This window comes from Dryobates pubescens, chromosome 15 (genome assembly GCF_014839835.1).
Source record: "Dryobates pubescens isolate bDryPub1 chromosome 15, bDryPub1.pri, whole genome shotgun sequence".
NCBI lineage: Eukaryota > Metazoa > Chordata > Aves > Piciformes > Picidae > Dryobates > Dryobates pubescens.
The window spans coordinates 26,540,925-26,816,513 of NC_071626.1; the positions used below are offsets into that span (position 1 = coordinate 26,540,925).

The 275,589-nt window shown below is 47.0% G+C and overlaps 3 protein-coding genes across 34 annotated transcripts in view; 1 reads left to right on the forward strand and 2 right to left on the reverse strand.

Annotated features, from left to right (window-relative positions):
- The window catches only part of ERC1 (ELKS/RAB6-interacting/CAST family member 1), a 409,085-nt gene extending 376,913 nt beyond the window's left edge, over positions 1–32,172 (reverse strand). For all 16 annotated transcript variants that reach the window (XM_054168189.1, XM_054168181.1, XM_054168180.1 and 13 more), the window contains exons 1-2: positions 32,033–32,172; positions 19,379–20,213 (exon numbers count right to left, since the gene is read on the reverse strand). In XM_054168189.1, coding sequence (XP_054024164.1) covers positions 19,379–20,047 — 669 coding nt within the window. In that variant the 5' untranslated portion in view covers positions 20,048–20,213; positions 32,033–32,172. The remainder of the gene's footprint in view (positions 1–19,378; positions 20,214–32,032) is intronic.
- Positions 32,173–32,429: 257 nt separating this feature from the next.
- Positions 32,430–55,371, forward strand: RAD52 (RAD52 homolog, DNA repair protein). The gene is made up of 12 exons (XM_054168190.1): positions 32,430–32,515; positions 43,068–43,141; positions 44,279–44,380; positions 46,073–46,166; positions 49,419–49,486; positions 49,741–49,859; positions 49,950–50,025; positions 51,770–51,963; positions 52,947–53,095; positions 53,698–53,769; positions 54,255–54,497; positions 55,071–55,371. Exons 2-12 carry the CDS (start codon positions 43,070–43,072, stop codon positions 55,127–55,129), a joined length of 1,248 nt encoding a protein of 415 aa, XP_054024165.1. The 5' UTR covers positions 32,430–32,515; positions 43,068–43,069; the 3' UTR covers positions 55,130–55,371.
- Positions 55,372–59,844: 4,473 nt separating this feature from the next.
- On the reverse strand, positions 59,845–176,662 carry WNK1 (WNK lysine deficient protein kinase 1). 17 transcript variants are annotated; one of them, XM_054167773.1, is made up of 33 exons: positions 176,531–176,662; positions 174,939–175,935; positions 135,622–135,794; positions 128,755–128,975; positions 126,655–126,812; positions 108,489–108,577; positions 106,984–107,203; positions 106,429–106,765; positions 105,185–105,372; positions 101,736–101,993; positions 98,814–100,034; positions 96,401–96,472; positions 95,151–95,300; positions 93,619–94,092; positions 92,229–92,510; positions 91,476–91,567; positions 90,759–90,921; positions 89,677–89,793; positions 86,590–86,763; positions 85,758–85,809; positions 85,461–85,601; positions 83,736–85,126; positions 81,006–81,089; positions 76,091–76,177; positions 75,317–75,386; positions 73,647–73,726; positions 71,381–72,039; positions 70,285–70,487; positions 67,958–68,152; positions 66,649–66,741; positions 64,337–64,378; positions 61,039–61,226; positions 59,845–60,602 (listed from the first exon to the last, which is right to left on the reverse strand). In XM_054167773.1, the coding sequence occupies exons 2-33, from the start codon at positions 175,722–175,724 to the stop codon at positions 60,288–60,290; spliced, it is 8,775 nt and encodes a 2,924-aa protein (XP_054023748.1). In that variant the 5' UTR covers positions 175,725–175,935; positions 176,531–176,662; the 3' UTR covers positions 59,845–60,287. The 17 variants fall into 17 exon arrangements, with proteins under 17 accessions (XP_054023748.1, XP_054023747.1, XP_054023763.1 ...); XM_054167772.1 differs by having other exon boundaries at positions 174,939–176,662; XM_054167788.1 differs by having other exon boundaries at positions 66,670–66,741; positions 99,606–100,034; positions 174,939–176,660.
- Between the last annotated feature and the right edge of the window lie 98,927 nt (positions 176,663–275,589).

Sequence of the window (275,589 nt, forward strand, 5' to 3'; positions counted from 1 at the left end):
GAGAAGACTATTGAAAAGGCTGACATAAAGTGGTCTGACCTGAATTGAAACTGAACAGTGAGCCAAAGGCAGAGCAGCCACAGAAGTGTCATCCAGACTGAACACTTGCCTTGAAGTTAAAAAAAGATCAAGTGACAACATAAGGCTCACCAAAACCTCTCATACAGATAGGCCTGCATGTTGATTAATATTTTAAATGTACCACTGCCATCTGTAACATCCTAACTTCCTCCCTCAGAAATGCATTTAAAAATAAACTATGGTCATGAGCATTAGTTGCTTAGGAACACAGAAACTTTGTGTATAGGTGTCGACATTCAAATAATGCAGAGCTGGAGAGAAAGGCTTCCAGGAAAACTCAGCAACATGGGAAAATGAATCTGCAACAGAATCAGAGGCAGTGACACAGCAGGAGACAATATCAATCCAAGAGATCTGTGCGCTGAACCTAGTATTTGGAAAGATAACTGTTACACTTTTACAAGGCTGCTGAAGGGACTGCAGCATGTGCCCTGTGAGGAGAGGCTGAGCGACCTGGGGCTCTTCAGGCTGGAGAAGAGAAGGCTGAGAGGGGATCTGATCAATGTCTATCAATAGCTGAGGGATGGGCTTCTCTTGAGGGCTTCTCCCTCAAGAGAGAAGGGACAGACTCTGCTCAGTTGTGCCCTGGGATAGGACAAGGGGCAATGGATATAAACTACAGCACTGGAGGTTCCACCTCAACATGAGGAAGAACTTCTTTACTGGAACAGGCTGCCCAGAGAAGTTGTGGAGTCTCTGGAGCTTTTCCAGCCCTGTCTGGATGTGCCCCTGTGTGACCTGTGCTGGATTCTACGGTCCTGCTCTGGCATGGGGGTCAGACTCAAAGATATCCAGAGGTCTCTTCCAACTCCTAACCTGTAAACAACCCTGGATTTTGGGAATCCTGTCAAGCACAAGTCTGGAAGTCAGTCTGGATCAAACACATCTGGACTCCTGGAGAGCCTGCATGCTTGATGAAGAAAATTGGCATAGGGCTGACAGCAGTACAGCTGCAACTGCCACGGCTGACACCTCTTCATTCTAGACAGTATCCATGCCACTGACTGGCAGGACACAGAGAAGAGTCCTGTCACTGACAGGCAAACAGTGTAAGCATGGGCAGCTGATGCTCTCACAGCACTGCTATGGCCAGCAAGAACACATCAGCAATACTGGAAACCAAGGCAACAGGTTCCACTTTTGGAAAGCTCAGGTCATAGAATAGAATAGAACAGAATAGAATAGAATAGAATAAACCAGGTTGGAAGAGACCTTCAAGATCATCACGTCCAACCCATCAACCAATCCAACACCACCTAATCAACTAACCCATGGCACCAAGCACCCCATCAAGTCTCCTCCTGAACACCTCCAGTGATGGTGACTCTACCACCTCCCCAGGCAGCCCATTCCAATGGGCAATCACTCTCTCTGTATAGAACTTCCTCCTAACCTCCAGCCTAAACCTCCCCGGTGCAGCCTGAGACTGTGTCCTCTTGTTCCAGTGCTGGCTGCCTGGGAGAAGAGACCAACCTCTGCTTGTCTACAACCTCCCTTCAGGTAGTTGTAGAGAGCAATAAGGTCACCCCTGAGTCTCCTCCAGGCTAAGCAACCCCAGCTCCCTCAGCCTCTCCTCACAGGGCTGTGTTCCAAGCCCCTCACCAACTTTGTTGCCTTGCTCTGGACACCTTCCAGCAAGTCAACCTCCTTCCTAAACTGAGGGGCCCAGAACTGGACACAGGACTCGAGGTGTGGCCTAACCAGTGCAGTGTACAGGGGCAGAATGACCTCCCTGCTCCTGCTGGCCACACTGTTCCTGATGCAGGCAAGGATGCCACTGGCCCTCTTGGCTGCCTGGGCACACTGCAGGCTCATGTTCAACCTACCATCAACCAGGCTAGAAACCTAAGCACACACACTGCACTGTTTTAATCAGTGTTTCAAACCAGAATGTGGGGGCTTTAGGCTATGCCTCTCAAATTTAGTTACAGATTTCAAGCAGAAAAGTAGAAAAATACAAATAAATCACTATTGGGTGTGAAACCAAAAGACTATTCTAAACAAATTCATTGGATACACATCTGGGACAAGAGGAGCTGTACCAGAACAGTTCTCTCTCTTCTGATCTTGGCTGTTTTACTTCGCTCAGGAGAGATAACCTGCTTTGGCTGGCCTTGGCTAAGTCTAACCCACTGCTTTTTCTCTCCACTCCTCTTTCTCTCTTGGAACAGGGGTTTGGGGGGGGGGGGGCAGTGGAACAGCTTCCCTGGTCTCTGACCAGGGGGCTTTGTGTTGTTTGCTAATTGTAACTATCTGTATAATATTGTAACTCCTGGATATTTGCACACATTCATTGCATTCCATGGTAGTGTGCAGATTCTGCTTGTAAACACAGCTTCATTTGCTTCTGACTGAGTTGGTCGGGCAAAGTTAATGCTGGGGGGAAACTTCAATACAATAGAATAATTTGTGGTGGGGAGGACAGCAAGAGGTCAGCTGGTTTAACTTCCTGCTCAGGGCACAATCACTGATGAGATTAAATCAACTTGTTGAGGACTTTATCCAGTCAGACCTTGAAAACCTCCAAGTTTTTTCTTACATCTGATCAGGATTTCTCCTTTGTATTTACACCCATTATTTCACATCCTCCTACCATGCAGAATCCAACAGAAGAGCCTTGTTCCTCTTCTCAACAACTGCCTCATAGTATGGGAAGTTCGCTACGAGGTGTCCCCCCCAGTCATCACCTCCTCATTGACAAGCACCAAAGTGTGTTCCAAAAGGACTCACACCACAACATTACTGGGACTGGAGCAAGAAGCATGGAATTCCATGGCTTATCCTTTGGCATGTTTTGAAGACTGTGGAATATTTGTGTTTGCACAGCTTATGAAGGCTCCTTCCCAATTTATTTAGTCGTTTAAAGTTGTTATAAATAAGCCTTCCAGAGGCACCAAACAGCACCCTCAGATTCATCCTGGGGTCTTGTATGGATCAAGTTCTTTCAAGCATTCCCTGACTCAACCCTCACTCAACCCACCACTAGTAATTTTTCTCCTTGAACCTTGCCTCTTATCACAGAGTCCTAAGAGATCCTCTCAGCTACCTGAGCAGAGTGGCATAGCACAGGAAGAAACAACACTGGGTTCAGATGTGTTCTCTATTTCCATACTGTGGGAGAGAACTTCTTCCTAACATCTAATCCAAATCTGCTCTGCTCTAGCTTGAAGCTATTGTCCCTTGTCCTACCACTGCAGGCCTTTGTGAACAGTCCCTCTCCAACCTTCTTGTAGGCCCCCTTAAGGTACTGGCAGGCTGCTATTAGGTCTCCCTGGAGCCTCCTCTTCTCCAGGCAGAGTAATCACTGATATTGTCCAATGCATCTAGAATTTTATTGCAGGAATTAAAGATGCATCAAGAACAAGCAGAAAACTGAGATTAGTGGGAAAATACCCTTAAGATAAGTGAATGATTTTTCCAGTGAGTTTCTGTCAGGTAGTGACTGTCACTGGTTAAACATTTCCCTACTGTTGACAACGTTCCTCTCTTCTGTTGCTGACCTGACTCTTGGCCATTCAGAAGACAAACAAATCATTTGCAACTATCAAGTCAGTATAAATTGTGCTTTGGACATGAGGCATTATAAGAATTGCATGAAAAACAGAGCCCTTCTTTCCATGTTAGCCAGGTAAATGTGTAGCTCAGATACGTACCTGTGTGTGCCTGAGGGCACAACCTGTTGCAACAAGCTGCACTTGTGCAATCTACATTATTCCAACATGGAATGTGACATAAGAACAACTGTGCTAGTCAACTCCCAACAGCCAGCCCTATGAATAGAATAGAATAGACCAGACCAGACCAGGTTGGAAGAGACCCTCAAGATCATCATGTCCAACCTATCATCCAACCCACCTAATCAACTAAACCATGGCACCAAGCACCCTATCAAGTCTCCTCCTGAACACCTCCAGTGATGGTGACTCCACCATCTCCTCTGAGAAGGGAAAAGAAAACTGTGTTTAAAGAGAGGAAATCACCTCAACAAAACCACAAACTGAGATGAAAGATTTGGGGAAGACAAACCATCCATTTTATCTGCCAATTTAAGTGTTGTAGACAAGTGTACTGCTGCAAGCAATTACCAATCATTTGCCTCTAATTATGATCCAGCTTTAATGCCTTATACTTCATGCTTTATGTAAGTTTCTATTCTCTTGATTTAAAGCTGTATTTTTAAATAGCACCATTTAATGACAAAGCCTCTAATGTGATAAACAAAAGTTCTGAAAGCAGCCAAGATGTTGATTCAAAACAGGCTGAAACAAGTTAGAAGTTAATCTGTGTGTGTTGGTGACAGCCCTATGGTAGTTTGATGAAGTACTAAGCCAGTGCCACTCATGAGGTGTAATTCAGGTTTCTGACATACTGTAAGAGGGATGAAAACTGTAACTGGCAGAAGCTTGACCTGTGTGCAATTCTGTTGCCCAATTCCATCAAGAAGGTGACTTCCACTTGAGCTTTTTAATCAGGTGGCTCCAAGAATGTGGAGATTTACACAAAGTTGCTCACATGGTAAAAAGTTTCTCAAGTTAACCTCCACTTCTGTTTACAATTTACATACACATGAATAAACAAGTAGAAACCACTTATTTTCATAGCTTGGAAGATCAACAACCAAAGCCTAACTGAATGGAAGATTAAGGGCAAAAACATTCTCCACACATTGAGGATTAAAAAGAAGAATTAGGGAGAATATAGCAGGTCTGCTCTTCAAATGAGCAAGCAGTGACAATGCAGAAACACTGAGTTAAAATGACCCATCTGCATGGGGGAAAAAAGTCTGCTATTCATGAAGTATTCTGCTATTAATGAAGTCCAGAAAGTTAAAGTGTTAAAAGCCTCATCTCACCATTTCAGTTATCTCTAAGTCCACATGGCATATTAACCTTCCTTCTTACTGATACATTATGAAAATGAGCACCTTCACTGGCAGATGGTTAACAAAATTAACTGGCAGAGTTATTTAAGCACAGAGAAATACCTGGCAACTGGGCAGGACAGCTGAAGCTCAACACCCTCCAAGAAAAAGTGGCAAAAATAAAAGGTATCTTGCCTCAAGGCTAACCTAAGCACACCATAGAGCTGTCATGAAAACAAGTCTGAAGAGCTCACAGCACTTTGTTTATTACAAAAGGTGGTTTTGCTTTTAACACAGGGGACAAAAATTCTCCAATGCCTCAAACTACAGCAACCACTAATGGCAAGATTTTGAATAATCCCATTATCTCTTAACCCAACTTACTGGTCTGGAGAGATTTTACAACATGCATTCATTGATGGCAATAACATGTACCTTGCTGAGTGATGAAATGTTTCATTCATCAGTAGTTAAGCTCCTTCAGAGGCTCAAGCATTGCAAGCTATACAAACATGACTATGGAGCCAACAGCCTTTTATTTTGCAGCAGCAATACTGTTTGGAAGATCCTCAGATAGTTCCTGCTTGTCACATGTTGGTTGGTTTCACAAAGCAGTTTTGGTGTGTGTGAACTAGATAGAAATCAGACAAACTAGAACAGAAGCTGCGTTACAGGTACACACCAAAGACACACCAGTGCCTAATGAGGCAAGGAGGGAATCCAAGTATCACTCCTTTTGGATAGCCTAAAATCATTTGTGCAGGGGCACAGTTGGTTCAATACATCAGAATAAATCTAGTCAAGAGTTTAACAGCCAGATTATATTCAGCATATATGAAGGGCTCCCAGTACCAACTACTGGATGATGATCTGGATGAAGGCGTTGAGTCCATCAGCAGTAAATTTGCTGATGACACCAAGCTGGGGGCAGGAGTTGATCTGCTGGAGGGTTGAGAGGCTCTGCAGAGGGACCTCGACAGGCTGGACAGATGGGCAGAGGCCAAGGGCAGGAGATTGAACACATCCAAGTGCCGGGTTCTGCACATTGGCCACAGCAACCCCATGCAGTGCTACAGGCTGGGGTCAGAGTGGCTGAGAGCAGTCAGGCACAGAGGGACCTGGGGGTGCTGGTCGATGGTAGGCTGAACATGAGCCTGCAGTGTGCCCAGGCAGCCAAGAGGGCCAATGGTATCCTGGCCTGCATCAGGACTAGTGTGGCCAGCAGGAGCAGGGAGGTCATTCTGCCCCTGTACACTGCACTGGTTAGGCCACACCTCAAGTCCTGGGTCCAGTTCTGGGTCCCTCAGTTTAGGAAGGAGGTTGACTTGCTGGAAGGTGTCCAGAGAAGGTGTGGCCGTTTGACGCTGTGCCTTTAAGAAAGGGGCACACCGGCTAAATGTTTGTAAAATATTTTGGTATTCTAAACGAATTTCATTGGCCAAGGATTGTGGGAGGAGAGATTGGACCCAGGGGAGTTGGGAACTTTCTCTCAGTCTTCCTTCCTTCGCCGTCCCTTTCGGCTGGATCTGCTTCTGGGATTCTGGCCAACTAAGATAAGATACTAACTCCCTGTGCAAGGCCTTTATTCTTTTCCTGCCCTGTTAACTGTCCTCGTCTCTTCTTCTACCTCTTTTGGGGGAGAAGGGAGGTAGGGGGTTGAAGGGGGCACAGGGGGAAGCCCCCTCTATGGGGGGTCTGGTTTCTGGTTGAGTTCATTTGCTGTATATTCCTGTATATATTGTAAAATACCTGTATTTGTTGTGTTACATAGAATCTGTTTCCTTGTAAAATATAATCTCATTTCTCCGACTGGGTTTAGCCGTGGTCTCTTTCTCAGTGGGGGAGGGAAAGCAGAGCCTTTCCTTTCAAACCACCACAGAAGGGCAACAAAGTTGGTGAGGGGCTTGGAACACAGCCCTGTGAGGAGAGGCTGAGGGAGCTGGGGTTGCTTAGCCTGGAGAAGAGGAGGCTCAGGGGTGACCTTATTGCTCTCTACAACTACCTGAAGGGAGGTTGTAGACAGGCAGAGGTTGGTCTCTTCTCCCAGGCAGCCAGCACCAGAACAAGAGGACACAGTCTCAGGCTGTGCCAGGGGAGGTTTAGGCTGGATGTTAGGAAGAAGTTCTACAGAGAGTGATTGCCCATTGGAATGGGCTGCCTGGGGAGGTGGTGGAGTCACCATCATTGGAGGTGTTCAGGAGGAAACTTGATGGGGTGCTTGGTGCCATGGGTTAGTTGATTAGGTGCTGTTGGATTGGTTGATGGGTTGGACACGATGATCTTGAAGGTCTCTTCCAACCTGGTTTATTCTATTCTAAATCTCTACTGAGGTCTTACTGCACCAAATAACCTGCTAACAAGTTCAACCTGTAAGGTACAGATTATTTTTTCCCAGATCAGCCTTCAAAGCCTGTCTAGCATCCAGCAGTTCACAAAGAAACATTAACAACTGCATTAAGTATAAAGTGAATTAAAGATTTCTTCCACAAGAGCCCAGTCTTTCAGATTAAAGAAGCCTGACCAGAAACACTATAAGCATTTAATTAATACTAAACATGAATGACTGACAATTCTCACAGTCAAAATCCAGACAGACCTCAGACCTCTTAAAGATAGACAGAGCTGAGGTGATGCAGCCAAATGGAAAGGAGGAGAGGAATCATCTCTGAATAAATGCACAGTAAATTGATTCAGCTTTGAGAAAACACAGCATGCAGTTTTAGAAGGCTGGTCTTGAATGTGTTCCCAGCCTGGGCAAAAAAAATAGTAAAAGCTTTTCCTGGATAGAAATGGTGACTTGGAACCTTCTTGAGATGGCAAACAGTGGGTTTTGAATCTCATTTCTAGGCGGATGGAGGAGAGAGGACATAACAGCAGCACAATCAAATTTGTTCAACTGTTGTATGTTAAATGCAAAGCCCCATTTTGAAATTAGCTTCTCAACATATTTAGTGACTTCAAACAAAAAGCTCAAAAAAGGCAAGCTGGGGTTTGCAGTTAGAAGGTGCACTATTCCCAACTGAAATGGCTTAAGGAAAGATTAACTGTGGAACCACTGCAAGGACCTCACCAACATGTTACACAACTGCAGAAAGCATTGCAAACCATCAGCTGAACACACACAACAGCAACCACACTTACTCCTTCTGTTTGGTCAAGTATGTGCACAGAGCTTCTCATGAGGCATGGCCAAAGCATACTTACTAAAACATTCCTTACTGCCACAACCACCTGCTAGTTCAAGCCAAAATTAATTCAGTGTTAAGAAAAGCTTGGATTAACTGGGATGGTTGTAAGGTGGGTCCTGGTTTGGGTTTGGTTTTTTGAGTTTCCTCTCCCAGTTAGGTTCCACCCAAACATGAGGAAAAACTGCTGCGAGGGTCCCAGAGCCCTGGAGCAGGCTGCCCAGAGAGGTTGTGGAGTCCCCTTCTCTGGAAGCTTTCAGGACCCATCTGGATGTATTCATCTGCAACCTGTGCTAGATTCCATGGTCCTGCTCTGGCAGGAGGGTTGGACTTCATGATCTCCAGAGGTCCCTTCCAACCCTAACATCCTGTGAACCTGTGATAAATTACTGCAGATAATTCCATTATTTGGAAGGTCCCAAATAGGGTGATGGAATTAGAAGGTCCAAACACCCACTGCAAAGAGGATCACAATATGGTCAGGTTTCATTCTTCTTCATCTGTAAAAACCGCTGCTAACTGCACATACACAGCATGCTATTTACTTTCTTACATGAAAGTACACCTTAGAGAGGTCCCTCCTTTCAGTAACTAGGCTCACAGAACTATTAAAGTAGTTACACATTAACAAGCTCACAACCTGACCCAGTAGATACTGGCTGAAGGAGAAAGCCTTAAAAATTGTCATCCAGATCAAAGACTCTGCAGAAAGAGTAATTTTACTTTAGTCAGCTGATATACAGGTTGATGGGAAATTCCTCTGCCCTCAAAGAACATTAAATACCTCCCATCTTGTGTACAATTACTCTGGATAAACCATGAATCTCCACAAGCTACTCTGTTTGTTAACTTTAACATATGCAGAAGCACAAAAAAAGAAGATTTCAGAAAGCTACCTACATTTGTTATGCTAATGTAAACCACCCAAAGGTGGCCATACCTGGTCAGATCAAGAGTTATCTCCATTTTTACATCTGCTCTCTCCCAAAGTTCTTGTCTCCTTCCTCATCAGGATTACTGAGCAGCATAATCAGGCAAACACTGACACTGTGGTGTTTAACTCTACCTGGTAAACACGTCACTGTCATTTGTACTCCTAAACCAAAGCGAAATGAACCACAAATCATTGAACAGTCTGATTCTCCACATTCATCCAGCTGAAGGAAATAATGCAGGCTCCAGCACAGGGGCACAATTTCCTAGCAACTAATTAAAAGCCTCTACTATGATTGTTCTTTCTGCCCACTTCCTTTTTCTAGCATTATTCTGGGATTCATCATTTCACCTATTAGCCCTGATCAGCCTAAAGCTCTTGTTATCCTCTCCAGGGAGATACTTCTTTCATCCAGCTGAGAAATACTGAAATCTCTTGCCATAGAAGGCAAATCCACGCTCAGGAAGTTCATTTTCAGTTGATGCAAAGTCCAGACCAATAATTAAGTCTTACTGTGAAGTGAGGGATTTTTATCTGTGGATCAGGTGAACAATTATGCCCCCTACGACTTCCACGAAGCACACCATAACCTAAGGAGAACAGGAGCAAATCTTACCCTATACAATCCTTCTCTCTTTTAAAGTATAAAATACAACTAAGACCACCTTCTTCTTAGGTTGCTTCCCATTTGTGTGCATGAAATGTACCTCCTGGTCCCTGAAAAGCAGAAAAAGTCACTTCATTTTGGAGCACACTGGCAGTAAGGTGTGCAGCCCAGACACAATACAGCATAATGACCAGCTACACTGAGAGGATCTAGCCAAGCTTGTAGAAGTGTGACCGCTCTGAAAGACAATTTCTTCCTCTTTAGATCAGATAGAACTGACAATGGATGATTAACATCTTCCACAGCACAGCTTTACTGTACAAGCAGGTTGGTGTTTCTTAGGTATGTTGCTTGTGACATTTTTAACACTTCCAGTAGTTAAGAGCTTAAGAGCTTTGGTCTGATGCCCTGAATCCTTTACCAAATCAAATGGTTAGTATTAAACATTCCCGTCTCTCAAGAGAGACACAGCCATAAAGGCAAGCCTCATGGAAGCTTACAGTTGCAAGATCAGAGGCTGGCATAGGATGCATGGGCATCTCACCCCTCTAATGAGGAAAACTCTTGTCACCCTGAAGTTACTTTTGTTGTTGCTTCAGTTATCTGAGAAGTGATAGCCATTTATAATGTGTAAAGCAAGGGCAGGGGGGGAAACAGTGCTTTGTTTTCTTACAGCGAGACAGGAGGTCTACACAACATCGTCTTCAGTGTCAAGACTTCTTCATGGTCCAAAATAACTGAAGCTTACCAATAGTGTGAGCCCAAGATAAGCATTCTTGCACTTACAGATCATCAAAGACATGCAACATCACAAAAGTATGTTCAGAAAGCTTTTCCCTCCTCTCAGAAATAACTATGTGTCATCTGACACATAATTCCAGTAAAATCCAGGCCATTACACAGACCATTTCATGACTCCTGGCAAGGGGAAAAGGTATGTCACCCTCAGCACACTGCATGAAAGATGGCAGGATTGGCAGATGTGCCTTTTGGGTTTTTTAATGCCAGGGTAATCAGCTGATATGGAAGAACCAGATCCTGTACAAAGCATCTGAAAAACATACAAGATATTCATCTCTGAATGGTGGCAGTTAATGTGCTGACTTCTTTCAATCTCATAAACAAGTGAAAAAGTATCAGAAGATATGCATGACCTTTTATTCTTTGTGTCCAGAGAAGGGCAACAAGGCTGGGGAGAGGCCTTGAGCACAGCCCTGTGAGGAGAGGCTGAGGGAGCTGGGGTTGCTTAGCCTGGAGAAGAGGAGGCTCAGGGGTGACCTCATTGCTCTCTACAACTACCTGAAGGGTGGTTGTAGCCAGGAAGGGGTTGGTCTCTTCTCCCAGGCAACCAGCACCAGACCAAGAGGACACAGTCTCAAGCTGTGCCAGGGGAGCTTTAGACTCGAGGTGAGGAGAAATCTCTTCACCGAGCGAGTCGTTCGTCATTGGGATGTGCTGCCCAGGGAGGTGGTGGAGTCACCGTCCCTGGAGGTGTTCAAGAGGGGATTGGATGTGGCACTTGGTGCCATGGTCTAGTCATGAGGTGCTGGGGGACAGGTTGGACTCGATCTTTGAGGTGTCTTCCAACCTTAGTGATACTGTGATCCACATACTTAGAAGACATCTGTTGTCAAAACTCAACAACCCAAGAGAGCTGGTATGTGAACCATAGCAGAGTTTCTCATGCAGAAGGTCTGAATCTGTGAAACATTTTGACAGCAAGAGCATTTAGTGAAGTACCTATTCCTTGACAGCGCTGCTCTTAAGAACATGATGCATCAAGAGAAGCATGGCCAGCAGGTTGAGGGAGGTGATTCTCCCCCTCTACTCCACTCTGCTGAGACCCCAGTCTCCAGGTCTGGAGCCCCTATTACAAGAAGGATCTGGAGGTGCTGGAATGTATCCAGAGAAGAGCTAGGAGGATGATCAGAGGGCTGGAGCTGCTATGAGGACAGACTAAAAGAGTGGGGGCTCAGAGGAGGCTCTGAGGGGACTTTATTGTGGCCTTCCAGTATCTGAAGGGGGCTACAAGAAAGGTGGTGAGGGACCTTTTAGGGTGTCAGGGAGTGATAGGACTGGGGGGAATGGAAACAAACCCTAGAAATGGGTAGATTCAGATTGGATGTCAGGAAGACATTCTTCCCATGATGGTGATGAGAGACTGGCACAGGTTGCCCAGGGAGGTGGTGGAAGCCTCATCCCTGGAAGATTTTAAGGCCAGGCTGGATGTGGCTCTCAGCAACCTGCTGTAGTGTGAGGTGTCCCTGGCCATGGCAGGGGAGTTGGAACTGGCTGATCCTGGAGGTCTCTTCCAACCCTGACAATTCTGTGATTCTCTACAGTATGTATTGGACAGGCAAAAGTGCAATTGCGCTTAGCGTTGGGACAGACACCGCTGAGGCTCAATTAATGTTGGACTACCACTTATTTCTTGCTTGGTTTTCCAAACTTTGGCTGTCTCCCTGTTTCTTTGCCCAGGCCACCAGAGCAGGGGTGTGAAGGGGGAGGAAAAATAAAGAAGTAGGAAAGGGTCCCACTGTAGAAAGAGAAATGCAGAGTGACACACTGTGGAAGCTGGTAACAATGATGATACCATACAGCAATCGTTACATCAAGTGCCTTTTAAAAAAGCAGAATGATTTCTCCAGCTCTCTGCTGTATTTGCAGAGGTATTTTTTATGCACAACTAATCTTTCTCCCTCCAGAAAAGTATCACAGTCTCACAGTATAACTAAGGTTGGAAGAGACCCCAAGGATCATCAAGTCCAACCTGTCTCAACAGACCTCATGACTAGACCATGGCACCAAGTGCCACATCCAATCCCCTCTTGAACACCTTCAGGGACGGTGACTCCACCACCTCCCTGGGCAGCACATCCCAATGACGAACGACTCGCTTGGTGAAGAACTTTCTCCTCACCTCGAGTCTGAACCTCCCCTGGTGCAGCTTGAGACTGTGTCCCCTTGTTCTGGTGCTGGTTGCCTGGGAGAAGAGACCAACCCCTTCCTGGCTACAACCACCTTTCAGGTAGTTGTAGAGGGCAATGAGGTCACCCCTGAGCCTCCTCTTCTCCAGGCTAAGCAACCCCAGCTCCCTCAGCCTCTCCTCACAGGGCTGTGCTCAAGGCCTCTCCCCAGCTTTGTTGCCCTTCTCTGGACACGCTCAAGTGTCTCAATGTCCTTCTTAAACTGAGGGGCCCAGAACTGGACACAGTACTAAGGTGTGGCCTAACCAGTGCTCAGTACAGGGGCATGCATGTGTTATGCATGAGATGAGAAAAGGCATCACTCCTGTAAGCTGGTTCGATCTGGTGTGCTTACAAGGAACTGCCCGAGATCACTCAGAAACTACCTGCTTGCCTTTCAATTCCATAGAGAATGGGCTGGGTTGGAAAGGACCTCCAAACGACATCTAGTCCAACCCTGATGTCATAGAGCCCAACTGTGGAATATGAGTGACTCCAACCAACTGCTCACACCTGCTGGCTTATAGTACTTGTTTTCCAGAACAGTGACAACATCATTAGATTTTAAAGGCAATCCATACAGAAACTGCAGGCAGCATAGAGTAGTAAGGACCAAAGAATTTTTCTCTGTTTCAAGGGGATCTGGGACCAGCAGTCCCTACCCAGGGCAAAGCAGCCTACTGTGCACACAATTGAGTCACTTAACTAACAACAGGAAAAAGCAGCAGCACCTAAATGTAAAAATAATAAAGTTGTATAGAGATGAGTAAACATTTTGAATGCAACAGCGATGACGACTTAGCCTCACCGGTGACAGCATGTTACTTAGCATTACAGTGTACAAATGAGGTGGCTAAAATTAACCTGGAGAAGCCTGTCACATGCTGTTTATTCCTGTAACTGTTAATAAACAAGTTTCACTCTGCTTTCTACTGCAGTGGTCACCAGAAGTGCACTGAATGGTCTTCTGTGCCAGTGCTTCAGCAGCTGATCATCTTCCCTTCAAAAAGCACACACAGAACGAGAAAGCTAATTCACGCTGCAGGGGGGTTGGGGTTGGTTTGGTTGGCTTGGGGAGGAAGGGGGAGTTGCTGTGGTTTGATTTGGCTGGGTTGTGGGGTTCACAGTATCACCAAGGTTGGAAGAGACCTCGAGGATCATCGAGTCCAGCCTGGCACCACAGACCTCATGACTAGACCATGGCACCAAGTGCCACATCCAATCCCCTCTTGAACACCTCCAGGGATGGTGACTCCACCACCTCCCTGGGCAGCACATCCCAATGACGAACGACTCACTCGGTGAAGAACTTTCTCCTCACCTCGAGTCTGAACCTCCCCTGGCACAGCTTGAGGCTGTGTCCCCTTGTTCTGGTGCTGGCTGCCTGGGAGAAGAGACCAACCCCTTCCTGGCTACAACCACCTTTCAGGTAGTTGTAGAGAGCAATGAGGTCACCCCTGAGCCTCCTCTTCTCCAGGCTAAACCACCCCAGCTCCCTCAGCTCTCCTCACAGGGCTGTGCTCAAGGCCTCTCCCCAGCCTTGTTGCCCTTCTCTGGACATGCTCAAGTGTCTTGATGTCCTTCCTAAACTGAGGGGCCCAGAACTGGACACAGGACTCAAGGTGTGGCCTAACCACTGCAGAGTACAGGGGCAGAATGACCTCCCTGCTCCTGCTGGCCACACTATTCCTAATGCAGGCCAGGATGCCATTGGCCTTCTTGGCCACCTGGGCTCACTGCTGGCTCATGTTTAGGCAGCTGTCAATCAGCCCCCCCCCCCCAGTCCCTCTCTGTTTGGCAGCTCTCCAGCCACTCTGACCCCAGCCTGTAGCTCTGCCTGGGGTTGCTGTGGCCAATGTGCAGAACCTGGCACTTGGATGTGTTCAGTCTCATGCTGTTGGTCTCTGCCCATCTGTCCAGCCTGTCCAGGTCCCTCTGCAGAGCCTCTCTACCCTCCAGCAGATCAACTCCTGCCCTCAGCTTGGTGTCATCAGCAAATTTACTGCTGATGGACTCAATGCCCTCATCCAGATCATCAATAAAGATGTTAAAGAGCATGGGGCCCTGCACTGCAACCCTAGTTAGGAGTGTAATGTCTGGACAGTCTTAATACTTAGCAGACAAAAGAATTGCAGCAAAGGGTCTGCTATTTAAAGCAAACAGCAAAAAAGCACACTTACACTGCCAAGCTCAAGGGTACCACTGATGGCACTTGGTTTATTACAAGCTGCTTTTAAGTTAGCAGCACTCTTCTTGTACATTTAAAGGATAAAGAACAGACCAGCTGCTCAGCCTATGCTACAGTTCAAAGTAACTCAAGGTATTAGATTTTACCTCAAGAGGAAACATGGGAGAAAAGAAGCACTGGCAAACCTAAATAAGCACCAAGAGTCTCATTTTATTTCCTTACAGAACTGCAAGAAGAGACAACACAGAAGGCTCATCCTTGGATAAATTTACAGGAATTTTTGAAGTCACTACAAAGTACTGCAACTTGATAAGTGCCTCAAACATCAAGCACTCTGGAGAAGACAGTCATTGGTTATTCCAAAAGAGAATTAAATTATCATTTCAGGCTGCAACTGGAGAAAGACAGAGGGAACCTGGAAGCTGGCAGCGTTCTGGAGAGCTGACAGACATCTGCCACTGAAAGAATTAAGTGTAATGCTGAGGGATACAGATAATACCTTTATCTAATGCCTATGGAACTACATATTGCACCATTGACCATCCACAATGGAAGAAAGTTTAGCTTTCCATGAACTAGCAACCAACTCAGCAATGGCACTAGGATGAGAATGACAGAGTACTAAGACAAAACAAAACTTGGTTTTTGATGCATATAGTTTAAAAAACAAAACCAAACCCACAGCAACCCAGCAAAATTTAAATCAATGGAGAAGGGGGAACTAATCTGATTTTCAGGGTAAGAGTCTAGTTATTAGAAGCTCAGACAGTCTCACAATGGCAGCACTCAAAGCATGTAAGAGGCTAATAGAGACAACTTGGCTTTAAAACCCAAGATGCTCACTCCATGCTGCTATGAACTGGAGAGTACTTCTCACTCTACAGAAGAATGCTGGTGAAATGCTGCAGGCACACCCATCACAATAAAGCAGACTATTAAGTGCTTACCCCAAGCAAGGTGAAATCCAGAAATATTTCCTTGGTTAAACCCTCTCTCAGCCATACAAGTCCTCTAACCACAAACAGACCACAGAAATACATCAAAGTAAAAAGAGGATTTCAGCAGTACCACATTATTTCAGCTGAAGCATAAATCACATCTTAAAGGTAGATCTCAGTCCAGTGGGAGATCTCGATGCAGGGCATCAGACATTGAGTTTGCATTGCACTACTGCTTTCACAGGACAATCACCTGGCTACAAGCAAGTTTCACCTGAGAGGAGCTCCTTTGCTCTGGAGTTCCATTAGTCTACCATGGTCCATTTATTTACAGAAATTGTTTCTTTCCTTCCCTCTCCTGGCTTCTGATAAAGGAAAACTTAAATGACACAGACACACAAAAACTGTTTTTCAGCTCAGAAAAACACAGTTCTTGCTAAAGCAGGCTGAGGAGAGCGATACCACGCCAAAGCCACGCTCCTGTTCATTGGCTTCATTGGATCCTCTTTTGACAGGGTTTGTTACCTTTGAGAAATCAGTTGCACTTGGTCTTAGCCAAATAAAGCATGTGCAAGAAACCTTTATTAAAAGTCATGTGCTGAAATACTCATACAGAGGTCTAAACCACCATTCCTGCAATTATACTGGAATTAATTTTGCAGGGAAGATGAGGGGTAATGAAGAGATTTTTCTGGTCCCCCAACAGATCTGAGAAATCCCTTGTTCACTGTCTAAACAGAGAAGTCTGTTTAATTACAGTAAATCCTATTAAACTGATCTTCCTTATAAAGGACCGAAGTGACCAACTCCAAAAGGCTGTAGGAGACATAATGAATGCAGAGTTTAATTAGGACACACGGTTAGCTACCCCTAATCTATTAATTAGCATTCTTAGGTTTTACAGCTCATTGCAATAATGCCCTTTTACTTTTAAATTGCACCCTTCTTTTTTTTTTTTTTGCACCAAAGTTACACAATTCCACCAGTGTGGTAGTAATTATAGTGCCTGCCTAGAGAACAGTGGCCTGGAAATATCTGTAAATGTTTAATTAGGAGATAAAGGAAAGACAAGAAAAAACCCCCAACACCTCAGACAGAGGAATCACTGCTCTCCAATCTACTTAGCCATTGCTTCATTCATTTTAACCATACACTCACAGCATTTTTCCTGCAAGATTTCCACAGCATCCTCAGATGTTCAAAACTGGTTTCAGAGGAAATGTTAGCATATTCTGAGGTATTCCCTTCAGTACAGAAACAGAACATAAAAATGGAAAGAAGCTGAGAATTCAAATACTTATCTCACAGCTAATATACAAAGAGTAGCACAAAGCTGAGTGAATGATATTCCATGTATTTATTTACAATGGTACTACAACACTGTAATTTTCACAGGATTACTCTTTTTAAGGAAATTCTGCTTTTGTACTAAAAATTCTTTAACTTTGGGCTTTCTTCACTCCAAGAAGACAGATGAAAAATCGCTATGAAATGTTGCACACAGTAACAAATGCCACGGTGTGAGACTTAACCAGTCAGTAAGAACAGAGTTATAAAACTGCATGACAAGTTCATGCATTACATTATTTCATACTACCTCAGGAAAAGCAACCTACCTCTTTCAACTCAGCTCTCTATAAAGTGAAAAGAAAAACCATCACTGAAAGTTTCAGTGTATCAGGTTACCATTAACCAAATGGAATGTAGTAGTTGAGATAGGTCACCTGAAAGGAGAGTATAACATTTCAGTACTACCAGCATTATTGTCAAGGATTAGGGCTGAGTTGGCTACTAAATAAGTGACAGATGCTCTCTATGACCTACTCTAGCTTCCCAAAGGGGAAGAGATAGAATAAAGGAGAGAAACTTATAGATTAGAAAAGAAAACTAAAACGGCTTCAATGAAAATAGTGACAATAAAATGAAATGTACACAAACAAATACAAAACCAACATCAAATCCAACCCCCCCTGATGGCAATTATATCACTGACACCAATGATGCTGTGGGAAACACTGGAAAAGTCCCAGAATAGACTCAATAGCAGATGGGAACTAGATTTAGCAGCCGGATTCTGGAACTACATTTGGGAACTGAGGACTGGGCTCAAGGGTAAACCACAGAGTCCTCCTTGGACAGCAGCCATTGAAGAAGGAAGCTTGACCCTTAGCTTTACACCCAATATGATGTATATGGGAAGGAGTCCCTCAGTGGTCAGTTTAGGGTCACTTGCCCTGTCCACCCCTCCCTGCAGATGCAGCTTTTTACTCCGCATCCACAACGCAGTGCGTAAGATTCAGCAGCGACTTTGGCCTGCATACCAATCCTTGGTGCTAACTGCCCTGTTACCATTACTAGAAGCAGACACTGTGAAAGCATGCCACTAATTTCAGGAAGTGCAGGTGCTCAGAAGAGACTGAACTGAGACATTAAATCACTGAACAAAAGTAGTTCTGTTGTAACTCAAACCGGCACAACTATTTTTCTCCTCCAGCAGTTTCCCTCTCCCCTCCAGCATTCTAAAGCAAATCTTTTAAGCAGCACTGCCTAAAATAGCAATTGTGCTCGAAGAGTTTCAAGAGCTTGGTCGTGCTTGAATGAGGGAAACTATTTTATTAAACTTTCTTGGAGAGTTAAAAAACTCAACAGGGAAAGTAACTGTGTTGTGGTGACAGCTGACTTACGTTTCAGGAAAGCCTTGGGGGCGTGTTCTCTCAGAGTGGTGAAGATTCTTCGCCGAGTCCAGAGAGATGCTTAGCTCGTATTTGGGCAGAAAGGACTCACCACAAGGACACTAACTCAAAGGCAAGTACTTTCTTCACAGTTAAGCAAGTAAGAAGGCCTAGGTGGGAAAATTTTTAATATCCAGAGCTGACTACAAAAAGCTCTGAATTTTAATCAGCCTCTCAGTTTTTATTCTAATTTACAGATGCTCTTATGAGGGACAAAACAGCAGACCGAGACACCTGAGATTCTCTGTTCTTCTGCCTACTGTCTAACTAACCAGACCACTACAAACGAAAAAACCCCTGTAGGGTGCTTTATGATAGTTGCATAACAAGATATGCAGAGCTTATGACAAAGGAATAGATGAGCAGGTATTAAATAGTAGGTATTAAATATTTAAATGTAGTAAGGAACACAACTGATACCTGTTTGTGGAGACTGCGGGTCTGGAGGTTTCAAGTGGAGCTCTAAAATAAGACCAATGCAACGTGAACTTTGTTTTACTGGCAACCTGTCAACATTCAGCAACAGTTCAGTTGTATCTGGGGTCAGCAGTAAGCACATTCTGCATCTCAGGGAGCGCTTCAAGAGGTAAGCACTGATGAAATATTAATTCTGAACAGAGTAAAACACTTCCAAAAGGAAACTGAGTGGTTAGCATCGGACCGAAGAGAAAAACCATCTGACACACGAGGAGAAATGAGCACTCAAAAAGCGGCTTACACTTCTGACACGAAACATTAAGAGGTTTGCAAATTGAAGACATACCTTATTCATATCCATTGCCTTGCAAAAGAACCAATATAGTTTAGCTACTTAAATGTAACATGCAGGTTTATTAAACTCGTGTAATTTATTAAGCTCATGCAACAGCGACATTAGATGACAAACCTGGTTCTCTTCTTGCAAAACTCTATATTGCTCCTTCCAAATGGTGATTTTTGAAGCTTCATCTTTCCTCAGAGCTCGTTCCTTTTTTAGCTCAGGACTCCAGAAGGTCTTGATACTGTTCATGGAAGAGCTCAGCTTGCTTTCTTTCACCTCCACATCCTTGCGAAGCAGATCGTTTTCTCTCAATACCTCTTTGAGTTGCGTCTGCAGATCCATTATTGTGTTATCCCTGGCCTGGCGCAGCGAGTGAGGCACGGTGGATGCCATACTCACTGGAGGGAGATGGTGATCTCCAAATGCAATAGTATCACTGGCAACTCCACTACTGGCAATGTTAGGGCTGCTACCCATCGCAGTCATCCTAACACCGTAAGGCAGCCGCCCCCCAGATCGGCCCAGGGTCATGGTGCTTTTTGGGGTGTCTGCACCAACATTCTCATGGTCACTTAGATACATAGGGCCAGACGTAGCGTAGGCAGCATTTAAGGACTGAATATTTTCCATAGAAAGAGTTTTCCCACTGCCACCCCCAGTACTACTCCCAGAACCACCTCCTGTACTGTTCGTTCGACGATGGCCCAAGCGTGGTGACCGTGGCAGCCTTGGTGAACGCCCTGGACTCTGGTTGCTTGGCTCAACCTTACCGACTGACCGAGCACTTCCATACATGATTAAGCTGGTGTTGAGAGGCAATTAGATAGGCATAAAATCAGGAATGAGAAAAATCCTGTCAAGTTCTTCAACGGTTCTAAGTCAGCTTAAGGCCAATCACAACTTATAAGGGATCCAGCTGTCCATCTTTGCAGTCACGTGCTCACGATGCTCAGGACCATATCTGTAGCAATAAGAATGACACATTAAAATCTGTATCAATAAAAACAACAAACTGAATACCTCATTTATCACCAGCCATTTTGTTCCACAATAAAGTATGTTCTACTACCTTTGCACTGCTCTAGCATCTTTTCAATTCCCCCTCACAAAAAAGGCAATTTTACTTCAGCTCACAAAGGAACATGCAAGAGTTTGCTTTTCTAATGCATATTACAGTAAAAAGAGAGAGAGAAAAAAGGACCCATCAACTGTCAAGTCCTGATTTTGTTAATCATGGCCTGAACTCTACAAAAGTTGTATTTTTTTTCCCCTTATTTCCAACTGGCCCTAATTCTTTAACTGTTACCTTTCTGAGAAAGGGAGACAATCACAATGCAAAGCCCAGCCGCAGCAATGGGATCAGCGAGGTCAAGAAGAACAAGAGAATCACACCTGCACGGAAAACTGGTTCCAGTCTCCTATTGCCCTTCAAACTGGGATTCAGTCCTAAACAAGACTTAAATATTTGCCCCAGTTAAGTACTGATTTCAATCAAAATATACATCTCACTAACCAGCTCAGATTAATGCCATTAAATAATATCATTCCCACAGCAGGGACCTCTTAAAACACAGAGCAGTATGACATCTTCATGCTGCCATTCCTCCTCCCCTCTACTTGTTCATGTAAACAAAAACTTTGGCAGTGTACAAAACAAAATTCCTGAATTTTGCACTGTAAAGTTATGCTGTTCTACAGCTCCTTCATACAGGGGCACTGGGCTGGGGTCACTGGTAGTGGCCAAGGTCTAGTAGAGGAGCAAAAAGGAATGAAATACACACTTGTGACTGAACTACTGCACCATACAACTACTCTCACTACACATCTGTCTTTTTTATTTAATACTTTTTTCCCAGGGCACACTGTTTCAAGCCACTGTTGGGCTCAACTGAAATCAAAACTAGGACACTGAATTACCCCTGATCTGACTTCTCCCCATTAGATCAAAAAACACCAGAGAGCGCCCAAAGAGCAGCAGCCTCTTATAGATCCCAACACATTTCCTTTCACACCAGCCTTCATCTAGCCTCACCTTCTGCTCAGAAGTCAGGTTTCCCAGATATTAGGAATCAATTTTTCCAAACCCTATGGCATGATTGAGAGATAATAATTGGGCCAAGAGATGACAGACGAGTCTTACGAGAGGAATACATTTAGAAAAGAAATTGCAGGAATAGTAAAAGGGAGTGGAGGGGAAGAGACCAAAAGTATCACATTGCAATGGAATGAAGCTGGAGATGGGGAGATTCAGGCTGGAGGTGAGGAGGAAGTTCTCCACCATGAGAGTGGTGAAGCCCGGGAATGGGTTGTCCAGGTCAGTGGTTGAGGCCCCATCCCTGGAGGTGTTTAAGGCCAGGCTGGATGAGGCTCTGGCCAGCCTGATCTAGTGTGGGGTGTCCCTGCCCATGGCAGGGGGGTTGGAACTCGATGATCCTTGTGGTCCCTTCCAACCCTGACTGATACTATGATACTACTATATAAAAATGAAAAACCACTGGAAAAGGGTAGGAAGGAAAAAACAACTAAAAGCACGATGAAGAAAAGAGACTTCATTTATCCTTTCAGGAACAAGTTCATAGAGCAAAAGATATAACAAGAAATACTTTTGAAATGTCCAGTTTAACCCTAAATTGTCAAATACAAATGGCATCAGAGTGAAACCAGGGCTGTGGCATTTTCACACTGTTTCATAGGAGACACAGGAGTGTGAGTCATTTTACAAAGCTTATGGAAGATGTTTTGTGAGCAATTATCAAGAGTTCAAGTGCTCACTCTCTCTCTTTTTTAAAGTGACAACCAAAGCTAGCAACTTTATTGCTATGGAATATTCTCCAACACACATGTACAGGAAAATGGGCCCAGGAAAGATAGCCTTAATAACAGAAGCTGGCTACTGAAGCACCATCCACAGATTACCCTGTTTGAGAGAAGCTACAGAGAAGCCATTTCTTCTATTTCAGCTACATATCCTTATGCAAACCAGCACAGAAATATGAACTCTATAACAAAGTCTCCAGTGTTCCGCTGGAGCTGCTTCAATAAGCAAGATACTGGGCCCAAGATCTGGAATAAATATGCTTCCTTCCAAAACCAAAAGTTATTTCAAACTTCTCTCACTGTTTGAGATATCAAAATGCTAACAATGCTGCTGGGCAAGCCACATATTATTTCTTAGGCACAACACAAAGGACACTCCACTGGGAGCTGGCATTCATGAAGACTCCTCAGAAAATTAATCCCAGTCACAGCAGCAAATCAGGTGACAAAGGAAGAAACCAGAAATAGTTGTTTAAAAAAATGAGACTACTGAAGCCAGCATTAGACCCTTTCTCCTCAAGACAGCTTGCATACCTTCACAGTCATGAAACAAATCTAGGAAGGGCAAAACTAGGAAGGGCAGGTCCTGCCTCTCCAACCTGATCTCCTTCTATGCCCAGGTGACTGCCTGGTGGATGTGGGGCAGGCTCTGGATGTAGTCTGCCTGGACTGCAGCAAGGCCTTTGACACCATCCCCCACAGCAACCTCCTGGCTAAGCTGTCAGCCCATGGCTTGGACAGCAGCTCTCTGAGCTGGGTTAGGAACTGGCTGGAGGCTGAGCCCAGAGAGTGGTGGTGAATGGTGGCACAGCCAGCTGGCAGCCAGGCACTAGTGACATCCCCCAGGGATCAGTACTGGGCCCCATCCTCTTTAACATCTTCATTGATGATCTGGATGAGGGCATTGAGTCAGTCATCAGTAAATTTGCAGATGACACCAAGCTGGGAGCACATGTTGGTCAGTTAGAGAGCAGAAGGGCTCTGCAGAGGGACCTCAACCGACTGGACAGATGGGCAGAGGCCAACAGGATGGCATTCAACAAGTCCAAGTGCCAGGGGCTGCACTTTGGCCACAACAACCCCATGCAGAGCTACAGGCTGGGGTCAGAGTGGCTGAGAGCTGCCAAACAGAGAGGGACCTGGAGGTGCTGATTGACAGCCGCCTAAACATGAGTCAGCAGTGTGCCCAGGTGGCCAAGAAGGCCAATGGCATCCTGGCCTGCATCAGGAATAGTGTGGCCAGCAGGAGCAGGGAAGTCATTGTGCCCTGTACTCTGCACTGGTTAGGCCACACCTCAAGTCCTGTGTCCAGTTCTGGGCCCCTCAGTTTAGGAAGGGCATCGAGACTCTTGAACTTGTCCAGAGAAGGGCAACAAGGCTGGGGAGAGGCCTTGAGCACAGCCCTGTGAGGAGAGGCTGAGGGAGCTGGGGTTGCTTAGCCTGGAGAAGAGGAGGCTCAGGGGTGACCTCATTGCCCTCTACAACTACCTGAAGGGAGGTTGTAGCCAGGTGGGGGTTGGTCTCTTCTCCCAGGCAACCAGCACCAGCACAAGAGGACACAGTCTCAAGCTGTGCCAGGGGAGGTTTAGGCTGGAGGTGAGGAGAAAGTTCTTCACCGAGCGAGTCGTTCGTCATTGGGATGTGCTGCCCAGGGAGGTGGTGGAGTCGCCGTCCCTGGAGGTGTTCAAGGGGAGATTGGATGTGGCACTTGGTGCCATGGTCTGGTCATGAGGTCTGTGGTGACAGGTTGGACTTGATGATCTTTGAGGTCTCTTCCAACCTTAGTGATACTACACTTTAACCAAAGCTTCCAAAGACCATCCTGCCTATGAGCCAAATTTTAAAATAATCTCCAAAATGTAGCATTAGCCAAAGTAAAAACTTCATTCAGGTCCCTGGATTGTCACAGCAGCTTCGCCAGTACAGAGACATACAACTGACCTGCTTTAGTATTGGTTGAAAATGCTGTCTGGTGATTACAAAAAAGACTGAAAGAATAACAATAAAAAGCGTAAAAAATAAAATATAAGAAAAAGGCAGTTATAAATACACATTCTGTAGGGAAACGGTAAGAGAGGCAACAGTACATCCTGCCTGAAGTGACAGGGATGAAAAATGTATTTAGAATAGAATAGACCAGGTTGGAAGAGACCTTCAAGATCATCGTGTCCAGCCTATCATCCAACACCACCTAATCAACTAACCCATGGCACCAAGCACCCCATCAAGTCTCCTCCTGAACACCTCCAGTGATGGTGACTCCACCACCTCCCCAGGCAGCCCATTCCAATGGGCAATCACTCTCTCTGTGTAGAACTTCTCCTCACCTCCAGCCTAAACCTCCCCTGGCGCAGCCTGAGACTGTGTCCTCTTGTTCTGGTGCTGGCTGCCTGGGAGAAGAGACCAACCTCTGCCTGACTACAACCTCCCTTCAGGTAGTTGTAGAGAGCAATAAGGTCACCCCTGAGTCTCCTCTTCTCCAGGCTAAGCAACCCCAGCTCCCTCAGCCTCTCCTCACAGGGCTGTGTTCCAAGCCCCTCACCAACTTCGTTGCCCTTCTCTGGACACCTTCCAGCAAGTCAACCTCCTTCCTAAACTGAGGGGCCCAGAACTGGACACAGGACTCAAGGTGTGGCCTAACCAGTGCAGTGTACAGGGGCACAATGACCTCCCTGCTCCTGCTGGCCACACTGTTCCTGATGCAGGCCAGGATGCCATTGGCCCCCCTGGCTGCCTGGGCACACTGCAGGCTCATGTTCAGCCTACCATCAACCAGCACCCCCAGGTCCCTCTCCACCTGGCTGCTCTCCAGCCACTCTGACCCCAGCCTGTAGCTCTGCCTGGGGTTGCTGTGGCCAATGTACAGAACCTGGCACTTGGATGTGTTCAATCTCATGCCCTTGGCCTCTGCCCATCTGTCCAGCCTGTCCAGGTCCCTCTGCAGAGCCTCTCTACCCCCCAGCAGATCAACTCCTGCCCCCAGCTTGGTGTCGTCAGCAAATTTACTGCTGATGGACTCAATGCCCTCATTCAGATCATCAATGAAGATGTTAAAGAGCATGGGGCCCAGTACTGATCCCTGGGGCACACCACTGGTGCCTCGCTGCCAGCTGGCTGTGGCACCATTCACCACCACTCTCTGGGCTCAGCCTCCAGCCAGTTCCTAACCCAGCTCAGAGAGCTGCTGCCCAAGCCAGGGGCTGACAGCTTAGCCAGGAGTTTGCTGTGGGGGATGGTGTCAAAGGCCTTGCTGAAGTCCAGGCAGACTACATCCACAGGCCTCCCCACACATCCACAGGCCTCCCCACACATCCACAGGCCTCCCCACCTTCTAAGGTCACAGGTAGTTGTCCAAAACTGCAGAGACACACAACATGAACTGTGGAAAAACGTATTTGAATGTACCACAGTGCAACTGGACACTAAAATGTCACTAAAAGTCACTAAAATGACTTTTTTTCATTACAATAGCCTAGTCATAGCCAGTAAAAGTAACAGAGAACCAAGCCTCTGTCAAAACAGGAAAGTAGATACCACTCCAAGAAGTACAGAGATCTCCAGAACCACACATCAGTGACAATGGTCATTCAAAGCAGCATGAGAGCTGGTAACACTGGCATCAGAATGCAATGTGCCTCAAGAACAGCAAAATACCACCTCTCCAGCTTCATGCAGGCTCACTTGCAAGGTATTTGTGAAGTGAGAGAAGGCAGGCCCAGGTGTACTACTCTTGTCAAAAGACCTGGTGGTTTTCAATAGAAGAATTGTACACAGCCATAGCAGAAGTGTAAGAAATTCTGGAGGGATCACATTAACATCAGCTTCAGGATAAAGAATCCAGTGAGATGTGTTTGCCAACACTGTCACGCTCAGCCCCTGTATCTAGTATTTAATGTGAACCAAAGGCTCAGGAAACAGACATTCCTGGCTACAGCTGACAGCAAGTGGAAGGTTCATTAACACAGAGTTTTGTTAACCTCTGGAGGATCTCTCTGTCATGTAAGTATATGATGCTTTTTATATCTCCCCCTGCTACAGGAGAAATACTCTCACTGCAGTAACTACTTCTAGGTAACTGAGCAAATCCAATGCAGAAAAACGTCCTGCAGAAATCCAGAGAAATCCCTGATTACATGTGTTAAAACAAAAAAACTGTGGACTAACTTCTGCAGCCTTCAGCAAGCAACATTTCCTCTGAATGGCTTTTCTGCAGCTGCTGTGCACGACTGACACCGGCTGACAGACAGGAACATTAACAGAGCCAACTCCTTCACAGCCTCGCTGCCTGATAGCTGGGAACGGGGCAGGCAGGGACACCCCACGGAGCAGTGACCCCTCCAGCGCTTCCCATCAGCCTCAGGGAAGCTACATACCCAGCTCCCAGAAGACTGAACTTTCTTGCAGCACCGAGCCCTGTCTGCACAAGGAAAGCTTTGAGGGTCAGTGCTACAATAACAGAACAGTCAGCCTTTGCATGAGCCGCCTCAACCTGATAAAGGCAGTGCAGCAGACCCATTAGACTGCATCAACGGAGGGAGCAGTCATTCAGAGTTTCATAATTAATACCTTAACAGTTAATCACAAGTAAGAATGACTATGACTACAGTATACACCGGGACCTGGACTGGAGAAAGGAGATGAAATTCAAAACAGTAAAAGCATATACTCCAGTAACCCCCTGACAAATATCTTTACCCAGCAAATCAAACAGTGGCTATGAGGAGAGCCTACATAGGATTGACAACAACTTAGAGGTGTCAGCCGAGACAAAGACAAACCCCCCTGGATTCCTGGGACTTTCTGGTGCACACCACAGTTACAAAAGCTATGGTTGCTATGCTACATTAAAAATGTCAAAGTAAATATCTGTCTTTGGACTATCCTGTTAAGGTTTTCCTAGTTGTGGAAGGTAAGAAAGCACACTGTGTTAGAGGGTAAATTAATGACTGCTACCCAAGAGAACCACAGAAGAAAGTTTACTTTGGAAATCATTTGCAAAGTCTACTTTGGGAATCGTCTGCAAGCCAGCCAATGCTGAACCCCTGGAATTCAGGGTTGTTTATCCCTATCAAAATATTCTTGTCCTCATGGCCTTGACAGCAAGACAACAAAAAGGATGATGGAATGACCAATAAACCCGAACTGTTCCTATTATGACTGACTCTCTTCCCCAGGTAGCACACGTACACATGCCCAAGCACCAATGCCTGCTTCTGTCCAATCCTTTTTTCAGTGCCCTGGGTTTGGCTAGGATAGGGTTAATTTTCACAAGTGGGGTGGGTCACTGTCAGGATAGCTGAACCCAAATCAGCCAGTTGGACAGTTGGACATTAGACTTCTGCCCAGGACACGTAAGAGGGGAGCAGGCTGGGGAAGGCAGCAGTGGGGCAGGCAGGGGTGTGCGCTGTACACCACTTGTTTAATGTATTACTCCATTGTTATTACTGTTTCTTCCCCTTTCTGTTGTACTATTAAACTCCCCTTATTTCAACTTAACAGGGTTTTACCTTTTTCTCCTGATTCTCCTTCCCACCCCATCAAGGTGAGGGGATGATGGGCAGGGAGGAGTGAGTGAATGAGTGGCTGAGTAGTGCTCAGTTGCCAGCTGGGCCTAAACTAGGACATAAAAGTAGATTGTTGTATTGTTTGTTTGCTTGTTTTTAAAGTAAGCTCTCTGACTTACAAGTCTGCTCAGTTCGCTGAAATCAACAGTGCCCTTCTGTGTCACAGAACACCAGAAGAGAGGAAGTCTCCCTACTATATACAGACAGAAAAATCTGCCAAGAAAAAATATGTCAAAAGTTGCTGATAATCTTTAGGTGACCAACAGATTGAGAACCAGATTCAGTAAAAGGCCATCAGCTCTAAGGTCAGCATCCTAAGGGAAAACCCAGCAGTCATCTGTCTAAGGAGTGCTTTGTTCCTAAACAAAAAATGGCACTCCTGCTACCCATTTTTTTGAGTTGAAAGGTTAACATAAGTGGTACACATGCCCTTCAAATCACCATAAAACATGGCAATGCCTTCATTAATTGTCCATTTTACACCCCATTGCATTTCCTGTTCTTCTCTCCTATTCCTACAAGATATCCCATCTAGAATACACTACCTGTGAGGCTCCAAACAAGAGCCAGAAATATTATCAGCTTCCTAGTTACTGTCTCCCATGAGTATATGTTTCCTTTCATGAGATCTAGTCACTCCACAAGGAAGACATGAACAAGATGACAGAACATGCTTTACTCTAGAGCAGTTTCTTTGCAAAAGCAGTTTCGCCCTTTAGATCTTCTTTGCCAGCAAACAAGGCCACAAACCCAGAAGAGCTCTCTACTATTATAAAAATGCATGCATTTCAGCTAAGCCTTGATTTATTCTTCTTTGTATACTCTGTGACACACCACTTGCTTATAAGGACTCTTCTCCTAAAGCCCTGGGGGTCAGCCACAACTCCAGGCAGAACATGAGGCGCTGTTAGTGTCCCTGTATTTCTAAAAGCCTTACCTCTTCTCCCTTGTCAGGCTAAAATGGTTCTGCACAGTGCACCAAGAGTTAACCTGGTCACTAAATTTGGGTGCCTGAGCAAATTCTTTCCCTTTGCCACACTGCTGTGTACTTAGAGAAATCTTTCTTCCTCCAGAGACAGAGGCACATATATCTTAACAGTCTGGACATCACACTTAAAGGCTTCCCAGATACGGCAGAAGCGCTGGGCACTGTTCCACTGTTTATTCTCTCAGCTTAAAGCATTTCAGAGGAAGTTCTGAATTGGTTACAGGATTCTGCACGTTCTGCAGGCACCTTGTGGATGGTTCTCAATTCCTGGTCTTGGCAGGGTTTACCACAGATTGGACCCAGTGACCCACATGGTCCCTCCCTGTCCTACATTTTTAAGATAGACGTGTTGGAGGGCTAGGAAGGTACATCAGGAATGAATGGGAGCTGCTTACAAGTCTCTAAAGTTAGAGCAGACAGGAGTTAGCACAAATTATCATGTGTCTTCCTGCTTCTCAAAAAAATCTGAAACACAAAAAGCAACAGGAATACAAACAAGGACATCAGCTTCCCCCCCAGATCTCATGCACCAACCAAGAGTGTAAACACACTGTTAAAAGTGATAAAGAGGCATCAAGAGCCCCAAAGGGCCTAGAAGCCCTGGTACAGCCATGCAGGCAGCTCAATTCAGCACACGTAGCATCCCTGTGCAAAGCAGAGCATGCTCCATCTCCAGAATGTCCATCAGAACCTCACCCTGACAACAGAGCTGAGTTAACAATATTGACACAGCCCACACCCTAGCAAACATCACTTGTCCTCCATCAGCACTGGATTTGCTAGGATCTCGTGCTCTACCACCGCCACAGGGCAGCCCACTGCATGCCAGAGTGTGAAACTCCTGGCTTAAACAGGCACTCACTGATACAATCCTCATCACCCAGGGTGTTCTTACAGCAGGGTAGCCAGCAAGGTTCATGAACATGTGCTACTGTCACTATTTCCTGATTCCAGCAATCAGTCTGATTATCCACAAGTACATTTCTGAGCATACTATATATAAAACAAGCCAGACACAGACCACCACTCACAAGTGTCTTAGCCAGGTTAAGTGTTGTAACAAACCTCTCATACAAGAGGCTCTGGGGGGAATAAGCTTGAAAACAGGGAAGGGAGAGGGGAGAAGGGCAACAATGGGAGAGTATCCTGCTTCACAAAATAAGGAATAACATCGAGGAACTAGCAGGCTGGTTACAATAGCATGGTGGAATAGCTCTATTCACAGAGCAACACAGATAACTGCTAGCAGGAACTGAGAAAGTGGCAGATTCAGACCAAAAAAAACCAAACCACAAACCCCCCCTAGGTTTCTTTCATAACCAAGATTTGCAATTCAATAAAAAGGTACAGGCCATGTAAATACCAAACCTGCTTTTTTTGCCAGTCAGGCCATTAGCCAGATGTGAAGGGATGAAAAGTTATGTGAACAGAATCTCATAAAAGCTTGTGACAGGATCAGAGAAACAATGGCAAGACTTAGGAAAAACACAATGCTTTAATACAGCCCAGATAACAGAAACCCAGACTGAAGAAAACCTCCTAACACCCTCACTGTGATTTGATTACAGCTCAGTTGGTTTACCAGAAAACGGGGCAAAACTCAAGGAATAGCAAATGTTATGATCAACTCAGGTTTCACCCAGAAGAGCCCCAACTTTTTTCTAGCTGCAGCCCTCCCTGCAGCTTGGTAGATTCATACAATTCCTAATTTCTGGATAATATAACAAAGTCACACACATGATTATCCAGCAAACTCCTGAGCTGTGAGAAAGTTCTGAACTATGCTTCCAGAACTCAACTACCCTCAGCACAGCTGCTTCACTTACTTAATAACTAGAGGTTTATTCCAAACACCTCAGTGCTGGAAAACAATTCATTATTGCACTACCAACTCTGCTCACACCAGCATGAGCAAGGTAGTGATTTTTTTCTCTTTCAGCCTTGCTTGACATGGCTGTAAGGATACTGGCTCGTAAGTGACCCTGAATTGGGGCACACATCTGTGCTGCTACAGTTTTCAACACAAAACACAGGCTGTAGCCACCTACAGCTACAGCTGCAGTAACCCCTGGGAGAGAAGGAGGGCAGGCAGCTAGTGGAGGTTACTGAGGGCACTGCCACAGACATCCTAGCCAAGTTTGCCTTTAAGAATCACAACTCTGCAGCCAAACCAGACAACCTTTTCTTTGTTGTTGTTACAACCTGTTGGATCTGAGGTAACATGTTATCCAGCTACAACCACCCTGCATACACCAGCGTGCCCCAAAATGAGCTTGGATGACGTCTTAAACATTCTTTGTTCTGCAGACCAACTCTGTTTCTATCCACTTGCTTTCCTTCTCTTGGCTTCTGTACTGCCTCCCCGTCCAGGTGTTTCTTTATATCTTTCCTTCATATCTCCGACTGGCTCCCATTTCCACTAGGATTTCACTTTAAACCATTTCACACCAGGTCAGCACAAACCATAACGTGAACTTCCACCACGCATGCAACATTCCATACAAAGTAAATAATATAGCTCAGAACTAGGATTTAGAGTTCGTGCTGCAAGCCAGACAGATGTGGAAAGACGGCAGTCCCTGACACATGCTTCAGGATGGCAGCAGATTCAGAAACAAAGCACTGTGTCAGCTGACTCCTACTTCGTAGTAGATGCAATAAAATAAATGAGATGTGACCGCTCACAGGGCAAAAAATAAAACAAATCCCACGGCAACGCAAGGTCTAGGTGAAGAGACACCGGTCACCATTACCTCAGACGATGTGACAAGACAACAAAAGCGTCCGCTTCCCAAGGACAGACTAAAGAAGTAGAGACGGAAAAACACAATACGGAACGCGAATGGGAAGAACATGAAAGCCCTACTGTACGAGGCGAGAACCAACCCGCCCCGGCGCACCACCGCCCGCCCCGGCGCACCACCACCATGAGCAATGCCCGGCAGGACGCGGGGCCGCTCGCCTGCCGCCAGCGAGGCGGCGCGCAGGGTGATGTGGCCGTCCCCTCTATGGTCCCCGCGGGCCGACCGGCCGGGGGCAGCCAGGCCCGGGCTCTCGCCGCCCAGCCCCCGGGCGGTGACAGCGTGCGCGGGGCCCGGCAGGGGCGAGGCCCCGCACCCCCCCTGGCCGCGCCCGGGCGCCCCCTCTCTCCGCCTGGCCGACAGGCCACGGCAGCCCTCGGGAGTGCCGCCTCCGGACCCGGACCCACCTGAGCGGCAGTTCCCCGGCGACAGGCCCCGCCGACCGCCTGCCCCCTGTCCCGCCGCCGCAGACCCTGCCCAGCCCGGCGACTGCCCGCAGCTACCGGCTCCCGCAGGCCCCGCCCCGCTCCTGGCTCCCTCCAGCGGCCGGTAAGAAGCGTAAACCCCCCTGCCCCTCCCTCGACCCCCCGCACGGAGCGAGGCCCCTCACCTGCCTGTCAGCCCACCGGGAGGGGATGCACGACCGCGGGAGCGGGCGGCGGCGGCGCCCCGGCGTGATCGGGTCGGCCCCGTGCCTGCCGCTCTGCCTCCGCCGCCCTCAGCCTCTCGCGCGCGAGCACCACCGCTCCCTCCCGCGCCCCCGGTGCGAGACGCACAAGCCCCGCCCCAGCCGCCGCCGCCGCCAAGGCGCGACGCCCCGCAGCCCCGCCCCCCTAGGCCGCAAGGCGCGCGCTCAGGAGCCGGGTTTCCCTCTCCCGCCCCCTTGGGGTGGGGGGGGCCCTCTGCGAGGGTGGGCGTGGACTTCGGCAGCCCCGGCGCTGCGTCACCGCCTCTCGCTGCCAGAGGAATTTTGACTCCTCTCCTGTGCCGTAGCGGCTGTTCCGGAAGCCCCACCCTCTTTTCTGTTCCTCCTCCTCCCCGGGCGGGAGCTGCGAACTGCCGCTGGAGAACGGAGACTGTCCCCTCGGCCCAGGTACTGTGTCCAGCAGCCCACCGCCGCAAGGCAGGCTGGGCGAGGAGCACTCCCCCGCCCTGGTGGAGGTGCGGCGGCAGCCGGGAGCAGAGCCCGGCCCTGCGCGGGCCCACCCGCTGGCCGGAGGGCGCGCGGCGGGGCCGGTGCTGCCTCCGGGGTGCCCGTTGGCGACGCTGGCCAGGGGGCAGCGCCTCCTGGGGGAGGTCGAGTCGCGCCGGACCCTGGCCGCAGCCCGCCCCCCCTCGGTTCTCTGCATCCCCCGGCCTCCTGCCGTCACGTCTGCCGGCTCGAGGTCCCCAGGCCGCGGAGCTGCTCCCAGTCGGCGTTCGGAGCTCCGTCCGAGTGAGCGCCAAATGGCTGGGGCAGCGGGAGGCAGCGCGGCTCTCCTCGGGTGGAAAAGTCTGTCTTAGGCTGTGGCATTCCCGAAGAGGCTGTGCTGAAGCCCTGCTGCTACCTTGGGCAAACGTCGGTTTCCCTGATAAATGCTTCTTCCTTAGAAGATTTCCAGTCTGCTTTCAGCCGGGCGTATAGGGGCCTGCTCCGGATTTTTTTGTGTGCGATTTCGAGCTGTTAGATAGCCAAAACCCAAGAGTTCCTTAACCCTTTTCCTAGAGGACACTAAAGTGAGAGGTTACAGTAAACTGGATAGATATGTAAAACCGCAGGAGTGGCACAGCTGTTGACATGTAAATTGACTTTATTGAAAGTAGTATCTTGTTGCAATAAATGCAGTACTTCAGACGTCTCACCATTAGCACAGCTGACATAGCTTGAGGTCCCAATAACCTGAACCTTTTCAAACAGAGAATCCATTTAAAAGTCATTTCTGAAAAGCAATAGCTGGTGCAGGTAAGTGCATGCTGTAATGTAAAAATGCTTTTGTCAAGCCTAAAGTATCCCCAAAAGGGATACTTTCCATTCCTGCCAAAAAGAAACCCAGGATGAAAATGATACAGGCTTGCCCATGCCTGAAGTGTTGTCAGTTGCAGACGTAAATTGTTTTCTGTTTCAAAACAGCCAGTGTCAACCTGGAGCAGAACAGAAAAACAAAGAGCTGGAGAGCTGTAGGTTTTTGGTGGTAACTTAATTAATGTGTCAGCTTAATAGGGTCTTGCTGCCAGAAGTGTCATCTGTGTCTGTAATCACCATGGGGTCTATGATCTGCAGTTTGACAGACCTCCCACAGCTCTCACAGCCTTCAGATGTTTCATATTCCAGTGTGGATTAATGTCTTGTCATTGGGTTTGGCAACACTGCAGGCTTTCTGCAGTTACAACTGGACGAGCTGCCTCCCCTTTTAAGTCCCCAGCCATTACTCTTGAGTTAAAAAGCCAGCTCTTTTTTCCTTGCAATGACTGAAGTGGCTTCTGCATAAGTGATGTGGTTATAAATCAATCTGACAGGCTTTTAGAAAGAAGTGCCCAGATAAATAATGTATGGTATTTGAGTAATACTTCTGCCAGGTCTGGTCTCAGGGAAGTCATTGTGCCCTGTGCTCTGCATTGGTTAGGCCACACCTTGAGTCCTGTGTCCGGTTCTGGGCCCCTCAGTTTAGGAAGGACATTGAGAGACTTGAAGGTGTCCAGAGAAGGGCAACAAGGCTGGGGAGAGGCCTTGAGCACAGCCCTGTGAGGAGAGGCTGAGGGAGCTGGGGTTGTTTAGCCTGGAGAAGAGGAGGCTCAGGGGAGACCTTCTTGCTGTCTACAACTCCCTGAAGGGAGGTTGTAGCCAAGTGGGGGTTGGTCTCTTCTCCCAGGCAACCAGCACCAGAACAAGAGGACACAGTCTCAAGCTGTGCCAGGGGAGGTTTAGGCTGGAGGTGAGGAGAAAGTTCTTCTCAGAGTTGTTAGCCATTGGAATGTGCTGCCTGGGGAGGTGGTGGAGTCCCCATCCCTGGAGGTGTTCAAGAGGGGATTGGATGTGGCACTTGGTGCCATGGTCTGGTCATGAGGTCTGTGGTGACAGGTTGGACTCGATGATCTTTGAGGTCTCTTCCAACCTTAGTGATACTGTGAGACTGTGCTACTGTCTCCAGGACAAGCTCTTTTATTTCTCTCCATCTTGATACATGTGAAAGCAGCTGCTCCAAAGTGGATTGTTCACTTCTTGGTTTTGTTAATGTTTCACACCTGGAAGTTGCTTCCTTTTCCCTTCAGTCCTACCCCTTGATGTGATAAAACAGAGCACCTCTTACTGCAAACCAGCTTCAGTGGTTGTTCTTTCAGGAACATTTATTTGTATTTTACTTTTTGTAATACTGAAAGCTAATTGGTGGGGGGAAAAAATGCCCTTTACTACTTCTCATGTAATATGTTCTGTATGGAATTGCAGGTTAATGCAAAGAAATGATGTGTAAGGATGTCCAGTCTTAGAAAGCAGATGGATGTGAAATCTGGAACTGTTTGGAATTAGCTCTTTCATAAGGTGCTTCTGATGCATTTTTCACTCTTTGGACCCTTTGCAAGGCAAAAGTGACAATGGCTGCTGGGTTTCAAAACTGATCATGGAGTTGTCAGGGTTGGAAAGCACCTCAAAAATCATCCAGTTCCAACCCCCTGCCATGGGCACTTCACCTGCAGCAGGTTGCTCACAGCCACAGCCAGCCTGGCTGCAAAAACCTCCAGGGATGAGGCTTCCACCACCTCCCTGGGCAACCTGTGCCAGGCTCTCACCACCCTCATGGGGAAGAACTTCTTCCTAACATCCAATCTGAATCTACCCATTTCTAGTTTTTCTTTCCCATTCCCCCCAGTCCTATCACTCCCTGACACCCTAAACAGTCCCTCCCCAGCTTTCTTGGAGCCCCCTTCAGATACTGGAAGGTCACAAGAAGGTCTCCTTGGATTTTGCTCTTCTCCAAACTGAACAACCCCAACTCTTTCACTCTGTCCTCATAGCAGAGCAGCTCCAGCCCTCTGCTCATCCTCCTGGCCCTTCTCTGGACACCTTCCAGCACCTCCAGATCCTTTCTGGAACAGAGGCTCCAGAACTGGACACAGAGTTCCAGGTGTGGTCTCAGCAGAGTGGAGCAGAGGGGCAGAATCCCCTCCCTGGCCCTGCTGGCCACACTTCTCTTGCTGCAGCCCAGGCTCTGCTTGGCTTTCTGGGCTGCAAGTGCTGACTGCTGGCTCCTGTTGAGCTTCTCATCCCCCAGCACCCCCAGGTCCTTTTCTTCAGGGCTGCTCTCCAGCCAGTCCCTGCCCAGCCTGTAGCAGTGCCTGGGACTGATAAGTGATGATAAACTGCCTGTGCCATCCCTGATAGTGAGCAATTCTGGTTCAATGTTAGTTTTTAGTATTTCAACATGATTTGCAAAGAGGTTTTTTTAACACTGCTTTATGAGTCAGGCCATCTCCTAGCACTGCCCTGACCCTGGAAGGTGCTTGAAGCTCTTCTGTTCTCCAGTCAATAGCTTATTATTGACTGCAGTATTAATGTTTAATGTGAGTTAAAAGGTTAGAGGTCAGTGGTGAGGAGAGTGTGCTGCTGAAGAGTGGAACCATATTGTCTTCCCTAGCTCCTGGCTCTGGTGTTGTGGGCAATTTATGACTCCATTTGCAGAATTATCTTTTCTGTCTTACAAACTCATACTCTAAACAGTTTGAAATTGAGGTTCTGTCACTCTGAGATGCTCTGACAACTGCTTGGAGATGCAGAGCTCTGCTGTGCTGTGCTTCACCAGCTAGAAAAAAACCTGAAAGTAAACTGGCATCATCAGTCTCCCTCAGCCAAGCTTCACATCATTTGAATACAAAACCAGTGACACAGAGTCACAGAATGTTAGAGATTGGAAGGGACTTCCAGAGATCATCCAGTCCAACCCCCTGCCAATGCAGCATCACCCAGGGCAGTCTGCATCCAGGTGAGGTTGGAAAGGCTCCAGAGAAGGAGACTCCACAACTCCTCTGGGCAGCCTGCTCCAGGGCTCTGGCACCCTCACACCAAAGAAGTTTCTCCTCATGTTGAGCTGAAACCTTCTCTGCTCAAGTTTGTATCCATTGGTCCTTGTCTCATTGCTGTACACCACCCAAAAGAGCTTGGCCCCCTCCACTTGCCCCCCACCCCTCAGCTATTGATAGGCATTGATCAGATCCCCTCTCAGCCTTCTCTTCTCCAGCCTGAACAGCCCCAGGGCTCTCAGTCTCTCTTCACAGGGGAGATGCTCAAGTCCCCTAAGCATCCTCATGGCTCTCTGTTGGGCTCTCTCCAGCAGGTCTCTGTCTCTCTTGAGCTGGGGAGCCCCAAACTGGACACAGGATTGCAGCTGTGGTCTCAGCAGGGCAGAGAGACACATTTTCATATTGTTCATTGGTAGGATTCTCTCTAGCAGCATCTGATCTTTTGGATTAAATCCATATGATGTGAAGCTGTTCTCAGCAGAATTTTTTACTTCTCATTCAGAAAAAGATCCTGTATCTTGTTCAGAGTCTCCTTAAAGGTGGAAGTCTTTAGGGAATTTAGACTGATAATGGTGCACAACATATACAAAAAATAGCCTTCATAGTGGTTCCACCTGGGGCACAACAACCCCAAGGCAAACTGCAGGCTTGGGGATGTATGGTTGGAAAGCTGCAACTCAGAGAGGGACCTGGGGGCTCTGGCTGACAGTTGATTAAATAGGAGCCAGCAGGGCCTAGGTGGCCAAGAAAGCCAATGGCATCCTGGCTTGGATCAGAAACACTGTGGCCAGCAGGGACAGGAGGTAATCATCCCCCTGTGCTCAGCACTGCTGAGGCCACACCTTGAGTGTTGTGTTCAGCTCTGTACCCCTCACTACAAGAGGGACATTGAGGGGCTGGAGAGTGTCCAGAGAAGGGCAATGGGGCTGGAGAAGGGCCTGGAGCCCCTGGGCAATGAGGAGGGGCTGAGGGAGCTGGGGGTGTTCAGGCTGGAGAAGAGGAGGCTGAGGGGAGACCTCATTGCTCTCTACAGCTCCCTGAAGGGAGGTTGGAGTGAGGAGGGGGCAGCCTCTGCTCCTTGGTGGCAAGAGACAGGAGCAGAGGAAATGGTTGCAAGCTTTGCTAGGGGAGGTTCAGGCTGGGTGCTAGGAAATATTTCTTCCCAGAGAGGGTTCTCAGACACTGGAATGGTCTGCCCAGGGCAGTGCTGGAGCCACCATCCCTGGACCTGGTGCCTAGGGACATGGTTTGGTGTTGACCCTTCAGTGCTGGGTCAAAGGTTGGACTGGTTGAGCTTGGAGGTCTCTTCCAACTGGGTGTTCTCTGTGATCCTGGCATTCAAAACACCACCCCCCTGCTGGGACACAGCTTTGGACACAGCTTTGGGGCAAGCCTGCACCAGGGTTATGTAGGTAAATGCACTTGTTCTGTGCATTGCTTTTTTCCCCAACAGCTTCATCATGGTTAGGATCTGATTTAGGCTGTTTTGAGCGGGGGAAGAAATTTTTCAGTGGTTCAAACTGATTGCTGCTGCCACTCACCACACTTACTATCTGTTTGTGTTTTCTACTTGTCTCCCTCACAGTGCAATGAGCTCTTTGCCTAATGGGGGAAATAGCCTGCTGAAAGCAGAAGGCTTTCTCCTGGTAACAGTAACTTCTCTTCCAAACCCAAATGGATTGCCCACAAATTGCAGCTGACTTTTGATTGAAACACATTCAAATGGGCAAACAACAACTTCCAGACCAAAGAGGAAGAATGCAGCCAACCAAAATTAAGGAGACTGTAGCTGCACCTGGCATCATTGCCAGTGGCCCTGCTTGCCAAGGGACCAGCTCATACTCTCTTTCTGTAAGTTGTTTGCCAAGTCCTCTGTAAAGTTTGGCTTCCCTGTTTAGAGACTGGAAAAACAACTTGTTTGAAATGGTGCTGAATCTGGAGTACAAGAGAAACCCATCTTTATTAGCTATTTAATAAGTCATGGTGTTTAATAACACTTGAATAGTATTTGAGTACTCTTTAATATTATTTATAACATTTAATAATCATTTATAATCTATTTATAATCTGAATCCTTGAATCCAGTTCTGGGCTCCCCCGTTCCAGAGGAACTTGAAAGAGTCCAAGGGAGGGCTACAAGGATGCTGAAGGGACTGCAGCACTGCCTGGGGAGGAGAGGCTGAGAGCCCTGGGGCTGTTCAGTCTGGAGAGGAGAAGACTGAGAGGGAATCTGATCAATGTCTATCAATAGCTGAGGGCTGAGGGTCAGAAACGAAGGGACAGGGACAGGCTCTGCTCACTATGCCCTGGGATAGGACAAGGGGCACTGGCTGGAAACTGCAGCACAAGAGGTTCCACCTCAACATGAGGAAGAACTTCTTTACTGTAAGGGTCCCAGAGTACTGCACTGGAGCAGGCTGCCCAGAAAGGTTGTGGAGTCTTCTCTGGAGCCTTCCCAGCCCTGTCTGGATGTGTTCCTGTGTGACCTGTGCTGGATTCTCTGGTCCTGCCCTGGCAGGGGGTTGGACTGGAAGATCTCCAGAGGTCCCTTCCAACCCCTAACATCCTCTGATCCTGTGAACTCTACTGGCCAAAACCTAGCCAGGCTCTGACTGACCACTCAATCAGTGCTCTCTACAGAGAATTTCAGGCTTGCTCACCCCATTTTGATATCTCAAGCTGCCTTATAGATGACTGATTTGTGCTACATGGCACACAGAAGCCCTGCCCATGGACTCCCAGTTGTAGTCAGCAAACACAATACAAGATTGTCTCTGTGGGCTGGTGTAGAAGTGCTGCTCAGCCCATTTGCATGCTTGTTGCATAAGCTCCCAGCAAGAGCAGTTCCCCAGCAGCAGGGTGGAGTGGTGGTGCAGTGCTGAGTAGCTTGGAAAAGGCTGCCATCTACTGAACTACAGCTTGTCCCAGTTCTTACAGGTTCTGTATGGTCTTCAGCTCTGCATAGTTGGGGTACTGCCATCACAACAAGACTGTGATTATAGAATAGAATGGAATAGAATAGAATAGAATTAACCAGGTTGGAAAAGACCTTTGAGATCATCCGGTCCAACCTATCACCCAACACCATCTGATCAACTAAACCATGGCACCAAGTGCCTCATCCAGGTTCTTGCACACTTCCAGGGATGGTGACTCCACCACCTCCCTGGGTAGCACATTCCAATGACCAATCTTTCTGGGAAGAACTTCCTCATGTCCAGCCTAAACCACAGCTGACAAGCCAGGCATAGACAACTAACATTTTAGAGAGTTGTCTCTCCTTTTCATCAGAGTATGTGTGTTAATAAATGTTGGAAGTGATCTAGGAAGTGCTGAACAGTCTGAAGGGCAATTGTTTAACTCATTGGAGGTGTTCAGGAGGAGACTTGATGGGGTGCTTGGTGCCATGGGTTAGTTGATTAGGTGGTGTTGGGTGATAGGTTGGACACGATGATCTTGAAGGTCTCTTCCAACCTGGTCTGGTCTGGTCTGGTCTGGTCTGGTCTATTCTATTCTATTCTATTCTATTCTATTCTATTCCTTGCCTGGAATGGCACAGTGCATTCATATCTACCTAAAAGAAAAAGAAAGAAATGCCCCAAACCATGTGTTAGCAGTATATTACTTGGAACAAGCACTCAAAACATTCCTTTTTGCTCCCTGTCTCTGCTCTTGCACAGAATTCAGATGCTGTTGATTGAGTTGTTTTTTTTTCAGTAGCATGAGTAATTTATTTGTTCTTTAAATGCAAGAATTGTTGCACTGTTGTCATGCAGTTTGGGCTGACCCTTGCTGCTTTTATTGATGGAAGACTAGCCCAGTGCCTGTGCTGCTAGGATGAAAGTAGCCATTTCTGCATATGTAGCATAATGGATTTAAGAAGGCAGGAGATTGAACACATCCAAGTGCCAGGTTCTGCACATTGGCCACAGCAACCCCAGGCAGAGCTACAGGCTGGGGTCAGAGTGGCTGAGAGCAGCCAGGTGGAAAGGGACCTGGGGGTGCTGGTTGATGGTAGGCTGAACATGAGCCTGCAGTGTGCCCAGGCAGCCAGGAGGGCCAATGGCATCCTGGCCTGCATCAGGAACAGTGTGGCCAGCAGGAGCAGGGAGGTCATTCTGCCCCTGTACACTGCACTGGTTAGGCCACACCTTGAGTCCTGTGTCCAGTTCTGGGCCCCTCAGTTTAGGAAGGAGGTTGACTTGCTGGAAGGTGTCCAGAGAAGGACAACAAGGTTGGTGAGGGGCTTGGAGCACAGCCCTGTGAGGAGAGGCTGAGGGAGCTGGGGTGCTTAGCCTGGAGAAGAGGAGACTCAGGGGTGACCTTATTGCTCTCTACAACTACCTGAAGGGAAGTTGTAGACAGGCAGAGGCTGGTCTCTTCTCCCAGGCAAGCAGCACCAGAACAAGAGGACACAGTCTCAGGCTGTGCCAGGGGAGGTTTAGGCTGGAGGTTAGGAGGAAGTTCTACACAGAGAGAGTGATTGGCCTTTGGAATGGGCTGCCCAGGGAGGTGGTGGAGTCACCATCACTGGAGGTGTTCAGGAGGAGACTTGATGGGGTGCTTGGTGCCATGGGTTAGTTGATTAGGTGGTGTTGGATGATAGGTTGGACACGATGATCTTGAAGGTGTCTTCCAACCTGGTCTACTCCTATTCTATTCTGTTCTGGTCTATTCTGTTCTGGTCTATTCTGTTCTGGTCTATTCTGTTCTGGTCCATTCTATTCTATTCTATAAGTTCTGTACTGCAACAACCTCAGAAAGCAAATCCCCACCCAAGGCTGCAGCAGTTCCATAGGGTGAGAGTATAACATTGCTGTAATGTCCAACCATGACCGTTTCAGGCTGTGCCTTTAAGAAAGGGAGAGTTGCTGGAACACTCTGGCTGAATGTTTTGGTGAAGATAAGGAAAACAAGATATTCTAAACCAATTTCATTGGTAGAATAGAATAGAATACATAGAATAAACCAGGTTGGAAGAGACCTTCAAGATCATCGTGTCCAACCCATCAACCAATCCAATACCACCTAAACAACTAACCCATGGCACCAAGCACCCCATCAAGTCTCCTCCTGAACACCTCCAGTGATGGTGACTCCACCACCTCCCCAGGCAGCCCATTCCAATGGGCAATCACTCTCTCTGTGTAGAACTTTTTCCTAACATCCAACCTGAACCTCCCCTGGCACAGCCTGAGACTGTGTCCTCTTGTTCTGGTGCTGCTTGCCTGGGAGAAGAGACCAACCTCTGCCTGTCTACAACCTCCCTTCAGGTAGTTGTAGAGAGCAATAAGGTCACCCCTGAGTCTCCTCTTCTCCAGGCTAAGCAACCCCAGCTCCCTCAGCCTCTCCTCACAGGGCTGTGCTCCAAACCCCTCACCAACTTTGTTGCTCTTCTCTGGACTCGTTCCAGCAAGTCAACCTCCTTCCTAAACTGAGGGGCCCAGAACTGGACACAGGACTCAAGGTGTGGCCTAACCAGTGCAGTGTACAGGGGCAGAATGACCTCCCTGCTCCTGCTGGCCACACTGTTCCTGATGCAGGCCAGGATGCCATTGGCCCCCCTGGCTGCCTGGGCACACTGCAGGCTCATGTTCAGCCTACCATCAACCAGCACCCCCAGGTCCCTCTCTGTTTGGCAGCTCTCAGCCACTCTGACCCCAGCCTGTAGCTCTGCATGGGGTTGCTGTGGCCAATGTGTAGAACCTGGCACTTGGATGTGTTCAATCTCCTGCCCTTGGACTCTGCCCATCTGCCCAGCCTGTCCAGGTCCCTCTGCAGAGCCTCTCCACCCTCCAGCAGATCAACTCCTGCCCCCAGCTTGGTGTCGTCAGCAAATTTACTGCTGATGGACTCAATGCCCTCATCCAGATCATCAATGAAGATGGTAAAGAGGATGGGGCCCAGCACTGATCCCTGGGGCACACCACTGGTGCCTGGCTGCCAGCTGGCTGTGGCACCATTCACCACCAGATTGGTAGAATGCAACTTTAAGTGTTAGTTCAGTTTGACTCTCAGTCTGTTCTGTCTTGTCTTTTCAGCCTGTCTGTTTCTGTCTCTCTCTGAGCACCAGCTGCTGGACAGAGTTAACCTTGAACTAACAGATCAGAATAATTCTTGCCTACACTTTGAGCTAACAGAATTTCCTCCTTAATAATGACCTTTTCTCTCTCTCTAACCCTTTTTGGGAAAAAAGGGAGGTAGGGGGAGAGAGGGGGGACAGAGTGGGGGACCCTCCTGGCTGGAGGAGCGAGTTAGGTTCTTTGCTGTGTATTTCTGTATCTATTGTAACTACTGTCTATTGTGTATGTATCCATCTGCATTTCATCCTGCTTGTAAATACAGCTTTAATCCATCTCTGCTTCTCCCACTGAGTTAGCCGTGGTTTCTTTGTGTGGGGGAGAGAACTGAACTTTCTCTCACCACCACACCACCACACCTGTTACAGAACAGTGCCATGGTTTAGTTGTCAGGAGGTGTTGGGTGACCGGTTGGACTTGATGATCTTTGAGGTCTCTTCCAACCTTACTGATTCTATGATTGTGTGAGCAGTGTTCTACTCACTGGGCAGTGCACTTCAGCAGCTCTGTGGCACATCTTCATACAGACTGTTTGTTCTCTTACCTTCAGTGTTTCCTTTTTCTCATCCTTAGTGATGCCTGAAGGGCAAGGGAAGGACAGCAAGAGCTACACCGGCACTGGCAGCTCGGCTGCTTGCTTCGGACAGGTCAGTTCCTTTTGCCTGAGAGGGAGCCCCTATGACAAGAGGGGTCTGGAGGTGCTGGAAGGTGTCCAGAGAAGGGCCACAAGGATGAGCAGAGGGCTGGAGCACCTCTCCTATGAGGACAGACTGAAGGAGTTGGGGCTGTTCAGTCTGGAGAAGAGAAGGCTCCGAGGTGACCTCATTGTGGCCTTCCAGTATCTGAAGGGGGCTCCAAGAAGGCTGGGGAGGGACTGCTCAGGATCTCAGGGAGTGATAGGACTAGGGGGAAAGGAATGAAGCTGGAGGTGGGGAGATTCAGGCTGGAGGTGAGGAGGAAGTTCTCCACCATGAGAGTGGTGAAGCCCTGGGATGGGTTGTCCAGGGAGGTGGTTGGGGCCCTGTCCCTGGAAGTGTTTAAGGCCAGGCTGGCTGAGGCTCTGGCCAGCCTGATCTAGTGTGGGGTGTCCCTGCCCATGGCAGGGGGGTTGGAACTAGATGATCCTTGTGGTCCCTTCCAACCCTGACTGACACTATGAAACTATGAAATGCAAGTTTGATGCTTCTGGAAGTCTGCTCTGTGCATTTCCTCATCCTAAAGCTGGATACAGCACGGCCGGAGTCACATCCGTTATCCCAGTTCCCTACAGACCATTTTCCCCCCTTGACAGAAGCCACAATAAGTTGCTTTGAATTCTTCACAAAAGGTTTATAATTTTTCTTTTTTCCTTAAAAATGGGGCTCATTTCAGTCTTACTCCCAGATGGCCTGGAGCATGCTTACACACAGCCTCTGCACCGGTGCACAAAGGTCAACTAAAAAAGAGCAGTGCCTGGGCTGAACAGACTCCTTGGTGGTGTAGTTATTCTGTTCCTCATGCCAGGCATCTAGACATAGCTCTTGAGTATGGTATAAGCAGGTGCAGCCTCCCTTTGAACCTGTGCCCCTCAGTAGCAGGTCTGCATCCCAGTGTCAGTCAGAGACAATGTGGAAGTTTAAGTAGAGCCAAACACAGAGTAGGAGAGGTTTGGCTATTGGAACAGATCAAACCCCTCTTGCAGGGACTGTCCCTGGAAAATGGCATGAAGAAGGGGTAGCTGAAGGAAAAAGGGAGCTAAACCAGGGAGGCTGAGAAGATTTATCTTGTCTTTTCCTTGTGTCAAGTATCAATACACAGCAAGTGAATATCAAGCTATCCAGCATGCTCTTCGCCAGAGGCTGGGTCCGGAGTACATCAGCAGCCGGCAAGCTGGGGGAGGACAGAAGGTAGGAACAGCCATGCACACCTGTTGCAACTTCATTTCCACCCCCTCAGGAAAACTAGGGTAAAAAAAGTTGTTTGGGTGGTTTTTGTTCAGTTAATTTCCCACTGGTGGTTTAATACTGTGGTGGTTAATGCCCATTCTGAACAGAAACACAACAGGGGGGAGGGCTTGTGGGTGCTTTGCCCTCCCTGCAGGGCGTTCTCCCCCTTGGGAGACTGAGTCTTCCCCCCTCCCTGCCCTGCTAGGGTATAAAAGGCAGGACATTGCAGCTATTAGCTCTCCTTTTGGCTCCTGCCTCTCCTGGATGAGAGCTACTGAGGCTGCCTTCCTGCTCCTCTGCCAAGTGGTTGGGCCTGATCCTTCTCCCTGCTGCCTCCATGCCTCTTCAGAGAGAGACTGGTTTTGTATTCTTCCTCTTTGTCCCCCTCCCATCTATCCTTGTTCCTTGCCCTTGTGAACCTTACCTGTTATTGAGATATATGTAGTTTTGTTTTGTTTAAAGAAAACTCTTTACCTCCCTACTTCCAGGCCGACTCCAAATCATTGCTTGGTGGATTTGCTCCTTCCCTTTTTTTTAACCCTCTCTGCTGGGAGGGAGGAGTGGGGACCAGGGGAGAGATTCTCAGCCTTGCCCCCATCTGAGTTCTTAACTCCCAGTTAAGGCTTAAAGCACCACAAATACCCAAATAGAAAAGCCAATGTGCACAGCATAAATTCTGCCTTCTACCGAGTCACAGGTTCCTCTTGCTCTGCCAAAGCCAGGCAGCTTGGCAGTGCTTCTCCCTTTGCAAGGACATGGATCCACTGCTGGGACACTGAGCTCCTTGGTCTTGTTTTCCCCCCAAGCTGGAATCCATGAAGCATTGTCTGACACTGGCTGTGTTTTACCTTCTTCAGTACTTGCTAGCTCTGCCTTCCATTGCTTATGCCATACAGAGGCTCATATTACCTGCCCATCAGTGGAACCTAAAGCTGCATGTCTCTCCTTAGAGAGCAGGCAGGTGTAACTTTACTGCCCCCAGAAGAGTAAATTAAAGACACTCTCATGGAATTGGAGAGAAATACAGAATTGTATTCAAAAATACACAGAAAGATACAGCATACATGAACCCCTAAGACCTAATACATGTTCCAAAGAACACAGCATGCATGAAAACCTCCCAAAAACCTGCCCCCAACCAGACTAAACCAAACCCTCCAGTGCTCCTTTTCTTCCCCCCACCCCAAGTATTGCCTCCCTTCCATTAGGCCTAAACAGACCAAAACTGCACAGGACAAATTAGTCAGGGCCATGCAAGCCACCAACAGGCCTGAGATGCTCTCCCATGTTACCAAGTGAGGCCTCCCTCCAGAGAGCTGACAGAGGGGAGAAAAGAGCACCAGAATCTGACTCTGCAGCCAGTTGTCTAGGGGTGCAGGCACTGTGGGAATGAAAGAGAAAAGAGTACACTTTCTGGTGTGTATCTTCTGGACTGTCTACCTCCTGGGAGACTTCTCTGTGGTTTAGGACATCCCAGTGCCTCAAACCCTGCACCATTATGCTTTTAGTCACAATATCTGACCCTGGACCTTACCTGAGTTTCCACAGTGTGAGCTGATGGGTGTGATGCCTCTTTGAAATGAAGCAGGTACAGGTGTGTGCCCTTGTGTGTGTGTTTCTGTGTTATTGATGTAGACACGCTTTGCTTTCCAGGTCTGCTACATTGAGGGTCACAAGGTAATCAGTCTGGCCAATGAGATGTTTGGCTTCAATGGCTGGGCCCATTCAGTCACTCAGCAGAATGTTGGTGAGTGTCTCTTGAGGGTAAACAAATCTTTCCTCTCCTTTCCCTGTGAGGCACTGTCATGGTTTGAACAGAATCATGTGCCCTGGGGTAGGACAAGGATGGAAACTGCAGCACAGGAGGTTCCACCTCAACATGAGGAGGAACTTCTTGACTGTGAGGGTCCCAGAGCCCTGGAGCAGGCTGCCCAGAGAGGTTGTGGAGTCTCCTTCTCTGGAGCCTTTCCATCCCTGTCTGGATGTGTTCCTGTGTGACCTGTGCTGGATTCTCTGGTCCTGCTCTGGCAGGGGGCTTGGACTTGAAGATCTCCAGAGAATCCTTCCAACCCCTAACATCCTGTGATATATTCTGCACATATTCTGCACCACTCTGAGTAGTGCTTGCTGCATGACAGAAGTGAGTGCTGCTGGGATTGGTGAGGCTCAGGGGATGTTCTGTAGTTTGTACAGTTCCCTGCTCTGGGGTGGGGGCTGGGTTTTCTCTTTTCCTGTTTTGATTTCCTGTGGGGGCTTGGCCCAGGTACCTGTGCAGATGCACCTGTGTGGGTTCAATGGGGTCTTTTCCTTTTGTTGTTCTCCTCTCTCTTCTGGTGTCATCTGATACCCCTGCAACAGAATAGTAACTCATTGTATATCTGCATTAAACCTCTCTACCTGTGCTTTGTTGTCTCCCAGGCAGTGGGGAAGAGAGGGAGGGTGGGGAGAAGGGGGAAGTTTGTTTTAACCCCTTACAGGTACTGAAGCCACTTAGGTAAGGCCTAGAGTATCTATACTAGAGCTTGTTCACTTCAAAACCCTGGGGAGAGGCATGGAGAATCTCCAGGAGTTGTGGCAGGTTGTAAGAATGAGAGAAATTGCACAACAACAGAGCCTCTCTTTGCTTCAAATCTTGCACTGGACTCTGTCATTATTCTGAGCGTGTTATGATGATTCTGGAGCTATGCTAACCAAGTTTCCTGATCTCTTGTGGGAGCACTCAGTGACTGCAGTCAAGAGACATTACAATGAAGCTATTTAACTCCTGACAGCTCTGAGCCAACTTGTATACTCACTTGTAATTTGTCTATTCCAGCAAGTTAATGTGCCAGGTTTGTACTGCCCTCAGCTTCAGGCACCCATCTTTGTCTGCAGCTCCTTCAAGCTGCCACTAGCTCAAAAATCCTGAGATTTTTTTACAGCAGAAAACTTGGGTGGGGAAAAAAATCTTATGGGAAATGCTTATTGAGATATCTTGAATCTTACTCTTCTCCCATCTCATAGCTGAAGTAGAACCTGCCAGAGGAGTTGCCCTTCTTTTCAGTCCTGCTGTGCATACTCTGAAGACTGGCTGTTGAAGCAGCTCAACAAAGCTGCCTGAATATACCTCCTGCCCTCCCCTCTGCCTTCACAAACCTTTTCTTTCTTCAGGCTGGTAAATTCTAGGCATAAACCAAGTTACTTCAGTGGTTTGCATCTCTTCTGTACCACTTTTTCTCCTTTTCAGTCAAGTAATGCTGTAACAAGTCACTCAGTAGTGACACAGAGGGTTCTGGTTTGATTTTTATTGTTTGAGTTGGTTTTTCACACCCCTCTCATATTTACAGAACAATTAGCTAGGCACAAGGAGTACTGAAAAGCTTTTGGACTCCAGAGTGCAGCTACTTGAACTTCACAGAATCATGGAATTATTGAGGCTGGAAAAGACCTCTGGGATCATCAAGTCCAGCCTATGACCTAACACCACCACATCAGCTAACCCCTGCCACCAAGAGCCACAGCCAATCTTTTCTAAAAGACTTTCAGTGATGGAGACTCCACCACCTCCCTGGGCAGTCCATCCCAGTGCCTAATCAGCCTTTCCAGGAGGAAGTGCTTCCTAACATCCAACCTAAACCTCCCCTGGCACAGCTTCAGGCCATGCCCTCTCCTCTTGGCACAAGGTACCTGGGAGCACAGCCTGACCCCCACCTGACTACAGCTTCCTTTTAGGTAGTTGTAGAGAGTGCTAAGGTTCCCCCTAATCCTCCTCTTGTCCAGGCTGAGGTGTCATGTTTCTGTCAGCCTTGCAGGAGTGCTGTACCTTACCTAGCAGTGCTTTGGGTGTAAAGCAGGGTGGAGTAGAGAGTTTGGATGCAGAGTTTTATTGCAGCCCATTAAGTTCTTCAGGCAGCTTGTCCTTGATAAAGCCTTGTACAAAATCTTGCAAACTGGAGGCTTCTTGTATATCATAGGGGAAAAAAAAGCCTTTTATGGGCAACAGTTTCTTCTCCACTGCTGTTTTTGAAAATTGATATTTCAACTTTTCCTTCTAGCTGAAAAAAAATAGAATCATAGAATCAATAAGGTTGGAAGAGACCTCAAGGATCATCAAGTCCAACCTGTCACCCAACACCTCATGACTACTAAACCATGGCTCCAAGTGCCACATCCAATCCCCTCTTGAACACCTCCAGGGACGGTGACTCCACCACCTCCCTGGGCAGCACATCCCAATGGCTAACGACTCTCTCTGGGAAGAACTTTCTCCTCACCTCCAGCCTAAACTTCCCCTGGCACAGCTTGAGACTGTGTCTTCTTGTTCTGGTGCTGGTTGCCTGGGAGAAGAGACCAACCCCTTCCTGGCTACAACCTCCCTTCAGGTAGTTGTAGAGGGCAATGAGGTCACCCTGAGCCTCCTCTTCTCCAGGCTAAGCAACCCCAGCTCCCTCAGCCTCTCCTCACAGGGCTGTGCTCAAGGCCTCTCCCCAGCCTTGTTGCCCTTCTCTGGACACCTTCAAGTCTCTCAATTGAGGGCCCCAGAACTGGACACAGGACTCAAGGTGTGGCCTAACCAATGCAGAGCACAGGGCACAATGACCTCCCTGCTCCTGCTGCCCACACTGTTACTGATCCAGGCCAGGATGCCATTGGCCCTCTTGGCCACCTGGGCACACTGCTAATTGTTGTGCTTTGAAGGTTTAGGATATGTAGCTGAATGGGAAGTGACACAACTGTTCCTTGTCTCCTGTGTCTGAAGTGTATACACATAGCAGTAGGGTGTGAGTGTTTGGCACACCCAGCCCCCAGCAAGCAGAAAGCATCACAGCACATGCCCCAGCCTCACAGCGTTCTCAGCCTACACTTAATACTCTCCAAGGCATGCTCCATTTTACAGAGGATGATGCAGTCCCTTGGGCACATTCAGCAAGTGTGGTCCATAATGATGAGTTCTCAAAGGACAAAATGTGGCTGGACATGCTTTTGTATTACCTGGGCTGTGCTTTTTCCCCTCTCACAGACTTTGTTGACCTCAACAACGGCAAGTTCTACGTGGGGGTCTGTGCATTTGTGAGAGTCCAGCTGAAGGTAAGTGGATTCTTTTTTTGCTCTGTCTACAGCTGAACAGTTGCCTAAAGATGTGAATTTAAGTTCACACAGGTCAGCCTGTGGTTCTTGATGGAACTACAGCAGAGGACCTAGTGGCTTCCAAAACACTGACCTTGCTTTAGGACAACCAGCTGAGTCCAAGGCATCAGGCTTAGGGAAGTACAGCATCTAACAGCAAGTGCTGAATGTGCAGAAATTCCCTCACACCTACTGTTTTCAACCCTTCCCTCCAGGATGGGTCATACCATGAAGATGTGGGGTATGGAGTCAGTGAGGGCCTAAAGTCCAAGGCCTTGTCCTTGGAAAAGGCAAGAAAGGAGGCAGTAACAGATGGGCTGAAGAGGGCACTCAAGTAAGTGGAGATCAGCATGTGTCCATCTGTCAGAAGTTAAATGAGCATGAAGTGTTCTTTGCAGTCACAGGGAGCTCTCTTGTTTCTCAGGTGCTTTGGGAATGCTCTTGGCAACTGCATCCTGGACAAAGACTACCTCCGAGCTGTCAGCAGGCTTCCACGCCAGGTGTGGTGCTCGGGCTGTTGAGAGGAGGGGCTGGAGAGGCTCCCTGCTCCTGGGCCTTCACCTTACAAACATTGCAAGTAGTTACAGCACTGCATCCCAGCCCTAAACACATGCACCTTTGCCTGCTACTTTGTGTGAACTCTCTGCTACAGAGTTCTCCCAGACACTTTAACACAGCTGCTCTGAATTCTTGCTGCCTGCAGTAGAGATCAGCAGGGGAAGAAGCAGTCTCCTTCTCCAGACCTCCCATGACAGCTGTGGCCGTGTTGTCTCTCTGCTCACAGACTCACAGAAGGTTAGGGGCTGGAAGGGACCTCAAAAGCTCTTCCAGTCCAACCCCCCTGCCAGAGCAGGAGCACCTAGAGCAGGTCACACAGGAACACATCCAGGAGGGTTGTGAATATCTCCAGAGAGGGAGACTCCACAACCCCCCTGGGCAGCCTGTGCCAGGGCTCTGTCACCCTCACAGGGAGAAAAATTTTCCTCCTGTTCACATGGAACTTCCTGTGCCTCAGCTTCCATTCAATGCCACTAGCACCTCCATCTGTGTTCACTGTCCAGAGAGAGAGACAAGAGGTTGTGCGGTACATCTTCATCAGTGCTGTCAGCCCAGTCCTTAGGAGCTTTCAGGCTGTGTAAGGTTGCTGTGGTGTAACACAGCAGGCTGCATAGTGTTGCAGCCTGCCTGCCTGTTACTGAGGTTGCTCCTCAGTAACCAACATTAATCTTGCGAGCTCCTGCTGTGTGCCAGCTGGGGGCAGTAGGCTTCTAGGCCACAACCTACCTTGCTGATGGAGGAAACTGAGCCTCTTGCTGCTGCTGACCCATGGAGTTTCATAGTCACACTAAGTCTTAGCAAACTCTGCTAGCCAGACTAGGGCTTGTAGGATGGTTCTGGCTAGCTAAATTGGGCAGCAGGAGCAGATGCAAAGTGACATCTCCCCAAGGCAGCACAGGTCTCTGCTTCTCCATTGTCCAGTAGTAGCATTGCCAAAGATTTGTAAAATCACAGAGCCAAACCATCTTTAATAAAGAGAGAAGAGTGGCCCTTCCTCGGTGACCTCCTGGTGGACAGAGGCTGGCTGTGCCCTTTGATGCAAGTGTGGAAACAGAACTGGCAGAAGGAACAGACCCAGCAGCTTGGGAGATGGCCTGAGAAGGTGCAGAATCTGCCCCAGTCACAGAATCAGAACGTTAGAGGGTGGAAGAGACCTCCAGAGATCATCCAGTCCAACCCCCCTGCCCGAGCAGCATCACCCAGGGCAATCTGCACAGGCATGCATCCAGAGGAGACTGCACAACCTCTCTGGGCAGCCTGCTCCAGGGCTCTGGCACCCTCACACCAAAGAAGTTTCTCCTCATGTTGAGCTGAAACCTTCTGTGTTCAAGTTTGCATCCAATGATCCTTGTCTTATTGCTGTGCACCACCCAAAAGACACCTGGCCCCTTCACCTGACACCCAGCCTTCAGTCACCTGCATCTGTCCTGGTTTGCAGAGGGTACACAGCATGGGGAGGGATGAGCCCTGAGGCACAGAACTGCTGAGCTCACACAAAGCTGCAGCAGTTCAGTGATTAACTGAACGACTTCATCCTGAAAGAGCTTTTCAGCTTTCTAACTCACTCTGCTGGGAGCAGGCAGGCTGAGGTCGAGCAGCACTGTGTAGAGAAAGCATAACTCAGTAACGGCAGGAAGGCCAATTCTGAACAGGTGTTTGGTTTCTTGTTTTCTTTTCCTTTACTAGATCCCCGAGTTAGATTTGGGCACAGCCAAAAGACAGGACTGTGAGCCTGAAATCGAGAAAGCAAGGTACAGCAGCTGCTTGGAGAGGCAGAACACAGGAGGCAGACAGCACTCTGAGCTGGCAGCTAATTGTAAGCCTGATCAGACGGAAGCTGCTGCAGCCACGGCAGGTCAGAAACAGCCAAACAGTTCCAGGTGAGACTGCTGCTGTCAATTTCTAATGGAAACTGCAGGCTGAGAGGCTGCTGCGGGCCAGCCCAGAGGCTGTTCCCAGAGGCTGTTGCCAGAGGCTGCTGCAGCCCGGCCCAGAGGCCACTGCCAGAGGCCGCTGCAGCCCGGCCCAGAGCCCGGCCCAGAGCCCAGCCCAGAGGCCGCTGCAGCCCGGCCCAGAGCCCGGCCCAGAGCCCAGCCCAGAGGCCGCTGCAGCCCGGCCCAGAGCCTGGCCCAGAGCCCAGCCCAGAGGCCGCTGCAGCCCGGCCCAGAGCCCAGCCCAGAGGCCGCTGCAGCCCGGCCCAGAGCCTGGCCCAGAGCCCAGCCCAGAGGCCGCTGCAGCCCGGCCCAGAGGCCGCTGCCAGAGGCCGCTGCAGCCCGGCCCAGAGGCCGCTGCCAGAGGCCGCTGCAGCCCGGCCCAGAGGCCGCTGCCAGAGGCCGCTGCAGCCCGGCCCAGAGGCCGCTGCCAGAGGCCGCTGCAGCCCACCCAGAGGCCGCTGCAGCCTGGCCCAGAGGCTGCTGCCAGAGGCCGCTGCAGCCCGGCCCAGAGGCCACTGCCAGAGGCCGCTGCAGCCCACCCAGAGGCCGCTGCAGCCTGGCCAAGAGCCCAGCCCAGAGGCCACTGCAGCCCAGTCCAGAGGCCGCTGCAGCCCGGTTCAGAGGCCACTGCGGCCTGGCCCAGAGGCCGCTGCAGCCCAGCTCGGAGGCCACTGCCAGAGGCCGCTGCAGCCTGGCCCAGAGGCTGCTGCAGCCCAGCCCAGAGCCCGGCCCAGAGGCCGCTGCAGCCCGGCCCAGAGGCTGCTGCAGCCCGGCCCAGAGGCAGCTGCACCTTTCAAAGCCCGAGGACAGCCTCAGTCAGCAGATGCCATAAGAGCCTAGTTCTCTGCATTCTCCTTGCTGTTATTTCTTGAGGCATTTTTGCCCTGTATAATGAGATCCTGTTTAACTCTGTGCTCTCCTGTGGGGAGGAGCAGCCGCGCAGAGTCCTTAGCCATGGACTGCGATGCCACCTACCAGCGGAAGCTGCGCCAGCAGCAGCTACAGCAGCAGTTCCGGGAACAGATGGAGAAGCAGCAGCAGCAGCAGCTTCCAGCAGGCACTCCCAGCAGCAGGAAGGGTAAGGCTGCACAGCGGGACGGAAGGGTTCAGTGGCAGCTGCTGCCAGCCGTGGCTTACCCTCAGCACAGCAGCCTGATCAGTTTAACTGGCTTCTGTACTGTACTCCTGCCTCACCTTTCAGGCTGAAGGAAGGAGGAGTATTGTGCTTTTCCCCTCTGTGTTCTTCAGAGTTACAGGACTGGCAGCTCTTGAGCTGCATCACGAGAACTGCAGCTTTCCAACCAGCCTGAAGCTTTATGCAGCACAGTGGCTGCATGTCTGTAACCACTGACATGCTGCAGCTGAGCTGAGGTGGTTGTAGGCAAATAGATTGTGTTAGCTGCTCTGATGTTGTTCTTTACTCATGGGGAAATCTGGACAGCTGTGTGGCAAGCAGAAACTTGGGGATGGGGTAAGGCTGTGCCAAAGCAGTGCAGTTGCTCTTGTCAGCTGCAGTAAGGTACAGAACCTTGCTACTGCTAACCAAAACATAGCCAGCCCTAGGAAAAAGAGGGTACCTGGCAGCAGCTGCAGCTGATCTTTTCAGACTCATGCCCTGCAAAGGAGCAAAAAGGTTCTTCTCTGTTTGTATTGATCTTTCCTCGTGTTTCCTCCCTCCAGCAACACCTGTGAAGCACAGCACTCCAGCAGCAGCACAACAGGAGCAAGCAGTGGAAGAGGAGTTCTTTGCAGGTCAGCCAAAAAGCCATGAGTAACAGAGTTAAAGCATTTAAATCAGCTCCTCAGAGTGCTGTGTAAGTGTTGTGAGGAGGTTGGAATAACAGAAGTGCGAGTGTGAGCCTGATCTTTACTAACCTTGCTTGAGTGGCAGGGAGATGCTGTTGGTCACTACGAGAGGTTCCACACTGGAGCCCTTCAGCAGTTGCTCTATCTGTATTCAGTAAACCCTTTTCCTGAAGGGATATTGCAGAGAAAGAGTATTTGGGGTGGGAAGGGGTGACTTGTCTTACCATAACTGTCTCTGACTCACACCACAGTGCCTGGACATTGCTTCAGCCCAGAGCACAAGGGTGGCAGCATTGCCCTGCTGTGCACTGACATCAAAAGGTGCCTTACAGTTTAACTTTTGCAGTGGGCAGTTGTGGGCTGAGAGGACTTCACTGCCATTCCTGTGGTGCCATAGCACCACCTGTGGTTGGATCACCTCTTTGTTCTAGATGATCCTGAGTTCTGGGACATTTCCTTGGAGAGCATTGACCTTAAGCTGGTGGGTCACAAAACAGCAGACCCACCAGCTGGACCCCAGACACCTGCAACACACCCTGGAGGGCATCAGATGACTACTCGTAACAGGACACCTCACAGAGCCAACTACCACACAGCCCCTGCTAGGCTGGCACAGCTGCAGGCCTCTGCTGTGATCAGGAGCAACAACAGCTGTGCCAACCAGCACAGCCCAGGTACCTGCTACCAAAGCGTGGGGACTGCTCTGTGCTTTCCAAGTGGCACAGCTGGCTCAGTAAATTAGAGGAGGAGAAACATTCCTCTTCTCTTGGGCTTGGCTGCAGGTGCTGGGAAAGTGAGCTACAACTCTCTGGGGTTTCCAGCTAAGTGTCCTAACAAGGAAGAGCTAGAAAAAGAGGTTGATAAAGATGTGCAGGGCAGTGGGGGGAGGACAGAACCAGACTCTGCTCAGGGATGTCAAAGGACAGCACAAGGGACACTGGGGGCAAGCTGGAGCAGAGGAGGTGCCACAGGAACAGAAGGGAAAACTTTGTCACTGTGGGGGTGATGGAGGCCTGGAGCAGGCTGCCCAGAGGGGTGGTGGAATCTCCTCTGGAGACAGTTGAAACCCAGCTGGATGTGCTCCTGGGTGATTCTGCTCTGGCAGGGGGGGTGGGCTGGATGAGCTTTTGAGCTCCCTTCCAAGCCCTGCCATTCTGTGATTCTGTAGAAGAGGGCTGAGGAGCACTTTTAGAAGCAGAAAAGCAGCTTTTACAAAGTCTGTTTCTCACTGTTTCCCTCTTTGGCAGACTGCAGCCCCCACAGGAGAAGTCAGAGCTTGAAGAAGAGGAGGCTGGAACCTACATAAGACACCTGATGGTATCACTACCTCCACCCTGGATTACATCTTAACACTGCAGTTAGACTCCCTCACAGAATGTGAGCAGCCAAGGCACCAATGGATTTTTCTGTGTATTATGGTGAAGCAACCCCAAAGAGTTCAGTGCAGGCAGCAGGGACTCGATGGACTTGTAGGTTACTACATGTCCCAGATGCCTTTGTCTATGAACAAGCCATGGGTTGTGCTTCTGCAGCAGCAGCATTGGGGCTGTGCTCCAGACAGACAGGAGATGATTGGCCTGAAATGGTAACAGAATTCACCGTCAGAAGGAGATGCAATTCATAGCTTTTCATCAGGGAAAAGAGAACTTTCCAGCAGGAGGGGGAGGGGGTGGGGTGCGGTCAGATGACAAAGCCTAGGAGCTGTGCTTGCCTGTTGAGTGAGGCCGAGGGCACAGGACTGCGGCAGTGTCAGCCCCTGCTCTCCAGCGCCACCGTTGTCCCTGTGGCCGCACGAGCAGGGTCGGAGCCCAGGGCTGCTCCTCAGCTGCATCTGCTTCCCGGTGCAGCAGCAGCACGTTGAACTGTGACTGCAAGAGGGCAGCAAGGGCAGGCTGGGACTGGTGCCAGAGTTGCAGGCAGCATCTCGGCCTTGGCTTGGACCTTCCACAAGATGAATGGGAGCTGCACTTCTGTTTTTAAATAAGCTTTCAACCCTTTTCCGTATAAAAATAAACATGGACCTTGACAAACCAACCAGGCTGTTCCTGCCTCTACAAACCCCTGCAGCTCATTTCCTCTTGAAGCAGCTCAAAGAAGTTAACACCTTAGGAGGAGTTACAAGTAAGAAGCTAAGGAGGTGGTCTCCCCACAGCTGCAGAGCCTGGCATTTGCTGTGGCATGGGCAGCAGAAGTCTGCCTGTGGGGCTTAAACTTCAGAGCAAAGCCACAACTCTTCCTCCCAGTAAGAAGGTCACTGAAGAAAGTTTAAGCAGTATTTCAGCCTGGGTACAGCAGCACTTAGCACAAGTGCAGTGCTGGAGCCAAGGAGAAAAATACTGCAGACCTGGGAGTTAGAGCTGGACCAGCAGAACTTACACAGTGTAAAATCTTTGATTAGTCCAAACCCCAAATCAATGTCAGACTTGAAAGAGGGCCTGGCTCCTGTGCTTTGCCAGCACTGCTCCAGCTGGGTGAGTCTCTTAAAGCAGCCTAAATGCAAAGTATTCAGCATTTATTCTTCCTCCTACTTTCCTCCTTCCCCACTTAATCAGCTGGCTTTCCTTAAAACGTCCTCTGCTGCCCACCTACCTCCTTAAGAAGAGCAAGGACTGACTGCAGTGTGGAAAGAGCCAGGACAAAATTAAGAGTACCTGGAGAAAACAGTTTCATATTTCACCGCTGTAGTTTCTCACCAGTTCAGTATTGCCTTCAGGGGAGAGAGACATACCAGATGTCTGAGTCATGCACTCCCTGCTGAAACTAGAGCCCTGTTGGGAAGGAAGTGCTCACATCCAGCACTGCCACACGCCAAGCTTCTACAACAGACCACTGCCTCATACAAACACAACTGCAGCAGCCTCGGCTCTGCGAGCAGGGCCAACGCAGCCCTGCCTCTGCGCAGAGGAATCGCTGCGGCATGCCGGGTCCCTCTGAACTGGGCAGTACAACTTAGGCTGGGAGATGAGGTGGTTTATTTTTCCCTTTGAGGCCTTGCACAGCATGACTCAGAGCAGAAGCTGCTCTTAAAATGGAAATGCATGCAGCAGCAATTAGTGTTTAGAAATGCCAAGCAATTCCTGCAAGTCTGCAGCCGTCTGAGAGTGACCCTGTGAGGTAGTTCCACTCTCCTGCTCTGGAAGTAGTCATATTCTAGGAATTCCAGCTCAAAATTTGCATCTACACTGAAACGTTTCTTCTCAGCCCCACAAGTGCCTGCCCCAGCCCCCTTCCACCCCAGAGGGGCCCACCGGAGAGAAGCAGGCAGTGCCCTGCTCAGGCCGGGGCTGCCGCAGGCCCGCACACGCTCTGCTCTAACAGCACCGCCGAAAGGCAGCCCAGAGGTGCTGCTGGCAAAGCTGCGCCTGTGCCGCCGGCAGGGAGAGCCTTGGCCTTCCTAGGTGCCACAGCGGAGCGGTTTCTCTGCCGATTGTCAAGAACTGCCCATCCTCAGCCGCAAAAGCAACGGCACTGCTTGTACCTTATCCTTCACCCCTCCCACCGCCCCTCGGGGCCCTCCCCTGCTAAACGCGATCGGTTCTAGGCATTGTTCTTTCAGTAACTTGCTCGCAGTCCTCTGCCACGAGGCCAAGCGCTCCTTGCTCATCGCTGCTTTTCCAGCGTCCCACTGAAAGGGGTTTCTTGCACTTTCCTGTGGTCAGCTGATAAACGGGGTAGTGGTTCAACCACTCCCGTGAGAAGGTGGAGAGGTGGGAGCCTGCTGTTCAGCATGAACACCCACGGCTCAAAAGCAGCAGGCTTGCTTTATTTGAACGACTCCAGGAAGGTAACAAAGGGAGCAGGGAGCGGGGCCCTGCAAGCGGAGCTTGGGTCGGGCGTGAAACACAACTGACTGCGGCCAGGGAAGCCCAAAGGTTCAATTCATTTCAGTTTTTATTTTCACTTGTTTTGTTCTGTTTTTTTACAGTGTACATTGTTAAATAATGTAAAGAAAACACTTGTAATTCAGAAACAGATTTTTTTTATGTGGAAAAAGATACTCAAAGTGTAATATTAAACAAAATAATTTAACAGTTCAGTAGCATTAGTTTATTCCTCTAGACTTCAGTTATTCATCCACAGGAGGAGGAGTGGGGAGGGGAAATCAATGGTAAATGAAACCAGCTCTTGCATAACATTAAGTGAACAAACGACCTCAAACTTACAGCTCAAACTTAAATAACGCCGTGCTGCATCCAGCTGTTGCTTCCCCTGCCGTGGCCGTTCCCCGCGGGCCATTACTGCCTCAGGCCTGCCACCGCTCCTGCTCCCGGGCACGCCTCTGCCCTGTCCCAGCTGTGTTACCCAAACCCCTCCTGCACCCCTTCAGACAAAGAGAAGAGGCTCTCTGTCTCACTTCAGCCACCGAGACGCCTGCTTTCTCCTTCCCTTACACCACAAGCACACCACGAGCCTCCTCTCATCCTGTAGCTCCAGTCTGTGCCTCAGTCACCAAGAACAACCTCCTAAGATCTAAGGAGCTCAGAGCCCAGCCCTCACCACTGCCTTCTGCCCTCGAGTTCATCCCCAGCCCACAGCTGCCCTCGCTGCCAAACTGCTCCAAACCAAGTGACAGGAAAGGAAGGGATCTTGCACAGTTCCGTGTAAAAAACAAGAGTGAGAACATCTGCAGACAGAAAACCTCCCTGTTAAGGCTCCATGGGGAACAAACTTCAGGCAGGTAACGTGTGTGTGAGCCACCATCTTCCAGGGTACCTGTGAGCTACTGCCAAGCGCCAGGGAGCAGCGCCCTCACCCTCCACGGCTCCGTGCAGCACTGCACGAACACTGGCAGGTATTATTTTTACTCTGAAGAGGAAACCAGAACTTGTGAAAGATGAGAAGGGAGAATGAACGAAGCAGAAGGTATAGTACAGTTACTAAGAGGTGACATAGTTACAGTCCTGGTACCAGCTTGACATTTGTTAAGAGTGAACAAAACCTTAAGTCCTCCGAGAGAGAGAGGAAAGTTCTTGATGCCGGCGGCTCCGAGAACATCCATTGCCGGCAATGGACGTTGCGCCAGGACGGTCAGTTCCTGGCTTCAATGGGGTTTACCAAAACAAAAACACACACACACACAAAGGAAAAAGTAAGGAGGAGAAGAAAAACGAAAGGTAAGAAAAGCGATCCCAGCAGACAAGCCCATGCCAACCAGCAATGGCACCTCTCCCTCAAGTCACATCCTGACCAAACATCTCTACCACTTAGCAGGTGGAGTCAAACTGCATCTTCAGTTGGGCCTTTCCCAAAGACACAAGTTCTCCCCATCCCTTCTCCATCTCTGATCCAGCCCTCCTGCTCTCTAGACAATATTGGTTAGTCTCATTTCAGCTTCACCCACGACCCTCCATCCCGCCCTCACCTGGCCCCTGTCACACCAGCACCTTCAGATCTGCCGCCCGGACGAGTTTCGCCGACGCACGGCCTGCCGCCCCAACGCCTTCCCGCTGCCGACAGGAACAGCACCCTACACAAACCTCCTGGCCACTGGGCACCGGCGAGCCCTCCTGCTCTCCACTTGCCCTCTGTCCACCCGGGGGTCTGCTGGGAAGATGATGCTAACTGCAGAAGCGAGAGAAGTCCAAGGCACTAAAATATCCAGCGAGCATACTGGGAGAACAGACAAGTATTCAAGTACATTAATTTATACAATTTTACATTCACATTTATTTATCTAATACAATGAAAATACAAAGGAAAAAGTTAAAGTGTCTCCAATAAGTGTAAGGATATAGCTAGCTTTTTTTTGTTTTTCTCCTTTTTAACTTTTTTTTGTTTTTAACCCTCTATATTCCACTCATTTTTAAACTACTGTTGTCCAACAACATTTATATATCACAGTGTTTCCACATCAAAACTGATGGTAAGTACATGTCCGCAGGGAACTTTTAAAAATCTTTAAACAATTGCTCTAATGCTGCAGTCAAAGCTGTTAATACCTTACTGAAAGCAGTAATGACCTATCGAGCAGGGGCCGCGCGGCAAGGCCGGCTGCGCGCCCCGCCACGGCGGGGACGGAGAACTGGGGAGAGGGAGGGGAGGGGGACCGGGCCTGGGACAGCGTTTCTCTTGGTCTTGGTTCTTCAGGGGGAGGTGGGCAGCATGCTAAAGCCCCATGCTAGGATTCGGCTCTCCCACCTCGGCGCCCGGGGATTCGGCCTCACGCCAGGGAACTCCTGCGTGAACCGAGCCCTCGACTTCTCTGCGCGGCTCTCGTTCCACGCAAGAGCAGACTCCCTCCGTCAAAAGCACTGTCCCATCAGAAGGATGCTGATCATCCTCCTCCCCTGCAGAGTGTGTGGGGAAACTCCCTTTACAGAGAGCTGACAGCAATGGTTGGGAAAGAGAAGATCGTTCCTGGTCTGGCAAGCTACCAGCTGGCTGCAGCACTAGTAGCTGATAGAGCCCCATCGCCCTCCCCAGGGCCCGTCCCAAGGTCTAGCCAGCAGGGCCTCCGAGCGCAGCTAAGTGGTCCGCAGGTTGGAGCCTGGAGGGTTGCTGATGGACTTTTGCAAGTTGCTGATGTTGAAGCTCTGCAGAGATGCAGCCCCCACGGGCTGGAACTGGCCGAGCGGGGGCGGTGCTGGGCCCCCTGCCCCGCTCCACGGAGCGCCAAAGGATGCTGCTGGGTAGCTGAACTGCTGCGGGGGGCACATGGCCTTAGTGAAGGGACCTAGAGAGGTAGCTGATGCTGCAGAGATGGGCGTAGCACCCAGGGAAGATGCCATGGAAATACAGAGCTGACCTGGTGCTGAGAACTTTCTTGCCATTCCAGGGCCCTGAAAGGAAACCCAACCCCCAAGAACAGTTACACAGCTGCACTTGACCACCACAGGCTCAGCCCTCAGTCCACAAGCCATTCCCAGGGGACCTTCGCAAGCACATGCCACAGCTCTCCTCCTCAGATAGACCCCAGCCCTTCCACAGCTGGTCATACAGTCACAGAATAATTGTCAGGGTTGGAAGGGACCTCAAGGATCATCCAGTTCCAACCCCTGGCCATGGGCAGGGACACTTTCCACTAGATCAGGCTGCCCAGAACCACATCCAGCCTGGCCTTAGAAACTTCCAGCCCTGCAGGTAAGAGTGAGCTGGTAGGTTTCACAGTAGTTGTCCCAGCCACACAGCAACTACGCCACAGCTGTGTTTGACACTGTACTGACAACCACCACCCTGACAGTTTCTTACCACAAACGCTCCCAGGTGACATCTTACCTCATAGTTGCTATGCCCTTTGCCAACTTTCTTGCCAGACAGGTTCATGGCATCTCGGGCCCAGTTATCTACCAGCTTGTGCAGGTCATCTGTGAAAGTCCCTTTCCGGCTTGAGGCGATGGCAGCAGGCTGCGGTTGGGGTGCTTGGCTGTTCACTGTAGCCCCGACTGTGTTAGTGCTGCTGGTCCCTACAATTGCAAAGGGCTGGAATCAGGCCTTGGGTTAAAGATCATCCTGCTCTAAGCTGAGTAACTGTGGTAATGGTACTTCAGGAGAGCGCCAGTTAAAATGCCATGCAGATTACTCCTAAGGTTCAATTCCAGCACACACCGAAGTGGGACCTAGGAGGACTCCTACAGGCTTGCCTCGGGTTAAGAGTATGTCACAGGTGTGTTCCCTTGTCAGGAAGTGCTGCAAGTAGTCGTCTTAAGAGGGGAATGGTAGAAGCCTACAGGTCTTTGTAGAGGACAAAGGAGGCGAGATTTCAGCACTGAATGACAGCATGGTCAGGTCCTCCTCTCCTCCTACACCTTTAACTAGCAGCAAGCACTACCGCTACAGGTCAGCTCCCCCTTGAAGGACAGAGCTGGATGCCGGGTAAGGAGCAATACAATCAGCATCACCTGCTGCTCTGTAGCAAATTATCTCCACATCGTAATGCAAAGAGAAAACTTCATCCAGATTACACAGAAAAGCCAGAGTGAGAAAGAGCAGTCCTTGTTTCTAACAGCTGCCATACTCCAGCTCTTGAGGATAACCAGAGGGGGCTGTCTTCATCCACCAAAGAGACAGCATCACAGGGCAAGGCTGCACTCCACTACATTTTGCTGTTCGCTTCTGAGAGCATTTTTTGGCCATTATGCTCAGATTTCCTGTGTCAAAAGAAGGAGCATTCCAGATGCAAACAACTAACACAGCTCAGGGAAGACACAAATGGGAAGCTTCCCAGACGCTGCTTTGACAAACCCTTCTGTTCACCGGGTTGATTGCAAGAACACAAAAAACCTGTCCCATAAACAGCAGGTTTTGGTGCTGCTAAAAAGCTTGCTGAACACTATCCTCAACTGGAAATAAAGCTCCAGCAGCTTTGTTCTGGACAGCCTCACTATCCCCTCCCACCTACAAGAACAAAGCAACTGCACTCCAAAGTAGGTTTTTCCAAAGGCAGACCTCCCAACAGGAATCAGAGACATTGTTATCCTGAACCCCCCCAGGACTGCAAAGGACACAGGTGGAAGAAACAATTAAACACTGGGGCAGATTCTTCTGAAGGACATGGTAAAGGTAGACTGAACCTAAGTTTCTCAGATGCTTTCAGTACAATACCAAGCAACACCACCAGCAGGTGGCCACTGCAGTGCTAAACCTAGCACTCCTTGGCAGCACAAATCCTCCCCTACGTCCTTCTCAAAGCTCCTCAAATATTTCTGCTTGCTCACTCTGAAAACTGCACTTGGGAGCTCCAAGAAGACCTGAGTTGATGGTAGACTACTCTGAAGAAAACTGATTGAAAGGTGGAGTATCAAAACTGCTGGCCAGGAAAATCATCTCTGTATTGCACAGGCCAGATGACAGAGTTGTCATCTCTTGCCTGACAGCTGCTTCCACTTCCCCTCTGGCTATCGGCCACAGTCCTTGCAACCACTGCATCAAAGAACTGGCTCCAAACCATGGCAGGAATGTTTCATATTGAGGAGTGAATTAGGAGGGTGACATACTTACTATGCAGGATAAATAAGCAAAGTGTTACTGCTTCTAGTAGTGCTGAGGAGGGAAGGACATACAGCCCTCCCCCCACCACTTCCAGCTCAAGCATGGAAGTGGCTCCCAGTCTGGGTGCCCGCAGGCAGGGCAGGCGGTGTTATAGGCAGAGGCATGCAACAGTACACATGGAAAGGAAAGAAAAGGTTTCCTTGTCCAGGCTGTGCAGCCCCAGCACAGATGAAGAGCAATAGGAACACACGGTAAGATGGCAAGGAAAATCCATCGTGAACCAGCGAGCGCTTGGAGCATGCATCGTGTGGAAAGGGACCAGAACACAGTTAATGAGTGAGGGCAAGAAACATTAAAGGGGAAATTAAAAACACAAATGAGGCAAAAGAGAGAGGTGCTTGGGGGGCTGCCAAACCCAGTAATCAACACATTGCACTGAGGGTTCATGCAGGGATTGATACACTCACTCTCATCCTCTTCATGATGGCCAGCAGCTGCTTTTGACATTTGCCATTCCCACTTCAATCAGTAAGCACACTAGTTCCTGCAGCTACACTGGGAAGCTTCCTCAGGCCACAGAAGGCAGAGACTTATCAAGGTATGTACTGTAGTGCACTCAGCTAAAGATGTGAGAGATCATCTAGGAAAGCTGGAGTGTTTTGGAAAGAATTGGATTGAGGGTGGAAAAGGCGGGAAGCTGTAAAAGCTTTGTCTCCAAAGGTGATTTTGTTAGGGAGCTCCTCTCTCAGGCTGCAGCCAGCCTACAGCACTACAGGTGAGCTGAGCAATGACTAAAGCTCCCATGTGACATTACTTAAAAGATAATGGCTTCTCAGGCACTTCCCATCTCAGCTGTGACACGGTCACTGCCTGCAGAAACTGCCATCCAGAAGAGGCTGAACAGGAAGTGCTTCAGCATGCAGCATTCAATGGAAACCACCCCCCACATTCCTGCTCGGTCACAGCAGCCATCCCCACTTCTGCTCTGACACCAGGGATCTGACATGAAGCAGGCTCTTCCCTACAGCCTGCTGCCTACAATGCACTCATTCTGCTCTTGGGATTGCCCTACCCCCATAACCCAGCAGTCCAAAGACACCTTTAGAACAGTGTTACGTGAGGTGAGCACACGCAGGCTTTTCCGAACATCTCTGGCTTTGGGGCACACGCTGGAGACTTCCCATAGCTTATTCTTACTCTTTAAATGTTGAAGGGTGTCTGCAATTAGATCCATCACTGAGGTGGGAAGCCCCATCAGATCTGTAATCAAAGCAGCTGCTCAAAGGCAGGACTCTAGCACATTATTAGAGCAAGCAGCTGTCTCACTGAGGCTTGGTTCAGTCTGGCTAGCCATGAGCAGAGAGTTCCACAGTGGAGGTGAAGTTCTGCCTGCCTCCACTGGTCTGCAGGAGCAAGAGCCAGACTATTCCATAGGCTAAAGACAGAGTACACATTGGAGGGCATAACATAGACAGACAGATGCTGTGCTGAGACAGAGTCAGGGACATAAGGCTTCGGTGACCAGAAAAAGCTGATGAGTAGCTTTACACTCAGAAACCAGAGAGAACAGAAATAAGATAATTACTACAGAGCTGGTTGCAAGGACAGACTTTTTTCACCATCTTCCCTGAAGCACAAAGAGAGAGTCATTTGTTAAACAGTGAGAAACGTTTAGTATCAGCAAACAGTACACAAAGCTTGGTGAGAAACAGAGGACACAGCACAGCAGGGCTCTTGTGGGCACTGCTAGGACGTTGCAGGGAGACCCACAGCCAGCTCTGACAGCGGGATCAGTTGTACATTTCTTCTTCAGAACTCCCATCCCCTGCTGAAGAGTGTCAGGACACAATACGAGTGGCCACGAACACAAAAGGTAAAGTGAGTCCATCTTCCACCTCTGTCAGGATACAGGATGCATTTTGAGGCTACCAAAGTCCGGTTGGTTTACAACAGGAGGAAGATGAGGTAGGTCAAGCCACCCTGTCTGCTCAGATGGGTGGAAGAGTTTCAGGCATTCCCTGCCAAGCTGTACCACTCTGTTTCTCCAGCTGCACAGTTAAAAGCATCAATTACTGCACAGTTTCCTCAACACCACTTGATTCTAGCCCAGCATCTTCTCCAGCTGCCACTCTCCATGACAGTCTGCAGTAGCATTTCAAGGACAAGATTTCAGGAAGCAAGCCACCTGCAAGAAGCCAAACGCCAGGCCAAGCCGTGCCATGCCAGGTATGACTCTGCCTTTACAGGACAGCTACAGCATGCTTTGCAGAAGGAATCCATTTCCCTTGGCACCAGGCCCAAAAGCAAGAGACACACATGCCAAAATGCTCATAGCTCCATTTGCAGCAAGACCAGGCCTCAGAAATAAGTGATCCTCCCCCATATTCAGTTCATTGCCAAGTCTAGAAACTGAAGGGCTGTTTCTTTATGTTCCCTGGCCTGAAAAAGGACAGGCCAGACTCAAGAGAATTTCAGCTTTGGTACAAATTTAACTTGTTCCAAGAAAGAGGTCATGAATCTCGAGATGAGGTGTGTCAGTCAGTTCACATCTGCACATTACTACACCTAGCAAAGACATTTAAAGCTGCCCAATTTGAAAGACTAAAACCTGTTAGTGCTTACATACCCAAATCCAATGAAGTGGCATAGAGGTATCATTGTAGAACTGAACAGCCAGGGGAAAAAAAAAAACAACTTCCTCTCCCTTTGACACACTCCTCAGAGGATGGAGCTGGTTGCATGGCAGCTGTCTCTGCAGCAGGCCAGGCCCAGTTGCTGCACACAGCTCTCTGGCTCAGCTGTGCTGCTGCCAGCTGTAGCAAGACGTGCTGCAGACATGTGGTACCATCATGCAGTGCAGCCACTGAAAGTCTCTTTACACCACTTAAGGCTTTCTCATATCAAGGCATTCCAGAGGTTGGGAAATGAATGCTGGACATTTAAAGGGTCCAGCCTGCAGCATGGGAGATGTTGCAGCACTCCCAATAAAAGCATGAGATGAGCAGCCTCCTCAGCTCAAGCGTACCATTGCTTCAGTCACATCAGAAGTTTGAGGCTCTCCTGGAAGTCTGGCCTCATAAAAGTACAAGTGAAAGAATTCAGAGGAAAGCTACAAGATAACTTGGGAGGGTTGGCAGGGTCCCTGAAGTGTCTTCACCCACCTTTACTGCTCTTTCCTGTCCATTTAGTGTATCTCCAATTCATACTAGAAACTCCTACACCCAGGCCCATTAGTAGTTAAGGATCTTTTGTGTTTGCCTGAAAGTATTCTCTAAAGCTTTTTCAACCCCTCAACACCTGAACCTTGAGCTATCCATCTGCTAACGAACAGAAGTCCACAGTAACTGCCTACAGGTGGCATCCACGCTCTGCACTGATCAGCACTGAGAACACTCAGACACATCCAACTCACACAGCAAACATTCTGCTGGAGGAAGCCAAACTATTCCCCCCCTGCCCATCGGTCACAGCAGTGTTCAATAAAGGAATCACTGGGGAAAGAAATCTTTGCTGCGCTACTTGAATGGCTACCTCCCCCTCAACACTCATTCAGCTAACACATACTGAAGCATAGATACTAAAGCAGGCCAAAAGGAAATGCCCATGCACTCACAACTTGCTTACTCCCCAGTTGCTACCCTTTCTCTGAACTGTCTTGAAATTTTCCACCCCAAGCCTGAAGAAATGAGTACTGGTTATGAGTTTGACAACAGAGAACCCAAACTTCTCAAGGTGTGCCAACAGCAGCTCAGCTGAGCCATGGGATGGGAGAGAATACAAGGTGGCGGCGGATGGACAATGGGCTGCATGAAACAGATCCAAGCAGCAGAAAAAAAACAAACAACCAAAAAGACAAACTAAACCAAAAGACAAGGAAGGAGTAAAGGTGTTACACACAAAGAGCCAAGCAGGGCGTACTCAGAAATCGGGTCCTCCTGCCCCCAGGCTTGAAGGTGACTCTCTCAGACGCACAGTTAAACTTCGCACAGCCTGTGAGAAAACAAAAACGGGAAGAACAGAGAAAGGAGAGGAGAAGAGACACGAACACCACTACAGGATGTTAGCAGCTTCAGGTTGGAGAGGTGAAATGCATTAACATGACACACAAGAATAAGCCTCAAGGTGTGGACCAAAGAGCATGTGGACAATATACGGAGTGAAGACTCCCTCCAACACCTCCGGACATTAGGACAAGTTTGCAGCGTTACTCCCCAGTACCCAACAACAGGATTGGAACCTCCAGGAGAGCTAGCTCCTGGCAAGTATTCAGTTACTAAATGGCACTACACAGCTCTAGAGAGATGATTCAAGTAGCTTCACAATATTTGACACAGGTTCATTAAAAAAAATTCCTCTAAAGAAAATATTCTGAAGGGGTTGCTTCCTTTGCCTCCCCATACTGCTCCAGTTCCAGGGAAAACATGCATTGGAACTGATTAACTCAGCTTGTGGCAAAGCTTTCTAAAAGATGCTTCAGGGGAGAACAAACCTGGAACAGCTACATGTAGGGAAGTAAAGGAGTCAAGCAATCATTCTCTTAATCGGCAAGCAAAAAACCCTCTGCCTACCAAATCAATCGGAACAGTGGCTGAGATGTTAACGAGCAATCCACCCCTGGAGTAACTTGAGCAAATGAACCATTTACTATTCCTACCATTCCCTCTCTCCACACTAACCCTTCCAGGATCATCCTTTAATTCAGCTGCAGAAGGTGAGCCTTTTTTTTTTCACCTACTGCTCAAAAATCCCACGGACAAGCAGCCAGACCTTTTGGATCTCTGAAAGGACTCCAAGTCTTCAGGCACTTCCTACCATTTCAATTTTCTGCTAAGAGCAAAGCTGCTCTGCTCCTTCCTTAATCTCACTTCACATTTCCAGTCCCCAGTTCTCATCTGCCTTCTCCTCCTTTCCCCCAGGTAAGTAGAATGCTGCTTGCCACCAGCATCCTGGGTTCTTCGGTATTCTCCTTGGGGCTGTCACTACAGCAGCGAGGGCAATGCCCCGTGTGCTCGTTCCTTCAACAGTCTCACCCCTCACCTCTGGGGGAAGGCAGAAAACAACACACAGAAAGAAAAACAAAACCAGCTGGCTCGAGACTACCAATCCACTTTAAGCTATGTATTAAAAATGAAGTGTCATCAAGCTGAGGGTCATTCACCAGTAACAAGGGTGCAAGACTCAACACCGATTCCATTGCAAGTCTTACCTTGGCCTGGTGCCGAAAGGCTTGGTACCGAAAGGGCACCATCACTGGTAAAGGCAGAGTAGAGATTTTCGCTAGAAGGTGAAGGTTTGAGGGGCTGTAACAAATGGTTCTGCCCAGTCTCTGGCACACTACCAGGAGGATGAAGAGTCTGCTGTGGGGGCAAGACTGATGGTGCACTTTGAGCTGACAGATTGCCTAGAGGAAGAAGGAAGGCAAAAAGTCGTTCAACGTTTCCCCACAGGATTTTTGAAGCTTCTGTCATTGTTCCCAAGAGACAGGAGGGAAAAAAAACCACAACAGAAAAGTTTGACTGGAACATTAATGAGGGAGAGAAGTCACTATCAAGTGACTGAAATTATTAGATGAGCTACTACACTTACTGCTAAATGGGGGGAAAAAAAAGTGTGCTATGGTGGGGGTAGAAAGGGTATCATCCTCTGGTCAAGCATGACAACCCAGGCTAGAGACAAGGAGAGAACTACTCCAGTTTGGGAAAGCAGTTAGGACTAGAGAAATGATTTACTCAAGTTTTAGGGCATCTCCATGCTAGATCACTGTCACACACACACACAGAGCTCCCCTATCACACAAGAAACCAGAAATGAGCACCAGGGTACAGAGACTGGGGCATAACATTTTGTGTTACCCAAGTGAAGGTGCAGGAAGCAGCAGCAAGTGTTTGTGCTCAGGGTGCTGGCCCTCTGGTAAAGCTCACTGAATGCCACAGAATTTAAGACACATCTACAATTACACAGCAAGCATCTGACACTGGTGTCACTCAAACAGGAACCAGAACTACTTTTCCAAGTGCTGTTTACGACAAATGGTTTCATCAGTAAGAAAAGAAGCCTGACAACCAAAATTGTTTCTCAGTTCATCTGCACAAAGCCCTTGGAACGCCATTTAAAACAATTAAAAATCCCTACTTCCAACATCTACCCATTGTGACTAAGTATCTGCATTGTAAGGACACAGGTAATAGCATGTTTGGAGTGCTACTCAAGCAGCCAACCAACAAACCACCCAGAGATGACTGAAGAGACCTGCTCCATTCTGCAAAATCAGTTGCAGGAAGCAACAACATCAGCTGATAGAAAAAACCAAAGCCAACAAACAACCCCCCCAAAAGCCCCTCCATTAATACACCTATAGAAATTTTTGCTGTTCCCCTTGCTCTCCCTGGCTAGATTTAATTCTAAGTGCTTTTCTACCCAGGTGTCTTGCTGCTTGGGCAGCTTCCTTATATGCCCCCATTGCAGCTGTCCTTTCTTCCACTCCTTATAGTTTCTTTTTCTGTGATGATCCTTGAGGTCCCTTCCAACCCTGACAATTCTATGAACAACAACAAAACAACAAACAAAATAAATAACAGGAGACCCCACACCACCACAAGACCAAACTCACAAGGAAAACAAAAAGCCCACCACCACCAAAACACACACCTTGAAAAAAAAATCCCACAAACCAACACAAAGCCACAGGTTTCCCCCTCCCCCATACTGTACATTTACATCTTTCTTCCTAGTCAATGCCTGATCCCTGAAAAAGTATAAATCACAGCTTTAATATTGCTCCTACAGAACAATTTCATGATATCTGTCAGTAGATTTTGAAAGCCACAAGGAAGACTACCAAATAGGAAAAGCAATTACATAAATGATCCAGCAATCCAGGCAGGGGAGACATTGGGACACAAATGCCCCCCCACCTCCAAAACACAAGACAAAGACAGCAACAGAGATCTAAGAATAGGAGATGGCACCTTCCCTGTTTTATCTATTGAAGAGCTCTGCTTTGAGTGCAGGGGAGAGCTGTGCATTACAACAGAAGCACCCATTGGCAACACTTCTCAAACTGCAATTAAAGCAAAGCCTCCTGCAGTTTCTTGTCTCCATGTCTACAGGACAGCAGCAACCACCCTTGCTTTAAGAGACTTTGAGCTGAACTTCACATATTTGTGCTGGATTGAGCATAGAGTTGGCAGCATCAGGTGGAAAAGAACAAGTGGAGTATTAGGGAAGAACCATAGGAATCACAGAAACCACTTCTCATTTCATTCAGTTGAAGTTTATTATTAGAAAAGATGCAACCATGTTTCCTTTTACAGGTGAGGTTTAGAATAACCTTACTGCAGTCTCTTGGAAAGAGTTATTCTCTTAAGCGTGTCTCCACAAACCATGGGAAGGAAGTTAAGAAGCAGAGCTAAGTGGAAAGCAAGTTTTTTTTCCTTCTGTCACCATTGCCTTTTTCCTGTAGGCCATGCTATTTTGGAGACTTAAAAGGGAATTTTCACTTCAAAAATTTCCTTAAAATGGAGCCTATCTTACCCGAGAGCTGAGGGCTTTTATTTCCCTGGGAGCTGCTGCGACTGGACTTGCTGCTTTTTCCTTTAGTAGGCCGTCTCCTCCTTCCCGAAAGGGGTGCAGCTGGGGGAATAATTACTGCAGGTGGAGCCTTTCCCAACTTCATGTACAGTGACTCAATCTCCTGCTTCTGGCGACTCTGCAACTCCTGGATCTCTTTAAGGTGCCTAACAAGTTACAAAAGAGTAGGACTTAACCACAACGATATGTAGATGGAGGCCCGCGCACAAGCCCTCCCCTCCAGCCCAGCTCCATCAGCTGCTGTGGTCAAATTCTTACTAACATTTAAGAAAGGAGAAAACAAATCTTTTCCACAAATAACCACCGAATGCACACCACAGCAGACCTGCCATTTTCCACTGTGCTCTATCCCTGGCTAGAGTTCCAAGAAAAAATTCCCAACACTGTAATCATAACCCCCAAGCTGAACGACAGCACAAACGAGAGCATGCACCTACTGTAGGAGAGCAAATCATCCAGCATTAAAATGCTACAGAAATAGTGAGGTTTACTCCTTTGCCAAGACCAAGACATGGCCTTGAAGACTTCTACATTTTGCCCTAAGGATTTTGCAGAGCAGTTGCACACACAAAGCTTAAAATGGGCAGCTGCCCTAAAAACCATTCAGCTTCCAGCATAAGCCAGCAGGTTATGTTGTTAGACTCCACTGGTTTTTTCCTAAGGCAAGGAGGATTCTTCCAGAAAAGAACAGCCAGAAATGCACTTTAGAAATGCAGAGGGTTGTGTGTTACTTTCCAATGAGACAACTTTTCTCACTACTACACTTCAGGGAGATGCAAAAGCTCTGCAGTCTTACCCACAATGCAGCAACCTACACAAACACACACAAGGTTACAGGTTAGAGAATGAAGCATGGCAAGCACAGATACAGTCTGTCATAACTATGCTCCACTTCCCCACTAAAAATCTTACCTCCCACAAACACTGAATCTTTTAATAAAGCCTACTTTTGTTCTTTGCAGACACAAAGCACAGATGAAGACAGTAACCATCCTGTGTACACAGGTCTTACACGAGCACACAAGGAAAACCGCCTTACTTTTCCCGTAACCGACGGAGTTCCAACTTCAAGTCTTCATCTTCGATGTCAGACTCGTTGTCACTGCTCATGTAGGAAGAGTTGAATGAGTTGCTAAGGCTCTGAACAGGAAGGCTGATCTTTGACCCCAGGGGCTGGAGGGAGTCTGGGCTCCCTGAGCCATCATCCAAATCCTTAGCCATCCCACTTAAGAAGGCAGCCTCCGGTTCAGAGGATGGACCATTCATGTGTGGGGACTGTCTTGACTCCAACTCTTTCTTCGGAGCCGTAGCTGAAGCAGCAACTTGTTCCAAGCCCACAGAGCGAGGAAGAGTCATTGGCTCTTTCTCTGCACAGCTGACCTCATCCTGAGTCTTTGACACGGAGAAGCGCCCCACTTGATCCATTGTCGTGGTTACCTGAAAGCGCCCAACCTTAGCGGGCTGAGCAACATCTGCTGGTACCTGCAGCACAGGAGCTGCCTGAGGGATGCCATCTACCACATCCAGGGAAGAGCCGGCCACAGCCTCGCTCCTCCGACAGCCAGCCTGCTTCACCAGAGTGCTCTCTGGGCTACTGGCAGAAAGGGATGAAGAATCAGTAGAGGTGGTTTCAAACTGCACAGGCTTAGCTTCAGGTTTGTCACCCTCCTTCAGCACATCATCCACTGCCACAGATACCTAGAAGAGAAATTCAATCATGAAGACTTTTACAGTTCTTCTTTAACTGATGGTTTTATTTACCTTAGCAATAACATTGTGCCCAAGAGAGGAAAATAACAGCCCAACCCCCCTGCCAGAGCAGGGCCACAGAATCCAGCACAGGTCACACAGGAACACATCCAGACAGGGATGGAAAGGCTCCAGAGAAGGAGACTCCACAACCCCTCTGGGCAGCCTGCTCCAGGGCACTGGGACCCTCACAGTGAAGAAGTTCCTCTTCAGGTTGAGGTGGAACCTCCTGTACTGGAGTTTCCATCCTTGTCCTATCCCAGGGCACATGATTCTGTTCAAACCATGACAGTGCCTCACAGGGAAATGAGAGGAAAGATTTGTTTACAGTAGTATCACAGTATCACTAAGGTTGGAAGAGACCCCGAAGATCATCGAGTCCAACCTGGCACCACAGACCTCATGACTAGACCATGGCACCAAGTGCCACATCCAATCCCCTCTTGAACACCTCCAGGGATGGGGACTCCACCACCTCCCTGGGCAGCACATTCCAATGACGAACGACTCTCTCAGTGAAGAACTTTCTCCTCACCTCCAACCTAAACTTCCCCTGGCACAGCTTGAGACTGTGTCTCCTTGTTCTGGTGCTGGTTGCCTGGGAGAAGAGACCAACCCCTTCCTGGCCACAACCACCTTTCAAGTAGTTGTAGAGGGCAATGAAGTCTCCCCTGAGCCTCCTCTTCTCCAGGCTAAGCAACCCCAGCTCCCTCAGCCTCTCCTCACAGGGCTGTGCTCAAGGCCTCTCCCCAGCCTTGTTGCCCTTCTCTGGACACCTTCAAGTGTCTCGATGTCCTTCTTAAACTGAGGGGCCCAGAACTGGACAGAGGACTCAAGGTGTGGCCTAACCAGTTCAGAGTACAGGGGCACAATGACCTCCCTGCTCCTGCTGGCCACACTATTCCTAATGCAAGCCAGGATGCCGTTGGCCTTCTTGGCCACTTGGGCACACTGCTGGCTCATGTTTAGGCAGCTGTCAATCAGCACCCCCAGATCCCTCTCTGTTTGGCAGCTCTCCTGCCACTCTGACCCCAGCCTGTAGCACTGCATGGGGTTGCTGTGGCCAAAGTGCAGCACCTGGCACTTGGACTTGTTGAATGCCATCCTGTTGGACTCTGCCCATCTGTCCAGTCAGTCGAGGTCCCTCTGCAGAGCTCTTCTGTCCTCTAACTGACCAACATGTGCTCCCAACTTGGTGTCATCTGCAAATTTGCTGATGACTGACTCAATCCCCTCATCCAGGACCACAGAATCCAGCACAGGTCACAGGAACACATCCAAACAGGGATGGAAAGGCCCAGAGAAGGAGACTCCACAACATCTCTGGGTAGCCTATCCCAGTACTGTGGCACCCTTACAGTAGAGAAGTGCTTCCTCATGTTAAGGAGAAACTTCCTGTGCTGTGGTTCCCATCCACTGCCCCTTGTCCTATCCCAGGGCACAAGTGAGCAGAGGCTGTCCTGACACTCAGCCCTCAAATATTTATAGACATTTATTAGATCTCCTCTCAGCCCTCTCCTCTCCAGACTAAACAGCCCCAGTTCAACATCTCCTACCTGGAACCGTCCCATCTTAAGCACGCTGGCTCCTGCTGCGGTAGCCACAGCACTGCTCTCTCCACCACATGATGCTGGAGCTAAGGAAAACAAGAATGGGATTAAGAAGAAAACGAGCAACAAATAATTTGAACTCAAATTACTTTTTACTCAGCTATTAAAGGAGTCAGTACAGCTTCCATATTTCCATCATGGCCCCTTCCTACATGTTGACATTTAATGTGTCTAGCACAGCAAGGCTGGAAGCAATTTCAACAGCTACCAGGTAACTCTTAATGTGCCACCAGATTCATGGAACCTGATCTCTTTTCTCTATTCAGCTTTGCCACACCGAATGTTGAAACCACAATGTTAACATCAAGTATTTTGATCACTAAGTATTTTAATGCACTTTTAAAAGTGCATCTTTAGATAGCAGTGAAAGCAGCACACCCATTTTGAGCAAGGACATAAACCAGCCAACGAATAAAAAGCACTGGAATTGAGATGAGAAAGCTCATTTTAATTCAATGCCCACCGACCACCTACATTTCACACTGCTGGGGACAATTTAGGAGGAGGAAAGCAGTAAGTTGGAGAACTGCTAGAAACCACATTGACTTCAAGCAGCCTAGGTGAAGCTTTGGGGCTGGATTCTTAGGCATCAGCTGGCAGCATGAGATTACAAAGCTGAGAAAGACAAAGCTATTTTTAAATCAGTCCTGCTGGCTGGCTTGGTGTCTTTACAAAGCAGCTTCCCCATTTGTTCACTTTCACCTTCTAAACTTTAACAGGCAAAACCCAACTCAGTTTCTACCAGACAAACAAGTTCTGCAGTGCAGTACATGACCAACACAGCAAAATGGGAATATTTGTTTTCCTACTGGTTTTATTCACTTCTGAAGGTTTGATAACCTTCAGAAGCACATGAGAACTTTCAGATAGAACTTCAGAGGCACATGGAAGTGGAAGTAACTTTTACTACATAGCTAGAAACAATTTTAGTACTATACGTATAGTTTCTTTAGGAAAAGGAAGATTTTTAAAGCATAAAAAATTAGAGGAATACTAACAGGGAAGTCTCAGACTATTTTACACATTTTTGTGTTCCTCCCTCTAACAAGAACTGAACTCATTTAGATTTGAAGGACTGATCAGCTGGACAAACTGCTGATCATCCAGTCAGCCTTCAGCCAGAAAGAAGTCTGCTTTTCCTACTACCATATTTAAATTTTGAGTAACTTAACCTTTGTTTCTCTAATTAACTAGAAAAGCAGCACTCTCAGGTCACTACGAGGTATCCCACACGCAGAACACACAACAAGGACACAAAATGAGAAGTCCTACTGTTACTGCCACACAAGGCAGAAAACCTCCTTCAAACCTGAAGCTTTACCTCAGCAGCATGCTGGAGATGCTTTGCCAGTCTTTAGCATTTTGGACACCTTTAAATCCTGTAATACACACTGATCATTCCCCTCTCCTGGCCCACAGTGGGAAATTTTGTTCTTCTTACCAAAACCTAACACGCTCCCTAAGGAATTGCCATTGCATGGTTTACTGAAAGAGGCTATATATATGCATTATACACACACACATATATACATCTCCTTCCAAGTTTCTAGTCTGTTTAATTTTGGACTCTATCTTCCTGATGAGAAACCATCTAAAATAACAAAAGGCTGTCTTACCATCCTTCAGAGCCTGTGCTGCTGTGGACACCAGCGTGGTAACCGTTGTAGATGCTACTGAGGGCACAGACTAGAGGTTCAAGGAGGGGAAAGAAAAGAAAATGAAGAAAGTGAGCAGTTTCATTGAATGCCAACAAATTCACTCTGCTGCATATTACACAATCTTTTGTTTCCAGAGGCAAAGCATGGCCCACAACCAGACAAATGCAAGCATTTTTAACCTCCAAAATAAGCAACGTGGGCACAAAGTTTTGTGTGCCTTGCAGCTTTGAGGCTGTCACTATAATTACCCCTGTGCTTTGCACAAGCAACAAACACATAGGTAGTCACTTGGAGGTCACAATGCCAAGTGTGATCTTCATTTCATATCAAGAGTTAATTATTATGGTCTTTTGAACTGTCAGGTCTGCACTTTACATCACCCCTCCCAAATTAAAACTGACATATCACATACTGCTTGTTTAGTGCTCCTCCCCCTTGCTCTACAGCCACTTCCCTGCTAGTGTGGTGACACTCATGACATCACCAGAAAAGCTAAATTAAGAAGTAATACCAAACTCAGCCTCAGGAAATTTGCAATCATTACAAATAGATTTCTCCCCCCATTATTTTTGTTGACTATGTCCCACAACCTGGAAGATGACTCCTCAGTTTCATTTATTAGAAGTCTAAAGACTGCTGTAGTGATACTCAAGGCAGTGACCTAAGAGCACAACCTTGAAAAAGCACTGAAGTTCTCTCAAGACTACTGAACTGTCAACACTGCAAACGTACACAGGCAGGAGCAGATGTCACGGGAACAGTCTCCGGACTGAGGGTTCTTCTCAGCTTAGCATCCAGATCCTCCAGCGGCTGTTGGGACTAAGAAAGGAAAGAGTAAAGAGCTGTCCCAGCTCAGGAGAAATAGAGCACATTTGAGAAAGAGACAGCTTTAATAAAGAAAATGTAAAGCAGTCAGCACAGCTTCCATATTGCCGTCATGGTGCCTTCCTACGTGTTGACATTTAACACGTACAGCACAGCAAGGCCGGAAGCAACTTCAACAATGCAGCAGAGGATGTGGATTAGGGTTTATCTAAAAATCTTCAAGAAAGCCAATTAAGGAAAAAGAATTTGCAGAGCAGTTAAAAAAAAAACAACTATCATTTCAAAAGCAAGGATGGATAGGCTGAGAATAACATTTTTTTGTGGGGGGGAAGGAACAAACAAAACCAAACCCCAAACCACCCAAAAATCCAACCCCCAAATACACACACACGGGGGGGGGGAAATACACCACACTATAGAGACACAAACCAACCATACCCCCAGAAAAGCCCAAAATACTGATTAAAACCAGACAAAACAAACCAGCCAAAGTCCCCACCTCACATCCTCCCCAGGTTCCCTCAAAGAAGCCATCTGGATGGATTGACTAAAGAGGATGAAAGAGGGACAGAATCGCTCCAGTATGACTTAGATTTCATCTGAGTTGGCATCCAAGATGTTTTTCAAACTTGGCCAATTCAATTGAGACAGGGAAAAATTAAGATAAATTGTCTAAAAATATCTCAGAAGGTAAAAGTTCAGAAGCACTCAAAATGCTTAATTAGGGCCACATCCAAAGATGCATGAAGAAGAAGAAAGCCTGGGCAGCTGTCACTAAGCTATGGAGTAGAAATCTCCATCTAACCTTTAGCATCGTTGATCTGGCCAAGTCTTTTGTACTAAAAAGCGACATCTCTTTAGAAGCGAAGCTGACATCACCACAACATAAGAACATTACCCTCCACTGTCAGGAAACTGAAAGCTAGGAGGACACAATAGCATAAAGATGCTTTCAACAGGCTGCCAGGACTACATTCTTCCTGAGTTGTGGATTTCAAAAGATGTCAGCAAAACCACCCCAAGAACAATGTATCAATTCCATCCAAAGAAGAAGAAAAGCAAGCACCAAAAGATGCAGACTTCTATGCCTCTGCAGAAAGCCAAGTGCTTAGCAGGCAAGGGGCTAATTTAACTCAATAATATTGTAAAATAAAGAGGATATTTCACCTGAAATGCTGCACAAATACTTAAGGCTCCCAAGAAAATGTTTGCTTCAAAAAGCCTGAGATATCAGAATCAAGCAAATAAAAGATTTCTTTCTGGAACACGGGAGCCAAAATGAAGCTTGAAACATTACTCTCAATACACTTTAAAAAGCATTAAAGACTTCACAGAACAGGTGATTAAGACTAAGGAACTAAGAGTCCAAAAGTGGTCTTGCAATGACAGATTTTGGCTGCAAATTAGGAGTCTGGTACTAAGGGAAATAAAAAAGGGGGGGGAGGTAAATGTGTAATGAGCTCAGGAGAGAAGCAGTAGGGAAGGCAAGCCCTAGCTACTTGAAGACAACCCAGGAATTTTCCAGAGAGCACTGTGTGATAGCAGTAAATGCTCTTAATATTTGGTTAAGTTTGGTCTAGTTGGTCTCCTCTAACTTTGTCTTATTCCCACACAGGCTTTACTATTCACATGAGAATTGAAATGAGGCAAAGGAGAAGAGGCAGGGGATCTAGATTTGCCCCTCTTCCATACCAGAAACACCTGGCAAACAGCAAGAAGCCTTTTGCAGGGGTGCAGTGGCTCGAGTCACATAAGTGGCTACAAGTGGTTTGAGTTTGGAACTGAGAATTAGTCATTTCTTCCCCCAAAACAATGACAATAAACACAACTATGAACTTAGTGTGACTGGTTTTAACCAGCTGCCTCCAGATCCATCTGCTACCTCTGCCCTTGGTAAGAGGGCAGATAATTAGCACCCATTTGTTGTTGCCCACTCTGCTGCAAACCCATGCTTCAGAAAAGTGGCCGACAGGCACAGTCCAGATTCTGTCTTTAGAAGCCAAAGGAAAATAAAGCAGTGCTGCTTGCTGACACTACTATCTTGTATCTCTACACCAGTCATGCAGCTTCCTGCTTGGCTGGGGGCAGAAGATCTCCATTTCCTGATCACTCACAGAGCAAGAATATGGCCTTCATTCAGCCTGCTGGAAAACTGCATCAAAGCAAACACAGCAGCACTCACTCCTTCCTGTGACAGGTTTCCAGAGCCACACGTTCACCTTCACTGTTTTCTGATGCCAAGAGCATTGCTTTTTCACACTGAATAATGCCTGCCAAGTATTTGACTGATTTTCATGGCTTTATAAAAAGATTTTTAAATGCTTTTTAATTAAAGCAGAGACAATAAGGAGACATTCTGGACAAAGAAACCTCTTGATTAAGGTCACTGATTTGTATTTGCTCCATTAGGTCAAGAGCAAGAAGGTGGTGGAGCTGAAATAGACAGGATGAGACATCTACTTCCAGCACATTGTAACTTAGGTCCACTAAACTACTTCCATTTTAACCTCCAGAATCACCTATGCCAACTTGGTCTAAGAGATACCACAAACTAATGACCTTTACTGGGACAATTATAGAAACTGCTGAATAAAGACAAAGCTTCTGCACAGACAGCACTGGATGAAAAGAGCTGGAAATGTGAAAATGGTCTATTAATGTCACAGACATGGAAGCAGCTAACATGCCCTGCTGCTCACCTCTATTCATGTCTCCAGAACCACAGATGGTTAGGGGTTGGAAGGGACCTCAAAAGCTCATCCAGTCCAAGCCCCCTGCCAGAGCAGGAGCACCTAGAGCAGGTCACACAGGAACACATGCAGGAGGATTTGGAATATCTCCAGAGAGGGAGATCCACAACTCTCCTGGGCAGCCTGTTCCAGGGTTCTGTCACCCTCACAGGGAACTTCCTGTGCCTCAACTTCCATTCACTGCCCCTTGTGCTGTCCTTGGGCATCATTCAGCAGAGCCTGGCTCCAGCCTCTGGGCACTCCCCCTGCACATCTTTATCAACATGAATGAGGTCACCCTCAGGCTCTCCTCCTAAGGAAGATGTTCTACTCCATTTCTATTGTATTTTATTCTGCACTGGACTCTCTCAAGCAGTTCCCTGAGGTCCTTCTTGAACTGAGGGGCCCAGAACTGGATGCAATATTCCAGATGCAGCCTCACCAGGGCAGAGTAGAGGGGGAGGAGAACCAGGTAATACCACAGTTCTCACATGAGAAAGACAAATGGAAATACTATTGCAATGGTGTATTTGAAGATTAGTAGCCTAAGACATGCAGTTCAGTGCTTAGAGCTCCAGCTCACCAACCAAAGCTGCCTTACCACATTTTCAACTGAAAATTTTCTATCCCAACTCTGTTGTATGGCAGTCAGCTTAAACCCTGCCAGGCAGAACTTCTCATCAAGCTATTCTAAGTCCCAAAACAAGGAACAGCTTGCAAAGAATTAAAATGACCTTTAAAATTCATTTTGAAATTGCAGCCACAGGTGAAGCTTGAATTCAAGAGCTCCAGTGCTAGAGACAAGAGGGAAAAACCTTACCAGATTGTTATGGAGAGGACTTAAAGTTAGCTCAGTCTGCATTAAAATTCAGAGCTCAAGAATGCAAACAAAGAACATCAGGCCACAGTGCTACTCAGTACTGCACACACTGTCATACTGTAGCTATTTTTCATAATTGCTTTACAATTACAGTGAAGAATTTCTTTCCATAAAAGGACAGATTCCAATTCAGGAGCAGCTTTTGGACATGTATTCTAAGACTATTCCCCGTGGACTTCAGCCACAGGTGGAAGAGGTTAATACTGTAAGCAGCACATGGAGACAGGAACTAGTGGATTTAAGTCAGTATTGTGCTGAGCCTTAAGCAAGCACCATTAGGTACTTGCTTGAGTATCTTCTTTACAGGTTTCAATATAAAATTGGGATCATAATTCTGTGCCAAGGGTACTTCAGTGACACTTCAGCATAATCCAATTTTGTGTTCATTCAGGTTTCTTCCCAAAGCAGCACAATTTTCTCTCGCGGTCTCAGGGGTGCGTTTTGTTTGGGTTTCTCTTTTCTTTGCCTACTGAAGTGTGGTGCTCCCATGCTACAAGTCATTACACAGCACTGAGGAGATGCATAAAACTGTTTCAGCTCAATGCAGTTCTTTTAATTACAGACATTCTTGGCTATTTTTTTTTAAACAGAAGTGAAGACAGATTTAATCTTCGTGGCCCGAGCTCATCACCTGTGCAACTCACATACCAAATATCCAAGCTAACTCTTGCATGTAGAGGTCAGAATCTGAGCAAGTGGAGCCTCTGCCACATTACAACTCACGTTTATGATCAGGAGACTCAAATACCTTTGGCAGATTTGAAAGTGAAATCAGAGTGCAGTAACAAGCACTGAAGAACAGAGCAGGAATTGGCAGATCCAGCAATTTTTCCCTTTTCACCAAGATTTAATTGCAGTATACACTGCCTCCCTGGAGAGCTATTGTTTTGCTACTACACCCTCTCCAGGCTCAGGCTTTATGTACACACTCACCTGTGCTGTTTTTAAAAATAACCTCCTAAAGTTAGTCAAAACCCCAAGGCTGATTAATTGTTCCTGTACTTCAGACACTGGTTACAGCCTCCTGAAGCACAAGCTACACAGCCAGTGCTGAAGTGACTCTGGGTACTGCTACGAGTCACACAAAAGGGGTTACTCAGTCAAAGGAAAAGAAAAACCAAAGGCATTAATAACATGCAACGGAGAGTTTAATCAAAACATGCTCTTGGAAAGGAAAGGCAACAGAAAAACAATCTGCCCAGTGATGTAGCACCTGAGTTAGTGAAGGTCCCGGAAAAGGTGGCAGCGGCTCGCTGGATGGAGTGCCAGCCGGAAGCTCAGAACCTACTGGTAGCACCTAGGGACAACGAGGAGGAAACGCGAGTCCATCAGACACAGAGCAACAGAAGGATCAGACACCAAGCTACAGTCACTCAGGTCATACAAAGCCTCAACGTCTTTCCTGGAGAGACTTACTTCCTGCAGAGCTAGCACAGTCTTCAAAGCTTTCTGCAACAAAGTTGGGGGAAGTTGTTGGCTTGCTCGTTATTTTTGAATCCTAACTGGTTTTGAGTAGCCACAACTTGCAGCTCAAACAAGCTGCTGCATCCAGGGGCAAAGTACCCTGTTTGTAAGAACTGCTAGAATACTTCTCCCACAAAGCAATTCATTTCCCAAGAAGTTTAATTTCTAAAAGGGTGCAAGAATGCCCTCAATCTCCTTACAACAGACCTGCATTAACTGCCCACTCGCAGCAGCAAGTTTATGTGCCTCTGGCAAAGTGTTCCAAGAAGCATCGCTTCAGAACAAGAACTGTCATGCCTGAGGATAGCCCTGTTTGTTGAGAAGCAGACTTTTAGACCTCTTCCACCAGACTCTCAATCTGTCACTTTTGAGCCTGAATGGTGTTGATAACCCACAAAAGATGAGGCTAGGCCATGCAACTGGGTAGGGGAAGTCATCCAGGTTATGTGGAAGAGGTTAGAGAGACTGGAAACGTTAGGAGGCAGCATCAAAGCCTCCCCACCAGGTCAGGTAGCACATTCCAGTTAGTCATTTCCATTGTTAGGGAAGTGGGATGTTCTAGGAATTAAGCAATCCATTACAGTTTGCAATGCTCATTCTCATCTGTAATCCTGCAGCTTGCCCACGACTTTGCATTTTGAGAAGCACACAATATCCTTAGGAGTGACAGCGTGGGTCAGCCGGCTTCCCTTCTACAAGTCAGCACTGCTGGCTGCTGGTAACTGCCCCAAAGTCCTCTACAGTCCTCCAGAAGCAGAACCATTTCTAGCTTGCAGTTATGTTACCACAGCTTAACTAGTGGTTCAAATTGCAGCAATACCTGCCCACTGAAAAGGGACTCCACAGTTACCAACAGACTCCAATAGCTGCCCCATCCTCCCAGGAATACACCGAATTGAATTACCCCAGCTTTTTTTGTGCACTAGGGACACACACCTGGACATTACCTATTCTGAGGCACGATGAAAATTTAAGCTCTGCTACATTAATCATTTAGTCTATAAAGAACAGGCAAAACATACCTTAAAGAAATTCATAAGACAGGTCAAAACACATTTAACTGTCCAGGTTAACAGGTTGGCCACAAGCAAAACAGAATATAATACATACAGTTTAGCAAACCCCAGAAAAATTGAGCTTCTTAAAGCCTGAGAGCACAACACAGAACATGAAAGCTCTGAAAACAAAAACAATCTAATTGATAAGTAACAACTTCAGAGAGTTTTTCCACAGCTGACAATCAAACCCTCCCAACATTTATCGCATTTCACTGCAAGCCTTTGTAATTACAGGTTTGCAATTAGCAGGTTTCTACCTACTCCGACTGCTCCTGAACCTGAGCTTTTAGTTACAAACATTTCTTTTCCTATTCTCAGCTTCATTTCAATAGCAATTAACACTTCTGTGTCTAGATTTCCTTCCCAGCTTCCTCAGCACACAATCCTACTCCTTCTTGTCAGAAATCATCTACTTTGTCTGAATGCAAAGAGTGCAAAGGAATGAGTAGAGCTGCTAGGACCAATAGCTGGATTCAAATGGCCTGAAACTAGTTAATGGCAAGGCTGGCTGAAGACCACCAACACAGAGAGCTGGTGAGTGGAAAGAACATTACAGAAACAAAAAAAGTCAGCACTGAGGTTTCTGACTTGTTGAACACCTGAAAAACTCTTCAGCCTATTTCCATTTAACTTTGATAAGCAAAGGGCTACCAATGGTTTCAAATACTGAAATTCCCTGTCTGCCAGGGCAGGGAGCCATGGAGAAGAAAATAAGTAGGTTCATTTCACATGTTGATATGCATGGTTGGGGAGCAGGAAACAACACCCACATGTCTCAAGTCCTTACTGTCAGTCAGGACTATGTGGGAATGTTTGTTTGAAGAGCACAACTCAAGATGCAAACATTTGTTTCCAGATACCCAGGTACCTCTTTAAACTTCTCATAGTTCTGCTCTCATGGATCAAACATTTGGAAGGAAGAGAGCATCCAGGCAATACACAAGCAGCAGGAGACCTCAAAAAATAACTTTGTCAGATTCCTCCTTGCCTTCACAGAACAGGCCAACAATAAAAAGCAAAGCTATGCTATCCTGACTACTTTGTGAAAAATGCAACCACCAGCCTCACTCTAGTGGTCACATGTAAGATAAAAAAAATACTATTTAAAACAAGCTTTCAAATCCTCTTTGCAAAAAACCCCACACCCAACAACAACAAACCAACCACAGTTGCTTCACTCTTTGTAGTTTAGGAGTATGAAAAACTAGCAGCAGCACTCCCTGAGGCACTTCTTTTTCCCCCAACACGGACAAAGTAAAGCACCTCTTGGGACACACAAGAATGACCACAGCACAAAATCTTCAGTATTCTATTCAATGAAGACTGCCTCAGTAATCTTTTTCTTTACAGAAGGGCTCCTGCTCAACAAGGCTGCTTCCCACAGTACTTGCACATTCTCACAGAGATGTTGGTTTTCTTACCGGTACCCTGCTCAGCGGGGGCTTTGAAGGAGAGCTCCCTGGTTTCACCACTGCTGTTGCGACGCTGCTTGACGCCGAAATATAGCTGACCGGGGTGATCACTTGCCCAGGAGTGGCAACTGGGGTCAGCACTGGCAAGCCAGTTGGTCCAAGAGGCAAACTGCTGGGAGGTATACAAGTGCTAATGGATGTCAGGGGCTTAGTTGGTGCAACGACTGTGGTTGGAATCCCAGGGGTAACTGTGGTCTCCATGACCAGTGATGTTTCCAGAGACACCGATGGATGCGTTGTTCCCACGTTACCATGTTCACTGAAGAGAGACCGCAGCTTTTCTTCCAGGGTCTTTATATCATCAATACCAGGAGCTTTAGACTGAGCATCAGCATCAGCCTCCAGGCAGTGAACGTGAGGCTGATTGGGCAATGGAGCTGGCTGAGGCTGGCTGTGTATCAACGTTTGCTGTACTGCAGGTACGTTAGTGACCGGTTGTGGCAAGACACCAGGTAAGGGAACCTGGGGCAGCATGGGTGTTGCACCTGGAATCTGGGGTAGGACAGGTGTTGATGTAATTCCTGATGGGACAAGTAAGGGATGGATCACTGGCTGGGTGACACTTGTTGCTACTGAGGACGATAAAGGTGCAGAGATTGGAAGAGACAAACCAGCTGTGCTGCAGAGCTGTGATTTATCCATAGCCTGCCCGCCCTCAGGCAGTGACTGTGGAGCACTTACAACTGTTGTTTCTGCCAGGCTGGAGACAGAGCCACTGCTACTAAGTTGAGGCAGTTGCGAAGCCCCGCCCTGAGCTAGAGAGAGGGCAACAGTTGTCTGTGGTGCTGCCATACTACTCACAATCTGAGGAGCAGACTGAGATGTCACAGCTGGTGCAACACCAGTGACACCAGGAACCTGGGTAGACGAGGGTGTGCTGATACTGGGGGCAATGTCTCCAGTTGCTGGTTGAGCAGGCTGGGATGTGGTAGATAGGGAGAAAGCAGCAGGGGCGCTCACGCTGGAAGGGACACCAGTTGATTGCTGTCCAGATTGTGAGGCTGGAGGTGAAGAGATAGAGCTTGGCACACTTGTGCTTGGTGCAACTCCAACAGCTGCACTTTCTGAAGGCAAAGTAACAGATCCAGGAAGGGAAACACCTGTGCTGGAGGGAGCAGATACTGAAGCAGCAGCCATAGATGCAGGAGGTGCACCGCTGCCCGCCATGGTAGAAAGTGCCGGTGGAAATGGAGGCATTGTTTGATTGAACACTGGAGGAGCTGTACTGGGTCCCTCTGTCATCTGAGCATGTCCCATCTCAGAGAAAGCTTGCTGCAAGCTCAGTGATGATGCTGAGTGAGAGAGATTCATCCCAGGACCATGTAGTGGAGATGCAGCAACTGGAAGAACAGAAAAGCTGTCAGTCCAGCTGGGAAAGTTAGTTGCAGTATTGCTGCCTGTTGCGAGCTTGAGCTCACATCCACCTCTCTGCATAATTTGAAAAAAATTACAAATCCAGGCTTACATTAAAACACAGAATGAAGGTTTCACAGTCTTGTAGAAGGCCTGTCAGCACCTTCTCCCCCTAAGAATTCTACACAGTATCACCCAAATTATAACGACTTCCCTGCAGTACAGCCAGGTCCTGCCCTCCCCAAGCAGTTTTGTTAACTAACTTCACAGTTGTGATGACCATGTCTCAGCCATGAGAATTGAAGAATTGAGGTAAGTTACCAATATCTGGAGTTTCCTGTCCTCCAGGCACAGCAGACGTGAAAAAGCTCTGCTCTTTTAACCTGCTCTCAGGGACAGGGCTGACAATGAACCGTCTTCCTGCTGAATGGACAACCTGGGTAAAGGAGTTAGGAGGAACCCCTAAAGAGAAAGAAGTCAGGCATTTAGTGACACGTGGCTGTAACTAAATACATCACCTGCAATATGGAATGTGCACTCCATATCAAATAAAACACTGGCTGCACCCATCTGCTGAAAAAGGTAACTGTTGAAAAACAATAATCACAAGAGACTTACCTATTCTTTGTGGCATGGAAGATGTAGGATCTGGCTGTTTGAACTCTAATTTCTGTAAAGTAAGATAAAATTTAAAGTTCTATTCTGAAATAGAAACCCCCAAGATAGTCCTTAAAACAGTAGCTTACTGAAATGTGGGCATTTAAGTTAAGCAGTACCTTGGACCCAAGCACCACTACGAAAGCAGTGGAATTCTACCTAGATAAATATCAGCTACACTGTTTTTAGAGCTTCTCAGCTTAGTAACCACCAATATAACAAATGGATCTAAATACTCTTGTTGTTAACAGGCAGCCAACTGATTTCCTTAAACATTCAGTAGCTAATGGATGTTTCAAACTAATTCTGGGTGGAGATAAGGCAGAGATTAAGAAAACGTCACCCTGTGTTACTGCCAGCAACTGGTTTCCAAACCTGTGCTTCCTAACCAAGCCATCCAATCTCTTAGTAGCTCACTACATGAAGGGTCTGAGTCTAGGCTCCTAAGTGTTCAGTGAGCAGAACAGGGCTGGAGGTTTTAGTGTCCTACATGTCACAATAAACTGAAACCCAAGAAGTGTCAGCGTTGAAGATCTGTCTCTTTAGTTGGCTGTCATGAGGTTCAACACCTTCAGAAGCATTAGAGTACATCAAAAAGCAGGTGGTCTGCGGCACTTAGTTTTCTACATGAATTTGAGGGTCTCAACACTTTCTCTGGCATTTCACATACAATTAAGCTTTGGTCTTTCTGATGCAAGAAAGTTGCTGTTTCTAGCTAGCTAGCTCTGCTCACCACACCATACCACCCAAAGCTGCCAACAGGCATGGCTAACAAGATCTGTCCTTCACGTACCTGTGACCCTGGAAAGAAGCCATCATCTTTTGTCCGCATGCTCTCCAAACCCTGATCACCCTCCGGCTCCACACTGACATCCTCACTCAGCATCTCATCTGCTTTCTCGATGATCTCTCGTACCTGTTCCACGAATGAGTCTCTTTCAGTTGCTAAAATAAACTCATTCTGCACCTGCAAAGAGACCAAAGAAACAAACTGGTAATTTTCCACCACTGATTTCAAAACAGTATCTTGAATAACCACACTTGATTTTTGATGTTACTGGCTGTGGTCCCTCCACTTGTTCCTAGGCATAAGGTGAAGACGGACACTTCACAGAACAGCAATTGCTTCTACAAATTATCTCCAGCACAGAAGTATTTGCCCTGCTTTACTCTTTGCTGTGGAACAACATTCAGTCTCACTTCTGCTGTCACCTCAACCTTTGCTTAGCACAGTGACATTTCACAGTATCACTAAGGTTGGAAGAGACCTCAAGGATCATCAAGTCCAACCTGTCACCACAGACCTCATGACTAGACCATGGCACCAAGTGCCACATCCAATCCCCTCTTGAACACCTCCAGGGATGGTGACTCCACCACCTCCACCATTGGACTCTGCCCATCTGTCCAGTCAGTCGAGGTCCCTCACTACTTCTTAGGAGGAAGTTCTTCCCCATGAAGGTGTTGAGACACTGGCACAGGTTGCCCAGGGAGGTGGTGGAAGCTTCTTCCCTAGAGGCTTTTGCAGCCAGGCTGGATGTGGCTCTGAGCTACCTGATCCAGTGTGAGGTGTCCCTGGCCATGGCAGGGGGATGATCCTTGAGATCATTAAGGCTCTGCAGAGGGACCTTGACCGACTGGACAGATGGGCAGAGTCCAATGGGATGGCATTTAATAAGTCCAAGTGCCAGGTGCTGCACTTTGGCCACAGCAACCCCATGCAGAGCTACAGGCTGGGGTCAGAGTGGCTGGAGAGCTGCCAAACAGAGAGGGACCTGGGGGTGCTGATTGACACCCGCCTAAACATGAGCCAGCAGTGTGCCCAGGTGGCCAAGAGGGCCAATGGCATCCTGGCCTGTATTAGGAATAGTGTGGGCAGCAGGAGCAGGGAGGTCATTGTGCTCCTGTACTCTGCACTGGTTAGGCCACACCTTGAGTCCTGTGTCCAGTTCTGGGCCCCTCAGTTTAAGGACATCGAGACACTTGAAGGTGTCCAGAGAAGGGCAACAAGGCTGGGGAGAGGCCTTGAGCACAGCCCTGTGAGGAGAGGCTGAGGGAGCTGGGGTTGCTTAGCCTGGAGAAGAGAAGGCTCAGGGGTGACCTCATCGCCCTCTACAACTACCTGAAAGGTGGTTGTAGACAGGAGGGGGTTGGTCTCTTCTCCCAGGCAACCAGCACCAGAACAAGGGGACACAGTCTCAAGCTGTGCCAGGGGAGGTTTAGACTCGAGGTGAGGAAAAAGTTCTTTACTGAGTGAGTCGTTCGTCATTGGGATGTGCTGCCCAGGGAGGTGGTGGAGTCACCGTCCCTGGAGGTGTTCAAGGGGAGATTGGACGTGGCACTTGGTGCCATGGTCTAGTTGTGAGGTCTGTTGGAACAGGTTGGACTTGATGATCCTTGGGGTCTCTTCCAACCTTAGTTACTGTGATACTGTGATCCTTTCCGCCCCTGACGATGTCTGCTGGGAAACAGTGGTGAAGCCTGAGACGTGGATCTTCACATGAAGTTTTTGGGATGCTGGCTCACAGGAAGGGAAGAGACAAGCACAATGTGCTTGCACTCGCCTTGCAGTGCAGAACACGTTCTAGGGAAAGAAACCTTTGGTGCTTTAAGTTGGGCAGTGACTGATACCTTCATAAGGTGTGCCTAATAGCATTCTGATTAAAAGGAAACCAGAGAGTTTGACTATCAAGTTTCCTCAATATTCAACAAGAAACCAACAAGCACAAAGTGCCATATCCAGCTGTCTAAATTAGGTTGTACACTTCCCATTGTGTAACTGCTTTGGATGCACATTTCACTTCACTTCTACCCATCTTCAAACATTTGCCTTTTTTTTGTTAGGGGGTGTGTGTTGTTTACCACTTTGTCTGGTAAATCACACTCTTATCAATCCTCCACAGAATCTCTTCAGCTTTGAAGCAAATACATCTGTATGTTCTCTCCATGTTCTTGGCACTTCACTTTTTTGCTGCCAATACGCATAGCCAAGAAGCAGCTTTTCCCTCTTTTTCAGAAAGCCTTGAGTTGGAAAGATGTCACTGATTTGGTTCCCCTTGACAGGTATGAATCCAGCACACATCATCTACTACTCTGCTGCATCTCTTAGCCAAAATAACATGCACAAGCGTTCAAGGTGACAAAAGATCCCACTTCTTGTCATCCTCCCTTGCTTCAGTAAAACTACAACAATCTCAGTTTCATTCAGCTTGCTCCAGCCCAAGAATACTCTAAGTTCAAACTTTAAAAAAGTGCATGGGGGGTGGAAACTTGATTCCCTGCAACACAGTACTCCCATTTAAACGTGTCTCCACAGGGCAAGTTCATTCCTAGTGCCTGACCATTAGACATTGAAGGGGGAGAAGCTTTTCTCCTTTGAGAAAATCAAAAGCAGCATCACTCATTACTGACTTTCAGTAACTAGAAAGTGATTGCCATTCCTTAAAGGCAGAATCTTGCCATTGCAGTTGAAAACAACAGCAAAACTCTCCAAGCTTAGGCATAAGTTTTAAGAACCTAGCAACATTTGCCATCAGAAAGAGACAGCAGAACTTGTTTAACTTGGTGCTTTCAGAGAGTTGTTCACAGATTTTCCAAAAATGAGATGCAAAAAACCCCAAGCAATTTTACTCAATGAAACTGCAATTCTCAAGGCAAAAAAATGGTGTGAGAAAATGCTCATGTGAGCTGAGCATGCAGTATTAGCTATAAATTTGGTGTACTACTCTGATCAGAGCTTCTAGCTGTGCTCCTGTATCAATAAGGTGAACACATGCCACGCTACAACACACCTGAAACGCACCCAAGAAAATAAGGCTGCTTATATTACTCCTGAATCTAGGACCAGATTCAATTCTTCATCTCTTAAGATACACCTTACCATAATGGAGGCTATTTCCTCTGGGTTGTCACCATCCAAATCGAATTTGAAAGTAACCATTTTTCGATTGTGTGTCTCCAGCTGGCACTCCACTACTCGATCACCTTTATTGGAAACCTGGAACACAAAACACCACTTCAAACCACAAGCCTGGGATCCTGAGTGTGACAGTTTTAGGCTGTGCCTTTAAGAAAGGGACAGTTGCTGGAAAACACTGGCTGAATGTTTTGGTATAATAATGAAAACAAGATATTCTAATGGAATTTCATTGGTAGAATGCAACTTTGAATTTTAGTTCAGTTTGAATCTCAGTCAGTTCAGTCTGTTTCAGCCTCTCTGAGCAACAGCTGGACAGAGTAGACCTTGAATTAACTGAGCTAACCAGATAAGAAACTAATTCTTGCATATGCTTTGAGCTAACAGAATTTCCTCCTTAATAATTACCTTTTTCTCTCTCTCTCTAACCCTTTTTGGGAAAAAAGGGAGGCAGGGGGAAAAGGGGGGTACAGTTGGGGGGGGGACCCCCTCTTCTTGGAGCAGGGAAAGGTGTTCTGTGTTACATTCTTTGCTGTATATTTCTGTATATATTGTGTATATATTAATCTGCATTTCATCCTGCTTGTAAATATAGCTCTTATCCATTTCTGCTTCTCTGACTGAGTTAGCTGTGGTTTCTTGGTGGGGGCAGGGGTTGGAACTGAATCTCTCACCACCACAATGAGGCTTGTGCTTCAAAGCTCTCAGAGACAAACCAACAGCACTCAACTAATACAGCACATTCTCTTTCCAGCCTAACAAATGGTGCCATGTACAGCACTTTTTTTACCCTGAGAATATATGAAATAACATGTAGAATCATTGGTGGCTAAGCAAGCCAATTATGTTCTAAGGAATGCTCCAAAATGTCTCTTAATTTAAGACAACCTTTCCACTCCTAGCTTCAGAAGCTGAACAGATGGACTGGATAGCTTGGCGTGCTTGACTGCAGGCAGCACGTATTCCTCCAGGGAAAAGAAGCTTTGTGAAGCTCAAGTGAAGGCATCCTCACTACCACAAATCTCACTGCAATGAAAAATGCTCACATTTAGAATTCTCAGTTTGGGCCTGGCAGTCTTCTCATGGCGAGAGCGGCTGCGGACAGACCTCCGCATGTGACGCTTCGTAGTCCTCCCTTCGTGCCTGCCGCTGGAAGCTGGAACATTCTCATTGCCATCACTCAATCCTGAAGCAACATCAGAATGTGCACTAGAACAGACAAACACCCCATGACAAACAAAACTTTACATCAGCATCCATGCACTCCATAAATGCAACACCAGTGCACCCTGCTAGACGGCATTCCCTCCAGCATATAGGGCAGAAATGTCCTCTCAACACTTTGCTGCCTGAATGCCCCTTTTAATAGCAGCTATTTAGCCACACAGCTCTTGCAAGCTGTTGTCTTCTGAATGTGTTTTCAAGCTGTTTGGAGTTTGACTTCTGTTTTAAGTGCCAAAAGGACAGGAAAAAAAAAAATACCCTTTCTGATCCATTTGACATGACCAAAAAGACTGATTAGGAGTTAGAGGACTACAGAGAATCCTCTGTATTTCCTCCCTGCTGTAAATCTGATCTTACTCCACCTCGTCAGCCTGTACTTCCTCTAGAAAGTCTACTTTGTCACATCCTCATGAATGCCCTTCAACTTAAAAACAAAAGTCATCTCTAGAGGAAAAAAGTATACCTAAAGAACACCCAAGGAAGAATAATCTAGCACATGAAGTTGAAATTAATATTGGCGAGAAGGGAACAATGCTTACCTATCCACAGAGGAAGCCAGAGGAGTAGACTGAGCAGGCTGTGTTGCTGGAAGAGCCTCTGAAGGAGCAGTCTGTGAGACTCCCTGAGTACCCTATGAATAGAAACCTCTATCAAGAACCTCCCTAAAGAATACCATTCTTTTTCAAGTAGCCCTCCAGTCTTCAATGTTTCCTCCCAAATTAGTTGTAAAGCTAAAAGCACTACCATTTGAGACTCTCAACAGCTCTCATTTACAAACACTTCTCAAGCAAACTGCAGGGAAGCAAAATTGTTGTCTGGGGAGAGGTGGGAGGGGGACTCAGCCATCCTCTCTACTGCTAGGTGTCACTACAGCTTGCCATGCAGCCAGTCTGACAAACAACGTGCAAAAGGCAAGCCAATGCAGAGCTCAAAGACAATTCACATTCTCCCTAGCAAAAATTAACACTACAGGGAAGAGGACTGATGACAGATTCTCAAAGGCTATCAGCTGAAGTTTGTCTTTGATATGGCAAAAAAAGTGTTCTACATTACTGGCAGGAAGTGAAGTGTTAACAGGTTTTTGCCTGCAGGATGCACACTCACTTCCCAACAGAACAGCCAGTGGCAACAAGGTCCCCACATTGGCCTGACATTCTGTGTAAGAGAAAGGTCATTTCAGAAATTAATCTCCAATTGCAGCCAAACATGAGAGGGATGAGCTCCCCCCACACACACTGATGCAGCACCCTAACACCCTCAACGTGTTGTTACGTTACGTTCAACATATTTACCTCCAAAACTGCCTGCTGTGAGGAGGCAGATGAGGCCTGTTGAGCTAAGCTCACTGTAGGCTGGGGCACTTGAACCTGTCCTGCTAGGCTGCCCATGGAAACTAAAACGTTCTGCTCCGCATAGGGCTGCGAGACAGGAGCGAGATAGCCTGGCTGAGCCACTGCATCTGCGGGCAAGGGAGGGGACAGGACGGCAGACGGAATGCTAACAGAGGCCACAGCAGAGGAAGGTGCAGCATTTGAGTCCCCTGGGTACTGAGGTGGAAGCCGAGACTGGAAGCCCTGAAACAGAAATAAGGGAGTCAAATTAGTGAATGTCAGAGCTAATTAGGAAATGGGGGGAGGTGGGGTGTTGGGTGTTAATTAGAAATAAAGAAGTATCGGTTCCAGAGGCACTTTCCAACCTTTTGTACTTGTTCAAGTACTCCCAAGTTTTCCCAGCAAAGGCAGAGCAAACTGCTCACGTAGCCAAAGCTCAGCTTGAACAAGGAAATTTCCACTCAAAGTTCCAAGTCATAGGCAAAATGATCTTCATCTCCCACTCTTAGGGCTGCCTATTTGGCTTAATACTTTAAGTCCTGAGACTTGGGATAAGGTTGAAGTACTTTCAGGCTGAACAATTACTGCTTGGAAAACATTACACAACTGCAGATGATTGAGACTAGCAGCAAAAATGCTCCTGTGTTCCTCCTGTCCTCTCAAGATGAGCTCAGTCCAGTACTACGGAACATTCCTCACACAGCTTCTGTTCTACAGCACTCCTCACAATCCCAGTGCAGGTATTTCTACCTGCATCTAATTTTTGTTCCAGAACAATAATTGTATGCCACATTTCTATTTCTGTCACTGTTCAGATTGCGCAAGCGCTGTGCAAAGCAGCTGAAGCAGTCTGTGCCCATCAGGTGTTATGTCACAGTCAAGATCCATGGTACATGACTTATTTCTAGAAAACCCACATCCCCCCTGCCTCTTCCCAAACTGGGAATGAAATGCTGAGATTGCCAAATGTGCTGCCACTAACTCCCTTTCCATCACATCTTCCAGTTCTTGAGCTATAATTTTATTCTTCCCCCCTCACAAGGCAAGCTGACAGACCTTAGACATATAGTTGTCCTTCTCACACTGGTTGAACAGAGTCCTGTGTTGTGATTCTGTCATTTTAGACAAATTCCTTTGCCAAACAAGAAAAGCTCAAACCACCAGGGTCTCCAAGGACTGTTCTTTTCCCCCCTCTCCTTAAAATGGGCCTTCACTACACAACAGAATTCATCTTGGTGGCTTAATGGCTCTCTCATGAGAAATGGCTTGTCCAGGGCACACAGTTCAGAAGCGGTAAGTTAGAGGAACAGGCAAAAATGTGGGGAAGAGCTCTGCTGGCTTGCAACAATACCTGGTAAACAGCATCTCCAGCAGGAAGTGAAGTTTCAGCAGCTTGTCCAATGCTGACTGGCAATCCCACGGACTGGACAGCTGGCTGCAGGAGCTGTGGGAGAACCTGGCTGGGCAACTGAGCTACAGGCTGCAACAATGTGGGAAGCTGACTAGGGCACACAGTTGATCCCACAGGGACTGCGGTGGCTGCAGCAGATGTTGCCAGTGTGAGCAACGGTTGACTGATGCCAGCTGCCATTGAAATGGGCAGAGACTGGAAACCTGGCTGAGCCACCGACACGTGAGGAGCTGCTACGGGCAGCTGAGAGACTGAGAACTGGGGAACCATGGAAGTTGGCAAGGGCTGTCCCATGGGTAGAAAATGAGAGCCAACGGGGACTGATGGGGCAACTGAAGGCTGAGGGAGAGAAGGTGCTGCAACAGGTAATTGAGGCTCGCCTTGGATGATCGACACTGGTTGGGAAACAGGAAGCTGGGGAGGTAAAGAAAATAGAGATAGATTTTTTTTTTAAAGCAGGGCTGCAGAAAGCAAAGCTTTTACACATTAGTCAAAGAAAGAATTATTCAAGTTACAGCACTCTGTTATAGTGGGCAAAGAGCACAGCTGGCACAGTGGCTGGGAAGTTGGATGGAGTTCCACTTTGCAACACTTCCCTTGAGGAACTCAAGTTTTCGAAACAGACACCCACAGAGGGTGGAAGAGCCATGTTCACATGCCCTGAAGCACTAACTTGTGCATAAACAGAATCAAAACCCCCTCAATTCTGTCCCCAGAACCAAGCCTGCTCTCTTACAGGAAAGAAGTACAAATCTTTCAACAGATCTGGCAGCTTTGAGCGTGGGGACTAAAGCCACGGGGAATGCAAAGCCACTGTACCACCACTCGGAGACCAGCAGGGGACATGTCAATTAAAGCCAGAGAACAATGCAACTGGAAAGGCAGTTCAGATGAATAAGCAACAGAACAACAATTTAATAAAAAACAAATCAAGGCTCACATGTTCAAGATAGGGATATGAGCCAAAAATGAAGTAATAGTCAGTAACAGAAGCTTCTTGATCAGGGAGTAAAGGAGAAGAGCTGAATAAGAAAGACGAGAGCGTGGAGAAGGCAGTCCTTGTTTAGGCAGTGAACGGTAAGTGAAGGTACTCCAGACATGAAGGTACAGAAGATAGCCAGTGTATGGGAAGCAGAGGAATGACAAGTTCTGGAAATCCATTCATAATGTACCATTCAGCAACAGGCCTCAGCGCATTTGGGATAGTTTAAAGATCTCTGTGCATGGAAGTGCTCTCTCCCTCAAATTATTCACAACTGCCACGTGTGAAAGACAGGGTTTCCAGCACACCTCCCAGTAAAAGGTGACAGTTGCAGTGCACTAGGAACAGTGTTATCTGGATGAATGGTTTTGAACCAGTAGAAAAGATGACAAAAGTGAAAGGAGCAGCATGTTGAATTTGCCAGCTGTAAAGAAGGAAAAACCCAAAAAAAGAATAAAAACCATCTTCTGCTAGAAAGAATTTTGTTTACCTGTGTCCCAGCTGCTGCCTGAGGCATCGGCATAACCTGTGATGATTGAGCTTGAGAGACACTTTGTGTGGAAGCGGCACCAGCAGAAACGGATGGCTGCTGCAGCTGGTATTGGCCAGGCTGTTGGGATGAGGCTGGCTGCTGTGCATTCTGTAGCGAGGACAAGAGGCAAAAGCTGGTTTGCAACCCCAACAGAAGTTTGTTTATGCATCCTGTTTAAATTCTACTTTTTCATTCCTCACTGGGACAGCAATGGTTTTTCCAATTTATGCTACATCAATTAAGCTTTAAGAATTAACTTATGAGCATTACTAACAACTCCATTATCAGCACCAAATCTTGGAGCAGAACTATTTCACCTGTGAAATGAGTGAAGATTCCATGAAGGACAAAAAAGGCAGTTAAGAGGCTGTTGCAGTGTTGTGGGTTAAGAGTTAACAGATGGACCCTAAGGTGGAAGCCCGACCCCGCGGGAGGGGGGGCGGGGGGGGGGGCAGTATTCCCTCCCCTTTCCTGCCTAGCCTCTGTTTAAGGGGCAGGAACATCTGGGCAGCTCTCTCTTGCCTTTCGCCTTCCTGCCTGGTGGGGAGCTGCTGCTGAGGGAAGCTGCTGCTGCTGCAAGCTGCTGCCACGTGGTCGGGGCATCCATTGCCATCCAACCTTCGGTTTTGTATCTATCTGGATATATCCCCTTCCTCAATTTCTCTGCACATTCCTTTTCCCTTAAAACCTTTCAATTTTTGTTAAAATTACTTTCTTAACGTCCAGTTCTGTTCAAGTCCTTTTGTTTACCCTTACTTCCCCTGCCTATCTTTTCCCTGAGGAAGAAGGAAAAGGGGGGGGAAGGAAGGTAATCTAAGTTTTCTGTCCCAGGAGTTCCTGCCCTGAAAACCTAAACACCAACATGCAGAAGGTAGTATTTCCTGTTAAAAGAAATGGTGGTCAGGAATGCAATCTGCCCTTCTAGACAGTCTAACTTGCAAATCCTGACATGTCTCCCCTTGAATGGGACCACCACTGCAAACTCAGGTGAAGCTGGGGAAGACAGCCACAGGAAAACAAGCATTAACGTGATCCTAAAAAACAAACTTCAAGTAGTCAATGAAGTTGCAGCATGCTTGACAGAGTAGCAACCAGAGGATTCCTTTGCTTTTGTCCACAACTACGAGATGAAGGCAGGACAGAGGTAGTCAACTGCTCTTAAGAGTCAAAAACCTATACTACTGTGGGTTTAGGAATCGTGATCTTACCTGCTGAGCATGCTGGGCAGGCTGGGGTGGTACTGATGCATTGCTTGAGGCTGGCTGGCCTTGCACCTGTGTCTGGAGCAGAAAAAGATAGAGAATCAGCTTCAAATCCCATGGGCCCTGCAGCAGGCAGACAGCATTTCTGTGTAGAATGATCTGGTTGGAATAGGCTCCTAGCTGTTCTTTTGAAGAAGCCACTCAAATTGGGTGGCCAAATTCCACTGTGACAACCAGAACAATCTGGAGCTTCACTTTAGGTCTTCCAAACCAACCGATACGTTAAGTCTTTGCAACCCCCACAGGAGACAGACCTGCCTACCAGCTGCTTCCACTCAGGAGGCTTTAAGAGCAGGATGCCTTGGAATGATAACTGGAGTAAGAGGCATTAAGTTTTACCTTTACATGTGTTCTACACCTAGAATCAGAGTGGGGGGAATCAAAGGCTAGAAGGAAATACAACTATAAAAAAAAAAATTAGTCAAAAGATACAGAGGTTTGTAGCTCAATACCAAAGTACTTGGCACACAGACATGGCATGAGTTCCCTTTGAGAGGCATGGTAAAGTACAACTTGAAATCATTTCCAGACTCGCTACTTAGAACCAATACTGAAAAATATGGAGGTTCACCTTCTAGCCAAGACAGAATTTTTGACTAAGCAGCAAAGAAAAACCCAAAGATGAATGGCATACAAATGAATGTGGGAGATGCAGAGGGAAATGCATGGATCTGCATTGGTACTTTTGTGACTGACATTTTTTGATTAGATCCCAGGACTTTCATTGTTATTTTTGTGACAGTCACACTTCTGTATCAGCTCCTGGGAGTCAACCAAAGACCTCCAGATGAGTTCCCTAAGCATGCAGCATTTTGGTGAACTGCCTTTCTGTGAGACATATCTTTTGCATATGTACCATATCAGAAACATCTACTCAAATTCCTTAATGCTGTGATAATTCAGCTTGCAGGAGCTTATTAGGAACAAGTTTATTGAAGTCACATACTTGATTTGTAGAAACCTTGGGGAAAGTAGATTGCAAATTAAACATTTTTTTTATTCACTGTTTTAGAAGCTTGTGGCTCTTATTGACTAGGATCTGTGTGCTGTCTCCCACTGCTCTAACATCTGCTCTCATTTGACTCAGTTTGTGCTTTGAATACTGATCTTTTAAAAGTAGGTAGAAGATCCCACAACTTCTATTCTGTAAAATGAATGTGAAGCCTTATTGCGGTTTCCAGATATACTTAACATTTGGAATTCACTTCCTGAACTCACAGCACAGAAATCCTCCTACAGTATAGAAATTCCTGACTGTTAGACCAATTACTGAAGCTGTTTCAGCTTTAATAAACACCTCTATCATCCTTTCCAGAAAGCCTTAAATAATTAGTTCTTGATCTTGCTACAAAAAGAGAAAATATTCTCCTCCGGTTCCTTCACACAAATCCTGAAGTCACTAGCTCTCCACTAAGTAAAGTGTCAGAGAACCCCTAACTCCAGGAACAGGAGTAGGAGAGACCTCTACTCAGGAAATCCTCTCTTCACACCCAGTTGCCTAATGAGCCGTTTCAGACAAGCGCAGACACAACGTATATAGGGAGACACTTCACAGCCAGCCTCTACGAAGGGCTCACTGACCACTGTGAGTGCAGTACCACAGACACTGGCAAAACAGCTACCTCCAAACTAAGCTCCAGGCCTCAAGTTTTGCTTTTGATAGGGACACCATATTCTAGGCTTACAAAGCAGCAGTATCTATTAGGAACAGTTGTTTGTGTCACTAATTTATTACTCAGCTTGTTTAGTTTCTTTAAAGATCCTACAGCACGTTTCCAAATGCACGTACACATACACAACATAGCCCCTTCTATTCCTCTCTTCTCACTTTCTTCTCCCAGGCCTAGCAAAAGCTCTTGCATTTTGGACAGTCAAATTAACCTTGTTGCTGTCTAATGGAACATTACTTACACCAAAGTTCAGCTTCAGATAACACATTCTCATTAACTGGCTAAAGAGCAGCAACAGGAATACAAAGGAAGTTTCACTATCACTGCTGATTCAAACCATGGCCACCACATTTCATGGGATCCCTTGTTTAAAAGCCAGTTTGGTACTCTGGCTGTCTCTTCCCAAAAGAACTCGTCACAGGATGAACCCTGACTATTAGTTGCCCATAGCACAAAAGCCCTCCTAATAATTCAGCCAAATCTGAACACAAACCAAATGGTTGCCTTACTACTTCATTGCAACCTGGTAACTCTTGTTGCTAGCATACCACTGGCTTGGCAGAAAAACACACCCGAGCATACTAGCGCTTAGAACCACACAGAGCAAGTCTAAGAGCAGGGCACCCCTTTAAGTGCAAGGTGTGACTCGTAAAAAGCAGAGAAACTCTGGAAGGGTTTGCTCCTGTAACCTGAGGATAGAGTGCAGGTGTTCCTGATGAAAGCGAGGTGGACAAGGCCTGCTGAGTCGAGGCTCCCTGGGGGAAGCAGATGAAGAGCTGCGACTCCTGCAATACCGTCTGAGGCAGCTGAACAATGGGCAATGAGAAGTCTGAACCAAAAGCAGAAGATGAGCCCCCTGTAGGGGGAGGAGACTGGAAATCGCCAGTGTCAGAGGAAGTCAGCTGTGAGGAATCACTGGAGTATTCTGGGCTTCCTTCCAGCCAGCTCCGCCTGGCAGAGCCCCGACTGGGACCTGCTAACTCAGGACCAAGAGAGTTACACAGCTCCTCTGTCACAGGCTGAAGCCGACCATGAGACCCTGGGCCTTGAGCGGATTCCTCTTGACTGGTCTCCATAGAGCCCCGGCGACTTCTGTAGACCCGCTGGGGTACAACTGCCCCATCTGCTGGAGCAGAAGTTGGTGTGTGCACATGGAACTCAAAGACACAGCTGGCTCTGCCATCACCGCTGTGAGAGAGCACAGCGGGGGCAGAGTGCGGAACAAATACCTGGTGGAACGTCATCTGAGCAGGGTCTGCACTCAGAGGAGCTGAAACACTGGATAATGGAGAAAGGGGACCCATCCCAGAATCCAGCCTCAGGTTCTGAACTTGTCTTGCCAGGTATGTTTGCCCCAATTGAAAGTCAAACACGGAACTGTGTGGAGGACCACCTTGCCCAAGGTTTGGCTCAGAGACCTGCTTCAATTGTTGTTCAGTCACATGAGAGTTATAAGCTACTTGATCGCACTGCTCCGATACCTGTGAGGGGTAGTGCATGCCCACCAAATACACAGCTTCTGGATGCATTCTGTAGTGAGCATCCTCTGGAGGTGTTGGTCCAGATCTATAGTCACTGTGGACAGGAGCTGGCTCAAACACGGGATTAACTTGCACTTGCAGAGGCTCTCCAGCGACTCTCTGGGCTGCTGTGCCCAGCATAACAAATGCCTCTGGTGTCCAATTGGTGGGACTACCACCAGGTGGAACTAAACTCTGGCCAGTCTTCAGCAATGGCTGGAAGTGGCAAGTTTGGGCTTCCAAAAATGAAGTGCTCTTGCGCCGCTGAGCGACTGCCACCTTCGGCGGGCAGACAGGCGGTGGGGAGAAAGACACCGGCCGCTCATGGACGGTTGGGAAAAATATCTGAGAGTCTGGGAACGTTGGTGTTCCCCCACGAGGGTGCTGAGGCTGTATTGACATGAACAAGACAGGTAATTCATACATTAAAAGTGAAAGCACATCAACATGCATAGTTCACTTGGCAGTTCTGTGAGGTAACTTTATAGAATGACTACTCAACTCATGGTCAAAAACATACAGTACTCAGGAAATTTAGGTGAGTTGTAAACAGCCATTAAATACATCCATGGCAGGCATAGCTACAAATGGAAACATTTGCTTGGGTTAGAGCTGCTTTTCCAGTCCAATTCCAACAATTCACAAAAGGAAGAGTTCTGCTCCTGGCAGTGGAATGAGCTCTACGGCCACAGGCCATCCATTGAGCCAAGTGCTGGAAATCCAAACCTGAGCTTACTGCCATGTTCAGATTGTGATAGCAGCAGCAATGCAGGGCCTCTAGTTTGTACTTGGGAAATGGAGTTCTATTAACTCTTAGTATTATTCAACACAGCAGGCAGTGCTGATATCCCATGGGCCATCTAGAGAACTGAAGTGAAACCTTTTGTGAGCCGAAACTGAGGCATTCCAGCCTACAGCTGGGAAAAAAAAGGTATGACAAGACTGCAGAGCTACAGCTGATCATCTCTTTTGATCCCTCTGATTATCTACGCAAGAGTTAGGTTTGTTCCAGAGTGCTAGTTTCTCTGAGAAAAGGTGTGATCAAACATTCACAGATTTAGTACTAGAGTCCTCAGGCAGTTTCACACTCTCTGATGTGCTACTTCAGATGAGGCTCACCTTATTTCACATTGGTAGGGAAAATTCCCTGAAGAGTCCCATAAAAGCATGCCAAAATTTAGTAGTTCTGCATTTTTTCATCTGCCTGTCTACAGTAGGCCAAGACACACAATGTATTGTCTGCCACAAAGGAAAACAAAATTGCAAGAGTCAGCAGCAAGTGCTTGATCTTTAAGACAGATGGCGTTCAAGACTTCAATTGGTTTTGGGGTTTTCCCCCCACACAGACCATTCTTTCTCCCCAAACCCTTTTTTCCCCTGGAAAAGCAGCAGCAAATTTCCATATAGACCAATAGTAACAAGGTCCTACAGTATGAAGAACTCTTCCTATGTTCTGAAAATTGATTCCGTGTACTTCACTTTGCAGACAAATGTTTCTTGAAGTTTATTTTGTATAAAGCAAAGCCCGAAACTGAGAAGAGATTACCTCACGCCTTGCAACTAACTTGCATCAGACGTTTTGAGAAGCATGAAACTACGGCTTCTTCCCAACAAGAAGCATCTGAAGTGGCATTTCCAGTGACAAGTTAATAGAAAGATCTTCAAAATACATTCATACTCTGAATTTACAGTATCACTAGCACAGCTAGCCAAGGCTTTTAGCATCATCACCTACAACCAGCAAGCTTTAAGAGCCGGTTGTTTTGTGCAGGGCTTACTAACATTCAGTGCTTGCTTAGAAATGGGACAAATAAAGACTCAAGGGGTAAGAAGCAGTCATCCCTTTACCTTCTAGGTTACAGGTGGGTAATGTAATGCACACTACCCTAAAATACAAAAAAGAATGGTCAGCCACTGGTGGATGTTTAAGTGGACTGCTTCCCCCAAAAAAATAATAATAATTGAAGAATCAACATTCTGGCAGCACAAAGAATCAGCTCTTCCATTTCTCATTTTAAAAATGCCCAAGGCCCAGGATGTATTTAATGATAACTTATCTTACTATGCCAGGAGGCAAATGGTAACACATACAGGACTGACAGAGAGGGAGGGCAGGCTGGAGCGTCGGTGCTTGCGTGGAGAGGCAGAGTGCATGGGCAGGACACTTTCCAGGGCTTTAGAAAGCTTTTCTGCAAAGGTTTCTTCAGGGACAGTCCGAAGGTAGAAAGGAGAAAGAGGTGCAGACAGCGCTGGTGGTGGGGTGCAAGGAGCACTGAGAGGGATGCAGGACACAGAGGGAGGAGCAGGAAGGTGGGGGACACAAACTGACATGCTACGACCACGTTGAGGCTAAAGGAGGAAAACAAAAGATAAGAATTGAACACTTGGAAAAGAAAAAAAAACCAACACAACAAAACTGGCAAAAATCTATAATGAGGTAGAAAAGAAATGCAGACACAATGAACAACCCTGACTAGTATGTGTGCAGGAAGATTCAAGGATGCTGAATGAATGGCAACACACACTGGGAACAGGCTGTGTGCACCTCGGAAGACCCAAGTTGGTCTTAGGTTACTGAGCAGCGTGGGAAGCTCCCTTGTACCCTTCTAAGCAGCATGTGGAAGGCAGACCAGACAGGAGAGAATTTTCTCTGGGGCCACTGATGGAGGCCACACTGTGCAGACTCACAGCATCTGGTAGTCTGACAAAAGGAAAAATCTAAATAGCTAATGACAGGCTTTCAAACATCCATCCTTAGCTTAGAGAGTGGATGTGTGCTTACACTCACCACCTCACCCAGACTCCCTGCTTGGGCACCTCCCTGCCTCAGTGAAGTGGAGTAACTGTATGCAGCTGACTCTTTAGTAACTAAAATATTACCATAAAAATGAGCACACACTACAACCCAAGTCGTGGAAAAAAGTTGGTTTAATGCGTGGAAAACTCAGTAAAATTAGTCTTAGCCAAACATTTTCCAGATGCAGGGCCAATAAAAGCATTAGGGTTTTGTAATCTTGTCACAACCCAGAAGGCCACAGGTCAAAACCCAACAGAGCGAGAAGAAACAAAATTAGGTTTGGGGGTGGGTTTTGGTTGGTTTGTTGCTTTGTTGGGTTGGTTTGTTTCTTACTTATTTTTTGGTATGGTGTGGTGTGTTTCATTGGGGGTTTTAAGTGAAGATGATGTTTTAAAGGCAGTCTTTCAGCAGCAAGTTTTCCTTCACTAACGTTATGTGCCTCTCACAAATTTAATCCACAACTTCTTAACATAACTGAAATCAAATACAGACCTTCAGAGGGAAAAAAGCTTCAAGGTCTTCAGTGGAAATCTGATTTAAAGCTTTCTGACATGAGAACTCTTGCCAGACTACTCAGGAATTTGAAAGAGAGGCAGAGGGGAATTCAAAGTGTTAAATAAATATTTGAGTCATAATCTTCATCTGTTCCAAGACGGGGCTAGTTAGGTGTGTCATTCCTGACTCTCTAAACTGTTCAAAGATATCTCCAGTGAAGGAGACTGCAATACTTAACTGTCCTTGTTTGTTAGGAAGAAGAAAAATCCCTTCCCAAACAACAATTCCATGATGCAATTTAGGTTTATTATTTCCTGCTCTGACAACGATGGTGTGATCGGATTTGCCTTCTCCCCTTTTCCACAGCAGCCTTTACAGCCTTCTCTACCCTCAGACTCATTTTTCATAGACTCAGCTTCACTATTTCAGTTTTCCCCCACACACCATGCTTTCTGTATTTCTGGTGGAGTGGGGGGTTTTTTGTCACTGTCCTCTGAATTCTCTCCCAATTCCCCCTCAAATTCACCGAAGCAGGGAGTCCAGGATAGGTTTATCAATAGCCAAGAGCTGAAGAACTATTTCATGTAGCGTGATGTTTGCATTTGTCACAACAGCATGATGTTTTTGACCATGTCCACCTTGTGGGCCAGGAAAATCCCTGACTTTTGGGTTATTGTGTTATGGGGTTTGGGTCTGTTTGGGGGTTTTTTTGGGTGGTTTGGTTTTGGTTTTGGGGGTGGGGGCAGAATTGCAGCCTAGCCAGTTGTTGGTCATCCTGTACTTGTGCAGCTGCTTATTCCTGTTTAAGCATGAACTTTGTCCTTGTCCTGTTTGAACTGCACTCTATTTCTTTTTAAGGACACTTCTCCAGTTTTCAGTGTAATTTTTGACTTGTCATCTTGTCTTCCCAAGAAACTGTTAGTAGTTCCTGGAGTGTTCTACTCCATCCTGTCAGCCTCCTGGTATTACTATCATCAGCACAGAGCATCAGCACCTTTTAGCAGTGAGCTAAGCATCTTGACTACACTCCTATTATATGCTTGTTCGCCTATCCCCTCAGAAGATCTTTGTTTCTCAGCATGGAAGCTATCCATCCAAAGAGAATTAAATGGCTTCTGGTCCAGTAAATGCCCACACATGAAAATATGGTTTACACAGAACAAGAGCTTCTTTAGAGGGATTAAAAATTCATTTGATCAAGGCTTAGCAGTATCCCACGCTTCAGGTTAAGTGCCTTTGAAAAAGATAGAGATGCTTTGCTTGTGAATGAAACCAGGATGCTTTCCAAAAAGCCTGGGACACCAACAGTTCTCTAAGAAAGCCTCCAACTGCAAGTACAAAGAAGTGAAGGCCCTGAGTCTGAAGTGTCACATCATCTCCCTTATGGTATTACTACATTATACTATAATATCTCTGCCTCAGCCTTAGATTTTTACTTGTGTAAAACACGAGTGACAAGGGAACCACTGAAGACAATGTAACAGTAGCAGAAGTTCTACTCCAGGGTTAGAATAGATTTCTGCTTGCTCTCATACTCAGATCTAAAAAACATACCAAGGGAAAAAACATACCAAAATAAAAAGGGCAACACAAATGAACATAGTAGGAAGAGTATTTGTGCCCAGTGCAGACTTTCCAGGGAAAAGGACGCATGGCAACTGATGAGCAAATCAACACAAGCTAGAAATAAAATTGGGAACGAGGGTGTAGGGGCTTTTCAGTCTGGAGTTCTCACATGCAGCATTCTATAAGAGTTAAAAACATCTTACCTGCTGAATCTGAAATCAAAGCCTCACAGAAAACACACACAGCAATTCCATGCTTCAGCAATAGCTCAAACTATTCTAATTCCTTCTCCAAACCAAACAGCTTGATCCCTGGTAACTTCATATACCATTTATACCATCACCTTCCCAAATGAGATTAAATGCTTGCTTTCATATGAAAGCCCTTCCCTGAGGATGCTATTTACATCCATTAATAAATAAATTAATAAAGCCCTAACCCATCATTAACCTCTGCTTAAGTGCACTTAAGCTTTAAAGATGGAGGCCCTCGCCCTTTCCCTCCCCTACCTAGATTCAGTCACCTTGCAAACACAGCCCCTTCACTACTCCCCATGCAAAATCTGCATTACATGCAAACTCAAACATACATGGATGACTGCCTGACAGACCTTCCTCTGGCTTTCCAAGAGAAATACATCAAATCACTCCATGCTTTTGCAGTGCTGTATGTTGTGGCTTACCGCTGCAGGCGGCTGATAGCCTCCATGCTGCTGCGACTGCACCTGGCCGGCTGGAGCTGCGTACCCCTGCACCGCGGCCGTGGGGATGGACTGATCGTGCTGAGAGCCATAGGATACAGTCTGCTGACTGCTCACACATGATTCCGTATAAACAGAGGACCCTTGCCCACTGTCAATTGTCCCATCAGCTGCAGAAGTTAAAGAGAAAAAGCTCCATTTCAAGAACTGCAGTCTGGATTCACAACTTGAAAGATACTACAATCAAAGAGGAGATTGGTGTTTATGCCATGCCATGCAGAACTCTGCAGCATTTTACTCCCCTGTAATATATTAGCTGGTTAGAATTCTTTATTTTTCCTTCCTCAGTACAGTAATTCCTTACCAGTATGCCTTCCCTAGCCTTTGAAAATAAATCAGTAACCTCCAGAGGTTTGAGAGGATACTTGATAGTAAATCATGCTTCCTATAAAAGGCTAGACTAGAAATAGAAACTTAAATTCCACATTGCTGTGAATGATCTTCCAGAGCTTTTCCATTACACTTTTCATTATTTATTTGTACACAGATGTACAAAACAAGTCTGCAGTGCCAGCTGGCAGATGTACCCAACGTAGACAGAGAGAATGTAAAATCCCTGTTACTTAAAGAGCAGACAGAAATTTGCTTTTTAACTTTAGCATTCTAATATGGAAGTTCTCCTCTACCATCCTTACTCACACATTCATTCAAATGTTAGGGTGGCAGAAGGGGAGGAGTTGGGAGTGCTAATCATCTTCCCATGGATAGTGTGAAAAACAGAAAATGAAACCTTTTTTCAGAAACAAATTTGAAGCCAGGATGCCTGTACATTAATCCCATCCCCACCTTAAACATCAGTGCACAAGGATTCAAGGAAGTGTGCTGACTGCACTGCAGGGCCAGTATATACTGTCCCCACAGACAGGCTGCAAAACTAAGCTGTGCTGATGCTTCAGGTGCCCTACTTCATTTGGTTTATTAAACTGAAGCAAAGCAAACATTATTTTGTCCCAACACATGGGACTGCAAACTGTGCCAAGACTTGACTCAGCTAAGGCACAGAAGCATCACTTATTTTGCTGAACTTTCTAGTGGGCCAATGTTCTTCAGCAGCCAGCAACAACTGAAGATATTTACTGCTAGACCTGCTAAAAATCTACAAATCTCAGGTGGGGCAGAGCTGTGTAAGTGCAAGAGCTCTTCACTAAGCAAGCTGCCACACTTACAGAGAACAGATATACTGGGTTGTTGGAACTGCAGCTGTTGATGTTGATCAGCTTCTGGCTCTTCAGGCTCCACTTGTGTAGAAACAGATGCTGAAGTAGCAGGGACAGGAGTAGTACCAGTGACAGATGGGGAATGCTTTGACCCTGCTTGGGAAGCACTTGATGGTTGCTGTTGCTCCAGCTGCTGCTTCTGACTACCTTCTTCCTGAAGCTTCTTCTCCTGTTCCTCCCGCACCAGCTGACGCTGCTCTCGCTTTCGCTTAATCAGAGACACCCTGTCCTTGATGGCTTTCGCCATGGTCTTGTGATCCCCTTCACAGACATAGCCAGACTCCACCTGGAGGAGGGGATAGTCACAGAACGCAGACTGTCACAGACAGCAGCTGCTGCAGTGCTACAATACAAGCTACCATTCTTGCACTAACTTCTCATTCACAAACTCCTTACTGTGTTTTATTTCCAGAGGCTAACAGCAGACACAGGCGCTGGCAGCCTGCACGTCGCCATCAGAGAACGCCAGCGCTTCTGATGCTTTGTAAGACGACCAACACTTACCATTTCCTGTGCTACATCCTCTGGGACATCTCTTTCCAAGTCAAAGGAAAACTCTATTGCCTCATTATCTTTATATTTGCCCTTGAGTTTTTTGATGTCTTCAATTCGCAGCCAGAGTTTAATGGCAATTTTTTCTCCATCATCTTCTTCTGCTAGCTCTACCCGCACCCCGGTCTCTTCTTGGAAGAAAGCATGGTTCAAAAGGTCCTTAATGGCATATCTGGTGTGTTGGGAAAGAGCATGGAAGAAGCACAGTTAATAGGCTTTCACAAAACATTCAGGATGATAACCTTCAGTTTATTCTCTACATTTCACACTTCTCTCACAAACCGACAGCCCCTCATTCACAGCTTTTTAAAAGGATGGTGAAGAAACAAAATGCAACAGTGCTACACAGGTACCAAAATCAGCACTGCAGGCTGGGCAGAAGGAGCAGATTTAAGGCAGCTGAAGAGGATATAGATGAACTAAAATAATAAGAAACCTTGAAGAAATAAGTTTGGCTCCAGTGAACTGAACAGACAACCCTTAGTCCTCAAGTCAGTAATCCCAGTATGTATTTCAGCCTATTTCAAGATCTCAGCAAAAGCTTCATTTGGTATATTCAGCACTAGACAAGCACCATCTGATTTCTTTCATACTTCATACTATTTTGAACCACACAATTAGGAGCTTTGTCCTATGTTCATACATTTAACAGTAGCAGCCTAAAAGTGAACTGTTTAAACTACGTGGCTAGAACAACATGACATGCCACCAGAGGAGCAACTTTAACTGGGGGGCAGGGTTTGTTTACAACTAAGGAAAAGAGCAGCAATTAAAAATATACAGCAACACCATCAGATGTAAAGCTTCAAGAGTTCCTAGAAGGGGATGAATAAACATCCATAAACCAGACAAAGCTAGTTCTGAACTAAATAGGGGAGGCTAGGATGGCCAAAGGCTGATACACTCTTAAATGAGACTTTCAGTAAGCAACAACCATGTTAAAAGCAGACAACAGCACAACCCAAACATGCAAGTAAGACAGCAGTTAGAGACTTCTAGTAATGCTACAAATCAATCATTTCAAGCAGAAGTCACCCTGCAGAAAATGCAGATGGGAGCAAGCAGCAAGAATTTCTGCAAAATTTGAGACCTCAAAATATTCATCCATAAAATGCCAATAAAATCAAGGGACAGGAAAAACAGAGGATTACAGAGTAACCAACCAACTGAACAATCCAAATACCTGGGAACCCAGAAGGATTACCCTCCACTGCTTTGCTGACTAGGTCTAAGTTTTAGTAGAAGCAGCAGAATTTTTGACTGAGCTGCTAGGAGTGGTCACTACAGCATTTGCACTTCTGACAAGTGCTGAATATGAATCTACCAAAGAACAGAAACTGCAGCAACAATGCTGGCTTCCCACCTTTCATCAGAACACAGAAGCCCCCAGGAGTTAACTGGATCTGGTGCCACAGATGTAAGAATCCACCTTTACCCCTGCAAGGAAAAGCGCTTACCTTTCACCTTTGTTCTGCCGGATGCATCCCTCGATGATCTCCTTCACTTCGGGGATTGCTACTTTGTCAAAGCTGGCTGGCTTGACACCCTACAACACAAGAGTAACAGAAACTGCAGTGCCCCCTTGGGACAAGTTTTGCCTTTGTTTACTCAATAGACAGCTGGCCTGAATAGCACACTAGTGCAAATTACAGAGAAACTGGAGCCCAGTCTCACTTCCAGCTGTTTGTCAGCGACTTGTGCAAACTCCCACCACCCCCATTCCTCGGCTACACTTCAGTGACACAAACCTCTGGCAGTTAGGTGCTCAGGATAGAACTGTTTAGTTCTCACGGAGATTACGGTGGTCAGAGGCTACTACACAAACTGGAACATGGAAGGAAGGAAATGCTTCCTATGTGACACTAATTCATGAACACATACGATTAACTTAGCCTCCAAAGGGTTCTACTGCTTCCCACAACGTTTCCAATATGCTATTACATGAGGAAATTTTGGCATAGATTGATTTCTCAGGGAAAACCTTAGCTGAGAATGATCTGAGTGGATCACTCAATGTTTTAAACAAAAGCCCAAAAAAGGAAAATAAATAAAAAGTACTTTCCTGTATCTTAGCTCTCCCCAGAAGACCTACTACATTATGCCACACTGCTTCATCACTGCCATTGTGAATTCAGGAAGATGAAGTTAGCAATACAGACCTTTACTAAAAGCCCTGCAACACCACACAGCAATCTCTTCTCCAATACATGCTAAAGCCATTGGGGGAGAACAAAACAAAATCTTTGTATGATCAGCTACTCAAAGCAGCAGAGCACACAGGCCATGAGATATGGCCATCTGGGAATTCTGCAAAACACTGCAGGCAGAGAGCCAAGCTTCAGTACTTCATTACAGCCAGCAGCTCTGTTTCAGAGACAATTGCCCACAACAGGAAAGTTTAGCACTCAATTTTACTTGATTCAGCCTTTATCCTTTCTCATTCTGCTGTCTTAAATAGAGTCTGAAGCTAAAGACATCCTGTTCAACAGCTGAGCAATTCTGAAATCATATGCTTGATACATCTGAACCCATGTCACTGGGAAATCACAACCAAACTGAAAGTGAAAACCAGAGAGTCTCAAGTACAGAAATAAAGGCACAAGCATCACGATTCGCATCCTAACCAGAAAGTGCTTATTCCAATATCCTGCACGGCATTGCTGCCCACCAAGTGGGGACAAGACATGACCCTTCCTCTACTGCCAGTGGAAAACAAGTCTTGAAACTGAAAGGCTCAAGCCTGGGAACCAGAGCCTTTGCAGCTACAGACCTTCCTTGAACCGACTGTGGAAATTTAAGACAATAATCATTTCCATTTACAATTAGCTATTTTTTCCCTTGGCCAAGCAAGGCACTTCATTCTCGTCATAGGTTCACTACCCAAAATATTCTCTACCACACTCTTCCAGCTAAGGGCACAGTCAACATCAACTTTAATAGATGCAAGCTACTCCAAGACTTGGAGTAGCACAAGAGCTAAGTCTTCCAGTGGACAACAGCACTATTTGTCACTACAGAGGTACTGTAACTGAAAGTTCTCAAAGGGCAAACCCCCAAACCTATAGCAAGGCACAGGTTTTCACTTGATAAAATACTTCCTGTTACAAAAGCATTCTGGCTACCTATTCCTTTGCTCTCAAATTTCCTCTTATGAAATTCTGCCAGCTGCAATTCACAGAACTGAAGGGTATATTGTGACTGGAATAAGCCTCAAAACACAGCATGTCAATGAACATTAGCTTAATGCTTTTAAAAGCCTCACTGAACATTAAGGCTTCTGGAGATCAACGCCTCAGCTAAGACACCAAATTGGAGTGGTACAGGCAAGTTTAATTCTGTAACCAGGTCATACCATAAATCTTTGGTTTCTAAGGGATCCATAGGGGTTTTATTGTCTAATGTTGGCATCAAGTACCTGTCTGCATGTGTGTCTGCTCATATAGCAGACTACTCAGAGACACCCACCTCTAATTACCACCAAGTTTAAAATGCTTCCAGAAGTTCAGGCATGCTTATGTACAGAGAGACGTCTCCAAACATGATTACATGTTCTCCTATGTACACATACATAAAGAACCCTATAATTATTCAAGTGCTTATTTTATAGGTCTGTATCTAAATTTGCCAAAAATTAACACATCTCCCAAATAGCTGAAGCCCCAGACGTGGCAACAGCCTGCACGTATGTTCAGTTATGCTGCGGCAGCAGAAGGAAGATGTCAGATCTGGGACAATGTCACTTCAGACAACCAAAAGCTGGGTAAGACAACTGGTACAGCAACACAGAAGCCAGAATGTGGGGGTTCTTGTTAACTGTTTTACCACATGCTCTGTTCTTGCACACAGCCTGAAAAGGTAAAGCTAAGAATGGATTTTCCAATCAGTGACTCAATCTGCTACCTTTTGTTTCTCTATTCTGAGACACATGAAATAGATGTCCCAAATCTTCAAGCCCTTCCATGATGGCTATTTTACAATACTTCATTGCATAAATTCCAAAACAAGAGTTCATTTAAAGAGAAGGTTCCACCAGCCACCTCCAGCATAGCTTCTATGTTCCTAACTACTCCTCAGAAAAAGCTGGGACAATCTAACCCTAGGGCCTAAAGCCAACAGAGGTTTCCTGTGCTCAAGTAGCTACCTGTTTCTCAGTTTGTTCCACAGCCCACAAGAAGAGTTGCCTTAGCCTAGTCTACAGTGCTGACCAAGCTGAAGTTCAGATGCTTAAGTACCATATTCTCCCAGACAGCCAGCACTAGAACAAGAGGACACAGTCTCAGGCTGCGCCAGGGGAGGTTTAGGCTGGAGGTTAGGAAGAAGTTCTACACAGAGAGAGTGATTGCCCATTGGAATGGGCTGCCTGGGGAGGTGGTGGAGTCACCATCACTAGAGGTGTTCAGGAGGAGACTTGATGGGGTGCTTGGCACCATGGGTTAGTTGTTTAGGTGGTGTTGGATTGGTTGATGGGTTGGACACGATCTTGAAGGTCTCTTCCAACCTGCTCTATTCTATTTAAAAACTGAGTACATTTTCCCCTCCTCCAAGCACTAGGGGAAGTGTCAAACATTTACATAACAAGACAAAGGATACCACAAATGCTAAAAATCTATAGATCAGTGAAGCCCTTGCAACCCAAAAACGCCTGTACACCTTAATCTGCCACCAGAGAAGAGCCAAAGGGAGGCCAGGCCCTGCAGCTCACATAACCTTGACATGTCCTTAAGGGCACATGCACTGTGTGGCCAAGCATATGATCATTAGTCTCTCAAGCACATACTAAGCCCTTCTGTCCTTCCTGGTTTTCACCAGTTACTGTGGGGTGGTGACATCCTTATTGGCTTCTCCTGGTCCCCAAACTCCTTAGAAGAATCACAAGCCATCTCAAACCCTTTAGTCCTATTCCCCAGTGCCAGTTTAATAGGAACTAACCACCCAACTCCCACTGTTCTGAGCTTGCTGAAGAAATAAAAGGAAGAGCTCTTGCTGGGAAGAAAATAAACCAAACCACCACACAAGTTTAGAGGGCTGTAATAGGCACACATGAAAGTCATCAACATTTTCTCAAGCTCCCATCTAAACCAGCATGAAATGGCAGTGCTCCTGAAAGCAAGCCTCCTGTTCCCCCACAGGTGACATTTCTTCCCCTTGGCCAGCACAGTTTTATAATGACCCAGATCAGTGTTTATCAGACTGGAAACATGTCCAACCAAAAATGCCTGCAGCAGTTTCCAGTGAGATGAAGCTCCCCAGTCTGGTTCCCTACACTGTTGCATTAGCTCTAAGTCTTACAGAAGGAAAATGGACAAGCAATAGTCAAGGAGGGCAGAACTGTGAAGAGTGCCAACTTGTAACCTACCGAACACTTAAATCTTGAGAGCACCTCCAAAACACAGGCCTATGCAGGCAGCACAAAGGGCAACTGACACAAACCAACACTGATCTTGGTTTTCATGTTAACTGTAAGAAGAGGTCTCATTTCTCCTGTCTCAGATGTGACAGTCTGTGACTTCAGATGTTATGCATGTGGCAAAAAAGTGTGTTCCAATATCCAACGGCCACATTTACAGGGTGGAGGGTTATCTGCTCCATTCAAGGCAAGATAAGTACTCAAACAAGAGATCTGCAAGACTTTTTTCAAACCCAAATTACATGCTATGCACAGCTCCTCTTCACTATTTCTGCCTGGAAACATGAAGTGTCCTACATTTCCAGAAGAGTTCCATTTGGATTAACACAAATAGAAAACAGCAGAAGCACTAAGTGTTCCAGCCTTGCTGTTCAGGGGTTTAATCTCCATTTAAAAAATCACAGGGGGAAAAGAGAGGAAGAGCCCAGCCAGGTTGAAAAGCTGAAGACTGAAGCTATGAAAATGCAAAGCAACTCAGTAGATTTGTCCAGAATTCTGACACACCCTCGCCCAAAATCCTTTCCTATGGCTACACACACCATACAGAGCTGAAATGCTTACTTACCTCCTTAGTGCAATCCTTGTGGCAGCAGCAACAGTGTGAATTCACAATGACAAATACAGGACACAACTCTCTTTTTGTAAAATCCATCAGGAAAAGAGACACAGAACCCCTGAAGAGCAAGCTAGGTGCTAGCTGCCGACGAGAATCTGCTGGGCTGTGGCCTTAACGCACAGCAGAAGGAAAGCAGACATCAAAGTTCAAAGGGACCATTGTTTTGTCTTGGACACCTCTTGTACTTTTCCAAGTCCAGTACATGAGGCTGCAGAGATTTGAGCTCAATATCTGCTTTTGGTACTCAAATACTGAATCAATACTGAGTCAATACAAGCAAGAGGGAAGCGTGTCCTTCTCTGCCTGCCCAGCGAGCTGCAAGGAGGAGGAAGAGGAGGCAGCGCAGGGAACCTTTACTTCCTTCATGTCCCCGCCCCCCTCGCTTGGCTGCTCTGCCTATTCTCCACCCAGGTTTTCTTCACTAGTCTAAGGCTGCATGCAGGATCATCACCCAGTTCACTCCTGCTGTTACAGAACTGCACTTTCAAACAGCAGGGGACAGGTTGGGGAATGCCTTGTTCCAGCCCAAGGTTTCTGGCACTAGTTTTGCCCCAGAGAATGAAGACAGCTGCTCTTTCTCCTCTTCTTTCTACTGAGCTATAGAAGTATAGATACAGCTGACTACCATCTAATCCTAACAAAACACTGGTCAGGACAACAGTAATAGAATATATTGCACAGGTAATACAATACATTCCACCTCCCTCCTTCCTGCCAATCACACTCTGCTACCCTTGGCAAAGATCATCTGTTTCCCTTTTACTAGGTACTTCGTGCTAAGGAGCAGGGATTTGAAGGTGGTTTTCAAACTGTAAGACAAAGTCAGAAAGCTGCATCGTGGCTTGTTCTACACCACACATGCACAAGTAACCCACAAAGCTACACTTCTTAATCACAGCACTGTTTTGGTTGGAAAAAACCTTTAAGAGAGTCTGACCTCTTGGCTAGATTCCAAACCTAACCCTTAAGTCTGACTATTTGTTTCTTTCCCCTCTGGTGTCTAGTTTCAAACAGCCACACACACTAATGAGTTGCTCACAGCTTCAGGACTTTTGGGGAGGACACAAGAATCATTATGACAAAAGCTTCAAGTGTGAAATGAACCAATGAGTTTTGACCTAATCAGTGAGAAACCGATAGAAGTTAAATTTCCGATTGCCAAGAGCACTTCTTTCACTCCAAACCAGGATACTTAATTCCTCAAAATAGATCACAATTATCCCAATCTTGCTATTCTACCACAACACAATGTTGCAAAATCAATACTTACGTGGTCCTTTACCGGGCCCTTTAAAAATCCTCTCCACCCCCAGCTGCTCTGGAAACTTAGTGGGGCCAAGGGAAAAGGGTCATTAAAAGTCCTGCTCTATTGACTGCTCTTCCAACTGCTTAGCCAGCCATTTTAAAAGAAACAATAGAAACAGATCAAAGAAACTCTCGATTATCATCTCCACTTTAACAATGCTCACTAGCACAAAGCATGCTGGAATTTTGCTTGCCATTGCTGCTACCTTTTACTGTTGTTACAGTTGCACTCAAACCAAACAGGCACTCTGCACTCCAAGCAAATCTGCTTCCACTGGAATAAAAATCTAACCCTTTGGACACCCAAGTGAGGCGACACTGTGCTGGTGTGTGCTGCGTGACCTGCACAGGACACTAATTGCATCTGCTTTCAGCAGGCACAGTCCCTACCTGTCCCAGTCTAACTACCCTTCATGTTTGGCTCTTTTCAAAGGTGCTTTAACTACAGAGCTTGAAATGAATTCTACTGCAACTGATAAAGCTCAAACAAAATGTTCTAACATTGCAGTCCAGAGGCTAATAGAATCGGTAGCAAAGTCAAATCAGGCAAACAAAGTAATTTAAGTCTCCATATTTTCTTTTTTCTAGGTTGTTACCACTCTGGTTTGAACCAGTCCCAGGCTGCCACAAACCATTAATCCCAGGAATTTATGCAGAGCATATGATTCCAGTGGAAAACAAGCCAATGATCCTACCACCTTCCCCCACAGTCTCAAAGAAGCCCCCAGGCAATGGCATGTAAATTGCCCTACCCCATGATCTTCTACATTTCACCATCTCCTATTAGTTACTTAGCCAGCCCTCAGAACCTGTTTAACCATGTCACCTCTTTTTCCATCTCTAATCCCTCATCTTTCTCCTGTTATCCATTCTAGAAACAATCTTTCAGATTTAGTTTTCCTCATTTCACCACAGGGTACACCTACAACTACTCGGTTAATCTCCTCCTCAGCAAGTACGTATTGTGAAAAGGAAGACTTCAGTTTAAGATTTCCTCAGTTCAAAAGAGAGATGGGGCTGTCTACAGAAGAATACTTTTGTCTTGTTAAAAAGCAAGCTAAAGTAGATGAAACTGAAAGGAAAATAATTTAGAACAAAGCAACACATTTCAGAGAGGGGAAATTTTTGCCTCTCCGATGGCAGTATTTTCATAGCAATTAATTCTGGACAATTGATAAGTCTGCCAAGAATTAAATCAGTAAATCCTGCAGAATAAGCTCTGCACCAGATCAGTATCTGAACAGAATAAATAGCATTACTGCAATACAAGCAGCAGGAACAGATGAAAGCTTCCAAAGAGCTGGAGTTCTCATGAAGCCCTACTTAGACTAGGACAGGCACAGATCTCTTCTGTTCGAAACCAACAACCACACATTTCTAACAACCCCTTCTGAATTTGACTGATACACCATCACCCAGGTCAGAATTCTTCTCAGATGTTTGAGACTTCTGTGACAACAAAATAGCTTCAACAGTTAGTCTTCACCCTCTAATGCAGGTAAGTAATCCAAGTCCCAGTGCCTTTCAACCCGATGTCTCCATCACCTGCGGCCGATCCCTGCGTATTCCCAGCTTTCACAGAGACTGTGAAGGCAGCAGAGCCACGGCAGGATTCATACAGACCCATCTGCTACATGGCCAACAGCAAGTTAGAAACTCTCTTCCTCCTCAATTTACCATCTACTCCCCATTTGTGTGACACTAATAGAAGAGGCCAGACACAACAGCAAATAAAGTTCTCCAACAGAGTTCTCATAAGCACAAAGTCTATTTGTATTTTGATTGACAGACTCACACTAGCTGCTTTTTCCTCAAGTTAGTGAGGTTGCTTAGAAGCAGCACCTGGTCACTTGTATGAGAGAATCTCTGCTGAAAAGAATAAAACAGACTCCTCATTTCAGTAGCCACCACCACTTAACATCACCTCTACATTTATTTGTACTCTACAGTTCCAAGCCCAGGAGCTGCAGGACACTTAGCCAGTGTCTCAGTATTGTATTTTTCTAGTTCTACACAGAGAGAGTGATTGCCCATTGGAATGGGCTGCCTGGGGAGGTGGTGGAGTCACCATCACTGGAGGTGTTCAGGAGGAGACTTGATGGGGTGCTTGGTGCCATGGTTTAGTTGTTTAGGTGGTGTTGGATTGGTTGACGGGTTGGAAGCAATGATCTTGAAGGTCTCTTCCAACCTGGTTTATTCTCTGTATTCTAAGGTCAGAGATATAGAGAATTAAAAGCCTTACAAGACCAGTAGAGTAGAACACAGCTCTGTTATTCTGTTTCCTCACAGTTAAGTTTGAATAAGAACTAGTTGTAACTCTTCCTACAAATTGTGGGCCGCATCCCCTAGGTTGAGTTCAAATCTGCTACTATTCATACCATCACCGAACCACAGAAAACATCTGTTTGGAAGAGACCTCCAAGCTCATCCAGTCCAACCCTCAACCCAGCACTGCAGGGTCAGCACTAAACCATGTCCCTAAGCACCAGCTCCACACACTGCTTGAACACCTCCAGGGATGGGGACTCCAGCACTGCCCTGGGCAGACCATTCCAGTGTCTGAGAACCCTCTCTGGGAAGAAATATTTCCCAGCATCCAGCCTGAACCTCCCCTGGCAAAGCTTGCAACCATTTCCTCTGCTCCTGTCTCTTGCCACCAAGGAGCAGAGGCTGCCCCCTCCTCACTCCAACCTCCCTTCAGGGAGTTGTAGAGAGCAATTCTCTTCCTGTCAGCTTCAACATTGAAGTGCTGGCTTGAGCAAAGTATCATGGGGCTTGAAGTTCAGATGGTAACCCAAGAGGCTTCCTGCTCTGCCTGCTGCTTTTGAGTTCTGGGTTTCTGGCTGTCGTCTCTCTTCCGCTGCAATGGCAGCCAGGCAGGGAGGGATGGGAGAGTAGCTCCCTGGCTTTCTGCTGCTTTCTCTGCATGTAGGCTAAGGAAGTTGTGCATCATGTTATTATCTCATCTATAATAAACTCTTAACAGCCTGAAGTGTTTGAGTGTTGCTTGCCCTCGCTTCTGTGCTGTAGGGAAAAGACTGTGTTAAGCCTCAGTACTTCTCAGCACTCTTAAGTTGAAGTCTGTAACAAAGTAAAGCACCCCACAGCATTTGTGATACTGAAATGCAGCTTGTGCTAGGTGCTACTGCTGAACAGCCACCATGCCTCACTATCACCCCACTAAGTACCCAGCCCAGCACACATGGCCTTTTCAGTTTTTACTTTAGACATGAAAGTCCACTGGACTTCAGCACCTCCAGCTGGATAAAAATATCAACCTATTTCAGAAGTCCTAAGAACATGACCATCTAAGCAGGTGGGTTCAGTTAAAGAGTAGACTACTCATAACATCTACTTTAACTGCAACAATTCTAATGAAGGGAAGAAATTGTCCAAGCTCTGGAACAGGAAATTTTGTAGAGCAGGACGCAGTTCCTTAGTGTATAGCTGGCCAACCATTAGGATATTGGTGAAATATCCTGTGTTTAGAAATACACAGTATGTGCACAGAGCAGGGAAACAACTGGGAAGTCTGACTGGACAAGCAAAGTGCACACTAACTTCTCAGTTTAGTTCTTGCACAAGAGTGTAAAGATCAGATCAGTTCCATCTATTGTACACAGGCCTTTAACCTCACACTTAAAAGCAGGGATGCTGCATTTCCCAGCCAAACAAGAATATGCAGTGGTGAAATCCTGAGTCACTAAGTAACTGAATCACCCTTTGCTTTATTGGGACTTCAGCTTAGAAATTACTTCCAAAAAAGCAAGCCCAGCCATGCCTAGACACAGGTTTCAGGGCTATGAATTTTGAAATGCCACAGTAACACAATTTCTAAAAGCATCTTTCTTCTATTTCCAGCACACAGAACAGTTTGGGGGAATCAAATGGTACCAGTTGCATTCTTTGCTATAAGCATCTGCTATTCTAATAAAAAAGACACCCACCCCCAGCTCTCCTTTTTAAATTCAACAACAGGAATGCAAAAGCTAGAAATTCATTCCAGTGGACTTTGAATTACAAAGAAGAACCCAATGTGGGCCACAACACACATTTGGGACCAGATTTAGCCCTTAAAGATGACACCTACCAAAAGGCCTAGGATAATGCTACAAACACCAAAAATAGTGCACTCTTCAGACACTGCACCAAAAGTCACTCTCTCTTTTATTATGCCTTATTCTAATAGGACTGAAAGAGTTCTATTTGTGTAGCAAAAGATTCAATAGTTTCAGAGGATGGTCCTTGAAAGCATCCTTGCTATGCAGAGAGTTTGATGGAGAGAGACTGTTTGCAAAGGCCTGAAGTGACAGGACAAGGGACAATGACTTCAAACCAGGGAGGAGTAGATTGAGATTGGATGTCAGGAACAAGTTCAGAAATATTGGAAGGTTGGTTGTGGCCCCATCCCTGGAGATATTCAAGGTGAGGCTGCAGAGGGCTCTGGGCAGCCTGATCTAGTGGAGGATGTCCCTGCTGACTGCAGAGGGAGTTGGACTGGATGAGCTTTGGAGGTCCCTTCCAACCCAGAGCATTCTATGATGGTAATGGGTGGCAAGATAGAAACGTGTCTCTAAGAATTTTATGTTCAAAGAAAGCCACAAGCTCATAGTGTCAGGAAGCCTCTGAATGCTTCCACAATACAGAGAAGCAACAGCCTTCTTTCTCTGTAGCATAAGCACATTCTGCACAAAACCCAACAGATTTTCTTATCTACACATTTTAGCCTGGTGTGTGTCTCTGGTTTTGGAAATGAATTGCATCTGCAAACCCACACTCAGCCTTGGTGACCTTTACTCTTCTAATACAGGAACAAACACAAGCCCTTAAACAGGCATCCACACACCCTCGTGGTGCTGCCTTCTGTGCAACAGCTCTGAGTAACCTTGAACTGACTGTAACAGCTTCATGTAAAATTTTGGGGCAACCCTGGCCTACAACTCACTCAACACCTTTGCTGTTTTCCACAAGACTGAAACTTCACTGGACCCCTTCCTACCCCTGTGCAACTATAGCAGTATGGCAGGCAGGACAAGAAAGAGTGGCCCATTCACTTCCAGTGACAGTATTTTTGACTAGTGGCCCTATACTGACAAATAACATTGAGCTCTCATTCTCCCCACAATAGGATCACAGGCTGTTAAAGACCTCTGGAGATCTTTGAGTCAACCCCCCTGCCAGAGCAGGACCACAGAGTCCAGCACAGGTCACACAGGAACACATCCAGACAGGGCTGGAAAGGCTCCAGAGAAGGAGACTCCACAACCTCTCTGGGCAGCCTGCTCCAGGGGTCTGGGACCCTCACAGTGAAGAAGTTCCTTCTCATGTTGAGGTGGAACCTCCTGTGCTGGAGTTCCCATCCATTGCCCCTTGTCCCATCCCAGGGCACAAGTGAGCAGAGCCTGTCCCTGTCCCTTCCTGCCGGACCCCCAGCCCTCAGATATTTATATGTATTCAGTGATTCATTAATGGTTCTCATCACACTGCAAATTCAGGCATTTAAAAAACCCTTTGCCCCTTCTCTTTTCCTAGGATGAGCCATCTGCCCAGCTCTTGTTAAATTAGCCTCAGTTAATGTAAGAGCTAAACCTGTGCCAGTACAGGGCAGAGCAGCAGTAGCACAGTTTTAGTTAGACTGATCCTTACTAGCTAATGAACTCTCTGTATTTTTTACCATCCACTATTTAAAGAATGTTCTGGGCACTTGTGTTCTTAGAAACCTATCTGGAAACTCTGCAATACAGCCAAATTTTAGAATTCCAGCTTTCAAAAATATATTAGATTTTGATGATATGCAACTCCAGTATCTGAAGGGGGCTACAAGAAAGCTGGTGAGGGACTTTTGAGGGTGTCAGTGAGTGATAGGACTGGGGGGGATGGAGCAAAAATAGAATGGATAGATTCAGATTGGATGTCAGAAATAAATTCCTCCCCATGAAGCTGGTGAGAGACTGGCACAGGTTGCCCAAGGAGGTGGTGGAAGCCTCATCTCTGGAGGTTTTTAAAGCCAGGCTGGATGTGGCTGTGAGCAACCTGCTGTAGTGTGAGGTGTCCCTGCCCATGGCAAGGGTGTTGGAACTGGATGTTCCTCAAGGTACTTTTCCAACCCTGACAATTCTATGAGTCTAACTCAACCAAAGCTCACACTTTTTAATTCCTGGTCATTTCAAAATCATATCCAATTCAAAGTTGTTCAGCAGTGAACAACATAAACAAGAAATATCTCCTTTTGCTTTAAGCCAAGTCTGCTTTACAGCACCAACATTGACAAAACAGTTTTAGCTGCAATCTAAAAGGCTTTGTTGCTGAATAGTACAAACACCTTGAATAACAGCTCTTAAGTCAGCTACTTTTAGACAGAAATTTGGTTGAATGAGCCTTTTTTCTTCCAACTTCAGATATCATCTGCTCTAGCTGTGCAAACCATATAGCATCTTGTATCTCTGTTCAAGCTGACGCCTGCTTTCCTTCACTTTGATCATTGCCACCTCTTAAAAAGTACTGCTAATTTAGCATGCAAAGCTTCTTAAGATATTAATGCTTCAGAACCCTGAAATCTCACCTCCCATTTTTAAGGCTACCTATTTCTGAACTGATGAGTCAGTCCCTGAACCTCCACCCAGGAAGAATCTTCACACTTAAAGACACTTCCAGCAAAATGCTTGCAACTGAGCTGAACAGCTACAAAAGGCAAGTGGTAGAAGCTTAAAGTATTCTATAGAGCATTCAGACGCAGAGGAATTGCATCTGATGTGCCTGGGTTTCTCTCATTGGATACTTCAGCACCTGAATTTCTTCTTTCAATCAATACATGAGTTTCTTTCTTACAATTAATCTGTTTTCTGTGCTTGGTTGAAGGTTCAGAGTCTTTCAGTACCTGCTTTGTCAAAAGCCTGCTTGCTCTGTTAGAGCATTACCTCCTACTCCTCCACTGATTTTTTTATCCAAAGCTTGAAAACAGCTTGACAATCTGATAGGATGGGTGGCTCTGTACCAGGCCAAGAAACCAAGTTATTGAGGATAAAGAAACAGTTTTATACACGCCTAAAGAGTTGCATATTCCTTCCAGAAAGCCAAAGATGGTGCTCATCAACATTTATTAAACACTGCAAATAAAATTTGCTGCCCAAGACCCACAAGGACAAAAACCTGAACTACTTCAACCACGGCACCTCTGGCAACAAAGAAGTATTTGACTAGCCTAGAAGCTTAGGATGACACTGAAGATGAATTTCATCTCAACTCAGCAAGCTGCAGCACTTTGTAGCTGCCTGGTTTCCAGCCAAGAGAATGACCTTCACTGTAACTAGTAAGCAGGAGTTAGGGCAATTAAGGGTTTTTAAACCAGTTAGGCACTGCCTGGTCAAGTTACTCATTATGTACCTTGTTCCCTTGGGCTTTTTTTTTAAGCTCTGTAGAGCAGCAGAAGAAAAATGTCATGCCCACTATGTGGAACATTTCAGTGTAGAGTAACTTATTTTTTTTTTAAAGTAAAATATTTTCAATGCCTTTTTTTTTTTTTCCTTCTCATCTTAAGGGCAGCTCAGAAGACAGGCATTTGTTTACAGAGAAGAGACTGGGCTTTTGGTGAAAGCAAGGACTAGTGCAAAACCTCACCTTGTGCGAGTAAGCAAGGAGAAAATCAAGAATAGAGCACAAGTCCATCAGAAAAACTTAAAAGGTAAGTTCCTATAATGGGAGGGGGGGAAAGAAAAGGGAGTTTTCTGCTTATATTCAGCTGATTAGTACATTTGAAACTGAGGATTGACTTAGGAACCTTTTTGCAATGAACACACCAGGATTTTTGTTAGTGGTAGATATGCAAGCCAAAAACATTAATAAACCCATTGACTGCCTTTTTATTAGTCCCAGAACTAGTCAACTACCTACAAAATGTATGGTTTGGGATACTCAAGTATTAGATATTGAGCAACCAGCACCTTTATATATTTAAACACTCTCTCTCGCCTGCAAAAATGAAAGCTTGAAGGAAATATTGTGTAGAAGTAACAGAGGTCTGCACATCTGTGAGTAGTAACTGCAACAGAAACAAGTGAAAAATCAAGCTCAGTTTTGAGGTGACTCTGATGCCACCAGAGGCTGAGACAAAGTAACTGAAGCTCCTGAGGACAGTTATGCCTTCACTTGCACCCCAAACAGACTGAATTAAGAAATCATACTTTGGAGGTCTGTTCTGCCAATCTCTGTGACAAATTACTGAACCAAAATGTGTGTGGACAGGTCAAAGTATCAGTCTCCAGAGAGGAATGAAGACAGGGAAGCCTCCCTGTGCTTTAGAAGGATTTTTCATACCTGTTTTGTTCAAGCAAGTATGTCACAGAATTAAGTATCTTGATTACATTTTGTATGCCTGTCTGTATTACCCTGCTATGGAGCAGAATCAGGAAAAAGGAAAAGAGAAAAGGGACCTAGCCTCTAAGGAGTGTAGCAGACAGTTGTGTCTGCACAAGAGGGCAGAGGGAAAAAATAAATACATCACAGGAGCAGTCCAAACCTACCTTAATCATGTGGCTTATTTTCAATTAATTACAGGCTTAGTGGTTTGGTTTTCACTGAGGTCAGGTAGGCAGCCCCTGGCACCCACTGAATGAATTCAATCCCAGCTGAAGAAATATGCTATTTAATCCTCAGAGGAGATTTTCCCTCCAACCCTTCAGTAAAATCTTTGGAGGTGCAATTTCTTTATGTACTAATTTACTTGGAGCCATTTCCAAAGAACAGCAAAAGCCAGCTTCAATTAAAAAAAATACATCAATCAGGGAAGGGGGGAAGTTGAGAGCAAAAATGTTTTCATTCCATCATGATGTTGCAAAGAATGTCTAGGCTCCTTTAATGCCTGAGTGACATCAGACAGAATGTAGATCTCATTGTTCTCTACAGAAATTGCTAACAAAGGGTCTTGACTGAGCATGCTAGAGGATGCAAGTACAGAGATCAATACTCTGTGTCAAACTTCTGCCCACTTCCTTACTAGAACTGTAGAAGTACTCAGCATAACACCTTGAGCCCCACAAATTGCAGAGAGCTGTTGTTTTAAGGCAGACTCTTCCATTGGAAGAACTTGTCTTCTAGCTAAAGTGAGCCTGAAGAGCAGTTTAGTTGTACTTCTGTTTTCTGAGCCAGGGAAGTCAGGAACTTCACCCCAGCACTGCTTTAGGGAGAAAGAACTTCCCAGGGAGACACTGTAGACCATACAGACAAGCATCTTGCCAACAGCAGACTCATGCAGCAGTGCTACTAAGTAATATATGACGCAGTAACAACTGCCTGGGCCAAAAAATCTCATCTCTAGGAGGAGGTTCAGCCTTTACATCCAATAGCTAAAACTTTGCTTACCTAACTATTAAATTTAAAAACTGCTTCTACCCATGAGGGAAGACCCTGAAAAGAAGAGGTGGAACACAACAGAGTACTCAGTGATGCTAGCAAACTCCCCAGTCCAACACTGCAGCACCTGGGCATCAGCTAGAGCAATCCTTGTTACAAGGGGCATAAGGTCAGAATGCAATGCAGCTGAAGGCCATCCTAAAAAACACCACCACAGACAACATGTAAGAAAAGAAATGTTAGCTAGTAGCAACAAGTCCAGTCCTGAAAGGACATCCTGGCATTCAGAAGCCTCTTACAGGTTTCTGTCTTGAGCAACAGCAGGGACTGAAGCTAATGAAGCAACTCTGCTTTTTGACTAAGCCTAATCACTACTGCAAAGAGGGTGGGGGTATGAATTCATTTAAGTATGACTCACCTGCATGTTCTCATCTTAGTGCCTTTGGGGTTCTGGTGGTCTTTAAGCTCCCACATTACATGAACTTTCATGGCTATCAATACCAGACCAGTATTACTATTCTTCCCTCTGGTCTCTGTGGATGCATCTAGACAAAGTAATCCTTTCACACAACAGGACTACAGCTGCTACCTCAAAATATTCCTTAACATGTCTAGGAAAGCAGCAAACTAAGAGGCTGAAATAAATACGGTAAGCATCTTCCACAAGCCACACTGACCTTCCAACATACGTTAGAAGGAAACGTGTTGGTAAGGACTGTTAGAATCACCTACACAGGAGGTTTTCTTACTCTACTCTGTCACTGACGGCTCACACACTGTCCTTTTTAAGTACTGAATTTCTCAACTGGTTCATCCCTCACAACTGCAGACAACTTCCAAAGCCTCCTTTGAAATGAAAGAAAAGTCTTATTTTCTTTGCTGGGGAGCAAAGGACAATGTCAGAACATTCCATGGTTCTTTTTCACGTTGCTTCACAAAGCGGTAAAAAGAATACAACCTAGTATTTTAACTTTCATAATAAAGCTCTGCTTTCCACATTATAGCTTATATTGAATTCTCCATTATCAGTTCAGACAGGTTTGTATTTTATTTCCAGTTTTGTTTGGGTTTTTTAAAGCAAACTGCTTTATGACTGCAATGATATAGAACAACCCAAATATACCAAAACACATTAATTCTCTACCTAAAGCAGAGAAATGTACATTTCATTTACCTTCCTGTCCTTTCCTCCTGATGAAAGGCAACAAGATTTCCTTTATTTCACAGCATAGTACATTTTAGAGCTCTTAATCAGTAGATGAATCAGTAGGGGGAAAAGAAAAATTTCCCCAACTGAATTAAATATGTGAACCTGCAGCAGCAGGGCAGAAGGTGATGTTGGACAAGCCAATACAATTACCAATGTTTCTCACCTACTTACAAGTTCAACAGTCAACCAAAAACAATCGGGAGAAAGAAACATCAAGAGGTAAGTTGAACCCTGGTAAGTTGCTACAGAGCTTTCCAATTGCCAAGTACATCACAGACCAGGAGGGAGACAGCTGTTTAAGACCTTGGGACTTCCAAGACTAAAACTGTCTCAAAATACAATTCTCACCACAGTCCAGAGCACATTTTAAGGAATGGGCAGGGCAGTTACATCAGGTATCAGTCTGGCTCTGGCCAAAGCACATACATAAGCACAGGAAAAAGTATTACTAGACTGTTTTGGTAAGCTATTTTCTTTCACTGATCCAAATGGCCTGCAGATTAGATGAAGCTGTTTGCAAAGTAAAAGCTAGACTTTACCTTTGTGTTTTCTGTTTAGGAAATTACAGGTAAGTCCAACATGGAAAAAAGTGTGGAAACCTATATGATCTTTGACATCTTGGACAAAAAACCTGCTGTTCATCTCTTCTTTCTTCTGTGTTCTCCAACATTCCCCTCCAAATAAGTGTTACTCTTACTTCTCCAAGCCTTCCTTCAGAACACATCTGCTATGAAGACTTTTCCGTCCACATCTAAGTCAGTAATTCTACCTGCCTTTTATAGTGTGAGGCACCATGAAGACAACAGCAGCTTATTTTCCCAAAGCCAAGCAGGTAGTTTAACAAAGCCTCAGCTTCTCCATAATACACACAAAAAGATGACACTGTTTTAGACATCACAAAGCAAATATTGCCACAACCATTCTGAAAATGTCTAACAACATTTCTGCTTCCTGTGTTTAAAAGTCTGTAGTCTAGTCAGACAGCAAGCAAGAGATCTGAGACTGTCTCTCTCAGCCTTACTTGGGTTCACTCACAATGCCTCTACCATCACTACACTTCCCAGCACTTCTTGGAGTAGAATACTTTCCTGCTATTTATCAAGTATTTCCACTACATAATTAGAATTGCACCTGACACACAGTAGCTAAGGGCCATTTGGTTTTCAGTAAACTATTAACTGAAAACCACTTCAGGTAACAATTTATGATTCACCTTGGCAGCCAACTAAGCCAAAGGAGTCTGAGTTTGTGACCCAGCTTTATTTCAGAGAACAAAGTTACCAGCTGATCTCCAACACTGAAATACTTCCCCCCGGTGGCTTCGAAAATACTCCACTGTTATCCTCATGTGGTTTTATTCTTTTTCTTTTTAAAACCCTATGCAATACCTTCCTGCATACTGAAGGAAGAGTATGAACACACAAAATTGTATTTCCATTCACATATTACAGAGGCTTCTGATTGTTTGGTAAACTGAACCATACTAGAGGTTTCCACCTACCCACCAAAAACCTCGCCAGTGTCTTTTTCCCCATACACACCTGCACAGCGCTCAGGTATTATACAGGCTTCTGACTGACTGTTTGGTAAGTGAAACCACACTATAGATTTCCAGCCATCCAGCAAAAACCTCTTGTCAGTGTCTCTTTTTCCCCATACACACCTGCACCGTACCACGCTGCGCTCCTTTGCTGCTAGCAGAAGTAGCTTTAGAGTCAATAGTGGGGAGAGACTTACACTGGTCACTCGGCGGTAGATCTGCGCAGCATTTTGGCACTCGGAATAAGGATACTCAGACGTGGCCATCTCTAGCATACACATCCCAAAAGCATACACATCAACGGATTCATCATATTTCTCCTCATACATCTCGGGGGCCATGAACTCTGGGGTACCTTAAATTAAAAGAACGATTCAGACTCTAAATGTCTCAAAGCGAGCAGAGGCTGCTGGCGTTACTCACCGCAGGAGGCAGCGGATGGGCAGACCTGTGAGACAAGAGAAAGTGGAGGCAAAAAGAAGAGGGAGGAAATCCTTAGTCACTCTGTCGTACCAACATACTTTGCGAGTCTTCCGTTGCAAGGCCTTTATGGAACAAGAATGGCATGAAACAACTGATGCAACAGAGCTCAAAACAGACTGGAGTCAAATGGAGGGGGAATTGGAAGAGAGGAGAACTGCAGACTAGCCGTAGGCTCCACACCGAATACTAAGGAAAGTTAAGAGCCTTACCTTTTCTGCCTGTAAGAAAGGAGGTACATTAAACCTTGTTGCAAAATTTACCCAACTGCCCTCTGCTGCAAGAGAAGTAGTATTGGTAAGAGCCCACAGCTAGTCTCTGACCTGCTGCTTTCCATCTATTTTTTGAAGTAGAATGGTTCAGGAAAGGCCTTGCAATGAAAAACTCTCTTGTTGCAAATACAAGCCTTCATGAAAGAAAGGATGGAAAGTAATTTTCTGCAAAGGCCACTCACCAGAGCCCTTTTCTTCATATACTTACCTTCCCACCTGCAGTATATTTATAGGCCTACTGCAGATACAGGCATTAGTGAGGGACATCCTACAGTCAAAAATACTCAGAAATACAGAGAGATTGAGTTACAGGCATAGAGCGTGAGATTCAACAAGTCCCATTTCAAAAGTGTGCAGAGAATTATTGCCCAGTGAAGCATCACAGCAGCCCCTCTGTGAGCAAAGGGACTGCACTGTATGATCAGATTTAATTTAAGCCAGAGATGTGAGTTTGCTAGCTGTAAATTTAAGCAAAGAATTATTTCCTGCAGACACCAGATTCAAGGCAGTTTACAGATGTTTCACCACACTCAACTAAGAGAATGCAATTGCAGGCTTTTGTCCAAAGGCTAATTGTTAACAGAGAGCTAGATAGGAAGTGGTAATATCCCAATGATAAATTTGAGTAAGATGAGAATGCTTAAGAACATTATTTTCCCCCCCTCTTTTGACCCTATGTGCTTTGTTTGCCTATTAACACTTTGACCTGGTAAAGAAGCAGGAAATATTTCAGCGATAGCTTGCAAGACCATTGATACACCATTGATCCCATCTAGGAATCTAGTATAGGACTGTTGAGTAATACTGCATTTTAGCAAGCTCTAAATACTGAGAGTGAAAGCGACTTCATTCCCAACTACAAAAACAGAGCTGATAAAACCAATTCTTTCAAGAATTTCCAGGACAGACTACACCAGTTCCATCCAACCAATTTCTGGAAAACATTCTTAGGCTATGCACAAAAGCAGAGCCACTGTAAGGCAAGACTTCCCCAATACATCCTCCCAGCTCACACAAATTCACATTCTATAGACTCCTGGAGTAAGCCATTACACCACAGGCTGACGGTGATATAACAGCGATTGACTTTGACATACCTACGTTTCTGATTGCTTTACAGGTGTAAGATTTAATATTAACCTTGGTGACAACACTAAAAAAATAATTGGCTCTATAAATCAGTGCTATACTAAAGATCAAAATGTTGTTTGGTCAGCAAAATGAAATGCACTTGTACATTTCTTGAAGCAGCATCGTATGAAAGCTGAGAGTTATTTGCAGTCAAGAGCGGTTTTATCAACAATGTTGCACCAAATTGTTGGGCAGGGCAATGAATCTCTATTCCAAAATACTTGATGTTAATATACAAATATCAAAAGTATAACCAATATTCAACATGTGATGTCATCAAGAACACAGAATAACCTCAGCAGCCAAGACACAAAGCCTGTGTTTTCAAGCTTTGACCGTAAGTTTGAAACCGTAAGAGTCTCAAGTTTCCAACCAGGAAAAGGCTCATCAGCCTCCAAAACAGGAGAGGCTTACCTATCACACTTTTGGCAAAAGAAGCTCTTTTCAGGGTTGCCAGGCCAAGGTCTCCAATCTTCACTGATCCAGTGGGGCCAGTAATGAAGATGTTGTCACATTTTAAGTCTCTGTGAATGATGGGAGGAGTGCGGGTGTGCAGAAACTGCAAGCCTTTCAGGATCTGCCGGCACCAGCTCCGGAGCACTTTAATCTTCATCACTTTAAATCTTTTCAGATACCTAATGAAAAAGTAACAGTGGGTTAAACAGGTTCTGCTAACAGGGAGTAGATGATGCCGTATCATTGATCTATAGCTAATCATTTATTTGCATACAAAATCACCCTACGGTAATCAGGCAGTCGGCCTGCCAAGTTTCAAGACACTTTCCCTGACAAAGAGCTAAAGCCTTACTCATTACTACAATTATTTATCTAGTCAGCTAAAGGGGAGGTTGTTGCCATTTTATCCTGAAACTGCTGAAATAACTACAAACTTTTCCTTGATTCAGTATGGCTGGGTGAGAAGGTGGGGCACCAGAGGCAAAATGCTAGTAACAACCAAGTAAGCAGAGGAGTACTGCAAACTGTGAGAGAGCTCTGCATTGCTTATAGCATAGTTATGAATATTAGTCCAAACACTCTGGTCAAGGTTTCCAGGTTATACTCTAATTCTGCTAAATATTTGTTTGTCCAATAGTCAAGGAAATTAGAAATTCTTAGAGATTTCCCTGGTGCAGGACAGGGTTTGATCATCTTAATCTGACTGGTACTACTCACTGCTGCAAACTATAACAAATATGGATGGGGCAGGAAACCTTTACAAATCAACTTCTGCCAAGTAACTGACGTGAAAGCTCATATGTAAAGCCAGTATCCCCCTTACAGGCAGAATGTGAACCAACTTTAATTGATACTTTTAAAAATCCCACATCAGAGGAGCCACATTTCATACCAAAAGAGTTTTCCAGTGTTTCTGACCTCAGACTATGACCTTAATCAACACCTTAACTTCAACAGACTGGAGATGTCATAAGGTGAATAACCTGTGACAGTGTAAGGTGTTTTCCAGCAACAAATTCTCACAAGCTTTCTTTGGGTAAAACAATCTGAAGTGGAGTTGTTTTGTTCCTTCTGAAAAAAATCTGGGCTGCAATACATTTAGAGAAACGAAGTAGCCTGCTGCATAGAGCAAGGAGTTTACTCTTGCTCAGCCAATATTACTCAGGCAGAATCTCACAGACCAGTTTCACACTCTTGCAAGACCAGTAATGAATTCTGGGACCAGCAGGGACTCACAACTCCAATATTCAAATAAGACCAAGACATGTTCAATTCCTCTGTAGTACTCCTCAATCTCTCCTGCACATCCACTTAACCGGGAGAAAGCCATTGCCAAAACTCTGGAATCAACACCAAGGCAAAAACGCAGGATATTAATCCCTTTTACTTCAATTTCTCCAGTTGAAAAGAAGATCTCAAAAACTGAGTTGCTACCAATAATTCTGCTGTGGACACAGATCAGTAAAAGCAATCTGGAGCCAGATCCAGAAGATAATTAAGACTCAGAACATAACAACAGGCATGGAAAAGGGAAAGCCAAGGAAGGAGACAAACTGAAGGAGGTTCTGAATCACATCAGCTTCCATTTGAATTCTTGCTCTTGTCTCAACTTCTCCTACCATACACCACCATGAAGAGCCTGACTCCCTCATTCATCTCTCTTGAGCATGTTCCAAAGATCACAAGGCATGGGCACTTCAGGCCCTTGACACCGTCCCCCACATCAAACTGCTGGCTAAGCTGTCAGCTTGTGGCTTGGACAGCAACACTCTGTGCTGGGTTGGGAACTGGCTGGAGGGCCGAGCCCAGAGAGTGGTGGTGAATGGTGCCACAGCCAGCTGGCAGCCAGGCACCAGTGGTGTGCCCCAGGGATCAGTGCTGGGCCCCAGCCTCTGTAATATCTTCATTGATGATCTGGACAAGGGCATTGAGTCAGTCATCAGCAAATTTGCAGATGACACCAAGCTGGGAGCACATGTTGGTCAGTTAGAGGGCTGAAGGGCTCTGCAGAGGGACCTCGACCGACTGGACAGATGGGCAGAGGCCAACAGGATGGCATTCAACAAGTCCAAGTGCCAGGGGCTGCACTTTGGCCACAGCAACCCCATGCAGAGCTACAGGCTGGGGTCAGAGTGGCTGAGAGCTGCCAAACAGAGAGGGACCTGGGGGTACTGATTGACAGCTGCCTAAACATGAGCCAGCAGTGTGCCCAGGTGGCCAAGAGGGCCAGTGGCATCCTGGCCTGCATTAGGAATAGTGTGGCCAGCAGGAGCAGGGAAGTCATTGTGCCCCTGGACTCTGCATTGGTTAGGCCACACCTTGAGTCCTGTGTCCAGTTCTGGGCCCCTCAGTTTAAGGACATCGAGACACTTGAAGGTGTCCAGAGAAGGGCAACAAGGCTGGGGAGAAGCCTTGAGCACAGCCCTGTGAGAAGAGGCTGAGGGAGCTGGGGTTGTTTAGCCTGGAGAAGAGGAGGCTCAGGGGTGACCTCATTGCCCTCTACAACTACCTGAAAGGTGGTTGTAGCCAGGAGGGAGTTGGTCTCTTCTCTCTAGCAACCAGCACCCGAACAAGGGGACACAGTCTCAAGCTGTGCCAGGGGAAGTTTAGGCTGGAGGTGAGAAGAAAGATCTTCACAGAGAGAGTCATTTGCCATTGGAATGTGCTGCCCAGGGAGGTGGTGGAGTCCCCATCCCTGGAGGTGTTCAAGAGGGGATTGGATGTGGCACTTGGTGCCATGGTCTAGTCCTGAGGTCTGTGGTGACAGGTTGGACTCGATCTTTGAGGTCTCTTCCAACTTGGGTGATACTGTGATCTGGTATGCCTAACTACATTCTTCATTTCAAATATGCTAGTCCACTGCCAGCATCTCTAAGGATCTTGGCCTATCCATCACCCAAGCATCCTGCAGTCCTGGTGTCATTTCTCCATACCAGTGCCAGGAGCTAAGCCACATGTCACTCAAGACAGCAACCATTTTAAAATGGAAGGATATATAAACAAAAAATACAAAGATAACCCTGCTAGCCAGTATGGTTTCTTGGTTTTGGTGGTTGGTTTAGTTTTGTTTTTTTCTAGTATCATAGGATAATTCAGCCTTGAAGAGCAATCCAAAGGTTCCTAGTTTATATTTCTGCCATGAAGTCAGACATGGTTACTCTGTGCTGTATCCAGACAATTTCTAGTATCTCCAAGGAGAGAGCCTGCACAGTGTCTTGGGACAGCCTGTTCTACTCCCTGTCACCACTGATACAGTTTCTTACTTCAGTTTGATTCTCTTCTGTTTCAGTTAATGCTTGTTGTCTCAACTTCTCCTACCATGCACCACCGTGAAGAGCCTGACTCCCTCATATACTCTGGAAGGTTGCCGTCAGGTCACTCCCAAAGGATCCTCCTCTTCAGGATCACCAAGTCCCATTCCCTCAGCCCCTCCTCACAGAGCAGATACCTGACCATCTTGCTGGCCTTCTACTGCATTTGTTCCTGCTTGACATTCTCTTCTCTATTTTCCAGGGTAGTAGTGAATTTTTCAAGAGACACACTTGATCTCTGCACAGAATGCAAGCAGAGATGAGATCAAGGCTTTCTTACAAGTCAGCTTCAATGAATAGAGAGAAAGCAGCTAAGAGTTTGGCTTTGTCTCAAGGTTTGGCTGTTTTCCTGGTTGGTTTTTTTTAAGCAGGAAGGCTGCTGACCTATAGCATCACAGCAGGGTTTCCAATAGCTCCATGAGCTACGTTAGCAAAGTAGTTATGAAAGCACATACCACCAGATAATGTTCACCCAAAGGAGTGAACCAAGACTACAATGGCCTCAGACAGAACCAGTGGCTGAGACCTAAGCCAGATGAAGAATTGCTGTCTGCATCAATAGTATAATTAAGACTTGGATAACTTGGTTGTTTTCCAATACTTTAATTCCATCATAGCATAAAATACCAGAAAACAATTTAATTCTTTACGAGAATGGAACTGTTAAAGTTTTCCACTGGTATACAGTTTCTGCAGAAATCTGCCCAGAGAGTATTTGAAAAGAAGAATCCACAATAATTTACCTTTGTATGTATATTGAAAGGTATAAAACACAAAAAGAAAACCAGGGAAAACATTACTTTAAGATATCACCACACTTTCCTTGGCTTCACTTTTTTCACATCAAGTGACAACAAAGTCTATGTCCCAAGTCTCAAAACAAGGAAGGGATCACTTGTATTAAATGCAGCTAATGAAGAAAGCATGGAAGTAATTCTCAGTCAGCCAAAAATCATAAGCAAGTGTGCAGAATACATCTAGGAATATGGGAGAGGTACATGAAATACTTCCTATTAAGTTTGGCACACCAGACATTTTCCAGATAGCTTACCTGTCAAGTCTCAAGTGAAATGGACAAGAACTAAACTAAATCACAATTGTAACAGGGGGGAAAAAACTCATCCAGAAGTCTGCAGTTCAAAGTATGTTCAATTTAACAGCTTATTAGGGTATTTCTCATACAACAGAAACACCTTTGGTACCTGAGAGCCAGCAAATCTTATCATAGTATCAGTCAGGGTTGGAAGGGACCATAGGGATCATCTAGGTCCAACCCCCCTGCCATGGGCAGGGACACAGTCTCACAGTATAACCAAGGTTGGAAGAGACCCCAAGGATCATCAAGTCCAACCTGTTCCAACAGACCTCACAACTAGACCAAGTGCCACGTCCAATCTCCCCTTGAACACCTCCAGGGACGGTGACTCCACCACCTCCCTGGGCAGCCCATTCCAGTGACAAATGACTCTCTCAATGAAGAACTTTCTCCTCACCTCCAGCCTAAACCTCCCCTGGTGCAGCTTGAGACTGTGTCCTCTTGTTCTGGTGCTGGTTGCCTGGGAGAAGAGATCAACCCCCTCCTGTCTACAACCACCTTTCAGGTAGTTGTAGAGGGCAATGAGGTCTCCCCTGAGCCTTCTCTTCTCCAGGCTAAACAACCCCAGCTCCCTCAGCCTCTCCTCACAGGGCTGTGCTCAAGGCCTCTCCCCAGCCTTGTTGCCCTTCTCTGGACACCTTCAAGTGTCTCAATGTCCTTAAACTGAGGGGCCCAAAACTGGACACAGTACTCAAGATGTGGCCTAACCAATGCAGAGTCCAGGGGCACAATGACCTCCCTGCTCCTGCTGGCCACACTATTCCTAATACAGGCCAGGATGCCATTGGCCCTCTTGGCCACCTGGGCACACTGCTGGCTCATGTTTAGGCGGGTGTCAATCAGCACCCCCAGGTCCCCACACTAGATCAGCCTGGCCAGAGCCTCACCCAGCCTGGGCTTAAACACCTCCAGGGATGGCGCCCCAACCACCTCCCTGGACAACCCATTCCAGGGCTTCACCACTCTCATGGGGAAGAACTTCCTCCTCACCTCCAGCTTCTGAAGTATTTCTTCCTACCAACACCCTACTTCATAATTGTCTATTATTAACCATCCAGATCATGCAACCAAATAACAAGTCACTCCAAATATTAAAATATGTAAAGAGGAGAAAGGAGTGAAAGGGAAAAGAAGTTACATCCAACACTCCATGTTCTAGCACAGAGTTAGGCAAATTTCCAAGGGCAGCTGTACAGAGTTGTAAAACTTATTTTACTCCTGCCCTGAAAACAGCACAGGAAGCAACAGATTATTATTCTAGGTGAAATACCTTAACCTCAGAAAAGTCTTCCCTGAACACACAGCTAAACAGAAAGCTGCAGTATCTTCAGCCCTCCAGTACTATTTCAAGCAGCAAACACTTCCCTGTGATTGCATACTCCCCAAGAGCCATTTTTGCCCACCTGTGGCTATCAACACACGATCAAACACACAAGACATTGGCAGGCTATTTTAACCAAATAGATTGCACACTGGCTCCAGTTCCTACAGCTTGCTTTCACATTTTGGACTTGACTGCCTCTCTCCAAGACTTAAAGAGGCACTGAATTAAGACATCGACCCACACTCCTTGAACTTGAAATGCTGGCGATTTTCTTTTCACCTTGACTGGATGCTCCTGAACTACCTCACCACTCGGCAGGTCTCCACAGCGCAAGACAAAGGTGAGATTTCAGCGCGGCTCCCCACAGGCTCCGCGCACCACTAGAGGGCCCTCGCAGCAGCCTGATTTGCTGGCATCTACTTGTAACTCGGGATTAAAGACAGACCTAGCTTCACTCAGCTACTCCACAGGCTGCAACTGCACGCATCTGCAGACCGACGTTTTTGTCAGCTACTACTTCCTGAAGTGTCAGCTAAACAAAGAGGTCGTGGGGGTTTTGGTGAGGTTTGGTGTTGCTTTGGTGGCGTTTTGCTGCCGGTGGTGGGCTGGGGGGAGGAGGGGGGTGGTTGTTCTTGGTGGGGTTTTTTGTTGTTGTTTTGGTGTTAATTTTACATATTATTTTCCACGTAGTAACACCCAAAAGGTCCCAAAGGAGGTGAATTGATTCACGTTTCTAACTTTACAAATCATCTCATCCTAAATAGAAAGCAGTTGGAGAGGAAAACAAAACGAGCATCTGTCAAGTTAAAATAGATCATTCTCTTCCTGAGCTCTCAAAACCTGGAAGATTTCTGCATGTGCTTCATTAACTAGGCCATCAAAAGGGAAAATCTGATGAGCTTGCTGACTTGCAGGATGTTCTGCCATACCCTGCACTGCAAGTAAGACTCCTTTTAAAGGAGAATTTCCCTATAGAAGCTCAGCCCTCAGCAAAAGGGCTGTGTTTTCACCCATTCTGAACTATAACCTATTTCCAGGGCTCTGGTTTTGTGCCAGGAGTTGCTACATGCTTTGAGGTGCCTTCATTTACTTACGTTTTCAACGTTCCAGATGTCATGAGTTCTGTCACCAGAACAATACACTTTTTTCCTTTGACTGTAGACTCCCAGGAATCATAGAACCTGACAATATTGGGATGTTGAAGCCCTTTCAGCATCCCAGCTTCTTCTTTAAATCTCTGCCTCTCTGACTTGGACAGCTTCCGATCCTAAGAAAAAGAAAAGGTACAACTGAAAGCTTTGCTTTAGATCTTACCCAGAGAAACAGCAACTGGAAAAGCAGTTGGGTACAGTCAGTGAACAAGTAAGAATCAGTAGGTTCAAATGCCATTGGATTTTCAACCACCCTTAAATACTCTATTTAGAAGACTTTTTACTACAGGGCTTTTTATCATATATAGTGTTTCCTTACAATATGATTGTTCTCAGAGGCATCAACTGCGAGCCTGTGTATCACAGAATGCTCAGGGTTGGAAGGCACCTCAAGGATCATCTAGTGCCAACTCCCCTGCCACAGGCAGGGACACCTCATGCTACAGCAGGATGCTCACAGCCACATCCAGCCTGGCCTCAAAAACTTCCAGGCATGAGGCTTCCACCACCTCCCTGGGCAACCTGTGCCAGGCTCTCACCACCCTCATGGGGAAGAAATTCTTCTCAACACCCAATCTGAATGATAGAATCATACAACAGTCTGGGCCAGAAGGGACCTCCAAAGGTCATCCACTCTGACCTCCCCACAGTCAGCAGGGACATAGTATCATAGTATCAGTCAGGGTTGGAAGGGACCACAAGGATCATCTACTTCCAAACCCCCTGCCATGGGCAGGGACACCCCACACTAGATCAGCCTGGCCAGAGCCTCATCCAGCCTGGGCTTAAACACCTCCAGGGACAGGGCCCCAACCACCTCCCTGGACAACCTATTCCAGGGCTTCACCACTCTCATGGGGAAGAACTTCATCCTCACCTCCAGCCTGAATCTCCCCACCTCCAGCTTCATTCCATTCCCCCTAGTCCTATCACTCCCTGAGATCCTGAGCAGTCCCTCCCCGGCCTTCTTGTAGCCCCCTTCAGGTACTGGAAGGCCACAATTAAGTCTCCTCAGAGCCTTCTCTTCTCCAGACTGAACAGCCCCAACTCCTTCAGTCTGTCCTCATAGGAGAGGTGCTCCAGCCCTCTGCTCATCCTCCTGGCCCTTCTCTGGACACCTTCCAGCACCTCCAGATCCCTCTTGTAACAGTGGCTCCAGACCTGGAGGCAGTTCTCCAGGTGTGGTCTCACCAGAGCTGAGCAGAGGGGGAGAATTCCCTCCCTCGACTTGCTGGCCACACTTCTCTTGCCAATCAGATCCTGGGCTGCAAGTGCACACTGAGAGCTCCTGGTGAGCTTCTCCTCCACCAACACCCCCAAGTCTCTCTCCTCAGGGCTGCTTTCCAGCCAGTCCCAGCCCACCCTGGATTTGTGCCTGGGATAGCCTCGGCCCAGCTGCAGGACCCTGCACTTGGTCTTGTTGAACCTCATGAGGCTGACATGCCCAACTAGATCAGGCTGCCCAGGGCCTCATTGAGCCTCACCTTGAATATCTCCAGGAAAGTGGCCCCAACAACCTCTCTGGGCAACCTGTGCCAGTGATCCACTACCCTCATAGATTGTTCCTAACAGCCAATCTAAATCTGCTCTTCTACAGCTTAAAGCCATTGCCCTTCATCCTATCACCACAGGCCTTTGCAAACAGTCTCTCTCCATCCTTCCTGCAGCCCCCTTCAGGTACTGGCAGGGTACCATTAGGTTTCCCCAGAGCCTTCTCTCCTGCAGGCTGAACACCCCCAGCTCCCTCAGCCTGTCCTCATAGCAGAGCTGCTCCAACCCCTTTATCATTTTCGTGGCCCTCCTCTGGACCCTCTCCATCAGGTCCATGTCCTCCCTATATTGAGGGCTCCATAGCTGCACACAGTGCTCCAGGTGAGATCTCCCCAGAGCAGAGCGAAGTGCCAGAATCCCCACTCTGGATCTGCTGGCAGTGCTGCTTTGGATACAGCCCAGGATGTGAGCTGCAAGCTCACACTGCCTGCTCCTGTCCAGCTTCTCACCAATCAGCACCCCCAAGTCCTTTTCTGCAGGGCTGCTTTCTGTCTCCTCCTCTCCCAGCCTGGATTGACAGTGAGGATTGTTCTGACCCAGGTACAGAACCCTGCACCTGCTTTTTTTGAGCCTCCTGAGGTTCACCTGGGCCACCTCTCCAGCTTTTCCAGGTCCCTCTGGATGACATGCTCTCCCTCTGGTGTATTGACCACACCACTCAGCTTGGTGCCATCTGCAGGCTTGCTGATGGTGCACTCAAGCTCACTGTCTGTGTCATTGATAAAAATATTAAACAGCACAAGTCCCACTATGGACCTCTGAGGTCCCCATTTCCAGTTTTGTTACATCCCCCCAGTCCTATCGCTACCCAATACCCTCCTCAGCTTTCTTGTAAGCCCCCTCCTGATACTGGACAGCCACAAGAAGGTCTCCTTGGAGCCTTCTCTTCCCCAGACTGAATAACCTCAACACTCTCAGGCTGTCTCCATAGCAGAGCAGCTCCAGCCCTCTGCTCATCCTCGTGGCCCTTCTCTGGACACCTTCCAGCACATCCAGATCTTTCCTGTAATAGATCACCTCCTGTTTCCTCCTCCTCTACTCTAAGAAATTTGCCTGACTTGAGGTAGAAGGGGGACACAACAGCCTCAACTATTCAAGTCTTAAAGAGTAGGCAAAATAGGATCAAAATCTCTCTCGTGTTGTACAGAATATTTAGTTATGCCTCTGTTTATAATATCCAGGCCACTGGTAACTGATGGGATTAGCCCTCCATAAAGGGAGCAGAGCATCAAAGCTCTGAGATCCAGTCTGTGCTTTTAACTGCAGAAGAATGAGTGGATCAAAGCTGGATTTTCTGTAAGAGCATGACCTCATGATAAGCTGCATCTCTCAAGAGCAAACAGTCCAGTATTCTGAGCTTATCAACACATTGGTCACAGCAGTCAGAGTGATTTACTGACATAAATTGGATCCATATGCAGGTTGTATTAAAAGAAATACATAAATCAGAACCTAATCCAAGTCCAGAATTTTAGCATCATTGTTTCCAGCAGTTTAGAAGAGTGACCACTGTCTAATCTGAGCCATAATTTTAAATCACTTCCTATTTCCTTTTCAGTTAGAAGGAAAACAGGCATGGTTTACTTACACTGCTCACAACCTTCTACTGTCCCTCCAGACAGCAATTCCTCTTTTCCTGTTTACAGGTAATGTGTTTTCTCACCATCATTCAGCTGTGCTAATATATCTAACCCATCCTATGTTCACTTTGATCATGAGCTTTTCAGGGGTTCACAGAGTACCTCTGTGCATGGACACATTTCATTTCTACATGATGCTCCCATTTTCAGAAGTGTTAGAAGTAAAAGTTTGAAGACAGGTTTGAAAGCATCTCAGGGATCAGCATCTTAGCAGTGCTTATCATACAATCAGTAAGGCTGGAAAAGACCTCAAAAATCAAGTCCAACCTATCACCCAACACCTCATGACTAACTAAACCGTGGCTCCAAGTGCCACATCCAATGCTTTTCTGAACACCTCCAGGGACAGGGACTCCACCACCTCCCTGGGTAGAACATTCCAGTGGCTAATTACTCTGTGAAGTACTTTCTCCTCACCTCCAGCCTAAACTCCCCCTGGCACAGCTTGAGACTGTGTCCTCTTGTTCTGGTGCTGGTTGACTGGGAGAAGAGACCAACCCCCACCTGGCTACAACCTCCCTTCAGGTAGTTGTAGAGAGCAATAGTGAAGGCAAATCACACATCCTGTTACAGTTCTTAGCCAAATGCTATGTTTTTGAGCCTGGCAAATTTCATCAACAAACATCAAAACCATTCAACCCTCAAACTATTTCAGCCTGCAGAAATTAGCTCTGCTGTCCATTACTCCTTCCTAAGCACACCTACATAGATTTTGCTGTAAGGTGTTTGCAGAAATACTCCATAAACACTTAGGTATTCCTTCTTAAGTGTTCCATCTGAGCTGTCTTACCCACCTGACAACTTTCCCTTCATTATAACAGACAATGCAGCACAAGTTCTGCTCAAAACCACTTAATGCTGACCGCTACAAATAGTTGTGACGCAGAAGAGCAGTGAGCTGCAATTAGTACACAGTCAGACCATGCACACCATTCTAAGCTACAATGTGTTAAGCAATACCAAGTGACAGTAACAGGCAGTAAACTAAAGCAGGCTTCTCAGCCTCTGCACTTGATCCATATAATCCATATTTTCAAGCTAGTGCATAGCTGTAAATCCAATCATTACATACTTGTAGTTAAAGATAACTGTTGCAGACTTGCTTTTGCATCACCTTCCTATTTACTTCTGTAATGTCAACAGCTGCATTCATTTTTGTCCAAACCCTAGATTTTTAGATGTATGTTTGGATTTAGTTGCCTTTATTTTGTGCATTCTAAGAAGTCATCAACCACAAACACTACTAAGCAGTTTTTAGACTGCACTTGGCATTAAGTTCTCATCTTAATCTGTGTAAACCTAATCTCCTTTAAGGGCTTTATTCAGTTTTCCCTACCACTGTGCTCCTAGCCCCAAATAGAAACTAACAACTGCTAATTAATTGCTCTTCTCAATGAACAGACTCCTAACAGGCATGCAGATTTTGACTTCTTTCTCTTTCAGGTCACATCAATGGTGGCATCATGAGCCTGTAAATGTATCTGTGATGTTTAAAACAAACAGTGCTGGCACTGGAAAAAAAAAAGGCAACACACAAAACCCCAACAAACATATAGGGAGAAGGAGCTGGGAGTGCTGGTGGGTAACAAGTTCTGCATGGGAGAGCCAAGTGTCCTGGGGGACAAGAAGGCCAACGGGATCCTGGGGGGCATGCAGAGGAGTGTGTCCAGCAGATCCAGGGAGGTTCTCCTCTCCCTCTACCCTGCCCTGGTGAGACCCCACTTAGAATACTGCATCTGGCTCTGGGCTCCCCAGCTCCAGAGGGACAGGGATCTGCTGGAAAGAGTCCAAGGGAGGGCTACAAGCATGATGGAGGCACTGGAGCCCTGCCTGATGAGGAAAGGCTGAGACCTGGGACTGTTAAGTCTACAGAGAAGACCACGGAGAAGGGATCTGATAACTGTTTACAAATATCTGAGGGCTGGGGTTCAGGAAGGAGGATACAGGCTCTCGTCAGTTGCACTCTGTGATAGCAGGTTCCACCTCAACATGAGGAGGAACTTCTTCACTGTAAGCATCCCAGAGCACTGGAACAGGCTGCCTAGAAAGGTTGTGGAGTCTCTTTCTCTGGAGGCTTTCAAGACCCATCTGGATGCATTCCTGTGTGACCTGCACTAGATTATATGATTAAGCAGTCCTGCTCTGGCAGGGGGTTGGACTTGATCTCCAGAGGTCCCTTACAACCCCTAACATCCTGTGAGCCTGTGAACCCAAACCAACACCACCAAACACACACACCCCCCAAACTAAAACTACAAACCCCCAGAAGGACAGTGACAATATACCAAGTAATTCAACACTTCTTTGCAAGTCCTAGTGCCCTAACGATCTGGAACAAGTTTGGATACAAACACAGCCAATGGATTTCACCCAGGGAAGACAGCTATGTTTTTGCAACCAAGGAAACATCACACCCATCAGCAGCACACTGCAGCAACAAAAGTGAACGTTAAACAGAGCCATAAGAAAAAGAGAGAGAGGCCACTTGGTTTCGTAAGGCTAGCAATGCATACTGCCCTCATTTCCTTGGCTACACAGCCCATGCATTCAGCTGTAAGAGCTTTCTCTATCTTTCCCTAAGGAAATGCTAATGCTAGGAGACACAAAATGGTGAATAAACATAAAAAAAAAGCCACTACCTAGCATCCAGGAAAATATGAGATCTCATGAACAATTACACTAACAAAACTGTTCTGTGTATGGTGAACCTTAAAACATATCAGACAGCAAGAGCTCCCAAACCACACAGAGATGGACCAGAACAAAACTCATGCCAAACACTGCATGTCAGCATCTTTTGAAGCTGTTGGTAGGGGCAAATGTGGCAATTTTATGCTTTCTGGTACAAAGATGCAATTGAGGCAACTGAAATATTTGGATAAGCAAGAAAACAAACCAATGAGAGCACTAAATGTATTTTGGGAGACTGAGAATTGGTGCTACCTGCCACTTCAGGTATGAATACCTGTGGAAAGGCAGCAGAAGCATCTTGTGATAGCTAGAGGTCCTTCCCAACCCCTAGCATTCTGTGATTCTGCATCACATCAAATCCACACACAAAGCTGCTGTACAGCACAGCTGCAGTAGGGAGAAAAGTCATCAGCATTTCATGAGGACTTGAAGGAGCATTTTTCAAGGATTAGGGAATGGGAGAACTTTCCCAATCCTCAGCTATAAGCCTATACTCCAAGAGGCTCAAAGGCCCAGATGTGTCTTCCCAATAATGCCTTTGGGCAGGAGTCTGTAGGAAGGCAAGACCCTCAGTTCTATCCCAAGAAAGCAGCCAAAAGTTTGTGGTACATCATTCAAAATAAGCACATCATTTGACTACATAATCTTGAGGGTGAATCAGATCTATCCCCTGCAGCCTTTCCCCTGTAACTTCTGCTCTAAATAGATATATAGGAGGATCATTCCAGTATGGATTTGCTGGTTTCATCTGGAAGCAAAAACAGAGGTTTTACACTTTATGATACTGGAATGTAAAGTTGCAAGATTCAGTTAAACACATTTAATGCTTGCTTTGATTTGGTTTTAAATCAGACAGTATCTAAACCAAATGGAAAGACATAGGAGGTGGCTAAGGCTCCTTCCTTCTATGTATTCTATGTATTTGGTAGAAAGAGTGATTGCCCATTGGAATGGGCTGCCTGGGGAGGTGGTGGAGTCGCCATCACTAAAGGTTTTCAGGAGAAGACTTGATGGGGTGCTTGGTGCCGTGGGTTAGTTGTTTGGGTGGTGTTAGATTGGTGGATGGGTTGGATGCGATGATCTTGAAGGTGTCTTCCAACCTGGTTTATTCTATGTATTCCCTGCAGATATTCAAGGTAAGACTCAAGGAGACCCTGGGCAACCTGATCTAGCTGGTGATGTCCCTGCTGACTGCAGGGACTGGATGACTTTTGGAGGTCCCTTCTGGCCTGGACCATTCTATAATTCTATGATTTCCCATAAGCCTGGGAAACTTGAAAGAAATCTCACACAGAAACCACCACTTTAAGAAGAGTCAATTACATATGGCTTGATTCCCTATCTTTGAAAAGCCAATTTGTTTCAGCATTCCTCCTAATCAAATTAAGCAATGGACACCCTTTCTCCGTCCTCAGCCTTTCACCAGAATGAAGGAAGCTCAGGCAAACTAAGTCCTAAGTGCAGAAGTCAACCTTCTTGCACGTTGGTCGGCACCTGGCAAGCAGACACAGCCCCCAGAAGTGAAAATACACCAAGCTGTCAAATTGTAGGAGGGGTTCTTCCTTAAAATGGATTGAACTTTCCTACAGAATGGCCAGCACCCTTCTTCCCAAACTGACAGCTTCCCCAAAGGACTCAACTGTCACACCCCGATGGCTGGGCTGCCCCTCAAACAAACTGAAACAGATGCATGGAGCCCACTCCATTCATTTCATTCATTCCTTTCCACCTACATTAAATTGTTTTGACAAGGCAGGACAAACAGCAGGGCTGGCCAGCACGTGACTCACCGTTTGGCAGTGCCAGGAGCCTGAACGGAGACAGGCAGCAAGTGAAACAATGGTTCAGCTCAGAACGATTCAATAAGCTTTTCTTGGCTGTTCCCATTTATCCATGCACTTCCTCTCAGATTGCTTTTGGTCAGGAAAAAGCAATCAGAGGTGTTTACATTATTCCATGTAAACCAGATCTTGGTCATTCATGGTAAGCCTGGTACAGGCTTACTCTTTCACCAATATACTTAACTCACAGGAGCATGAACTACATTCATAACTGTTACTGCTCCCTTTCTATGCCTGTACTGAGGTGCCTTACATAAACACAAAGCAATCCAACTCCCAAACAACCCCTCAGCCAAGATTAGCTGTTGCACCAAGCCACAACAAGCAAAGCTCACCAAGAAAAAAGGGTCTATATTCCTTTGGCATTTTTTTTTTCAGCCAAGGTTCAATGCCTATTCAGCACCCCTAATGAGGAAAGAAACATTTCCAGCACCTAAATTAACCTTACATTTCAACTGGGTTGCTTACACAGCCACTGAGTCTACAAAGTCATCTCTCACACGTTTTCCCTTCTAACTTTCCACAGCACTTCTGAAGTCACACACCTGCAAAGCACACCACACCACCACAACTGCTTGCAAAACATGGCTCAAACACCTGAAGCAGCAGGCAACACACCTTAGCAAGGCATCATGTTCTCCATCATACTCTGTTCATTCACACCAAGCTCTAGAACAATTCAGCTGACATTAAATAGACACAGTGATGCAGAAGAGGCACACCAAACTTGGCGCTCACACACACGCTACAGGATACCAGGCAAGTGGATAACAAGAGAAACACTCTATGTAAACAGAGCTAGATCTAACTCATACATCCCCAAAGGTGATTTGCTGTTTCTTAAGTACAATTAACATTACCAAAATGCCAGGCAACCTCTGCACAACGGAACAAACCAGAGGAACTTCAGGCTGGATGTTAGGAAGAAGTTCTTCACACAAAGAGTAATTTGCCATTGGGATGTGCTGCCCAGGGAGGTGGTAGAGTCACTCTCACTGGAGGTGTTTAAGAGGAGACTGGATGAGGCACTTGGTGCCATGGTTTAGTTGATCAGATGGTGCTGGGTGATAGGTTGGATTTGATGATCTCGAAGGTCTTTTCCAAGCTGGTTAATTCTATTCTAAAACTTCCCATGGTTTCCAACTTCTACAACTAAGTAGACTCAAGTGAGAAGGCACCAACTTCAAAGCTGATTGTTTAAAAAACAAACCAAAATTAAACCAAAACCCAACCAACAACCAAAAAAAGCCAAGCACTCAGTGTGGGAGCTGCTACACAGCTCAGACAGCTGTTCTGTCTTCCCTAATGTAAGAAAAATCATCAGTGAAGAAGAAACAGAGTGGACACTTTATATACTACATAGGTTTTACTAGCTGTCTGCATATCCTACCATTGGATCCAGAAATTCTGCATAGTTAGATTGCTGGGAGAGTTGGAAGGTTAGGTAGCTTTGCTGTTTTTGTTGGAAGGGAGGTGATAGTGTTTGGAGGTTTTCCCCCCCTTTTTTATTTCCTCCAACTACACTGGACCACCACTATGCAGCTTTTATCCAAAGAGGTGCACTAGAAGTCACACTTGAAAAATTAGTAGCAATAAAGTGTCGAGTGGTGTGATCTGAAAATGCACAGCCACAACAGACTTCAAAGTGCTGTTCAATTATAGTCAGTTTGGATCAAAACCAAGGTAAATTATCTGTGCTGAGGTTACAGCAAGCAGCATTTTATCAGGCTGTCCCAATGCCTGAAAATTTGAGAGGAAGACACTGCTGCTACCAGCCTATTATTCAGATGAGTTAGTAGTATACAGAAGAGACAAATGTTCTTCTGTGTGCATTTCTGCAGCATATGAGAAAGGCTTTGCAAGCCTTTGAGGCAAGGTTAATGAGGGGTCATCAGAGGAGAAGCTAGCAAGACTGCTTTCTGATATTCAGCACTGTTAATGGAACAGAGGCTTTGTGGGCTGCAGTGTTCTCATCCTGAAAAAATCCAGCAGTTAAAAAGAAAAGGGCACAGTGACCACTGAGCCAGATTAACAAAATATCAACAAAGAACTCACCACTTTTAAAAATCATCCTGCAACCATCATTTGGTACCCAGAAATGGAAGTCTCGGTGCCTAACAATTGCAGCTACTTTTATGTCCACACACAAACCACTTCAGACTTTCCAATGTTAAAAGACTAGACAGAGAGAAAAAAGGCAGAAGGAGAGACTGCTCCAAATGCATCCTTGTGCAGCAGCTGCTTCTTGTTCAGTTTCCATGCCTGCACAGATACTTCCACCAATACACCTTCCTACAAGCTACTGAACACAAGAGGCTGCTTAAACAGGGCTGGAGAACTGCTGTTACGAAAGCATGCATCCCAGCTAAACAACTCTAGTTCCTTCAGTTGCTTCTCAGAGAACTTCTTCCCCAGACCCTTCACCAGCTTCCTTCTCTTCTTTGGATGTGCTTCAGAACCTCAACATCTTTCTTGTAGCAAAGGGTCCACAAATTTGTGCCTATCCTCCTCATCTTAGTTTGAAGACAGTAGACAAAGTTCCTGAGGCTTGGCAGAGGAACAAAGGACAATGCTCATTTAACACTTACTAACTAAAAGGACAATTTCACATTGCTGCTTGGCAAGTCTCCACAGGAATAATCCATTTCATATAAACTACAGATAATCTTGATGGAACAAGCAAATCATCTTGAGAAAGAGAACACTAAAGTATAAGAGCAACACAATGGAAAAGATTAGGCTTAAGTCTGTTTCAGTTTTTAAAGTTCCTGATTGAGGGTAAATACTTTTTTTGAGTATCTTCTTACATGAGATACTCAAAATGCTTTAAGTTTCAAGAAAGTACAGAAGCAGGTATGCTAAGTGAAACCCTGAGACATTATTAGTTGTCTAGTTTCCTGCTGAACAGCATCTACCTCTATCTGCTCTTCTATATGGTCACTTCTGGCATTTTACTGCACAACATTAGCAGCACAAAATTCATTAGAACATGAAGCTGCTCTGTTAAAAACACAGCCAGACTTAAAACTGGCAAGTGACACAGCAAATGTATGCAAGTCTGTCGCTGCTGCTTTAAGGACAAAAATATATGTACCTTGACACTTGGGTAAGCTGAAGGTGGGAGGAAGGGGGGGGGGAACAAACCCCTCAATGATCAGGCAGAAGGGGCACAGACAGAAACCTTTATCAGGAATTAGTCTTTAGAAGTCAATCATACATATCCTGAAAGAATCAACAATTGAGTAAGCTTCAGAAAATAAGAAATACAGCTTTGTCAACACAGAAGGAGAGGTATGTGCAGCTAAAGCCTATGTGTGACATATACCAACAGCTCTTCCCATTTGTTCCTGCAATTGTTTGTCAGGTTTGAGCAAGCTATGACTCATCACCATGGGGGAAGAGAGGGGACAATAATGACATTCTTCTGATGTGGTCACTTCCCACTTTTACATATGCAGTAGCACCTGTGCCAGCAGCAGCAGTAGCAGCACCTAAGACACCGGGTGGCAGCAATGGCATAGGCTTCACCTATGCTTGAGGAGACATCTTCAGTGAGTCTTACAGTGACAGACAAGGCATCAGAACTAAAGTTTGTGCTTGCTTGCACCAAGGTGTAGCACCATTAAACACAAGAGACCTGTAACTAGTCACTATTATGTGGTCCTTCCAGGTCTTCAGCTAGAAAAAAGAATGTTGGCTAAATCCTCAATTTTCCAGGATCCCATAACTCCTAGGAATATTCAGAACAAGTCCACTGCTATTGCTGCTACAGGAAGCAAGCAGTAAGGAGTAACTAGAACAAGCTAAAAAACAAAGATGCTTTAAGTAAAAGTTAGGAACACTACATCAGAGATGAGCTCACGAACTTGGAAAGATACAAAGCCATGATGCCTCATTTCCTCACACTGAACAAGCCTCAGAAGTGGGATCTGAAGTGCAAGGAGTGTGCAGATACCAAAATGCATTGTAAACAGCAGCAGAGAAACACTTTTGCTTCTCTACAGGACAACAGTAGGTCAGAATGTTCCCTCTTTATGCAAGGTCACAAGAAATCTTAGAAGCATGACTCCCAGTAACAAGCTTATCTTCTGTTACAGTGGCATTGTGAGAATTTTTATTTTCAGCAATGCCAAAGATGTCTACATTGCTATGCCACAGCACTGCAATTCCATGTGCAGTATTAGCTCATGCCCAGTGCTCACCAGAGACAGATACAAGCATGCTGCTTAGAGACTGAGGCAGACAGATACACCTCGAGTCCCTCTTGAAAGTACAATGACAGGGAACAGAACCTGTAGCACTCCAAAAGGACTGGAATAGTCTGCCTGGCTCACACACTTCCCAAGAATTCACTCAGTGAATTAAAACTCAGGAAGCATGAATATGGCATACCTGGCAGTACAGGACTTGGCTTTTCCCAGGAAAATCAAACATAAGCAGCTTCAGAGCAGATGAAGCTTGTTTCTCCTTCACTCTTCATTGAAAACAGTAGATATAAAACCTATGGCTTAGACATGACCTCCTCTGAAATCTCTCAGGTCCTCAGGAATCTGGTTGAAGAATGGCAAGCAACTGTTTAAGCTTCAGCCACTTCTATTCTAGGGTTGCTCTAGGCAGCAATTGTGTTTCCTTACACAGAAGCCTCAAAAAAAAAGGCCAAAATTTTTATTCCATTTATTAATCTTGAGAGGCTAAACAGTAATTAGGAGACAGTAATCAAAATGCCAATCTATAGTAAAAAAACCAACCAAAACCACAAGACAGATCTAGAACAGAGAGCTCATCCATTTATTTTTTACTTCTAAATTGCTATCTGATTCGTGGAAGACAAATGGTTAAGTTTGCAGTTTGATATAGCCTCACAATAAGGCTTATGAGAGAGTGGAAGTGTTAGCTGAAGTGCATTGTTGATGAGCTCTTACCCAGCTGGACTATCTTGGCACTTGGCTCAAAGGCCTCATTAAAAGTTTTGATGCTCACATCCATTCCCATTTTGCACCAAACTGCTTCTTTCATCAGTGAAAGAGAAGGTACAGCCAAGCATCTCAGTTTCATTTTACCATGGAAATCCAATTCTCCATTCAAGAGGTGACAATATTGAAAACAACAAACCCCAGAACCTTCTCCATGACCTCTTCAGGTTACTGTGCAGCTTTAACAACTCAATACATCTACAGAACAACTGTTCCACACATTTCGGTGACTGCAAGAGTCCTTTTAGGAGTAAGGACATGTCTAAAACATTAGAATGAGCCCTTAAATGGTTCTCGTAAAAGCAAAGCAATTTGAAGCACTGAAAGTCTATTACAATTCTTCATCCCATGTATTTCACAAAGCTACTGATGAAGGGCAAGAGTTACCTACAGCCACTTTCCAGCATGCTGAAAGTTTCCATTAATATGCTCATTGGAAACCACACACAAGCATCAAGATGACTCCAAATATTTACTAAGAACAATCAAAGTAGGAAGTACACAGGAACTAGCAATGCTCCTGCACCTGTGACTAGCTGTCCTGCACAAACCTGAGCACAAAGCCTAGAGCCGAGAAACTGAAGTTGTCTACACAAGTATTTAAGCAGCAGCCCCTGTGAAGGCTGCCCCCTGCACTCCTCTAGCTGTAAAATGAGCTCACATCAGCCTGTGGTACACATTAGCTTCAAGTTCACACATGGCACACAGCCTGAAGACAACACAGCAGCTGCTCTGCCCAGCTTTGCTTCTTTTTCTGCAAGCACTTCCAAAAAGACTACTCCACAAAACTGTGGATTATTACCAGTCATGACAGGATGACTTAGGCAGTGTTGGGCCAAGTACTGGAAAATCCTTACAATAATCACTCAAGAACTCCATGCCAGACATCTCTCTCTCAGAAACAAACTTCTCATTCACTGGCCCTTCAGGGATTCATCATAAATCTCTCGGATCACTGTCAGGTGTTCTGCATGTTCTTTGGTTACAAGGCAGACAAAAAAAGTATCTCAAGTAAGGAAAGCCTAAAGAGTCTTAGAAACTGCAGGTTTTATAGGCTGACCTAAGTTTGCATTGCAGGGGAGGGCTCAAATACCTTGCACAAACAAAGATTCTAAAACACATTGGAGGAGTGCTTGATTAGTATGTTTTTAATCCTTGCTGCATCAATGATTCAGTCTCCTTTTGCCCATCTTCACCTCAGGCTTCTCATAGAATCACAGAATTGTCAGGGTTGGAAGGGACCTCAAGGATCAGCCAGTTCCAAACCCCCTACCATGGGCAGGGACACATCACACTACAGCAGGTTGCCCAGAGTCACATCCAGCCTGGCCTCATCCAGGCAGGAGGCTTCCACCACTTCCCTGGGCAACCTGTGCCAGTCTCTCAGCACCCTCATGGGGAACAACTTCTTCCTAACATCTAAATCTCCCCTTCTCTAGCTTGGATCCCTTCCCCCCAGTCCTATCACTCCCTGACACCCTCAAAAGTCCCTCCCCAACCTTTTTGTAGCCCCCTTCAGATACTGGAAGGCCACAATGAAGGTGTCCTTAGAGCCTTCTCTTCTCCAAGCTGAACACCCCCAACTCTCTCAGCCATAATAATTTCACCATGCTTGCTTGACAGGTTGACTTATGAAATCATGTTTGGGCATCACTTGCAGGTGTACTGCAGACTTTCATACTGACACCATATACATGAGACAGTTTTGTTTACAACACACTGTGCACTTCTTTCTAGGCAGCTCCAATGCAAGAGGTACATCTAAAACACTACTCACAAAGTCAGAAATGTATCAGACTATCCACATGTATCATTAGTACGTAAAATCAGCAATATGCACATTAACTTTTACAGCACAAGGAAAATGAATACAGCTGAGTAAGGAGATAGAAAACACTGAAGTATTTCACCTTAGGAAAGAATAGAATAGAATTAACCAGGTAGGAAAAGACCTCAGAGATCGAGTCCAGCCTATCACCCAACACCATCTAATCAACTAAACCACGGCACCAAGTGCCTCATCCAGGCTCTTCCTAAACACCTCCAGGGATGGTGACTCCACCACCTCCCTGGGCAGCACATCCTAATGGCCAATCTCTCTGTCTGGGAAGAACTTCTTCCTAACATCCAGCCTGAACCCCCCCTGGTGCAGCTTGAGACTGTGTCCTCTTGTTCTGGTGCTGGTTGCCTGGGAGAAGAGACTAACCTCCTCCTGGCTACAGCCTCCCTTCAGGGAGTTGTAGACAGCAATAAGGTCTCCCCTGAGCCTCCTCTTCTCCAGGCTAAGCAACCCCAGCTCCCTCAGCCCCTCCTCATAGGGCTTGTGCTGCAAAAGCAGTAGGATGAACAATTAATACTGGCATAGTGAAGCATATTCTGTATCCAGGACAATAATTGGCTTTACAGTTCAGCCCAGAAAAATTTTGCTACAGTACTAGCTTTATAGGAGATGGGGAGAAGGGAAAAAACAAACAAACAAAACAAAATACCACACCTACACCCCCCCAAAAAAAAAACTCCCAACAACAACAAACCACAAAAACCAAACACCACACCAAAGCCCCTTATAAGTTGGGGGCAGGAGAAATCTAAGCCTTGACAGGCTGGAGAGGTGGGCACAAGCCAACCTCAGGAGCTTCAACAAGACCAAGGGCAGGGTCCTGCAGCTGGGTGGAGGCAACCCCAGGCACAAATCCAGGCCGGGCAGGGACTGGCTGGAAAGCAGCCCTGAGGAGAGGGACTTGGGGGTGCTGGGGGAGGAGAAGCTCAACAGGAGCTCTCAGTGTGCACTTGCAGCCCAGAAAGCCAACCAGAGCCTGGGCTGCAGCAAGAGATGTGTGGCCAGCAGGGCAAGGGAGGGGATTCTCCCCCTCAGCTCTGGTGAGACCCCACCTGGAGCACTGCCTCCAGTTCTGGAGCCCCTATTCCAAGAGGGATCTGGAGGTGCTGGAAGGTGTCCAGAGAAGGGCTACGAGGATGAGCAGAGGGCTGGAGCACCTCTCCTGTGAGGACAGACTGAAGGAGTTGGGGCTGTTCAGTCTGGAGGAGAGAAGGCTCTGAGGTGAGACCTCATTGTGGCCTTCCAGTACCTGAAGGGGGCTACAAGAAGGCTGGGGAGGGACTGCTCAGGATCTCAGGGAGTGATAGGACTAGGGGGAATGGAATGAAGCTGGAGGTGGGGAGGTTCAGGCTGGAGGTGAGGAGGAAGTTCTTCAGCATGAGAGTGGTGAAGCCCTGGAATGGGTTGTCCAGCGAGGTGGTTGGGGCCCCGTCCCTGGAGGTGTTTTAAGCCCAGGCTGGCTGAGGCTCTGGCCAGGCTGATCTAGTGTGGGGTGTCCCTGCCCATGGCAGGGGGGTTGGAACTAGATGATCCTTGTGGTCCCTTCCAACCCTGACTGATACTATGATACTAAGTGTTGGACTGATCTCCAAGAAAAGTCTTTGACAACTACAGTTTAGTGTTGCAAATAGCTGAAGTATTATCAACAATAATCTCCAAGGTGATTCAAAGCAGGCAGCCAGTGGAAAGTGCTAGAAGTTTAAGATGAGCATTCATGATGGTTTTCCTGGAATTTGGGAACTGCATAGGGTATTACTGCCCTTCACAAGGCTACTCTGTGTTAAACCAAGGGGTTTTCCTGAAAACTACTGCTGGGAATAGCTTGCATTGCCAGACCTAGAAGACCTCGATGATCCTTGAGGTCTCTTCCAACCTTAGTGATACTGTGATACCTCAGAGACTCACCATAACCTATCTATGAATCAGCTATTTGAACTGGTATGGCTTATCCCAAAGGTCTGTTCCTCATTACATTGTACTAGATTCATATACTGTCTGTCCCTGGGCTTGTACCACTATTTCAATTGTTTGAACAGGAATACTGAAGGAGTTTCTTGAAGACAAGCAGTAATGCCTGAGGATGTCCAGGGGCATGCCTTAAAAAGGTCATCACAACCTGTAAACTGGATTCCTTGTTTTCAATTTGCATCTTATTTTGTCACAATACAAACTTCTACCTGCACTTCAAAATTACATTTAGTTGGGAACTAAAGAGCCATCATCCCAAAGGATAAAGATTAAAATCTGCTCTCCATGCAGGGAAACAGCTGATGGCTCTTACTAATCACCTTCAACACTGAAAAAAAGTTTCCCTAGCACCATAGCTCCATCTGAACTCTTATGTGGTCAGCAAGTCCACATACCCAAAAAGCCATGGAAGCTGGAACTGAAGGGACAGAGGTTTGTCAGAGTTCTGCATCCCTCACTTCTGTGGCAACACTACCTTGCTGTGGGGTAAGTCCTCCAGTGAATTTGAGACATTCCCTATTTCTGTTTAAACTGAATTCCTTCTTGCCCTACCACACAACCCCGAACAATAAAACAACTTGACTTAACTAAAGACAGTATCCTAAAGATAAGCTTTACTCTCAACTCCACTAGTTAAACAAGTACACGTACTCCTGCTAGAGAAATCAATTACTTTTCTCCACTCTTGAGACAACTGAACCTATACAAGACTTTTTTCACAAGCAGACACAAGGTCCAGACAGATCTCTGGAGTGGTCTCTAACAGAGCAGCCATATTCATTCATCAGAATGAGCCTTCTGTCCAACCACCTGGCCACAGGATGCAAGTAGAAGCAGGATGAAATCCCAATAAACAGCAGTCTGGAAGCACCTATCAACCCATTTGTTTGCCCATCCTTTCTCCAACCCCACATCTTCAGTTAACTCAGAAAGAATCCAAGGGCCAGCGTGAACTTTTCACTCACAATTCCCATGTTCAGTGTTCGGTATCTGAAGATGTGGATCTGATCCTCACCAATTCATCCTGAAGAGTTTTCAGGTAGCTGTAGGTTTTTTCCTCCTTTACAGTAAGAATGATTTTTTTCCACAGGATGGCTATAATGCAAACAGAGACCTCACTGCCTTTAATGGACAGCTGTGAGAGACAGGTCTTAGAATGGGACTCCCAAGAGACTAAGGGATGTTAAGGGATCAAAATGTGGAAGTGTCATTAGAAAGTTGTATATCCTCAAGAGAGAAGAAAATCCTTAGAAAAGGTTTCTCATTACCACCACAGGTTTTGTGCTTAGAACTTAAAATTTCCTAGTTTGGGCCACAAGATTGAAGTAGTACAAAAGAGGCAGAAAGGGAAGAGAAGTCATTTATCCAGTTCTCATTTTCTCCCTTTTCCATCAAAAGTGCTGCTGCAGGGCCTCAGAAATATTGAAAAAATGCTTCAATTCCCAGCAATATTATTAGAATACAGAGCAGCAACTTTTGGAACTCAGCATTTATGATTAACTGAACCAGCATCAATGCCTAACAGCCTACAATTATGAAAGAGGGGTGAGTCAAACAGGCAGTCTAATAAGCAGGAGCTGGATAGATCAATCTCAGAGTTGCAATGGTATCTTCAAAGCCATTAGTGTGCTGAAAAAAAATTAACAGACTTGTTCAGAGTGAGTTGCAACATATCTGTCCATCAGAAACAGACATTCCCCTTGCAATTTCATTTTGCAAGTAATAAAATCCAGACTGCACTGCAAACAAAGAACTGCAGTTGCCCCCCACCCTGCTTGCTCTTGCCCTAAGCACTTTGGCTACAGAGGCTGCTAGTGTTTTGATGCTATTTTAATCTCTCCTATGCTTCCAGCACATCCTGAGCCTCACAAACTTTCTTGTAACTTCCCATTTCAGAGTATCCCTTCTCAAGGCAGACCCGGCCCATACTTAGTCACCTTTCAGGTGACTAAGGTTCAACATAACCAATCTGTTTGGCTCTACATCTGCAGAGCAAATTAATGCTTAATACAGATCAAACAGAGATAGCCTGAGCACATTCAGCATGCTAAATTGCTGACTCAATCCAAAGGACTCCATTTCAGAATTAGTCACACATGCAAGGCTAACTGAAATTTGTGCTACTATGAACTCTTATCTCAACTCACTTCAGCTTGCTTGCAACTAAATATGGACTTCACAAGAGATCTACTGGCAGCCTTGTAAAAATAGGACACTTCTCTGCAAAAGTTTTGTTCTTTCCAAAGACAGACAATGGAACAGGATGGTGAAATCTCAAGGCCACAGAAGAGACTATAGCTACAAGTATTCACAATTTCATTTTGTTTTTCAAAGGGAGGGAACGATTTCCTGGTAATCCAGTAACTGCTTTCTCCTAATATAAGCTCCTGCCAACCCTTCCTTCCAAAGCACTTCAAAGTTTCCACTTCCCCAGAGGGACAAACACCATTAGACACAGCACAGACCTGGCTCTGAGCTAATTAAAAAGGAATTTCCATACAATGCAATAAACACCAGAATAAAACTAAAAGCAGTCAAGCACCACTCTGATCAGAGCTATATTTAGACTGTTTAGCACTTGTTTTATTTACATTTTTCTTTACTTTTATTTTTCCCCTCCCTCTGCACACAATCCCCCCTCCCACAGCTACTATCATTACAGAATCAAACCACCCACAAGCGTTTCTCTAACTCTGTGGTGTGCACAGCAACAGCGGTTGCTGGTGGCCCTGTTTCACTTGAACACCACACACCAAGAGTCCAGTTTGATGGGAAAAATCCTAACACACAAAATCCTGTATTTTAAAATATCAGACAGAAAAAGGATAAAGATAATTGCAAATCCAGTAAAAAACAAATCTAGCTCATTCTATCCCTATCAGTATTCCCTCAAGTCCTGTGGGAAAGCAGACACTTCGACAAGGGCGCTTGCTTTAAAAACACAAAGTTCATTTGAATCCCACAAAGTGGTAACTAAAGCCACCTGAGCAGCGTATTTTCAGAGTCCTTTGCATCCTACTCACTACAACACACCTGCACCAGGTCTAGTTTTCCATTATCTGAACACTGAGGTGAACAGCTGCAAACCTGCTGCTTCTGCAAAACTAGAGGCTGCTGTGCCACGGAAGATTTTCTACTCGAAAATTTCAATTCCTCTTCCTCCAGAGAAGTTTAAATCCTAATGGAGCAAGTTATTTCTGAGGATATGAAACTTAACCAGCTTAAGCAGCTGCCACACAAGCAGGGGGAAAATCTACCTTGCATTTCCCATCCTGAAGGTTTGGCTTGCACAGGCTGTACATGTATTGCACATTTGTTAAGCCATAAAGCCAACGGGCATTGTGAACTGAACAAATTGCTTCATGAAGCATCGTATGGATGACAACAAAGCCCCCTGGCAGCCTAAATTATGGAGCAAGTATTTAGACTTTAGAAATTATAGTTTCCAAGTAAGTCTAACCAAGAAAGTGACTTACTTTAAAACTGTATCATCTAAAAACTAATTACCTGGAAATACTTCCTCACTGTGATGATGACCTACCTGTCTCAACACTGCTTTTAGGTCCCTGCTTCACAATGCTGAAGTACAAAAGTTTAAGGCACCAAGAGATGCAACACCACAAGTGCTTTCCTCTGGAGCATCTGTACCATCTTGGCTGAAGCTTCTTAAACAATTAAGCTCAAGACAGACACTGGGCTTGAAAACTTACAGCCCAGGTGATTAAGGTACACACCAGTTGGGAAACTGAAAGTGGGATCTTATGACAGGAATCCAATTTAATTGGGGCTACCTAGTGCATGCCTCCTGGCAAAGAACTTAAAATCAGCCAATGACTATGTAAATACAGAGCATTACCAACATGCCTTGCAAAATTACAGACCATTAGTGATCCAAACTTAGGAATGTTACCTGCCTATGCTATAGAGCTCAAATCTGCTTAACTGATATGACACTGCAGTCCAAAAAGTAACTGAGTTCAGAAAGCAGCTCCCATTGGATGAGTGAACTGCATTCACACTGTCAAGAAAACAACTGACTGACACTCATGGCAAGCCTAAGCATCATCCACACTGCACTACCTTAGTTACAGGGACCTGATGAGACGCACTCCAGAGTCCTGAGGGAATGGCTGATGCAGTTGCCAAGCCACTCTCCACTGTATTTGAGAATTCACAACTGACAGGTGAGTCCCTGGGGACCAGAAAAAAGGAAATATTGTGCCCATTTTCAAAAAGGGTAGAAAAGAGGACCCTGGAAATGACCAACCTGTCAGCCTCACCTCTGTGCCTGGGAAGATGATGGAAGAGATCCTCCCCAAAGTGATACTGGAACATACAGAGGACAGGGAGGTGACTGGAGCCAGCCAGCATGGCCTCACCAAGGGCAAGTCCTGCCTCACCAGCCTCGTGGCTTTCTAGGAGATGACTGCATCAATGGACAAGGGGAGACCAATGGATGCCATCTGGCTTCAGTAAAGCCTTTGATACAGTCCCCCACAACATCCTCCTCTCTGAACTGAAGAGATGGATTTGATGGGTGGTAAGGAATTGTTTGGATGACTGCATACAAAGGGTAGTGGTCAATGGCTCAACATCCAGGTGACAGGTGGCAAGCTGTGTCCCTCAGGGGTCCCTTTTGGGACCAGTGCTGTTCAATATCTTCATCAATGATACAGACATCAAGACTGAGGCATCCTCAGCAAGTCTGCTGATGATGCCAAGCTGACTGGTGCTGCTGACGCAACTGAAGGGTGGCATGCCATCCAGAAGGACCCAGACAGGCTAGAGAAGAGAGCTCAGGTGAACCTCATGAGGTTCAATAAGGCACAGTGCAAGGTCCTGCACCTGGGTCAAGGCAATTATGAGACTGAGAACAGCCTTGCAAAAAACTCCTTGGGGGCAGTGGTGGACAAGAAGCTGGACAAAAGCCAGTAATGCATACTTGCAGCCTAAAAGGCCAGTCACATCCTGGGCTCCATCAAGAGTGGTCAGCAGATCAAGAGGGGCGATTCTGCTACTCTACTCTGGTGAGACTCTACAGCTGGACAGAGCAATCCAGGTGGAGTCCTCAACATAGAAAGGACATGGACCTGCTGGCGCAGGTCCAGAGGAGAACCACAAGACGATCAGAGGGCTGGATCACATCTCCTGTGAACACAAATTGAGAGAGTTGGGGTTGTTCAACCCAGAAGAGAAGGCTCTGGGGAGCCTCACAGAAGCATTCTAAGACTTAGGAGAAAGCTGGGGAGGAACTCTTTACAAGGGCATAGAGCAGTAAGACAAGGACCAATGGTTTTAAACTAAAGAAAGGTAGATTTAGGTTGGACATCAGGAGGAAGTTCTTTACAATGAGGGTAGCAAAATACTGGAACAGGATGCCTAGAGAGCTGGTGGAGGCCCCAACCCTAGAGACATTCAAGGTCAAACTTGATAGGGGCCCAAGTAACCTACCTAGTTAAAGATGTCTCTGCTCACTGCAGGGGGTTGTACAAGACGACCTTTGAGGCTCCCTTCCAACCTAATGCATTCTGTTCTTCCCTGTGTTGTACACAAACAATTTCTCAGTTCTGGGCTGAGACACACTTTCTCTTCTCACTACAGCCCATGGTGTAGTGAAGGTTTCAAGTCATTACAATTTGTTTCGGGAGGATCTCTAGTGATGAGATTCAAGCTCATCTGGAAAAAGATACATGTTGTCCCTTAGATTAGGGTCAGCAGTTCTACAGAAGGAACTCAGCCCATCATGCACACAGAAGATACACATGGTAATTGTCACACTTCCAGAAGCAGCAAAATAGGCAGCAACCTGCCAATTATGCCAGCTGATGAGCTCAGTTAGATACAGCTTAATAGTAATTTCAACCATTATTTTAGGCACTGTCACCAAGTCTTGCATCAAACACTGAAGAACTAAATTGTGGTAAGTTTTTTGCCAGCAATGCCCAGGAGCTGCAAAAGAAAGCAAAGTATTTCTTCACATTGCTTCACAATATTCAAAACAATTTCTGTTTTGCAACTTCATCTCATTACTACTACAATGCTTGGATTTTCAGGGTACTCTTCTAATGCATGTAGAATACAGCTACTGAAAAGATGCAACAATAACTACTGCTCCATTTTCAGAATAAAATCAGAAAACTGTTAATGCTCTGCAAGTTCCATTTTAGGAGAAGAAACAGCAATACAGCAGATTAGCCATTACACACGATCTCCTTGGCCCTCAGATCAAAGGAAGCCACACTTGATATCCACAGCCTATAAGGCACGATAACCTAATACTGCTCCACATTAGTAACTACAGAGAGTAGCTGCAGTGCCACTCAAATCTGCTGGTAAGCTCTCTTCTGTCCTTCAGTTTTCTCTGTACCAGCTCTTTCAGGGAAAGTGACACACTTGTCATGGAATAACCTGTTAGGTCCCCACAGTTAGCTTATGCAGTATCTTTAGTGCTAGTCAAACACTGAATTAGAAGCCTGGCTATAAGACAGGTGAAACCCAGAATCCTCATCCAATCAAACTTCTCTGTAGACTCTACAGCAGGGGAAAAAAAAAAAATATCATGGCAAGTATTTCAACAGAAACAGTTACCCAAAAACAACAACCAAATGAGCCACACACAAAGCTGCCCCTGTGCTGTTGTTTGGAGTCTCCATGTCCTACCATCACCAGTCACGGTCTTATACCCCAGGGTAAGACAGGCATGTGGCTAGATACAAATAGCTTCTGCACCTCCACCATTCAAGAAAAACTAGAAGTCAAATGCAACAGTCACAGATACTTCTAGAAACATGAAACTAAACAGATGAACAGGCAAATTAATTCATCTGTTTCCTCAATAAGATAGTCAGCCCCTCTTATCTTTGATGAGTATTTCCAAAGATAGGATGAAGTGCATAGCACCCTGACCCTTGAGCTGTGCTTGACAGAAGTTATCAGTCAAGGTTCAAGACATTTTGTTAGCCTACCACGACTAACAGACTGTTCAAACCCCACAAAAGACAGCTAGGTTAATAGCTGTACCTGCTATTTCCACAAGCACACACTGCTGACTCCCAGACCCTCAAACCATAAACCTGACACTCAACTAGAAAATGGCCATGAGGTTCACTTACTAATTCTGACACCAAAGGAAGATATCCAACACAGGGCTGGAAAAAAAACCACAAACACTTAGCAGAATATCATAGTATCAGTCAGGGTTGGAAGGGACCACAGGGATCATCTAGTTCCAACCCCCCTGCCATGGGCAGGGACACCCCACACTAGATCAGCCTGGCCAGAGCCTCAGCCAGCCTGGGCTTAAAACACCTCCAGGGACAGGGCCTCAACCACCTCTCTGGACAACCCATTCCAGGGCTTCACAATATGACCTATCTCTGACAACTTATTCTACAGAAAGTCGGAGAACAGGGTGAGCTAAAGTCCATTATGACTCTGGACAAAAAAGTTGCAGACTTATTAAAAAGCTATCCATGAGCACCCCCAGTGAAAAGCATGCTCTGGGTTCCTGTCAGCTAGACCAAGCGCAGGGACTCAACGCAACAGAAGAGCAGTTCAAAAGGCCACAAAAAGCTCATGAAAAGACTGCAGAACAGGTTCAGCCTAACTCCTGCTATATTCCCCAAACCCACACAGCTGCCAATCACCTCTCCCACACTGGCTGCAAGGGCTTCTATCCCACCAGCACCGCATCAGGGACTTCTACGAGCCAAAGAAAACTGTTTGAGACACAACAAAAGCCAGGCAGATGCAGGCAAAGCAACTCAGCCAGACAATGTTTGGGGGCCTTATTTTGGGTTTTGTTGGTACGAGGAGTTGGGAGCAGTTTATTTTTTGAGGCCTGTGGTGAGTGGAAGCTAATGGTGTGATCAATTTATCTGTCCATTGTCTGTTAACCGTAGACATTAAAAACCTCAATCCTTCAAACTAGAGAAGCTTTTCAGACCAAGAGGCACAAATCCTTTCAAGGTTTGAGGGAAAAAAAGTGGTTCTACTAAAACAGGGCAAATTTCCCTGTACAGATTTGGTGGTTTGGGTTTTGCTTTTGGGGGTTTTGTTGTTGTCTGATTTGTATTTGTTGGTTTTGTCTGGTGTGGGGGGTTTAAGTCTGCAGTCACTGCCAATTTGTTTTAATTTGGTTTTAGCCCTATATGCTGCAATCTTCACTAACCAAGATCTCCAATCTCCATTTACTTCAGTTTTCTGCAGAAAAGCTATTTGAAGAGGTTAATGACCGTACCCATTCTCCCATTAAAGTGGTGTGTTGTTTTTTTCAGTCATGTACTTCATACTCAAGGGTTTTTTTATGACACTTTGTTTCACATTATGCTTAGCAGCCCATGCAATACATGGCATTTTGCAACCAAATAGCCAATGGCCATTGGCAGACTTCCACCTCCCTTTTCTCAGTATTATTGGAATAAATCAAGGCTTATTCGCACATGGATGGCAGCAAAAACCCTCTGCAACCTGCAGAGCCAAGTTAAGCCCCTTAATTATCATTGTCAAATAGATTTATTATGAATCTCATTATACTTGATTCATTGTTAACTAGGATCACATTAGGTATCTCAGATTTTTTGCTAGAAACCAACATTGAAACAGGTCTGAGGGTTATCAACAGGCTGAAAGGCTACTACTAGGTAATAGTCTGGATAAGTGCTCTTACCTAATAAAACTACAGAAGGGAAGAAGACAATTTTAGGAGATCTCAGACCAATCCTTTTAGCTGCTTCAGGATCAGCATCAGTAAAACCCAGGATCAGTGGCTGAAACATTATCAGCAACATAAGACGACTTCTGTAATGCTCTAGAAAAAGAATTGTAGCTTCACCTGTAAAAGGAATTTGCATTTAAGTGGTCCAACCTCATTCCTCCTCCTTTTAGTGAGTCTTGGGCTGTTTCTCACAGTTTCAGAGTACACATACAGCCCATTAATCTAACAATTTGTTCACCATCTTGTGATCCTAGTGACTCCTGATGAACTCACAGCTGTTGGACTGAGTATTTATACATGAAACAACTGATGTATTTCCATCTGGTCTTCATGACAAGAGGATGACTATATAGAATGGCACAGCACTACTGCTTCCAAGCAAAACTTAGGGAAGAGGAAAGGGAAACTGCTGAGTTGGACTGCCCTTGACCCAGGCAACTCAGCTGTCACTTATGTTTTGGTCATCTGAGAAGCAGCAGTAAGTATATCTGAGACACCCTATTCAGCTGAAGCTCAATCTAGTCCATGGATTTTTTTCCCTTCCTGGAAAGAGATTTGGCTTGAGAAGGGGGAAGGGAGAAGGCAAGAATATAATGCAAATTCCCAAGAGGACCATAAGCACATTTCCATGTAGAAGATTGATTTACCAGCTGGAAAATGTGAGCTTGGAAGAAGGCAGCTCCAGGAATAAAATTTAGACGCAGGGTTTAACCATGCTCATTATTCCCTGGATAGCCAAACACCAACACAAACAAAAGGTGCTTGATTCCAGAGTGCAAAGTGGGGGGAGAACATTAAAAATCCTTGTTTTGCCAGATGACTTATACAGGGCCCACTGGAGAATTCAGGAAGGCCCAAGTTAGAAAACTAAGAAAAAGCATTACATTGGCAATGACTGATACAGTGTTTTGTTGGGTGGGAGGAATGAGAATACTTCCTGAACAGGTAAGAAGCCAGAACAATTACCATTACCACACAGGAACAAGAAAAACAAAGATACCATTTCCCTGCATATTATTGCCAGGGAAGATAAGGACAGAAGTCAAAGGGAAAGTGGAAAATAGTTTTCTACATAGTCAACCAACTCATTCTTTCCATTCTAAATTCCAATGCCAACTTCCTCAGATTTCATACTCCTCTTAAGTGACAACAAAACATCACTATGCTTACAGCCTGCTGCTTTTTAACTGCACCCATCCACGCCAGCTTAGCTACCATGACTATAGGCTGCATCATTTTAGATAAAATAAGTTGGGTTCCTTCTAATTGTACAAGTTTACCCAAACCATGCAGTTTTTTGTCAAAAAAAAGAAAAAGAAAAAAGATCTCAGGATAGGATCAGAAGTTGAGCAACACATAGCCTTGGATGTGGTACAACACTAAAATCACACAGCACTAGCATACTTTGGAAATTCAGTATCATCTTATAAACTACCACATTAGAGGCCCCAACTGTGTTCTGACAGAGGTCAAATCACTGAAGAGCATCAGTGAAGCAAGCCTTCAGTCAAACCATTCTGAACTCCAACCAGCAATTTGCAACAATGGTAAATATCAGAGGCTACCACAAAGAATTTTGGGAATTATTTTTGCTGATGTTGAAAGCACAGCTAGCTGCTTTAGCACAGCTGATCCTGGCTTACTTCCTTTGGATAGCCTGACCTAATCCAAAGCTACTTAAGCTTTCTTCACAAAACTGAACCATTTCTTTGCTTCACCACTTGAGACAATTAGTTTGCACTACTGTTAGCTTTAGTATGTGAAAAAGAGGACTATCAGGGGTCTTGCTGATTCTTCTGAACCACATTATGAGCAGACCAATACAAGACCCTATCACTTACATGGATTAGAATCTAAGGATGCTTTCTCCCACATGCCAAAGAATAAAGGGATTTTACAGCATGGGTTTAAAGGCAGAAAACATCTACAGCAGAAGCACAACGGTTGTCTCAACACCTCTACATTTAGGGTTGTGGTGCTCTGCAAAGGTCTCACTCTTGTTCAACTTAACACTTTAGAGCCCTTCATCTACCTATCTTCAAAAACAGATCCCAGAAAACCTACTGGAACAGCTACTGTTCTACCACTAACCAGAGCTCCTAAATTACAGTCCCAAAGTTTTACCAAAGAGATTAAATGGGCAGGTTTAGAACCCATTACAAAACACTAAAAAAATCCACAACAGCAACAAAATGTTCATCATTACTCACTGCTACTCTTACACAGCTCACAGTCTAAATACATGCATAAAATTACATCTTCATGTAAGATACACAAATATGTTTATTCCACAAGTCTGTAAAACACTGAGAAACTGAGGTCTATCAAGAGTAGGTAGCTTTTTCAATATTACAAAGCTAAGAACAAAAAAGGAGGTATTTTGGTATAAAGAAGTGAAGATTTTAGCACATGTGTTAACAGTATTTTCATGACCTAGCCATTCATAGCAATGGGAACATTCAGAATCACCTGGTTTAAGATTGCTTGGTCCTGTGTACATCCTAAGAACCAAGGTTTTTTGCTACTCCTCATATATGCCTTATAAATACCTTTTCAATTCCCAAAGCTCCTTAAAAGAAGCTACTTAAGCCAACACTAATGACAGATTTAAGAGTCTCCAACACCCATAAATCAAACTTCAATTCTTCATGGCTTCCAGAGATTTGCCCCGATTTGAGAGGTAATATATCATACTGGACAGGTGGAAGAAAAACACATTTTGGACTTTAGTCTCAAGGTATAGACAAGACAAACAGCTATTTTTCCTACCTATAGTGTTATCACACACAGTCATTTGTGTTCTGATGCCCTGACATAGTGTGGCCAGCAGGAGCAGGGAAGTCATTGTGCCCCTGGACTCTGCATTGGTTAGGCCACACCTTGAGAACTGTGTCCAGTTCTGGGCCCCTCAGTTTAGGAAGGACACTGAGACACTTGAAGGTGTCCAGAGAAGGGCAACAAGGCTGGGGAGAGGCCTTGAGCACAGCCCTGTGAGGAGAGGCTGAGGGAGCTGGGGTTGCTTAGCCTGGAGAAGAGGAGGCTCAGGGGAGACCTCATTATCTCTACAACTACCTGAAAGCTGGTGGTAGCCAGGAAGGGGTTGGTCTCTTCTCCCAGGCAACCAGCACCAGAACAAGGGGAGTCTCAAGCTGCACCAGGGGAAGTTTAGGGTCGAGGTGAAGAGAAAGTTCTTCCCAGAAAGATAAATTGGCCATTGGAATGTGCTGCCCAGGGAGGTGGTGGAGTCCCCATCCCTGGAGGTGTTCAAGAGGGGACTGGATGTGGCACTTGGTGCCATGGTCTAGTCATGAGGTCAGTGGTGACAGGTTGGACTTGATCTTTGAGGTCTCTTCCAACTTGGGTGATACTGAGTGACATGCTGCAATTTGTGCCATGTTTCTGAAAAGCACTGCACATTCAAGCAGGTGGTCTATGAAAGCAAAGGGAATCCCTAGGAAACACAAGGATGTTTTCCTAGAGGAAGCTTAAGTACTAAAGACAGCTTTTTAATGACAGGTCTTCAGGTATAGGCCATGCACAATCTATTAATGTGCTACAGCGTTTAAGTCAGCAGCAGCAATCCAGAATGAATTTGTTCCTGTTTCTCAGATTTGACATCACATTTGATTTCTCAGGCTTGACATCAACAAAAGAAGTCATACCATCACCTGAACTGGGTCACAGTTGCCATCAAGAGTGGGGTAAAAAACCCCACAAAACAATTGAAGTGCCCCATGTAACTTCCTCCTCCCAGGTACAGCCAACCTGAAATGCATTCTGAAAAGCATTACAAAATCACTCAAAAGCATTGAGCTGCTTGTCCACAGGGAAAAAGCTCAAGCCTCATGTAAAGGAAAGAGAGAAACATCACAGAAAAAAAGTAATTCTAAAACTGAAGTCTCCTTTCCCTATCAGACATTTCTGCAGTTTTGCCAGTTCCAGCACACTGTTCCTGGCAAACCTAACTAAGCCCAAATCATGCTATATGTAACTAAAACCCCTGCCCTCAAAGGTCATTCCACACACTGTCAGTCTCTACTCATCTACATCCAAAAAGGATAACACAAAAATAACATAAAAATAATCAATTACTTCTCAGAGAATCATTCTTATTATAGGATGCTTGTCTGAATGGGCTGCCTCTCAGTCCTCTTTCCAGTTGAGGTTTAGACTCAACACATCGTATTTATCCTTTAGGGAAGACTCAAAGGCTCTGAGTCCAAATCAACTTCAGCAAAGCAAAATACATTAAGTTATCTTGCATTTTTATATAGATACACAACTTTTATTTCCCAAAAGAATGCATACCCTAAGCAGCTGAATGATGAAAGAGATAAAACAAAAATAGTTTAATGATGGAAAATATCTGGGAGAATGAAAGGCTCATTTAGAAGAGGCAGATTTGAAAACAGACATAGTAGCATTTTGCAACATTCAAGCAAAACCTGCTAACAGTTCAGAAATTGCCATTAACAGATGCACATTACATAAGTGCACACAGATTTGCAGATCCTCAAGATAATCAGCCTGGGTTGCTGAAGCTTTTAATAGCAATATTTGTGGGTTATTGTTCGTATGTCGTTAGTCACCGCCAGGATAGAAGCAGTCAAAATACATTCAGATTGGAGCCAAACTTACCAGCAAGAGTCAGCACAGCAGAAACAAGTTACAGGGTCACTCTAGAGAGGAAAGTGTCCAAGGAAAACTGGGTAACATCAGCTGAATAGTCTTACACAGCTCTAACACCAGAAAAAATGCATCATATTGTTGGTACCAGCTTTGTACTATCTTCTGTTTAGCTCAGCATTCCATTACCACAGTGACATACAAAAATAGCAGTACTCCTATTCTTCTCAAACTCTTCTAAAGGGTAGTAATAAACTCTCAATCACTTAAATGAGTTTTTCCATTTGTAGCCTTTTGCTCACTCTTGCTAGCCCCAAAAACGCTACCACAAGCCACCACCTTTGACTACTGACAGAGTGAAGTTAGGAGCAGCTAAAGCCACCCAGATCAAAAAATACAATCCACAACAGCTCAACAGAAACAAAGCTTCTCCTTCATATAAGAGGTCTAATAAAGCTTATTTTTTCACACCATCTGCTATCCTAAAGCAGAAACATAGCAGCTCAGTGAATAGCTGTCTAAAGTTTCCGTCAATGACTGCTTATTAAGAGAGGCAACAGGATCAGAGCCATGCTGGACCATGGCTCAAAACATAGCATCCATGTTACAAGTTACCAGAGCTGCCAAAGGTTCCTTTATGTTTTAATCTTACTGGTAACAGGCTAGAAGGATTCCTGCTAAGCACTTGCAAAACTACACTTGAACAGCATCATAGTGATCCTGTCCCAAGAAACAAATGCTCTACAGAATCACTGCCCAGACTAGTTACCCAGCCTGCCCAGACTATTACCAACAGAGGAACCAGAAGGTTCTTGGGCACAATTCAGTATAAAAAGAAATGCCATCCTCTACATTAACATACACAGCACTGGTCAAAGCATCCATCTCAGTAGCATTGACATGTTAGTTAGAAGTTCACAGATACTCTAGGTACATGGTAAATGAGCATCAAGGGGGCAGGGGGAGATGTCTAGATTGTAAGCAGCACTCCCAAAGACTCTGCTTAGGCCTAAAACGGTAAATCCACACTCAGCAAGGTTGTCCCTCTTGGGTGATTTAGAATGCATTATGCTCCTAACTGTTTACTACTTTACATGCACATTAATGCTTACATAGCTTCTGGAAGACAAAAAGAAAACATGCATCAACACCAATATATTCAGCGAAGAAAACTGCAACGAGCTAAATAAACTGAGAGCACGTTAGGTTGCTTGTAATCCATGCAAAGTAACAGACAGTGCTGCTTGGAATTACCCAGGCAAGTCTGAAAGTGCTTGAGAGTAATCTGGATATGTGCAATGCATCTGTCATTACCAGGTGCAAACAACTGGGATGAAGTTCAGAATTATGTTTGAAAACTGCATCTGAATTCTTCTGGCCACTGTATTGCATCCCAATTATTACACTCCAGCTTATTAGGGAAAAAAAGTTGCAAACATCTGTAATGATCTTGTTGCAAGGACCTCCTCTGGAGTTGAGAGGATAGCATCATGCAGCATAGAACATTAGTAACAAAAAAAATTTCTTGAGTAACAGAATATTCTGCACATGGTACCCACAGGACAAATGAGCAAGCTCCCTCTCCCAAAGACGACCTCAACTAAGCCACAGATTCAATCTTAGTCGCCTCTTTGCTTCCCTTGGCTCTCCCAAGGCAAATCATGAGGACAATCAGAATCATACATTGAGAAGTGTGGGTATGACAAATTCTAATGGTGAGGAAGATGAAAACAAGGTGGAAATAAGGATACCTGCAGTGTCTTGACTAGAGACACTGTTTAAGGTTCACTACACAGCCTAAATGATGCAGTCAGGGATTGGAGTAAGTTGCCCAGGGAGGTGATGGAGGTGTTCAAAAAGCATGTAGAGGTAGCATTTTGGAACGTGATTTCATGGCCATGGTGGTGTTAAGTCAACAAATGGACTCAATCTTAAGAGCCCAATCTGTGATTCTATAAAATCAGCTAGAAGAAAGTTCTAGAGACTGTAAACAGCTTCCAAAAATTACTTATGAAGCCACTCTGAAATTTTAGTCTGTTCAGACAATAATTGTAATGCCACATTTCAAAAGATTTTCAGATGGCTTATGTTAGGTAAAAGCCTCCAAACTACTCTGAGAAATCCATTCTCAGGCGACGCTACAAATTTGACTTTTCAGAATAATAATTGCTTCGAGTATACTGGAAGAGCATTTTCCCAGATGTGGTGTACACACACATCATGATCAAGTTAAAACCATGGAATCATTATCTAAAGCTCTAAGAGTCAAACCCAGTAACTTTACACCACTCAAAAATAACCCCCACGTGCTCTGCCAAGAAAGTCCTATGCCCAGCTGCAGCAGCACTGCAAGCTTGCACGACACTGACAGTTTTTCTTATGGCCCAAATGGTACAGCCATTATGTAGACTAAAATAAGCTTGAAAATGTGAACTTAAAGACTGAAACAGAAAGATACCTCTACTTCAACTCAACCATTATTTGGAAGAGCCAATCAGAAACTCATTTCCTGTAAAGACAGCAACTTTCTTTTTTTTTTTTTGGAGATTGCTAAAGAGATGCATGACAGGAAGCAAAGCTACCACTGCTCAGCACAAACTCTGTGACATGCAGCATGGAGCACCTGGGTGACAGTTGGAGCTGTGCCCTTTAATAAGCTGATGGTATAAACAACCAACCAACAATGTGGGGGAGAAAAAAAAAAAGAACAAACCAACCCAACATGTGGCCCACAGGGATGTTGCTAACCAAAAGGTATTGAATCAACACTGCATCCATGGAGACTACTACAGATCTATTACTGCTTGTTTTATTTATTACTCTGCTAGACAGTTCTCAAAGGACTCTATACAGGATGTCTCCAGGGAGTTATCAGGTAGAGGGTTATTCCCGCCCCCCCCCCCCCCCCACCCCTTCAAAGAAATATTACAGTCCTGTTACTTTTCCTCAGCCCTCAAAAGTGTAGCTGTGAAGTTAATTTTCAATCACAAGAGCCCAAAACTAATCTCATTTAAAAGATTCAATTCAGCAGCTCTAAAATCCACCCAAACTGACAATAAAAGCCTGTTTATTTCCATAAGAAATGCTGCATTTTCAGAATGTTCTTATCTGATTATATTTACTGCCTCACAACCAGACAGTTACAAATTGAACCACAGCCACCTCCAAAAGTGATATCCCTTTGAGGTAAGATTATTTTCCCAAGTAGAGGTCGCGTAACAGCTGCAGCTCCAGAATGTACTTTAAGCTCCCTTCTCTCTTTCAGGGTCACCTTTGTAAACTCAGAGGGAGCTGGACCACTGTTTATACTTCTGCAGGTAATTAGTCTGGCTCCTTTCCCATGTCATTTATCAAGTTGTCAATTGTATCAATTACAGCACAAACACTCAGGATTATGGCTGGGTTTTGTTCTTTAGACAAAGAAGAAACTTTCACATCAGAGATTTGAAGGCAGGAAGTAACAGCAACTTGTTCAACCCTGCCACATGGAGAACAAAAAAATTAGACTTTACTGCATAAAATGTCAAGCTCTTCATGTGTGCACCCTTGAAGATACTTGGCAATGTAGTGTCACCTGAAAATGCTGTAAAATGACTATACACTTAAGAGGGTTACAGGCTTTTTGCTTTCAATGGTTTGGAATCTGGAGAGCTTGAGAACAGAACAAGAGCTAGTAAGAACTGAACGATATTCATGAGTGACTGTCACATTCCTTTAGTAATCTACATTTGTGACAATCAAGCATCTAACCCAGCAGCAGTCATGAACAGGAGGCACATTGCTGTTACAGTGGCCATAGCCACATATAGTCATGCTCACAGACTAGAAGACTATTTTAAACAGTGATGTGAAGGGTGGGCATGGGGATCACCATACTTCATTAGACTTGAGCTTGATCTTGCAGTAGAAGTTTTATAAAACATATATTAAAGCATTCCAAATTAAACTACAGTTGAGTGCTTTCAAAGATGATCTGTTCCAAGATGTCTATTTATCCAGAACAGAATGTTTCCCAACAGCACTTGGACAGATGAATTTCAGGTCCACGCTCCTGAGCTTCCTCTCACTGCACAAAGGTTCCGATCTGGTTTTCCATTTTGTTTTAATGTAGCTATATGACTTGGCATCAGAGGTAACATCTTTGCAGTCAGGCTTCCTAGTAAGCAATATGCAACCAGCTTAAAAAAAAAAAAGAGAGAGACTACAGGATGCCACAGTTGTGATACAAGACCTTTTTTGGTTGTCAGACTTGCACATGCAGCTTCTGAAACGTTCCCAGCTCAGCCAGCCCAAAAAGCAAAGCGATTTTTAAGAATGATACTGTGACTTCAGTAAGCTGATATGCCATGGCAAGCCTGCAATAGAGTCTGTTCTCCAGAGTATAGAAACTACATTCCATTGCTGTCTGCTGACCTAAAAATCATTATTAAATACAGCTTTAAGACTACTAAAGATAGGTATAGTTAAATCTGAAGTGCCTCTAAAACCAAAGATATACATCTTACCCAAGCAACTTCCTGTACTGGGGGATTTAACTTCTATGCATTGTTACACTTAAGCTTTCTGATATATCAAAATACTATTTAGCTCCTCACTACTTCTTGCAATAGTGACAACCAGTTGCACTTCCATTTTTACCAGAATGCACCAAAGACTCTCACATTCACTTATGGCCTATACTTGCTTTTAACTGGTTTTGACTGCTACTGCCTATGTAAAGAAAACCCCATTTGTAAATTGGAGTGTTGGTACACTACACTTGGTCTCTAACAGCCTGTAACAGAACTGCATACATGTAGCCTAAAGAAAACCCCATTTGAAAATTGGAGTGTTGGTACACTACACTTGGTCTCTAACAGCCTGTAACAGAATTGCATACATGTAGCCTAAAGAAAACCCCATTTGTAAATTGGAGTGTTGGTACACTACACTTGGTCTCTAACAGCCTGTAACAGAATTGCATACATGTAGCCTAAAGAAAACCCCATTTGTAAATTGGAGTGTTGGTACACTACACTTGGTCTCTAACAGCCTGTAACAGAATTGCATACATGTAGCCTAAAGAAAACCCCATTTGTAAATTGGAGTGTTGGTACACTACACTTGGTCTCTAACAGCCTGTAACAGAATTGCACACACGCAGCCTATGCTAATTTATTACTTAAGTGATTTAGAACTACATGTAACCAAATTCACATTTAGCTTCCCCCTCAAAGTAGTAACAACACACTCTTCTTGTACCTCTTGAATTCATTTCTTAATCCCAGAAGCTCTACCTCAATTTGAGACAGCCATGGACTCCTTTTCCCCTTCAGCAGCTCATGTTAGCACAGTAACTTGACTGACTAACCCACACCTTCTGTCAAAGAAATACAAGGGACAGGAGAGACACAGCACATACTGGTCAAGCAGTGCTGTTCTCCAATGCAAGCAGTTTACCAGGAATGTGTTTCAATACATTTTTAATAAGTTTCCAAAACATTATTCTTCAAGAAGACACTGGCCAAATGAAAGGTAAGTCTTCAAATGCACAATCAAAAAACCAACCAAACCAACCCACTCAACTACCTCAGAATTATCAAGCATGCTTTTGTATTTGGAAACTTACTAATTTGAGTGTCATAACCCAAAGCAATAATGCCAGATAGATTCTGCAGCCCAGCAACTGACTGCACCACCCTGTATTGTTCTATAAACCAGAAGTTAAAATGACAGTCTCAATTTCACACCAAACTGAAGTAGTGATTCACAGGATGACACATTCCCCCTAAAACTTGGCTTTTACAGTCAGCTATGTGATTCTCACTGCCTTTGGTTGAAGAGCATTATTTTGCTTAGAAAAACTTAATGCAACAGGAAAAGGCATCCCATCACATTTTAGCCCCCCTACCCAAACTGTACAGAGGTGACAAAAGACTCACTGCTCAGAAATGTAATTTTAAAAGACTAACCAGTAACACCATTGTACAACAAGAGCTAACTTAAAACAGACAACAGCAGCACCCACCACTTTTGTCAATGTCTGCCTTCTTCAGGACCATTAAGGCAGTAACCCTAACTACAGCTTCCGTCAATTCAGGAGATGTGCTAATGACAACAGTAGGAGGCACACTTGACTCAGAATAACTAGAGTTGAGCATATACAATGGGAATAAAAGTATTCCAAGACTAACATTATTACACTAAGAATTTCCTTGCAGGAACTGAAGTTGAGTACTGGCCCTAAGCTGCTGCTGCAGAGCTCTTACAGCTCCACTATGCTCATACTTAAATACCTTCATTCAGTATTTAAGCCAGGTTCAGTTACAATTTGCTTCATATAGGCAGGCCACAAAACAAACTAGGATGGTCCATCAGTCACATATGTTAGGTTTTGAACACATCTGTAAGTAACCTCAAAGCATACTCAATTCCTTCAAATCAAATCTTCCTATCTTTCACAGATCCAAGAAAAACTACCCTTGGCCAGGACCTTTCTTGACTAAGATACTAAGAATACCATTATGTCACCCATGGAATTTCAGCTCTATCTCCTCCTATTTCCTCCACAGATCAGTACATCAAGCATAAGGGGCATTACAAGGCAGTTCAAAACCCTCAAGCATATGGAGCAACATTCTCCAGAGAATATTCACCATCAACTTGGGAACCCAAGCTGCATTTCATAAAGAGCATCCAAACTTCCTTTGAAAGGAAAAACACTGGTATTCTCAGATTTTACACTTCCTTGCTACAAAGCACATACATCAAAATTAGGCATTAAAAAAAACAAAACACCACACCACCATTCAGCCAAAGACCAAGAACAACACAGAAGACTTTGACCCACAAAATTGCTACCACAGATTTTACCTCAATATTGAAACAGAGTTTGAGCTGAAAGCAGGTGGCATCTTGTTTTCTTCTAAAGAAGAAAGACTTTGAAGATAGTGAAGCATTCTAGATATGCTAGAAAAGCCTTAGAAGAATATAGGTCCAAAGCCTCTATAGAAGTACAAACTGTTCTCACCTCATTCTGTTAACATCTCGCAATCAAGGACTGTGCTACACCTTTATCAACTTCAGATAAGCTGCTAGAAGAACAATTTTGTGTGCAAAATCATGCCAAGCAGCCCCATTCCAGCAGCACTGTTTAGAAGTCTCTAGAGAGGCTGAACACCTGTGATGCCCACAACTTGCTAGCATGAATACAGAGAAGATCTGCTAGGGAACATTATTTCAACGTAATTAGAAGTATCCATCCGTTAGTTATGTTAGTGTAATACAGCATAGAAGACAATCATTCACATTTCCATAGCAAAATAATCATGCTTTGAAGGTTCACAAATCCTAAACCCCTGGCATTCTAGAAAACCAATGACATCTAAGTCTCAGTCCATCCTGAAGAATCCAGATTGTATTTTTATACAACTCACACAGAAATCATCAGCCTGTCAGCAACTACATTTTCCTAGAGAAAAAGAGGATGCACCCATCATATCAATACTAAGAGCCTCCTTTTATTTCTAGATGCAAAACATCAAAACAGGACTGAATCTCAAAATATTCTAGAGTCTAGCTCCTTTAGCAAAATCTTTTAACAGCTATAAAATTGATAGTGCTGTTTCAGTCATTTTTGTATGCAGCTTCCTTGCCAGAGGAAAACAACAGCCTCCAGAATAACTTAACACACAAAGCACTCCTGTAATCTCCAATCAAAACATCAGGTATTTGCCCCTTACAAATACTTTTATTCATGCTTTTTCCAATCTATCATTTTAAACACTACTCATTAAGCCCTTCAATCAATGGAAAGCTCAACAGCATGCCCTTTATAAATGAGCTTCTTCATTGAATTATTCCAAGAAGGTGCCTCTTCAGACAACTTTGTCCACATGGCACTGGTGAGGATCAAGACACTTCAGAGGCAGCTAGTGGAAAGTGACTGCTGTCAAGCTAACATTACTCTGATCAGTAAGTGTGAAGATTAAAACAGATTTCAAGCATTTAAGCCAAGGAACTCTAAAACTGCACAGATAATTGAAATGAGAGTCATAGAATTTTAGTGGATTACTGATGTCTTCTCAATGGCACATGAAAATCTTAAGCAGAGCCCAACCAGGATCATTTCACTTATTTAATTTAAAATTAGTGCTCATAAAACCACTACAAGTCCCTAACTAGCATGCAAACATGTGGCACGCTTAAGGATCACAAAGACAACTGGAAGTTTACTTCCACAGTCAATAAGGATAATGGCAATAACAATGAACAAAAACATTGGTAGACTACTTAAGCAATCATGCAAAAGCAAGCATGAACCAGGAAATCTCTTAATAAATTCTTTCAGATTGTATGGAACAGAAAGGAGAGAGTAAGAAAGTTTTGGTGCAGTTACTGCAGTCATTTGTGAGGAGCCAACTGCTTAAAATTCCCACGAAGACTTCTGGGATTTTGACCTAATGCTCTTTTGTCTGCCCTAAATGGGATGAGAACACACACAATAATAAAGCCTTACTACATGAACCCCTCTACGAATGGCACCACAACCTAGAACTTCAAAGCAAGCACTACCCTTTTAATTGAACACCAAGTATTTGTTCCTGCTACTCCAAGCTGTTCCCACTTCTTTTAGGGTTGTTGCACAGCAACCCGTGTCTCAGTTAAACTGACTTGCACGCAACTAAGAGTGTTCCTGCCATCCTGTGCTCCTACAGAAATCTGGCTCTGTTCAGGACAGAAGCCTGGTAGAAGACGAGGCTCTTTATCCAGTTTAATCCACCATTCATTCAGAAAGGTTAAACTCCAGGGTTGGTTGTTTTAAACTTCAGAAAGGAGACCACTTCTTTCTTTCCTTGTGCCTGCATCATGTGAACCCTAGGACTCAGAACGAGTTTAGTTTTAGCTTTGCTAAACTATATGATGCAACTCACTACATGACTTTGGGCACATTTTAGTTATCTCCTACAAGAATCCACTGCCACAACATATGGAACGTCTGTGAAATTAACACTTCAGTGTTTTTTAGAAAGAAAAAACACCAAACAGATTTTGAAACACTCAAGGCTAGCTCAAGTTGACATTCACTTACACATATTCCCTCTGCCTCCCTGAAGCTGTGCACAAGTGCTTTTGCAATCCTCCGAGCTACCTTTTGGAGGTGTAAAATGCAAGACACTAAGAAACAGAACTGTAGCACATTTTCTGATGATAATGCTAAAAGAAGTCTTCAGAGAGCAGAGTACTTAAAAGTCAAACTGACTCTAAGGCACAGCTGAACATTTCTTCCAGAGGAGTACCTCAAGTAAGGCCTGTGGGTCCCTGTCCAAATAAAGCAGACCTTGAGCTGATGGATTTCACCACCTTGTAAGTACACAGCCTAGCACCTGGGAGAATGACTATGCTTTGCTAATTCACAGTTTTTATTTATGTTACCTGCAGCTCACACCAGGCGACTTCCACAGTAGTATCTGTATCAAGACCTTTATACACAGTCTTAAAAGAGCCTCTTCCAATCTCGATGTCAAACTTCAGGAAGCGGCCATCTGGAGAGATGCCCACTGCCTTGGTCTCAAGCTCCTCGATGTCTTCCTGCTGTGCTGCTCTCCGTTCCTCAAATTCCCGGCTAGCAGCTGACGCGCTGCCAGCGGCACTGGTAGGGGGTAGCGCGGTTGCCTCGTCCTCCTCCTCCTTGGGCAGCAGCGGGGCGGCATCCTTCGTGGCAGGAGGCTCCTGATCGGACTGTCCTTCCTGGGGAAGAGGAGCAGGCAGCGGCGGCGACTGCAGCAGCGAGGGCGCCTGGGTGGCGCTGACAGCGATGAAAGCGGTCCGGCTAGCACCCTCCGGAGGGGAGACCAACGGAGCGGCGCTGCCTCCCGAGACTGGAGCCGAGGGCGCTGCGGGCTGCAAACTGGGTAGCTCCAAAGCCGTAGCGTTGGAGTCGCAGATCACGCTACGGCGGAAGAAGCGGTGCTCAGTGGCTGCCGCCCCTCGGCTGTCCTTGTCCATGGTGTGGCGACGGCGCCGGTACTCCTCACTACGGCCTCCGCACCCTGCTCCGCCGCTTGTTCCGCCGGCCCCGGAGGCTCCGTGCTCTGTGGAGGCTCCCAGCTTCTCCCCGACGGAGCTGTCCGAGCTGGAACCGTTCTTGGGCGGCGGTGGCGGGGGAGCCAGGAAGCGAGGGGCTGGGGTGCCGCTCTCTGTGGCGCCCCCCGACATCATGCCCCGGGGAGCGCTGCTAGGGTGAAGCGGCGGCGGCGAAGCGGAGGCGACGAAAGGAGCCGGTCACTGAGCGGCGAGCGCGCCTGTCCGCGGCTGCAGTTGCAGCTGCAACAGAGGAGGGTCCCAAGGGCTCCTTACGGCGGAGCTGGGAGGCGGCTGCTGGCGAGGCTGGGCCGGCGGGGTGGGTTCCCGGTCAGTGTCTGCATCCATCCTGCAGCGGGAAGCCGGGCAGCGGGGCCGACATGGAGTACCAAGAGCTGAGACGGGGCGCGGGGTGAGGGAGGGAGCAGCGAGGGGAGCAAAAACCCAAGCACCGGGCCCGGGCGGGGAGGGAGGCGCCGTAGGCAGGCCCCCGACTGGGGAGAAGCCGGCGCCTCACCCGGCGGCTTTAAAGCAAGGGGACAGCACCGCAATTATTCCCCGTGATGCAAAGAAAGCGAAGCAGGACCAGACGCCCCCCGGAATGAGGACCTGAGGGGAAGGGAAGGTGCTGGGAGATGAGGTAAGGAAAGAGACAGGCCCCGCACGCCGGCCGCAGAAGCTGCCGCGCTCAGTCACTCGCACGGGGCGGGGGAGGCCTGGGCAGGCCCAGCGCTCTCAGTCCGGCGAGGGGGCAGGGAAAGGGATCCCGGGGATTCAGCCTCGCCTCACAGGGGCGCCCATGGCGGCCGCGGCCTCCACCTCCCGGCAGGCAGCCACCGCCCGCGCGCCGCCGGCCCGCGCTCCCTCCAACAGTCACCGCCGCCTCGCACCGAGCCGGAAAGCCTCCTCCTGACCCCCGCCTGCGGCTCGCAGCCTCTCCTCACCCGGGGGCCGCCCGCCACTGCCACGGGTCAGCCGAGTCCAGGTGGCGCCCTGCGCCGCGGCGGACAGGAGGTAGCGGGAACCGCCGCGGCCACCCCGGGGACGTCTCCGCGCTAAATGGCGACGAGAGCCCGAAACCGACACACAGAAGCGGGAGAGGGGGCGGGGAGAGCCAGCGCCGCCGGCCACGCCCCCTTCCGCGCCTCTCTGCGCACGCTCGCGCGCCAACGCTGAGGCGGTGGCTCAGGCCCTGCCTCCGCCGCGGCCTCGGAGAGGTGGCAGCTCCCGGCGTGCAGCGCGCCGCGCGCGGAGCCTCATGGGAGTTGTAGTTTCCCGCCCTGGCAGGGCGCAGGGTTCCGCTGGGCCGAGAGAGCTGCCTGTGCCTGCCCCCGGGCAAGGAAGGAAGGAAGGAAGGAGACTCCCAGCATGCCTAGTAGCGTCTAGGGCCAGAGAACTGAGGTGCTCTCTCCAAACCGGGGCGGCTGCGTGATGCCGGGTTCTGTTCCAGCCGCTGGGCCCTCCGGACGGCCTGGGCGGGAGCCGCCGGCCGGGGTGGGCTGGGTCACAGGAGGTTCAAAAGACGCTGAGGCTGTTGCCGTTGCTTGTTTCCTCAAGTCCTACGTTACACCCATTTAATAAATTATATGTTTAACTTTGTGTTATCAACAGCCTTTAAATTTTTTTACAACTGTGTCAAGATATCCCCGCTGCACAGGAGTACTGTGTGAACCAGCGAAGGTTTGGGGTTTTCCTCCGTGCAGGTCACCTGGAGAGGTGTTAATTGGCCTGGCAATCTAAAATGCAATTAAGTGCCACGGAAATGTGTGCTCTCCGTTATTTAAACGACATGGGATGTACAGCCTTTCCCCTGACGTGGTAGTTGTCCTACAGCAATTTCAGCCAGGACTGGAGCTGCTGCTCCAGGTTAAAAGCAGGCTGTAGAGCAGCCAGTGAGAGCACATGTGGGCAGCGACAGAAACCGGGGACTTTCAGGTTAGCAAAGCATCAGCACACACCAGTCATCTGGTTTATTTATATCATGTTCCTCTTTTTTATTAATACACCGAAACCAAGCACTTTCCTTCTTACGAGAGCAGTCTTTTGAAGTCAAAGGGAATCTACTGAAGGAGCAGCACATCGTTTGGTACAAGGCCTTCCCGGCAACTACAAATCGACAATTACGCTAAGGAAAGAAAAATTCGGGAAACTTCCCTATCTAAATAACATGTGGCTAGAAAACACACTGCAATTTCAAATGCTTTTTGTTGAAGTTACTTAGAGGAAGTTGTGTGTTGCTGATGCCTTAGCTCCTCCTGCACAACATAGCAGGAATGGCCCTTTCAGACCTCCACAGCCCCCAGCCGTTACACACCCTTCCAAAAGATCCTCACACGCTTGTATTCCTCGTACACGAGATTTAATACTACACAGTGAGCAGAACATCACTGGGGTTTGTACACCTTTGTGTACAAACAAAATAATAGCGTGGTTTTCACAAAGAGGACAAAACATGCTTTATTGTGCAAAGCAAGACTTCTGCATGGCTTAGGCTTTCTAGAGCTTGCCTTACTTTAGTTAGTGTATTCATTAGAGTGCCACTTGAGCTGCACTGGTACAAGAGCTGACACTCCAAAACAATGATGACCTGATATGATTAGCAGCCAGGAGTGATGGGATCAAAAGTGATTAACTCATAATTCAGTCTGCTGCATCTTCCTCTGCACTGCCAGGGCCAATGTCACCAGCAATTGATCGTCCAGATCTCTAACACCAAGCAGGGCTCAGCTTCACTCAACACTTGGCTACAGGTATTTGTGCATCTCTCTAGACACCGGAGTGAACCTTCATTTGTAGTATCAGCAGATGTATCCAATCTAACTTTATACTACTAAGAGTAGTAGCACATAGTTGATCTAATTGATCACTAGTTGAGGATGCCTCTGCTTACTGCACAGGAGGTTGGACTTCTATGACCTTTGGAGGTCCCTTCCAAACCAGACCATTCTATGATTCTATGATAGTAGCAGACCTCCACCAGGGGCTGGCAACCAAGGCCTCATTACCCACCCTGGTCTGTGCCTCTTCATCTTTATTACTGTTGTTGCCTTCTGGATCTACATTAAAGCAGAGATCTGCTCTCCTCCACTGCCCACTGCATATTTACTAATCCTTTGGATGGGTTAAGCAGGAGTAGATAGCAAACCTTGCTCCAGGTTGATGTCTGATGTAACTTCATGAGCATATACCTAAAATAATACAGTGATAAAGCATTCTTTCTGGTGTAAGCCTAAAGAGCTGTTTGGTGAATTCCACTTGCATCATCAGTACTCTTTGGCAACCAACTCCCAGGTCTGCACCCAGCCACATAGCATATGATCTACTGCAAGAGCTAGATGAGCTGCAGCTGGGAAACCACTGCCCTGTGTTCTACACATGTGGTTTAAATGAGACCTGGGTAGCCCCTTTCTTACTCAAATGCCTTTCACCCATTGTTCTTAAATATATTTTCCTTTAGTTAATTAAGAAAAACTTTATGAAAGAGATCTGCAGCCCAGCAATGCATAGCCACAAGGGCCTTGAGGCAGTCTTCTACTAAAAAAATTGTGGTAATTATGTGAAAAGGCACCTCCCCAGTGTCTGATCCAGCACATTCCTTAGGAACCTTGCAATTGAAGAAGGTTATTCCTCTGAGCCCAACATGTTCAGTGCGAGGTCTCTTACACTCAGCCCTTCTCAATGACTCCTCTTCTGGGCAGAGATAGGTTTAGCAATTAGCTGGGCAGAAAGAAAAAAGGCTGAGCAGCTGACCTGGGGGTGGGAATGATGGATTTTGTCTTCTTTGGCTCTGAAAACTGAAGTGGAATGATACTGGCAGCTATATTTTGTGTGGGTGGTGTTTTAATTTTGTCATTCTAAAAAAGAAGGGGAAAAAAAAAAGACTAATGTAATAAAAAGTGTGGGCTTGCTTTCCCTTCAGTTTTATTTCTTTTAATCTGTAAAACTGTGTTTACACTAAAGGGAAAACTTCAGTGTTGCAGCAAGATTTAATAAAGCATTAAAGCAAATTCTGTGTGTAGGTTACATTTAGAAACAAGTAATTAAAGTGGCTTCGGTGCCAGAGCTCCTCAGCCAATTAGAAATACTTCTTTCACCCATTGCTGTAAGAGAAAGTCACCGAAACAAGGAGCCTGCCTATGCTTGAGATGTTACAGACAAAGAGACTTAAAGAAATATTTTGATTAAATCCAAAGGGCCGACGCTTGACGCAGCGAAAACATCCTTCTCCTGTTAAGCCTCTTTTAGGCACAATCATCTTGCTTGAAACAATAGTAGTTTACAAGATTGCTCTGAATGAAGTGTGAGTTGGAAGCTGACTGAATCAGAAACTTTTTTTTTCCCCCCCTCTTTTGCTTTCCTCGGTGAGATTTCATTCACTGCTGGCATTTGTGACCTGCCCATGTGACAAAGCATTAATGTGAACCAGCTATTCTCTATTTTCTCTTATGCAACCCCTTATGCAATGCAGGAGGCTATGCCATGATTTTGATGCACGTGATTTTATTCCATAACCTAGGTGCTTTTCAAAGCAAGCTGTTCAGCTCAGTTTTATTGCACATCGCCAGGTAGCAGCTCCACTGCCGCATAACGGCAGTGACAGTCCACATTTTCCTGCTGGTTTCTTCTTTGTCCTTGGTATTTCTTAAATCTAGGCACCTGCCACAGTGTTCAGTTTTGTTTCTTTAATGCTGGAAGGTAGTGAAAGAAAGTGTTTCCTGCCTGAGAAGTTAGAATATTTAACTTTCCAGATATTCTGGTTTGCTGTGTTTTTTTCCCACAGCAAACCAAACTTCATTGCAAAGTGGTGTGGTTTGGGTTGTTTTTGGTTGGTTGGTTGGTTGGTTGGTTGGGTTTTTTTTCCTGTTTAGTGGTGTTTTATACTTGCAGGTAGTTCTGGAAGTCAAGTCAGGTATGAAATCGTTGTAGCCATCTCTAGCATCTCTGGGTAGTTCAAGTCTTCTGACTCTGTAGTAGGTGATCCATCAGGTGGTGTTGGATGGTGAGTCCTGCCAAACCCTCCGAACATGGGCGGTATCTTCACTAGGAGGGACCATGGGAAAAAGAAATACATCTTGGAGAGCTCAAAATGAACTTCTCTCTGTGCTCTTTCTGGCTTGCAGAGTCTGCTAGTTCTGCAGGAAGACAGGTGAACACTATGGCAAAGACAACTGAGCAGCAGCAGTAGTGAAAGAGGCAGCCACTCTGTGTAGGAAGGACTGAATGCAGAGATAGAGACAGTTCTTTATTGCTTGGGAAAATGGCTTCAACCCTGAGCCATAAAAATGGAGCACAGCATTGTGCTGCTTCATCAGATTGAAACCTACGTTTCCCTTTCACCCACTCGTCCACCCACATCCTAGCTACTAGAATAGAAAGCATAGCTCCTTCTTCCCCTTCTTTCACCCAAATTTTATTCTTTTCACTGAATTTTATTAGAGATAAGATTTGGTTATTGTTCATGCACTATTTCAAACAGTATCAAACCGCAAGGGCAGATGTTGTGGCCAAATTCAATGCCAGTCCTACTGGGACCAGGGCAAAATTATTGCTCACTTCATTGTTTGTCATCTTCATGCCTGTTCTTGTGATGTTTCTTTTCAAAAGTTTGTGAAGTAGTCTAACAGTGAATAAGTGTTGTGGAAGTACAGCTGTTTGCTGAAATCAGCACTGTGTTCTTCCTTTTTCTGTATCTTTAGTCATTGCTCAGTATACGACATTTACCTTTTTTCTCTCTAAGGCTTTAGGGAATTTTGTGGCTCACAGCGGTGTCGTAACACTTCTAAAGCAAGCACAGAAGCAGGGGCACTGCTGTAATGAAGATGAGCTCTTTGATGAAGGTAGGCAGAGGGATGTGTGAAAAAGATGATGATGCTGTGTTTGCAACTGAAGCTGATAGTAATGCTGTGCAGCAGTCAACCTGCCCTGCTGGCTGTTCAGTGCTCACAAGCTGATGGAAATCAATCATTCTCACAGCAGGCCCAGTCCTGCTTCTCTCTACATCAAAGTACAAAAATACAATACTGGTTGCTTCAGTCAAAGCAGAAGGCAGCTTATAGTCCAAAGAACTTCCTCATATCCTTCAAAAGCACAGCCTGGTCCAAATGCAAAGCGTTAGTCTGTTCCCATGTTATTTATCCCAGCCCCAGTACTGGAAGGTGCTCATCATGTCTGGAAGGTGTTGAGCATTCCAGTGCTCTCTGTGGCCACTGACACCAGGCAAAGCAAGAGCACTCAGCTCCTCGTAGTGGGATTCAACACCTTGCAGAGCCCTTGGTAATGCAGGAGTCCTAAAGCAAAAAGAGACCGTGTGATCATTTGGCTGAAGGGAGCACTAGAAATTTGGAGTAGCCTCCTCTGATCACCTAGCACGAGGGGGTTTGGCATGCTGTGCACATGACAGAGCTGTCCACTTGTGAACTCGGTCAGCTGGCTCCTCTTGCCCTCTGTGGGGCCCAGGGGTGAAGGTGCAGAGCTGAAACATAACACATTCTGGCAGTCCACGGCTGAGGCATGGCCTCCGCAGTGGCTTGTCAGTAGGGAGAGTGTTTATTGATGGTATAAGCTTGCTGCCAAGAGAAGGGACTCTGCTGGGGGGGAAAAAAGGCAGCTCTTTACCTGAATAACCTCTGCCTCCTATGTGCAAAGTTTTCACACTCCCGGTGGTTTCAGTGGTGTAATCACAATCTGATGAGAAAATTTCCAGTGTAAACAAGCTCCTGGGGACCACTGCCAGGTGACATGGGTCAGAGCACCTCTCATGTTGCTCCAATCCGTGTCCACGGCTGGGCTGTATCAGGAGTCAGGGAGCTGTGGCTGCCTTGCAGATAGCACTAGATCTTTGACTGTGCTTGATCTTAAGTGAAATGCTCTAGGGAGTTTACTTCATGTTCGTCAGAGCTCTCAGGAGACTGAGTAGTATCTTAAAGCTCCAAGTGAGAGGTCTGTATTTGAAAACTGATATAAATGAGAAAAGTTCTTTGTTTCTTTGCATCCATGTGGCACTATCAAAATGTGGGCGGCTCTGATAGGACTGCCACAAATTACTGATGACTGACTTCATTGTGTACTAGTGAGTACACAAGAACTCATCAAGAAGGCTCAAATGAAGCAGGATGGAAATTATTAGTTCAATCTTTGAGATGTGACAAAAATATTTTTAGAAGCATTCCAAATCTGCAACATCTTTATTTCAATGTCTTTCTCAGAGGAACAACTTGACCAACACTTCTACCAACACAGTGGTTCTGCTGTTTCAGTTCTGAAACATCACCCTTATAAAATATTTCTGTTTCCTACTCTCGTTCTCTGAAAATAACTTCCCATTCCTACACATCACTCCACAAACTATTAACTGGAAAGCAAAGTTGTTGCCTTGAGAGGACCCAAACAACCTCATGCTCAAGACCAGTGGTAGTGACGTCTTTCTGCTCAGACAGCTGCCTGAGGTAGATAGAACAAAGCCTCGGGAAACAGGCGTGTTCACATACAGCCATGGCTTCAAAACTTTGAGCTACGCAAAGATTAAGTGGACAGATTGCCTACAGCAACACTAGTATAAAGGAAAAATTATTTAAACTGATGAGTCAGACTAATTTCCTGTAGTTTGCTCCACCCTTTTTGGGATGCGGTGCTTCTCCTGCTGCGCACAACCTGAACCTTGAGCTATTAAGTCCCAGCACCTCGTACCCCCATCAGTAGCCTCTCCGGTGTGGCTGGAGACAGGGTGCACAAATGTGCATTGTCAGGACCCAAATCTGCAAACACTTCAGCTGGGCAATAGCACTTAGTCCTCTGAACGGGGCCCATTGACATCTTACAGTGCACACAGAAGTGAGTGCCTGAAGGATCAGGCTCTTAGTGATTAAGTGATTACAGGTACAACAGTTAAGATGCAAAACAAGGCAGGTCGTGGAAATGCAAATCATTCTGCTCTCTCCTAAAGTACTAAAAATCCCCAATTCAAACATCAGTACCTAAAATTAGATCCACAGTCAAGTGACAGTGATTACACAACATTCATTACAAAGTTTGCCAGGATTTTCAAGCAGAAAAGACCCAGAAAGAAATATAGATCCACTCATTAGGACTTGAATATCACAGTCAGTAAATTACTTTTAAAAAACATCTTGCATTACAGGGAATATATAATCTCAGGGGAACCAATCAGTCTCTGAGCAGCTTACTCTTTTGGCAGCAGCCCAAGCTACCATGAGGCACAAATCACACAAATGTCTGAGTTTGTGTAAATACGGCGCTCAACATCTGCACAAGATTTCTTCCTAACTGTATAAAAAAACGCTAGCTGATGCTTTGTTTCTTTCACCAAAATTCCAACATCATGTATGTTATCAGACACATCAGAAAAATGATGGCAAGTTCTTTGGATGTGGACCTTTTGCATCCCCTCACTCTACTGGCTATGTAACATCACGTGCGACAGACCGTGGATTGACAGTCGATTGCAACGTAACACCGGACCAAAAAGGAGCACAGTTACAGTGCTGGGATGATTTCTTCTTCGTGAAGCCATTACTAGCCTCCTTAAAGGGCCCAAAGTTCTGTTCAAATGTACATGCTATTACTCTGTGGTTATTATCAAGGATTAGAAATGAGGTTATTTGGGCATTATAAGAGCCACTAAGTATGGAAAGCATTGAACTCCAAAGGAGGTTAATGTAATGCAGGAAAGTAACATTAGAACTACTAGACTGAGTTGTGGAATGGAAAAAATGGAAAAGTTTGAATACATTTGAATGTGGAATAACCTCCCCCACAGCTGATGCTGTATTACTTGACATTGTTTCAGTGATGATCCCAAAAGAGCATTCAAAATCTACCGAGTTAAAGCAGGTAAGATGAGAGACACGTCGAACGTGAAAATGTTTACCTATGCAAGCTGCTAGAAACCAGAGTCCATCACCCTGATACTTGGAGTAATGAGTTCATCATCATCATCATCATCATCATCAGTAAATGGTGCAGTTGGAAATACTTGGCTGAGAAAACAAACCAACACCTCTCTTAATTTTCACATCCTGGTTACATAGACACTTTCTTGGTCATCTACCCCTCCTGCTTCAAAACCGAGACATACACGCTCTTTAGTGCCTGTAAAACTGGTGGCATCTGTACACCACGTCAGGAGATGAAGCTGTTCCTACCACTTTATCAGTGCTGGTGAGATCCTCGTACGGGACAGAGAAGTAACCCCCACTGCAGTGTGGTGTCTGACCTGCTTGTTAGCAGCTCAGCTAACTCAGCTGGCTGCTTCAGAGTCTTAAAATGCAAGCTGACAACATGATGCTCTAAATGTTGGGCTAAGCATTTCAGAGTGCCTGTTTAGCTTACTGTCCCGATTGCTTTTGAGTTTGCTTAGAAAGACAGACATATTTTGCTTTTATAAAGCTGATCGCAGGCAGCATTTATTTAAACCTGTAGCACAGCAGTGCAGCCTTTACTTGTGCAGGGGACAGCCTTAGTCTGGACACATGATGTTGGCAGTTCTAGAATCCTAGCATGATCCTAACTGCTTTTTGCCAAGTCTCATCAAGTCCTCACAAAATAAGCCAAAAATTATATATGGGAATTTGCCTTGTTAAATCCTCTGTTGCTACTCAGAAATTTACTCTGTAGATTTTGGGAGAATTATACTTGCTCAGGATCTACAGATGTCCCATACCCATAAATGCTTCCTTCCAAACAGTCTCCTGTACCTCCGGGGTTTTGAGAGGACCAACACAAAACCCTTCAGAGAGAGATAGTGTTTCAGGTGCTATAGCAAGGAGTGAGTAGGAAGTTCAAATATATGTGTCAAAGAGAAAAGTAGGAGAAAGGCAGCTCTCCGCTTTCTGGGGCATTGTGAATTCAGGAGGAGGATGAAATACTGAGGCAGCAGGTGAAGAAGAAAAACAACAAACAAACAACAAACAAAGGTGTTGAAAGCCTTGCAAAAGGTTTTGTCTTTTTTTTCTCTTTCAAGAAAGTGGTTTTCATAGTAGGAATAAACATTACCACTGACTGTAGATGGTGGCTGAAGGTCTCTGCTGAAGGCAGACCGCTGCATATTTTCTGCTGAGACCCCACCTGGAGGACTGCCTCCAGTTCTGGAGCCCCTATTACAAGAGGGATCTGGAGGTGCTAGAAGGTGTCCAGAGAAGGGCCACGAGGATGATCAGAGGGCTGGAGCACCTCTCCTGTGAGGACAGACTGAAGGAGTTGGGGCTGTTCAGTCTGGAGAAGAGAAGGCTCCGAGGTGACCTCATTGTGGCCTTCCAGGATCTGAAGGGGGCTACAAGAAGGCTGGGGAGGGACTGCTCAGGATCTCAGGGAGTGATAGGACTGGGGGGAATGGAATGAAGCTGGAGGTGGGGAGGAAGTTCTTCCCCATGAGAGTGGTGAAGCCCTGGAATGGGTTGTCCAGGGAGGTGGTTTGGGCCGCGTCCCTGGAGGTGTTTAAGCCCAGGCTGGATGAGGCTCTGGTCAGGCTGATCTAGTGTGGGGTGTCCCTGCCCATGGCAGGGGGGTTGGAAGTAGATGATCCTTGTGGTCCCTTCCAACCCTGACTGATACTGTGATACTATGATACTATGATGATGCCATGAGAAAGGAACCAGAAGAGCTTAGCTGAACACAAGTAACTCGTATTTCCTGTGGCAGAGTTGGGTTTTAGCTTCCAGCTTAAAAGATGTCCTTTCATTCCTCACACTTATCCATGTGAAGCTGACCCACTAACAGATTCAACCTTGCCCCTTCTTTGTGGTCCTCAAGCAGTTGCCATCTTCTTCAGATTATAGAGACATCTATTACCTCTCTCTTAGTCATCTATGAATTGTTTTCCTACTTGAATCCTGGATTGCACAATGGGAATGATTGCTGCTTACCTAATGTTTGTTATAAAACCTGTGACAGCATTTTTTCCTTGCTGCTCCACAAGAGGAAATAGCATTTGATTTGAAATGCTGTGCTGAGTGTCAACATGAGAGGTGTTTTAAAAGAGCTGAGAAGTATGCTGTCAGGAAAACGTTTCCAGGCCTACCTTTCCTCCCACATCCAACTGTGTTGAAATAATCAAATGCTGTACCACTTTTACTAGGGAAGAGGATGACTAACAGCAGATAATTGCTGCTCAATCTGTTGTCCTCAGCAGCTATTGGTCTGAATCACACCTGGGGGAAGTTTGCAGTGTTGTGCTCTGGAGGCAACTTGATTTTCAGGGTCTTCCTTCAGAGGCAGTGACTGGGACAAAGACTTCATATATTAAGATGCCATCTCAGAGGCTGCTACCACTGTATCTGACTCAGCAGACAGCCTGAACATCCTGGCTGTGGCACTCTCCGAGTCAGCCTTGTCTAGCTGGGGACCCTGAACCAGCCCACGTCACATTTGAATGGAAAGGAAAAGGTGGTTACTAATTTATTCCTGCTTCATCCCTCTGCAGCAGTCACTGAACCTAGCTCAGTGGTATTAGATATTAGTTTCTGTTTTCCTCCTAGTTGCTGCTGCAGTAGCACAGAGTTGGCAGAGGGCCTTCTGTATTGTATTTGATCTGTTGACACTTGCAGCAGTGCTGGACTCTAACACTGTAGGAGTTTCCGTCTGGAGAAATATGGTAGCCCTTCCTGCCTCCTCATTCCACTCCCTATGGAAAACCTCCCTCTTGTTTTCCCAAATTCTAGGCCAGATAAAATATACCAAAATAACACTGGAGACAGAGAGGGAATATCTTGCCTCAAACTTGGCCTCAGAGCAGTACATGCAACCATTTCTTGTCTCACAAGTGAAGTCAGACGGGTGGAATCCAGGCAGTTTCTTCAGCAGGGGCTGTGTACAGGTCCACCCTGGCTGCTGTGCAAATAGATGCACCCCCCTCGGTCTGTGGTGGGCAGAATACCACTATTGTCTGCTTTCATGCTAGGTTAAGTTCACGAGAGTCCAGGCAATGTACTCTTCAGCTGGCTAACTTAAACCTTTCTAGGAAAGAAAGGGCTGGAAGGTCTTGAACTGTTGTGTCTGCCTGCTGGTCAATGTGCTGTGACATTTCACTATTGCATGGAGGGGAGGCGGGGAAGAACTTCTTTTGTCAGAGCTGATAGAGATCCTGCCTCCCTCTTAAGGCTTTGTATTGACTCAGAGATGTCCTCCTGAGTAAATCTTGGAATTCTACTGCAGCTGTATGATGTATTCAACACCTGACCGGGTCGAAGGTTAGACACCAACAGAACCTTCACTTTGGACTGCAGGAGGGCAAACTTCAGCCTCTTTAAGAAACTTATTTGCAAAGTTCCCTGGGTAGCAGCCCTCAAGAACCGAGGGGTCCAGGAGGGTTGGAGCTGCTTCAAGCAGGAGCTCTTGAAGGCACAGGAACTGGCAGTGCCCATGTGCCGAAAGATGAGCCCAGGGGAAGGCTCTGGGCCTGGATGAGCAAGCAGCTCCTGGAGGATTGAAGGGGAAAAAGAGGCTGTGTCACCTTTGGAAGGAGGGGAAGGCTTCTCCAGGTATGTTCAAGGAAGCTGTTAGATTATGTAGGAATAAAATTGGAGAGGCAAAGGCCCAGCTGGAACTGAAGCTGAACACCTCTGTGAGAGACAACAAAAAGCATTGTTACAAATATATCAACACTAAAAAGAGGGCAAGAAGAACCTGCACTCCTTACTGGACCTGGAGGGGAACACTGTGACTGAAGATGAGGAAAAGGCTGAGGTCCTGAACACCTTCTTTGCCTCAATCTTTAACAGCAAGGCAGGAGGAGCTCAGGACCAGTGGCCTCCTGAGCTGGGTGATGGGGTCAGGGAGCAGTGTGATGCCCTGGAAATCCATGAGGAATTAGTTGGGGACCTGCTGAGCCACTTGGACACTCACAAGTCCATGGGACCAGATGGGATCCATCCTAGGGTGCTGAGAGAGCTGGCAGATGAGCTGCCAAGCCGCTCTCCATCATTTTCCTCCAGTCCTGGCTCACTGGAGAGGTCCCAGATGACTGAAACTGGCCAATGTGGTCCCCATCCACAAGAAGGGTTGAATGGAGGAACCTGGAAACTCCAGGCCTGGACCTCAGTGCCAGGGAAAGTGATGGAGCAGATTATCCTGGGGGCAATAACTGCACCAGAAGGATGGCCAAGGGCTCAGGTCCAGCCAACATGGATTTAGGAAGGGCAGGTCCTGCCTCTCCAACCTGATCTCCTTCTATGATCAGGTGACCCGTCTGGTGGACGTGGGGCAGGCTGTGGATGTGGTCTGCCTGGACTTCAGCAAGGCCTTTGACACTGTCCCCCACAGCAGACTGCTGGCTAAGCTGTCAGCTCGTGGTTTGGACAGCAGCTCTCTGAGCTGGGTTAGGAACTGGCTGGAGGCTGAGCCCAGAGAGTGGTGGTGAATGGTGCCACATCCAGCTGGCAGCCAGGCACTAGTGGTGTGCCCCAGGGATCAGTGCTGGGCCCCATGCTCTTTAACATCTTCATTGATGATCTGGATGAGGGCATTGAGTCAGTCATCAGCAAGTTTGCAGATGACACCAAGTTGGGAACAGCTGTTGGTCAGTTAGAGGGTAGAAAGGCTCTGCAGAGGGACCTCGACCGACTGGACAGATGGGCAGAGGCCAACAGGATGGCATTCAACAAGTCCAAGTGCCAGGGGCTGCACTTTGGCCACAACAACCCCATGCAGAGCTACAGGCTGGGGTCAGAGTGGCTGAGAGCTGCCAAACAGAGAGGGACCTGGGGGTGCTGATTGACAGCTGCCTAAACATGAGCCAGCAGTGTGCCCAGGTGGCCAAGAAGGCCAATGGCATCCTGGCCTGCATTAGGAATAGTGTGGCCAGCAGGAGCAGGGAGGTCATTGTGCCCCTGTACTCTGCATTGGTTAGGCCACACCTTGAGTCCTGTGTCCAGTTCTGGGGCCCCTCAGTTTAGGAAGGAGGTTGACTTGCTGGAAGGTGTCCAGAGAAGGGCAACAAAGCTGGGGAGGGGTTTGGAGCACAGCCCTGTGAGGAGAGGCTGAGGGAGCTGGGGTTGCTTAGCCTGGAGAAGAGGAGGCTCAGGGGAGACCTCATTGCCCTCTACAACTACCTGAAAGGTGGTTGTAGCCAGGAAGGGGTTGGTCTCTTCTCCCAGGCAACCAGCACCAGAACAAGAGGACACAGTCTCAAGCTGTACCAGGGGAGGTTTAGACTCAAAGTGAGGAGAAAGTTCTTCCCAGAGAGAGTCGTTTGTCATTGGGATGTGCTGCCCAGGGAGGTGGTGGAGTCACCGTCCCTGGAGGTGTTCAAGAGGGGATTGGATGTGGCACTTGGTGCCATGGTCTAGTCCTGAGGTCTACCGAGAGAGGTTGGACTCCATGATCCTTGGGGTCTCTTCCAACCTTGGTGATACTGTGAGACTGTGATACTCTGATACTGTGATACTGGCTGATCTTCGAGGTCTCTCCCAACCGGATGTTTTCTGCTGTGATTCTGTGGCACATGAGCCAAAGGGTGGCTTTCTATAGCATAAGCCACTCCATACAAAACAACCATTGTTATCCTTTCAGTGCAGAGCTCAGCTCTTTTGTAGGGATGCCTCTTGCATGTGGGGCAGCAAGGCCCTGCACAGAGATACTGCAGGGCATCTTTTCTTACAGTTCCTCAGTGTCATTCCAGGCTCAAGCCATTACATCATCTCACCATCAAAGAAGCTGGGCTTTGTCCCAGAGCTGATGATGTAGTACAGTACTGTTCTTGTTAGAGGTAAGATAAGCATTGTGATCAAGCTTCTGTCATCACTCTCTCACCTGGGACACCTTAACACCTCATCCTTCCTCACAGTTACATTAATGGTGCAGTCTTTTGAAGTGAAACAGAGGGGGGTCCTCTAAAATGCAGCTTGCCTCTCTCTGCTGAGATATGTGTTGGAAAAATATATTAGTAAGTAAATCTCTGTTTAATTTACCCTGTCTTAGGTGATTTTCATCCCTGTGTGCAATTAGTGTCAAGACAGTATTTCTGGTGGTGGTAGTCTATGGAGTCTATAGAGGTCTAGAGGAGTGCTATGGACTCTAGGGAGCCCTATGGAGCCCTATAGAGCCCTATTGAGCCTATGGAGTGCTATGAAACCTATAGAACCTATTACTGTATGCTGTAATTTCAGCTCTTTTAAGGGACCTTTAATCTCTTCCCAGTTTCCATCTGCCTCCTGGTTTAACAAAGGCCTTATGCCTTTTCAGAGCCATCTATGCACTGATCAGGTGGGATGCAAGTGTTTGACACAGAACTGTTCTCCTGGGGACATTTCCATTTCAGGTATAGGCTGAGAACAGGGTTACTGACTGAATTTAAAGGCCAAAAAGGATCATGAGCATAGTCTGACCTTATTTAACCCGAGCTACAGAATGGCACCTATTCCTTCACTCCTGTGTGATAAGCCTAGTGGGTTCTGCCACACTGGAATGTGTTCAGGTGTTCAGTGTCTGAACAAAGTTCTAAGGATGGTCTTCTGCTGCTTGTCTCCAACTCTCTATGGGTGTTGTCAAGTCAGCTAGTACAAGCAGCAAGCTAATTTATACCCCATGAAGTGCTCAGCCTCCTTTTTTTCCCTTCATTCTTCTCCAGATGGGCATCTGGTACTGGTCTACTGTTTTCAGTAGATGCAAATTGCTTGTACAAATCTATAGATCAGATCTGTTATCTTAGAAAGAAGTTCTCCTAATGGTCTAGCAGCCTCTCAGTGGCAGATGCCCAGGAAAGAACTTCATGTCCCTAGCTAGGCTTTCACACTTGACTGTGATCTGCTCTCACCTTTATACAGAAACACTTAAGTGCTGATCATGAGACCCCTACTTGTGGATCTGTCAGTTACAGCAGCGACCTAGATCACAGCAATCCATAAAGCATACTCTAGGGATCTACAGAGACTGGGCCATATGATGATTGGTTAAGCAAGAGGAAGAATGATGGGGTGTTAAAAATCAAATAATAAACTGTGCAGGGAATCCAGCATTAGTCCACACTTTAGGGGTGTCAGGTAATGACAGGACTAGAGGGAATGGATGTTAGGAATTGGATGTTAGGAAGAACTTCTTCCCCATGAGGGTGGTGAGAGCCTGGCACAGGTTGCCCAGGGAGGTGGTGGAAGCCTCACCCCTGGAGGTTTTCAAGGCCAGGCTGGATGTGGCTGTGAGCAACCTGCTGTAGTGTGAGGTGTCCCTGGCCATGGCAGTGGGGTTGGAACTAGATGATCCTTGGGGTGCCTTCCAACCCTAACAGTTCTCTGATTCTACTCCAGTCCTTCTCTTACCTAACTTCCTCCTGTGTGAACGCCAGGTTTCCTCAACTAATTCCTGACAAACAGCCTTGCTCTGGTTTCTGTATCCTATGCCCCACATTCTTAGAATTTTTCCTATAGATGTTATGGCTGAGAGTTTTCACTTCCCTAGCTTCTTTTAAACACATTCCCTTGCTCTTGCACCCAGCTCCTCCTGGTTAACTGGTTCTCCACCTCTGTCTGCTTTTCCATCCTGCCATCTCGCCTTTGGTGTCCTCACCACTTGCCCTCTCCTCTGAGCCTGCAAAGACCTTTAAGAACAGGTTAGACACACACTTACTAGAAATAGCATAAGTACAGTTCATTCTGCCTTCAGGCAGGAAGCCAATTAAAGGACTTACTGAGGCCCCTTCCAGACCTGCATCTTTCTGATTCTATTATCCTTTGCATTAGTGGGAGAGCAGTAATGGAGCCACACTTCTTGGCACAAATGATTCCAACTGTTATCTTGGGCTTTTGGGCTTGCTGTTGGAGTTCCCCTTTAGACAGCCTGCAGGGTAGCACAGGCTGCAGCTAGTGCTTCAGTGATGCCTTAAACATCTAAGCTTCTCCTCTCCATGAAGTTATCAAATGACTTTGATTTTCAAAGGTCAACGACTGTCACTACTTTTACAATAGGGGTCTTTCAGCTGAAGTGCCCTGTTAGGCATCAGCTATTCCTTCTCACGTTTATTTGAAACCTTTTCAGGCAAACATCACTCTTGTGCACTAAAGCCGTGCAGCCCTTGCAGACACCAGGTGGACTGCAGCTACGAAACTGGGAAGAGTTTCATTCTTTTTGTCATATTGTGTGGATTTTCCTTTACTTTTTTCCCCTCCTTGTCATACCCTTCTGAGGATATCTTGCATTTGTCTTTTTGGTAATTCTGCAGATAACACAGGCAGCCTTCAATGCTGCATAGTACAGCCTGTAAGCCTTTGGAGTCTATCAGCAGATGAGTTTGCTGTCAGGTGTGCCGGTAGGATACTCCAGTTGAGGAATACAGCCCTTCCAAAACGATTGGTTTTTCTCCTGTCTTAAATTCCTTGGTAAACATGTTTATAAAGGGAAGAGGGGGGGAAACACCTACCACCCCCACCACAACAAAAATCCACTTGAGCACATGCAAAAGCATTGTAGAATGAATACCCCATTATATCCACCCAGCTGCAAATTGCTGTTATCTGTTCAGGACAATCAGCCTATTATAAATCCTCTTAAAACCTGACACCAGCCCATCATCTTGGAGCCAGAAGCCATCTATTACCTTCCTCACACTTTGGATCGGCCTGCAAAAACAGCTTAGTGTCTCAGTACCCTTCGCAACAGGGTTGCTCATTATCACCTCTCACCTTTTGTGCTAACAGTTCCACGCCGAGTTAAAAAAAGAAGCCTAAGGGTTTGCCTGCGGTTTGCTATTATTTCAAGCCTTCTGTACTGAACTTACATCAATATTGCTATTGGTGTATTTAAAATAACAGCCAAAAGAATAGATGAGTGGAAAAATGTGAGATGGTTTGGGGAGGAGAAGGAAGTGCCGATGCAGCTGGGAAAACATTTATTTTCTTTCAAAAAACCCCAACAACAACAGGGCTTCAGTGAAGCAAGTTCACAACAAGCACCACTGACTTCTGTCAGCTGCCTCCTAGAATGTGCTGCAAGAGCTGAGGAGGGAGCAGGAATTTTATGGAGGTAGAAGACAGAGTGGATTTAAGAAAATCCAACAAAACAGATCCATTGAAACAATTGGAAGAAGTTGTCAGAACTCTGGTCTAGACAGAGCAAAGCTCAAGAGGCTTCTGAAGTAAATCCATGCAGCTCACTGTGCAGAGAACTTGCAGAAGGTATTTCCCGTTATGAGGAGAGCCTGAGGGAGCTGGGGGCTCTTTGGCTTAGAGAAGAGGAGCCTGAGGGAGCTGGGGGCTCTTTGGCTTAGAGAAGAGGAGCCTGAGGGTGACCTCATTCCTGTTGATAAAGATGTGCAGGGTGAGTGCCCAGAGGCTGGAGCCAGGCTCTGCTGGGGGATGCCCAATGACAGCACAAGGGGCAGGGTGGAAGCTGAGGCGTAGCAAGTTCCATGGAAACAGGAGGTAAAGCTTTTTCCCTGTGAGGGTGACAGAACCCTGGCACAGGCTGCCCAGGGAGATTGTGAGATCTCCCTCTCTGGAGATATTCAAGACCCTCCTGGGGTTCCTGTGTGATCTGCTCTAGGTGCTCCTGCTCTGGCAGGGGGCTTGGACTGGATGAGCTTTCCAGGTCCCTTCCAGCCCCAAACATTTTGTGACTCTGTGATTGTGTGATTCTGTGATTTTCATAAACTAAAGGTCTGACTACTGTACAATTTCCTTTAACAATTAGGTTGTCCATGTCCTGTTGGCCAGTCTGTATTCACCTTTAAGGTACAACATGCTATGTGCTTGTGGGTCATAGCAATTCATTTCTTTTCTTTTTGCCTATTCCTTGACAGAACTTCTGACCTGCCTTTTAGTCTGAGAGGGAATTCCTAAGTGTAAAATAGGATTTGTGATTTTCAGGTCTGCTCTATTTCGTTTCTTTACCTTCCTTTTCTGCAGATCAGTCTTCTAAATGGTTTTTATTATCCATATGCCAGCACACAAGAACACCTCACACAGAGAGATGCATTTATGCAGGGACAAACCCCCTGAGAATAAATTCTTGTAATGTGAGTGGAATTTCTCTTCTTCTGCCCATCACTTCCAAATGAAAACTAATTGCTGTCACACCAGGCTCCAGACATGAGACAGAACAGAATAGAACAGGTTGAAAGAGACCTTTGAGATCATCGAGTCCAACCTATCATCCAACACTTTCTAATCAACTAAACCATGGCACCAAGCACCCCATCCAGTCCCTTCCTAAACACCTCCAGTGATGGTGACTCCACCACCTCCTCAGGCAGCCCATTCCAATGGGCAATCACCCTTTCTATGAAGAACTTCTTCCTAACGTCCAGCCTAAACCTCCCTGGTCATCTTCTCCATCCCCATATCCTGCTTCTGGCTACTGCAGAACCAGGACACCCCATGTCATTAATACAAGAGGCTGTCTAGACTGTCCTTTGGAAGTTACACACTGCCAGGGTGAAGCCAAGCAGTGCACAGTCTGACCACCACACTCCTTTCACACAGACATCACACAACAGGCTGGCAGTGCCAATGAAGATGCTTGTCCATCTCCTGGTGCTACTGGTAGCATCTGTGAGTGCAAAGTCTGCCTTTAAAAAGTGCTTCAGGGTACTACTTTAGCACTATTGAAAGGTAAATCACCATTTTCTCTTTTAGGTAGGGGCTGGCAGAGGGACACACCGTCCTTCTCCCTCTGCTGCTGCTCACAGCAGGGCCATCTAAGAAGCTGGCAGAAGCAGCTGGACCAGCTCTGTAAGGAAAAATGCACAGGTGCTGGAAATTTGCCCGAGGGCACCAGTCCTGTGTGAGAGATGCAGAGAGGGAGGAGTAGAAGCAATGCTTTGGTGGGGGATAGGCACAGAGACTCATCCAACAGTACAGCACAAAGGCAGCCCTTCACTTTGAGCACCCAACAGGCATTTCTGCCTGGGCAGGAGCACAACAGGGGGATTTTCTATTTGATAGGTTAAATTATTCACTTCCTTTGATTCGTTATGAGGGAAAAAAAGCTTAAATTGAGCTATTTTCATGTGAATGCCTGTGGCATTCATTATCATAAGCTGGCAGGAGGCAAGACTGTCCTGTGATGGCAATGAGCAGGAACTTTGTCAGCATCACTTCATCCAAAGTGCTTGTAAAGCTATTTGATTTTATTTCTTCCCTGTCCTCCTTCCTGACTGAGGGATGCACACTGTCAGCAGCCCTCAGTGATGCTTCAAGTCAGGGAACAAGAAGTGAAGGCTCAGAGCCTCTGTCTGCAGGCAACCAGGATAAAATACCAGTTTCTAAGGCTACTGTTTTCATTCAGGTAGCTTGTGCTGTCTCACAACAGGGAGACCTAATAGCAGCCTTCCAGTACCTGAAGGTGCAACAAGAAGGATGGAAAGTGACTGTTTGCAAAGGCCTGCAGTGACAGGACCAGAGGGAATGGCTTCAAACTAGAGCAGAGCAGATTGACGTTGGATGTTAGGAACAAGTTCTGCACCATGAGGGTGGTGGAACACTGGAACAGGTTGCCCAGGGAGGTGGTTGAGGCCCCATCCTTGGAGATATTCAAGGTGAGGCTGGACAGGGCTCTGGGCAACCTGATCTAGTTGAGGATGTCCAGGCAGAAAGGAACCTGGGGATGCTGGTAGATTGTAGGGTGACCATGAGCCAGCAGTGTGCCCAGGTGGCCAGGAGAGCCAATGGCATCCTGGCCTGCATCAGGAATAGTGTGGCCAGCAGGACAAGGGAGGTTATTCTTCCCCTGTACTCAGCACTGGTTAGGCCACACCTTGAGTTCTGCGTCCAGTTCTGGGCCCCTCAGTTTAGGAAGGATATTGAGATGCTGGAATGTGTCCAGAGAAGGGCAACCAAGCTGGGGAGGGGTCTGGAGCACTGCCCTGTGAGGAGAGGCTGAGGGAACTGGGGTTGCTTAGCCTGGAGAAGAGGAGGCTCAGGGGAGACCTTCATGCTGTCTACAACTCCCTGAAGGGAGGTTGTAGCCAGGTGGGGGTTGGTCTCTTCTCCCAGGCAACCAGCACCAGAACAAGAGGACACAGTCTCAAGCTGCACCAGGGGAGGTTTAGGCTGGATACGAGGATAAAGTTCTTCCCAGAAAGAGAGCTTGGCCATTGGAATGTGCTGCCCAGGAGGTGGTGGAGTCCCCATCCCTGGAGATCGTCAAGAAAAGCCTGGATGAGGCACTTAGTGCCATGGTCTGGTTGATTGGACAGGGCTGGGTGATAGGTTGGACTGGATGATTTTGGATGTCTCTTCCAACCTGGCTGATTCTATGATTCTATGTCCCTGCTGACCGCGGAGGGGATTGGACTGGATGGCCTTTGGAGGTCCCTTCCAACCCAGACTGTTCTGTGACAGCAAACATTGCTAAATCAGTACTCAAAGAAGAAAATTGCTTTTGAAACAGGAATTCTGCTGCAATAAAGAGTGGGGGGAAATGTGAGCCAGGAAGAAGTTTGATAGCTATAAGCAGTGGATTTTGGGAGTCCCGTTGCAGGCATCTCTAAGCAAGATGATTACCTTATCACACATAACCCCTGGTAGGCTTTCACAGAGTCACAGAATGTTAGGGGCTGGAAGGGACCTCAAAAGCTCATCCAGTCGAAGGAGCACCTAGAGCAGATCACACAGGAACATACCCAGGCAGGTCTTGAATATCTCCAGAGAGGGAGACTCCATACTTGCATTTGCTATGGATTATATACTGTGAAAGGCTGTGATTCTCCTTGGCCTGTTTAGGTCACAGTGACCTTGTCACTCCTGCACGATAGGCAGTCAGAGATGCCCAACAGGATCGGGTATCACGGGCAGCATTTCCAGCAGGCTGGGTGTGTTTGTCACAAGTGCTGTTGTTGTCTCATTTCTTGGCTTCTGCAACCCAGGCTATTTTTTTTTTAAAGAGGGGGAAAATGACAAACCCAACCACCCTCCCTGTTACTTAACGGGCATATAAAAAAGTAAAGCCATTTTTCCTTTCCCCCAGCCTAATGATAGCTTTCACTGGAATACAAAACCAAATCTCTTTATTCCAACATCAACTGTTAGCATTCTAAGCTGTTTCTGGGGCTTTCCATCTATTATCATCTGGCTGGGGTCAGAGTGGCTGAGAGCTGCCAAACAGAGAGGGACCTGGGGGTGCTGATTGACAGCCACCTAAACATGAGCCAGCAGTGTGCCCAGGTGGCCAAGAAGGCCAATGGCATCCTGGCCTGCATCAGGAATAGTGTGGCCAGCAGGAGCAGGGAGGTCATTGTGCCCCTGTACTCTGCACTGGTTAGGCCACACCTTGAGTCCTGTGTCCAGTTCTGGGCCCCTCAGTTTAGGAAGGACATTGAGACACTTGAAGGTGTCCAGAGAAGGGCAACAAGGCTGGGGAGAGGCCTTGAGCACAGCCCTGTGAGGAGAGGCTGAGGGAGCTGGGGTTGTTTAGCCTGGAGAAGAGGAGGCTCAGGGGTGACCTCATTGCCCTCTACAACTACCTGAAAGGTGGCTGTAGCCAGGAAGGGGTTGGTCTCTTCTCCCAGGCAACCAGCACCAGAACAAGAGGACACAGTCTCAAGCTGCGCCAGAGTAGGTTTAGGCTGGATATGAGGAGAAAGTTCTTCACAGAGAGATTGCCCACTGGAATGTGCTGCCCAGGGAGGTGGTGGAGTCACCATCCCTGGAGGTGTTCAAGAGGGGATTGGATGTGGCACTTGGTGCCATGGTCTAGTCCTGAGGTCTGTGGTGACAGGTTGGACTCAATGATCTTTGACGTCTCTTGCAACCTTTCTGATACTGTGAGACTGTGATCTAATCAGAACTTTTAAGTTCTGATTATTTTTAGAACACCAGTGTATAATAACATTAGAAGCACTGATCTCTGAGACAATTCGAGACTCCCAGATGATTTTCTGCTAGAGAATTGTATCCTGAAAGCACCAGCACAAATGTACCCCTTTGTTAAAGAGGCTGCCAGCCTGATCAAGGACTTACAGGACCTGCCATGTGGAGTTGCTTAGGTTTGAAGACGTACTGTCAGGGATCAGTATGGAGAAGGCTTTTGTTCTGCTGCTGGAGTGTTTGCAGATGAAAGAATACCTGTGCCTGGGCCATCCACCTCACACTTTTCAATACATGCACACAGTATCACAGTATCACAAAGGCTGGAAGAGACCTCGAGGATCATCGAGTCCAACCTGTCACCACAGACCTCACGACTAGACCATGGCACCAAGTGCCACATCCAATCCACTCTTGAACACCTCCAGGGATGGTGACTCACTTACAACTAAGCATGGGACAGTGGACTGAAAAATACCACAGATGTATTTTTTGTGTGCTTACTGTCTTGAGGAGCATGCCAGGCACCCTTTAAAGGGATACTGACACATAATTAACCTACTGGAGTGGAAGATTTACAGCGTGGACAGCAAACACTGGAAACGGCACAAGCATGGTAGCTGAGTGACAAGTTCTGGGTGTTATAGTCTCTGGGGATGTTTCCATTGCCTTCAGTATGTTTCAGCCCAGTCCCTAACACCTCTGCAGCACAGGTGTTTGGTCACTAAGATCCATGTCACAAAACCATCACCCTAGTAGACTTTTTAAAAGCATGAAGGTAAGGATGTTGTTCTCTCTCATTCCTTTAGCTGCTTCTTCAGATCCTGAATCAAATATACTGGGCAAGGATCTTCTGTAACATGGGGAAAACTGGGTATGAAAAGAGGAGGAAGGCTGAATCACTGTAAGCTTTCAGCTTATGATGTTAGACTCTCAACTCTCCTTGCCTTCTCACTTTACCTCTCCTATCCTCTGTCTGCAGATCTCCAAGCACCCAGTGGACTTCACCACCTTGTTATGTTTTGCACATGCGAACAGCATTTTGTTCATCATTGCAATTCAGCCACCTCTGGGACGACTGACAGTGTTTTGGGCAGAGAGCGTGTATTACCTGAGGGAGCTAAGCAATAACTACTGAATATCATGCTTTTAATAAAACTGAGAGGGAATTACAGACTAAAATTAATTGGTTACCCATCCAGAATATCGTCTGGATGAGAGAGGTTTGCAAAGAAAGCGGTACAGGATTTTCACTGACACGAGTAGTTAAGTCCTTGGTTTTGCTTCTGAGCTGAAAGCCACCACCATATAAACCACTCTGCCTGCTAAATAACGTGGTGGAGATTGGCTAAGAGGAATTACTGCCAACACCATTTCCTAAGCTTTTTTTTTAGGGGAAGAGGGACTAACCTTGCCTGCGTAAGACTTTGTGCTTGGAGAAACAGACATAATAAATGATTCTCCTGATCTAATCCCACTGGTAGGCGTCTGCCACAAGGCCTCTGCTTTCTGGCAGAGGAGCTGAGTCAGTTATGGATGTCTGGGAAGCAATGCTGGTGTCAAGGGTTGCACCTTTTCACCCCTTCTTCTCTCATGGCTTCCCAGGTCAACTAGGATCGTCATACTGTTGCTTGGAAATAGAATAGAATAGAATAGAATAGAATAGAATAGAATAGAATAGAATAGAATAGAATAGAATAGAATAGAATAGAATAGAATAGAATAAACCAGGTTGGAAGAGACCTTCGAGATCATCGTGTCCAACCTATCATCCAACACCACCTAATCAACTAAACCATGCAACCAAGCACCCTGTCAAGCCTCGCCCTGAACACCCCCAGTGATGGTGACTCCACCACCTCCCTGGGCAGCCCATTCCAATGGGCAATCACTCTCTCTGTGTAAAACTTCCCCCTAACCTCCAGCCTAAACCTCCCCTGATGCAGCCTGAGACTGTGTCCTCTTGTTCTGGTACTGGTTGCCTGGGAGAAGAGACCAACCTCCACCTCACTACAACCTCCCTTCAGGTAGTTGTAGAGAGCAATAAGGTCACCCCTGAGTCTCCTCCTCTCCAGACTAAGCAACCCCAGCTCCCTCAGTCTCTCCTCATAGGGCTTGTGCTCCAATCCCCTCACCAATAGCAAGACTTTTACTCATGCACGTGCAGGGAAGGATTGGTCCTGTTCCTGGTGCTTGATTTCAGTGTGATTTTGTAGGTGCAGCAGAAAGTGGATACTCACATATTATGGGTTTAAGACTGGGATGTCTTAACCACAGAGACAGAAGTCCTCTAAGGGGCTACACAGCCCAGAAGGTGGACACAAGAAAGTGTAATCTTTGTTATTTTGTTCCCATCATGTTGCATCTTGCCTGTATAAAGGGGGTTCACAGCTTGTTCTGCCCTTTTCCCCCTCTCCTTGCTCCCAGGGCAGATCCTTATCTCTTGTGGTGCAGGGGAGGCTTCAGCCTTGAGCAGCCTTGGTGAAGCTGATTTTTAGCTACACAATTCAGGCCTGGTATGGAGGGGAAGCGGGGAGGAATGGGGGGTGGGCATTGCAGCCTGGTGTGAAGTGTCCCTGCCCATGGCAGGGGGGTTGGAACTGGATGATCCTTGAGGTTCCTTCCAACCCTGACAGTTCTGTGATTCTGGCATGATTTGTTAATGTGAGGTGAACTTCTCACAGCAAGTGATCAGCTCCAAACATACTGCAGTGCAAATGAGCACAAAGCACGACTCCGAAGCGCTGCACTTACCATTGCTGTCTGCACAACTTGTAATGCTTTAAGAAGTGATTCAAAATATTTATCACCCCAAAAGACTGATTTGGCAACAACTCACCCACACAAACTGAAAGTTAATTTCTGATGGGAGGTGCAGCAGACTGCTAATGATGCTCTTCAGTTGTTTTTTTCCATTCATCCATTTCTCTTACCTGCAGCCTGGACTTCAGTGGCAATAGTGAATTAATGACTTCAAGATGGGAGGAAACAATTATTCCAGAATCATAGAATCAATAAGGTTGGAAAAGGCCTCAAAGATCATCAAGTCCAACCTGTCACCCAACACCTCATGACTACTAAACCATGGCACCAAGTCCCACATCCAATCCCCTCTTGAACACCTCCAGGGATGGTGACTCCACCACCTCGCTAGGCAGCACATTCCAACGGCTAACAACTCTCTCTGGGAAGAACTTTTTCCTAACACCCAGCCTAAACCTCCCCTGGCACAGCTTGAGACTGTGTCCTCTTGTTCTGGTGCTGGGTGCCTGGGAGAAGAGACCAACCCCCACCTGGCTACAACCTCCCTTCAGGGAGTTGCAGAGAGCAATAAGGTCTCCCCTGAGCCTCCTCTTCTCCAGGCTAAGCAACCCCAGCTCCCTCAGCCTCTCCTCACAGGGCTGTGCTCCAGACCCCTCCCCAGCTTTGTTGCCCTTCTCTGGACACCTTCAAGTGTCTCAATGTCCTTCCTAAACTGAGGGGCCCAGAACTGGACACAGGACTCAAGGTGTGGCCTAACCAATGCAGAGTACAGGGCACAATGACCTCCCTGCTCCTGCTGGCCACACTATTCCTAATGCAAGCCAGGATACCACTGACATTCTTGGTCACCTGGGCACACTGCTGGCTCATGTTCAGCTGCTGTCAATCTGTGCCCCCAGGTCCCTTTCTGCCTGGCTGCTCTCCAGCCACTCTGACCCCAGCCTGTAGCTCTGCATGGGGTTGCTGTGGCCAAAGTGCAGCCCCTGGCACTTGGACTTGTTGAATGCCATCCTGTTGGACTCTGCCCATCTGTCCAGCCTGGCAAGGTCCTTCTGCAGAGCTCTCCTACCCTCTAACAGATCAACTCCTGCCCCCAGCTTGGTGTCATCATAATGAGTGAAGATGCCTCAGTTCTTTGAAACTGAGAGTTTTGTGAGTGGCCTGGCTTTAAGCAGCCACTTCTCTTGTTCAAGCACAAACCTGCATTATCACCTGCATTATGCAGGTGATCACAGAGAGCCTTGACTTCCCTGTTCACACAGGTTTTGCTGTACAGGTTGAAGAGCAGAGAGGTCATCTGGTCACATTACTCATCCAACCAATGCTCACTGCTTTGATACTTTGCTGGAGAAGACTGGAGTGGCCAGCGTCCTGCAGATTCAAACCTGCTCTTCCTACCACATCAAAGGACTCTGGATACTGGGGCAGATTTGGATCTCCCACTAGTTTTAACTGGTATAAACTATGTGATAACTGCTATGAACTGACTGGTATATAATATCTATGTTACTTACTATCTCCAAACACCTGCTATGAGCACTAAGTGAGTCAGCCTGTAGGGGAAGAGCCCATAGTTCTTTGAAACTAGTAAATAATATCATGAGTGAGGTATTATGGGAGTGATTGGAAAGCCAGAATTTCTACAAAATCTGTGGCCAGTGTTGTGTATGAAGCATTGGTCATGACACAAGCTAATACTGCACAGAGTCATAGAATGGTCCAGGCTGGAAGGGACCTCCAAAGGCCATCCAGTCCGACCTCCCTGCGGTCAGCAGGGACAACTCCAACTAGATCAGAGCCCTGCTGAGCTTCACCCTGAATATCTCCAGGGATGGGCTCCAACCACCTCCCTGGGCAACCTGTTCCAGTGTTCCACCACCCTCATAGTAAAGAACTTCTTCCTGATATCCAATCTCAATCTGCTCTGCTCTAGTCTGAAGCCATTGGCCCTGGTCCTGTCCCTGCAGGCCTTTGCAAACAGTCTCTCCCCATCCTTCTTGCAGCCCCCTTCAGGTACTGGCAGGCTGCTATGAGGTCTCCCTGGAGCCTTCTCTTCTGCAGGCTGAACACCCCCAGCTCCCTCAGCCTGTCCTTGGAGCAGAGCTGCTCCACCCCCCTGATCATTTCTGTTGCCCTCCTCCGGACCTGCTCCATCAGGTCCATGTCCATGTCCTGTGTTGAAGGCTGCAGAGCTGTACACAGCACTGCAGGTGAGGTCTCCCCAGAGCAGAGGGGCAGGATCCCCTCTCTCCAGCTCTGGCCACACAGCTTTGGATGCAGCCCAGGCTGCCATTGGCCTTGTGTGCTGCAAGCTCACACTGCCTGCTCCTGGCCAGCTTCTCATCCATCAGCACCCCCAAGTCCTTTTCCACAGGGCTGCTTTCTATCTCCTCCTCCCCCAGCCTGGATTGATAGCATCAGTGATCCTGCTAAGCAGCTACTGTAACAAAAGTATTTATGCTAGGAAGCATTTATAAATTCATTTCCCAATGGTAATCAGAAACAGCTCTGTAGAAATAAATGGAGTTAGAGTGGTGTGAGAGCCCAGGGCAAGAGAAGATCATGTGGTGTTTAGTGAATCCCTCCAATCATTTTTTTTCTTCTTTCCCCCCGCCTTTTTCTTTTTTCCCCCCCTATATTCCTTCATCTCACAAACACATCTGGTGTTTGTAGGAACATTGTATTCAACAGTGGTAAAAGGACACTAGGGCCAAGAATAACAAATGAAAAATGAAAACACTGGAAAACACTGGGGCCTAATGCTGATCTCATATGTGTGTAAATCAGAGAGACTCCAGCAAAGCCTTTGGAGCCACCCCAGTGAAATAGCTGTGCCTGAGTCACCAGAACTGTAGAGAGCAGTGATTTTCATCAAGTAAGGCTCACTGCCAGGCCTGAAATTCTCCCAGTCCACTGGGAAATTTTATTGCAAAAGGTCTTTAAAGGAGCTTCTCACAAACATCACAGGAAGTGACAAAGCTAAAGCAAAAAGGCACAAGTAGCTCTTGTGTCTGCGCTGCACAATGTCACATACCTGTCAAACTAGGTGGAAAAACTCATGTAAAATACCTGCCAGACTAGACTGAACAGGACTCTGTCATCTGCATTTTGCAGCTCACAGAAAAGAAGGGTTTAACAGCAAATAAATATGCATTTTGCAGGTAGTTACTGGATTGGTACATGTTGGCTTAAGCTCTTTAAAGGCAGAGGAAGGCTTTCCACGGAGTGAAAGGTGGAGTGGGTTTTCCTCACTGTCATGACCTAAGCAATACACAGTATTGAACTTTGTATTTGTGGTCTTGACCCGAGGCATTGCCATAACCACAGACCTATAAGGTCTGGCAATTTCACTAAACAAAGAGTCTTCAAAGTGTAAACAGATCTCAGCTGCATCCTGACAAATTATTTGAATCATAGAATCACAGAATTGTCAGGGTTGGAAGGGACCCCAAGGCTCAGCCAGTTCCAACCCCCTGCCATGGCCAAGGACACCTCACACTACAGCAGGTTGCTCACAGCCACATCCAGCCTGGCCTTCAAAACCTCCAGGGATGAGGCTTCCACCACCTCCCTGGGCAACCTGTGCCAGTCTCTCACCACCCTCATGAGCAACAATTTCTTCCTAACATCCAGTCTCAATCTCCCCACTTCTAGTTTTGCTCCATCCCCCCCAGCCCTATCACTCCCTGACGCCCTCAGAAGTCCCTCCCCAGCTTTCTTGTAACCCCCTGCAGATCCTGGAAGGCCACAATTAGGTCTCCTTGGATTCTTCTCCTCTCCGGACTGAACAACCCCAACTCCCTCAGTCTGTCTCTATAGCAGAGCAGCTCCAGCCCTCTGCTCATCCTCATGGCCCTTCTCTGGACACCTTCCAGCACCTCCAGATCCTCCCTGGAACAGAGGCTCCAGAACTGGAGACAGAGCTCCAGGTGGGGTCTCAGCAGAGTGGAGCAGAGGGGGAGAATCCCCTCCCTAGCCCAGCTGGCCACACTTCTCTTGAAGACACCAGGTACTAAAACTTTCTATTCCTCTTTTGTTGGTGGGAGATCCTAGCAGACAAGAACATTGTAGCCATAGATATCTGTACAGAAACCAATTTTGAGCCCCAAAGTTTTGTTTTGCCTTGGAACTCTGCAGCAAGAAAGCCAAAGTGCATTCATGACAGAAATCCACTAACTGCATTACATTTCCACTATACAAATAAATGATTTAGTCTTGTTGCTGTGCACTTTCCCAGAGCTAAATGACACCAAATTAGGGCCATCATGAAAACATGGGTGTTCCTCTTCCTGGAGACAGGATGCCAAAACACCAGGAAAGTTTGTCAGGTGCTGCTGTTCTCTTTTCACTCCATTGTACTTGTGTTTCTACCTCCTTAAATAACTTCCCTCCTGTTTCAAATGATGGTGGAATCTCCCCCTCCCTTGTTTGTAGAATCATTGAATGGTGTGGACTGGAAGGCACCTCCAAAGCTCATCCAGTCCAACCCCCTCTGCAGTCAGCAGGGACATCCCCAACTCGATCAGGTTGCCCAGGGTCTCCTTGAGTCTTACCTTTAATATCTCCAGGGATGGGGCCTAAACCATTTCCCCAGACACCCTGTTCCAGTGTTCCACCACCCTCATGGGGAAGAACTTCTTCTTGATATCCAATCTAAATCTGCCCTGCTCTAGTTTGAAGCCATTGCCCCTGGTCCTGTCCCTGCAGGCCTTTGCAAACAGTCTCTCTGCAGCCTTCTTGCAGCCCCCTTCAGGTACTGGCAGAATGCTATTAGTTCTCCCCAGAGCCTTCTCTTCTGCAGGCTGAACACCCCCAGCTCCCTCAGCCTGTCCTCACAGGAGAGCTGCTCCAACCCCCTGATCATTTTCATGGCCCTCCTCTGGACCTGCTCCATCTACGTCCTTCCTACATTGAGGGCTCCATAGCTGCACCCAGTGCTCCAGGTGAGGTCTCACCAGAGCAGAGCGAAGTGCCAGAATCCCCTCTCTGGATCTGCTGGCAGCGCTGCTTTGGATACAGCCCAGGATGTGATTTGTCTTCTGTGCTGCAAGCTCACACTGCCTGCTCCTGTCCAGCTTCTCATCCATCAGCACCCCCAAGTCCTTTTCCTCAGGCCTGCTTTCTATCACCGCCTCCCTCAGCCTGCATCGACAGCGAGGATTGTTCTAACCCAGGTACAGAACCCTGCACTCGCTCTCGTTGAGGCTCTCAGGGTTCGCCTGGGCCACCTCTCCAGCCTGTCTAGGTTGTGCTCCTTCAGGGCTGCTGTAAAGCTAACAAGAGGACTTTGTGGATGGAAAGGAGCTTTGCAGGAGGTACTGACTTCAGCTCTCCTCCACATGCTTTGCTTTTAAAACACTTTGCTGCAGATTATGTCTTTCACTGTCTTGCTGCTTCAGTTGTCTGCAGTCCACCATGTTAGGAAAAACTTCTTCCCCATGAGGGTGGTGAGAGCCTGGCACAGGGTGCCCAGGGAGGTGGTGGAAGCCTCATCCCTGGAGGTTTTGAAGGCCAGGCTGGAGGTGGCTGTGAGCAACCTGCTGTAGTGTGAGGTGTCCCTGGGCATGGCAGGGGGGTTGGAACTGGCTGATCCTTGAGGTCCCTTCCAGCCCTGACAATTCTGTGACAAAGCAGCCCAAAGGGAATGGTGCTCCAGGTCCTGCCATATAAATTTTCTCCCTAATTTTCTCAGCTGACCTTTAGGTGAGGATACCCTTTCAGTGTCTGCTCTGCCAGAGTCATGCTGCTTGCTTGGTAAACGGAGGAACAACCTACTCAGACTTGCCTCCTGTTTGACTTTGCATTCAGTGACCACGAAGCCAAACAGCAGCTAGAATGGCTGACCTTAAAAACTGAAGTTCAGCAAGAAACACTGAGATCTTGAGGCAAATGGTCTCACATTACTGGCTCCTGTGTCTTTCATTGATTAGGGGCTTTAGAACTGATAGTGGGCTTCAAGGTTTATTTGGAAACTTTGTCAGGAGGGCAGAGGTGGGGGAAGGGAGAGAGCAAGCAGGGCTGAAGGTTTGTTTTATATTTAGTGTGTGACATTAAGATGGGAGTAAACAAAGGTGGCAGAAGAGAATGCCATTAACATACCATCTGCAGGTTTCCCCCTCAGTTTATCATTGTGGCAGTGGGTGGGGGGATGGGGATGAACGCTGCAAGGAGGAAGGGTATGAAAGGACATTTGGGAATTGTTCTTGGTAGAGGATTTGTTCCCCGTCTGCAGAATGGATTCAAATCCAGTGAAGCAAATGAGAGTGACCTGAATATTGTTAATTAGTCAGTATGAGTAATCCACAATTCTGTTTGAGCTTCAAATTCTAGGTCTTTGGGAAAACATCATACAGGTGAAATGCCACACAGGGAACTCTACAGCATTTGCTCACAGCATGCCAAATGTGCCCATGGCAAGATATGCTGCCAGGATCAGATTCAGGAAAGACTCAGTTCAAGCAGAGAGGAACACCAGGAAAACTTTCAATACAGAAAGGGACAAGAAGGGTAGATCTTTATTTTTCACCAAGCTCCCAAGGGCCAGATTAGGAGATTTCCAGAAGAGAAACAAAGGGCTGTATAAGAGGGAGTTTTAACTACATGAGCTTTCCAAACTTCACCCTGGAAAACGGCTTTCAAAGCTGCCAGGCACAGCTAGGGTGGGAAATGCTGCTGAGGCCAAAGTCAGATAAAGACCAAGGCTGTAAGCAATGAAATCAGTAGAAATATCCACCAGGAAATTTAGATAGCCCAAGTTTTTAGGGTCAGAGAAGGTGTTTTGGTAATCACTGGAGAAGTCAGAAAAATCAAAGGGAAAAAAAAAAGCCTGTGTTGTGAGTCTGTACCAGAGCATGCAGCGACAGCAGGCATCCTGTCTGGCTCTGTGTGTGTGTGTGGGCATGAAGGTGCCTGCCTCCTACCCCACTGACGTGAAAAAGCTTCAAGTATCACTCTGTCTTGGGCTAAGGAGAAGAAAAGAGAGCATGAAGCAACCTGTAATTTCTGTAGGCTGTGGCTGAGGTGTTAAGAGAGGGGGTGTATGCCAGAACGCACATAACCCTTTTCTAACCTCTCACACTTTCTTGTGTAGAAGATAAGGATTGCCATAGGAGTTATTTGTCCACTTGAGCTCTCAAAGAGCTCCAGGATCTGCCAGTCAGGCTGGAGTCTGACAGAGCTCCCTCTTTCTTGAGCTGTATCTTCTCCTGCCAGGCCTGTGGTTAGTTAACATTCTTAATCTACCTTTCCAGTGCAAATGTTTGACTAAGGAAGACAAAATCCAACCAGCCTAACTCCCAAGAAAGAGCATTCAGGCTTCAAAACTATTCTCCAAACAGCACATGGTTTCGGCGCTCTGCATCCTTCCTTTGAGAGCCAAAGCAAGCCTGGGCTGTGAGGATTGCTGGGAATTGTCAGTAACTGGTTGTATGAGTTTCAGCTGGTGCTCAGGAGGTGAGCTTGGACTCCCTACAGTCCAATCCACCTCTGTTCAGTTCTCACTCTGACTGTGGCTGAACACAGCATTTAGAAAAGTTGAAGACTGCTAATTTCTTGCCTAGCATCTGTCCTGGCCTTCCAGAGAGAAGTGGTGGTTTTCTCCCAGGGACAGGCAGAAAACTCACACTTAGCCAGACCCCACAAAGCTGCAGAGCCTGTGCTCCAGACTCCCATTATCAATCCAAATACACAGAAGATTATTTCACCATTATTTCTCACGCTTACACCCCGATGATCATTTTCACCTGGGGTAATGCACACTGCCAACGCTTCCACACTCTCCAGTAATTCAACAGGAAGGAGTTCAGAGAGCCACAAAAGCACTCAGAGATCTGTGAAATATAACCTATGAGGAAACCACAAAGGAATTTTTGTTTTCTTAAATATAGAGAAAACTGAAGAGAGACATGATAACAGTCCTCAAAAATGTAAACGACTGCAGCAAAGAGGAAGGAAATTATCTCTTCTCTCCCACGTGGAGAGGCTAAGAATAACAGGCTAAAATTGCAGCAGGCATGGGGGCTTAGTAGATATTAATGAAAGCATTTCTAGCTGTTAGGATGGTGTCACTGAAGCACTGGGATAGGCTGCCTTGAAAATCTCCCCAGCTGAAACAAGGGGCAATAGATACAAACTCCAGCACAGGAGGTTCCACCTCAACATGAGGAGGAACTTCTTTACTCTAAAGGTCACAGAGCCCTGGAGCAGGCTGCCCAGAGAGGTTGTGGAGTCTCCTTCTCTGGAGGCTTTCAAGGCCAATCTGGATGTGTTCCTGTGTGACCTGCACTGGATTCTCTGGTCCTGCTCTGGCAGGGGGGTTGGACTCGATCTCCAGAGGTCCCTTCCAACCCCTAACATCCTGTGAGCCTGTGAAACACTTTTGCAGTAGGCTGAAGCAGTGTCCATGTTAATGGGACTGGCAACACTGCCCCACTGTGCTCCTGGAGCAGGAGAAGGAATTGTTGACTCCTTAAAGTCCCTTCTAATCTTGCTTTCATCTCATTTAATAATTAATTGGATATTACATGTTCATTTATCTCCCTCTGGGAGAATTTTATAAGCATTACTTACATCGTAGTGCTGTCCTCAGAGCCTTCCTTTAGATGATTACTCTTCCAAACATTCAGCTATGCGCTGTGCTTCTCTCCTGTAAAAGGTGAAGCTAAGTCCTGCCACCCAGGAGCTGTAACCCTACCATTAACTGAAAGACAACAAAAGAAAGTAATTACAAAAAATGAGCTTTTGGTTACCTAGTCCCTTGCCTTCACTTTTGCAGCAGCATGCACTGCAGCATTGCTTTAAAGACCACCCCCAGTGAAACACATAAACCAGGACCTGCGACAAGCGTGGTTAGCAGGGTCGCAGGGACCTGGATGTCACAGGCAGCAGTGTCAGGTAATCCTTCCAGTAAGCTCAGCAAACTGCATCTACAGCCCTATGCAGTTGCTTGTCCTTGCTACTCTGGCTGGCTTCTCCAGAACATCAGCACTTAGGCAGCCAAGAGCCTGCCTTCAGTTTCTAACCCAGCAGTTTTTCTTGGATGTTTATTAATTAGCTCCTGTGGTAATGCTGCATTTCTGTCTCCCTGGAGCTGCTGCAGTTCAGTTGGTTTCTAGCTGCCATCAGTGTCCTTCTTGGTTTCCGTTCTATCAGGCTACACATGTCAAGCTTTCCTCCTGTCCTCTCACAGAATCCTGTGAATGCAGCCATGCTAGCCCAGTAGCACACTTCTTTCCTTATGCAGTGAGGAGGTGAGCCAGAATTACAGGTTAGAATAGGATAGGATAGGATAGGATAGGATAGAATAGAATAGAATAGAATAGAATAGAATAGAATAGAATAGAATAGAATAGAATAGAATAGAATAGACCAGGTTGGAAGAGACCTTCAAGATCATTGAGTCCAACCTACCATTCAACACCACCTAATCAACTACCCCATGGCACCAAGCACCCTATCAAGTGTCCTCCTGAACAGCTCCAGTGATGGTGACTCCACCACCTCCCTGGGCAGCCCATTCCAATGGGCAATCACTCTCTCTGTGTAGAACTTCTTCCTAACCTCCAGCCTAAACCTCCCCTGGCGCAGCCTGAGACTGTGTCCTCTTGTTCTGGTGCTGGCTGCCTGGGAGAAGAGACCAACCCCCACCTGGCTACAACCTCCCGTCAGGTAGTTGTAGAGAGTAATAAGGTCACCCCTGAGTCTCCTCTTCTCCAGGCTAAGCAACCCCAGCTCCCTCAGTCTCTCCTCACAGGGCTGTGTTCCAAACCCCTCACCAACTTTGTTGCCCTTCTCTGGACACCTTCCAGCAAGTCAACCTCCTTCCTAAACTGAGGGCCCAGAACTGGACACAGGACTCGAGGTGTGGCCTAACCAGTGCAGTGTACAGGGGCAGAATGACCTCCCTGCTCCTGCTGGCCACACTGTTCCTGAGGCAGGCCAGGATGCCATTGGCCCTCCTGGCTGCCTGGGCACACTGCAGGCTCATGTTCAGCCTACCATCGACCAGCACCCCCAGGTCCCTCTCTGCCTGGCTGCTCTCAGCCACTCTGACCCCAGCCTGTAGCACTGCCTGGGGTTGCTGTGGCCAATGTGCAGAACCTGGCACTTGGATGTGTTCAATCTCCTGCCCTTGGCCTCTGCCCATCTGCCCAGCCTGTCCAGGTCCCTCTGCAGAGCCTCTCCACCCTCCAGCAGATCAACTCCTGCCCCCAGCTTGGTGTCATCAGCAAATTTACTGCTGATGGACTCAATGCCCTCATCCAGATCATCAATAAAGATGTTAAAGAGCACAGGGCCCAGCACTGATCCCTGGGGCACACCACTGGTGCCTGGCTGCCAGCTGGCTGTGGCACCATTCACCACCACTCTCTGGGCTCAGCCTCCAGCCAGTTCCTAACCCAGCTCAGAGTGCTGCTGTCCAAGCCAGGGGCTGACAGCTTAGCCAGCAGTTTACTGTGGGGGACAGTGTCAAAGGCCTTGCTGAAGTCCAGGCAGACCACATCCACAGCCTGCCCCACATCCACCAGGCAGTCACCTGATCCTAGAAGGAGATCAGGTTGGAGAGGCAGGACCTGCCCTTCCTAAATCCATGCTGGCTGGGCCTGAGCCCTTGGCCATCCTTCAGGTGCAGTTATTGCCCCCAGGATAATCTGCTCCATCACTTTCCCTGGCACTGAGGTCAGGCTGCCAGGCCTGGAGTTTCCAGGTTCCTCCATCTGACCCTTCTTGTGGATGGGGACCACGTTGGCCAGTTTCAGTCATCTGGGACCTCTCCAGTGAGCCAGGACTGGAGGAAAATGATGGAGAGCAGCTTGGCAGCTCATCTGCCAGCTCCCTCAGCACCCTAGGATGGGAAACAGGTGGCTTAAACCCGAATCCCAACCACTTCTGCAACACAAGATCCAGGCCTGGCAAGGGGCAAGAGGTGGAGCTGCCCTGTTATGTGTTCTGTTAGAAGCGCAGTCACGCTGCAGAAACTCCTCCCATCTTGTGCTGAGTATCACAACAGATCTGAGAACGGTGGGGAAGGGCAATTCTTGCAGCAGGCTTCATGCAGCAGGGCTGCTTTCTGCTGCCAGCAGACTCTGCTGGATGGTGCCGAAGCCCAGGAATTGCAGCCCTCCTTTGCAGGGGCCAGCCTCATTGGTGGCAGCAGTGCTGCAAGGCTCTGGTTAGGCACTTGGCAGCAATGCTGTCTGAACCAGCTTGTCCCCACCCTTCTCCCCTCCCAGCTGCTTTTTCCATTTCCCGGCGGGCACCCTCCCTGCCGCTGGAGTGTGTTTGTGCAGCTATGTGCTGAACCAGGTCAGGGAGCTGATCCCAGCCAGAAAAATTAGCCTGCACAATTTTAATTTTTAATGTTTTTTTCAGCTGGAAGAAGTCCTGCTGTCTGGTTTCTAGTGTGGCTGCACAGCACTTTGGCTGCCCTAAGGCAGGGGATGGGGGTGGAAATCAGTAACTCTGCCATGTGTGCTCCTCCCAGGTGAGTGTGGCTGAGCCATAGAGCCTCCACTCTCACTGTGGGGGAAAATCACATCATGTCCAAGATGCTCCTCACCCTCCTTTCAAGGAACACTTCTCCTTCCTTATCCATGGCTAGTATGCATCACCAGAAAGACTCTCAAATCAATCAACATCCACCATACCTTGAGTCCTGTGTCCAGTTCTGGGCCCCTTGGTTTAAGAAGGACATTGAGACACTTGAACGTGTCCAGAGAAGGGCAACGAGGCTGGGGAGAGGCCTTGAGCACAGCCCTGTGAGGAGAGGCTGAGGGAGCTGGGGTTGCTTAGCCTGGAGAAGAGGAGGATCAGGAGAGATCTCATTGCCCTCTCCTCGAGGTGAGGAGAAAGTTCTTCACCGAGCGAGTCGTTCGTCATTGGGATGTGCTGCCCAGGGAGGTGGTGGAGTCACCATCCCTGGAGGTGTTCAAGAGGGGATTGGATGTGGCACTTGGAGCCATGGTCTAGTCATGAAGTCTGTGGAGACAGGTTGGACTCGATGATCCTCGAGGTCTCTTGCAACCTTAGTGATACTGTGATACTGTGAGAACAGCCAGCTTGTGTTGTAAAAAGACTAGAAGGGAGTTTAGGGGCTGTTGAGTCAAAAACTGGTGAGTGCTGTCACTCTGTGCTGTCCCTCATGTCAACCAATCCCTTTTAGAAGCTGGGCTGCATTTTCTATGCCATAATCTCTGGCCCACTGCAGTGGTGCATTCTTGCATTGTAATTAACAGCTACTAGAAAGACAGTATGAAAAATGTAGTCTTTGTAATTGAATTGAGTAACAAAACTGTGTTGGCTGGGGCACTCCTATCTTGGGCAGCTATTACAACTCAAGCTAAACCAAACCCACTCCCCTCTCAAGTGCTTTGGCTGTGAGCTTTGCTATTAGTGACATAAACAAATAATTTTCAAGAGAACTGTTATTTCAGGGTTTCTCATTCTAATGTGCTTGGCTCCAGACACTGCAAGGGAGGCTGACACAGACATTACCACTGCCTTGCTCTGCAGAAAGACTTTGTGATGTTATACTGGGAGAGGGCATTGGGAGCTTGGCTTGATTCAGGTGTCTGCTGGGACATGAGGGTTACCATAAATCACAGAGTCACAGAATCACAGACTGTTAGGGGCTGGAAGGGACCTCCAAAGCTCATCCAGTCCAACCTCCCTGCCAGAGCAGGGTCACCTGGAGCAGGTCACACAGGAACACATGCAGGCAGGTCTTGAATATCTCCAGAGAGGGAGACTCCACAACCCCCCTGGGCAGCCTGGTCCAGGGCTCTGTCCCCCTCACAGGGAAATAATTCTTCCTCCTGTTTCCATGGAACTTCCTATGGCTCAGCTTCCACCACTGCCCCTTGTGGTGTCATTGAGCATCACTCAGCAGAGCCTGGCTCCAGCCTCTGGGCACTCACCCTGCACATCTTTATCAACAGGAATGAGGTCAGCCCTAAGTTTTGTTTTCTGTAGGCATTCTGAGGATATAGTGAAAGATTATTACTCTTTGCAAAAGTATTAAACCAAACCAAACCAAACCAAACCAAAAAAGGCCTTACCATACCATTGAGACACACTAAGAAAAACCAGTTTTTAACAGGACATTGGTGTGCATTTGTACACTGCTGATATTTACCTACTAAATATAATTATAGGTACTTCATTACTCTGCTCTGGTGAGACCCCACCTTGAGTACTGTGTCCAGCTCTGGAGCCCTCAACGCAGGAAGGACATGGACCTGATGGAGAGGATCCAGAGGAGGCCAGAAAAATGACCAGTAGGTTGGAGCAGCTCTGGTACAAGGACAGGCTGAGGGACCTGGGGGTGTTCAGCCTGGAGGAGTCTTCAGGGAGACCTAATAGCAGCCTGCCAGTACCTGAAGGGGCTACAAGAAGGGTGGAGAGAGACTGTTTGCAAAGGCCTGCAGGGACAGGACCAGGGGCAGGGGCTTCAAGCTAGAGAAGAATGGATTTAGATTGGTTATTTACTATGAGGGTGGTGGAACACTGGCACAGGTTGCCCAGGGAGGCGGTTGAGGCTCCATCCCTGGAGATACTCAAGGTGAGGCTGGACAGTGCTCTGAGCAGCCTGATCTAGTGGAGGATGTCCCTGCTGAGTGCAGGGGGGGTTGACTGGAAGAGCTTTGGAGGTCCCTTCTGGCCCGGACCATTCTATAGCTCTATGACTCTTGTCTGACCACTGGAAGATAACTTGGACAGGTTTTCATGCTTATGGCACATACAGGACCTCAAAAAACTTAGGCCAGACTTCATGGGGTGCTTGCTAGAAGCCTGTTTATGAAGAACCTGCGCAACATGAAGTCCTTTTAACTCCCAGGAGGTCCTCAACAAACACAGTGGATTCCCACACAGTGCAAGTTGTCTGTTGATAACCAATAGTTATTTCTAAACTGATCAGTAGTAGCAGCCTTTTATAGGCTACACCAAGAAAAGGACATTAAACCAGGTGATTGTCTGTATTGACATTTGTCCAACAGCATCCTCATGGGGAGTTTTTAGCTGCCATGCCTCCAGCAGCAGAGCAAGTCAACAGCAGCAGCAGGTAGCTGCATTTTGGGTTAAATGTTCCTTATGTTATAAACTAAAATGAAAGAACCAAAACCCAACATGTGATGAAGAGTAGCAACCAGTAGCCCTTTCCCCCCCTCACCTACATCTACCCCTAGGACTCAGTCATTTTGGTGATAACAAGACCCAGAGATCTTAATTTTCATCTGAAAGTAGGAACTATGAGGATGAGTTTTGATCGTGGCATCAGCCTCATGTTTTCTGACAGGGTTTTAGCCTTGGGCCAAACCCTAGAGATAACTGCGCTGTATCCTAGCCCTGTGTGACATTAGCCTGGTCCCTAAACACATCTCACAGCTTTAGCTCATACCTCTGTAAGGTAAACAAAGCAAAAGAAAAAGGAAAGCTGTTTGAGCAGAATGCAGAGAGGCTAAATCCCTCAGCAGTTTGCCATGAACTTGCAGTACTAAGCCTTGGTATCTTCAGTGCAAAACGAGGCCTTTTGCTGGGAAGCCTCAATGCAACAGGATCCTCTCCTGACAGACTTGTCAGCACTTTCAGTCAGGCTGCAGCACCAGAGCAGACATTTGGCCAAACTGTTTAAGCAGAAGAGATTACTTAGCACAAATTGTCTAGGCTACTGCCATGACGGAGATTGTGCTTCCAAAGCAAACCTGCCTGCCTGACCTGCAGGTAGCACAGAGTTTCTCTAAAGCCTAGGGAACGGTGCAGGTCTTTCTGCCTGAGGCTCCCTCCCCACAATAACAACCTGTTTTTCTACACTGGGAACGGATTTTGGCTGCATCTGTTTCCATTCCAGTCTCCGTCGTAGTTGTTTTTAGCTTCAGCAAAAAGCAAGATTTGATTTCAGCTAAGACCAGACAGATCAAATTCAACTAAAAAAAAAACCCCACGTGTTGTGGAGGGGAAAGGAAAGGCAATTTGGCTGGAAAGAAAGATGGAAGAAGAGATTACATAATGAGAGTGATGCGCAAATTGGATGTGAGCTATAATGACATCTTTGCTGCAGCAGCAGCTAGCTGGCATGACTTTCTGCACCTGGCCTCTTCACCCGTACCCTCTGCTGTGCCCTGGTGAGAGCAGAGGTCAGGCTGGGTGCTGTGGCCGTGCAGCCCATGCCAGGAACCTCTTGGTACACTGGCTGCATCACCGCGGCCCAGCCCAAGTGAGCTCATGGGGCTCAGCTGGACTTGGAGAGGTAGCACAGACATGTAATGAACACAACTGTCACAGAGAGTCTAAGAGGGATGCTTGTTCCATGGACTGCCTGGACAATGAAGAATTGGTGTGCCACCCCCTCTCCTGCTCCCCAGCTGATGCCAAGCCGGGCGGCCGGCCGCTGGCAGATGAATAGCAGCTCTGTTCCAGCAGCCGCCTCTCCTGCTCCGGCAAAGAGAGTCTCCGGCAGCAGAGTGCCCTGCTCCCTGCTCCCTGCTCCCTGCTCCCTGCTCCCTGCTCCCGCTGCAGGGCAAGAGACCTGCAGGCAGCAGGATGGCCTCGGAAGGGGAGAGCATCAATCTGCAAGTAAGTCCACCTTGGGGAAATACCCATGGGAGGGAGAGGTGGGAGGGAAGACCCCCAGGTTGGGGAAATATCCACGGCTCCTACATTTGCTCCTCAGCTTTGGCAACCAATTTCACTGGAAAACTCGGTGCTGCTTTTTTCCTCTGTTCTGCTTTGATGAAAAGCTAGTGGCAGGATCTCTGCCTCGTTCTGCCAGAAGCTGTTATGAGCCTTTTTCCAGAAGAGTCAGGGTAAGAGGGGGCTGTTACCAGAAAGAGCTCGTCCTGAAGGAGACACACGGAACAGGTGACTAGCAGCCACTGATTTATGGCAATTAAACCTGCTCTCCTTCCAAGACAATCAAATTACAGGTCTGGATGTCTGTTGGGAAAATGCTGTTGCACAACTAATTAAACTATTAAACTGTTTTGAGAGATAAACCAAAATGTGCACACAACTCATTCGTAAAAGGAAAAGCTCGCCCAGCTACCCAGGAGATAGATGTCTAGATATCTATGTATCTATATATCTGTGTATCTGTATCTGTACCCCACCAGGGCAGGGTAGGGTGGACAGGGTGAGATTCCTTAGGTTCCTTCTGAGAGGGAGATGTTCCGAGCTGCAAAGGCTGCTTCTGTGGAGCAGGAGCGAGAGAGAGCGCTCCGGTGCGCGGCGCGGCTCCCTTCACGCCCCTGTGCTCTGGCTGCGGTCAATTGCTCCGTTAGTTGGAGGGCTGGTTTCTGCAAGCAAACAAAAGAATTCTAGACCGAGGGACACCAAACCAGACAAAAAGCAGATAAAGATCAGCTCCTCACAAGCCTCGCCGGGAGGTCTGTCCTGAGCTGAGGTGGGGGTGGTTCCAGCTGCCGCAGAGCTACCTTTTGGTGGCAGGAGGGGCAGCAAGGGCAGAAGGTAGCAGTCATCCCTCAGGAGGAGGCAGCACACGCTTCACAAGCTGCAAAACGGAGCTGTTCCTCGCCTTACAAAGCCTCCCTGTGTTTGGCAGAAAGTGCTCCCGATCTGGAGAGGAGGGGAAAAAAAATAAATACAGCAAAGGGTGAGGGAGCACAGGGCCCAGGGTTTCCTATGTAGGGTTTAAAGAGAAGCAAAACTTCGTGGTGAAGCTTTTTCTGTTCTCTGTGTTCCTCTTCTGAGTGTTTGTGTTTTTTGAGGAGGGTGTTTCTTGTGCTCAGCATGTGTTGTAGGAAGGGCAACTACGCAAGGGCTTGGAGAAAGAAAATATCAGAGATGAAATGGAATCAAAAGCTCAGGTCACAAACAGCCATAAGACTTCAGAAGTTCAAGTCCAGATCCCTACTTCAGCCAGCTCTGGAGAAGGGAAGAATATAAAGCATTGTGCTGGAGCACAGCTTCTAGCCCTGAGTAGGTTGGCAGCGGGGTCCAAGCTTTGCAGCTGATTTCCCTGTCTGTAATGTTCTTAGCCATCCTTAGACTTGAAAGTGGAGAAGTCCATCTAAGGGTCTCAGTTTTTATTTCCATGCCAAAGAAACTAAAATGGGAAGATTTGTGTCCTTGGACATGATCAGGATAATTATCTGTGGCAGTTTTCGGCTGTGCCTAGAAAACTCTCCACAGATCTTGAGCAGAAAGTAGGAGAATGTAAATAAATTACTACTGGATGTAAAAAGGAAAATAATGATAAGGTCTCAATAATCCCATTGGACAGATAGCAAACATAAAAGCTAATTTTGTACACTAACTTCCTCTCTTTTCAGCTTCCTTGCTCTGGAAGATACTAACTTGTGCCTCTGCTGCTCTGCTGACCTTGAATGCATTCTTGTTGTGGTTAAGTACTAGCAGCAGCTCTCTGCTCTTTCTCTTGTCCACTGTACAGAGAGAGGGAAGGGAACAGGGAGGGGGAAGGTGTTGGTAGCCCCCTGGTTTGTCCAGGGGGTTCTTGTGTTGTTTAGAAATGCTGTATGTATATAACTATTGTATGTTTTGTACCTACTCATTGCATTCTATGTTTGAGCTTGTGGTTTTGTTTGTAAATACAGCTTCACTGGCTTTCGAACTGAGCTGGCCTGGCAATTTTTTTTGTTTGGGGGAAATTTTCAACCCACCACAGTATCTTTAACTGGAAAGGACCAAGACTACCTGACCCTCTACTCAGCACTGGTTAGGCCACACCTTGAGTCCTGTGTCCAGTCCTGGGCCCCTCAGTTTAGGAAGGACATTGAGACACTTGAAGGTGTCCAGAGAAGGGCAGCAAGGCTGGGGAGGGGTCTGGAGCACAGCCCTGTGAGGAGAGGCTGAGGGAGCTGGGGTTGTTTAGCCTGGAGAAGAGGAGGCTCAGGGGAGGTGTGCAGTGTTTCTATCCACCTCCACACAGGTTGCCAGAAGCAAAATCACATCCCTGGGATTTTCCTTGCAACAACACTTTACAGGAACTTCATGAAGCCAGCTCGTGCAAAAGCTAGGTTAACACACAGAGATTCGTGCATACCAGTGACCAGGAGCTATAGAGTGCTAGGAGGAGAGGGAGAGAGCTTTACATGCAACCACACAGTATGACAGATGCACTCAACCCCTTAAGCAAAACCAGTGGTGGTTTGGACTCCAAAGGAGGTCAAAACCGAAGCCATAAATGGAGTAAGCTCCAATCTGTCCTCTGAAAACTCCCAGAGGAGCAGAGTGACACAGTGACCATCGATGCATACAAGCCTGGAACACCACTGTTACGATTAACAGGTGAATAGGCAGTGGCTTTCCAAGACTCATTTATCAGCAGACAAAGCAAGCTGTGGGTACAGAGAGTCTCCTGCTTACTTTTCCCACTGCATGCAACACGAGCCCATCTCTTCAGCCCATATATACAGCAGCCTACGTGAGCCTTCTTTTCAGCTCTACCAGCTAAAGAGCATAGCTGCATGGCAGAGATCTCCCCCTGAGCTGGGACACCGCTCAAGGTTACTCCTCGACACAGAGAGTCCTTTTGCCAGTGACACATCTTTGGTAAGAGACTGATCTTGCACATAACCTTGTAGCACAGTAACTTTGATTTGTGCCTTGGGAACTTTGATTTTTGTCTTGGCAACTGTGATTGGTGCTTTAGTAGTTTTGAATCATTGTTCAGATGGTTGTGCTGTGCAGTACCAGAGTGATCCTTGCCAGTGAACTTGGTCAGGTTGCTCTTTTACAACACAATATTAAAACCACTTTCACTAAGCTTTGGTGATGATTCTGTAAGTCATCTAAATCACTTGCAACAAATTGGCATAGTTGGATAGTTGCACTTGCAGCCCAGAAAACCAGCCCAAGCCAGGGCTGCAGCAAGAGAAGTGTGGCCAGCTGGGCTAGGGAGGGGATTCTCCCCCTCTGCTCCACTCTGCTGAGACCACACCTGGAGCACTGTGTCCAGTTCTGGAGCCTCTGTTCCAGGAAGGATCTGGACATGCTAGAACATGGCTAGGGCCATGAGAGTGATCAGAGGGCTGGAGCTGCCCTGCTATGGAGACAGACTGAGAGAGTTGGGGTTGTTCAGTCTGGAGAAGAGAAGAATCCAAGGAGACCTAATTGTGGCCTTCCAGTATGTGAAGGGAGCTACAAGAAAGCTGGGGAGGGACTTTTGAGGGTGTCAGGGAGTGATAGGACTGGGGAGGATGGAGCAAAACTAGAAGTGGGGAGATTGAGATTGGATGTTAGGAAGAAGTTGTTCCCCATGAGGGTGGTGAGAGACTGGCACAGATTGCCCAGGGAGGTGGTGGAAGCCTCATGCCTGGAGGTTTTTGAGGCCAGGCTGGATGTGGCTGTGAGCAACCTGCTGTAGTGTGAGGCCATGGCAGGAGGGTTGGAACTGGCTGATCCTTGAGGTCCCTTCCAACCCTGTTAATTCTGTGATTCCATGATGAATCTTAAATCAGGATGCATGACACATAGCTCAGATAGGCTGAGGGTCCTGGCAACGACACGAGTGGACAAGGAGAAATGATCAGAGGTGGAGACAATCAAAAAAGAAAGCTTTCATTTGAAAGTACATTTAAAAGCCTCTTTTGAGTCCCTGCTCCTAGCACTGAAAGCAGAGCAGGTGTGCTCTGTGGATTTTTTAAGAGCTCATGGGAAGGTGCACTTCATGATCTGAGGTGGTGAAATGTGGACCCCTCCTCAAAGAGCTCCTGGAGAGCGTTGCAGGAAGAGTCCTGAAACTTAACTATGATACAATACAGAAACAGGAACTTTTATTTGTAGGAAGAGGGTCCTGTGTGTAAAGCAGTGGCATGGTACCTACATACAGGCTTGACAGGTAACAACAGAATGAAAACAGTGCAAGCCTCTGAAGAAGAAGAAGGCAAACAAGATTTAAGAAGGCTCTGAGCAGAACTGATTAGTCCTCAGCTTCTTTGCTTATCCTAAAGCATGAGAGCAGTAGCTCACTCAGCAAATTGAAAGGCTCCTTAATAGCAGCCTCCCTCACCCGGGGTGTCATCAGCCTGTGGAATTTGCCATCTCCTGGAGCAGGTTAGGAGGTCAACTAATGGAGAAAGCACTGAGAAGAGATCAAGAGGCCTAGTAACAGTGTTTACAGTTATGCAAGCTAAAAAAGGTACTTTCAAATCCCATAAGCAAATAACAGGATAAAAATAAATATGCTTTTCAGTTCCCTGCAGGCAATGTCACAACTGGTGACCAGACTGCAACCAGTGTATTGCATTGGAGAGGGGTTGGAGGCATTTGGAGCACAAGCCCTATGAGGAGAGGCTGAGGGAGCTGGGGTTGCTTAGCCTGGAGAAGAGGAGGCTCAGGGGAGACCTTCTTGCTCTCTACAACTACCTGAAGGGAGGTTGTAGCCAGGCGGGAGTTGGTCTCTTCTCCCAGGCAACCAGCACCAGAATAAGAGGACGCAGTCTCAAGCTGTGCCAGGGAAGGTTTAGGCTGGGTGTTAGGAAGAAGGTCTTCCCAGAAAGAGAGATTGGCCATTGGAATGGGCTGCCCAGGGAGGTGGTGGAATCACTGTCACTGGAGGTAGGTGTTTGAGAGGAGACTGGATGAGGCACTTGGTGCCATGGTTTAGTAGATTAGATGGTGTTGGGTGATAGGTTGGGCTTGATGATCTCAAAGGTCTTTTCCAACCTGGCTAATTCTGTATTCTGTAAATTATACACCAAGTGTCCATCAGTGAGACCTAGGGCTGCTTTTTTAATAGCAAGAATTAATCCACTTGCACCCTCACCACAATTCCCTTCTTTCAAAGGAGTTTTCCAGTTCTGCCTTCTAGGAAGACCAACAAAACCTCAAACTGTGCACACTGATGCTAAAAGGAAATGGTGCTAAATGGAAGGGGGAAAAAAAAGCCACAAGGCTGTAGGGAAGCCTCCCTGGGTCTATGCCATCTATGCCTGCCAGCCAAGTGCTGGGACAAAACTTAAAACTTGAATTCAATTCTTTGAAATGAAATTGACTTATTTAAGGGAAAAAGCTTCACCATGAACTCATCTGAATGATGCCTTTTTCTTCCCACACACCTCTGTGGCTTCCAAATGAAACTGTCACCTTCTTCTACTTCAGCATCTGAGAAACCTGGCAGGCAGACCAGTAACCTGATGGGATACAGCAAAGTACATCCTGTGGTAGCTGAGATCAGAAAAATAGGTTTGGGATGTAAATAAATGAAGAATGGTTTAAAAAATCCAGCAAGCTTCCATCACCAATTTCTTTCTACTTTAGGAAGCAAAAGTTTATAGATTGGAAGCCTGGCTTTGCTAGCCACACTCTGGCTGATCTATCTGCAGCTCGTTATGCTGTTATTCCCTCTCACTCCTGCCTCTAGCCATCCCACAGAGATTTGCAGGGGGGAGGGAAGAGGAGGGAGCCGCAGAGGACAGTTCCTTTCAGCAGCAAAAGGGCCATTAAATCCGTTTAGCTGTGCACCTCAGCTGCTGCGGTTCAGGATGTGGCAGCTTAGCACAGCCCTGCTTCATTGGTGAGTGAGCTAAAGTAACAGCCTTGGAATGGGAGCGACTCAGACAACATCCCTGCCACAACTCCCAGCACAGCTGCAGAACCAGGGCAGAGCCTGCAGCTAGCTGAAGTCAGCAACACTCACACGTTATAGCCACAGCTCAGCCTGCCAGAGCCCCTGTGGTGGGCTGAAGTTACCCCCCCAACATAAAATTGCCAGACCAGCTCAGCTGAAAGCAAATGAAGCTCTATTTACAAGCAAAACTGCAATCTAAAATATGAAATGCAATGAATTTGTACAACATATACAATATTCACACATATACACAATGTACAAACAACACAAGAACCCCCTGGGCAAAACCAGGGGCTTACCAACAGCTTCCTCTTCTCTACCCACCTTCTCCCCTGTACATGGGACAAGGGAGAGAGAAGAGAAGAGCTTGCTAGTACTTAGCCACAACAATGCAGCCAAGGCCAGCAACAGCCAAGCAAAAGCTACCAGCTGGTACCTGCTAGAAAGAAGAGACTGAAAAGAGAGAGAGTTAGTTTACACAACTAACTATATGGTAGTTGCCAGACCAATGGGATTATTTAGACCTTAGCATTTTAGACCTTAACATTGTCTTCCCTTTCACATCCAATGGTAATTCATTTACATTCTACCACTTTCTACTCAAGCTGTGAAACATTTCCTTAGGCACAGCCTGAAACTACCACAGCCCCAGATGAATATTGCAGAAGAGAGCAAAGATTGGAGCTGATCCTGACTGGCTCCAGCGTTTTAAGTTTTGGGGGGGGGGTGTTTATATTTTCCTGCTCATGAAGGGGTGTCATGTCCTGTACAGAAGGGTTTTGAAGGGATGAGCAGCAGATGGATGTCACCCCTCTCTGGACTGCAAAAGAGGCTATCTATTGTGTGTTGTGTCTTTCTTTTTATAGTTTCTTACTCTTTGGATAAAAAAAAAACCCCAAAAAGTTCCACTCCTCTGGGACGGGAAGCAGAAATAAGACCTCACCATGTAAGGAATTAGTCATACAGCAAAAGTTACAAAAAAAGAGTAAACAGATAAAGTAATCATTCTGGAAAACACATCCTACACTGAAACCTTGTTGGCAGAAGCCCTTTGGTGAACACTGTGAATGCAAAAGACATCTTCGGGAAGTAAGACAGGTTTACAAGCAACTTGCAAGGGAAAAAAGATTGTAAATAATTGGGTGGTTTACTGCCAGTGCTCAGGTTTTGACCAAACCTGCAGCACAGATGTTTTAGACAAGCAGAGAAGTACAGTGTGTGACTGTGGGGACCTCTCCAGAATGCCCATGAAGCACATGGAAAGTCCCCTCCACCACTGCCACTCCTGCCTCCCACATCTCACTTTCAGGATGGGTGTCAAGAGGGCAGGCAGGGAGTGTGCTCACAACTGGGTCACACTTTGGTTGTTTCTGAGGTTTTTCTCCTGTGCCTCGAGGCTGTGGTGTGCTTGCAAGTTCCTGCCTTGGGCATGCATGGGCTTGCTGCCCAGCAGCAGCCAGCTGGTGCTGTCTAGTGCCCCTGGATCTTCACTCTCCCTCAGTGACTTCCTAGAATGGTGGCAGCCTAATATCACCAGCAGCAGAGGTTCCCTGCCCCAGTGGGCTTCAGTAGTGCTGTTTGGGCTCTGTAGTTCTGGCCTGCCTAAGGACAGTCTACACTGAGAAAGAGGGAGAGCCTTTCAGACAAAATCTCAGGTGCTTCAGAAGGAGCCATGCCTGTGGTATCCCTGTGTGATGTGTGCAGCTCTGTCGAGGAGCACCCCATCCAGGGGTTGATGAATTTATCTCACCCTGGTTTAAACTAAACTAACCCAATTACTACTGCCCCTTGGAGCACCTCTGCTATGAGGATAGGCTGAGGGAGCTGGGGTTGAGAAGGGAAGGCTCTGGGAGACCTAATAGCAGCCTTACAGTTCCTGAAGGGGGCTAAAGAAGGATGGAGAGAGGACGTTTGCAAGGGCCTGCAGGGACAGGACCAGGGGGAATGGCTTCAAAGCAGAGCAGAGCAGATTTAGGTTGGATATTAGAAACAAGTTCTGCACCATGAGGGTGGTGGAACACTGGCACAGGTTGCCCAGGGAGGTGATTGAGGCCTTTTCCCTGGAGATATTCAAGGTGAGGCTGGACAAGGCCCTGGGCTACCTGATCTAGATGAGGATGTCCCTGCTGACAGGGGGGGTGGTGGACTGGATGAGCTTTGGAGGTCCCTTCTGGCCCAGACCATTCTGTGGTTCTATTCTCCGATTCAAAGAGGTTCTGACTCCCACTGACAGGGGTGCACTTCATTTGGCCCTAGTAAAGCTGGGTCAGAGAGCTAAATTCAGAGAATAGAATAGAATAGAATAGAATAGAATAGAATAGAATAGAATAGAATAGAATAGAATAGAATAAACCAGGTTGGAAGAGACCTTCAAGATCATCGTGTCCAACCTATCATCCAACACCACCTAATCAACTAAACCATGCAACCAAACATCCTGTCAAGCCTCACCCTGAACACCCCCAGCGACGGCGACCCCACCACCTCCCCAGGCAGCCCATTCCAGTGGGCAATCACTCTCTCTGTGTAAAACTTCCTCCTAACCTCCAGCCTAAACCTCCCCTGGTGCAGCCTGAGACTGTGTCCTCTTGTTCTGGTGCTGGCTGCCTGGGAGAAGAGACCAACCTCTGCCTGTCTACAACCTCCCTTCAGGTAGTTGTAGAGAGCAATAAGGTCACCCCTGAGTCTCCTCCTCTCCAGGCTAAGCAACCCCAGCTCCCTCAGCCTCTCCTCACAGGGCTGTGTTCCAAGCCCCTCACCAACTTTGTTGCCCTTCTCTGGACACCTTCCAGCAAGTCAACCTCCTTCCTAAACTGAGGGGCCCAGAACTGGACACAGGACTCAAGGTTTGGCCTAACCAGTGCAGTGTACAGGGGCAGAATGACCTCCCTGCTCCTGCTGGCCACACTGTTCCTGATGCAGGCCAGGATGCCCTTGGCCTTCTTGGCCACCTGGGCACACTGCAGGCTCATGTTCAGCCTACCATCGACCAGCACCCCCAGGTCCCTTTCCACCTGACTGCTCTCCAGCCACTCTGACCCCAGCCTGTAGCTCTGCCTGGGGTTGTTGTGGCCAAAAACCAACCACAGAGAAAACCAACCACTTTGTAGGAGGACTCATGTTCCAGTTTGCTGCCCTGCAGTAGTTTCCAGGAGGATCAGACAGCTGTGACAAGGGCCATGGAGAGGCAGTAAGCTCTTTCATTTCAGTGGTAGCTGCCCTCCCTTCAGACCAGCTAGCTGGAGATCCAAGTCTGGCTGTAGCCAGTGGAAGATGCAGGGAAGGCTTACACGTCAGCAATGATTGTTGTCAATCGGACTGCAAGGTTTAGGATGGCTTTACAGGGCTAGAAAACACAGATGTGAGATAGGACATCTTCCTTAGGAGAAAAATTGATCCTATGATCTCTCTCAGCTGCAGGGCCCTACAACTCTGTGCAGCCTTACCTGTGCTTGTCCCAGAAACTGCTAACGTACACCAGACGACAGCCAGTGTGAGCACAACATACTGACAAGGAGGAGACCTCTGCAGCCAGCCAGCACTAATCAGGCTTTTGTTCTATGGTCAGGTGTGGCATTTCTCCTCTCCCCTACACATTCCTCCTGCCTGCTCTGCCAGGATGGGGTCAGCCTTTCCACTTCAGCTGCATGGTCGCTGATGCCCTTCCCAACCATACAGATGATTCAATGATAATCTTCATCTTGAGGACACAGTCTCAGGCTGCACCAGGGGAGGTTCAGGTTGGATGTTAGGAAAAAGTTCTACACAGAGAGAGTGATTGCCCATTGGAATGGGCTGCCTGGGGAGGTGGTGGAGTCACCATCACTGGAGGTTTTCAGGGGAAGACTTGATGGGGTGCTTGGTGCCATGGGTTAGTAGTTTAGGTGGTGTTGGATTGGTTGATGGGTTGGACACGATGATCTTGAAGGTCTCTTCCAACCTGGTTTATTCTATGTATGTATTCTATGTATGTATGAACTGGACCCCAGGTTTTGAGATGTCTGGGGAAAATGAGGCACACATGGAATCAAATACAGCCTGGGAGTTACAGGCTCACAGGATGTTAGGGGTTGGAAGAGACCTCCAAAGATCTTCCAGTCCAACCCCCCTGCCAGAGCAGGACCTTAGAATCCAGCACAGGACGCACAGGAACACATCCAGACAGGGATGGAAAGGTTCCAGAGAAGGAGACTCCACAATCTCTCTGGGCAGCCTGTTCCAGTGCTCCATGAGTTATGCCAGTGGATCAGAAGCTGGTCTGACCCCTCACAGTCCACCATGTCCAGGGGTGGTGGGAAAAAAAGTGTTAATGTCTTTTTGAGAGAGGGAGGCTGGTCCCATGCCATGCACTGAGGAGGTCACATCCCTTGTGAAAGCTTGCATGTGAAGGCAAAGGAGGCAGCAGGGCTATTAATAGAGAGCATATCAAATAGTGAATCAGCCTGACGGAGCCACTGGTCAGTAAATCTGCTCTCATTGAACAATAATGCACACAGAGGCCTCCTGTTGGGAGGGAGCAGCAGCAGAGGGGCTGCTGTTGAAGAGGATTCCTCCTATGGTTCTAGCATTAGGGTAGGACTAAGATAACCCTGCAAGAGAAAGAAAAAGGCAATGATGTGGCTGTTAGAATAACTTCCTCTGATTATCTAAGAAGTTGCCTGCCAGTGCTAGGAGCTCCAGGAACAAGGCCATGCTGCCAGAGGACACTGACTGCCCTGTATTCAGACCCTGGGCCTGCTGTGGTGGAGGGTGAAGCTGCCATACCAGTGGTGCCACCTCTTCGGCCTCACAGAGACCAGGGATGCCCCATGGAGCCCGAGGGCATCCCTGGTCCCCAGGAGGCTGAAGAGCTGGTACTAGACATAGCAGTTTCACTTAGTGATGGGCCTGCCCTAACAGTAAATTCTGGGACATGTCCCCCTGCTGCCTTACAGGGCTGGTCCCTTGCAGACTGGAGTGCACAGCACCTCACCTCCATGTCTCACAAGCACAGCAGAGCCGGAGCTTGGGGCAGAGGCAGAGCTTGGCTCACAGCTAGAAATGGTCAGAGCTGCAAGGGAGGGGCAATATAAAAGTGATCTGAAGAAGCCCAGACATTTCTGAAGAGGAGGCAGGGAAAGAGGAGTCACTTGGGTCAGGGAGCACTGCCAGCTCCCCTTGGGTGAGAGGAGAGGACCCCAGAGGCTGGCAGTTATAAAAGTTGATTAAAAAGAACAGATTTCTGTGCCTGCTTTATAAAGGTTGTGTGACTGAAGCAGGGGAAGCAGAAAGGGAGCAAGCCCCAGAAGGTGTGAGATCTCCCTGAGGGGGTGAGAAGGCACAGGACCTGGGGTGACAAGGTGGTGCCTGCACATCACCAGGGGCAGAGGGATGCTCAGGGATTTGTATGGTGGGGATCCCATGGCCAAGCCAGAGCAGCAGCAAGTCAGTGTGGGTGAACCCTGCCTGAGTGGAGGACAAGTCAGACAGCAACTGCACCAATGCCCTGTGCCACATGGCCAGCCCAGCCTGGCCTGTTTGAACCATCTGTGTGTCAGCTGCCAGTGAGACATGTTTCCTCCTCCTCAATCTACCACCTCAGCCACAACCTTTAGGAGCACCATCTCTCAGGCTGCTTACCTGTTTCAAAAACTGGGGTGCTGATACCTCTCACCCACACTTGCACCTTGCAGATCTGAGTGCAGAAGCAGGGAGTGTTACTTGGTGAGTAATGGTAAAGCTGACTATGGTGCTGGCAACCATAACAGGGTTCTCCTGCTGGTCAGGGGCAAAACTTCTCACTGAGACATCTTTTTGGATGGGAGGATGTGAGGATAAATCAATTGTTGTGTCTTTTGTCAAAAAGTTGCCTCCTTTGGCTTCATTCCAGCCTGTGCCTGAGAGCTGAACTTGCTTCTCTGTTTGCCTTCATCCAACAAACAGGTCCAGCATCTCTGCTCCGTCAGCTGCTACAGACGGAAGCCTTCAGCCCAAGTTACAATTTCTCAGACTTCCCAAACAGTTTGGGTTTGTTTGTTGTGTTTGTCTTCTGAGAGCCAGATAGAGGCAGTGCTGCATACACACAATAACCACACACAGAAGTGTGAGCTTCTCCAGGTACAAAAGTACAAAGATTTGTTAAAACTAACCTCTGCTACCAAGGTTAGCTTTTAACCCATCAAGACCCTGAGGTGCTGGAGAGTGACCAGAGAAAGGCAGCAGAGCTGGTGAAGGGTCTGGAAGGCAGGTTTTATAAGGAGGAGCTGAGATAACTGGCATTGTTTAATCTGGGGAAGAGGAAGCTGAGGGAAGACCTCATTGCTCTCTACAGCTCCCTGAAAGGAGGTTGGAGTTCAGTCTCTTCTTCCAAGTAACCAGCAATAGGATGAGAGGATCAGTACTGGGCCCCATCCTCTTTAACATCTTCATTGGTGATCTGGATGAGGGGATTGAGTCAGTCATCAGCAAGTTTGCAGATGACACCAAGCTGGGAGCAGATGTTGGTCAGTTAGAGGGCTGAAGGGCTCTGCAGAGGGACCTCAACTGACTGGACAGATGGGCAGGGTCCAACAGGATGGCATTCAACAAGTCCAAGTGCCAGGTGCTGCACTTTGGCCACAACAACCCCATGCAGAACTACAGGCTGGGGTCAGAGTGGCTGAGAGCTGCCAGGCAGAGAGGGACCTGGGGGTGCTGATTGAAAGCTGCCTAAACATGAGCCAGCAGTGTGCCCAGGTGGCCAAGAAGGCCAACGGCATCCTGGCCTGCATTAGGAATAGTGTGGCCAGCAGGAGCAGGGAGGTCATTGTGCCCCTGTACTCTGCATTGGTTAGGCCACACCTTGAGTCCTGTGTCCAGTTCTGGGCCCCTCAGTTTAGGAAGGACATTGAGACACTTGAAGGTGTCCAGAGAAGGGCAACAAGGCTGGGGAGAGGCCTTGAGCACAGCCCTGTGAGGAGAGGCTGAGGGAGCTGGGGTTGCTTAGCCTGGAGAAGAGGAGGCTCAGGGGAGACCTCATTGCCCTCTACAACTACCTGAAAGTTGGTTGTAGCCAGGAAGGGGTTGGTCTCTCCTCCCAGGCAACCAGCACCAGAACAAGGGGACACAGTCTCAAGCTGTGCCAGGGGAGGTTTAGACTTGAGGTGAGGAGAAAGTTCTTCACCGAGCGAGTCGTTCGTCATTGGGATGTGCTGCCCGGGGAGGTGGTGGAGTCACCGTCCCTGGAGGTGTTCAAGAGGGGATTGGATGTGGCACTTGGTGCCATGGTCTAGTCATGAGGTCTGTGGTGACAGGTTGGACTCAATGATCTTTGAGGTCTCTTCCAACCTTGGTGATACTGTGATACTGTGTGAAATAGCCCCAAGTTGCACAAGGGGAGGTTTATATTTGGTATCAGAAAAAAATTCTTTGCTGTAAGAGCGGTCAGGCTTTGGAGCATGATGCCCAGGGAGGTGGTGGAGTCACCATCCCTGGGGGTGTTCGAGAAACGTGTGGCCGTGGCACTTTGAGACACGGTTTAATGGCTGTGGTGGTGTTAAGTCAATGCTTGGACTCGATAATCTCAGAGGTCTTTTCCAACCAAAGCAATTCTGTGATTCAAAAGGGTGCAAGGGCATTTTCTCTGTCATTTCTCCATCCCTGGCTTGTGAGTCAAATCACAGGCTCACAGGATGTTAGGGGTTGGAAAGGACCTCCAAAGATCTTCCAGTCCAATCCTCCTGCTAGAACAGGACCAGAGAATCCAGCACAGGTCACACAGGAGCACATCCAGACAGGGCTGGAAAGGTTCCAGAGGAGACTCCACAGCCTCTCTGGGCAGCCTGCTCCAGGGCTCTGGGACCCTCACAGTCAAGAAATTCTTCCTCATGTTGAGGTGGAACCTCCTGTGCTGGAGTTTCCATTCATTGCCCCTTGTCCTATCCCAGGGCACAAGTGAGCAGAGCCTGTCCCTGTCCCTTCTTTCCTGACCCCCAGCCCTCAGCTATTGATAGGCATTGATCAGATTCCCTCTCAGTCTTCTCCTCTCCATACTAAACAGCCCCAGGGCTCTCAGCCTCTCCTCCCCAGGCAGTGTTGCAGTCCCTTCAGCATCCTTGTAGCCCTCCCTTGGACTCTCTCCAGCAGCTCCCTGTCCCTCTGGAACTGGGGAGCCCAGAACTGGATGCAATATTCCAGGTGAGGGCAGAGCAAATGTTTGTAAGACTCTCTCTGAGAAAAGGACCTACCAGCACATTGTAATCCAGAATGCCCCAGGTATGCAAAGGTGTATCAGACCCTTCTGAACTGGACACCAGAATGATGGAAGAGCCCAGGCTGCAAGATTCACATCACCAGTTCCCACACACCTCAGCAGCACGCTCATTTGAAGCAGGCAGGTTATAATTCCTTGTGAAATGACACAAATCAGATGTGCAGCGCTGTAATTATGGCTGTGAAAACCATTCCACTCAGGGCCTTAGAACTTTCTATCCAAAATAACCCTTGGGGGAGAAATTGCTCATGAAGTTGCTTGGGTCAAAGTTCAGTGAGTGCTGGAAATTCTGGGGGAATCCTGTCAGCAGGTTTAGAGAAATGAGAAGGAGAAAATGAGATGGTCTCCTGGCTGGTGGGTTGGTCAAGCTCTTTGTTCTTGCTCTTTTTTGAGGGTTTTCATTTTTGCACATTGTTTTTGCATGTTTGCAGGAATTCTCTCTTTGCACTCACACAACTCCAAACGATACTGTAAGGGCTTGAGAAAACCCCAAACCAAACCCAAAACAACCCAGACCCAAGTTCACCACAGACTTTAGCTATGTGGGGATAATAACTGCTCCTACCGATCAACAGGGGCCAAAGGGCAGCCAACCATCCTTCTGCAGCCTGTATTTTACTGAGGGAATCTTTCTGAAGGGAAGAGCAGCACAGCAATACTTTGTGTTCTCCCAGCACTTACGTGAGAGCCAAGTTCTACTGTCCCTAGTTCCCCAATCATTTTGTAAGTACCAGGGAATTAATGCCTGGAGCAAGAGGTTGTTTTGTACCTGGTTTACTGACCTTATGTTAAGGCAGAGAAGGTGAAATGACCATTGGTGGACCCAAAGACACACCAACAAAAAGTGACAGAAGCAGGAGGGAAAACTGAGTGTGCATGGGTGCATTGCCACCCATGTTCTGTGGTTTCATCTGGACTTCTCCTGGTTAAATTCTTACTCTCTATTACTTCTTTATTACTTCTAAAGGAAGCCTTAAATATTATATTGTTTAGTCAGCACAGACCACTCTGTTACCTCACACAGTGTAAAGAAGAACAGGAGTTGAAGCTGTTGGTAAGGGAACAAACACAATTCCTTCTCTGCTGTGAAAGGAACTTGAATGCCATTTGGAAACAAATTTCTATGCACTTTCAGAAGCTGAGGCACTCAGCTGTGCTTGCAGCTCTCTCTTGGTGCAGCTAGAGTCATGCTTGACCATGCTGGAGTAAGAAGCAATCCCCAAAGCCAAAGGAGAACAAGTTAAATGATATTAAACAGAAATTGTGACTCAGAATGACCATACAGGTTTGTGATGCAACTTCAGGTTTGTAGCTCTTTTTAGCTGATTCAAGATGAAATACTCCTGCATGTCCCTGTGTGATTTCAGGCTGTGACCACACATTTTTTGCTGACTGGGGATGAAGGGGGGAGGTTCATCTTCGTCACCACTGTCAATTATCATCACTGCCTCAATGCAGGTACTCCAAGTAATCACTTTATCAAGACTGTCTGGGCCAGGAAGCCTGCATTACTGATTGTCTAAGTTAGGGCATTGTGAAATAACTCATTCAGGGAATGTGCAATTCTGTTGTCTAAGGAAGAACTAAGTGCCCTGTCTTCACAAGCCTGCACAGAGACAGCAACAGCAGCTCCTTTAGATAAGACTTTATCCATTTGATTGCACTGGGATAGTTGTTTTAACTCTTGGCTGTTTCCTGACTGGCCAGGTTAGTTGAAGATCTGGTCAGAAGAACTGTGAGATACCCAATCTGTGTTCCTCTTAACTTAAAGAGTAAGGGAAAGAGCCAGAGGTACAGTGGTTGGTTTATTTACATTATACTACTTTCTGTTCAAGATCTGTGTAAAAATTTTAAAGGTACAGCCTAAAACTACCACAGGTACAAAGGTGATAAAAATACTCCTGCATTACAGAAGGGCCCAGGTGTTTGCTTCCTTCCATCTTTTGCCCACAGTGATATCTTGACTAGCAACTGACACCGCTCAGAAAAGGATCGGGGTACAAGAAAATAGAATCTGCTGCCGTTTTCCTTTATCAGAAAGGGATTTGCAGTCCATCTGCATCTGCTAGATTCCTGGGAGCAGATTCTGGACCATTCCTCAGCCAGCCCCCACATTTGGCATGTGGCTGTGAAAAGGTTGCCAAAGGGAGCTGTGTCAAAGGGCTTTGGCTTTGCTCTTAATGGCTCCACGTATAGTCTGAAGGAATCTGAAGCGCTCACGAAATGTGGTTTCCCCTCTGGTGTTTGCTGTTCAGCTGGCTCAGCAGCTCACCCATTTAAAACTATTGTGAGTGGATTTAGCATTTGTGAAATAATGCTGGCCTGTTGGGATCTGCAGAGGGATGGGCAAAGTCCACCAGCACAATGTCAGCCCCTCGGCCCTCCTCCTCAGATGAGGAGCCAGGGTGCAGCTGAGCTCCAGGAAGAAAGCGCTGGGATCCGGGTGCAACAGCACACGTCCTGGGGCAATGAGGTATGGGCTTAGCAGAAGGAAAAAGCTAACAGAGGAGGCAATGTCTGCATCATCCTGGGGAAACCAAAAAGGAAAAAAAGAGACATAAAGAGGAGAGCAGCCTCAGAAGAGAGCTAGGGGAGGGTGTGGTCTGCTGAACGACAGATTCTGAATGCCAGCAAGACAAACCAAAGGAACAGACACAGACAGCTGGTAGTCCTGGAGGCTTCTGCCCACAGAAACCAGAGAAGATGGTGCTCCCCATTTCACCCCAGCCTGATCAGGTAGAGTGAGAGCTGTTTCCGTGGTGCACAGCAATAAGACAAGGACCAATGGATACCAACTTGAACTCAGAAGGTTTCAGCTCAAGATGAGGAGAAACTTCTTTACAGTGAGGGTGCCAGAGCCCTGGAGCAGGCTGCCCAGAGAGGCTGTGGAGTCTCCTTCTCTGGAGCCTTTCCAAACCCCCTGGATGCATTGCTGTGACACCTGCCCTGGGTGATCCTGCTCTGGCAAGGACGTTGGACTTAATGATCCCTGGAGGTCCCTTCCAGCCTCTAACACTCTGTGATTCTGTGTGTTTCATCTCTGAGCTAATCTAATGCTTGATTATTCTGATGAGACCATGGGGGGGAGGGGCAAGAAAAGGAAAAGAGATAACTGAAGCCATCTCTGATGGGGACAGCATTGCAAGCATGCTGGAGACCTGCATCTTCATCCAGAGATTCAACTCAGGGCCAGGCTCAGACAGGCAATTCAAGAGCAGATGGCAGCCAGCCTTGGTGGCTACTAATTAGGTTAGCTTTTGGTTAGCCATATCAAGCTCAGCTTCATTTCCACCCCCCTCCGTGCTCAGCCACAAGGCTCCAGGCACCACCCTGAGTTACTGAACTAGCTCAGTCTCACATGGTTCACTTTTCTGGGCAGTAGTAAATTGGCAGCTCTGTGACAGATGCCCTGGTGGAGAGAGGGGCTCAGGATCTGGATGGGGGGCAGTGTGGTGGTGAGCTCAGGTGTTGACTGCCAGGGTGGGGCAGGGTCGTTCCAAAGCATTTCCTGTTGCCTCGGTCACACTACAGACAGGGACATTATTTATCCTGTGGGAGCAACTGACTCAGACCCTTGGCCAGCTGCAGGGAAAGGTGTTCCTGTAGCTGCCAAGAGCAAAGAGTATCTGGGGGAAAAAACGATGCTCTGCTCTGTGGCTGCAAAGGATAACCACCCCTTCCTCTTCAGCCTGACCCAAAAGCCTTTTCTTTTTTCTTCCTTTGTTCCCCTCCCTGTTTTTTCCTATCTGATGAAAAATTCTCAGCTAGGAGCCCAGCCTGTCTGTTGTCACTGTGCCTAGCATGATTTTTACATTCCTCCTGTTTATTATTTTTTCAGTTGTACCTGTTGTCAAATGACCTATGACAAGTAAAGTTCAGCCAACTAAACCTGACAGGAGTTATGCAAGAGCAAGTAGCAGCGGGCTTTACAATGAGCCTCGTGCAATGAACTATGGGTGTCCATGGACTTGATCAATCTGTTTCTGATTGGATGTGGATAGATGCTGTTGCAGACCTGGCTGGAGCAATCTGAAAGAGTACTGTTCCCAGTGGCTATCCTTAGTCAGAAGTCTCTGTCTAGCCACATTCCTGACCTCTCTGAGCAGTAAGAGGCAGCACCTGGTTGAGTAACCGCTGCAGCTCTACCAGCTGTTTCCACACACCATACGTTTGCACCCTGCACATGGCAAAGTACTTCTTCATTCCTTATCATCTCCTCAGTGGGTGTAATTATAAGGTTGATTCAGCAAAAATGAGAGCAACACTTGTGGGAAGTTTGCCTTAGAAGCATCAAACTCTACAGGCTAAGAAAAGGCTGTGAGTTACTGATCACAATCTATGGATGAGAAGATCTTCGGCCTTTGAAGGCTCTCATTGTGAAGGGCAAGCAGGGCTCTGTGGCTCCTCTTGGTCATGCTATAGGTAATATTCTGTTAGCCCAAAACTGTGGGAATCTTCTGTCTGTTACCAAGCAGCATTCAGTCTGCCTTTTGCCCAAGGCATCTGTGTTACATACACAATCAACACTAACATGTTGATACCTGCGAGCAGAGGGAAATTCACGTTCTGTACTCAGATGCTGCAGGATTGAGGTGTTAGGAGGATGTACGAAATTAAGGCAGGAAGGGCAGGGAAGTAGAGGAAAGACTTCAAATGTAATAGGTGAAGCTAAGTGAGGGACTTCAAGGTGGAAGGTGGAAGCAGTATCCTTTGAGGCAGTATTTGCTCAGAAGGTAGGTAACAAGGTAAAATGTCCTCAAAAGGCCCAGTGAAAGCAGGACTGCTTGGTGCTAGGGTCAAGAATTGAGGGAGAAAAAAGCATAATGATTTCACTAACTATTTTTCTTCCTCTCAGCTAGGGATAAGTAAGGATTAAGAGTCAGTGCTCATGTTAATCATGTTAATAATAGGTGGAAAGAAGGTTCCTTCACCCATCTTTGGCCGTGCTGGCAGCAGCATCAAACAGGCTGCCTAAGCAGGATATGGCAAACTGTGAATAAGAAGAAACAATGAAAAAATTGAAGGCTAGAGTGACATTCAGTTTGGGGTTTTTGGTTGTTGTTGGTTGGTTGGTTTTTTTCAGAACAAAATACTGTACTGAGTGCACAGAAAGGTACCACAAAACCACTTTCCCAGGGCCACTGGATGACATTCTGACAATCCAGCTGAGCTGCCTCAACAACAGCAAGCTCTGCTGAGGGAGGCAGGAATCAGGAGAGTGTGAGCAGAAGTGAATAAACCATAGGGATAAACTCCTCCATCACTTCATGCTTGGTATGTGTAAATGTTTCAAGGCACAACTTAAACCAGAAGCTAACATGAGCTACTTCTCTAAGTCCATGCCAATTAGTGACCATCACAACTCCCATGGAGCTCTAAACACAATCAATCTTGTGCCTACTCTGCCCTACATGGTCCAAGTTTTCCCTTCTTCTCTCCTCCTTTACTCTTCCATTCCTCACCAAACATTCAGCAGTTCATTTGGGCACAGCATTTTGGCTACCCCTTACAAGACTCTAGCTCCAATACAAAACACATGTTGAATGAAGGCCACTTGAAATCCAAGGCATTTGGTCTGCACCAGTGGCTCCCACTTCTTTTGTCACTTGGCCACCTTGAAGTGCAAAACTACAGGGTAAACCCCAGATACAGTGAAGGAATCATAAGTGACTTTGGTTCATGCAAGACATCGTTTCCCACTGCAGAACCGTACCCGTCTGGCGGCTGACTGTGGGTGCCTGTCAGAAGAAGAATCTGGGCATTGCTTTGTCAGAGAAACAGCTTTTCTGCTTTAATCTCCTCCCATCTCTCTTCTGGCCCAGAGGCATTTGCTTCCCCAATGCAGTCTCCTAGGAAGGCCTATTTTCTACACCCGTTTGCAAAGGTCCTCCCAAAGCAAAGTCTGCCCAGGAAACCTCTGAGAAACACAATTGTCACTAAGGGGATTTGAGCCTCCCTTTAATTTCTGCCACACTGTACTATGGCTTCTCATTATAAAGTTAGCTCTTAAAGGTTCTTTGTCTCTGCAGGGTTGAAAGCTGCTGACTGAATGTCTGGGTCTAATTTTTCCACCAGTCTTCCTTGAACTGGCCATTCTCAGCTAGGCAAAGGGTTTGTATAACGCTACAAGATCGCTCCCATCAATCTTAGCTAACATTTTGAACCTGCTTTGCAAAAAGGGTTAATGAGAAAACAAACCCAGAACCTGAACAACAAGTCACCAGAGGAAAGCAGTAGCCTCATCTTCTAGTGGAGGGCCTGAACGGCAATGCTTTTCACAGGGTGAGCAGGACTGGCATTTTGTTCTAATCTGGGAATGTAATTCCCATGGACAGTGCACGAGCAAACAGCAGCAATCTACAGAACACCCAGGAACAGTTGCTGAAAGATGCCTAGGGTGTTACTTTTGGCAGGACACCAGGTTCCAATAAAAGGCACCGAGAGCACCAGACTCACAACAATAACAATATTTGCCACAGATGAGGTGGCTTTCATCTAAGGGTCACAGGAAGCTTCTGCAGTGGAGAGAGAGCTCCTTGAGGAGGGAGAAAGGGAACTGATGCTCTGTAGATGTTGCCACTGCTTCAGAAGAGAGGTTATTGTGTGCAGAGCGTGAGAGGGTACAGGAGGGGTTAACAAGTACAGGCAAGTGAACTTGCATCAACACAGTAACCTATTTTTGAGCATTTTAGTAAATCAGCTGCTGCCATTCCAGGCACACAACTCCAGCACCTGCACACAAATCAGGCAACCAAAGATTGCATTGTGCAAATATGCAAAGGACTGGGGCAATTCATGCACAGCTAATTGTCTCTGCTATGAAATTCTTTATACTCTGCTTGCTCTTCCTGCTCAGCATGCTCTTGTGTGTCTTCAGAGACCAGTCCAGCACTTAAAAAATCAGATATCTGTCGCTACAGAGAAGGGCATGAAAAGTCAGGGAACAGAAATGAGAGAGAGATGGAGGTGGCTCACAAACTGCCGGAAGCTCTGGATCTAGAACCACACTTTGAACTGGTAGCCTGCCTTTGCAGGAACAGCTCCACAATTTGGCTGCCTTTCACAAAAGCCAAGATGCTGCATCACTCTGGGCCAGGTAGGAATCTCAGCCTGTGCTTCAGGCACTCTACTGTAAAGATGTCGTTGGTGTGACAGTAGCAAAACCGCCAGTGGAGATACAGCTTCTACTGCATCATTAACAGCTTTATGCCATAGCTGGATTCTTTAATACCTTTTTGGCAGAAGTGTATCATCAAACATTGCTGCACTGACCTTGAGAGACCTTATTGTGGCCTTCCAGTATCTGAAGGGGGCCTACAAGAAAGTTGGTGAGGGACTTTTTAGGGTGTTGGATAATGATAGGATTAGGGGGGAATAGATCCAAGCTAGAGGAGGGGAGATTTAGATTAGATACCAGGAAGAAGTTCTTCCCCATGAGGGTGGTGAGACACTGGCACAGGTTGCCCAGGGAGGTGTAGATTTTTAAGGCCAGGCTCATCCCTGTAGGTTTTTAAGGCCAGGCTGGATGTGGCTCTGGGCAATCTGCTCTAGTGTGAGGTGTGCCTGCCCATGGCAGGGGGGTTGGAACTGGATGATCCTTGAGATCCCTTCCAACCCTGAAAATTCTGTGCTAACACATTGAGACAAGCAGTCCTTTTCCTCTGGGTCCCACAGTGCATATTTCACAGGAGGATTACATCTTACTCTTTGTGGCTATTTCCAGAGTCAACATCACAATAACTTCCCAGCCCAGCACTCCTATCAGACAGCAAGAAGCAGTTGAGAAGTCATTGTCTGTGCTCTGAATGCAGACACACACAACATTTCCTACTCATGTTTCCTCTGTGTCATAAGGGTGACAACAACAGCAATGACACCCCCAGTCTAAGGCAATGACTAGACCCAGAAAGATTAGCTATCAGGATGATCTCATAACCTGATGCTCCCAAAAGAGGGAGGTCCTGCTCCTCTTCAGCCTACGACCCTTTGCTCTCTCCTTATCTCCTGCTCCCAGGTACACATCTCACCTGGCCCTTGTGCTGACATTTGCCAAACCCTTCTCACAAACAACTCAGTTCATGAAATGGTCTGGTTTTGCTCTCTTTTATTTATTTGTTTGTTTGTTTGTTTGTTTAAATTTAGCTCATCTTAATGAGCTGGATTGGCTCAGAGCAGGGTCTTATGTAAGCAAGAGTGCAAGAGAGCACAAGAGTCATAGCAGGAACATTTGCTCTGGACTTCTAGGTCACCATAGCTACAAGGTGTAACCCTCAGAGTTATGCAGACTAACTTCTCTTGCTGGTAGTTTCACCTCTGCATAGAGATGACCCTAGTTACTTTCTGAGATAATTTGGTCAAATCAGGAAGGGGATTAGCAGAATAATTGGCATAATTCTGAAGCTGTATTCAGCTGCAACTGCAGGAGAGAGAATAATTCTGGGCTCTTCGAGCTGTACCGCACAATGCCACAAAAGAATGAAGAGGGGTAATTAGAACTGATGACACACAAGTGGAATAGCTTTTATGGATTGACCATACCCTGATGGTAAGGCAGCACAGCCACTAAGAGCTGCACAAGGCTTTACTCACTGTCAGATAAACCCACATGTCTTGCCTGTGGCTTGAGGCAGCACCTATCACCACACTAAAACATCCAGAAGCACACCAAGCACCATGAGTCGCTGCAGTATCCATTGTCTCTGTCCAGTTTTTCTTGCCCTTAAAGAATCCTTACAGAAGCTCCTTTGCCATCCACATTGGGGTGTCTTTGACTCCCCACCAACACACAAGCATTCACTCCTTTCAGCACTCAGGTTTTGCACAGAGGTGAGATGTGTAACTGCTAATGTTGGATGCAGGTCAGAACTTTGCAACTGGTCACACTATCACAGCATCACAGTATCACTAAGGTTGGAAGAGACCTCAAAGATCATCAAGTCCAACCTGTCACCACGGACCTCATGACTAGACCATGGCACCAAGTCCCACATCCAATCCCCTCTTGAACACCTCCAGGGACGGTGACTCCACCACCTCCCTGGGCAGCACATCCCAATGACGAACGACTCGCTCGGTGAAGAACTTTCTCCTCACCTCTAGCCTAAACTTCCCCTGGCACAGCTTGAGACTGTGTCCTCTTGTTCTGGTGCTGGTTGCCTGGGAGAAGAGACCAACCCCTTCCTGGCTACAACCACCTTTCAGGTAGTTGTAGAGAGCAATGAGGTCACCCCTGAGCCTCCTCTTTTCCAGGCTAAACAATCCCAGCTTCCTCAGCCTCTCCTCATAGGGTCTTAGCAGCTGTCTTTGGAAGCTAGGTTCTGAGCAAGTGACCTGTTCTCATCTTTCCAGATTTTGGGGGTTAACAACCCCATAGTTATGGTTACAGGTTAGAGAATTGGGGTTTTTTGGTGGTGTTAAAAGAATGGTTTGCAATTTCTCAGCCAGCCATCTGCCCTCAAAACTTAGCAGATGAGTCACCAGCACTCACCTCCATTTGTTACTGAGCTAAAGCTTTTATCTCAGCTTCTTGTAAAGTTCCACTCTGTATCTTTCCAGAGCAGAGCCTGTTCTGATAGGAAAGAAGAATTGTGTGAAGTGCAACTCAGAACGGAGGTTCTCAACGGCACTGCTGTTGGATTATGGCTGAGCTGACGTGCACAGAGTGTGCTCAGAGGCATTTGCACACATAAATCACAGCTTGCTTGCATCTGCCACATGCAAGGTTCACACTGCTTGGCACACACTGCTTGAATGTGCTTCAAATACTGCACTGAGCTCAGCTCTGCAGATCACTCAGGAAAAGTTCCTTTGTAATCAGGAGGCAGAAAAGCCTACTGAATGTTTTGCTGATATTCTTATGTGTCAAAGATGCTCCTGGTAAAGCTTCTACAGCCTTGCATCCACAGGATGATCCAAATAGGTGCTTTTTATTCACAGAATCATATAATTATAGAATGGTCTGGGTTAGGAGGGACCTCCAAAGGTCATCCAGGCCAATCCCCCCTGAACTCAGCAGGGACATCCCCAACTAGATCAGCTTGCCCAGAGCCCTGTCCTGCTTCACCTTGAATATCTCCAGGGATGGGGCCTCAACAATCTCCCTGGGCAACCTGTTCCAGTGTTCCACCACCCTCATGGTGCAGAACTTGCTCCTCACATCCAATCTCAGTCTGCTCTGCTCTAGTTTGAAGCCATTGCCTCTCATCCTGTCATTGCAGGCCTTTGCATACAGCCTCTCCGCATCCTCCTTGCAGGACCCCTTCAGGTACTGGCAGGCTGCTATTAGGTCTCCCTTCTATTCTTGTGAAAGAGACAAAACTACCTTCATGTCTCCCATGTTATTTGTCAGCCCTGCACACATTCCGAGCAGCACTTGAAGGCAATCACAGTTCCTAAGCTAACTGCAAGGTTTGACCAAGACCTAATGTCAAGTGAAGCAGCAAGGAGTTATTCTGTCTTGCCCTGGATGAATAGCTCATTGCAGTCTGGCAGAAGCTGCTCACCATGTTGCTCGCATATGCAGCCCCAGCTATAAAAGATATGGCCAGAGAACTCTGAGATAAAAATATCAAACTGGTGCCAAGTCAAGATTGCTCTTCCCACCTTGTAGCAGAGAAAGGGAACACCAAGTGAGTTTTCCAGAGAGGTCTGTGAAAATCCATTAGTCACAACAACACTGCCCACAGCTCTTTAAACTCTTACCTTTTTATCCCCTGCAAGTGGGTCAGGTTCCTTTGGGGTCCTAAATGCTAGCTTTTGAGAAAGGAATAGTTCTTTTACTCTTGAACTGGAAATTTACAATCATCTGCTCAGAACTGCTTTGGAGTTATGCAAGTCCAGATCTGTACTTCTTTCATAATTTTCTGCCATGGCAACAAATAGGGCAGTGCCACTTCTGGTCCCTCCAGCTCTGTGCTGGTGCCAAAGATAACCAGTTATTCTGGCATAATTAATTTTGATGCATTAATAACACAACAGCTTTTGTCTTTACCAGCCAGCATGTTTGCCAGTGAGATTTGGCAAACGTCACTTAGCACAGCTCTTCCCTCTGATGATAGGGAGAACAGTCCCTGAGTTAAAAGAGCAGGGGAGGAATCTTCATTTAGGGATTAATCATCACTTTATAACTCCTACAAAATTCACACTCCAGGCTCTGATTTAGTTACACGTAATAGCTGTGGCTTGCTAATGAAGAGCAACAGGGGATTAGCCTTTCTTCCTTTAGGTTCTCAAACTGCTGATGTAAAACTTCTCTCAGTGTGATAAGCATTTCTAAATATCTGAAGTGTGAAACAGCAAGAAACAGCAAGAACATTTGCATCTCCACATTTGCTAAACCCACAGAGGCTGGAAAGCAAGGCATGGTTTACATCCAGTACCTCAACCTATAACCTGGAGGACAGCTGGAACTCTTCAGCACCAGCGGCTCCTCTGTGGAAAAGGGACTGCTCTCTCGTGGGTGCAAAGCAGATTCACCTTTTGACTTTATTTGTTGTCACTGAGGGGGCTTCAGCTTGAAATTATCCATTCCCTCCTATGCCTTGTTGATGAGACAAAGCAAGAAGTACTCCAGAGACATGTGAAGAAGCTGAGAAAGTTGTTCTGAATTCATTTGAAATCTGTCCTTGGTCTTTGACCAGCGTACCTAAGAGGTACCCTGCTTGCCAGCTCATGCAGGTTCTACCAAAGCTCCTGAGATGCTCCACTTACTGTGAACTGGGGTGAAAAGAAAATGGTTCGTCCAGCATACCTAATAAAGGAAAAAAATTACTTCACCCCTGATTTCCAAAGTAGATTTTAATGAGGCCTACTTATTTCTCAGTCCCAGTACATCTACTCTTATGGTAGAAAGAAGATGATTTATGAGGCTGGCCCACCACATCTGGATGTTAGCCTAGTTCCTTACAAGAGGAGTTTGATTGTATTGCTGAGTGGGTGAGGTCATGGGATGATAGCTGATTTTAACTGAAGACAACTTCTCCTCTGGTCATTTATGATTAAAACCAACAGAATTAACTTTGACTACAGTACTCTGTAGAAATTGTTTATTTTCCTGGTTTCTCTGATCCTGAACTGGATTTAATAGCAGTTTTGAACACGGAAATTTGAGGCCAACTTTCATTCAGTTCTATCATTAACCTCAATTTTTCTTTCTCCCCCTCCCCCCAGCTTTCACTTTGTTCACTCCTTTATGCTGCTAAGGCTTGGTCATCCCTTTGTGGCTGCAGAATGTCTTTTTAAAAAGCAAGCCCAATGTTTTAAAGCACACAAGATGATCTGCTGTACCACCTCAAAGCTTTCAGGAACACACAGCAGCATGGAAAAGGTGGGGAGATGTGAGTAAGAGGAGATGAATAACCCCGGAGGCAGAGTGCAGCATGAGCACAGGAGCCGCAGCAGGAGGGGCAGGCCTGGAGGCAGGCATTAGGTAAATGAGGCACTTGCAGCTATGCCCCCATCGTGAGGGGTTCCCAGGGAACCATGTGACAGCTCCCCCCATTGACTCTGATGGAATCTGAAGGTAGAGAGTTAAATCATTTCAGCTGTGGCACCTTCCGTGCACAGTGAACACTCACACCGGAACGCTCTGCTCTGCTCCCCCTGCGTCGACACATCGTAGCACCTTGACCCCAAACTCCTTCCTGAGGTGACTGCGGTATGTAGAGGTGATGGGGGCAAAATGGGGTGGGGAGCACCTGCTTTATCACTTGGGGACTTTCAAATCTATCTGCAGGGCATGCTGTGCCAGCAGAAATGGTTTCAGGGGGGGTCTTTGGAACGGGGAACAGTGGGTAGAGGGAAAACGCTTTGTACTGGACACTGCTGTTCCATTTCGTTATGGCCTTGCTTTCTGTGGGAGCCTGAATTCCCACAGGGAAGGAATTGCCAGGAAGGTCCTTTCTGTGCGTTTTCCAGGCAGCTGCAAGAGTTTCTTTCACGTGGAGCTGTCATTTCCACAATGCAGCGATGTCTCAGTCAGTTCTTTCCAGAGAGCACAGGCTTGCCAGCCTTCTGGAAGCGCTGGGCAGCCCAAATGGGGCTGCTGCTTCATGTCATGGTCAAATCTATAGCTGGTGTCAGAAGTGCTTTCTCTCTTTCCCTCTGCATTTCTAGATGTACTCCAAGGGATTAAATGCAGTTTTAAAAAGCACTTATGGTCTGTTTGCACTGGGAACCATCTCTTACCCTAACAGTAAGCTGGAAGAGCTCAGCCCCACAGCAGTGTTTTTGCTAGCATTCCACTGCCCTGACTGCTCACAGAGACAGGGTACTTTTGATAGCAAACCCTCAGTTCTTCATTTTGGAGACCCAAGTGATCCACAGAGGCTGACATCATTTGACCACAAAACATAAGATACTAACCACTTGAGCTTTTGCCAGAGTCTCATTTGATAGCTGAGCACTGACTGCAATTCCTTTTGGAATCCATGCCTACTCTCCAGCACTGTATTCAATGTGCAAGTGACCAAGAGGTCACTTAAAACTTTTTCCAATGTGTTTCCAACTACTGAAGTGTATTTTCTGAACCACATTGTTGAGTCATGATCTAAATCAGTGAATAATTTCTTGGGCAGCTGCTATTGAAACTGTGATTCTCCATTTTCTATTTCAATGATGAGGTCACTGAACACTAAACATCATCAAGAGCAGCTAGACATATTCCCCTTGTGAAGAGAGACTGAGAGCCCTGGGGCTGTTTAGTTTGGAGAAGAGAAGGCTGAGAGGGGATGTGATCAACGTCTATCAATAGCTGAGGGCTGGGTGTCAAATGGAAGGGTGGTGCACAGCAATAAGCCAAGGACCAATGGATACAAACTTGAAGAGAGAAGCTTTCAGCACAAGATGAGGAGAAACTACTTTGGTGTGAGGGTGACAGAGCCCTGGAGCAGGCTGCCCAGAGAGGTTGTGGAGTCTCCTCTGAAGACTTTCCAAAGCCACCTGGATGCATTCCTGTGCAGACTGCCCTGGGGGATCCTGCTTTGGCAGTGGGGTTGGACAGGATGATATCCAGAGGTCCCTTCCAACCTCTAATGCACTGTGAGACTGCGATATGCACAAGCTGGGCTCATTACAAAGCAAGTTACAGTGGGCAGTTAGTTCTTCCCCTCTCCAGGTTGAAAATTTTAGTGTGGAGTGATTTTGTGGTCTGTTTTTGGAATAAACCCCACTCCCCCACTCCTCCAAATATATTGCCAGTCTTGCTATCACCAGTTTGACAGCTGTGACAGATTCACATTTCACAGGAAAGTTTGGGGTTGTTTGCTTTGCTTTGGTTTGGTTTGGGTTTTTTTTTTATCCCCAGGCAGCTCTGTGTTCTGAAAATGAGCTGATGATGAAATATTGAAGAAGCATTTTTTAACCTTTATTTGGAGCAATCAAAGAGCTTAGCTGGAAGTTTTAGTCAGAAGGGAATTTTGATCCCAAATCATTTTCTGTTGGGAATAATAATAATAAAAAAAGAAGATAGCTCAAACCTGCACGACAGAAATTGACCAAAATCACAGAATCACCAAGGTTGGAAGAGACCTCAAAGATCATCGAGTCCAGCCTGTCACCAGAGGCCTCCTGACTAAACCATGGCACCAAGTGCCACATCCAATCCCCTCTTGAACACCTCCAGGGATGGGGACTCCACCACCTCCCTGGGCAGCACATCCAATGACGAACGACTCTCTCCGTGAAGAACTTTCTCCTCACCTCCAGCCTAAACGTCCCCTGGTGCAGCTTGAGGCTGTGTCCTCTTGTTCTGGTGCTGGTTGCTTTCATACTAATCAGTAATACAGCATGAAATGCTATTTTAAATGAAGGAAAACTAACCTCTTCCCTCACCAGACAATTAAAACAGATGGCAACTAGGTAACTACACTTAAGCAGCTGCGGTAGTTTCAGGCTGTGCCTTTAAAATTTTCCACAGATCTTGAACAGAAAGTGGCAGAATGAAAATCAATCACCATTGGGTGTAAAAAGGAAAGTAATGATGCTTCTGAATAAACCCACTGGAGAGGTATCTACCATAAGATTTAGTCTGCAAAACAATCTCTCTTTTCACTTCTTTGCTCTGGGAGAGACTAACTCACTTCTGCTTGACCTTGGCTGCACTGCTTTGTTGTGACTGGTATTAGCAACAACTTCTCTCTGCTCTTTTCTCTTGTCCCTTTGTGTACAGGGGGTTAAGGAGGAGGCAGGGAGGGAGAAGCTGTTGCAGCTCCCCTGGTCTTTGGCCAGGGGGGTTCTCATGCTGTTTATTAATAGTAAATACCTGTAAATATTGCTAACACTGTGTATTTTGTACCTATTCCTTGCATTTCAGTGCAGATTGTTGTTTTGCTTGTAAATGCAGTTTCATTTGCTGCCAAGTGAGCTGGAAGATGACCACAATTTGTGGTTGGGCACCTAAGTGCTTCAGAATGAAATCTTTCATCTTCTGACTTTGAAGTAGCTCTTTCTTTTGGATTGGATTGTCCTGGTGTTTCATGTCACACACCCCTGACAATACTGTTGGATTAGTTAAATACTATTTTTTTTCCCCCAATTTGAGGGTGCTGGAGCACTGCTGAGGCTGACAGAGCCCTGGAGCAGGCTGCCCACAGAGGTTGTGATGGCTCTTTCTCTGGAGACATTCAAAACTTGCCTGGATGTGTCCCTGTGTGGCCTGCCCTGGGTGATCCTGCTCTGGCAGGAGGGTTGAACTGGATGATCTGTAGAGGTTCCTTCCAAGCCCCAACACTCTGAGACAAAACGTTTTCTCTCAATGGAGATTTCTCCCACCCCTACCCCTTTGACTTTGATTTTCCAGACGATTTGGAAACCCTTAGCACCATCCTTCCCCATCAGAACAGAATAAACTGATTGTAACCAAGTAATCAGAGTGCATTACGCAGTCTGCTCTGGAGCTGAGCCACACAAGATCTGGATCACTTACAGCTTTCTGCTGAATAGCTTGGCTCTTCACCTCGGGCTGCAGGGACTCACATGCTCAGCTTTGGATGTTCTCTGGTGCAGCCTGCAGTGTCAAAGCTCTGGCTATCACAGCAGTATCTATACTCACTGGGTTCTGTAATTCTACTCCTGTAAAACCCACTGAGTGTGTGGTCTAAGCAAACACAGAGCAAATTCCAAACTCTGCAGCAAGATATCTTGAACAGTTTGTACTTATAACACACCAATTAATGACATGGGAGAGTTCAGTTTTTATGAGCAATGTGAGCTTGCAGCACAGAAGACAATTCACATCCTGGGCTGCATCCAAAGCAGCCTTGCCAGCAGATCCAGAGAGGTGATTCTGCCACTTTGCTCTAGTGAGTCCTCACCTGCAGTACTGTGTACAGGTTAGGAGCCCTCAATATAGGAAGGACATGGACCTGATGGAGCAGGTCCAGAGGAGGGCCACAAAAATGATCAGGGTGTTGGAGCAGCTGCTGCTACAGAGGACAGACTGAGGGAGCTGGGGGTGTTCAGCCTGCAGAAGAGAAGGCTCCAGGGAGACCTAACAGCGGCCTGCCAGTACCTGAAGGGGTCCTACAAGAAGGATGGAGAGAGACTGTTTGCAAAGGCCTGCAGGGACAGGACCAGGGGCAATGGCTTCAGACTAGGGAGGAGCAGATTTACATTGGATATTAGGAACAAGTTCTGCACCATGAGGGTGGTGGAACACTGGAACAGGTTGTCCAGGGAGGTGGCTGAGGTTCCATCCCTGGAGATACTCAAGGTGAGGCTGGACAGGGCTCTGGGCAACCTGTTCTAGTTGAGGATGTCCCTGCTGACTGCAGAGGGGGGTGGACTGGATGGCCTCCCTTCCAACCCAGACAATTCTGTGATTCCATGATCTGAAAGCAGTCAGTTATCTACTGTGTAATTATTGATTATATATAACTATTGGTTGAGATGCAGCAATCTTAGCTACACTACAAGAAACACAGAGCTAGTTGCTAGAGCATGTAATTGAGGTTGGAACAGGTAAATGATGGAGAGTTGGATTTTTGCCAGACAAAGGAGGTTGGACTAGATGACCTTTGGAGGTGCTTTCCAACTCTGACTATTCTATGATTCTATGGCAGCCTGCTCCTACTCAAACTGTTTCAGTATAAACCAAGAATCAACCCCTTTCTGATCTGTTCTCAGAAGGTTAACAGATTCATGCATTGCTTTGGATGGCTTTAGTGTCAGAGTGAAACAGAGGATAGTTTTGCTTTAAGATTTGACTCAGTGGCTATGGCTTTGGCTGCTGTGCCTCTTATGTTATCTGTAGACACTGCATATCACAAAGTGTTTGGCAGGGCAGGTTTAGCTGCAACTCACCAGCCAGATGGATGCTGCATGCTATAGTCTTCCCTCCAAAGGCAGATGTCCCACATACTGATACACTGTGAGCTCTTAAGCGGTTACTCAAACCTTCATAATTCATCACTGCCTTCAATTTATGAAGAAATGATGCTCACAGAGCCACACATGGGACATCTCTCTGGTGCTCTAGGTTATCCAGGAGAAGTTTGGACTTGAGATGAGGAGAAAGTTCTTCACAGAGAGAGTTGTTAGCCATTGGAATGTGCTGCCCAGGAAGGTGGTGGAGTCACCATCCCTGGAGGTGTTCAAGAGGGGATTGGATGTGGCACTTGGTGCCATGGTTTAGTAGTCATGAGGTCTGTGGTGACAGGTTGGACTTGATGATCTTTGAGGTCTTTTCCAACCTTATTGATTCTATGATTCTATGATTCACGTCTTGGAGGCTCCAGGGAGACCTAATAGCATCCTGCCAGGACCTGAAGGGGGTTGCAAGATTGGAGAGAGACTGTTTGCAAAGGCCTGCAGCAACAGGATGAGGTACAATGGCTGCAAACTAGAGCAGAGCAGATTGAGATTGGATGTTAGGAACAAGTTCTGCACCATGAGGGTGGTGGAACACTGGCACAGGTTGCCCAGGAGGTGGTTGAGGCTCCATCCCTGGAGATATTCAAGGTGAGGCTGGACAAGGCCTTGGGCAGACTGATGTAGTTGAGGATGTCCCTGCTGAGTTCAGAGGGGGGTGGACTGGATGTCCCTGGGAGATACATTCCAGCCCAGGCCATTCTGTGATTCTAGGAGTCACACACTTGACAGCTCTTGCAGAACATCATTCAATGCTGAGGTCAAGAGCTGGACATGACATCTTCAGGTGTTGTTTCATACTTGTGTTCTATCAAAGGAATCATTATAAGAAAAGACAAAACAGAAAGATCCTTCAGATGGTTCAGTACCCATCCTGCTTTCACTGTCTGCTTAACCCTGCAGTTTATTGTCTTTTCAAGTTATGCTAGAGCACTGGAACAGGCCACCCAGGGGGGTTGTGGAGTCTCCCTCTCTGGAGACATTCAAAACCCTTCTGGATGTGTTCCTGTGTGACCTGCTGTAGGTGCTCCTGCTCTGGCAGGGAAGTTGGACTGGATGAGCTTTCAAGATCTCTCCCAGCCCCTAACACTCTGTGATTCTGTGATTTATAGAGAGGGAAATAACAGAGGTGCAGATATGTGGGAGAGGTTTCAGAACATGTGCAGAAAGCTAAGCAAAAGCAAAGCAGTGACATCAGGGCAAATTCAGCTTCCTTCAGCAAAACAGTGAAACTGAAATCTGGTACCAGATGTACTTTGCCATCACCACATGGCAGGGCTCTGGTTTTGTAGTCTCTTCAACTTAGGCTTTTTGACATCAGTATCCTGATGCCACAGAGCTACCTGAACACAGATGTTACGCGGGTTTGAGTTGAGCTGATTTACCCACAGTGTAATGGCTTGCTGGACTGATGCTGCACCGGCACCAAAGCCGACTCAGGTTTACCAGTGTACAGCAATGCGTACCAAAGGCTTGGGAGAGGTAAGGGATACTCACAAGTCCTTGGAGATCACTGAATTATTCAGTGGTACCTTCTGTGGAAGGCCAATGCTGGATCACTTCCCTGCTTCTGTACTGAATCCAGCAGCTGCTATTTCACTACAGCGAAGGCAAGTTATCTTCCTGTGCTCCTTTCTAGTTCAAACCTCTCTTAATCCAGCTTCCTCCAGCAACAACACAAAGCTGGTTTAGTAACAGCTATTCTCTGTGCTGCTCACCAAGTTTGAATCAAACCTTTCTCAGAAGGACAGCTGGATATCTTTCTGGTCCCCATCAGAAGGCATTTTTCAGGATTTCCATGGTCTGTAGGGTGCTTTTCCTGGGCACTCTCCGGGCTTTATGGGTTTCTCAGCTGTAGGAGTGTTTCTCATGTTGTTTTGCTATTAAACTAATGAATCTTATGAGCACAGCCCTGCTCCTGTCATCACTGTGGGACTGCCCTGCTGCACAGCAAGCTTGTGTTCAGCTCTGTTTCCATTAGGAGCCTTAAAAGTGTTTCCAAATCACTGCCTGCCGCTTGCAGCACTCTTAATGCTCAGAAGCTGCATTTCAGTTGCATTGCAGTGATTAATAAGATGACCAAGTATGAAACCTGGTACAGTTATCTTTATCACAGAATTGTCAGGGTTGGAAGGGACCTCAAGGATCAGCCAGTTCCAACCCCCCTGCCATGCCCAGGGACACCTCACACTACAGCAGGTTGCTCACAGCCACATTCAGCCTGGCCTTCAAAACCTCCAGGGATGAGGCTTCCACCACCTCCCTGGGCACCCTGTGCCAGGCTCTCACCACCCTCATGGGGAAGAACTTCTTCCTAATATCCAATCTCAATTTCCCTACTTCTAGTTTTGCTCCATCCCCCCAGTCCTATCACTCCCTGACACCCTAAGAAGTCCCTCCCCAGCTTTCTTGTACTGATACTTTCAGATACTGGAAGGCCACAGTTAGGTCTCCTTAGATTCTTCTCTTCTCCAAACTGAACAACCCCAACTCCCTCAGTCTGTCCTCATAGCAGAGCAGCTCCAGCCCTCTGCTCATCCTCGTGGCCCTTCTCTGGGCACCTTCCAACACCTATTATTTTATGCCAAACCCATGCAAACTGGCCTGACAAAGCTGCTTGGCATATGACAGCCCTGTGAGGAGAGGCTGAGGGAGCTGGGGTTGTTTAGCCTGGAGAAGAGGAGGCTCAGCGGTGACCACATTCCTCTCTACAACTACCTGAAAGGTGGTTGTAGCCAGGAAGGGGTTGGTCTCTTCTCCCAGGCAACCAGCACCAGAACAAGAGGACACAGTCTCAAGCTGCACCAGGGGAGGTTTAGACTCAAGGTGAGGAGAAAGTTCTTCACTGAGAGTCGTTCGTCATTGGGATGTGCTGCCCAGGGAGGTGGTGGAGTCACCGTCCCTGGAGGTGTTCAAGAGGGGATTGGATGTGGCACTTGGTGCCATGGTCTAGTCATGAGGTCTGTGGTGACAGGTTGGACTTGATGATCCTTGAGGTCTCTTCCAACCTTAGTGATACTGTGACACTGTGACACTGTGACACTGTGATACTGTACATTGCCTGATGGAACTGCAGGCTTGCCTGGGATTAATAAATTACTTCTTAACCTTAACAATTGCAATTTTCCTTCTGACAGACCCTTGACTTCTGCATACCCCAAAATCCTGATGTTCCCTTGCTAGATAATGATTTTTTTCCCTGCTGCCATTCTTAACCTTCCTTCTGCTCTATTTCATTTTCCTCACAAACAGCAGCACCAAAATCAAATCAGTATTTGGAATGTTGCAGCAAAGTTTGCACAATGTTTGTGAGGAAGGCCATTTCCTGACTCTTGTTTCTTTTCTTCTAACCCCTTCTCTGTAGCTATTGCAGTGGATCTCATTTCAGGGGAAGAAAAAAAATAAAAGGAAGAAACCAAACAAACCAACCTAGATGATCTTTCGAGGTCACTTCCAGCCCCTAGCATTCTGTGGTGCTGTGAAAACCCCCCAAAACAACCGGAAAACAGTATCACAGTGTCACAGTATCACCAAGGTTGGAAGAGCACATTGCTAGCTCTTGGTCTTCCTTCCATACATTAGGACACCCAGGTCCCCTTCCCCTTCACTGCTCTCCAGCAGGTCAGTCCCCAACCTATCCTGCTCCATGGGGTTATTCTTTCTTACGTGCAAGACTCTACCCTCACCCTTGTTGAATTTCTTTCCATTTCTCCCTGCCCAACTCTCAGCCTGTCCAAGGCTCAAAGAGCACAGCCTTGTTCTTTGCTTCCCTATAACTCCCCCAAAGCAGTGCTTATCAGGAAATTAAACCACCATCAAGACAACCACTCAACTGCAGTTAGGTTTTTGGCTTTGCTACACATTTGGCATCCTTCACCAAGGTCCCCCTAAAAGTCTGGTAAGCTGATGTGATGTTATGCCTTGGTGTTTTGCCTCAAGATTCCACAGTCCAGCACAGCCCACAAACAGCACATTTAATCCTCATTAGTGCTAATCACAGTAGCACAGTATTGCCAAGGTTGGAAGAGACCTCGAGGATCATCGAGTCCAACCTGTCACCACAGACCTCAGGACTAGACCATGGCACCAAGTGCCACATCCAATCCCCTCTTGAACACCTCCAGGGATGGGGACTCCACCACCTCCCTGGGCAGCACATCCCAATGACGAACGACTCGCTCGGTGAAGAACTTTCTCCTCACCTCAAGTCTAAACCTCCCCTGGCACAGTTTGAGACTGTGTCCCCTTGTTCTGGTGCTGGTTGCCTGGGAGAAGAGACCAACCCCTTCCTGGCTACAACTTCCCTTCAGGTAGTTGTAGAGAGGAATGAGGTCTCCCCTGAGCCTCCTCTTCTCCAGGCTAAGCAACCCCAGCTCCCTCAGCCTCTCCTCACAGGGCTGTGCTCAAGGCCTCTCCCCAGCCTTGTTGCCCTTCTCTGGACACCTTCAAGTGTCTCAATGTCCTTCTTAATAAAGCATAAGCTCCTGACAGGTTTAATAGGAACAAGCAAGTACTCACTATTTTAGTGCTTCTTTGAACTTCCACTATTTTCACTCTAGCCTCCCCAAGCAGCCTCTCATTTCTTTGCTAGTAGCAAGTTTCTGTAAGAGATTTCCAATCCTTTTCAAGCTGAGTGGAGTTGATTTAAAACAAATACTGCCAGGGCAAGCCTAGGAACTCCTGCTGATGATTAAGTAATTAGATTAAATTAGAACAGACTAAATTGACTGAACCCCAGTCCATCATATTCTGAAGCCACAATCTAATAAATCTTTTATGGTTTAGTTTGTTTTATTTGTTTTTTGTTGATAGAATGAAATAGAATAGAATAGAATAGAATAGAATAGAATAGAATAGAATAGAATAGAATAGAATAGAATAGAATAGAATAGACCAGGTTGGAAGAGACCTTCAAGATCATCGAGTCCAACCTATCATCCAACACCACCTAATCAACTAACCCATGGCACCAAGCACCCCATCAAGTCTCCTCCTGAACACCTCCAACAATGGTGACCCCACCACCTCCCCAGGCAGCCCATTCCAATGGGCAATCACCCTCTCTGTGTAAAACTTCCTCCTAACCTCCAGCCTAAACCTCCCCTGGCGCAGCCTGAGACTGTGTCCTCTTGTTCCAGTGCTGGTTGCCTGGGAGAAGAGACCAGCCTCTGCCTGTCTACAACCTCCCTTCAGGTAGTTGTAGACAGCAAGAAGGTCACCCCTGAGTCTCCTCCTCTCCAGGCTAAGCAACCCCAGCTCCCTCAGCCTCTCCTCACAGGGCTGTGCTCCAGACCCCTCCCCAGCTTTGTTGCCCTTCTCTGGACACCTTCCAGCAAGTCAACCTCCTTCCTAAACTGAGGGGCCCAGAACTGGACACAGGACTCGAGGTGCGGCCTAACCAGTGCAGTGTACAGGGGCAGAATGACCTCCCTGCTCCTGCTGGCCACACTGTTCCTGAAGCAGGCCAGGATGCCATTGACCCTCTTGGCTGCCTGGGCACACTGCAGGCTCATGTTCAGCCTACCATCGACCAGTACCCCCAGGTCCCTCTGTGCCTGGCTGCTCTCAGCCACTCTGACCACTCTGATAGGATGTTGTTAGTAACAGGACTAGGGGGGGAATGGAGCAAAACTAGAAATAGGTAGATTCAGATTGGATGTTAGGAAAAATTCTTCCCCATGAGGGTGGTGAGAGACTGGCACAGGTTGCCCAGGGAGGTGGTGGAAGCCTCATCCCTGGAGATTTTTGAGGCCAGGCTGGATGTGGCTCTGGGCAACCTGATCTAGTGTGAGATGTCTCTGTCGATGTCAGGTGAGTTGGACCTGGCTGATCCTTGAGGTCCCTTCCAACCCTGAAAATTCTCTATGTTAACCCAAGAGATTTCCATCCTGCTGCTAGTTTGCCAAAGCAAAGACACAAGGTTTGCTTTCTATCCTACTTAACTCTCTCTCTCTGTAGTCATAACTCATAATAACTCAAAAGTTATTTTGCAAAAGGACCAGGAAAACAATGAAAGAAAGTGGTTGGGAAGAGAAACTTGGAGGGTAGTAGTGAGATTTGGCCAGGAAAATGTGAATGAAAAGTGGAAGTTATTCTAGGAGAGTTTACTAGATGACTAAACCCCACAATTTCATTATGGTGAACAAGGACATCTTTGGTTAGCAGCATCTCCTTGATGAGTGGGGAGGTAAAGGCAGCTATTAAAAATATATCAAATAAACAGGGAAGAGGAGAAGAAAGGCAAAGGATGCAGCAATTATGTAAATTAGAGGCTGTGGAAACATAAAGAGAGGAAAGAATTGAGAGGGAGCAAGAGAAAGCTTCACCTCGTAGCCGAAGGACAGTAAGGCTTTGTACAGGGTATCACAGTCTCACAGTATCACTAAGGTTGGAAGAGACCTCAAAGATCATCGAGTCCAACCTGGCACCACAGACCTCATGACTAGACCATGGCACCAAGTGCCACATCCAATCCCCTCTTGAACACCTCCAGGGACGGTGACTCCACCACCTCCCTGGGCAGCACATCCCAATGACGAACGACTCGCTCGGTGAAGAACTTTCTCCTCACCTCGAGTCTAAACCTCCCCTGGCACAGCTTGAGACTGTGTCCCCTTGTTCTGGTGCTGGTTGCCTGGGAGAGGAGACCAACCCCTTCCTGGCTACAACCACCATTCAGGGAGCTGTAGAGGGCAATGAGGTCACCCCTGAGCCTTCTCTTCTCCAGGCTAAGCAACCCCAGCTCCCTCAGCCTCTCCTCACAGGGCTGTGCTCAAGGCCTCTCCCCAGCCTTGTTGCCCTTCTCTGGACACCTTCAAGTGTCTCAATGTCCTTCTTAAACTGAGGGGCCCAGAACTGGACACAGGACTCAAGTTGTGACCTAACCAGCGCAGAGTACAGGGCAGCTGGATCACAGTATCACAGTATCACAAAGGTTGGAAGAGACCCCAAGGATCATCAAGTCCAACCTGTCCCAACAGACCATTCACCACCACTCGGTGCAAGGGCTGCAGTTCAGGTTTTCTGCATAGTATTATGGGAAAATCTATTCCAATACAGGAAGTAAAAAGGGGAATTTCCCCATAAACCAGCCTCCTTATCACAGTTTAAAGTTTGACATCTTGGATAAGAAGAGGTGCAGCAGCCTCTGGCTGTGCTGACTTCCTCAGCTGGGGGGAGAAGTAAAAAAACGTAATAAAAAATGTAAGAACTAGTCTCAACTTTCCTGGATAAAATACAGAGGTGATCACCCCCTGTGCTCAGCACTGCTGAGGCCACACCTCCAGTGCTGGGTTCAGCCCTGGGCCCCTCACTCCAGGAAGGACATTGAGGGGCTGGAGAGTGTCCAGAGCAGGGCAGCGAGGCTGGAGAAGGGCCTGGAGCCCCTGGGCTACCAGGAGGGGCTGAGGGAGCTGGGGGTGTTCAGGCTGGAGAAGAGGAGGCTGAGGGGAGACCTCATTGCTCTCTACAGCTCCCTGAAGGGAGGTTGGAGTGAGGAGGGCTTTACTGTGCCATGCTTTCACCATAGGCCTGAGCATAGACTCATTGGTCCCCTATGAGTGACCACACATCACACTGTTGTAGATTATTGGTCCAGCTATGGATGACAGGCGAGGTTTGTTGATGCAGCTGCACGTCCTGCTGTCCCGAGATAACTCACTATGTTTCTAGCTACCAGTGTCTTGTTTTAGTTACAGTGCTGCAGGCACAGCACTGTTTTGGCATGCTGGTAGCTGGCTCTGCCCTTGTGCTGGGCATGGCCTAGCACCATGTCAGGCTCCAGGCCTGCACTGCCGGATTGCTCACACCGCTCGTCGCTGGTGTTCCCACAGGAGGGGGCAGCCTCTGCTCCTTGGTGGCAAGAGACAGGAGCAGAGGGAATGGTTCCAAGCTTTGCCAGGGGAGGTTCAGGATGGATGCTAGGAAATATTTCTTCCCAGAGAGGGCTCTCAGACACTGGAATGGTCTGCCCAGGGCAGTGCTGGAGTCACCATCCCTGGAGGTGTTTCAGCAGTGTGTGGAGCTGGTGCTTAGGGACATGGTTTGGTGTTGACCCTGCAGTGCTGGGTCGGGGGCTGGAGGGTTGATGGGCTTGGAGGTCTCTTCCAGACAGCTGTTTTCTGTGATTCTGAGTCTTACTTCCACTGGAGTTCAGTGTAGTTATCTTGAAAACATGATGATGAACTAATACTGCAACTATTTCACAGTTACAATGAAACCAAGAGAGTTTGATATCAATATTGTTTAGCTGGAGCAGAGAACAGAGCTAGCTACTAAGTATATTACCAGGTCAGGAATGGACAGAGTTTGGTGTTCTGTGCTATTGGCAATTCTTATCTGAGGATTAGGTCACCTCTGGGTTGTTTGAGTTGTGTGTGTTTGTTGTTTTCTTTGTTTGGTGTTTGTTTTAGAAACATTTCTAAGTGGGATATGTGGAGACCACAGGATGTTAGGGGTCGGAAGATCTGGAGATCTTCCAGTCCAAGCCCCTGGCAGAGCAGGACCACAGAGTCCAGCACAGGTCACAAAGGAACAGGGATGGAAAGGCTCCAGAGAAGGAGACTCCACAACCTCTCTGGGCAGCCTGCTCCAGGGCTCTGGGAGCCTCACAGTCAAGAAGTTCCTCCTCATGTTGAGGTGGAACCTCCTGTGCTGCAGTTTCCATCCAGTGCCCCTTGGCCTATCCCAGGGCACAAGTGAGCAGAGGCTGTCCCTGTCCCTTCCTTCCTGACCCCCAGCCCTCAGCTATTGATAGACATTGATCAGATCCCCCCTCAGTCTTCTCCTCTCCAGACTAAACAGCCCCAGGGCTCTTAGCTTCTCCTCCCCAGGCAGTGCTGCAGTCCCTTCAGCATCCTTGTAGCTCTCCCTTGGACTCTTTCCAGCAGATCCCTGTCCCTCTGGAACTGGGGAGCCCAGAACTGGATGCAATATTCCAGGTGAGGTCTCAGCAGGGCAGAGTAGAGGGGGAGGAGAACCTCCCTGGATCTGCTGGACACACTCCTCTTGATGCACCCCAGTTGTCTTAGCCTATTACATCTTGGTTGGAGTCTCACTGACAACCAAAGCAGTGTAAGTTCGTGCTAGGGCCCAGCACTCAGGATCCACTGGTGGTGATGTTTAGAGCAACTGTGAAGCTTGGTGAGGTCAGGAAGAGGAGCAGAAGTGCAGTGAGAGCTGCTGTGGAAGGCAGCTGCTGTGCTGGGCAGCCATGCTGAAGGCGTCCAGCATGCTGTGGCTTCGAGTGGAGGACTGCTCTTCCATAAGGCTGCCCACAGAGGCATCTGCCCCTTGACAGAAATGCTGTTCTTCACCATGTGAAATAATTATGAGATGAATATGAACTGAAAGTGCACTTCCTCTTGACCTACTTCCCAGGCAGGGAAGCGCAGCCTGATGCCCTCCTCTTTAGAAAGGTAAAATTATCTCTCCACATTCCCTAGGCTCTACATAAGCCTCTATTGTTTGGTACCAACCTCATGGCTAATTAGCATACCTACTATGCAGTCACTTTTAATGATTTCCTTCCATCTCCTGTCAACACCCAGGCTGACTAACCAAACTGGTTCCTTTGGGGAGCACTGCACCTATTTACCCCATCAATGAATACCTCTTTTTTGGTTTGTTTGTGCTGTGAGTGCCACAATAGCAGCATGAGCTTGGGGCAAGTGGCTCCAGGACTATGTGCGTCTGAGTCCTGCCTCATCAAGTGAATAGATCTTTCTTTACACAGAGGGTTGCAGGATGCAGCTTTCTACTTCACCACAAAAATCAATTACATGTTCCACTGATGCCAGTGATCTGGCCTGGGGCCTGGAGTCTTCATGGACAAGTCCCACAGCAGCTCAAGGCTTAGAAGAGGACAGTAATGCCCCTTCTGTGACAGTCACCTTGAGGGAATGTCTTGGTTTTAGGAGTCAGACAGAGCTTTCTAACTCTTCTCAAAATAAAGAGAAACTCCACACAGGACTGGATGGAAATACAGAATATTGCTGGAAGTTTAAACACTGCAGTGCAAAGCATAGAAAATACACAAAATCCATAGTCAGGGCTTAGTACAGCAGCCCATTAAGCCAAAGCTTTCCCTAACCCCCACCAAACCAGGACAAAAAAATCCAGGCCTCAATGCCCCCCCAGACATGTCTCTCTTCTCCTCCCCCCCCCCAGCCATGCTTCTCTTCCCCTCCCCCCCCCCAGCCATGCCTCTCTTCCCCTCCCCCCCCAGGCCTGAAATGACACAGCTTAAAATTAACTTTGCCCAGGCTGCTAGCAGGCTGCTCAAGGCCAAACCCCTCCCCCATTACCAAAGAGGAGATAAGGGAGTCACATCTGAATGGGAGCAGAGGAGGAAAGGAAGAAACTAGCTGTGCAGCCAGTTTTATGCTGGAGATGCAGACACTGGGGGAATGAAGTAACAAAAGATTACAATTTCCTGTCCACCCCTGGATGCTCTGGACCTCCTGGAGGTCCTCAGCTTTATGGTTCTCAAAGGCACCCTCTCAAACCATGACAGAGAAGAAAGGAAGTTTGATACAGGGACTTCCTCTCCTTCCAGGGAGGTCCATGGCAATCAGTCTGGTGCCTGGAGAGAATGCCTGTGCAGAGTATGCCCCAGTACAGCTCTGGCTGGGCTTTCAAAAGCACAGCTCTGCAGACACTATGAATTGCACAGAGGCTTTGTTAGGTTTGGTCTTGTCAATCCAAGGACTCCCAGGCAGTGCTTATTGCAGGCCATTTTCTCCTCCTGCGCAGTCACTCCATGGTTCTTCCATCAAAAGTATTTGTTTGGGAAGCTGCTGGGATTCTCTGTTCTGGAGAGGCTGAGGGAGCTGGGATTCTTTAGCCTGGAGAAGAGGAGGCTCAGGGGTGACCTCATTGCCCTCTACAACTACCTGAAAGGTCGTTGGGGGTTGGTCTCTTCTCCCAGGCAACCAGCACCAGAACAAGGGGACACAGTCTCAAGCTGTGCCAGGGGAGGTTTAGGCTGGAGGTGAGGAGAAAGTTCTTCACTGAGCGAGTCGTTCGTCATTGGGATGTGCTGCCCAGGGAGGTGGTGGAGTCACCGTCCCTGGAGGTGTTCAAGAGGGGATTGGATGTGGCACTTGGTGCCATGGTCTAGTCATGAGGTCTGTGGTGACAGGTTGACTCGATCCTTGGGGTCTCTTCCAACCTTAGTGATACTGTGATACTGTGGATAAGCTTCACACAAATCAGAACCAAACCCAAACCAAACCCAAAACCAAAACCAATCACAAAACAAAAACTGAAGCAAAACAAAAGCAGAAACAAAACCAAACCAAACAAAAAACCAAACCCAAAATCAAACCAAACCAAAGAACAAAACCAAACCAAACAAAAACCCAACATCCCCCCCCCTCCAAAGACCAACCAACAGAACAACACACAAAAAAATAACCCCAACCCAACAGGATGTGTATTGAAAAGAAAAAGAGAGAGAAGAGATGTGTGTTGCTGATACACTCAATAGCTTTCTAGCTAACTGTACTAACTGATGCTCTGCTGCAGAAGGGTATTACTGTGTCAAGGCTGTTGAGAGCAAGCACCAAGAGGATAAAGAAAAGAAAGCTCAGCAATACAGCAGACAGCAGGCTGTGGAGATGCCTAAATTAGCAATGAGCCAAGTCAATAAGTCTGTGCAGCACCACATGCAGCTGTACCAAGTTGGACTGGAAGCAGTAGAGAGCCAGATGCTGCTAAATGATTGCTCAGTTAATCCATAGCCTAAATAAACCACTTAGAGGTGTAATGGGTTGGGGCAGGTCCCCTCCCCACCACAGGCAGAAATAACGACTCAGACAAACGGATTGCAAAAGTGATGAAAGTTTAAATAGAAAGCAGTGAATGTTACAGAAAACCCAAAGCGCAGTGACAAAGAAAGATCCCATCCCCACCTGAGGGTGCATCCAAAACCCCCAGGGCTCCTTCTTCCCCCTCCCTCTGTTGGGCTAGTCTCAGCTGGCCAGGCCTGAGACTGCCCATCCCCCTGTGGCCTTGGGCCCAATCAGGCCCATGGCCGGGAGATCTCTCCCCCAGTTACCAAGTCTCGGAGAGGGAAGGAAAGAGGAAGTGCCAGACCCCACCGCAAAATTTATAGTGGTGCAAGGGATTATGGTAGAAATACCTAACTTCCTGAGTCCACCCACTGGGATGGACTTCTGGACACAGGAAACACCCCTGTAGCAGAGGGCACCCAGCCCAAACTACGACAGGAGCCACCCCTTATTTCATACCATAATCCCTGCCTCTAAACACATCATCAGATCAGAAAACTTCTGATGACATGTCCGGCGGAGTCCATATCTTCATCTGGGCGTCCACTCAAACAGTCTCTCATTCAGGCTCAGGCATCAGTCCATTCCAGTTGTTCTTCCTCATGTGATGGAACCTCCCAGCGACGCAGTCCTTCTCCTGCAGTGTGAATTCCTTGTGGACTCCTTGGGACATCCTGGTCACCTGGAAATGTGTGAAAGATGGTGGCCTGTAAACTGCCACAGCAAAATCCCAACTGCACAGGCAAAATTCTGCAGGTCCCAGTGAGGAAAATCTATGCTAGGGAAGGCTCTGATCCCAGGTTGTGTTGCCACTTGCTCCCTCCCTGTGCACATCACAGTATCACTAAGGTTGGAAGAGACCTCAAAGATCATTGAGTCCAACCATGACGCCTTCTGCTGAGAACTTCAGCCTGATTTGTGAACCAGTGTGCATGAGGCAGCTGCCAACCCCCCCAGCCCCTCAGTGGTAACAGCACACAGCTCCCAAAGTGCAGAAGCCCTGTTGGCAGGTGGGGTGGAGCTGACAGCACAGCCACAGACCATGACTGCTCCTGAACTCCTTCCCAGCCGTGGTTTGAATTTTTCCTCTCACTTTGCACATTAAGGTAGGCTGCACCTGAGGGAAGTGACCTCTGTGGCAGGTCTGGATGGCCACCTGGGCTCTTGTCAGCAACGGCAGCTTAATTCCATTTGGGCATCCATTTGATGCTGTCATCATAGACATCACCAACCATCTGCCCATAACTACCAGGTGTGTCCAGGGACCAAGTGATGCTTCCAGATTTGTGTACTCTCAGGAGGTTTTGGGTTCCTTGGATCTGGCTTTTGTTGGCTGTTGTTGTGCTCTGGTTTTCTGGGGGTTGTTTGCCTTGGGGTTTTTGTTTGGATTGGCTTTGGCTTTGTTTGTGTTTTGGCTCAGTTTGGGGTTTCTTGCCTCCAATGCACTGGGGTAACACTCTTCTCCCTGATGACAGTTCTGTTATCAGCAAGGAGACTTAACAGGCAAGCTCCTTGATGAGCTTAATTCACAGGGAACTGTTTGAGAGGCATTGTTGTTGTTGTCAAAACAAGCCCAGCTTCAGCTGAACTGGGCTCCAATTTTCTTAATGTATTTCTCCAACCTTATCAGATGCCTCGTTCTTAATTGCACTGGAGAAGATTGCCTCAAGTGTACAAAACCCACTCTGACTTGCACAAGTGCTCAGTGTGCCAAATCCACCTAAGCAAACAGAAGCTATTAATGAGTGATCTTGGGCAGAGAGGAACCTAATGAGGGTCAAGAAGGATAAGAGCAGAGTTCTGCATCTGGGAAGGAAGAATAAACTGCAGCAGTACAGCTTGGGAGGTGACCTGATGGAGAGCAGCCCTGTGGAGAAGGACATTGGAGCCCCAATGAACAAGTTCTGCATGGGACAGCAATGTGCCCTGGGGGACAAGAAGGCCAATGGGGTCCTGGGGTGCATTCAGAAGAATGTGTCCAGCAGATCCAGGGAGGTTCTCCTCCCCCTCTACTCTGCCCTGCTGGGACCTCACCTGGAATACTGCATCCAGCTCTGGGCTCCCCAGTTCCAGAGGGACAGGGATCTGCTGGAGAGAGTCCAAGGGAGGGCTACAAGGATGCTGAAGGGACTGCAGCACTGCCTGGGGAGGAGAGGCTGAGAGCCCTGGGGCTGTTTAGTCTGGAGAGGAGAAGACTGAGAGGGGATCTGATCAATGTCTATCAATAGCTGAGGGCTGGGGGTCAGGAAGGAAGGGACAGGGACAGGCTCTGCTCACTTGTGCCCTGGGATAGGACAAGGGGCAATGGATGGAAACTCCAGCACAGGAGGTTCCACCTCAACATGAGGAGAAACTTTTTGACTGTGAGGGTCCCAGAGCCCTGGAGCAGGCTGCCCAGAGAGGTTGTGGAGTCTCCTCTGGAGCCTTTCCATCCCTGTCTGGATGTGTTCCTGTGTGACCTGTGCTGGATTCTCTGGTCCTGCTCTGGCAGGGTGGTTGGACTCAAGAGATCTCCACAGGTCCCTTCCAACCCCTAACATCCTTTGATCCTGTGAGAGAAACTTACTCACTGGCACTGCCCAGTCAATGCCTGCTCCTGTTTCCCCAGGAGGTCAGGAGAAGCTTTTTCCCTCACACAGCCTTTGTCAGCAACACTTCTGGCCATCAAGTCAGGCACATGTCAAACAGGTCCCTGGGTGAAGCTACTTGCAGACAAAAGCCATTCCACAGCTATTTGCTTAAATGTTGCTTTGGCTCCCCTGATGCAAAGCACTTCCTGTGACAGTTCAGACGTATCAGCATAATGAAGCTCAGAGTTTATTTCCATCCACCTCCTTTCAAGTGCCTAGAAAGGCCTCAGACAGTGTAATTTCCAGAGAGCAGCATTTTGTAGCACTGGTGCATCTAACAGCTAAGCAAAGTATTGTGGCTGAGAAGCTGCCACTGGTTGTACTGGAAGTTCCAGCCCTGGTAGGCTCATTAAAAGGAACAGTATTTAATGGTTTGGAGGTACCACTACTAATTTGGAAGTAGGGGATTTATAAATCAGTTATTGCTTCCATGAGTCTGTGACAGAATGCTGGACTGGATGGGTAAGATCAACAAGATCTGATGTGCCCTGCTGCTGTGATTGGAGACAAAGCCGTGCAGGACACCTTGGCTCCACCACCAGCTAGGCAGGAAGCAATTTGATCTTGCTCCCCACACATACCTGCTGTTTGCAGAGCCTTCTCCCAAGCACAGCCTCAGCCTCAGGAGCTTTCTTTGGACAATGAATCTGATGGAGAGTGACTGAAGGAGCTGGGGATGGTTAGTGTGAAACAGAGGAGGCTGAGGGGAGACCTCCTGGCTCTCTAGAGCTGCCTGAAAGGAGGTTGTGGAGAGGTTGGTGCTGGTCTCTTCTCACAGGTAATTAGTGACAGAACAAGAGGAAACAGCCTCAAGCTGCAGCAGGGCAGGGTCAGACTGGGCAGTAGGAAGAATTTGTTCCCAGCAAGAGTGGTCAGGCCTTGGAATGTGCTGCCCAGGGAGGTGGTGGAGTCCCCAAGCCTGGCTGTGTTTAAATGTGTTTTGGATGTGGTGCTTGGGGCCATGGTTTAGGGGTGAGCCTTGCAGAGCAGGGTTCTGGGTTGGACTTGGTGATCCTGAGGCTCTTTTCTAACCTGAAAGTTTCTGTGTTCTGTGATTCTTGGTAGCCCATGGATGCTTACTAACTCATTTCTATACAATAATCTGGAAAGCCCTCAACACTTCTGGCAGCATCAAACCCCCTTCTCTGGGACACTCAGTCTGTTTTCAAGAAGCTCTTCCCTCAGCTTTGTTGTCTGTGTTTTGGGGTAGGAAGTGATGGTGTATGTTTCTTCTCCTGACAGATCCTTTCAGAGCACAATTGCTCTAAGTCATTGTTTTTAAAGCTGAAGCAGGAGAATGAAGTCTGTGCTTGCTTGCATTCTGTGCACCAGCAGTAAGTGAGGCTGCACAGGATGTAGGTCAAAACTGGTTTCATTTCTAAAACTTTATCTGATTTGACCTTTAGTGTTTCTTTAACACAAAACTAAGCAGCCACAGCAAGAGTTGGATGAGGAACTGAACCTAAACCAGAATTACTTCTTCAAGCCCTACTGCAGTGTCTTTCGAGTGGTGCACTGAAGACAAATTGAAGACTTGGGGAGGCTGCTGCTGACATCCAGTGTATGAAGTGTTAAAGCAGGAGAGAGAGTTTCAGCTGAAGATAAATTTCATTAGAAGAATGTGTATCAGGTGGTTGGGTTTCAACACTCAAAAGAGCAGAGTCTGGTGCTACCACCACCATCAAACCATCAGATTTAGTAAGAGCCAGTGCTGCATGCAGGGCCAAGTTCTGCAACAGAGCTTCCCTCCTGAGCTGCCGTGTAAATATTACTCATTGCTATCTTCCAGTCACAGCTTAGTGCTGGATCTTGTATGTTATTTTAAACACAACATAAAAGTAAAACATTAACTCTAAAATAGATGATTGGGAGCGTGAAGAAGAGGGAGAAAGAGCTTTGCACTTGCTGCATCTTTCTTTTGCTGCGTGACTTCCTGCAGCACTCCATCTTAAATGAGTTATATCTTTGAAGACCCAACAGTTGTGCCTTCTGAACTCACAGTCTCACAGTATCACTAAGGTTGGAAGAGACCCCAAGGATCATCAAGTCCAACCTGTCACCACAGACCTCACGACTAGACCACGGCACCAAGTGCCACATCCAATCCCCTCTTGAACCCCTCCAGGCACGGTGACTCCACCACCTCCCTGGGCAGCCCTTAGACTTAAAACCCTGCTCTGCAGCTGGCCAGAGGAGTTTCCAAATCATACCATACACCTCCTGACCTAGGACTCAATGACTAGAAGTGGTTATATGCTTTCTAGATAGTTATACCTAAATTCATAGTCCACTGAGAAAAAAACTTGCTGAGTATTAGCAGAGGCTCAGGACAACCAACTGCACAGCCAGAGTCCATGCTGCCAGCTCAAGACTGGAGCAACCCTTTGCATTTACGGCTGAGCACCACCTGCTGGCTGTCTCTCCTAAACTGGCTGCTCCTCCTGCCATCCTCTTCCCAGCACAGCCTACATTTCGGGAATTTTGGTGGGACCTGAGATTCCAGAGCTGAGCTCCCGAACTCGTCAAGGCACAGAGGTGGAGGCAGATGTGACACCACAGCTGGCGGAGCCATTCAGAAGGAGACAAAACTCTGCAGCCTCTTAACAGCGAGGGCGGTGGGGCAAAGCCTTCCCCACTGTGCCCACTCCTCACTCAGCCTCAGAAACTAACACAAACCAAACAAGTCACACATATAAAAAGCAATAGCAGCAGAGGTCCTTTCCTTTCCTTTCCTTTCCTTTCCTTTCCTTTCCTTTCCTTTCCTTTCCTTTCCTTTCCTTTCCTTGCCTTGCCTTGCCTTGCCTTGCCTTGCCTTGCCTTGCCTTGCCTTGCCTTGCCTTGCCTTGCCTTTCTTTTCTTTTCCTTTCCCATGTGCCTGCTTCTCCACATTTTAATTAACTTACCCTGAAACACACAATTTTGCCTCACTCTCCCCAGCACCCCCTGGCTGAAATGCAAGTTGCTGATTTTCTCACCTAGTTCCACTGTCATGACAGTGACCTCACGCTCTCAGCTCAACATCCACCTCTTCATCCAGCTGGCCTCTTACCTACCATTGTGAAAGAGGTCCTCATCCTGGCACTTCAGTTCTGCCACTTTGATCTTGTAAGGTTATCTCAATGGAGGTGCTGTCAGAGCAGCCCTGTTGGAGTGTAGCTGAATTGGAGGTGGTGAAGGTAAGCTGAGGTGGCCAAGGATGAGTGTTTTAATTGTTTAACTTTGGCTGAGCTCAGTGGAGGTTGGGTAGGGAAGCCCCAGCCCCATTTTTCAGGAGCAGCAGACATTGCTGGCCACCAGCTGTTTCGCTTCCACTCTGTGCCCAGCAGCAATTCCCAGTTTCTGTGTAACATCACCGCTACACCACTCTCTCCAGCTGGTGTGTACTCCATAGGCCACCTCTGCAGCACACTGTATGGCTGCCCTGAAGTTAGCACGGCTGACAGCTGCAGCAGCAGCGAGCTGCGCTGAAGGATGGGAAGAAGCCTCGTCCCAGCGGCTCCTCCTGTCAACACAGCAAGCTATAAACCCAAGCAACAGGATGACCCCACCCTTGAAATCTCTCCAGGAAGACAAGAGAAAGCCAAACTGAATATTTCTAATTGCCACTCTATAATCACCTTAAACCTCCTCCCTGAGCTTTACTGTGCGTCTTCAGGCAGGGCCCCGGCCCAGCTTTCAATTAAATTATTAGCAGGAACAATAGAGTCAAGATTGCCCAACTCAGATGCCTCAAGTTGTTAAACTCATATAAGGCAATGTGAGATGCTGCTTACATATTTTCCTCCTGCACCCAGGGTTGTGTAAGGATGGTGAATTATTCCAAAGGTAGGAAGAGCTCCCTCGGTGACCCAATTAGCTGTGTCCTCAGCCCTAGTGCTCTCCAGTGTCAACACCTTGTCCAGCATTGCCAGCATCCTACGAGAGATGAGCCCCTGCCTACAGCTTCATTACAGAGCTTGGACCCTCTGTGTGACATTGGTTGAGATCTCAGTGGGTTTGTGTGGTTTGGAAAAAATGAGGAGAGGTTTGGAGAGGAGAGGACAGGTTTGGAGAGGTTTGGAGAGGAGAGGAGAGGAGAGGAGAGGAGAGGAGAGGAGAGGTGTGGAGAGGAGAGGAGATGTTTGGAGAGGAAAGGAGAGGAGAGGTTTGGAGAGGAGAGGAGAGGTTTGGAGAGGAGACGTTTGGAGAGGAGAGGTTGGAGAGGAGAGGTTTGGAGAGGAGAGGAGAGGTTTGGAGAGGAGAGGAGAGGTTTGGAGAGGAAAGGAGAGGAGAGGTTTGGAGAGGAGAGGAGAGGTTTGGAGAGGAGAGGAGAGGTTTGGAGAGGAGAGGTTTGGAGAGGAGACGTTTGGAGAGGAGACGTTTGGAGAGGAGACGTTTGGAGAGGAGACGTTTGGAGAGGAGAGGAGAGGAGAGGAGAGGTTTGGAGAGGAGAGGTTTGGAGAGGAGAGGAGAGGTTTGGAGAGGAGAGGAGAGGTTTGGAGAGGAGAGGTTTGGAGAGGAGAGGAGAGGTTTGGAGAGGAGAGGAGAGGTTTGGAGAGGAGAGGTTTGAAGAGGAGAGGAGAGGTTTGGAGAGGAGAGGTTTTGGAGAGGAGAGGTTTGGAGAGGAGAGGAGAGGTTTGGAGAGAAGAGGTTGTAGAGGTTTGGAGAGAAGAGGTTTGGAGAGAGGTTTGGAGAGGAGAGGAGAGGTTTGGAGAGGAGAGGGAGAGGTTTGGAGAGGAGAGGGAGAGGTTTGGAGAGGAGAGGAGAGGTTTTGGAGAGGAGAGGTTTGGAGAGGAGAGGAGAGGTTTGGAGAGGAGAGGTTTGGAGAGGAGAGGTTTGGAGAGGAGAGGGAGAGGTTTGGAGAGGAGAGGAGAGGTTTGGAGAGGAGAGGAGAGGAGAGGTTTGGAGAGGAGAGGTTTGGAGAGGAGAGAGGAGAGGAGAGAGAGGAGAGGAGAGGAGAGGAGAGGAGAGGAGAGGAGAGGAGAGGAGAGGAGAGGAGAGGAGAGGAGAGGAGAGGAGAGGAGAGGAGAGGAGAGGAGAGGAGAGGAGGAGAGGAGGGAGAGGGGAGAGAGGAGAGGAGTGGAGAGGAGAGGAGAGGGAGAAGAGGGGAGAGAGGAGAGGAGAGGAGAGGAGAGGAGAGGTTCCTTTCTTCACTCTCTGCTGCTGTCAGAGGCAGCTTGCTGCAGCAGCCATCTCCATGGATTTGCACAGGACATGGGAATGTTCCACAGAGTCCAGTGCTGCTGCCTTTCTGGAAGGGGCCTCAACACGTGCTGGTACACAGGCTTGAGTGGGGGACTGGGCCTTGCACAGGGCTAGTTTCTTCCAGAATAAAGTTCCACAAGCACTAATGGCAACAGAGGGTATAACTTCTTAGCTCAAGTGCTTCCAGTTTGCTGTGGAGAGACTGCGAGTTGCATACTCCAGTACAAAAGGCACGGCCGGGACACACTTCCCCACCTGGGGGGGGACGGCTGCCCCTTTGCAGGCTGCCACATGCTGCTTCCTTAGCCATTGGAAGCCTCTAGAAAAGGAGAGAAAAGAAACCAGAGCACACTCCACAGGGCTATGCAAGGAAAAGAGGGCAAGTAACCCAGCAAGCAGCATGAGAAGGCTTTCCCAGGGCCTTTGGGGAGACCAGCAGGTTTACAGACACTGGGGGAGACTGAAAGAATGGACTCACCATGAGAAGACATGAGGGAGTTTCACAAATGAATGTCTCATCCAGCAGCTTCTCTCATTAAAGAATTAACCTTTTTTGGCTTAATAGGTTGTTTTCATAGCTCCAGTTTTATGGACTAGAAGCTTGGTTTTAACCTTTTGATGTAAGGTTATTGCACCTCCAGGTTCTGGCTGCTTCAGGTTTCTGTCACATATGGCCAAAAAACCGAGTTCTGGCACAAAATTCATCCTGAGCCCACTTGGATTTTCCTCTTGGTTCAGATTCATGTAACTTCAGCTAACAGCAGCAGGACTGCACAGAAGCCTAAATATTTCCCTTGCAGTATCATCCCCCAAACGATACCTGCGTGTCCCACACCGAGACGCTAGGGATGTGCCAATGAAAGAGGGAAATGGCAGAGGAAGAACCAAAGGGAAGAGTTATTTGATTTCAGCAGTGGACAAGGACTCAGCAAGCTGCAGTCTGAAGGCAGAAGGTGGTAATGCTGCATCTGACAGCAAAGTAGACCAAATTCTGGGTTATGTCTGCTGCAAGCTGCCTGTGTGCTCCTAAGCAGGGTTATTTGTGCCTGTCGTGACAGGACACCCACGTGTAAGGAGGTGTTGGGAGCAGACAGTAATAGCATCCCCTCCTTGTGGGATATACCTCAGCTGCTGAAGCAGGGAATATCTTCTTCCTGCCTTGAACTAAGGATGACTTTTTTCCCCAGGAGATAAGAGGAGCAAAGAGTAATTGTATTCAATACCTTACCTGCTTCCAGGTTTCAGAGGGGCACTAGTCTAACCTTAGCTGCTTAGAAGGAAATACCTCTGGCTGTCACTGAGGCATTTCTTTGAGTGTTTTCCACTGCTTGAAAGCTCTGAAGCTGGACATGTTCCCCAGCAGAGTGGCAGACTGTTTCAGAGAGATGACTTGTATGCCTGACAGCTCTCCAACACACACAAGATCACTTGTCTTAGCTGTGTTTTGATGATACCCAAGAAGCAGACATCACCAGTGGTCCACAGCACACAGGTTGGAAAGAGCTGCCCTCCCTAGGGGGGATTTGTTTCAAGTACCTTCTTGATTCTTCATACCCACCCTTTTTGAAGCCATGCATGCTTAAACTGCCATTCAAAGCCAGAATCATGGAATGGCTCAGGTTGGAAGGGACCTCAGAGATCATCCACTACAAACCTCCTGCCTTGGGCAGGGACACCTCTCAACTAGACTCAGCTGCTCAAGGACTCATCCAACCTGGCCTTGAACACCCCCAGGAGGAGGCAGCCACAACCTCCCTGGGCAGCCAGTGCCAGAGTCTCACTACTCTCATACTGAAGAACTTCTTCCTCAGCTCCAGTCTAACCCTACTCTGCCTTAGCTTCAAACCATTCCCCCTTGTCCTGTCTCCAGACACCCTCATGAAAAGTCCCTCTGCAGCCTTCCTGTAGGATCCCTTCAGGCATCAGAAGGCAGCTCTAAGGTCCCCCTGGAATCATCTCTCCTCCAGGCTGAACACCCCCAGCTCCCTCAGCCTGTGCTCATAGCAGAGGTGTTCCAGCCCTTGAATCATCTTTGTGGCCTCCTCTGCACTCAGTCCAACACCTCTGTGTCCTTCTTATGCTGGGGACACCAGAGCTGGTGTCTCTCAGCACAAATTAATTCCCCATTAAGTTTGACACATGATGCCTGAGAGATGTTCTGAAACACAAAGTGTTCTGGAGCTGGAGCTATTCAGAGAATGTAAATCCATACTCAATCAAGAGTTCAATTAAGAATCTGGAACACAGACCTTGAAGGGTTGATTTAGCAATCACAGGAGACAGAAAATCCATGTACTGGATATGTTAGAAATTAGTGATCCTTACATCTTGTCCTGAAAAAACAGAGTGCTTCAGGTTGCTGGTAGCTTTAATGGCTGTGAGATAAGTGAAGTCCTGATGGGCAGCAAGTTCTGCATGGGACAGCAATGTGCCCTGGGGGCTAAGAAGGTCAATGGGATCCTGGGGTGCATTCAGAAGAATGTGTCCAGCAGATCCAGGGAGGTTCTCCTCCCCCTCTATTCTGCCCTGCTGAGACCTCACCTGGAGTATTGCATCCAGTTCTGGGCTCCCCAGCTCAAGAGGGACAGGGATGTGCTGGAGAGAGTCCAAGGGAGAGCTACAAGGATGCTGAAGGGACTGCAGCACTGCCTGGGGAGGAGAGGCTGAGAGCCCTGGGGCTGTTTAGTCTGGAGAGGAGAAGACTGAGAGGGAATGTGATCAATGTCTATCAATAGCTGAGGGCTGGGGGTCAGGAAGGAAGGGACAGGGACAGGCTCTGCTCACTTGTGCCCTGGGACAGGACAAGGGGCACTGGATGGAAACTGCCGCACAGGAGGTTCCACCTCAACATGAGGAGAAACTTCTTGACTGTGAGGGTCCCAGAGCCCTGGAGCAGGCTGCCCAGAGAGGTTGTGGAGTCTCCTTCTCTGGAGCCTTCCCAGCCCTGTCTGGATGTGCTCCTGTGTGACCTGTGCTGGATTCTCTGGTCCTGCTCTGGCAGAGGGGTTGGACTCAGAGATCTCCAGAGGTCCCTTCCAACCCCTAACATCCTGTGAGCCTGTGATAGTGGAAGCAAGACCCAGGGGCAGGATCCTGCTCTCACTCTGTGCTCTGCCATCCTTCCCTGACCTGCAGTGATGGCTTTTGGCTCCTCAGCCATTCATTCATTAAAGCCTGGGTAACAGTTACATGTGTAAATGCTCTGCATGTGAGAACAGCCAACCCTATTAAAAATTCACTTGAACTTTGAGGAACCTCCTGCCTCTTTCATCTCTAACAGAGATAGGATAAGAAGCTGTGGCTCCAGAAGCAGAGCTCCATTCTAGCAGTCACTGTACACACACACAACATTACAAAAATAAGGGAGGCCTTTCCTCAGGCTGGAAAGAGCTTAACCTACAAGAATTCAAACAGTTGTATCCCCACTTTCACACAGAATCCAAGGCAGGAATTACACAACAGCTTAGAGGCAAGCTCAGACACCTCCAACCCCAAGAACTGCTTTTTCCCACAAAGTCCTATTCTTGTCCATTTTTGCCAGAGCAGCCATGAAACCATCTAAAATGTGACCTGCCACAATCAATCCAAGAGCAGGAGCAGTAGTTTCAGCCTTGACAATGAGCAGCCCACAAGCAGAACTGTTACCAGCGTTCATCCCACACGGAGCGATGCTGAATTCACAGCAAGCAAACGTGGCAGCGACCCAGCCCGGCTCGGAGAGATGCTGTGCATGTGCTCAGCGGCACTCAGGTGCTCTGAGAGCACAGCCCTGCTCCTTTCAAGCACACCTCACCGCCTCTCCATGTTGCCCGTCACCCCAGCCCTGGCAAGGCAGCAGCAGCCTTGCTTGGCACGGCAGCTCCCAAGCAAGGGGCAGCCCCGCAAGCCAGAGCCTAATGGAAGGGCGTTAACGCTAATTGAATCTGAACAGCCAGAGCCGTGCAGCACTTGGCATTTTCTCATGGTGAAATGCAACAGCAGTTTGTTAGAGCACTCCTAATGGGTTTAAAAGTTTTTCCAGCCATAACTGATGTTCTTTCTAAGGTGACATTCCCAAGCAGCCTAGCATGGGCATAAGACACAGCTAAACAAACTTCCCTACCCCAAGGTTGCTGAATCAGAGAATTGTCAGGGTTGGAAGGGACCTCAAGGATCAGCCAGTTCCAACCCCCCTGCCATGGGCAGGGACACCTCACACCACAGCAGGTTGCTCACAGCCACATCCAGCCTGGCTGCAAACACCTCCAGGGATGAGGCTTCCACCACCTACCTGGGCAACCTGTGCCAGTCTCTCACCACCCTCATGGGGAAGAATTTTTCCTAACATTCAATCTGAATCTTTCCACTTCTACTTTTACTCCATCCCCCCAGTCCTGTCACTCCCTGACACCCTAAAAATTCCCTCCCCAGCTTTTTTGTAGCCCACATCAGATCCTGGAAGGCCACAAGAAGGTCCCCTCAGAGCCTTCTCCTCTCCAGACTGCACAACCCCAACTCTCTCAGGCTGTCTCCATAGCGGAGCAGCTCCAGCCCTCTGCTCATCCTCGTGGCCCTTCTCTGGACACCTTCCAGCACATACAGATATCCACCCTCTAACCCCAGGTACTACCTTGCTACTTTCTGTGTTCATGGAATCATAGAATTGTTAGGGTTCATTACCTAGTTTAACCAGCCTTGGGGGAAACCCAACCCCAAAAGCCCTACACAAAGACTTGGGATTCAGAGCTTATGAAAAAGTTTAGATCTGCACTAACACTTCTTTTTTTTCCCCCCCTTTACCTCTGCTGGTGGCACCAGGCCAGATGCTCAGCTGCAAACTGACACAACTCAGAGCATGCCAGTTCTGAAGAAAATCAGCAGACTTAGCCTCTTTAGATCCAGGGAATAGCTCCATTTCCTGTCAGAGGATGCAGCTGAGTCTGACAGGTTTGAAGAAAGGGGATCACACCCCCAGGGGAGACTAACATCAGCAGGGCCTTTTGGAGCTACTGGTACAGGACACATCGAACTGGAAAAACCCCTCTGTGGATGAAAGGCCTTATAAACACCCCCTGAGTTCCACTGTTTGGGGATGTGACTGCATCAGCTCTGCCTCTGTGGAAGCCCTCAGTCATGTTCTCAGCTCTTTCCGCCTGCACTCACACAACTTCCTTTCTGTGGAGAGCCCCAAGCACTCAGAGGGTGAGCAGGAGGGACACACAGATGAATCTGAACTCCAGTACCTTAGAGTGAGGTTTACCTAGGAAATACTGGAAGAGGTAAAGCCTCCTGGAATAAATCACCTACCTAATTTCACCAGCTCCAGGATGAATTCAGTCCGTGCTTATCACCTACACAACAGAGGGATGTATTGCAGCTGTACAGCAGATCTTAGTCATCTCTCTCCCTGCATATCACCTATGTGAGCATTCTCATTATTTTACAGGTGGGGAAACTAAGTGCTAGGGAGGGCAAGCAAGATGCCATAAGCCATGCAGCAATGACAAATTAACCTTGTGTTTCTCACCTGAAAAGCAACACTGGATCAGGGCTGGAATGGTTGTGCATGCAGAGTTCCAGGTCAGTGGGTGAGCAGAGCACAAGGGACCACTGCTGTGTGCTTGCCCAGGCCAAGGTTTCTTCTTTGGCTGGGTTTTTTAAGTTTGTTTTAACTCTGCCCATCTGCTACAAGCCAGAGTCAGAGGGCAGCTGGACCTCTGGTCTGCTCCCACACAGCTGTTACTGTACTCCTCCAGTTCTGGACATCACCCTGACCCCTCCGCACTGGACACAAACATTTTAGAGACATTCAAGCTGAGGCCCGTGCTTTAGGAAGGTTTTGTATTAAGATGATTTATGTGGACACATTTGCTCTTTGGGTCTGGCAGCAGCCTGCAGTCAGGCCCAGCTTTTCTGGGCGTTTTGGGCCAGAAGCCATCCAGCTTGGGAATTGATTCATCTCAACGTGTTCAGCTTTGTAAGCACAATGCAGGAGTTACTGTTGTGCCTCCCGGCTGCTCTTCCATTTTTTATAACTCATTTTCTCTGCTAACCTACTTTCAATGTTTTCTTGTAAAGCTGTTTTCAGTCTTCTCTCTCTCCTCTCTCTCTTTTTTGTTCCCCCTCCACACCAACAGCACTGGGATAAAACTGCTCTGGGTGCTAAACTCCAGTGACTTGAATAGGCTCCAGCTCCTATACCCTGGCTTTGGAAACAATTGTCCCCACTAATCCTTTTGAGTGCACTCCCAATTCCATACACTCAAAGAGCTGTGTTCCCTTCCCCTTCACCCCCCCGCCCCCCCCAAAAAAACACCCACCACACCCAATTGCTTCTGTGCAACAACCAGAGCTCATGCATCAGCACACAGTCATTGCCAGTGCTAGGCAGCTCTCGAGCCCTCAAGCCAACTGACTGCTGCTGGGCTGTGGATGGAGGCTCCCCCACCAGGGTCCCTGCCCTTCCTACCTTGTCCTAATCCCAGCTACCTGGAAAGGAAAAACTAACCTCTGTTCCAGCTCAGCCCTGCAGCCTGCCAGCTGATTCCCGGATCACTTCAGTTTGGTATCACAAACACACTTAGAGGAGAGTTTAATATAGATTGGGTAAGACAGTTGAGTGATACATAATTTATGGTGCCCTGTAGCATAGGAAGCTGTGAAAGGCATCTGAGAGCAAACCTGCCATGCAGCAACACAGCGTGCCAAGGGGGCAAAGAAGGTCAGGAGGAGAGGACTCTGAGAGCAGGGGAAAGTGTGAAAGAAAGACAAGGTGAAAGGCACAAGATGAGAAGAGAAGGAGGGAACAGCAGGAGGATGGAAGGAGGGAGGAGGAGCTGCACAGAAGATGCAGGTGGGGGCAGAGGGAGTCTGCAGGATGAATAAGAGCCCAGCAGAAGTGTGGACAGTGAGAAGCAGAGAGCAGAGCATGCATGCTTGATGTGACAAGGAGGTCTCTGCAGGCTGCGACTGCCGCAGCCATCCGAGAAGTGGAAGCAACTGCCGTGTCAGCTGGAGGGCAAGGAGAGGCACCCCAGCCCTCCTGGGGCTCTGCTGCCTCAGGACTGCTTCTGCCCTCTGTGCCCTCTGCTAGCCACTGCCAGGGGACTGCCTGCTTGGCTTCCCTACCCACCTCCAGCTCTTAGGTTTTGCTGTTAGCCTCCTGTTCTTGTGTGGCCTTGTTTGGTGAGGATGTAGGCAGAGCAGGAGGCCAGGCTCTCAGCTGGGTCAGTCAGAGAGGCTCTGCTGGCAGTCACACCCAGCCACACTCTCATCCCTCCAGTAACAGCAGAGTCCTAATTCAGCACTCTCTAGCTCAAGTATAGAGGTCCTGAGTGCTGCACCATGGTGACACCTCGTCCCAAGAGAGCTTACCTGATCTGCTTGCAAGTATGAGATGGTTCTCAGAAGGTGGATAAAGCAAATGGAGAGTGGGAGTTTGGTGAAGCTAGAGAACATGGACAGCATTTAGCAAGTACAGAGGATTTATGCCTGCCATTCACTTAGGATTCTCCTGAAGGGGCACTGGCTCTCAGGTCATGGAAGTTACACTTTGGTAGGAAGGAGCTCTCATCCAAACACTTGATGTCAGTGAGCCCTCTGTTAACAGTGATCAGTGACCAGTCACAGAAATGCAGGAATCCCTCCAAGAAAGATCACAGGCTCACAGGATGTTAGGGGTTGGAAGGGACCTCTGGTGATCTTTGAGTCCAATACCCTGCCAGAGCAGGACCAGAGAACCCAGCACAGGTCACACAGGAACATACCCAGAT

Bases quoted from the DNA above. Each gene is read 5' to 3' on its own strand.
- WNK1 (XM_054167773.1), bottom strand. From the start codon at position 175,724: ATGATGTCGGGGGGCGCCACAGAGAGCGGCACCCCAGCCCCTCGCTTC. The intron at 70,488-71,380 runs GTAAGGCGGTTT...GTAACTTGTTAG, and splicing joins CTCCGTCGGTTACGGGAAAA to GCACCTTAAAGAGATCCAGG. The intron at 66,742-67,957 runs GTAAGACTTGCA...GTTTTCTCACAG, and splicing joins CCTTTCGGCACCAGGCCAAG to GCTGTGCGAAGTTTAACTGT.
- RAD52 (XM_054168190.1), top strand. From the start codon at position 43,070: ATGCCTGAAGGGCAAGGGAAGGACAGCAAGAGCTACACCGGCACTGGC. The intron at 44,381-46,072 runs GTAGGAACAGCC...TTTGCTTTCCAG, and splicing joins AAGCTGGGGGAGGACAGAAG to GTCTGCTACATTGAGGGTCA. The intron at 53,096-53,697 runs GTAAGGCTGCAC...TCCTCCCTCCAG, and splicing joins CACTCCCAGCAGCAGGAAGG to CAACACCTGTGAAGCACAGC.